Raw genomic sequence first — 271,033 nt, 5'->3', positions numbered from 1 at the left:
GCCAAATTCATCACTTAATTGTCTGTTGTCTACTTTGCTAACATAGACTCAATCTAATGGGACTACATTAAGTTCTCACTATCAGATGCAGGACCTGGACCTGAATTCTACAATCATTTCAAACATTTGTACGAGGCCATAGTGGGCTGGAGCCAGACCCCACCAGCCACCAAGAGCCAGCTGTATACATCTCTCCCCACCTCCCTGTTCATTGACATCACACTGATAACTTGAAGTTGTCCACAATGGGCCTATTTACACCACAGAAATTGGCAAACACAGCAAGTCAATTTTTTGTTTCTTGTTTTATTTTTTATTTAAAAACTTTTTTCTTTATGTTTATTTATTTTTGAGAGAGGAGACAGTATGAGCGGGGGAGGGGCAGAGAGAGAAGGAGACACAGAATCCCAAGCAGGCTCCAGGCTCTGAGCTGTCAGCAAGGAGCCTGATGCAAGGGTTTGAAACTATGGACCGTGAGACTGTGAGCTGAGCTGAAGTCCGACACTTAACCGACCGAGCCACCCAGGTGTCCCATTTTGTTTCTTGTTTTAAATTCACAGAGAGCAACAGGTCATGATCTCATGATTGTGAGATTGAGCCCTGTGTCAGACTCTGTGCTGTCTGCGCAGAGCCTGCTTGGCATTTTCTCCTTTCCTGTCTCTCTCTGCCCTTCCCATGGCATGCACGCACTCTCTCTCTCGCTCTCTCTCAAAAAGTAAAGCATTAAAAAAAAATCAACAAGCTCTTTATTAAAAACCAAAAATTTTACTCATTTCTCTTTCTAAGTTATATTTCTATTCTACTTTCCCTGAAGAGTTTTATTCCAATGTAAACAGTTTTGTGCTTAAAAGTCTACTATTGATTACCTAATAGGCTACCCTGCAAAAAAAATTATATACATTTAAGTATTAAATGGCTTTCTTACCATAAAAATTATTCTGGGGGTGCCTGGGTGGCTCAGTCAGTTAAGTGTCATCAGATCAGGTCATGATCCCACTGCTCGTGACTTGAGCCCTGCATCAGGTTCTCTGGTCTCAGCACAGAGCTCGCTTTGGATCCTTGGTTTGCCTCTCTCTCTGCACCTTCCCCACTCTCACTCTCTCTCAAATAAATAAAAACATTAAAAATAAACAAACAAACAAATAAAATTATTACATTGAACTCTCAGCTAAATTCAATTTTGTCCTCCATCAATTTTATTGAAAACAAAGAATTAGGGGCGCCTGGGTGGCTCAGTCAGTTAAGCGTCTGATTCTTGATTTTGGCTCAGGTCATGATCTTGTGGCTGTGATATTGAGCCCTGAGACAGACTCCATGCTGTGTGGGAAGCCTGCTTGGGATTCTCTCTCTCTCCTTCTCTCTCTCTGCCCCTCCCCCGCTTGTGCTCTCTCCCTCTCTCTCAAAATAAATAAATAAACTTGAAAAAACTAAAAAAAAAGAAAAATAGAACTACCATATGATTCAACTAATGGGTATTTATATGAAGAAAATGAAAACACTAACTTAAGAAGATATACATATCCCTATGTTCATTACAGTATTATTTACAAAAGCCAAGATATGGAAACAACCTAGATGTCTATCAACAAATGAATGGATAAAGAAAATGTGGTATGTGTGTGTGTGTGTGTGTGCACATGTGTATCATGTGGAATATTATTCAGCCATTAAAAAGGAAACCTTGCCATTTGCTACAATATGGATGGAACTTGAGGACATTGTGCTAAGTGAAATAAGTCAGACAGAGAAAGACAAATACCACGTGATCTCACTTATATGTGAAATCTAGAACTAAAACTAAAAAACAAGCTCATAGACACAGAGAACAGATTGCTGGCTGCCAGAGGCAAGGGGTGGAGTGGGCAAAACTGGTGAAGGGGGCGAGAAGGTACAAACCTCCAGTTATAAAATAAATAATGGGAATGTGATGTACAGCATGGAGACTGTAATTAATAATACTGTATTGCAGATTTATTTTATTTTATTTTTTAAGTTTATTTATCTTGAGAGAGAGAGCGCACATGTGAGCAGGGGAGAGGCAGAGAGAGAGAGAGAGAGAGAGAGAGAATCCCAAGCAGGTTCGTCGCTGTCAGCGTAGAGCCTGATGGGGGCTCAATCCCATGAACCGTGAAAATAGGACCTGAGCCCAGATCAAGAGTCAGATGCTTAAAAGACTGGGCCACCCAGGTACCACTGTATTGAGTATTTTAAAGTTGCTAAGAGGGTAGATCTTAAAAGTTCTCATCACAAGAAAAAATTCTGTAACTATATACAGTGACAGATATTAACCAGATATATTAGGTGATCATTTCGTAATATATATACAAATATCTAATCATTATCTCGTACCCCTGAAGCTGATATAATGTTGTATGTCAATTATACCTTTTAAAAATTTAAAAACTAAAATAAAAACAAACAAAAAGCACCAAAACATTTATTGTAGCATTATTTACATCAGTGATTTTCAACTTTGCTTGCATATCAAATTCACTTGGGGAGTTAAAAACAGGATCTTGGTGGTTCTCCACAAGGGATGGGGGTTGGGAAGGTAAGGGAGCATTTTGTACCCAGGGGACATTTGACAATGTCTGGACACACTTTTTGGTTGCAATAACTAGGAAGGACGATGTAGTGGCATCTCATGGGTAGAGGCCAGGGATGATGGTAAACATTCTACAAAGTACAGAAAATCTCCCTGCAACAAAATGTTACCTGGTGCAACATGTCAGTATTGGTGAGACTAAGAAACTACTCTGCACCACACATTACATGTGGGCACTGTTCGAAGCAATTTACAAGAGATATAGATAGATAGATACCTTGCATGCATGTCTATCAATCTGTGAAAGACACACAGAGCAATAGAGAAGGAGAATATATCATCACTGTGTATAATATCAAAGAAGTAAGAATTACAAAAGTATCAGAGTGGAGACTAGTTAAAAAAATCATTGCCTATTGGGGCACCTGGTTGGCTCAAATGGCTGAGCATCCGACTCTTGGTTTCAGCTCAGGTCATGATCTCATGGTTCGTGGGACTGAGCCCCCTGCTGTAAGCACATAGCCTGGCTGGAATTCTCTCTCTCCCTCCCTCTCTCTCTCTCTCTGCACTTCCCCTGCTCTCTCTCTCTTCCTCTCTCTCAAAATAACTAAAAATAAAACATTATTTAAATAAAATAAAAATATTTTTATTAAAATATTTAAATATTTTAAATAAATAAATAAATATTGCGTATTTATGTAACAGTTCACCATGCAGCCATAGAAATATATATAAAATATATTGTTACATTAAATAATAACTTGTTGAACAACAATACAGTGATTTTATTTGTGTGTATATAGAAACAATATTCTGGAAGGATACAGAAGAAACCCTCTGCAGCAGGAGTAGCATGAAGGTTTTTTGTTATTGTTGTTGTTGTTGTTGTTGTTGTTGTTGTTTTGCCTTTTCTACTCTTCTCTAAAATTGAATTTTTTTCCCATGGGCGTATATTTTTATATAACTTAAAATTATTTCAGTAGATCATAATATATAAACTTTTTTTGTGAAAGAAAAGTAAATAATAACATCCATGATATACATCTAAGGGAAAATTTTGACTCCAAGACAGTTTAGTACAGATTTTAAAACATTCATAGAAAACATTCTATGTTTTTAAAACATCCATAGAAAAAAATTGGAAAGTACATACATAAAAATATTCCACTGTTTGGAAGATTGGTGTTTTCTTTGTGCTTTTCTCTATCCTCCAAATTTTTTACAACGAGCTTGCAATTCTTCTGAAATTAGAATATTAACAAACAACCTACAAGAAATGTTATTTTTCTCTACACAAATCTATACACAATTGTTAGGACATCGTGTATGGCTCTCGTATAGTAATGTGCAAAAATAATTTGACTGTGAGTACGATATTTTGCTGGGCATCTGTAGCGAGGCTGTGATGTGGATCAGCTGGAAGGGTGACCCTGCAAGCCCTTTATTAAAAATGGCACTTCCTCAACACATGGCTCCAAGATGCACTTCACTTTTGGATCCATCCAGTTAATGTGAAAAATGTTTCTGCTGCAGAAATTCACTGTCACCTCAAGTTTATAGAGGAGATATTTTCACAGAGCCGAGTGCCAATATCTCAAAAGGGAAGCAGAGCCCTGAATCCTTCATTCGACATACATTTATAGGGTGCTGTCTTGTGCTTTGGGCATTGTTTAGGAATTTTTAGATCCAGGGGTAAAGGAAACATTCAAGGTGCTTGTTCTTAAGAAAATGGTATTATATAAATGATGAGAAAGATAAACTGGTAAACAGATGAACAAGATGGTTATAGAGAGGAAAAATGCCAGGATGATGGGAAAGAACACTAAATAACTAGTATGGCTAATTTCAGATTGTGTGCCCCCCCCACCCCGTCCCATAGGAGGACACATTTTTTAATTGACACATAATTGACATAGAACGTTATATTAGCTTCAGGTGTGCAACATGATGATTTGATCTTTGAATAAGGAGGGCATATTTGGACCAATAGTGAACTACAAGTTGGAGCTAGCCATCCGCAGAGAGGGAAGGGCAGGTACGAAAGCCCTGAGACAGGAACCTAGCTTGTTATATTTAAGAAAAAGAAGGTCAGGGGTGCCTGGGTGGCTCAGTCGGTTGAGTGTCTGACTCTTGGTTTTTGGCTCAGGTCATGATCTCATGGTTCGTGAGTTCAAGCCCTGCATCAGGCTGTGCTCTGATGGTGCAGAGCTTGCTTAGAATCCTCTCTCTCTCCCTTTCTCTGCCCTCTCCAGCTCACGCTATCTCTGTCTCTCTCAAAAATAAGTAAATAATCTTAAAAAAAAAAAGTCAGAGAAGGTCAGTGTAGTTTTCGAGTGGTAAGTTAGTAGTAAGGAGTAGTGAAGACAAGGTGAAAAAGGTGGGAAATGTTCTAGCAGGTTCTGTAGGTTATTGGTAGACAGGTTGGATTTTATTCTAAGTTTAAAACTAACATAATATAATAGATTACATTTATTGTATACTTACTATGTACATATACTTTTCTAAGCATTTAACAAGTTTTATTGCATTTAATCATTAAAACAAACTTGTGAAGCAAGTAGTATTATTATCCTCATTTTTCAGATAAAACAGAGAGAGAGAGAGAAGTTTAAATAGCTTGTTTCTGGTTACCCAGTTAATAAGTGGGAGCTGGGATTTAAGCTCTGGTTGGACTTCCACTTCTATATACTGTCCAAGGAGCCAGTCAGATGAACCCTACATCTAATTGATCAGCAGCAAGAATCTTGTTCCAAACAATCCAATCTTTGCAACTGTGAGACCAATAATTTGTATCAATAGTTGGGGGAAAAAAATCACAAAATGTGCCTAACAAAACGTATCAAATACCTTCTGTGTGCCAAGTACTCTGTGGATCATGATTTTTACAGATTTCTATCATTTTTTTCTTCTCAAAGCCAGCTTCTTTTAAGAGAAATATCTGGTAAATTCTGAACTTATCTTACGGGTTGTGACTTCCTGCCCTATCTATCCATCTATCTATTTAGTGACTTCCTACTTTAGAATTCAACATTATATTTCCACATTCTGAGCCATTCCTTAACAAAGTGACAATGAGCAAAACAGCCAGAGAACCCTTTTATACCAAGAGTAGAAATAACAGAAATAATCCCTTAAATTGTGATAGCTTTTAACAGTTCTCAGAAGGCTTCTCTATTTGATATTTAACTTGATTCTTTCAACAGTCCTACAGAATAGATGTGGTGCTCTTCCCCTCTCTCTTGGAGTTGAATGTGCCCTTGTGACTTGCTTTGGATGGTGAATTGTGAGCAGAAATGACATCACGCACACCTGGGTGGAGCTTTAATGAACTAGTCCATGATTCACCATCTTTTTCCCTTGGTCTTGGAAACCATCAGCTTTCAAGATGGCAGCCTGAAACCCTGAATAAGTATGATGACTAACTTGCCAACAGGAGATGGTATGAACAAGAGATAAGCTTTGTTATATTAAGCCACTGAGATTTTGAGTTGGTTACCTTGTTATAACCTAGCCCACTGGTTCTCAATGAAAAATGCTGGACCTTTCCTCTAGAGTTTCTGATTCAGCAGATCTAGGGTGGGGTCTAATAATTTGCATTTCTAACAGGTTCCTGGACGCTGTTGCTGGTGGTATGGGGACCACATTTTGGGCATAACTGCGTAGCCTATCCTTAACTAATCAAATATTACTCCAAGGAAACCGATACTCAGGCACACCTTGTTCCTTCCTTCATATACTCAGGGAATATTTACTAAAAACCTGCTACATGCTGGGCATGATCCTGGGTGCTGCATAATCAATGACAAATAAAAAAGACATGGTCCTTGCCCTCAAGTCTTAGGGGCTAGTGATTTTCCCAAGGTTACACAGCTAGTGGTGGAGCTAGCACTTAGACTCTGTCTTCGTCCTCAAAATCCAGCACTCACTTCATTATACAATAAGCAGCGTTAACAAACGCCTTGGTTGCCATTTATTACTCCCTTCAATGTCTTCTAAGAAGGTAGCATCAGTGTTAATATAACCAAACTCAAGGGGTTCGCCACTTGGGGTGCATCATGTTGAACACAACCGAAGGAAGTGTTGAAAACAAAGACTTTTTTATGACTTGTTACAAGTAAGGTGACAACAAGATAGCTCGCAAAGCACCGTCTCCCCATGGGGTTAGTACATGAAGCTTTCATTCATTGTATTGGGGGGTGCGGGGAAGGGAGATTGCATAGGCATTTTTGGTACAATTGGGCATTCCTAGCGTGTCAACATGCTAGCCCATATTTCATACGTTCAAAAAATGATGGAAAACTCCTAGTATTATAGTCGTAATCTATAGAAATCTTAGTATTATAATTAGCTAAAGGTAACTTCCGGATAACTCAGGGAGGCTTCTGCATTGGTTCTCAGCTCCACTCCCGCTCAAACTGGCTCAGGTAAGGGACTATCAAGCGAGACACCCCTAGCAAAAGGCCATCAGGTAAAACACTTAGTGGTTGTTTCCTTGGCTGGAGCTGTTGGTTCTGCAAAACACATTCCTTCCATCCTCCCTTCTGCAGATAGCTTTCAGTCCTCTTACTGGATTCCCTTTGCATCCTAGCTAACGGTGACTAGACAACCTTCTTATTGGAGCAACTTCCCTTTGCATTCTAGCTAACAGTAATTCAGTTTCTTTGTGGGTGGGTTTGGAAGAAGAAGCTTCAGTGGGGGTGAGGAATGTGAGGGGCCCTCAGCACTATTAGGAGACAGGAGAAAAAAGGAGACTTGACTGATAGCAGCCACGGGAAGAGAAAAATAACAATGGAGGTTTGGTAGACACTGTGATGTCTCCTCCAGGGGCTGGGACTACTGCTGGCTGGTGGCCCTAAGCTGCCAGACCCTCATGGGGATTGCCTTTCCTGTAGAGAGCTGCTTCACCGTAGGTCACGCCCCCTTCCTGGGAATCCAATAATCAGTGGGAGACATAAGGGCCCTGAAGGGCTATCCCAGCTCCAGAATTCTTCAGGGGGTCAATGTGTAACTACTAAATGTGAGTTCGCTCCTTGTGATGGAAACGACACCAAGGAAAGTTGTCACACAAGGAAACTTTATTTGCAGCAAATAAGGAGATCACAGTGGGACACCTGAGTGGCTCAGTTGGGTAAGCATCTGACTCTTGATTTCAGCTCAGGTCATGATCTGATGCTCTGTGAATTTGAGCCCCATGTCAGTCTCCGTGCTGCTTGGGATTCTCTCTCTCGCTCTCTGCCCCTCCCCCACTTGCTCTCTCTCTATTTCTCTCTCTCTAAAAGTAAATAAAAACTTTAAAAAAAAGGAGTTCACGGGGAATATTTTCCAAAGCCATGATCCCTGAGCAAGAGTGAATGGGTTCTTTTTATTTAGGGTTAGGATGAGTATTTAGAAAGGGGAAGGAGCCTTGTCATCATATGTAGAGGTGGGCATAAGGTTGTGCAAAGATTCATGTCTACCTAGAGCCTCAGAACGTGACCTTATCTGGAAATAGGGATTTTGCAGATCTAACTGGTTAAGGATTTCAAGAGGAAATTATCCCGGATTTAGGCAGGTCCTAATCCAATGACTGGGGTCTATAAGATGAGGAGAGGACACAGAGAAGTCATGCACATGGAGAAGGCCACCTCAAGACAGAGGCAGACACTGGAGTGATGCGGCCACAAACCAAGGAACACCATGGCCACCAGAAGCTGGGAGAGGCTAAGAGAGATTTTTTTCCCTAGAGCCTTTGGGAGGAGCATGGATCTGTAGGTACCTCTACTTGGGACTATTAGCCCCCCAAAACTGTAAAAGAATAAATTCTATTGTTCACACTGCTCCGTCTACGGTACTTTGTTATGGCAACCTTAGGAAACTCATACGGTATTCTACTTGGAAGAACTTAATGAGAACATTGAGGTAACAGCTGCCCATCATACAAATGGAAGCAAAATGCCCAGTACTATGCATGTAGCAGACAATAGATGCTTATTGAACTAAATGGAACCCAATGCTAGGAAAGGAGAAAGCAAAATTTATTGAAAGGTATCTTAGAATAGCTTCTTGATTTATTTTCTTTAGACCCTGAGCATGTGAGCACCTGCTAGTTTGCATACTTATGATATTTGATTCTACCCGTGAAATTGTGGAAGGGTCAGTATTCATTTTTGGACAATTCTAATAACTCTTTAAAAGTCAGTCACTAATGAGGTCCCTGCACTGTGTCACTATAATGCATGTCCTGATCATTTAAATTAGATTTATAATTTTAAGATGCCCCTGGCCTTTTTTTTTTCTTCTCCTTTTTGGCCTGCCCCTTCTGGCCCCTCAGGAGCCTCCAGCTCTATTTTTAGGTGTCTTGGCAGGTAGAAAATATATGATTTACAAAGGTGATTTAATAGCTCAGTGCAGCATCAAATGTGAGTGTCCTTGCTAGTGTTTTTCACTCCATAGCTGAGTCTGTCACCACCATATGCCTCAATTTGCCTTATCCATAAAATGGAGCACACACTTCCTTTTCATCAATTAGCAGCAGAAAGAGATTAAAGTGAATTATCTAATCAGTTCCCACAAGCTCAGCCACGATTCTGATTATAGTTGGAGGTCCCAAATCGTTTCTGAATCCTTCCTGTGGGGCAACATTGTGCAAGGAGAGTTATGTTTATCAATGGCCAGAGATGCAAAATAAATGAGTTTCTGAGCTTTTGGTGGGTTGCAAGAGTCCAGAATGAGCCCTAAGATACATACTCTGTTTGTTTTCGCCTACTTCTTCAAACCTAAAGACCCAAACCATAGGAATGATTTTCTTTTTTTTTTTAATGTTTATTTACTCATTTTGAGAGAGAGAGAGAACAAGTGGAGAAGGGGCAGAGAGGAGAGACAGAATCCTAAGCATGCTCCGCACCATCAGAGCAGAGCCCGGTACAGGGCTCGAACTCACAAGCCGTGAGATCATGACCTGAGCCAAAATCAAGAGTCGGATGCTTAACTGACTGAGCCACCCAGGTGCCCCAGGAATGATTTTCAAAGACTAGATCAGAATGAAAATTTCCAATCAATCAGCACATTTACTGAGTTCTTGCATATGTAGGGCAATCTAATAGGGTCCATTGGAGACTCACACACGTGGTTTCTGTAACTGAAGGGCTCACCCAGGATCTGTGAATACCCCTTATAGGGCAAAGAGAGCCTACAAGTCTTGCTTTGGGAGTTAGGTCCTCTTCAATGGCACATGGCTTGAATTTTCTCCCATCTGTTACTCCCTAAAAAAGTAATAGGTTATAAGAGATAGTTGTCAATGAGGATGCTTTTGGCTTCAGCCTAACTCCAGATGGCTTGAACAATACAGGGGAATTTGTTAGCTATTTGCTCACATAACTGAAAGTCTATATGCAGACATCCCTCTAGGTAAGGCTTGATTCAATGGCTCACAAACTGTCTCCAAGCACATGCTTTCTTTCGACCTCTTCATTCTAACTTCTGTAGTGTTGGCATCTTCTTCAGAGTTTACTGAGTGGTCCTAGGACTGTTCCAGATTCTGCTATTAAAGCACATTTCACATCTTCATGCCACACCATCAGGGGGAAGAAAGAATATATCTTCTGATATCTCTTATGTGAGTTCAGGAATTCATTCTCTCTTATTGACCTGAATTCAGCCTTTGCTGATTCCTGAACCAATCCCTATGGCCGAGACAAGAACCAGGGACCAGAAAGTTCTCAGAAGTCAAACATCTCTCAGGTTCCTTTTCAGATGCTACATGGTCTCTCAAGTCTCTCCTCTCAGCACCTTCTTTCTTTCTGCACATCAGCTTACTCTCTCTCTTTTTCTGCATTGAGTAGAAGGTAACCATCTTTAGTCCTTGAGTTTACAAGGCCTCATTAATGGGTTAGTAGAGCTTGATGGACTTTTGTGTCCTGATTTCAAGTGCTGGGAGAAGTAATCTGATTGGGCTCGGTAGGGTCAGTTTCTCCTTCTCGTCCCAAAAAGTATGGTCAAGGAGTTGGGATCACGTTGTATAGACATAGACAAAGGGGACCACCACTGGACTCGGGAATGGGGACAAAATAATTCTCCAGAACTTGGTGTCTACCTCCTACAATTTACAGAAAAGTGAGTGTATGTACTTATATGGCAATATCTGGGAAGGGTCTTCAACTCAATAGACCCAATATACTATAATTAGAATTCTTTGGTTGCAAGTGACAGAAATCAATGCTGGCCAACCCAAGCCAAATACCCCCTTCCCCTCCCCCCCCCCCACCACACACACATACACACATCTGAAGAGACTTAAGAAATCCCTTAGAGAGTGAATACTCTCTAAAGTGTCAAGAGAGCCTGAAGAACTTGCTCTGGAGTCCTAGGAGAGAGTATCTAATTGGAATGGGCTGGGTCACTTGCTGTGTTAGATCACTGTAAGAATAGCCCTCAATTAATCACATTTTCTTCTGGTCACCCCTCTTTGTAATGTGATATTGCTGGAGTGGAGTCTATTTTTCCACCCCCTTGAATTGGAGTTGGCCTTATGACTTGCCTTGACCAACAGAAGATGGCAGACATGATGGGTGAGCTCCAGGTTAGGTCTTAAGAACCCTTGCAACCTCTGCCCTTACACTCCCCAAACCTTAAAATTACCATGCTGTAGGAGTAGCCTACTGAAGAGCGAGAGGCTACATTCAAGAGAACTGGGGTTCTCCAGATGATATAGTCAGCACCCACTGTCAAGTATTGAATGAGACCATTCTTGGATCATCTAGCTCAGCCCAGCCCAGCCAACTGGAGGCAACCATGTGGATGAGCCCAGGCGAGACCAGAAGATCTATCAGATGGCTAATCCACAGAATCATAAGAAATTATAGATCATTGTTGTTTTAAGCTTCTAAGTTTGGGATTGTTGGTTGCACAGCAACAGATAACTGAAAGATGTGTCCACCCTATGGAGCTGGAGAGGAGGAATCTGTCAGCAGGGGCTGCAGAACCCCTTTGGGCTGGATTTTCTGCTCCACCAACCAGCTGCCCACAGTCAGGGAGAAGTTCCTCAAAATGCAAGCAGAGTGCTGTTTGTTAAGAGAGAAGTATATACCTGGCAGTATAACAAACCACACACACACACACAAAACCAACAAATATCCACTTTATTTTGTATCGTGCTTCTTGTAAGCAGAGCTGTGTAAACACTCTGGGTACCTATTACATGTTGTCTTAAACTCATACTTTTGGAATAAATTCCACCAGGATAGACTCATCTGAATTAAATAGACAGAGACTACAGGCTGTGCCATCTGCAACCCTCCACTTCTTCTCTTGGCCCAGTTTGAGAACAAACACATACACACCAAACCACAAGGGAACTACTGATTTAGAACAAATTAAATAAAGTAACATGTAGGATGTCAATGCTGAGCATTCCAAGACAGGACCCACACACCTACTCTGAGTGTGGAAGCCAGAACTGGCCATGTGCTCAGCCAGTGAGCAGAAGTGGGATTGGAATATCTTCCATTTATTAAGTGAAGTCTAATACAGTGATTTTTGTCCCGGGGCGATTTTGCTCCCCAGGGACCCCTTGGCGATGTCTGGAGGCATTTCTGGTTATCACAACTGGAGCAGGAGGAGGGAATCTGGAATCTAGCAGATAGTGGTCAGGGGTGCTGTTCAACATCCCACACCCTCCTCTCCCCACCCCAAACAACAAAGCAGTTATCTGGCCTGAAATATCAATGGCGCTGAGGTCAAAGGAACCCTGATCTAACGGGACTAGTACTGGCAGATAGAACAGGAGTCATAACGACATCCCTGCACCTTAGAATAGTCATGAATAACAACAAAGCCCTGTTATTTAACATAGTGATACGTCTTCACATTTTACCATGTGCTGAAACCTCGCTCCTCATCAGCAATCCTTCTCCGCGGTATTTACCCGAGAGAAATGAAAACATACCACCACTCACAGAAGCACACGTGAATGTTCAGCGGCAACAGCATTCGTGATAGCCACCACATGGAAGCAACTCAAAATCTATCAACTGGTGAACAGATAAACAAAATGTGTTCTATCCACACTACTTAGCGATGAAAAGGAATTGAGGAATGACACATGCTACAATGTGGATGAACCCCCAAAACATTATGCTCGCGGAAAGAAGCCAAACAGAAAACACACACACACACACACACACACACACACACACACACCGTATGATTCCCTTTATACGAAATGCCCAGAGAAGGCAAATTATAGAGACAGCAAGTAGGTTAGTGGTTGTTTGTGGAGCTGGGAGTGGGAGTGGGGGTTAATTGTAAATGGGTAGGGGAGGGGGTAAAAACTGTTCCCAGACTGGGTTATAGTGCATCTCAATAAACTCACCAGAAAGTACTTCGAATGGGTGAATTTTAATGATCTGTGAATCATACCGCAATAAAACTTTGCTGTTCAAAGGTCCAGGGCCTGGACCTTATCTTTCCTACTTGAGCTGTAATAGGAAACCATATTTACATCCTGTTGGAGGAACATGCCAGACACCCGAATGCCTTCTGTCCCAAGCTTTCTAGTCTACAGGATCAGCACTATCTCAGGAACGTGAACCACAGGGCAAGTTTGTGCTGATGTCTTTACACAGCTGGTTTTGAGGAGGTCTTATCAGTATGTTTGAGGTTTCTGAACACATGCAAAAAGGTTCTGTCAAAAGTTTGTAATCAAAGCACAATGGTAGGGGCACATGGGTGGCTCAGTCAGTTAAGCATCTGGCTCTTGATTTCGGCTCAGGTCATGATTTCGTGTTTGTGAGACTGAGCCCCGCTTGGGATTCTGTCTCTCCCTCTCTCTCTGCCCCTCCCCTGCTCTCTCTCTCTTTCTCTCTCTCAAAATAAATAAATAAACTTAAAAAAAAATTTAAACCCACAATAGTAGGAGACAAGCAGTTTTAGGGAGCTTGTCTTCTGTAACAGAACACTCCTTTTTAAAAAATGTTTATTTATTTATTTTGCAAGAGAGAGAGTGCAGACAGGGGAGGGGCAGAGAGAGAGGGAGAGAGAAAATCCCAGGCAGGTTCCGTGATGTCAGTGCAGGACCCGATGCAGGGCTCCAACTCACCAACCGTGAGATCATGACCTGAGTCCAATCAAGAGTCGGATGCTTAACTGGCTGAGTCACCCAGGTGCTCCCAGAACACTCTTCTAAACAGACCCAACTGGTTTATAACCAATTGCAGGACTCAATTCCCCGCCATAAGCACAAGGATCTCTATGCCATGTTCTACTGAGTAAGGTAAGAAAATAACTCTCGCGGCACCTGGGTGGTTGAGGTGGTTAAGGGTCTGACTTCAGCTCAGGTCATGATCTCACGGTTTGTGAGTTCGAGCCCCATATCGGGCTGTCTGCTGTCAGCACAGAGCCCGCTTCACATCCTCTATCCCCCTCTTTCTCTGACCGTCCCTTGCTCTCTCTCTCAAAAATAAATAAACATAAAAAGAAAATAACTCTCAACTCCATGTTCTTAGGTGCAGGTAACTTAAAAAAAGTATTTTTTTTTTTGCTGATAACTTAAATAATGCATGCTCATTACTTAAAAATAAAAAAAAATAAAAAGACTGAAATATGTGTGGCCCAGATGTAGCAAGGCCCCCAAGATGGCCACAGCTCCTACCTTGCAGCCTCCCTGGGGCCACATTCAGCACATAAGTGCAATCCTAGCAAACCAGGTCCAGTTGGTGACACACTACTAAGTGATACAGCTTGACTGAAGATTTTTTTGAGAAGGTGGGGGAAAGAAGTGTTACCTTGCATACCACATGGCAAAACCTCACTGTAATTCCCTTTAAATGTCTTCGTTCCGCTAAAATTTCCTCTCTCTTAACATTTTTTTTTTATTATTTATTTTCGAGAGAGAAAGGTAGTGTGAATGGGGGAGGGCAGATGGAGAGAGGGACAGAGGACCTGCAGCGGGCTCTGTGCTGATAGCAGACAGTCTGATGCAGGGCTCGAACTCACAAACTGTTTGATCGTGACCTGAAATGAAGTTGGATGCTTAACCAACTGAGCCACCCAGATGCCCCCTCCCCCCTCCTCTTTTTCTAAGTTTTTATTTTATTTTATTTTATTTTATTTTATTTTATTTTATTTCATTTTATTTCATTTCATTTTAAGAGAGAGTGTGTGCATGCACAGGAAGAGCAGAGAGGGAGAGAAAGAGAGAGAGAGGAAGAGAGAGAGAAAATCCCAAGTAGGTTCCTTGACATGGGGCTCAGACTCACAAACTGAGATCATGACCTGAGCCTAAACCAAGAATCTGACGCTTAACCAACTGAGCCACCCAAGTGCCCCTAAAATTTCCTCTCTAAATGTCAGCCTCCTCTCCTCCCTCCCCTTCCTCCTTCCCTGTCTCTGTCTTTATTCCCTCTCCTAACCTAAATCCTCTCTGGATTTTTAGGACAACTTCTTTCTGGCTCTCAACTTGTCTATCCTACTCAAAAGGACAAAAGCTCAGTAGATGGCTCATCTTACTCTGATCCTTTTTTGAAGGAAGCAGTTCAATATCCATCAACTATTTGTCAAGACAGGCTGGGAATGGCGGCTGGAGAGGGAGGCTTGGGAGACCCGATTGATGGTGTGTTTATCTTCTCAGTCCTGCATTCAGCGAAATCATGTTGGTAGCTTGAAATGGGCTACGGTTCGAGTATTTACATCACAGAAATTGGCAAACACTATAAACCAGGGTCCCCACCTCCAAAGAGCTAGATTTAAACATTTACCAGCACACCACTGGATCCATCCTGCAACAGGCATATACGAGTTTCACCAAATAGAAACAGGTTTTCTTCTGCAGAAGGCAGTGCCTGGGGCTGCGGTGGGGGTGGAAGATAATTTCTGAGGCCAAGAAAATAAGAGCTTTTCTCCATACTGTTACATATATAATGTATATAGAAAGTATAACTCTCATTTCTTTACCACTTTACAACATGAATTATCCCCAAGATAACTATTGTTTAGTTGTGTATATATTTCCCTCATTTTCCCCAAGTATATGTTAACAGATATTCATGTTATTTGTATGGGATTAAACCACATATTTTGTTTATATCTTACTCTTTTTTTTTTTAATCTAAGGAGGAATCTTGGATATTTTCCTTTGTGCACATGAAGTCATTGTTAAAAATGGATACATAGTATTTAATTGTGTGGCTCTGCCATAATTAATTTAACCCAGTCCTGATGAATGCAGATTTGTCTTTTTCAGTTATTACTATTATTTTCTGTTAGGTAAAGGTGTTCCCCCCCTCCCCCCCTGGTAAATTCCCGGAGCAAGAATTGCAGGGACAAAAGGTCAAAAACATTTTCTACTTTTATAGGTATTGCCAAAATTGCCCTCCGAAAAGGTTTCTGCTGATTAAGGTTTCCACTACAGTGTATGATAGGATTGTTTTAAAAAATGACTTTTCAGATAAAATTTAATGCTTTGATTGTTGTTGGCAGCCACAGCTGGGCCTTAGCAGTGATGATTTGATTGATTTCCTCATGAGCCTTCTGTTCCCTCTTCCTGGCTCCTATACTCATCTCATTGTGCCCACTGGAAATGTCTTTCCCACATAAGTACATCCCACCCATTCTTCCAGATTTATTACAAATCCACTCCCTAGCTTAGTGGCTCTCAACTGGGGACATTTGGCAATATCTAAAGACATTTCTGTTTGTCACAACTGGAGGTGGAGGGTGCTGCTGGCTTCTGGTGGGTAGAGGCCAGAGATATTGCTTAGCATCCTGCAATGCACGGGAAGCCCTTCATATTAAAGAATGATCCAGCCCCAAATGTCAAAAGTGCTAAGACTGAGAAGCCCTACTATCGCTCGATTGATTTCTCCCTTCTCTGAACACTTTATGCTTCCTGTTCTTTCTTCAGTTTGGGCACATACTGGATGGTTTTACTTTATCGATTACCCTCTGTATTAGTCCTTTTGTTTGGAAGTGACAGAACTTTTGATTTGAATTAATTTAAATAGTAAAGGGAACTTATTGGCTTACATAACTGAAATGTTCTGAGGTTATGCTAATTTCAAGTGATGCTTAATTCGGTGACTCAAATGATGTCACCAAGAACCCAGTTTACTTCCAGTGTTTTTCCTTAGACGTGGTCAGTTTCATCCTAAGCTTCCTCTCCCTCACAGACTTGTAGCATCAACATTAGTACATATCTAATTTCCCATCTTCGTGTTCTGCTGTCCAGGGTGGACAGGCAGTACAGTAGCCACTAGCCACATGTGGCTGTTGAGAAATGTGGCTAGTCCAAACTGAGGTGTGCTATAAGTATAAAATGTAAAACACATTTAAAACATTAAAAAAATTTATTATTTATTTTTAGGGGGGAGGGGCAGAGACAAAGGGGGACAGGGGATCTGAAGCAGGCTCTGTGCTGAACCCACGAACCATGAGATCATGACTTGAGCCGAAGTTGGATGCTCAACCAACTGAGCCACCCAGGTGCCCCCCACATTTTATTTTACTTTATTTTTTTAATTTTCACTTATTTTTGAGACAGATAGAGACAGAGCATGAGCAGGGGAGGGGCAGAGAGAGAGGGAGACACAGAATCCGAAGCAGGCTCCAGGCTCTGAGCTGTCAGCACAGGGCCTGACACGGGGCTGGAACTCACGGACCGTGAGATCGTGACCTGAGCTGAAGTCGGACACTCAACCGACTGAGCCACCCAGGCGCCCCTACACATTTTAGATTTAAAAAACCTTAGTATGAAAGAAACCATAAATATCTATTAATAATTTTATACTAGTTACATATTGAAATGATAATGTTTTAGGTATATTGGGTCAAATAGAATAACATAGTATTAACATATTATTTATTTATTAACACAAATTAACATATTATAATTTATTAACATAAATTAGTTTCACTTGTTTCTTTTCGCTTTCTAAAATGTAGCTACTAGGAAACTGACACTTGCGTATGAAGCTCACATTATATTTCTACCGGATAGCATTGGTGCAGGGGAAGAGCCTCTTCTGGAGACTTCCTCAAGAGTCAAGGTATTTTCTTTTCCAGAGGCCCCAGTAAACTTCTTACTTTTCATTGCCTTCGGTCGGGCTGCTGCATCAATTGTGAACCAATCACTGTAGGGGAAAGGTATGGGGTAAGCTGATTGGCTGATGCTAGGCATAGGTCAGTCTCTGGAGGGCGGGATTAATCCCACCGGAAGCTTCTGGTTGAGAAGATGTAGGAAGGAGGGGGCTCCCAAACAACGGACATTTGGGATTCTGTTTCCAGAAGGTAGGATAAGAAATGTCTACCCTCTGGGCGCCGGGCTGGCTCAGTCGGTTAAGCGTCTGTCTTTGGCTCAGGTCATGATCTCACGGTTTGTGAGTTCGAGCCCCACATCTGGCTGTGTTCCGACAGCTCAGAGCCTGGAGCCGCTTGGGATTCTGTGTCTCCCTCTCTCCCTCTGCCCCTCCCCTGCTTGTGCTCTGTCTCTGTGTTTCTTTCAAGAATAAGTAAAAAATAAAAACACCAGAAATGTCTACTCTCATCTCCTGTGTGCTCATTATTTAAAAATTCAAACACGGTGGACAAAAGTTGTCCACGATATCCTTTGGGCTTATGGTCTTTTTGTCTTCTCTTAGTTAAGGCTGTAGAGCAGTTTCCATCTGGGGTATAAACATCTTGAGATCATGCCTCATTATTCTTTGCTTCACCAATTTATGGCTAACACTGTTCTTTGCCCAGAAGAGGCACTAGCAACTGAGCTGCTGATAGTGGTGATGGTAGAGACCTCTCTGAACACATAGAGAGAGGTGTGTGTCGATTGGGGGTGGGGGGGGAGAAGGGGTATCCAAGCCTACAGGGGACGTGCGCCCTGTAGAGTAGCAGTGTGGATTCTCAGTATTCGGAGGGGAGGTAACTACGAAAGGGAGGAAGAAGGAGCAGATAAGAAGATAAGAGAATCTTCCAAGATGGCCTTCAATTGTGTGGTAAATGCTATTCTTGAATTAAAGGATTCACAGCAGAGGACAATCCACCTGTCAATCATGGGGATGGAGTCATCTTCATTTAAACCAAGTCAGGACCATTTATACTAAGGTGCCGTCAGCAGTCAGTTTAGACAACTCAGAAGACAGACTCTAAGGTGACTCCCATGATCCTCGCCTCCTGATGTTCAAGTCCTAGTGTGATCCCTGCCCCTTTAGTGTGTGTGGCACCTGTGACTTGCTTCTAACCAAGACAATACGGCAAAAGTGATGGGCTGTCATGTCGGTGGTTCAGCTACCTGTGATCGCAAGGTCCGTCTTGCTGGAAGACTCACCCTTTCTAGCCTTGAGGAAGCAAGCTGCCATCTTGTGAGCTTCTCTGTGGATGGGGCCACAAGGCAAGAAACTGAGGGCAACCTCCACAGTAAACCAGCAAGAAACTACAGCTATAGCTTTCAAGGAAATGAATGCTGCTGGCAGCCGCATGAGCTTAAAAGCAGATTCTTCCCGGGTGCCTGGGTGGCTCAGTCAGTTAAGCATCCGACTTGGGCTCAGGTCATGATCTCATGGCTCATGAGTTTGAGCTCTGCATCAGGCTCTACGCTGACAGCTCAGAGCTTGGAGCCTGCTTCAGGTTCTGTGTCTCTGTCTCTCTCTGCCCCTCCCCTGCTTGCACTCTCTCTCTCTCAAAAATAAATAAACATTAAAGAAAAAAAAGCAGATTCTTCCCCAGTCAAATCCTGATATGGGACTGCTACCCTGGCCAAAACCTTGGCTACATCTTGGCAGAGGATTTGGCTCAGCTGTGCCTGGACTCAGAGGAACTGTGAGGTAATAAATGTGTGTTAGTTTATGCTGCTAAGTTGGTGGTGATATTTCCACGCAGCATTAGATAATGAATACAGACAGGCCTGAGTGATGTACTCCTTTTAATTTGCAGCACCTTACAGGGTTGTTCTCATTTTATAGAGTAGCAGTGAATGGAAAGACGTTCTAGTGGTTCAGAAAACAAAAGACTATCTCCATAAGTTACCATGGTGTGATAGGGCCCAATTTCTGTCATTGGTTGGCTGCCATGAGTATTTCCAATAAATTTCAAATCTTAACGATTCCTTGTACCTTGAAGAATCGTAGCGACACAGAGTGTAAAACTGGTAGAGAATCTCAGATGCAATACCTTTGTGTTAGTGCTGAAACAGTTTTTAGCTTGGCAAAGGAAAGAGATCTGGGAGTTATGCTCCTGAAGTCACAAAGCCTTTATTTTCAAAGTCTGCTCCTTTAGACCCCACTAATGGCAAACAGAGAAAACCAGCTCAGAAGAGTGATCATCTTCAAACCACATCACCTCTTAACGAGAAATTTCAATTCTAAAAATATACCACCAAGCACACCGATTGAAAGAGAAATGTTTTAATGGTTGTGGAAAATCTTTATGCCCAGAAAAATTGGTCACATTAAGGCACTGCCTTGCTTTTGTCAGCAGTGAACATGAAGTATGTTGATGCATCAATCCATTGTTCTTCCTTTTCAAGGATTTCACGCTAAATAACAGCAAACCGTGGGAGTTTACCAAATCAATTTATCCTATTCTCTTTCCTGCTCAGTGTGCACTAGAATCTACTATCTAATGTTTGCACATTTCCACTTTTAAATCCCTAGAATTTATTGTGATTTACAGGTGGACCTTCTTTTTATGCCCTGAAACAATATATTCTTGGAGGTCTCTATGATGTAAGGAGCATCCTAAAAGAGTTTGAACCTCGTGCTTGCCTTTGTAATAGAATGACTCTGGAGGAGGCAGCTGGGACTCAAAGCTGTGGACAAAAAAAAAAAAAAAAGTTTCATGGACCCCATACTTAAAAGAGAGAAAGAAAGGGGCGCCTGGGTGGCTCAGTCTGTCTTTGGCTCAGGTCATGATCTCACGGTTTGTGGGTTTGAGCCCCGCATCGGGCTCTGTGCTGACAGCTCAGAACCTGGAGCCTGATTCAGATTCTGTGTCTCCCTCTCTCTCTGCCCCTCCCCTGTTCATGCTCTGTCTCTCTTTCAAAAATAAATAAACATTAAAAAAAAAGAGAGAGGGAGAAGAAAAAATTGGGGTATCTTCTCTCCTCTAAGAAGGTAGCAAATTTCTTTGTTATCTGCAGCCACACTCAGACTTCCACTCCAGGCTGTGTGGGGGGTAGAGACAGGGGAAGGGCTGACACTGTTCCCTCCCCCTCCCCGCCCCTACCCCGTGGGGAACTTTTCTTAGAGATGAAGGGATGAAGGGTACTTGCCAGAAGGGAGGCCCCGGATGCATCTCATTTCCAGGGTGGTCATCTATTTGGGCTGTGAACTTAATGCGCTCTCTGAGCGTATGCTTTTTTCTTGGCTGATCTCTTGCATTTCTCCTTGCCAGAGAATTTTATTTTAGTTTCTTAAGTCTCTGCCACACCTCTCCCCCAAACCCTAAAGTTGGGGTGTTTTTGAATTGCATTTCCATAGCAGTTGCATTCCTTTCAACTGTATTGAGGTATAGTTTACATACAATAAACACACCATTTTAGAGATACATTTAGATGAGTTGTGACAAATGTATACACTATGTAACCACCTGTGCAATCAAGATATAGAATGTTCTCATCAGCCTCTGAAAGGTCCCTCATGTCCTTTTGTATGTAATTAATCCTCTTCTCCACCCCCAACCCCAGCTGCTTTCATTTTTTCCCCTTTCTAGAATGTTATATAAATGCAACTATACAGTGTGTACTCTTTTGTGTCTAACTTTTTCCCCTCAGTGTAACGATCTTGAGATTTCTCCATGTTGTTGCCTCTATCAAAAATATATTCCTTCTCACTGCGGAGTAGAATTCCATTGTGTAGGTAGACCATTATTTATTTATCCTGCTTTTCATTTTTATGTTAATTTGGGAAGAAAAAGAATTCTTACCAGGCTGATGCTTCCTATTTAGGGATAAGCCAAGCCTCTTCATTTTCTTACTCAAGTCTTTTGTTTGTGTCTGTAGTCAAGTTTTATAGTCTTTATGTGGCCTCTGGTCTTTTTCTGTTGAGTTTATTTCTAGGAACTTGATATTTTGCTATTACTGGAATAGAATCTTTTCTCCATCACATTAGCTCAATGGCTGCTGCTGGTATAATGGAAAGCAATTGATTTTTCTTTGCGTTCATCTTATTTTGGACTATCTTTTATACCTCTTGTTGGTCTTAATACTTTCTTTGAGTCTTCTGGATTTTTTAAGCTTACAGTCCTACCTAATGATAACACTATCTTCTTTTCTAAGAGTGATACTTACTTCCTTTTCTTGTTCTTGTGACTTCTGAAGAAAGGGGAAAAAATGGGAAAGAAATGGCTGGGGTGTACAGGCAGAGAGGCAGAAAGGGGGCAGAACGAAGTAGCCTCAGCTCTCGCTGTTGGCTGGGGCATGAATGGATTAAGTGGACACCTTGGAACTTAGCTAATGGTATGAGCCGAGGGAGGGTAGTTGGAAAAGTCCAAGTAGGAGTCCATTTCCAATGTCAGAAAATTGGGTAGGAGAAATTTCTAGTCACAGCTCCAAACATCAGAGAAGTTGTTTTGTTTTGTTCCGTTTTGTTTTGTTTTTTAATTAAAATTTTTTTCTAGCATTTGGCGGCACCTGGGTGGCTCCGTCGGTTAAACTTCCAACTTCAGCTCAGGTCATAATCTCGCAGTTCGTGGGTTTGAGCCCTGCATCTGGCTCTGTGCTGACAGCTCGGAGCCTGGAGCCTGCTTCAGATTCCGTGTCTCCCTCTCTCTCTGCTCCTCTTCTGCTCACGCTCTGTCTCTCCCTCAAAAATAAATAAACATTAAAAAAGTTTTTTTCTAGCATTTAAAGTAAAAGTTAAGAATAGTTGATGGGGAAGAATAGTTGAATGTTGGGGTGCCTAGGTGGCTCAGTCGGTTGAGCATCCAACTTCGGCTCAGGTCATGATCTCACAATTTGTGGGTTCAAGCCTTGTGTCGGGCTCCGTGCTGACAGCTCAGAGCCTGGAACCTGCTTCGGAATCTGTGTCTCCCTCTCTGTCTTTTCTCCTCCTCCGCTCACACTCTGTCTCTCAAAAATAAATAAAAATGTTAAAAACAAAAAGAATAGTTGACATGCAACATTAAGTTAGTTCTAGGTATACTGTATAGTGATTGAACAATTATATACATTACTAAATGCCCACCATGACAAGTGTATCACAATATTATTGATTATATTCTCCATGCTGTACTTTTCATTTCCATGGCTCATTTGTAACTGGAAGTTGGTGTCTCTAATCTGCTTCATTCATTTTGTCCATTCAGAGGAGTTTTAAAGGAAGAAGGGAGAGTGGAAAGAGCATAAAAGAGAAGACCACCCCCACAGACCACCCTCCTTACTCTGACCTGTTCTGGGGAGGGGGCAGGTAAAATATTAGATGACACTACAAGGAACTGAGGAAACTTGAAGAAACCTGAAAACTAGGGTTTGCTAGGTATGACTTTGAAGGGTGTAAAAGGGAGGTTTGACAGAGAATGATTGAAGGAAGAAACTGGAAGAAAATTAAATTGCTTCTTTTTTGGAACACTCATTCAACAAACCAGTTGCATTTAAAATGTCAGCTGCATTTCTATTATTCCTATTTTAGGAAGGGGTGCAATTAAGAGGACCCAGGAGAAGGCATTGTCATTTGGGGTGAAAGCCCGTCTATTTGATCTTTTTAAAAGCATCCCTTTCTGATTGGGAGTTGGATTTCGCCTTTCATGGTGCTATCACATGGGCATCACCAGGAAAATAAAATATAATCAAGGATTCTGTATTCGGACCGGCATGGGTACCAAAGGGGGCTGAATCCTGCAGTTACCCTATTGGGCCACTAGATAGCGCCTCTGCTTCGGTGAGGCAAATGCAAAACAAGCCGCGGGGCTTTCAGTACTTTAAACGTAAAGAAGTCACTGACTGAAGTAATTTTGAAGGCAGGAGCCTAAAGCCTACTGGAAGTGAAGTATAGGGGTTTATTAGACAGTGCGGAATGAGTGCGATCTGGAGGAATGCCTGAATTTCATATAAAAGATTCTTTTACTAAGCGAGGAAAATAAAAATAAATAGGCACAATGAGATGCCCACTTGATACCCCTAGGATGGCTAATATAAAAAGACCAGCACAGAAAATAACATGCACTGGTGAAGATATGGAGAAATTGGAGCCCTGATGCCTTGCTAGTGGGAATGTAAAAGGGCGTAGCTGCTGTGGAAAAGCTCGGAAGCTTTGGTAGTTCTTCCAAAAGTTGAATGCAGCATACCCTATGATCCAGCAACTCAACTCCTAAGTAGATACGCCCAAAGATTTGAAAGCAGAGACTCAAACAGATGCTTGGATGCTAATGTTCACAGCAGCACTATTCCATGATAGCCCAAAGGTGGAAACCACCCAAGGGTCCGTCAATAGATGAATAGATAAACAAAATATATATGCAATGGAATATTAGTCATAAAAAGGAGTGGAATTCTGATACATTCTACAATATGGATGAGCCTTGGCAACATGATGCTACATGAAATAAACCAGACGCACACACACAAATATTGTATGGCTCCACTAGCTTGGGATACATAAAATAGGAAAATTCATGGAGACAGAAATGATAGAGGTTACCAGGGGATTGGAAGAGTGGAGAACGGGGAATGAGTATTTAATGGGTGCAGAGTTTCAGTTTTGCAAGATGAAAAGAGTTCTAGAGATGGATGGTGGTGTGGTTGCCCAACAATATGGATGTACTTAGTGCCACTGAACTGTATGCTTACAAATGGTCAAGATGGTAAGTTTTATGTTATGTGTATTAATTACAATTAAATAATAAATAAAAAAAAAAAAAGAAAAGCTATGCAAGACTGGCCAGTGTCTTCCCCAATATACACAATCCCCCAAATAGAGATCTTGGGCTCTTCTGCAACGTGATGTGAATGAACAACAGAATACACTTTTTTTTGTACCCACTTCATGCTTTGTGTTTCCTTTCTTCACAAAGTTGTCTCAGCTAGGTTTGCTTTTTGGGAATGGACGGCTTCTCTCAACATCCACATATACAAAGCTGAAATAGAATTCATACTATCATCTCTCCAAGTGTTTTAACTTTATGAGACATTGAGAAAGAAAGAGAACATTACAAAGGCAGTCTGATGGTGGAAGGAGCTAGAAAAGTACAACTTAATGTAATTTACTGTGGAAAGGGCTGACCCAGTTGGTTAAAAAAATTTTTTTTAATTTTAGAGAGAGAGAGAATCTTTTTTGATTTTTTAAAAATGTTTATTTATTTTTGAGAGAGAGAGAGAGAGAGAGAGAGAGAGAGAGACAGAATCCGAAGCAGGCTCCAGGCTCTGAGCTGTCAGCACAGAGACCGACACGGGGCTCAAACTCACGAATTGTGAGATCATGACCTGAGCTGAAGTCAGACACTTAACCGACTGAGCCACCCAGGCACCCCAGAGAGAGAGAGAGAGAGAGACAGAGAGAGAGAGAGAGAGAGAGAGAGAGAATCTTAAGCAGATTTCACTCTTGGAGTGGAGCCTGACACAGGGCTCAATCCCACAACCTTGGGATCATGACATGAGTCGAAATCAAGAGTCGTAGTGCCCAACCAACTGATCCACCCAGGCACCACCCACCACCCCCAGTTAGTTTTAAAGAATGAAATCACAAAGACCATTCTTTTTAATGAGTATGCTTTTAGTTACTAAAAAGGAGCATCTTTGACCTTATCTCCCACTATCCTTGCCTGCATCAACTCTTCTTCAACCTTGCTGGTTGTGGTAGGACCAACAGTGGACCCCCCAAAGATGTCCACATTCTAAGCCCCCCCCCCACTATCAACATTCCCCACCAGAGCAGCACATGCGTTACAGCTGATGAGCCTGCATGGACACATCATCAGCACCCAAAGTTCACAGCTTACTGTTTATTCTTGGAGTTGTACATTCTATGGGTTTGGACAAATGCATAATGACATGTGTCCCTCATTATGATATGAAACAGAACGCCTGTGCTCCTGTAAACATCCTCTGTGCTCCACCCACCTATTCATCCCTCCCTCCCGATGCCTGGCAACCACTGATTTCTTTTTTTACTGTCTCTATAGTTTTTCCAGAATGTCATATAGTTGGAATCACACAGTGTGTAGCCTTTTCACATTGGCTTCTTTCACTTAGCGATATGCATTTAAGTTTCCTCCATGTCTTTTCATGGCTTGATAGCTTATTTCTTTCCAGCACTGAATAATATTCCATTGTCTGGAATGTTTCACAATTTATTTATCCTCTCACTTACTGAAGGACATCTTGGTTGCTTCAAGGTTTTGTGAATTATTAATGAAGCTGCTATAAACATCCATATTTGTGTGTGTGTGTGTGTGTGTGTGTGTGTGTGTGTGTGTGCGTGTATGCAGTTTTCAACTCCTTTGGGTAAATACCAAGCAGTGTAATTGACGGATCGTATGGTAGGGGTGTTCAGTTTTGTAAGCGACTGCCAAACCATCTCCCATTTGCATTTTCACCAGGAATAAAGAAAAGTTGCTGTTGTCCACATCCTCACCAGCATTTGGTGTTGTCTGTGATCTGAATGTTGGTCATTCTAACAGGTGTGCAGTGATAGCTTCTGTTGTTTTAATTTGCACTTCCCTGGTGACATAGGATGTGGAGCATCTTTTTATTTGCTTTTTTGCCATCTGTGCATCTTTTTTAAATGTTTTATTTATTTGAGAGAGAGAGAGAGAGAGAGAGAGAGAGAGAGAGTGACCAGGGGACAGGCGGAGAGAGAGAGACACAGAATCCAAAGCAGACTCCAGGCTCCGAGCTGTCAGCACAGAGCCTGATGCAGGGCTTGAACCCACGAACTGCGAGATCATGACCTGAGCCGAAGTCTGATGCTTCACCAGCTGAGCCACCCAGGCACCCCGACATTTGTATATATCTTTTTTAGTGGGGTGTCCTTTAAGGTCTTTGGCCCATTTTTACATTGGTTTGTTCTCTTATTGTTGTGTTTTAAGTGGAGTTTTTTTTTTTTTTTATATTTTGGATCTTTGTCAGATGTGTCTTTTGCAAATATCTCCCCGGTCTGTGGCTTTTCTTTCCATTCTCTTGAATTCCAGAGGAATTTGGTGACATTTTATTTCCTAGTTGTTCTTAGGGAATAGTTGTGAGTCAGGTGCCTGAATTTCTTACAGTATAAATGGACTGGAAATTATAAGACACTCCTGAAATCAGTGTGCTAAGGGATTAGAGGTATGTTTAACAGTTTATAACATTTTTGAAGAAACACAATTAACTGTCATGCCCAAGCGTCATAGAGAAATTGTCTAGAATCAAATGGCAGGAAGTCTAATTGCCATTTAATTGAACTTTGAAAATTTACCTTTCCTTGTTAGAAGATTTGTCTTAGGTCAGAGAAGGAAAATATAGATGGAAAATCATCCATGGGCACCTGACTGGCTCAGTCAGTAGAGTATGTGGCTCTTAATCTCAAGGTTGTGAGTTCAAGCCCCATGTTGGGCATGGAGCCTAGTTTGTGTTAAAGAAAAAATCATTCAGGGGTGCCAGGGTGGCCTGGTTAAGCGTCCACCTTCAGCTCAGGTCATGATCTCGCGGTTCATGAGTTCTGGCCCGCGTTGGGCTCTGTGCTGACAGCTCAGAGCCTGAGAGCCTGCTTTGGATTCTGTGTCTCCCTCTCTCTCTGCCCCTCCCCACCTCACGCTCTGTCTCACTCTCTCTCATAAATAAACATTTAAAAAATCATTCAAGTTCAGAGAAAACATTTGGAAAGTAATGGTGTCAGAATGAAATTTCTAACAATTGGTTAACATTTTCATAATATTTGAAATCTAGAAAACATTTTGATGTGTGAGTGCTGTTGGTTTAAATAAAGTGCAGTATATTTATTCATTGGAGAATTTCACATCATCCAGTTATAACAGGTGGTTCTCAATCCAGGGCAATCACTCCCCCCACCAGGGGACCTTATCAAGGTCTGGAGATGTTTTTGGTTGTCACCCCTGAGAGTGCATGCTAGTGAGTGGGGCATCTAGTGGGTGGAGGCCAAGATTCTGCTAAACATCCTGCACTACCTGGTTTGATGAACTGGTTGTAATTGTTCCTAATCTAGTAAAGTGTATAATTTAAAAAATAAGTGACATTTGTATGTGAGTTGAAACTGTCCCTCATACCAGTGGTGGGGACACGTCTCTGGGAAACAGGTTATACCTTGGTTGTGGCTTGCTGTTAGAAAGCACTCGGTTAATGGTAGTTATTTTCATGATTTAGAAGTTACCTGCAGCTAAAATAGCTTGAGGAACTCTTCCTTGCCAAAAGGACCAGAATAGTTTTATCTCTTTATATCTGAAATGGGGTTAGTTCCTCAGATACTTTTTCTGTTCTTTGGGGGATGGTTATGTATAATTCTTAAGGTTCCGCTAAAGTCTGGTTTAAGTCTTGCAGTCTTTCCTTTAAGGTGCCTTGGAGTTTCTGTGTTTGTGTTATATCTCCCAGTTGGATTCTCTGAGGGCGATCACATTTCTTCGATTTTCAAGTGTTGGATATTTGCTGTCACAATACCACCTACCCTCCCCCGTCTGGGTTGCCACAGTGCTCTGTAGTTTCCACTGCTGTAGGAACTAATCCTGAGTGTTTCACAATTGTTTGCTCACAGCCCCATTTCCCCACTCTGCTCAGCCTTTGAAAATCAGACAAGAAGGATGTCTTTTTCATGGCGGTACCCTCAGTGCTTGGCAACATGAATATTTTTCAGATAAATGAATGACGGAATGTCATAAGGTCCTTCACTGTGACTCAGTTGTGATTATGTTCTTCCAAAATCCTCATCACAATAGTCGTGTTGGATTCATATTCAGCAACGGAATGGTCATTGTTTCATTTTGTGCAAGAACAAACGTATGGTCCCAGGTCTCTGTCTAGTTTTAATGACAGTTCTATTTGGCAATGTCTTATCCTTTTTTTAAAAATTAAAAAAGAGTTTATTTTGAAAGAGAGAGAGAGAGAAAGAGAGAAAGTGGGGGAGAGGCAGAGAGAGAGAGAGAGAGAGAGAGAGAGAGAGAGAATTCAAAGCAAAGCAGGCTCCATGCTGTCAGAGCAGAGCCTGACAGGGGGCTTGATCCCACGAACTGTGAGACCATGACCTGAGTCGACCTCATGAGTCAGATGCCCAACCGATGAGCCACCCAGGTGCCCCTTATCCTTTTAGTACGTGCACATCCACTCTCGGTCCCTTCTTATTCGTTATACTCCCCATGCACTTTCTGTGCAGCTACTACTCTTGAAAGAAAATTGATGAAGCTAATGTGTTTTTTTTGCTGTATGTTTCTGTATTCATTTTATTTGTTGTTTATTTCCTGTCTTGTTTCACAAAGGGTTTGCAAAGGCCAGTAATTGTTCTAACAGGAAATTAGGATATCTAGGCAGGATTCAGGGCTGTGCACAACACTGCATTCTAATTTAGGATGAACAAGTCCCAAGATTCTGGTAAAGGCTTCTATTTCTGATACCAGGAAACTAACAGGTTTGGCTGGACTAGAAAAATCAGAAGCATTGACTAGATCCACATTCAGACCTTTCTGTGATTCTTTTTATCAAGTCAACGGCTGCTTACAACCCATTTTGCACCTCCCCTCCCCTTGCCATCCCCAACGTGTCATTAGAAGCATTTCTTATTTTTGTTTTCCATTTTTCTATACTGGGTCAGCCCTTGCAACATGACAAAAGCGGAGGCTAGGAGAATTTCTAATGTCTTCTGACAAGCAGGTTTTGTGCCGACGAAAGTATTTGGGGTCAGATAGTCCAGGAGTTCCAAATCCTGCTCCACCATCTAAAGTTGAATGACCCAAGATTAGCTGATGCATTTCTTTCAGTTTCAGTTTTTCCATCTGTAAAATGTGGATTATAGTTCCTTCCTCTTAGGGTTGTGGTAAGGATCAAATGAGATAAAGTGCTTAGTAAGGGAGGGGGCTTGATAAATATCATTATCGTCCTAGGGAGGAAGAACAAGTTACAGGTGGGGGAAAAAAAGTGTATTAAGGAAGCCTATAGCTTCGGTTTTGTACTGATGGACACACACATATGCATGTGAAAAGACATCTTCCGTTGTACAGCAAAGACCGTCTCCTCCTTTATATACATAAAAAGAACATGCGTACATGTACATGCACACCCAATTTAATAATTATAAAGCAAACATCCACATTATTACCATCCAGGTTAAGAAATAGATCATAGCACCCTGACACCTTGAATAGCCTCCATTTTCACCCCAGGGGGCCACTATCCTGGCTTTTGCTTTCTTATGGTTTTACCGCCTGTGCGCACATCTCTCCCTTGCAGTTTTGGAAACAGTCTGCTTTTGAAATTTGTATTAATGAAATCATCCTTTGTTCTGTTGTCATTTCCTTCATTCAGCATCATGTCAAAACTCATGTCATTGTGTTTAGCTGTATTTATTCCTTTTCATTATAGTATGAAAACACTCCAGTATACTTTGTATTGCTAATGGGACATTTGCATTGCTTCTAGTTTTTGTTTTTATTTTTGTTTTTGGCATTATGTGATACAATATTATTTGTCCATTCTTGGGCATATGAGTCGTAGGATATGCTTGTCTTCAACAGCAAATAGAACCAAACTTTTTCAAAGACACTGTACTAATTCATAGTCAGCTATGTATAAATGACTGAAGCTCCACATCTTTGAAAAACACTGCGAGAACTTCCTCCCCTTTTTGGGGGGAGGAGTGCATGTTATTATATCGCACTGTTTCATGATTATGTATGAGATTGAGCACCTTTTTATACGTTTTTTGGCCATATGGATTTCCTCTTTAGTGAAGTGCCTGTTGAAATCTCCTGCGTTTAAGTGATTTTAAAATGTCCTTTCTGACGATTTCAATGTGTTTACCTATTTGTTGCCGGACAATCAGCCCAAAGTGGCAGGAACCGAGGCACGTTGAAGTTCAAGCTGCCTTAGCTGTAGCACAGAACAAATTGATTTCCCCAAATAGCAAACACTTCTTACTTCAGCCAATTTTTTAAAAATGTTTATTTTTTGAGAGACAGAGAGAACAAGCGAGGGAAGAGCAGAAAGAGAGGGAGGCACAGAATCCGAAGCAGGCTCCAGGCTCCAGGCTGTCAGCCCAGAGCCCAAGGCGGGGCTCGAACTCAGGAGCCGTGAGATCACCACCTGAGCCGAAGTCCGAGGCTTAGCCGACTGAGCCACCCAGGTGCCCCCTACTTGGGCCAGATTTAAGGAACAAGAAAATCAGGGCGGCCTGGCTGTCTTCCTCCTCGCAAGGAGACAGAGGACAGCGCCCTGGCGACCTCCTCAGGGATCCTAGACACAAACAAACAATTCCATAAATGCAGCACCCTGCTTAACCGTCAATTTCAAACTTCCAGGACCTGCCAGGCCGCGTTTGCCCTTGCCCGTTTTCCATTGGTCACGAGTCAAAGGAAGTAACAATCTGATTGGTTCTCCCTTCCACTTCCCCTATCCCTTTTAGGACTTAGGCGGAACTTTGTTGACACGCAGCTGTTCCTCCCAGAAGCGGGCACTCTGATTGGCCCGGACACGGCTGAACCCCGCCCACGCTGTTCGGGGTTCAAATGCAGAGGCGGGAGACCTCGGGCGGAGCAGAACGCGCACTGGCTGGGTCGGCGGAGCGTGAGTGTGAACCCCGCAAGCCCATATCTCCCCCACCCCACTCTGCAAACCCGGGGATAGGCCGCCTCCACCCACACCAGTCCCGGCTTTCCCCTCCGCTGCGGGGAGGGCGGTGTTGCCGCCTCCAAGGCTGCCGGGGGCCTGAGGGTCTTCCCAGGCTGGAGGTGCGCGGGCCCCCCTCCGAGGGAGCCGAAAGGTCTGCAGGTGGTGCCGTGGGGCGGGAGGAATTGTGAGATCCTTCTTAAACAGGGTGGGGTCCCGTGTGTGATCCGCCCTGCCTCATTTACCTGTCCGCATTAACTGCATTATTCCGGCTAGTGGAGCGCGGCAGCTCCCTATTATCCGTGTGATCTTGACAATTTTGTGTCTTCACTTTTGGTACCATCCGTCACCTCCTACTTCCAGTGCCTTTCCCTCTGCTCCAGCCACTCCAGTCACTCGCGTCTCCCTGCTATTGTTAGCGAAGGCCAGGTCCTGCCTCAGAGCCTTAGTTCTGGCTGTTCCCTTTGCCCGGCACACTTTTCTTCCCTCTCCCGCCCATCAGCAAGACTTACTACTTACCCACTTCAGGTTTTGCTTCAAATGTTAGTTACCTTCTCAGTGAAGTCTACTCTGACTACACTGTTAAAAATTGCTCACACACACCAATTGCCCTTACCTTGCTCTCTCCCTCTCTCCTTTTTTAACCCCTGTAGCACATATTACTCTCCAACATACTATGTCATTTACTTATTTAAGTCATTGATTCTGTAAGTATTTATTAGAACTTGCTATGTGTCCTGGCTCTGTGTAAGCCCTTGTGGAGCAAGGGCTTACACTATAGGTGGAGTAGATAATAAATTTATTTATAAGTAAGAGACTATGTCAGATAAGTGTATTACCTCCTGTTATAGTGAATAAAAATCTGCTCTTTAATGTCAGATTTGCCAGACTGAACTTCCTAAGACCTGTGTGGTGACTGTTTTTACCTCCCTGTGCCCAACATCTTGAAGAAGATCAGGATTTTTCAGGCTCTTCCTCCTCAAATTGGTAGCACACACTTGCTCTGCTCCTGTATCTCTTCACCTTTGGAGAGATGTTGAAGTTCAAATATGGAGCAAGGAATCTGCTGGACGCTGGTGCTGCTGAACCCATTGCCAGCCGGGCCTCCAGGTTGAATCATTTCTTCCAGGTAACAGGCTGCCAACTCTTTCACCTGCGTGTGTTCCCTTGGCCCCTCCTTGTTGCTCTTATCCTTATAGGACTGAGGCTAATCTTCTAGGAGAAATCTCATTGGATGTTTTATATTGCTGATAGTTTTGGAAAAAGGAGCCATTGTACGGACAGAGGAGTAGATAGCTGAACTTGTCCTTGAAAGGAGATCTCTCTTTTTTAAAAAAAAATCATTTCTCACACTTTACACGTCTATACTGTTGTCCTTTTATTAAAGAAAGAAAAACAAAATTTATCGAGAAAATATTTGACCATAATTGCTATAGGTGTAATCCTATTTTCATTCAAGAGATGTTTATTTAAAACAAACAAAACAAAGCTTGATAAATACCCACACCTGTGAAAACCATAGTCCATTCAAGATATAGAGCATTTCTGGGTTGCATGGGTGGCTCAGTCGGTTGGGCATCTGACTCTTGATCTCAGGGTCCTGACGTCAAGCCCCATGTTGGGCTCTGTGCTGGGTATGAAGCCTACTTAAAAAAAAAAACAAACAAAAAAAAACAAAGAAAGAAAGAAAGAAAGATAGAAAACATTTCTATCACCCCAGAAGTATTAAAGCTTACTATCAGGAAATAATTTCCAAGTAGATTTCTAATTCTTTTGTTTTTGATGTAGATGAAACATTGTTCGTGTAGAAATCCTTGTTTGACTTATATATTCACAAGTCAGGGGGACAATATGGATAGTAGTGAAGATTTAGGTTTGAATCCTGGCCCCACACTAGTTAGCTGTGTTACCTTGAGTGACTCATTTGCCTTCTCTGAACCCATTTGCCACTCTTTTTTTTTTTTTTTAAGTTTTATTTTATTTATTTTGAGAGGGAGAGTGCATGAATGGGTGACAGGCAAAAAGAAAGAGAGAGTCCCAAGCAGGCTCTGCACTGTCAGTGTGGAGCCAGATGTGGGGCTCAAACTCACAAACCATGAGATCGTGACCTGAGCTGAAAACCAAGAGTCAGACATTCAACCAACTGAATTACTAAGGTGCCTGCATTTGCCACTCTTGAAAATAGAGGTCAGAGCACCAAATTCAGAGGGTTGTCATGAGGATTAAATGAGATACTTTACGTAAAGCACTTAGCTCTTGATAAGCCAATAGTTATAAATGGTAACTATTATTAATGTTAAGTGTAGAAATGATATTAGTTATGGTAATGATAAATTTAAAAAATATTTTTAATGTTTTTATCTAATTTTGAAAGAGAGAGCACGAGCAGGGGAGGGGCAGTGAGAGAGGGAGACACAGAACCCAAAGCAGGCTTCAGGTTCCAAGCTATCAGCACAGAGCTCGATGTGAGGCTCGAACTCATGAACCTTGAGATCATGACCTGAGCTGAAGTTGGACACTTAACCAACTGAGCCACCCAGGTGACTGAGCCACCCAGGCGCCCTAGTAATGATACATTTTTAAAAAAAGACTTTAAATAATCTTTACACCCCATGTGGGACTTGAACTCACAACTCTGACATCAGGAGTTGCATGCTCTACTGACTGAGCCAGCCAGGTGCCCCAGTAATGTTTACTTAACAGTAACTCTATTTTTAAATTTTATTTTAATTTACATTTATTTAAATTATATTTAAAATTTTATGTTTACTTAACAGTAATTATATTTAGGAGGGTATTTATGCATGGATGCCTGTATGATGATAAATACTAATACTTTTTTGATGACATTTCCCCCCCAAAATACTGGTATTGGGGAATGTTCAAACAGATCAGTGGAGACAGACTGAAGGCTTAGGTTGTTCTATGCCATCTTCCCTGTTGCCATTTTAAGCCATGAGATATTTTTCACAAATGAATAGTCTGCCTCTGACCCTAGCTGACTGGAGTACTGCCACATTTTAGCCCCTCTACATTTTACTCCAAAACTTTTCCAACTTCTTACAAAATTTACTAAGGGCTTATAGTGTGCTCATTTTGTAACAAGTGTGGCTTCCAGAGAGCTGGGTACAGGGCCAGCGTGCTCCTGATTATCTCGCATCAGAACAGATGTAAGGACTGTTTTGACTTACATTTTAAATAGGAGGAGACAGGCAGCAAGAGAGGCAAGGACTTGTCCAGGATCACGCAGCTTGTAAATGGCAGCGCCAAGCTCCAGAGATCAGACATGTAACCACTGGCGACATTGCCAGTGTGTGTCAGAGTTTATTAAATGTATATTATATTTAAGTGTCATTATAGAAGCAAGGATTGTGCTTCTCCCCAGTTCATCTTTTTTTAATGATGAGTTCCTTCCTGCCCCCACAACTGCTAGTGTTTGCAACTGTAGCATACACATGATAATTGTCTAAACAGGCACTGGATACTGTTTTTTCCGGTACAGGGCTATTTTACCAAGGTTTAGATAGAGTAGTGATTTTGTTTTCCATCCAGGTAAGTACTCTAGATTGGGTCTTAGCTTCTACTAACATTCTGCTTAACTTTCCAACGACTTCTCTGTTGGCGGGCAGCAGATTTTTAGGTTTTTGAGCCAGCAAAATTTCACAAATTTGCTGGGCTAATCTAGGTTTGCCAGCTTTTTATTTTGCCAAGTAAAGGATGTACAGAGAAAGGCCTATTATCTCCAGTCCTTTCACTTCAAAAATAAGGGACTTTTTTTTTTTTTTTTTAATAAATAAGGGACATTTTAAGAAACACCAACAGGGGTGACTGGGTGGCTCAGGTCATGAACTTCCAGTTCATGAGTTCAAGCTTCACATCGGGCTCTGTGCTGACAGCTCAGATCCTGGAGCCTAGTTAGGATTCTGTGCCTCCCTCTCTCTCTGCCCCTACCCCACTCATGCTCTGTCTCTCTCCCTCTCAAAAATAAACATTAAGGGCCGCTTGGGTGGCTCAGTCGGTTAAGCGGCCAACTTCGGCTCAGGTCATGATCTCGCGGTCCATGAGTTCTAGCCCCGCGTCGGGCTCTGTGCTGACAGCTCGGAGCCTGTGTCCCCCTCTCTCTCTGCCCCTCCCCTGCTTGTTCTTGGTCTCTCCCTCTCTCAAAAATAAGTAAACATAAAAAAACAAAAAAACAGATTCTAAGCCACAACCTGGAAAATTCTCACTCAGTAGGTCGGGGATAGCACCAGAGAATTTTTTTGTTGTTTTTTGGCTAAGTTCTTCGGTGATTCAATGTAACCAGTCTGTTTCTATTATCCAGTGCTGTGTAAGAAACCACTCACAAAGTTTAAAGCAGCAATGATTTATTTTTCTTCTGATTCTGTGGGTTACTTGCATTCAACTAGGCAGTTCTGTTCTACCCTGTGATGTCAGCTGGGGTCACTCAAGGGGCCATATTATGTTGGGAGCTTGGCTAGGACTGGAACATCTGGGTGCTGACTGCTGGCTGGGGCATCTGACTTTTCCTCTAGCTGACTTCTCTATGAAGTCCTTCATTATTCAGTTATCTAACCCAGGGCTGGTAACTTTCTTCTGTAAATAATAAATATTTTAGGCTTTGGGAGTAGCTCCAACTATTCAACTCTGCCACTGTAGCACAAAAGCAGCCACAGTATGTAAATGAATGGGTGTGGCTGTGTTCCAATAAATCTTTATTTATAAAAACAGGCAGTGGGCCAGATTGGCCTATGGGCCATAGTTTGCTGACCCCCGTCTGGTCTAAGCTTTTTTACATGGCGACTGGCTTCCCCAAAGAGAAAAGCAGATGGTGCTAGGCTCCTTTAGAACTCTGCCCAGAACTGGCACAGTGTCACTTGTGTCACCTTCTGTTGCTTAAAGCAAGTCACAGAGAAAGTACAGATTCAAGGGGAGGAGAAATAGACTCTGGCTCTTGACGGGAGTGGCAGCAGCACCTACAGAGTTAGAGGGCCTGTTGGTGGCCTTCTTGGCAGAGAGACCCCACACAATCCATAGCCTGGCCCATGGAAATCTTTGCTCTAGACCAGAGGTTGCAAACTCATGTCCCTAGGGGCCAGGAAGTGAGTATAAGTGAGTCACATGGGCCAGATGGAAGACTGGCAGTGAGGTCTGCAGTGAACTGCTGAACACATTCACTACAGAGGGGCAGCATCACTCAACCACAGCTCAGCATCACCAGACGGGAATGTGGGACAATATTGCCCAACCCTCCAGTATTTTAGGAGAACCCTCAAATCCCACCCTTTCTTTTGAATGGAATTTCCTGATTTTTCAATATTGGCAGAAAATTCGAATTTAAGTGCTGCAGGCCTGGGGTGCCTGGGTGGCTCAGTTGGTTAAGCGTCTGATCATGACTGTTGGCTCAGGTCATGATCTTGCGGTTCGTGAGTTCGAGCTCTGAGTCTGACTCTGTGCTGACTCCAGGTCAGAGCCTGGAGCCTGCTTTGGATTCTGTGTCTCCCTCTCTCTCTGCCCCTCCCCTGCTCACACTCTGTCTCTCTCAAAAATGAAATAAACTTAAAAAAAAAATAAAAATAAATAAATGCCGCAGGCCAAACAAAACATGTCTGTGGGCTAGATACAGTCTGCCAGTTTGGAACTGTTGGTCTAGGTCATGAATAAATTCAGCTTCAGTGTGGGCACTTCGTTCACACTACTTTAGATTGTTCAAGTAAATTAAAGAAACTGCAGTTATATTAGCAAACCTCTGGGCGCACTTGAAAGATATAGCAATCATTGTGTCCTATTGTAGAGACATGGAAACACGTCAGAACCAGCAGGGTCCGGAGTAAATGTTCCCGTGAGCCTCAGACTGTTAAGAAGGAGGGGCCTTTTCTTATCAATGGCACGCTCGTGAAGGTTTTCTTCCCAGGCACCGGTGAAAGAAGCCCACAATAATGGAATTGTACAAGTGATAACTTAATGACTCTCCATTGATGTCGCTTTAAAGAATGAAGCCACAGAATTGGGCTGTTAGCGTGTGTCGTGAGCAGTTAGGGTTGGTAGCTTGTAATTTACTCTGTGTGGATGTTATTGATCAAAGCTTTTCATTATTGACAGTGTCTCCATCTGCTGTTTGCTGTTTTTAGGGGAAACCACCCTTTCTGACTCAACAGCAGATGTCTCCTCTTTCCCGAGAAGGGATATTAGATGCCCTCTTCGTTCTCTTTGAAGAATGCAGTCAGCCTGCTCTGATGAAGATTAAGCACGTGAGCAACTTTGTCCGCAAATGTAAGTTTGGAGAGGTTTTTCTGGAAAAGTGTTCTGGGAGAGAAAACTGCAAAAATGCCCCAGGCAGAATGAGTTAGTGGTTGGTGGTAGTGAGTAGGAACTCTGCTCTGAGGAAGGCAGACTCAGTTTTAAGGTCAGTTTCCACCTGTTGCATTTGGGAGAACAGATAAGTCAGGTCTCCTGGTTGCAAGTGACAGAAACTCAACTCAAACTAGCTTAGGCCAAATAAGTGAATTTATGGCTCATGAAACTGAGCTCATGAATCCCATCCAGGGATGGGTCAAACTTTAGGCATGGCTGGATCCAGATATGTGAGTTAGTCCTCTGGCTCCATCCTTTTTTTTTTTTTTTTTTTTTTTTAATGTTTGTTTATTTTTGAGACAGAGACAGAGCATGGATGGGGGAGGGTCAGAGAGAGGGAGACACAGAATCCGAAGCAGGCTCCAGGCTCCGAGCTGTCAGCACAGAGCCCGACATGGGGCTCGAACTCACGAATCGCAAGATCGTGACCCGAGCTGAAGTCGGACGCTTAACTGACAGAGCCACCCAGGCGCCCCACTGGCTCCATCCTTATACCCACTCAGGGCCGATAATCCTGCAGGCATAGCAGGCACAGTATTTAATTTTAATAAATTGCACTTATTTTCATTAATTTAATTTAAATTTAGTTTGAAACAAGAAAACTATGAACAAAATAATTATAGTGATTTTGGGTTATATTTATCCTTTTGTCAGTGGTATCATAAAATACAATTTTTGACTTTTTTTAATGTTTATTTTTGAGAGAGAGAGATAGTAAGTGAGTGTGAGCAGGGGAGGGGCAGAGAGAGAGAGGGAGACACAGAATCTGAAGCAGGCTCCAGGCTCCAAGCTGTCAGCACAGAGCCTGATGCGGGGCTCGAACCCACAGTGAGATCATGACCTGAGCCGAAGTTGGAGGCTTAACCAACTGAGCCACTCAGGCGCCCCCTGATTTTTTTTGTTTTTTTTAATGGAGGAAGAGGCTGATGAAGGCAGATGTACCTAGGCCCTATGAAAGTCATAAATCGGCCTTGGCCACACCCTGTTCGTGTCTTACTCAATGTGGGGGAGTGGGCTGCTGGTGTCCCAGTTTTGTATTTTATTACTTTACATCAGTGTTTTTTGGCCAGTGGTGGTTTTGCACCTCCCTACCCCCCCACCCCGGACACTTGGCAATGTTTGGGAGACATTTTCAGTTGTCACAACTTGCAGGGAAGGGTGCTCCTGGCATCTAGTGGGTGAAGTCAGAGATAATGCTGACCTTCCTGCAATGACAGAATAGCATAGAATTATCTGGCCCAAAATTTCAGTAGTGCCGAGTTTGAGAAACCCTCCCTTATGCGACTTTGCTGTGTAACCATGCACCTTGAACTATAGTGGTCTGAAACTATAATCGTTGTATTACGCCTCATGAATCTGTGGGTTGAGGATGTTTCCACTCCATGTGACTTGGGCTAAGATTGCAGGCACCCAGGACTCTCCTCGTCTAGAAAGTCCAAGATGGCCTGCACAGTGTCTGGTATGTTGCCTAGAAGGCTGGACTCGGCTGGGACTCTGGGATGACGGGGCCTTTCCCTGTCTCTGTGAAGTCTCCAGGCCTCTTGCTCTCCAAGTGGCTTCCCTGTGTGGTCTCTCCATCAAGGGTTAGCCAACTACAGCCTGGGATCCCTGTTTTGTAAAGCAAGTTTTACTGGAAGGTGTTGGCCAGGCCCATTTGTTCACATACTGCCTGTGGCTGCTGTTCCACTACAAGGCCTTTGAGTAGTGGTGACTGAGACCATATGGCTTACAGAGCCTTAAATATTTATTCTCTGGCCCTTAAAGAAAAGCTTTCTGACCTCTGATCTACATGGTCTCTCTAGTAGAGATGTTGACTTCTTACATGGTAGCTCAGGGCTTTCAAAAGCACCAAGGTGGAAACTGCTGGCACTTCTCAGGGCTTAGGTGTGGAAGGGACGTAAGATCTCTTTGGCTGCATTGTCTTGTTTGAAGTGAGTCGTGGGGCTGCCCAGATTCCATGTGCCAGGGAGTCTAGACATAAGGGCGTGAGTTCCAGGAGGTGTGTGTATGATTCGTTGGCACCATCTTTGGAGATGGCTACCACACCTTATGCAATATTTATTTTCCACTCTCTATATTAATAGGATCCCCAGGAAAGATTTTAACTGGTTCTGTTCTGGGTCATCTGTCTACCCCGTGACCAGGGGCCAGGCCAGGATGTCAAGTGTTATGGGCCTCCTCTGGGTGCCTAGGGGTTCAGGGCACTGCAATTACCAGGGTCTCATGGAATGGGGGATGTGGAAGTGCCCAAAGGAGCTGAGAGTTTTCAGTAGATAAAATTAGTGTATGTCCACTTGTCTTTTCTGTTTCCTTATCTGCAAAATGGGGAAAATGCATATCCAATAAGGCTGTGTGGGGCTTGAATGAGTTAGTGCACAGATTAGGCTTACGTTGCCTGGCACACAGGAGATAATAAATGTTAACCAGTAATGGTAGCCACCAGCCTCCAAATATATTTAATATATTGTAGGTCTTTAACTTTGAAATGTACTTGGGTACTATTCATTATTCCATATTTTTTTTGAATAAACTCCCACCTTATTTTCTTGAATATTTAAATCCTCAAATAGGGAGTGGGAGGGGAAGGGAAATTATGAGACAGACTAATTTATCAAGCCATCTACCGGCTCCTTCATTAGTCTTGAGTCTGCCCTCTGGTTACTTTAAAGTAGTGGATCTTCTAGACTCATTCAGTAATCAGGGGGCTTAGGCTTAGCGAAATGTAGATTTTTCTAATAGAATTCTCTTGCAAGGAACTGTTTCATATTTTTGAAGAGGCTTCCTGGAGAGTACGGCTGAGAGGCTGTGATTGGAAAAGGGTGATTACGTTAGTATGTCTGGTTCCCCCCGCCCCCCCCCCCCAACCTCTTTTTAAGTTTCTGTTTTGGAATCTAAGTGTTCTTACATGGGTAGAAGGGCCCCAAAGTTGCTACTACATAAGGGACCGTTGCTACTCCATGCTACTGCATGGAGACCGTTGGAGGAAATGAGACAGTGGGTATGGCCCTGAAGTGGTATCCCTAGCTGGAGCCAAAGTAGGACAGGGAACCCACATCCGGGAACCCAGGGAAGAGATTTTTGTTTCTTAATTACTGTTCTATTCCCAGTGCCTAAAACAGTGTCTGGCACATGATAGATGTTCAGTAAATATTGGTCGAATGATTATGTTGCTGAGTGAACAAAGTTAAGGGGCAAAATTGTAAGTATTGTATTGTAGAATTTGTGTAAAAAATAAACTGATATTAAAACATGAATGGGGGTTCCTGGGTGGCTCGGTTGGGCGTCTTACTTCGGCTCAGGTCGTGATCTCACGGTTCGTGGGCTTGAGTCCTGTGTCAGGCTCTGCCCTGGCAGTGTGGAGCCTGCTTGGGATTCTCTCTCTCTCTCTCTCTCTCTCTCTCTGCCCCTCCCCACTTGTGTGTGCGTGCGTGCGTGCATGCGTGTGTGTGTGTGTATAAACTTGAAAAAATAAAACATGAATAACAAAGTGTTTATAATTGTTGACATTGGACTATTCTTGGTGGTTTGACGGTAGCTTTAATCCTATACTCTTTCAGCTACATTTACTGTAGGCAAAAGCTTCTGTATGTTAACGACTGTAGTATGTATGGGCGAGTTATAACTATAAGAAATTTTTTTTCCAATTCTAAACATAATACAAAGTTAAATATATAAAAGGTCCAAATGATAAAAAAAATTAAATAAACATGGGGTGCTTCAATGGCTCAGCCAGTGAGAGCATCAGTCTCTTGATTTTGGCTCAGGTCACCATCCTCCAGGGTCGTGGGATCGAGCCCTACATTGGGCTGAGCTTGGAACCTGCTTGGGATTCTCTCTCTCTCTCTCTCTCTCTCTCTCTCTCTCTATCTCTCTCCCTCTCTCCCCCCCTCTGCCCCTCTCCCCTACTCTTGCACTCTCTTCCTTTTTCTCTGTCTAATAAATTAAAAATAAAAATAAATAAAAGGTCAAAATGAGAGAATATCCCTCAAAATCTTATCTAACTGCTGTTAACAGTTTGGTGCATAGTGTTGCAATTTTTTTTGTCCTTATAAAATATTTATTATGGACATTTTGAAGTGGGTCTTAAGGTAAAGAGAATAATGTAATGAGCTCATGCGTACCAGTCAACAAGCAGTTATCAACCCTTTGCGTGTATGTTCTTACATTACTTTTGTTTAATTTTACACAAAGCGGATCATATGTATGTAATATTTTGCTACTAGCTTTGCTCACTTAGCATTGTATTTACTCAACAAATATTTACGGAGCACTTGCTGTGTGCCAGGTTCCGTTTTAGGTACTGTGTTCACAGTAGTGATCAGCATTGACAAAAATTCCTGCCCTTAAAGAATATGTAATATATTCTAGTGGAGATTGAGCTACCTCATGTGCTTAATATGGTTTTATGTGGGTGGGACTTTTAGGTCGATTCCACTTCCCTGCTGATGGACCTTTAGGTCATTTCTGATTATTTTTCTGTTACAAGCAGTGCTCATGATGAATATCTTCCTGTCTATTTCGAGCACATCTGCTAACGTTTCTGTGAAGGACAAATTCCTAGAAATTGAAATGTTGAATGACTGAGTTGCAGAAAAGGAAGCGATACACTGTGCTGTATTGGCTTTTGCCCCTGGGTCCAAATGTTTATCTGACAAGGTCACCCTTTGACTGCCTTTTCATTACCATGCTTTGGGTCTTCATTTCCACCAATATTCGGTACTTAAATGCTGTAACTAACAGTGTGCAGAGCTGAAGTGTGATGTGGTTTTGGAATCACAGAAGCTGCTGGCATGGAGGGAAATTGTGAATCGTCTTTTTTTTTTTTTTAATAGTCATAGACTTGAGTTTAGTATCTCAATCATTCACCTTAATAATTCAAAGCCTTTGGAAAAAGACCTAAAATTTGGTAAGGTTTCTCAGAATTCTGAGTATCCTTGTGGTTCTGTCTATAGCGGTTTATTTACTTGTGTGACTGAAATGCCTGGTGGTTACAGCGATGGATCCAGAGTTGAGTTGGACAAATGCAGTAAGCAACTTAGGGACCCAAGGCCTAACAGAGAATTGGGAGAGGCTGGCTTCATGCGCAAGCAGTAATAAAATCAGGTTCAACCCAGGAAGTTGCAAGCCAGCATATTTGGGGAATTATAATTCAAAACTCAAATACTTGATCTGAAAGAAACTTGGAAAAATGGCAGGGAAGAGAGACAGGGCTTGGCACAGGGATGGCAGGGCAGAAGGAAGATATTGTGCAGCGTTCAGTCTTGCTTCTGCATGAATTCTCCACAAAGGTGCTCCAGATTTATTTTTCGCAATGGTTATGATGAATTTATTCGGATGTGCCGACCACGCTTGCCTGATTCCTCCAGGGACCAAAGGGAAATGCTTTCAGGATGACTGGCTGAAGAGACAGGTGGGAAGGCACTCAGTGCAGTGGAGTTCATCATGTGTACCTTTGATCCAAGTGAATGCGACTCCACCCACACAACAAAGAAAGGAGGTGGATACCAATTAACATTGTATTGGCTAATTTATCAATATTCTGCTCAATGACTATAGGTAATGAAATGACTTTTCCCCTTGTTGGATTAACTTCCTCCTATTGTGTGAATAACTTGTTGAGCTTAGCTCTAGAATGTAGCTCCCGAGTTTATTTGGTGCCCAACCATGGAAAGGGCAACCTGCCCTAATGCCTGGAGGACTTTAGTGTCTGTCTGGGATATCAAGAGTCTCTTGGTCTCATCATGGCACCTTTCTGAGGGATTCTCCAGAATAATTTTGATTCCGTGTTCCTCTTGTCTTCCTTTGGAGCATAACCCCTATATTTGATGTAGCTTCTCTGTAATGTGCAGGATTGAATTTTTTAGTCAGCTACAGCTGTTCCACTTCCCTCTTTCAGATCCTTAGAGAGTCATTGCATATCCAGTGATGTCCCAGCTTACTGTTCTTAGAGTGTCAGTAAATATACTGTAGATTCCAAATCTGCCATCCATTTAATCCATACTTCATACATTCAGGATCTCCACCTGTTATGGACTGAATGTTTGTGTCCCCCTGCAAATTCATATGATGATGAAGTCATGAAGGTGGGGCCTCTGTGATGGAATTGTTGTCCTTAGAAGAAGAAAAAGAGAGACGAGGGTTCTGTCTCTCTCCATCTTGTGAGGATATAGTGAGAAGATGGCTGTCTGTAAGCCAGGAAGTGGGTTCCCACTAGGAACTCGGTCTGCCAGCACTTTGATCTTGGACTTCCCAGCCTCCAGAACCGTAAGAGATAAATGCCTGTTGTTTAAGCCACCTCATCTATGGTATTTTGTTACGGCAGCCTGAGCAGACTAAGATACTGACTGAGAGATTGCACTTGAAAAAGGAGTACGACCATAGGCAAAGAAACAGATAGTTGCAAACCCTTCCAGGTGTGTGACCTGTCAGTGCTGCAGAGCAAATGTCAGGGCTCCATTTTCTTTTTCTTTTTGGTAGCACTGCTCCATATTAAGGGAAAGGAGGTATTACTGACAATCCGAAAGAGATGGGTTTGTGGGATAACACTGTGCAGTAGCACTAGAATGGGATAAGCGGGAGGTCAGCTCTAAAGTCGACTGAGTTGGGAATCGTGTTGCTTACGTCACATTATGAACCAGTCTAAATGCTGATAAGCGCGTTTGACCAAACGCTGCCCTGTGGCCTTCAGAGAGGAAGAAGAAAAGCCTGATTTGTGTTCTCCTCCTATTTTCTGAGTCTACAGGATTCAAATCGTAGCTACCATGGAAACTGCTTTGGAATTTCTGGAGCCCTTAATTTTAAACTTAACATATAAAAACACTTTTGTGCTGATTTTATAATTATTCATGACGGATGGGAAAGTGACTAAAATGTCTTTTGACAGCGAGGGAACACATAGGAACACTTTTTTCCCTTCTTTTTTTTTTTTTTTTTTTTTTTTTGGTGCTTTCATAAAGATGCGTGTATTGGAAAGTGCTTCACTCACCTGGGAGTAACTCTTACATCTCTTGCAGATTCCGACACCATCGCTGAGTTACAGGAGCTCCAGCCTTCAGCAAGAGACTTTGAATTCCGAAGTCTCGTGGGCTGTGGCCACTTTGCTGAAGTGCAGGTGGTAAGAGAGCGAGCAACTGGCGACGTCTATGCCATGAAGGTCATGAAGAAGACGGCCTTGTTGGCCCAAGAGCAGGTAGGAGCATTTTCACACCACACCCTTTCCCCTTTCTGTACCAGGATGTTCACTGCGGAGGCAATCATCTGCTGAATTGACATCTGGGATTGAGCAAGTTTTCCTCGGCGACTCTTTGGTTAATTACAGTTGCAGAAAGAGCCCTCCTGTTCTCAGCTTTTCTTGAACTGATACTGACTCATTTTGAGGGCTCACAAGCTTCCCGCGATGGCTTTATTGTGTTTCTATAGTTGTATTTTATTCAGAATCAACGTGGCCTTTTAACTAATGAATTTAAGATGACCCTTTAGGACCGTCAGCTGGCAGTTTCGACATGTGCATACTGTGGGGTTAGGCAGCATATGGTTGTGTGCACATTTTCTATACTTGTGTTGTGGGCATATGTGTTTGATTTTAAAACAGGCCTTTGAAGAAATTAAATAAAATCGTCCTGTGGCGAGAGTGTTGCTTGTTTGAGAGCAGGTAAGAACTTCTTTTTTATGGTCATGGTGTTTTTCTTTCTTTTAAACAAGGCTGCTGCTCCAGACATATCGATTCATTTGCCGAGTTTCTAGAGAGACTGCCATCAGCCTTGGCGTTCAGAGCAATTTATTAGTTACAGACGTCCGAGCACACATCATGTGTCTGATAATGTACCCGGCTCCGTGGGAAGCCCGTGAAAGGAATTGAAGCTCCATGGCCGTTAGTTGCAGGGTTTTAAAAACAACTTTGGAAAGTGGAGAAAAAATGCAAATGTATAAAGCAGGCGCTTAGCAGCTAAACATCACAGAAGGGAGAGCAGTTAGCAAATTCACCAGCTGGGGAGTGAGGAGAGATGTGAGTGAGCCAGGGACGGTGAGGGGAGGTTCACACTGCTGAAAGCGAATGCAGGTTCTGGGCGGAGAGACGTGACAGGAGTGTGGCAGGTGGAAGTGTATGTGTGACGTTCTGGAGGTTTGAGTACTAGAATGCTGTACAGATGTGTGTGTGTGTGTGTGTGTGTGTGTTTCCTTAGTGGTTTAGAACAGATGGGACTAGGAAATGGGGAGAAATGAGACACTTGGGTGGGGAGAGGGTAATTGGTGGGAAATCTGATGAACCTTTTTTTATTGTGGCAAAATATACATAACATAAAATTTACTGTTTAAAATTTTTTTTAAATTTTTTTTTTTTTATTTTTGAGAGAGAGAGAGAGAGACAGAGCGCAAGTGGGGGAAGGGCAGGGAGAGAGGGAGACACAGAATCTGAAGCCGGCTCCAGGCTCTGAGCTGTCAGCACAGAGCCCGATGCGGGGATCAAACTCCTGAGTCATGAGATCATGAGCGGAACCAAAGTTGGGCACTTAACTGACTGAGCCACCCAGGTGCCCCTAAAATTAGGGTTGTAATTATTTAATTAGGGTTTTAACTGTTTTAATCCTTCTTAGGGTACAATTCACTGGCCTTAAGTGCATTTACCAATGTTGTGCAACCATAGCCACTATTTCTAGAATTTTCTCATCCTCCCAAACAGAAACTCTGTACCTATTAAATGTTAACTCCTCATTCCCCCAAGAACTGTTTGGAATGGCAGCTCACTTTGTGAGGCAGCTGGGGATCATTTACACTTTTGGAAGGAGGAGGTTGGGATCAGAGTCTGAGGACTCAGTGGCTTTGCGTGGCCTCCAGTCAAAGAAGCAGCGGAGGGCAGGAAGCTGCTTGTCAGAGTCCGAGAATGATGTAGCCTGTGTTTAGCAGTGAAATGTGAGCTACTTCACGGGAAGGAGAAATGACAGGACGTTGCCGATCATTTGGAAGGGAGGAATGGGAGGTGTTCACTTAACCTGCCAGTATCTGAGCAGCCACCTATCCTCGGTACAAACTTACTGAGCACCTGTTGTGTGTGGTGTGCTTCTGGGTCCTTGAGGGGAGGCATGAAGTGTAGCCCTGACCTTGCACGCTTCTGTTTTAGGTGGGAAGTAGTGCATGTAAAAAGAAAACAATCTAATATACTGCACTGCAGGCAAGCGACAGAGATGTGCAGATAGGGTGCCTTCCTTCCGGTGAATGACTCACGATGACCCTGTGTGAGGTGTGGGCTGGGGGATTTTAAAATTAATACACATCCAGGAACTAATAAAAGCTACCCAACCATTCCTTAAGAGGGTGAATAAAAGAAGAGTCTTTAATTGAGCCATGGCAAGGCTTCATAATTTAAGGGCATGAGAAGAGAAAAACCAGCACAGGGTGTGAATGAAAGGAAATGCCAGAGAAGGAGGTAGAGAGAGGCGACATCCTGTAAGCAAGACCTATCACCTAGGAGAGGCCAGCACACCTGTTCAGGGCTCTGTGAGAACCAGAAGAGTCCTCAGAGACCATTTATTTTATTTTAAAAAAATAAAAATAATTTTTTAATGTTTATTTTTTAGAGAGACAGAGTGCAAGTGGGGGAGGGGCAGAGAGAAGGAGATACACAATCTGAAGCAAGCTCTGGGCTGTCACCACAGAGTCTGATGGGGGGCTCGAACTCACGAACCGTGAGATCATCACCTGAGCCAAAGTCAGATGCTTAACTGAGCCACCCAGGCACCTGAGACTTTATTTTAATGGAGGCTTCAGGGGTCAGATGAGGAGCCAATGGTGAGCAAATGAAGATGTAGCCTTCTCAGTTCAGCCAACCTTCACTGAACACCTTTTATGTGCCAGGAAAGAAGGACCACAGATCAGGTGCAGGAGATTACAGAAGTTGGGTTGTTTCTGGAATGTGTTCGATATAGCACTGGTGGTATGCAAGATGATTTTAGGTAGTACATGGACAAAACTATTTTGAGGTGTTTAGTAGTCTAATATTAACTAGCGTGTTAAAACCTGGGAGTTTTATAGATGTTAAAATAAATGGAAGAAGGCATATTTAAAGTTAAATTATTACTACTTTTTTGAAGTTTTATTTATTTTGAGAGAGCAAGAGCGGGAGAGGGGCAGAGAGCGAGGGAGAGAGAGAATCAAACAGGCTGCATTCTGTCAGCACAGAGCCCGATGTAGGGCTTGATCTCACGAACTATGAGACCGTGACTTGTGCCAAAACCAAGAGTCGGATGCTTAACTGAGCTACCCAGGTGCCCCTAAAGTTAAATAATTTTTATTTTGAAATAGTCACAGATTTATAGAAAAGTTGCAAGCACAGTGTATCAGCCAGGATTCTATAATATATAAAAATATGCACATTAAATATATATACATATACACATTGAATATCCATACATACACGTGTATGGATGACTTACCCAATTGTAAGGACTGTAAAGTCTGAAATCTGTAGGGGAGGCCAATAAGCTGGAAACTCTTGCACTAGAACTGATAATGCAAACTTGAGGCAGAATTTCTTCTTTATCAGGGAAGCCTCACTTTTGTTATTTCATATGATTGGCTGAGACCCACCCAGGAAGGATCATCTCCTTTACTAAAATCAACTGATTGTAGATGTTGACTTGTTAACCATATCTACAAAATATCTTCACGGCAATGCTTAAGATTAGCTGGGTGCTATAGCCTAGCTAAGTTGACATGTAAAACTATCACAAACTATGAACAACTTTTTTCTTCCTGAGCCATTTGAAAACATGTTGCCAGTGGTGCCCTGTTACCTCCAAATACTTCAGTGTGCATTTCCTACAAGAAGGACGCTCTCCTGTGAACCACAATACAGCCATCACTATTGGAAAAGACACAATGCTACGTTACTGCCATCTAATCCTAAGACCCCGTTCATGGTCCACCAACTGTTTCATGGTCTTTTAGAGCAAAAGGGTCAAGCTCAGGATCACACATAACATTTAGTTGTCCTGTCTTTTTAGTCTTTTTCAGTCTGGACCAGCTTCTCAGTTTTCCCTGGACTCTCATGACCTTGGCCATTCTGAAGATTACAGGCCAGTTATTTTGTAAACATACAGATATGTTTAATGTTGCTCAGGTTCATTCAGGTTATAGATCTTTGGCAAGAATATCACAGACAAGATGTTCTATTCTTCTCATTGAGTCCCACCGGGTGACCCCATTTCAGTTTGTCACATTCATGTCGATGTTCACTTAGGTATCGGCCATGCTTCTCCACTGTAGGGCCACCCCTTTCTTCTTCGTCATTACATGAGTATTCTGTAGGGAGGTGCTTTCAGACTGTGGAAATACCCGATCCTCCTAAAACTTTCAGGTTCTTAATTTATAGCTGTATGGACTTGCATGTTCCTGTTTAAGTCAATGAAGTAGAAGCCATTCCTGTCATTATGTATTTTTATACTCAAATCGTCCCTCTAAGCTGGGCCATGAGAATCTCTTCAGGTTGATTTCTGTGTCTTTTGACGCATCCCCATCTTTGAGTTACTGTCTTTCTGGTGCAAGATGTTAAAGCTCTTGTACTTTTACCTTGCCTGCCCCACCCTTGCAATCAGACCTTTCTCAAAGGGTGCCTGTTCCTTTTAGTGTAAAATGGTATTTAGAAACCAAGATCCGGGTACTAGGTGTCCTTATTGCTGTTGGAGTGTCACTGCTTCCAGATCCCTTTCAGTGAGCAGAGCTAGAGAATAGAAATTCAGGTTTTTAATATAGCTACTTGCGTGCGCGTGCACACACACACACACACACACACACACACACACACACATTTATTTCTCTATTTCTCCATCTCTGTATATTGAAAAACCATGTGTTCATACCAGTACGTCCAGGTCCAGTCCAACTTCCCTGAGTGTATTCTAGTGTTCACCCTTTCTGTGTTTGTAGCTCCCTTCTCTGATATCACCCATAATATTTTAGCTTATTTTATGCATCTCTGTGTATCCAGTCTACTGTCTTTGCTGCCACTCTTCTCATTGGTAGGCTTAGATGCCCTGTTCCAGGCTATCGCTGCATGTGGATGGCTTCCTCACCCTATTTGGGCCCTTGATACCTGATATTGGACTGCCTCCCCCTGCCCCCCCCCCCCCCCCCCCACACACACACATAGTTGCCGCCCTCCTCACCCTGCTTGGGCTTGGCACCCTGTTCTGGGCCACTGTGTCCCACTCTCCCTACTACCTGTTATGGATGCTTACCTTGTTCTGTTCCACCTAATGGATTTAGGACTGAATTATTCAGGGAGAGAAGGTGAAGAAGAAAAAGAGGGAGATATTTAGATTCAAAAGAAGTGAGTTGCTTTAAGGACAAAAGTAAATAATTGGACAGATAATACACAGATCTGGCAAAAATCATGAGCAAAGTAGATGAATGAATGAAATTTGTGGAGTGCTGGGCTAAGGGATGGTTTTTCTTTTCTTAAACTAGAGACATCAGTTTAGGCTTAAAGAGAGAGGTTGGCACAATGGAATACTACGTGGCAATGAGAAAAAATGAAATATGGCCTTTTGTAGCAACGTGGATGGAACTGGAGAGTGTGATGCTAAGTGAAATAAGCCATACAGAGAAAGACAGATACCATATGGTTTCACTCTTATGTGGATCCTGAGAAATGTAACAGAAACCCATGGGGGAGGGGAAGGGAAAAAAAAAAAAAGAGGTTAGAGTGGGAGAGAGCCAAAGCATAAGAGACTGTTAAGAACTGAGAACAAACTGAGGGTTGATGGGGGTGGGAGGGAGGGGAGGGTGGGTGATGGGTATTGAGGAGGGCACCTTTTGGGATGAGCACTGGGTGTTGTATGGAAACCAATTTGACGGTAAATTTCATATATTAAAAAATAAAAAATAAATAAAAAAAAAAAAAAGAGAGGTTGGGACATTCACCCCTCCCCTAACACTTTGTTCTTTATATTATAATTGTCTAAAGGGTTTCTTTTCCCCCTAGGTTTCATTTTTTGAGGAAGAACGGAACATATTATCTCAGAGCACAAGCCCTTGGATTCCCCAGTTACAGTACGCCTTTCAGGACAAAAATAACCTTTATCTGGTGAGTCTTTTCATCCATCTCTCTGAAATTAGTCCAGTGCTGATACTCAGATATCATAGACATAGAATTGGATGTGTTTCTTGTCCATATGCTCTGTTGAGTTGCTGTCCTGACTTTAAGGTGTCTCCCTGTTCTCCTTGTCCTAAAGATGAAGGGCTATCCCATTTAGAAACAGCCCCATTTATTGTTGAGTATTGTAGCTGTGGCTTAAAGGGCAATAATGAGAAATCATTTATTTGGAAATAGTCTGATACTACCTTTAATAGACTCTTGCTTTAATTTTTTTTTTTTGAGACATAATTGACATACAACATTACATTAGCTTCAGGTGTACAGTGTAATGATTCAGTATTTGTATATACTGCGAAATGATCAACCACTAAGTCTAGTGAACATCATTTAAATTTTTTAATTTTTAAAAATTGAGATAATGCACAGTTACTTTAAGAAGATGCAAACATTGCAGAACCGTATGAAATAGGGAAAGTTCTCTACCTTTCTTTCTAATCCCTTTCCCTAGGGGAACCTATTATTGGTTATGTATGTTCTTCCTGACCCTCGTGGAAAAAATATTTCCATGTCTATATTTATAACACATGTATATAGTTTGTTTTATGAAACTTGTATATTACTTTCTACTCTTCAGCTTGCTTTTTGCCTTTCAGCAATTTACCCTGGACATTTTTCCATGTCAGTACATACAGATCTGCCTTGTTCTTTTGAACAATGCCATAGTATTTCTGATGTATGTGTAGCATAACTTTCACAATACTAAAATTAATTCTGGAGCCTTGTTTAGGTTCTTGGGGGCTTAGATTCCTAAAGTAAAAAAATTTATCCCAGAAACAATTTTTGTTCCTGATTAAGCCCTTAAAACAAGACTATCATACTATTACCTTGAATGGAGAGAAACTCTTATAGAGGCTCATGTAAGAGGAAAGGGTAAGAAAGGGTTGGATTCCAATTTATCTCAAACTTCCACTGGATAGTTTTGGGGGACTTTATTGCCTTTATTTGTGACCTGTAATAAGCACTTTATTTGGTTTCCTATTAGTTGAGAACCTATTGCTGGTAGAGAAGTACCCCCCACAGCCTTCTGAGCCCCAGCCCCACCTAGCCTTCTGAGCAAGAATGTTTACATACAAATGCATTAGGAGATTGGCCTTGCACTAACCACATGGTAGAGGTGATGACAAATTCTAAGTGTTCTATGTAACAGTGATGACAACTGGTGGTTGACATTGCTTGTATTCGGGTGGCCAATGAGGATGACCAGAGGGGCCCTGGGAGTGATACCAGCTCGTAGTTTCCTTTGTGTTGACTAGTAGTTTTGTTTCTATTTTTGTTTTCATGGCTCAACACTTTTCAAAGTGCATCTTCAAGAGGGTAATACCTGGTCATTTCAAAAATTTTAACCTCTTTGGTGCCACCATTTTTATCCCTACCAATTGACTTTGTCCTAGTGGTAGACCTTCCCTTTTTCTTTTTAATCGTGTAATTAACTGCTGTGGACTTCCGCTTGGGCACAGCCTAACTGGAATGCCTTATGGTCTGGGAATATCAGCCTCTCCTCTGCTAAGAGACCTCCCAGTGGCAGGGGGCTTCCTTTTTTGGGCCTTTTGTCCGTGGGGCTTCCATCTGGATGTTGCCCCTGGCATTGGCATTCCTAGCTTAATGACCATCTTTCCAGGTTTTCTAGCCGCCATCTTACAAGAGGGGAATGATCTCAAAACAGCTGTCTCCTGGAGTTCTAGTTGCCTCAGCACATTGATACCTGGCTGCAATGACATTTTTACACCCTTCTTTCATAGCTCAGTTGGGTATTGCTGATGGGATCTTGTAATTATTTCCCTGTCTGCATTCTCTTCTCAAGTATGTTGGTAATTTGGAGTAAAATGCTTGCTAAGGGTACAGTTTTCTTATAAATATCCAAACTCAGCATTGGAACTAAGATATGATTATAGATCCCCCATTCTTTATCTGCAGTTCTCAAATGCCCAGAGCTCTGAATAACCTCAAGTTCCTTAGTTACTTATTTGGCAGCAAAACCTGACCTGAATCTCTTCTTCATTCCCTTTAGTGTGACTATTTGTAATTTTGCCAAAAAATTGTGATTTTGATTGCATTTGATTACAGGGTGATATCTCAAGCCATACCCTAGGGTGTTAGATAACATAAAGTAAATGCACCATTTTACTTTTCTAAAATCTGAACATTTCTGCATCTGGAAATACATTCTGCCACAAGATAAGGGGACCATAGATCTATATTGGTATCGTGAAGTACCAAAATTCCATTGTATCTATTGACCACTTATAGATCACCAAACCTTTGAAGTTTGGGGAAACATAAATTATCCTAAGCTCCCTGGCAGTTGAACGTTCACTTGTAATGCAAATGCAGTTTAATTGAAGATCCATTTAGAAATCAGTGAATAAAACAAGTAGGAATCGGTGACCTATATATTTCTCAAAGCTGTCTCTTCTCTCCATTCTTGCTTCGACTGGGTGAGTTCCTGCTGCCATCTTTTTTTGCCTGCATTACTGCAGTAACCTCCTAAGTGTTCTCCCTGCCATCTGTCTTGCCCTTCCCCCAGGTCTTCTACACACTGCAGCCAAGTCATCCCACTGTTAAAACCCTTTAAGACTCCCTGCTGCCCTCTGGATAAAGTCCAGACTCTTCCATGTGGTTTCCAAGGCCTTTTTCATATATACCTCTAGGCTTGTTGCTTACCATTTCTTTGTTTTTACTTTACATTCATCCTGACCTTCCTTTGGTTCTTTGATCTGGCCTCTGACCTTTCTCCACGCTGTTCCCTCTTTCCCTGTTTCCCAGGCTAACTCCTGTTTCTCCTTCTGGACTTGGGCCAGGTATCACTTCTTCCAGAAACTCATCCTGGCCTCTCTTCTTCTGGGAGGGTTGCCCTTCTGGCTGCATACTCATAACACCCTGTGTGTCCTCTTCATGAGTGGGTGTTGGGCTACCCTACCAGGCTACACCTCCCTCCACTAATGGAGGGATTCTGTTTCCCTTGCTTCCTGTGGTGCTTCCCCAAGTAAATGCTTAAGATGCGTTTATTCAACGAATGTCTGATTAATTTCATAGAAATTGATTTACATACAGATTTACTTACTGTGTTATGGAAATCACACATGAGTAGTATGAGTTTTATTCTCTAAAGTATGTAATTCAAGTTAGATCCAGTGGGATTTTCAAAATTTGGAGTGCAGTGCAGGGAAATTGAACTTGGATCCTTTTGAAATTTGATGGTTAAAAATTTATTTGTCGTTACATACCAATGAATGTGGCTTGCCATTTTCTGGCGTATAGAAAATTTCAATGAAGTCCATTGTATTAATGTCTGGTTCTATATAACAAGGCTAGTTCTGTGTTCTGGCAGGCAGCCCATGGAAACAGCGCTTTGTTGGTCTGGTTCATGATGAAATCTGTTCAATTCTGTATAACAGATGCCTTCACCAGTGTCCTTCCAGGAAGGAGCTGGTCTTTACAAAGAAACCATTGTTTTGCAACTCACCACTTGTAGTATTGTTGCATCTAAGCCCTTTGTGGGATTCTTAAAGCTTGCTGGCTTTGTATTGATGTTTTTCATGCCATGTGTCTTCAGGCTGCCCTTGCTCTGAGTCACAACCGATCCATGAATCTTCTTTCCTTACAGTGGCCTCACATTGACTTCCCTCTGTTCATTCCAATTTTTTCTCCCCCAGTTCCACATAGGATGTATTAGTTAAGGTATAGACTAAGCTACTGTAACAAAAAGATACCAAAATACAGTCGGAACTGACGGAGCAGCTCTGTTGCATGTGATAATCCAGGGACCCAGGTTCCTTCCATCTTGTGGCTCCTCATCCCTTAGGATGTTGTCCTCTTTGATGTGGTTGAAGTCGGGTATTTCATATTCTCATTTCACCTGGCTGGTAGGAAAAAGGAGTAGAGGACAGAACAAGCAAATTCCTTTTACTTAGAAAGATATGAAAGTGGGGCACATCATTTCCTTTCCTATTTTATTGACTAGAACTTGATCATATGCCCTTACATCTATACCATCTAGTGGCATGGCCATCCTCCAGCTTCAGGAAGAATGGATTTGGGGGACCAGTTGTAGTCTGCCACAGAGGTTAAAACACCTACTTTTGTAGGCAATAAGAGATCTGGGTTTTGAAGCCGGGCCCCCTAGATCCACCTCCCATACTTTTACCCATTATGTTACACTGTCACATCCCAAAGCACTTCTGTTCCGTCCCCGGTTCTGAAGTCCTGCTTGGGATTAGTTCTTTATATTGTCTCGCTTTGCACCGAAGCAGTTGCACAGGTGGTATTTCCTTCCTTTGTAGGGACAGTTTGGAGCTTGGCTGTTTTTAGACAGTGACCCCTGTGGCCTGTGGGTGTTGGGCTCTAGCCTCTGCTGACACTGGGAGTCTGGAGAGAGTTAACAAATACAACTTCATTGTTTATTTTCGTAAAATGTGGCAGCTTATGATAGTTTTGACAGTGAGACATGTGCTGTTTTGATCTCTCAGAAAAGATTATCCAGTTTTCAGGCATGTCTCAAAACTCACCAGCATGTTCTCATGTTGCTGTTTCAGAAGCCTGGGTTTGGAAGCTGGCTGCCCGTCGGAAGGAAGCTGTTACTTAGAATATAGGTTCTTGTTTTATTACTCTTCCTTGGTTGGTCTCTCTGGAGTCATTGGCCTTTTCGGCTTCAATGTTCTCATTGGTGAAATGAGATATTAATACCTCTTATTGACCCCAATTCAGTTGCTGAGTATATTATTGCCTTGGAGGGGTTCTTTGTGCCTTCAAAATAGTTGTTTTATGTCCTGGTCTTTCGAGGCATATTTCAACTGAATGCATTTAAAGTCTTAGTCGTCACAATTTTGTTCCATTGTCCCAGTTTGTCTTGTCCCATGGTCCCAGTTTCTGGCTTAGTAGATTGAAGATGGGGCCCAAGAATTTGCAACCAGGTCCCAGGTGATGCTGCTGCTAGTCTGGGGGCCCCACTTGGAGAACCATGGTCCTACGGCTATAGTTACAGTTAATTTCTGGCTACTTCTTCCTCCTTTTGCTCCTTCAACAATGGTGAAGTTTCTCAGATCCTGTCCCTTGCTCTTTGCTCTTTCAGGTTGACAAGTGGTACCTACTCCCCAGCTCTTAACTAGCCCCAGGGTTCTTCACCAGGGCAGGGTGCTTCATTAATTCATGTCCTCAGTTACCTAGTTTGAGTGTGCAGTCTGTTTCTTGCCAAGACGCTGGATGATTCAGTGCTCAATGAGGATTTTTCTGAATAGATGGATGAATCAGGCTGGGATTCCTATTTTCTGAAAAAAAAAAAAAAAAAAAAAAAAGGTCTTCTCTCTTTTTCTCTTGGTGACCTTGCCTTTCATGAAGAATAATTTAGAGTCCCTGCCAGGGACCACTCTGCTTTGAGAAGCCCTTCCTTCCTCCCAGATGCCAAAGATCAGGGACAGTCCACAGGGCAGATAATGATGCCAACACCATTGTTACATTTCCGTGGCACTTTCAGGCAGGCTGATTGTAGTGCAAGCATTTCAAGGGCACGTTGCTGAAAGGGTGGCCAGCACAGCATGCTTCTAATGACACCCTGTGCAAATTGGAATAGGGTACAAGGACTATTAAATACTCACCCCTTCCCCACATATGGATATGAGCGCATGCAGGTGTGCATGTATGTGCATTCATGTGCACGTGCGCATACACACACACACACACACACACACACACACACACACACACACTCTTGTCTTTTGTTTCAAATGCCACACAACTGATGGGCATTGCTATCCCTTGCTATCCCTGTACTTGGGGTGTAGCTGCAAACACCAACAGAGAGGCCTCTACTCCTTCCAAACCGAACACATGTAAGATTTGCCCTTTAATTAGTATCTGCAGCTGCTGCCATTAGAAGGGTTTGTCTCTGTTGGCCTGAATGTCTTTGCTTTAAAAGAGCAAGTCTGTGATAGCTCCAAGCCAGGCTTGTTTGTCAGCTGCTGTGCTTTCTCTGCCATCTGCAGGGCTGCCGCATTGTTTAGGGCTGTTTCCCTATAGGGCCCTTTTCCTCCTCCCGTCGCCCAGCCTTTGATTACCATGCCTTGGTGAGTGCCATTTGGGTGACCTGCAGCTGGTCGTTGCGGGCAGGCACATGTCTCATCCATCCGTGGAGGATTGTTGCCTCTGTGCTGACGGACTGGTTACCTTCCGGCTCTTTGTTGCTGGTGATCTCGTCGTGATGGTCAGAAAGGCTGTAGGTAGTCATTGAAAAACACGTCAAGCAGCAGGAGTGTTGGCTGTATCAAGGGCACCTCTTGCTGTAGAAACTTTTCACCCGCTTGAAGCAGGGAGCCACGTTGTCTCCACAACTTCCTCAGCAGCGGGTCTCAGTACAGTGCTGGGCTGGCTGCGTCAGAATCACCCCGGTGGCTCCTTAAAAATGCAGGTGTCTGGACCTCACCCACGGTCACTGGGATTTTTAACAAGCTCCCTGAATAACCGGTTGGGGTGAGAATGAAACCTACTTTACCCTTTCATACTGCTTAATGTTCGCTATTTTTCATTCCTCTAGAATTCCAGCTCCATGAAGGCAAAGGACTTTTGTCTGTTTTACTCTCTGCTGTTTTCCTTATATCTAGAATAGTGCCTGACACACAGCAGGCACTCAAAAAAAAAATTTTTTTTTTGATGAATGTGTTTTTTTTCTGTTTTTCAAAAGCACCTCCCTGGGTGATTCTGATGGACAGGCAGGTTTGACAAGCCACATTTTGGGGGTATCAGTGCCTCACCAGGCATCTCTGAGTAGTCAGAGTCCTGGACGGAGTCACACTTTTGGACAAAAGCAGGTGCTGTGAATGGGTTGTCTGGGACAGCCTGGGTGGTGACTTTGGCCTTTAATGGTTTATCGTGTTCTTCTGACCCTGGTGTTTAGTTCATAGCAAGCCATCTGGTAAGGAGATTTAAAGGCTCTTCATTTGTGACTTTGTTTTAAAAATTTTTTTTATGTTTATTTTTTGACAGAGCGCGAGCAAGCTGGGGAGGGGCAGAGAGAGAGGGAGAGAGAATCCCAGGCAGGCTCCACACCATCAGCATAGAGCCTGACATGGGACTCGATCTCACAAACTATGAGATAGTGACCTGAGCCGGAATCAGGAGTCAGATGTTTAACCAACTGAGCCACCCAGGTGCCCCTTAATTTTTGACTTTTGATGATGCTTTTGGAGCCTCTTGCTTTGGTACCATTTTTAAAAGTCCAGAGGTGTTTTCTGAAAGTGCCCAAGTCCTGTTCTATATGTCTAAGCTTAACAGCAAGATGATTGGTTAAGCTTGAGTTGACCACACACAAGCCCTGTTCCCCATTTTGGCAGAATGAGCGACTGTACCCCAGCAGGATAGCTTTGGGATGGGGATAACAGATTTACTCAGTAAATGTCCAAATTGTGTTCTCTAACGGTGGGCACTTGAATTTTTAGGGTGGTAATGTGGGATCGTGTTGGTGGCTCAAGCCTGATTAGTTCTTTGATAAGGACCCAGTCTATTTAGGGGTTTGTCATTTCGTGTCTATTTTGTCCCATGTTGTGGAACATGCTGCCTCGCAGCTGTTGTAATTTTTGTCACTTGTCTTCCCAATCAACCCTGGTTTTGAAGAAATGAAAAGTTGTTTGACTCAGAAAAGACTGATCTTAGTTTTGGTGGGGATTTTCAGCTCAGGAAATTGGATCTTCTGAATAAGCACACAGAATACATATCTTTTTGCCTTTTAAGAGATGGTTCTTATTTTCTGAACTATTTTACTGGTCATTACAAAATAGAGTCTCCAGGAATAGTTGTGAAGTTGTGAAGTATTACAGAGCGGTCAGTTTGTGAGCTCCTAAAAGTTGCCAGTGGGTGCTATATGTTTGACTTTGTCATCCTTAAACTTACAGCCATTCTATTTTTAACATCTTTTTTTTTTTATAAAAAGTTTTTAAAAATGTTTATTTTTGAGAGAGAGAGAGAGAGCATGAGTAGGGGAGGGGCAAAGAGAGGGAGACGCAGAATCCAAAGCAGGCTCCAGGCTCCGAGCTGTCAGCACAGAGCCTGACACGGGGCTCGAACTCACAAACTCCAAGATCATGACCTGAGCCGAAGTTGGACACTCAACCGATTGAGCCACCGAGGCGCCCCTATTTTTCACATCTTTAATAGAGCCAGGTTAGAAAGTTTTTAACTGCGATGTATCGTCATAAATATGCATTGTTCCTATTTTAAGATGTTTCCGTTCTAAAAGCATGAGTACTTCTGTTGTTACTGGTGATTTTTTTGGGGAGGGGAGAGGGCATTTAAGACCTTTTTAATGGCAATATATGTTTAAAACAGATATAAAAATTAACATTCACCGACATAACTAGGGCCTGTGGAGAACCAGGTTGGGATGAGTGGGCGAGCTTTAGGCAGCCAGGTGGCTCCTGTGGGTTCTTCTAGGACTGGGACTGGTAGCTTTCAATCTGCTGTGAACTTTGGGGCAATAAAGGCTGCATTTTAGCCGCCACTCCTTCTACACTTCACCCTTCTTGTTAGGTCATAAATCATTTTTTCCCCAATAATTACAGTGCAAATGGAACCTTACTCTTCAAATTGTCCAGTATCTGGTTGACTCTCTGCTCCATGCAAGATGCCACGTGAGTGGGGGAGACTCCCAGGTGACCCAGAGCCCTTGGGGAGGACATGCAGGTCACTGGCTCCTCCAGGGGTCTCTGGGGTAGGGTTGACTCGGTGCTGGGCAGAATCTTTACTGGACCAGCCTGGGGCCTCTGCGGAATGTACAGATGCTCCATGTCTCACTCGACTAGAGCTTTCTTCTAATTCTGGACCAAAAGCAAACAGGAGTTTGGAGGAGGAGGGAGAGAATTCACATCCCAAAATTGGCTTCTGGAATGCAGTAGCTGGAGAGATTTAGTATTTTTTTTTTTTTTTTTTTAAGATGTTTATTTGGATCTTGCCTCTTTCCAGATAGGATTTGAGACAACTTAAAACAAAAGACATTTATAGTGTGGCTCACAAAATGGGAAATCAGAGCAAAGGACGAGAGAGAGCTGAGTAAGAGTGGTCGAAATGTGTCCCGGCTTCTCCCAGCCAGGAAAGGATTATGCAGCGAAGGTCGGGAAAGGAAGACTCCTGACTGGCAGTTGAAGACCTTGTTGGTGCCAGGCAGGGTGTTGCGAGGGAATTAGTCTTATCCTCATTTTACAGTGGATGAAACTGAAAGGCTGAGAGCTTAAGTCACCAGGCTGCAGTTTGTAGCCACCCAGGCAAACCGGCCTCAAACATAATATAATGTATATGTTAACAAATGTAATAATTTTTTTATCAGAAAAAAGAGGTTGTACTTTATCCTGTATGTCACTTTATATTATCATGGGCAGCTTTCCACGGCAGTATGAATAAAGGGAGTCTGTTCATTTTTCATATCTACATCTTCTCCCATGGTTTAGATATGTCATATTTCAGGAATTTCTTAATGATGGATATTTGGGTGATTTCCAGGCTTTTTCTCTCTCCTGTGTCGCAAGCAATGCTGCAGTGAATCTGTGTGTCTTATTGATCTACAAACTACTATAAGTTCCTGTGAGATAAGTGGTCAGAAGTGGAATTATTAGGTCAAAGAGTATATATTTCACATTTAAATTTGTAACAGACGTGGTCAGATGACTGTTGCAGGAAAAGGTTGTATCACATTTGGTGCACCCTTCCTGTGTTCTGCTGGGTGCTGAGAGAAATACAGAAGGGATGCCAGAGGGTTTGTTGCCCTCCAGCAATTTCCATCTACACTGTGTACCGAATCCTAGGGAATGTCTGGGGTGTCAACTTGGGTGGGTGGGTAGGTGAGTGGGTGGATTTAATTCAGCTTTTCAAGCTTACCTTGCAAACACTGTGCGTGGTGTCTGGGACTAGTCTTTCATTATAGTGATTCTCTTGGGTATTGGATGTAATTTCCTTAGGGCAGGGATCTCATCCTACGTGACTTACAATACGTCTCTCACATCTTGGTTGCTTTGTGGAGATGTTGTAATTATAACACGTCAGGCAGCATTTGAGGCTCTAATTGAGACATTCGCTTTTGGGGTGTATGAAGAATTAATAACTTTGGTATTCTATACAGGTCATGGAATATCAGCCTGGAGGGGACTTGCTGTCACTTTTGAATAGATACGAGGACCAATTAGATGAAAGTACGATTCAGTTTTACCTAGCCGAATTGATTTTGGCTGTTCACAGCATTCATCAGATGGGATATGTGCATCGGTAAGTGAGACTCAGGTAGTATACTGAAAATTTATCTGTATCACCTAACAAGTCCCACAGTAGAATGAATGAATGGATGAATGATTTCAGCATCAAAATAACGCTCCCTCCAAATTTTAACCAGTCTTTTTTTTTTTTTTAAGTTTATTTATTTATTTATTTATTTACTTATTCATTCATTCTGGGGTAGAGAGTGAGAGAGAGAGAGTGTGTAGGAAGGGGCAGAAAGAGAGGGAGAGAGAGAGAGAATCCCAAGCAGGCTGCGCACTGTCAGTGTGGAGCCCGATGCGGGGCTTGAACTCGTGAACCCATGAGATCATGACCTGAGCCGAAACTGAGAGCCAGACGCTCGACCGACTGAGCCACCCAGACACCCCCAAATTTTAACCAGTCCTAACTGTAAATGGCTGAAAGTATATTTTCCAAAATGGCAGACCTTTCAGCTTACTCATTCAGCAGTGAAATAGATCTATAATTATAACGTTCTCAAGTTTGCTAATAAGATCTGTTAATGTAGCTGATAAGACTGAGAACTCTTGCGTGGGTTCTTCAGGTTACATGGTAGAAGAACTGAATTTGATTTGCAGAAGGAACTGGCACACCGTGTAGGGGCAGAAGCCCATGGAGTTGTACTTCTGACCTTATAGAATTAGTTAGTAATTCACACAGGTGTTCCACCCTCTGTTGAAAAATGTTTTTTTACATCCTTGCTCATGTGACGTTTTATGTACCTCAGAGAATGTTGTGGGAATGGAACCACAGTTAAGCCAGGAGTCATGAGACCTCGAATAGAATCTCAGGTTTTTCCATTGACTTAGCTACATGACCTTAGGCAAATCCCCTTGTTGCTTTCATAATGTAAAATGTGTGTCTCTAGGAGAAATAATCCATCTAATAACTTAGATTTGTTCCTTTCTCCTCCCTTCCTCTCTCCCTCCTGCTCTTTTCTATTTCCATCTACTTCCCTTTCTCCTCCTCTTCCTTCTCATCCTCCTCCTTTTCTTTCTTCTCCTTCTTTTTCTTAAATTTGTTTTGCAGAATGTTTTGCTTATTATTTATATCTATCAATCAGGAGGTATGTATAGCAGAACATAGACCTTGAGATTCTTGGCTGAATTGATATCCTAGGTTTACAGTTGCTTGCTGATTGGCGTGGAGAAAACAATACTAATTTGTGGCCCTGATTTTCTTAGAGACGTCAAGCCTGAGAACATACTCATTGACCGAATAGGACACATCAAGCTTGTGGATTTTGGATCAGCGGCTAAAATGAGCTCGAATAAGATGGTAACAAAATGGAGCAAGATAGCTTAATAGAGATTATGCTACAAAGTGTTCTGTGGTCCTTGTAAATTTGGAAAATATGGGAAAACTTTGAGCAACATTTTGGAATCTTCATCTGCCAGTATATGGCAGGATTTCTCCATGGGTGGGGATAGGGGGATAGGAGCTGTTTCCCAGACTTACTTGATCTTGACACCCTTTTATGTATAACATCTGTTAATACCCTACAAAACATTTTTAGGAACATCCTTAATAGTTTGGTTAAAAAGGGAAAATGCTTATTTTGTTTTTCTTTTCATTTTCCTTATTATAGATTGCCTTCTATCATCTTCTTTATCTCAAATTTCTATTTCCTATGCAGCAAAATTGAAATAAATCACTGGCACATTTAAACAAATATCCTTAAGCATTAAGAACCTACTGCTGAAAATGTATTTCCATGTCCTGGATCTTTGGTAAAAATTACGCTGTATTCCACCTGCTAAAAAGGGAAGGCAAGAGGGTATCTGCTGAGACCAAGAGCAAGAATACTTTAGAAAAAGATGACAAAGCAAAAAAATATATATAAATTTAAAAAAATCTAATAAAGTTGGTATATACTAAAGTGTGAATTTTCATGGCAACTATGCAAAAAAATGGTAGGTCTATGAGAAAATCAACTTAGACTTAAAGACTTATTTTGCAAAGGAGTCATTTGGTGACCTGGACAAAATTCTTAGGAACTTGGCATTTGATTCTTTCTCAGTAAAATACTGATTCTAGTTAAAATGCACAAATTCAGAGGTTAGGGAGGTTATTCTTTAAAATGCCCCCTTTCCCTCCAGCCTCTAAGAGTTAAGTCCTTATGACGGGAAATATGTAAAATTGCCTTTTTTGCTCAAGTTCCTTGGAAGAAAGATGAATATTGTTAGGTTGATATTAGGAAAAGGCTTGGGGTTATGTTAACTCTTTGCACTCCAGGGGCTGGCCACCCTGTTCTGCAGACCTGAGGCCTACTTGAGATAATTTGCTTGGTGTTCAGATCCTTGGAGAAACAGTCTCCCTATGTGCTGGTTCCCTTCCTCCCAAATTATGTTCTTGTAATTGATTCTACTTGATCATTACAATGAGAATTAGGTTATAGGATCAAAGCATTTTATGTTTTAAAAATTATGTGCAATTCAGAAACAGGTATGAAAACTTAAGTTTTGAATTTACTGGAATAAAGCAGAGGAAAAAAGTAATGCAAAGTTTTATCATCTAAGATTGAAAAACTTGTACATTGCATGAGTGACTGTAATGAACTCATGCATCTAGAAATAAACTGACACATAGGTACATAGTCTAATAATTGAAGCATAGGTACATGGTCAACACCACTGACATTTTGCTCTGGGTAATTCTTTGTTGCAGGGGGCTCTCCTGTGTATTCTAGGATATTTAGCTACATATCTACTAGATGCTGATAACACCCTCCCCTCCAGTTGTGAAAACCAGAAATCTCTCCAGACATTGCTCAGTGTTTCTTGGGGACAAAATCACCCCTGGTTGAGAACGATTGCAAGTCAGTTGAGAAACATCAGAAAGCTTATTAATGAGAGCCAGCACTACGTGCTTGCAATAAGAAAATCTACGTGGAAAACTAGATTGTGGTCCAAAGTCAATACTTGGTAAATAAATGGGAATAAAGTAAGGCCTGATCTGTGCATCTGGAATCACTTTCTTCAGAGCCCTTGATGGAGAGACTGGACTTTACTTCATTTCAGATTTCTGTTTTTTAGGGCTTCAGACTACCCTTTTCAGTTCTTCTAATTGGAACAACCTTCACTTCCGGGGAGCCCTCCAGGGTCACTCAGGTTTATTTGCAGCTCAGTGCTCAATCCCTGATTAGTCTGGTGAAGGAAAGACGGCACTCAGTCCAACACATGAGAACAGTCATCTCCTCTTCTCTTGGAGGAAGAGTCTCCTCTCCAGAACTTTGTACTTTTAGGGCCAGAATGTGACAAGCACGTAGGAGGGAATTTTTAGCATTGTTTTCAGTGCAAAGGCCATTTAATTATGGAAGACCAATAATCTACAATCTAGGTGAAGTCGAGTATGGATATCGAATTATACTTTTTAAAAAATATATGTTGTATTTTTGGTGGGTTAAGCACATGCTTCCTTTAAGTAGAATGTTTCCTAGGTGAAAAGGGGGTTCAGAATATTTTTTGTATTCAGAATATATTTTGTATTATACTCAAAATATACCATATATAATCTACATTTACTGAAATTTATATATGTTACTCACCCAAAATCAATTAATCCTTTCCCTACTGCTCACAAATATTATCTATGAATTTTAGGTATTTGTGACTCTTAGATCTATAGGGTTTTCCATCTTCCATTGTCGTTATTCCAAGCCGCTTAGTCAGAATGTTGCTTTGGAGTATTCTCCTTACTAACACGGGGCCATACTGCCTAGAGGTTTGGCTGTTGAACTGAGATATGCCTTTGACCTGCGGTGTGACTTTGGTCACCCACCTTACCTTATTAGAATCTCAAAGAGTGACAAATAGTGAAGCTTCCAACCTGTCTCTTTCAGCTCTCACACAAACATTTGTAAGGAGATTGTAAACAAAGAGCAGTATAGCATGTTAAGTGTTAATCAGCCTCATTTAGTGGTTGGAAACTCATAGGAGATAGACTTTTTTGAGATTTATGTAGGAGTGAAAAGCTTTTATTCCTTTTCCCCAAGAGGAACAACATAGTGAGATACGCCCCCCCATCCCCCCTCCTTTCTGCCCTGGGCAGCTACATGGGGAAAGTTAGGTTGAAATAGTTTTTAAAAAAAAAAACATTTTTTTTAATGTTTATTTATTCTTTGAGAGAGAACATGAGCAGGGGAGGGGCAGAGGGAGACAGAATCCGGAGCAGGCTCCAGGCTCTGAGCTGTCAGCACAGAGCCTGACACAGGACTTGAACTCACGAACTGTGAGATCATGACCTGAGCCGAAGTCAGATGCTTAACCTACTGAGCCACCCAGGCGCCCTGAAATAGTTTTATGTTTAATAAGCATTTTAGGGGAAGGGGATTGGGAGGAGGCAGATGGTGGTTTTCTTACTTCTCATCTGCTTTCTGCTTGTAAAGGAATCTAAGTTAATCTACCCCCTTTTTTTTCTTGCCTTAACCTCTCTATTTCCTGAAATACAACTCAGTTTTCTGTCTCCTAGTCATTTTCTTATTGTCTCCTGCTGAATTGGTATATTTTCTTCCTTATCAATACAGTGAAAATTAACTAGTTAATTATCAGATGGTGTACTGTCAGGCAGGCTGGCCCACAATACATGGCTCCACTTTTAATATCTCACCCAGATTAGCTGGCTGTGAATTCCCACCAGAAGAGAGTGAAACCATCTTGCAAAATCCTTGTCAGGATGGTGGTATTACGTGTTAAATGGGTTTAATGTGCTTGGAGGTCGGTAGCTAATGGAAATTTAACAGTCATTAAATTGTCATTAAAAGCCTTTGTTAATTACTATTAAGTACTTAATATACTTTATGTCAGAGATGTCCGTAAGGGAAGCTAGGGATATTTTCCTTAAAATTTTGAAAATTATAAAGTGATTAGACATAAATGTGTATAATCACATATCTGTTAGAGGGCAGTAGTTAGGGAGTTACCTGACGCTCTTGGATAAGTCTAATCTTGAGTTTGAAAATGAGGCATTGGTGACTTACGCCCTTTGCTGGGTCATGCTGATAACGTGACCCAGTCCAGTTCCTTTCGACTCTTTGGTTGTGAACAAGTGACCAATCCCCGTGCGCTGCAAACAAGGAGAACTGAATATTTCCAAACAATCTAGTGTGATAATAAAATAAAACCCAGCAAGTGCAAGCAGTGCATATTTGAGGATTGCATATTAATGGTTCTGCAAGGTAATTAGGCATAACGGGTAAGCGTTTAATCAGTGATGACATTGCAGTTTTTCTCCTCTTGTTTTCGTATTTAAAAAATACTTTTATTTCTCATTGTCAGTATTGAGGGTTTTTATTAAAACCCTGTAGTTTAATCTGAATCCTGTGCTGAGCTCATTAACATTTACATACACATTAAAAGATAGATAGAAGTCTTCACCTGTTGGGATGAGCACTGGGTGTTGTATGGAAACCAATTTGACAATAAATTTCATATCAAAAAAAAATAGAAGTCTTAGCTCAGGCTCCCCAGCATCGAGGCTTCCTCTTGACTTAAGCTACTTTCAATTCCTCAAGGGTAAGGTACCCTGTCTTAGACCAGATGTGGTATCCTTTCTGCCCACTTTTGTCTATCAACAATGGCCTTTGGTTTTCTTGGGCGGTATGACTGTCTAGCTTTCCCAGTGGGTACTTGCAGTGGAGATTCTTTTTTTTTTTTTAAAGATTTTATTTTTTTTTAATGTGATCTCTACACCCAGTGTGGGGCTCGATCTCACAACTCCGAGGTCAAGATTTGCATGTTCCGCTGACTGGGCCAGCCAGGCGTCCTCCCAGTGGAAATGCCGTTGCCCAAAGCAACAGATGACTGGTGTAAAGAATAACAGCATCACACTGCTGTCTGGATTTAGGGTTTGGAAAACCTATGGTGGGCTTGAGAAAAGGGGTGAAAAGAGAAGGAGTAGGGAGAGTGGGTCTGTTTCCTATAATCGTGGGTCTTTGGGGCAGAGGAATGGACAAGATTAAAGTTATGAGCTGGAAGAGCTTGGGTGTCTGTCCCTAGAGAAGGGGACTAAGTTTCTGGTCAAAACAAAGCAAAGCAAATTGCCTTTCTTAATATAAAGCCCAGCCTTAAAGAGGTGTGGCCATACCTACAAAATATCTAAAGTCACTCAGGGGCACTCAACATCCTTTAATAGGGAGAAAGTTCGTTTCTGCCCATGTAACTGCTGATGTGAGAGAAACCTCTTTAAATTTTTTTTTTTTTAACATTTATTTATTTTTCAGACAGAGAGAGACACAGCATGAATGGGGGAGGGGCAGAGAGAGAGGGAAACACAGAATCGGAAGCAGGCTCCAGGCTCCGAGCCATCAGCCCAGAGCCCGACGCGGGGCTCGAACCCGCAGACCACGAGATTGTGACCTGAGCCGAAGTCGGACGCTCAACCGACTGAGCCACCCAGGCGCCCCGAGAGAAACCTCTTTAAAGGCAGGGCTATTGGACGGCTGTAGGATTATTGGTCAACACAGTATATGACTAACATCAGGCCCTTTCTGTGTTGATAGGGAAGAAGTCAGAGAGGTGATCCTTAGCCTTCAAATTTCATGGCTCAGTAAGACTTCAAAATAATTTTGAAGGCTGAAAACGTTGCTGACTTCCTCTGTTGTCTAGGAAGGGAAGGGGGTAGGGGGCAGAAAGTCTTTTATCAGGCCTCATTTCAAGAAACAAAGGACATGTAAACACTAAAACAGTCGGAAGGACAAGTTCTCAGAAGAAAGGACAGTTCTTTAAATGGGATATATTTAGCTTTAGAAAAAGACCTACTACATTGTCCTAACCTTTGCGAGGGTTGGGTGCTTGAGTGCCACTGGATTGGAGGGCTGTGGATTTCTGAACAGTGGGGAGGCAACCACAGGAACAGGAGTTTGGGGTGAGGGAAATGAACTCATTAACGTTGGTCTCTGGTGGAAGATACTTATCATGTCTTGCCCTGTGGGTGGCTTGAAGTAGGAATGTTGATTCCAAATATTTAAACTTGAGATACAATGCGTTTGCAATATCGTGTTGCCCCAGCTAGCTGCCAGGTTTTAATAATGGGTAGATAGATCTTATAGATTCGTCTTTAGGATTTATTATCATTTTGCTGTTTTCATAAGTAAGAGAAATACTGTGTAACATGTATCAGGAAAGACACCTTCCGTTCTTTCCCCAATTCTCATTTGTGTAACCAAAGGGCGTATATCATCAACAACTCTTGCCCTTTTGCCTTTGGATTATATTATGTACTTTTTTTTTTTTTTTAATTAGTAAATCGTTTGCATTTCCTGACAGCGTGCCACTTGACAGAAGGTTTAAGTGCCTGGGAGAATAGTAATCAGTGGCAAATCAGCCTGTGTCTGAAACGTGGCTGTCGGCAATCTATTCAAGAATAATTGAAAGTTTTGCTGTGTTCATTTTGTTTATGGGTTTCCAGGTGAACGCAAAACTCCCGATTGGGACCCCAGATTACATGGCCCCTGAAGTGTTGACTGTGATGAATGGGGACGGAAAAGGCGTCTATAGTCTGGATTGTGACTGGTGGTCAGTGGGAGTTATTGCTTATGAGATGGTTTATGGAAGATCCCCATTCACTGAGGGAACGTCAGCCAGAACCTTCAATAACATCATGAATTTCCAGGTAAAGAGCCATTAGTAGATTTTGAAGTAATATTGAGAGCTGTCATTTAAAAATGTACAAGTGAACCTTTGTAATGTAAATCAGTAGTGCTGGATAATAACAACAGCAAATACTTATAAAGCACTTTGTGCCAAAAGCTGTCCTAAGCGCTTTAGTGATTGTGTTTTATTGACTCTCAGCTGCCAGTCATTGTAAGCCTATGCCATTATTTTAGGTAACGTTAAAAAAGAGAAACTGTTGCCAATTAATCTATGATATTTCGTTGGTTATAAAATGCATTTTTATTTCAGTGCTGTTAAGGGAATAACTGAGTCCTAGACTTGATGAAATATGGTTCATTAACTCGGCTAATCCTCAAACAATGGAAGAGGTAGACATTACTTCCATTTTACAGATGAGGAAACCAAAGCACACAATGTAAGCAAGACCATCTTGCCTAGAATAACACAGTCAGTCTGGCTTGGAAGTCCATGCTCTTGATGTTATGCTATGCTGTTTCTCGGTATGACTGGCTATCGAATATGGCAGTAAAATTGAAATGGGGGCAGGAATTAGAAATACAGGAATGTATATGAAGTAGAATTAAAACTATTTTCTAATAAGTGTATATTCTAATAGATTAAGCCCATTTCTCTTAAAATTTTTTTTATTTATTTTTGAGAGAGAGAGAGAGAGAGAGAGAGACAGAGTGTGAGTGGGGGAGGGGTAGAGGAGAGAAAGAGATACAGAATCCGAAGCGGGCTCTAGGCTCTGAGCTGTCAGCACAGAGCCCGACGCGGGTCTCAGACCCACGAACTGTGAGATTGTGACCTGAGCCGAAGTCAGACGCTTAACCGACTGAGCCACCCAGGTGCCCCCCCATTTCTCTTTTTTTTAATGTTTATTTAATATTTTGAGAGAGAGAGAATCCTAAGGAGGTTCTACACTGTCAGCACACAGCCTGACATATGGCTCAATCTCATGACGGTGAGATCATGACCTGAGCCGAAATCAGGAGTTGGACACCCAGCCGACTGAGTCACCCAGGTGCCCCTATTAAGCTCATTTCTTTAGGATATGATAGATATGTATGTTTTAGTTTCAACTGAAAGGAAGAAGAGAAATTTCAGTTTTTTTTCTAACTGACCCAACTTCATCTTTCTGGAATGCTTAATGTGTATTTTCATATTTTATATGCTTAATACATATATATATATTACTTGTTATGCTTGAGTCTCCTCTTGAGTTCAAGTTTTCCCTTAGATGATTCTTGGGGCCAATTTATTTCCTTCATTTCAGTTCATTCGTTCAGTAATGAGAGAATGGCACCAGGCACGGTTAGGTACCAGGTTTACAGTGTTGAGCGAGCAGAAGGCTCTCTCTGCCTTCTTTCCCTGTTATCACACGGAAATCACAGTGCACTGTGTTTGTGTAGAAGTAGATTACGGGGCGGGGGGGTGGGTGGTGGAGCTGGGCAGTGATCTGGTGGAAGAGGGGTGCGGGCTGGGGAGGGCGTTCTAGGCAGAGAGAACAGCATGATTTGTTCAGGAAGCTTTAAATAGCTCATCATTGTTGGACAGCAAAGAGTGAGATGGGGAGTGTAGCTACATGAGACAAGAGAGAGGACCGAGGTCAAATCATGAAGGATATTGAACTCTTGCAAAGGAACTAGGCCTATTGATGTGAACAAGCCATTTATTTTGGGAACATGCCTTTGGTCCAAAGTTAAGAGGGCACAAAACTTCCTCCTTTTAACAAAAAGAAACTTGCATATATGAGAAATACTTTTTTGGGGGGACATGAGAAACTGAATTTGCTAAGGAAATAATAATTATTATTTTTTTGGAATAGCGGTTTTTGAAGTTTCCAGATGATCCAAAAGTTAGCAGCGAATTACTTGATCTGATTCAGAGTTTGTTGTGTGGCCAGAAAGAGAGACTGAAGTTTGAAGGCCTTTGCTGCCACCCTTTCTTCTCCAAAATCGACTGGAATAACATTCGTAACTGTGAGTAGGGCTGCGGTCCTTCCTTTCTGGTGTTCAGATTAAGTGTAAACACTTAAGAATGTTCTGAAATTATTCTGGCCTGCAGAAGGTGGTATAAATTATATAAATAAGGGCCTCAATTATCTCCAGGGATAGAAAGGGCTAATGATGTAGCTGTCTGTAAGTGGTAATTCTTCTTTAAAATTGTTTGCACAGAATGGGGTCCTTTATCAAACTCTGTGCTTAAGTGGCCTTCACATCATCTCTCAGTAAGTTAGAAGAACAGACTGATGGAGTTCAAGGGTTGCCGGTTGGTTTGACAGAGTTTCTTCTAAGAGGAAAAGTGGACGTATGTATTTCCTTCACAGATTGGGAAAAAAGACTCAAAAATGAGGCAAAGTGCCAGGTTGCTCTGCAAATGGCCAAGCCTGCACGAAACCCATAAATGCCTCTCTGTGTTCATGTTTTCCCCAGAAACATTTTGTCTTTGCTTGCAAGCCTGTAAAATCTGTAACATAGACACACACAGCAGATTCATTCATACATACATCGCTTTGGAATCAATTAGTGCAAATGAAATTCATTAAAAACAGAGATTTGATTTATTATTGACAAAACCAAAATGCTTGGGCTTTTACAAATTGGTGATTTTGGGGGACACACGGGTGGCTCAGCCGATCGAGCATCCAACTTCAGCTCAGGTCATGATCTCACAGTTGGTGAGTTTGGGCCCTGCATCAGCCTCTCTGCTGTCAGCACAGAGCCTTCTCTGGATCCTCTGTCCAGCCCCCCCGACCCCTCCCCCCCCCCCCCACCCCACACACACAACCGCGTCCCTCTCCCACTTGTGCACGCACTCTCTCTCTCTCAAAAATAAATAAACTTAAAAAAAAAAAAATTGATTTTTTTAAAACATTTTTTATTTTTGGATATGTTGACTGAATGTGCCAATGATTAGCATAGATTAGGGCCAGTAGGAAAGCAGTGGGTCTGAGTGGGTTGTTTTTGTTTTTTTTAATTTTTAAAAAATATTTATTTATTTTTGAGAGAGAAAGCATGAACAGGAGAGGGGCAGAGAGAGATGGAGACACAATCCAAAGCAGGTTCTGGGCTCTGAGCTGCAGCACAGAGCCCGATGCGGGGCTCAAACCCATGGACCGTGAGATCATGACTTGAGCCAAAGTCAGACGCTCATCCCACTGAGCCACCCAGGTGACCCTGTTTGAGTGTTTTATCTTTGGTGATGAGGGGAGGTGGGGAGTGGAATCCATTTCTAGGTGTCAAAACCAGACTTCTAGTTCAAGCCATGTTGTAATCCTAATATATGATGAGTGTTTTCCACTGTTTCCCAGTGTTTTCCAGTTGAAAGCCATTTTGATGGTTTCTCTAACCTGCCCAAATATTTAAGTAGGCTACATTTTTATAAATCTGCCTTAGCAAATTTGTTTTTCTTCTGGGAGCCACATTGCTTAATTTTTCTAATCTTCAGGCATCAATCCCCAAATCTTACAAGGTTCAGGGCTTTTAATCAATAGTATATTTTCAGGGCTATTTTCTTTTTTGCTTTTAGAAAGATTTGATATAGTTTTCTTTAGATGCTGTTCAAATAGTCTTTTCTTGCCTTGCCTTTTTATCTCTGTAATCTTTTTTTTTTTTTTAATGGTTATCCATTTAGTTTTGAGAGAGAGAGAGACAGAGACAGAGAGAGAATATCCCAAGCAGGTTCCGTGCTGTAGCGCAGACCCTGATGTGGGGCTCAATCTCACGAACCATGAAATCATAACCTGAGCAGAAATCAAGAGTCAGATGCTGAACAGACTGAGTCACCCAGGCACCCCGTCCTTCCTTTCCTTTCCTTTCCTTTCCTTTCCTTTCCTTTCCTTTCCTTTCCTTTCCTTTCCTTTCCTTTCCTTTCCTTTCCTTTCCTTTCCTTTCCTTTCCTTTCTTCCTTCAAGACTGAGTGATATTGTCTCGTGTGTGTGTTTACATACTACAAATTCTTTATTCATTCATCCGTTGATAGACACTTAGATTGTTTCCATATCTTGTCTATTGTGAATAATGCTGCCATGAACGGGAGAGCACAGATCTTTCTTCGAGGTACTGATTGCATTTTCTTTGGGTGTTCGACGAGAAGAGGGATTGCTGGATCATATGGTAGTTCTATTTTTAGTTTTTGAGCAACCTCTGTACTGTTGTCCTTAGTGGCTGTAACAATTAACCTTCTTACCAACAGTGTGTAAGAATTCCCTTTTCTCCACATCCTCACCAACTCTTGTTATCTTGGCTTTTTGATCACAGTCATCTTAATAGGTGTGAAGCAGTATCTCATTGTGGTTTTGATTTGCATTTCCCTGACGATTAGTGATGTTGAGCACCTTTTCATATACATATTGGCCATCTATATGTCTTCTTTTTCTTTTTTTCAAATTTTATTTAAATTTTAGTTAGTTGATGTATAGTATAATACTAGATTCAGGAGTAGAATTCAGTGACTCATCACTTACAACCCAGTGCTTATTGTTACAAGTGCCCTCCTTTGTACCCACCACCCATCTAACCCATCCCCCACCTACCTCCCTCCATCAACCCTGTGTTCTCCATTGTTAAGAGTCTCTTGTGGTTTGTTTCCCTTTCTTCTCTTCTCACCCCCTTTCCATATGTTCATCTGTTTTGTTTCTTAAATTCCGCAGATGAGTGAAATCATATGGTATTTGTCTTTTCTCTGACTGACTTTTTCGCTTAGCATAATACACTCTAGCTCCATCCACGTTGTTGCAAATGGCAAGATTTCATTCTTTTTGATGGCTGAGTAATATTCCTGTGTGTGTGTGTGTGTGTGTGTGTGTGTGTGTGTGTGTGTGTATCTACCACTTTTTTTTAAATTTTTTTTCAATATATGAACTTTATTGTCAAATTGGTTTCCATACAACACCCAGTGCTCATCCCAAAAGGTGCCCTCCTCAATACCCATCACCCACCCTCCCCTCCCTCCCACCCCCCATCAACCCTCAGTTTGTTCTCAGTTTTTAACAGTCTCCTATGCTTTGGCTCTCTCCCACTCTAACCTCTTTTTTTTTTTTTTTCCTTCCCCTCCCCCATGGGTTTCTGTTAAGTTTCTCAGGATCCACATAAGAGTGAAACCATATGGTATCTGTCTTTCTCTGTATGGCTTATTTCACTTAGCATAACACTCTCCAGTTCCATCCACGTTGCTACAAAAGGCCATATTTCATTCTTATTGCCACGTAGTATTCCATTGTGTATATAAACCACAATTTCTTTATCCATTCATCAGTTGATGGACACTTAGGCTCTTTCCATAATTTGGCTATTGTTGAGAGTGCTGCTATAAACATTGGGGTACAGGTACCCCTATGCATCAGTACTCCTGTATCCCTTGGGTAAATTCCTAGCAGTGCTATTGGTGGGTCATAGGGTAGGTCTATTTTTAATTTTCTGAGGAACCTCCACACTGCTTTCCAGAGCGGCTGCACCAATTTGCATTCCCACCAACAGTGCAAGAGGGTTCCCGTTTCTCCACATCCTCTCCAGCATCTATAGTCTCCTGATTTGTTCATTTTGGCCACTCTGACTGGCATGAGGTGATATCTGAGTGTGGTTTTGATTTGTATTTCCCTGATAAGGAGCGACGTTGAACATCTTTTCATGTGCCTGTTGGCCATCCGGATGTCTTCTTTAGAGAAGTGTCTATTCATGTTTTCTGTCTATTTCTTCACTGGGTTATTTGTTTTTCGGGTGTGGAGTTTGGTGAGCTCTTTATAGATTTTGGATACTAGCCCTTTGTCTGATATGTCATTTGCAAATATCTTTTCCCATTCCGTTGGTTGCCTTTTAGTTTTGTTGGTTGTTTCCTTTGCTGTGCAGAAGCTTTTTATCTTCATAAGGTCCCAGTAATTCATTTTTGCTTTTAATTCCCTTGCCTTTGGGGATGTGTCGAGTAAGAGATTGCTACGGCTGAGGTCAGAGAGGTCTTTTCCTGATTTCTCCTCTAGGGTTTGGATGGTTTCCTGTCTCACATTCAGGTCCTTTATCCATTTTGAGTTTATTTTTGTGAATGGTGTGAGAAAGTGGTCTAGTTTCAACCTTCTGCATGTTGCTGCCCAGTTCTCCCAGCACCATTTGTTAAAGAGACTGTCTTTTTTCCATTGGATGTTCTTTCCTGCTTTGTCAAAGATGAGTTGGCCATACGTTTGTGGGTCTAGTTCTGGGATTTCTATTCTATTCCATTGGTCTATGTGTCTGTTTTTGTGCCAATACCATGCTGTCTTGATGATGACAGCTTTGTAGTAGAGGCTAAAGTCTGGGATTGTGATGTCTCCTGCTTTGGTCTTCTTCTTCAAAATTACTTTGGCTATTCGGGGCCTTTTGTGGTTCCATATAAATTTTAGGATGGCTTGTTCTAGTTTCGAGAAGAATGCTGGTGCAATTTTGATTGGGATTGCATTGAATGTGTAGATAGCTTTGGGTAGTATTGACATTTTGACAATATTTATTCTTCCAATCCATGAGCAGGGAATGTCTTTCCATTTCTTTATATCTTCTTCAATTAGCTTCTTTATCCATTTATCAGTCGATAGACATTTGGGCTCTTTCCATAATTTGGCTATTGTTGATAATGCTACTATAAACATTGGAGTACATGTACCCCTTTGAATCAGTATTTTTGTATCCTTTGGGTAAATGCCTAGTAGTGCAATTGCTAGATCGTAGGGTAGTTCTATTTTTAACTTTGAGGAACCTCCATACTGTTTTCCAGAATGGCTGCACCAGTTTGCATTTCCATCAACAGTGTAAGGGGGTTTCCCTTTCTCCACATCCTTGCCAACATCTGTTATTTACTGTGTTGTTAATTTTAGCCATTCTTACAGGTGTGAGGTGGTATCTCATTGTGGTTTTGATTTGTATTTCCCTGATGTGTTTGTCTTCTTTAGAAAAATGTCTTTTCACGTCCTTTGCCCTGAATCTTGATTCTTCAAAATCCTGATGGCTTTCATGGGCTTCTGACTCCCAGTACAGTGGCTCTGGAGTGTCATGAAATATGTTTGCTTTAAAAAAATGTCTTTTAATTTTAATTAACCTTATTTTGGAATAATAATAGGTTCATAGAAAACTTGCAAAGATAGTACAGAGTTCCCACATACCCTTCTCCTAGCGTCTCCTAATGTTATAACATCTTATATAACGGTGCCACATTTGTCAAAACTAAGATTAATATTTGCACATTACTATTAAACTTCAAACTTTATTCTGATTTCACTGGTTTCTCCACTCATGTCTCTGTTCCAGGAGTCAGTCCAGGGTGCCATATTGCAGGCACCTGCAGTAGGCACATACTTAGTGTAGCTCAGCCAATGAGGGGCATCTTCATGTCCCCCGAGGATTGGTAGTGCGTTTTCCTGGAGGTTCTGTCTTATCCCTGACAATGCAGAGAGACACGGTATTCACTGAGCTTCTCCTACGAGATTTCCCTGTTAGGGAAGTTCACTGAGTTTCCCTTTCAGAATTTTTTTAAACCAACCTCTGATCCCTGCATATTTGCAATCAACTTGGGGTTGTGTGATTGAAAACATTGCTGGGCTCCATGATCTTTGGGCTACTTTCCAACTAGGTAACTCTAACAGAAATTATGCCTTTGTCCAGTCCCGGTTTTTCCACAAATGCATGTTGAGTGACTTTCATTAAGCAAAACCCTTGAAGCCGAGTTTATGGTTGCTGTTTCAATGCCTTGTGGTTCCAGGGTATTAAATATCTGTACTTTTCACACACAAGATTGTCCCTTGATGAAAGTAACATTAGCCTTTCTGCTGCCTCACCCCTAATTCTTCTTTTTCTTGTCGTAACCAATGAAAGGAAGTACTGCTTAACACAGCAGGTAATAATCTTCTAAAACTCATCATCTCAAGAGGTGGTCCTGGCAGGATATATGAATGTAGTTTAAGAAGGGTCTGGAAAAATTTATGAATGACAGAATCAGGAGTGGCTGCTGAGGGGAACTAGGACATGCCTCGGCTTTCACACTGAAGTCAGACGGAACATCTGCGTCCCCCTGGGTCCAGCCTCTTAGGGTTGCTCTGGGCAACAGTACACGAACCAGGAACCTGACCCAGTTCAGGAACGTATTCTCTCAGCAAGTCAAAAGCTTTGTGATGAGTTACTGCCCTGTGAAGGTCCCCAGGTGCCCATTACCCTGATGTTTCATTCCCACCTTTGTGCGATCAGATGTCAGCTTGTGTTTTCAGCTGCTTATTATTATCATCATTATTTCAAGGTGGCTTTCCAAGTTCCAGTAGGAGACTTCTTAAGTATACTGGCTGCCCTGGACTTTGCAATTCCAGTGATGTTTCCAGTATTGGGCAAGAGTCTGGTGGTACCCAGCCTGATATTTTCTGAGCTTCTGGAATGCTGAGGTCAGAGGGCCTCTTTCATTCATGCCTTCGGGGTTACGCCTCCATTTCCTGGCATCATACACTTGCTCCTGTTAGTGGGGAAGTTTTGCTGCCTGGTGTGCTTTTCTAGTCACATCTGGACATAGTGATGTTATTGGAACCGGCATGCTTGTCCCTTTCGTCCAACACCGTTATGTCCTGACAGTGGGGAATGCGAATGCGAACATGGATTGTGGAAATATCCTGGAACGTCTGTGGCTAATGCTCAGACGTTGTCTGTTACTTACGACACAGTCTTCTTCTAAATTATGTTCTTTTCACTATTCTCAGAAAGACCTAGCTCTTGCAGAATGATTGTGAGTTTTCAGGTCCTTACCATTTGTTAGCAGAGGGTACATTTCACTTCCACTGGTAGTGAGTGACTCGGTGGTGTTCCCATGCTGTGTAGGTCTCTTTTTTGTCATTGATGATCATTGTGCACTACCAGGCCCTGAATGGCCATCATAAAACCACAAATGCACAGTCCTGTGGTTGTTCAATAAACCTGGGGCATGATGGCCTTTGGTTTAAAGGAAAGGGATCTTGTGGCTTTGTGTCATCAGGTGAAATCTTTACATACTGTTCTATGCAGAAATAAGCACCATATAACTCACTGGGCATTTTACTCCCGTCCTTAATATGGTAGGAAGTATTGGTTAAGTAGCCAACTAGCTGTTTAAATACATGACACTGTACGACTTTGAAACAGTTCTGTCAGAGGTAAGGATTTTTATGCCCATATTACAGATGTGGACACTATGTTAACTTGTCTCAGGTCACATAGTGAGAGGATCGGGATTTGGATCGAGGTCTGCGTGACTCTAGAGCCCGTGCTCTTTCTACAGAACCAGGCATGCCTTGGCGTAGATCATTGTTGTTAGTAATAGTGTTTGTGGTGATGACAAATAATAAACCATGTCACACTAGGGGTGGTTTAGTCTCTGCATCTATTTAGCACATCTGGAATTCTTGAATCTACAGGATTCGTCATGATGTCGAGTGTCTGCCTTCTTCCTCATTGTGCTAAGCGTAGCTCTGTTGACGGACAAATTTGGATATGGTCCTGCCTTCAGGGAACTTATAGTCTAAGCTTCAGGTCTGCTTACATCTGTTCCTGTTAAATTGCTGTAGCTCGAAATCATAGAAAGATTAATGCTTAGTGGGTCACTCATTGGCTTACCGAACCACATGTGCCTGATTTTGAACAAAATATGGACTATGAGCTGGTGACCCCTTCCCTACATATGGCATCCTGTTCTTCCTGTTAATCTGTTAACCTCTCCAAGCTTCACGTCTGGCCTGGGAAAGGACAGTATTGGATTTAAGACCCACTTCCAAAATTGGGGTTTATAGTCTTGGGATGAATTGACACGACCCAACTCATATTTCCTGGTTATTAGAACAGGGTTTCTCCAGGAACCCTCTTGCACTGTTGGTAGGAATGCAAACTCGTGCAGCCGCTCTGGAAAGCAGTGTGGAGGTTCCTCAAAAAATTAAAAATAGACCTACCCTATGACCCAGCAATAGCACGGCTAGGAATTTACCCAAGGGATACAGGAGTGCTGATGCATAGGGGCACTTGTACCCCAATGTTTATAGCAGCACTTTCAACAATAGCCAAATTATGGAAAGAGCCTAAATGTCCATCAACTGGCAAATGGACAACGAAGATGTGGTTTATGTATACAATGGAATACTACTTGGCAATGAGAAAGAATGAAATCTGGCCATTTGTAGCAATGTGGATAGAACTGGAGAGTGTGATGTTAAGTGAAATAAGTCAGGCAGAGAAAGACAGATACCATATGTTTTCACTCATATGTGGATTCTGAGAAACTCAACAGAAGACCAGGGGGGAGGGGAAGAGGGGAAAAAAAAGTTACAGAGAGGGAAGGAGGCAAACCATAAGAGACTCTTAAATACTGAGAACAAACTGAGGGTTGATGGGGGGTGGGGAAAGTGGGTGATGGGCATTGAGGAGGGCACCTGTTGGGATGAGCACCGGGTGTTGTATGGAAACCAATTTGACAATAAATTTCATTAAAAAAACCCCAAAAACCAAAACCCAGGGTTTCTCAACCTTGGCACTGGTGACACATGGGACCAGATAATTGTGATGGGGCTGTTGTGTGAGTGCAGGATATTCAGCAGCACCCCCTGGCCTTTACTCCCATACATGCCAGAAGCACCCTCCCCCATGCAGTTTGTGATAACCAAATAGGTCTCCAGACATTGCCCAGTGTCCACTGGGGGCCACAGCCGCCCCTGATTGAGAACCACTGATATGGAAGGATCGGCCAGGTTTTTACCAGGAGAGAAAATATTGCAGTAATCAGAATCACTCATGACTGCCATTGCTAACAAGCAGTGGAACCGTAGTCCAGACTGTGGTTCACTTGTTGTTGTGTGGAGTGTGGTCTGTGGACGAGCAGCATTGGCATCACCTGGGAGCTTGTTAGAGATGCAGAGACTCAGGCCCCTCTAGATCTGCTGAATCAGAGGCTGCACTTTAATAAGATCCCAGAAATAAGATTCCTGTGCATATTAGCATTTGCAAAGCCTTGCAAGAGGAGAAAATTCATTCTGTCAGCCTTAGGGTTTCTCGTTCATCTTTGTGGGGTCTTTCATTTTGTCCTCTGGGCCTGGGAGAAGGGAAGACTGCTTTTTGGCTGAGGACTTCCATGGGTGGATGGAACTGCTTAGAAATGCTGGGTTTTAGGCTCTGCTTTTGAGGGATTTAAAGCTTTTTTCTTAGATGGACTTTACAACCTTCCTATCTTTCAAGATGGTGGCTTGACTTAATCTCCACCTGCTGATAGCAAATAGGTGGTTGTAAAAAGGCATTTTTGTGCCTTCTACTCCACATCCTCCACCCAGCTTACTATTGTTCCTTTTTTATTAAAAAAAATTTTTTTAATGTTTATTTTTGAGAGAGAAAGAGAGAGCACAAACAGGGAGGGGGCAGAGAGAGAGAGGGAGACACAGAATCCAAAGCAGGTTCCAGGCTCTGAGCTGTCAGCATAGAACCAAACGCAGGGCTCGAACTCACGAACTGCGAGATCATGACCTGAGCTGAAGTCAGATGCTTCACTGACTGAGCCACCCAGGTGCCCCCCATATTTACTTTTAATTAAAGATGGACTAAGCTTTCTTCATTAACTTTTTAGATGTGTATTATATTGCCATGCTGTTTATTAAGCACCTAGTATGTGCCAGGGGCTCTGCAAAGCACATTCTGCAAATTATTGTCCCATTTACTTGCTACAGCTCTATGAGATGGGTGGTATGATTAGTCCCACCGTTCAGATGAGGACCTTGAGGCCTGAGGAGATGAAGCCACTTGGCAAAGGTCACAGAGCGAGTAGTTGGCAGAAGTCAAATTCGGGTCTCTCAGACTCCCAAGTTCTCTTTGCTTGTATTTATTTGAAAAAGTTGTATAGTTTGTGGTAAAAAAAAAAAAAAAAAAAAATTCAAGTGACACAGAAGGTTAAACAGTGAAAATTGTCTCCTTCTCACCCTGTGCCCATTGCGTCTCCCTAAAGTGAACCACAATTGTCAGCTTCTTATGTAACTTCCCAGAATATTCTGTACTCACGTAAACACCAGTGTGGCCTATACCCTTAACAACATCGCTATACTGTCTCCCAAGAAATCAGGAGTTTTTATTGTCAGGTGATTTTCCTGCATCATTGATGCAAATGAAGAGATCTTCATAAAACCCCTATTTATCCTTTGAATTGGCCGCTCTGGCATTGATTTATGATGAACAGTGTTCTTTTCTTCACAAATGAAAGCCCCTTATGGTTTTAACATGAATATTTCATTTATTTATTTTAGTGTTCTGCTTTTAGAACAGCATTATCTCAATGGCTTGTGGTGTGTGTGTGTGTGTGTGTGTGTGTGTGTGTGTGTGTGTGTTGGTTTGTTTTGGGTCTTTTTCAGGTCTGCTTGTTTTGGGTTCCTACCATTCGAGCAGGTTTCTGTCCATGCTTTGTTTTCAGAGCTAGTTCGAGGAGGTTGGTAGATGTGCTCCTATATTCACCTTGGTTGCCCCTCAAGTGTATCTTCCTGTTGGACAGCCGCCCAGTCGCTTCAGGGGCAGGAGGAAGTGAGGAAGGGGAGCTGGACTGTTTAGGGGATCAGCCTGCGAGAGAGGAGGGTAGAAAGAGGGAGGATGCTATAGTAGTGATGGCAGGAACTCAACTCACTAGACCAGGAGCATGTGGGCACCTGCTTCTCCAACATAAACAAGGAATAATGAAGACATGTAGTCAGTAGCTGTTACAGGCTTATGGGCTATACAGGCAAATATTTATGTCTCTCTTGGGGATTGTTCTGTTTTTAGAAAGCAAGTTATTGATAGGAGAAAATAGGCTAAGAAGAGCTAACTGCTTATAAATTAGGATTATGGGATTTCCCTGCTCTAGTCTGAATTTAGAAGCTACATCCAGAAATGTTAAAAATATGCAGTATTTCACTTTATTCCAAGATAAGTTGAGATGGCTTATTTTAGAGATAATTGCAATATCAAAAGGATAAAAATAAATAAATGTAGGAATCTGGCTGAAGGAAATAGCACAGTAAAGAAATCAAGTCAGAGATAAAGGTAAAAACAAACAAGTTCTGGTCAAGTTGCTGGACAAGGACAGATTTGGGACTCTTAGCCTCCTAGTGGCCAGAACAAAAAGGAAAATGGGAACAGTTACAGTTGACCCTTGGGCAGCATGGGGGTTAGGGGTGCTGACCCCTACATAGTCAAAAAGCTGCATATAACTTAAGACTCCCCCAAAACTTCTTTTGTTTAATGTTTATTTATTTTTGAGAGAGAGAGAGCGAGAGCGTGAGCAGGGGAGGGTGGAGAGAGAGGGAGACACAGAATCTGAAGCAGGCTCCAGGCTCTGAGCTGCCAGCACAGAGCCTGTCGCCTGGCTTGAACCCACAAACCGTGAGATCGTGACCTGAGCCAAAGTCCAACGCTTAACTGACTGAGCCACCCAGGTGCCCCTCCCCCAAAACTTCTAATAGCCTACTGTGGGCGAGATGCCTTACTGATGATGTAAATAGTTGAATAACACATATTTTGTAATGTGTATTACATACTATATTCTTACTATATTCTTAAAGTAAGCTGGGGAAAAGAACATGTTATTAAGAAATCATAAGAGAAAATACATTTACAGTACTGTGCTTTATTTATTGAAAAAAATTTGTGTATAAGTAGACCGCTGCAGTTCAAACCTGTGTTGCTCAAGGGTCAACTGTATGAGAGTCTCAGTCCCATGAGAGAAAAATCCAAAATGGTTTGCTCAGAAGAGACTTGATTTTCTGGATACTGAGCCCTGAGGAATTTCATCATTGGCTTCCTCATAAGTGAGACTTCCTTGTGACATGGTAGACCTCACCCCTCCCATACGTGCTCTGGGGATTTCTCTATGACTGCTGCTGCTTCTTTTTTTTATTTATGTTTATTTATTTTTGAGAGAGAGAGGGAGAGGCAGAGAAAGAGGGAGACAGAGGATCCCAAGCAGGCTCTGCACTGATGGCTCCCCTCTGCGACACGGGGCTTGAACCCATTAACTGTGAGATCATGACTTGAGCCGAAATCAAGAGTTGGACGCTCAGCTGTCTGAGCCACCCAGGTGTTCCCCTATGACTGCTTCTTATAGTGTCTCTTAGTGCAATCCAACAGTGCAATGCTAAATTTCAGTTCAGTAAAATCACTTCCAAATGAGGTAAATTAATGCCTTTCCTGGGAGAGGCGAGGAATAGGTTTTTTTGGAAAGCCCATAAATTGGAGTCTTCAATCCTTAAATTCTCACCCAAAAACCTTCTACAACCAATCAAACATGGAAATCATTTGGCCAAAGATTCAAAAATGATATTAAACATCTGGGACTATATTCAGCAGCCAATTTTTGAGTCAATTCTGTGACGCGTGGCGATTGCATTTACGCTTATTTTCTGAGTGTGAAGTTTGGATAGAACTAAAGAGGGTGGTTGGCAGGAGTCAAAAGAGGTTACAACCAAAGGACAAAGAGTAGGAGGTCCAGGTGGTCCACAACCAAGGGTTTGGAAACGATTTTCAGTGTCTCACCTCATAGAAAATAAATGTGGCCAACCCTGTTACTCCCTGGTGGTGGAAAGAAAAGGATTATATTCATCTCACAGCACTGGCAGTTTGGGGTCTAAGACCCACCCTTCCTGTTCTTCAGACTCTGGCTAACAAAGGACACACACAAGGAACCGATAGCCAGCTAGGGATGGAAATATCCACGTTAGTCTTGGCAAGGCAAGTGCTTGATAACCTTTGATGCAGGGCTGCAGGAAATTTACCCACCCTCCCAGAGAAGAGTGGCAATTTTTTTAAATTGAAAAAAATACACACACATATACATGTGTATACATGCCATTGACTTGATGAAGAAGTTAGGTCATTGTCTTACCTATTTGTCTCTGATTCCTCAGTAAGGGATGATGGTGGTACTTATTCTTTCAGCCCTTATAAACTGTAAGGTAGCTCTAAAAGCTAAAAATAGATTCAGATTTGACTTTTCTGGCAAGAATATCCAGTAGAGGGGCTTCTCCTGGCCTAAGATGGGACAATATGAGCACCAAAAAGACTGCAGTGGCTTGAAACGCATCAAATATGTAACAGTTTATGAGTTCATAATGATAACTTGAAATCTCACTGGTCACTTCTAGCACTTGTTGCTAAGGGCCCCCAAGTCATTACTTTGGATGTTGCTAAATATAGAAAGAACCAAGCATTTGTTCTGCCTTCCTATTTGAACTATATTTCAGGGTAATCAAATCGTTGATGTGCTAATAAATGCAGAAGGAATGATGAAATTAGAAAACCACCATTCTGCAGCCCTTAATGAAATAATGGCTGTAGGCAATGCTCATCAATGGTTGCTGAAACCTTTAAGTGAAAGATTGGGGGGGAGGACCTTTATGGTGGAGGGATCAGGCTGATGTCATCAGAACCCATGGATCATTCTGAACATCAGAAGGCGGGAGACAAGCAGACATTGTATGCCCTCTAATGTCATGCATTAAGTAGACAGTACATCCAGAATACCAGGAGGTATTCCTGCCAAAAGAATTGAATATGAACGTACAGAAGGCCCTAAGTTGAACTTCCAGTTTATAGGAAACATGAGAGACAGAGAAACATGTTAAATGATGTCTCAAGTTTACACTGAAACCAAGTTCAGAATGTGGGAAATTCTACAGAGACACGTGATCCAGTTTCTTAGACCAATAAATGGCATTAAAAAAAATTCAATGCTATAGATTAAGAGACATACCAACCAAATCAGTTTGTGAACCTTGGTTGGATCTTGATTCAAGTGAAAAACCAACTGTAAAGAGACATTTTTGGGATAACTGGAGAAATTGAACACAAACGTGTTGTTAGATAATGTTATGGAGGTATCGTGGTTTTGTTGGGTGTGATGAAGGTATTGTAACAGTATTTTGGACGTCGTTATCTGTTAGAGCAGTGGTTCTCAACTGGGGGTGATTTTGCCCCCCACGGGACATTTGGCAATGGCTGGAGACATTTTTGGTTGTCATGACTTGAGGTGCTGTTGGCATCTGGTGGGAAGAGGTCAGGGATAACTGCTAAATGCCCTCCAATACACGACAGCCCCCTACAACAAAGCATTGTTCACTTCCACATGTCACTAGTGCCCCAGTTGAGAAACCCCATGTTAGAGATATCTACTGCAGTAGTTATGGGTGACATGATACCCTGTCCGGGGTTTTCTTTTAATAATCAACAAACGTGCAAACAAGACAGGGATGGGGTGGAATGGAATGGGAGTTGCTCGTTGTTGAACTTGGGTGAGGGGCATGTGGGAGTGCATTGTACTACCTTACTACTTTTGTGCCTGTGAAGATTTTCATAGTATTTAAAAATAAATTTTAAAATATTGGAGAAAAGGATACTACAGCGGTCTTGAGGGCGGCAGAGAATGAGTGCTATCTGATGTGTTGTTGGGTATAGGTAATTCAAGGGGGAAGATGCTAGAAGGGAACATTGTTGGGCACTAGAGTGATCGGGTCCTAGGGAATGGAAGCCGAGGGATGAGCTCCTTCATTGTTTGTTTATGTTCTGGGAGTCTCTACCTGGGCCCCAGACTGGCTCTATCCAGACCCACGCTGGCAGGGAAACGCAGTCCTAACTAGTTGCGGTTTGAAAGGATTCTCTCTTTGGAGCATTTCCAGCCTGAGTAGGTATTTTGCAGGTTTGCTGAGTACCTAGACCCAGAGAGCAGGGGGCAAACAAGTTAAAGCTACAATGTTAGAAGTCTGGTTGAAGTGTGATGCAGAATTGAGAGAAGGCATCTCTCAAAGCATTCTCTCAAAGCGAATCCATTATTCAAAGTTCTTTACCAAAAACTTAATGTTAAGCAGCCTGGTAGGAACATGGCTTTTGAGAATAGTGAGATTCGGACAGAGCCCACAACTCCATCGAGACCTGGAATCTGCCACCAGAGAGGGAATCTGCTTAGCTCTTGGCAGCCAAACCCTAGCATCCTTGAGATTGAGCGATTGATGCGTGCTTGAATAATGCTAACTTCCTTATTCATCTCCTTTAAAGACACCATTGTAAAAACTGATCACCAGCCAAATCAGCATTACCTTAAAGTCTCTTTATGACTTTTAGGGAAGCAGAGACATGGGAGAAGTTTTTATTTACTTGAGTCTATTGGAAACTGGATCTAGTTTGTCTTCCTTTTGTATTTCTTCCACAACGTGTTGCTTGTAGGAGCTATACCTGACCACTTCCTACCCACTGGGGAGGAAATAGGGGACTTGCCCGAGGCTCTAGGGAATAGAGTCTGTTCTGATGGGGCTGAATTACTTACGTATATTTAGTAACTAGCTCTATTTGTCTATCCCCTAACTTGTTCTGTTGGCTCATTCCCATGACCTGATGATAATGGATATTGCTCTTCTTACCATTGGAACCTTTTTCTCCTGGAGTTGTTCACATCCTAAGAGTTGGTCATTGATATTCCTAAAAGCTCTGCTCTTGTGTCAGTTGTCACATTTTGCCACTTCTTTCTGTAGCCTGTCTGCTGTTAATCCACATCCTCTCTGTTTCTGTTATCACTTCCTTAGTATAGAATTTGTCATGTTGACTATTGTAGACTTGTCCTTAAGAGGTTTCTAGCATCGACCTCTTCCAACCATTGCTCCTGCAGCGATGGTATCGGTCTCTGGCACTATCACCCACCCAGTGCTCTAAAACTCTCTCTGATAATCCTTTCTGTCAATCCGATCCAGGGTTCCCCCGCTTCAAGGTCCAGCCAAGATTTCACTTTCACTTCATTCCCAGCCTCATTACCCAGGTCTTTCTCTGGCTGGTGCTCTGTGGCTTTTCTAAAGCGGTACTCTTCCCCACTCCAGCCCGCCAAGATCCCTTTTAACCAACTCTTGACATTCAATCACCTCCATGACACTTTCCCACAGGAACACACAAAATTCACTGTATCCCCTTCTGCAGAACTTGCCAGCGCTCCATTTATATATCTCTGCTTTTCATACCCACACCTTGACCTCTAAATGACATAAATAGCCTCCTCTTCACATACTTTGCAGTTCTCTGCCTTTGTACCATGGGTAAGTGTGATCGCATTGGTACTTCAGATTTTAAGGAATTGGAAGATGGCTAATTTTCTGGTCGTCTTCCTTTTAGTTTTGAACTGGCATCTAATAAATGAATTACCTTTTTTTTTTTTCTTAAGGTGTGGGACATCATGGTAGATAGAACAAAGTTGAAAATGTTTTTGATTTAATGTCGAATGCCCACTGTGTTCCAGGCACAGTCCTGCTTCATTATATCATTACACAATATTTATTTATGTGCCTTTGTCTTTTATGACACCACGTTGGCCATTATTCATCTTCTGCTTCTGCCACACACAATTCACCAGTGTGTGTAACTCACAGTGATGATTAAAAGTCATAGGAGTTTCATGAGCTATATCTAGTTCGGATTTTTGTTGTCGTACTTGTTTTTTAACGTGCCAATTCTTCATGACTAAATCAGGTACTCTAGGTTTCCTAAAGCGGCACTTGCATGAAATAGCCCATTAGGCTTAAGAAATTACCACACATCTAGGGTTCTTGTTAATCATTCATTCCTTTAACCGAACAGATATTGAACATTGAATAAGGACAGCCAGGTGTTGGGTGTGTAATCGTGAGCACGACATTGTCTTCCCCCTCATGGAGCTCGTGTTCCAGTGGGGAAAGCAGGCACTAAACACTATACCAAAATTAGATAATCCCTTATATTTGTAATATTGTTGCTTGCATGGTATCCTGGAAAATTAAAGGTGGGAATGGGGTAAATGGAGCTCGGTGGACTATGTTAGAAATAAGTAGGTCTAACAGGACAAATACATTTGGTTCTCTTTTCCTTGTTATTTGCCTTTTGTTTTGTTTTGTTTTTAATTTGAAGGCATTTCAATTTTTTTCCCCCAAAAGCTTCTAATGAATGTCAGGATTAAAGAAAAGAGAGAGAATTTATAGGAGAGAGATTAACTAAAGCTCCTAAAATAGCTCTTTGTTTCTGAAAACCTTGTTCTGCCATCTATCTTATAATTGGGGGTGGGGGTGGGGGAACACTCCAGAACTTGCTTGCATAGCCCTTGCCACTACAGGGAAAGTGCCCTGATGAGACCTCATGCACAGGCTGATTTATTTTTTAAAATATATAGGAAAAGTTTTTTTTTTTTTTCCTTAATGGCTTTTACCAATGAACAGTTGATCTTAATATATGACTTCTGATTTGTCATTATTGAATGTGGTGGGTATGGGGGGGTGAGATGATGATTTCATAATACAGTATCAGAAAATATTACTATAGGCACTCATTAACATATTTTTCAGACAGAAAAATCTCCACTTTTAAAGCCTCTTCATTTAACTCAAATATCAAATAACTTCTTTGTAGCCTGTATTATGCTAGGTGCTCTCTTTCCAAGATTCATTTTCTAGTTATTTAATTATATACCTGTTCAGCACCTACTGTGTGCCTGGCACTATACTATGTTCTCAGATGTAATATGTACCTCCATCAACATAGACTCAAATCCAGTGACCTATTAATACCTTTTTTAAAGAAAAAAAATTACATTTTATGGAAATCAAAAAAGGAACATTTCCAGGGGTGCCTGGGTGGCTCAGTTGGTTAAGCATCTGACTTCGGGTCAGGTCATGATCTCACAGCTCATGGGTTCGAGCTTCATGTCGGGCTCTGTGCTGACAACTTGGAGCCTAGAGCCTGCTTCGGATTCTGTGTCTCCCTCTCTGCCCCTTCCCTACTCATGCTCTATCTCTCTCTCTCTCTTTGAAAAATAAACATTAAAAAAATTTTTTTTTAAAAAGGGAACATTTCCTATAAGGTACATGAAAGGAGGATTAGACCCCCACGACAGATGTGGTCACATACTTTGTCATCTTTAGATTTGACCAAGTTTTACATAATCCTTTCAAAATGTGGCATCCAGACTTTGAGCTACTTTACTCTTTCTGGTGCACCTGTTAAAACATGTATTGAACCTTCTCATTCTTTGTCTCTTGATCTCTCGAGTCTTGTCTCTTTGTTGGCACTTCTCCACTTGCAGATCTTGTTATTACGCAGGTTCTGCCTCAGTGGATGTGGGGGCAGAACCAGAGAATCTGTAGTTCTAACCAAGTCCCAGGTGATGCTGATGTTGCCAGTCTGCAGATCACACTTTGAAAAGCGTGGGTCTATGTGATTTCTTCAGGTCTCTTAGGCTGTGTCTAATCGTCTATTTAATGCATTCAGTGAGTTTTAACTTTGAATTCAATAACTTTTCATTTTTTAAGTTTCTATTTGGTTCCTTTTAATGTATGTGGTCCTTTTTTGAGAGTATCCTATTCTTTTATTGGAGTTTCTACTCATCTACCTTGGTAATAAATTTATTTTATGGCCCATTTCAGATTGTGTTTTATCTGCAGTTTTTGGAAGGCTGATTTTCTCATTTCTTATATGTGAGGATGCTCTTTTGTGGTGGTTTGTGTGGTTTCTTTTTCCTCAATATACGTAGTTGTTGGTTTTTACTTTTTTATCGTAAACTCATTTCTAGCAGGGACTGTGTGTGTGTGTGTGTGTGTGTGTGCGCGCGCGCGCGCACGCCCTGGATTGTGAGTGTCCCCACAAGTTGTTCTCCTGTTGTGTCTACCATTGCCCTCAGGGCTCAGTGATCCTGGGCCAGTATTGGTGTTAATCTCTTGTTTTGTAGTTCCCAAACTATACAGGATACTATAAATACAGACATCCTACCTGGGATTACAGTTTTAATAGCCAGTTTATTTCTTTCCCCCTAAAGGATCTTGGTCAGGGGGAAACATCCTTGTCACTTTCTGGTGGATAGATAATTTCCAATTTGCTCATTTCTTTTTGGCTTGAGGCTCTGGCTCTTTTCTTGCCTAAGTGTGGCCCTTATAAGCCCTCCTTTTCAGACTTTCCTGTTGTACTCAACTGACTACCTGTCTAGAGCTTTATATCCCTAGCTTTTAATCTGTCTTGTGACTATCTCACCTGTTACCATCTGGTATATTTCATGTTGACTTCTCCTTCCTTTTATTGAAGATTGTCCCTTTTTCTAATCTCGACCATATGGGCTAGCTTTGAGCATGATGGAGTTTTTAAGAGAAATCTTATTTTATGGTACAGAATTTCTAAATCATAATTATTTCACAGAGGGTGGCTCCTACCCCTATATTAATCATACTCCTCACTCAGAAATGGAATTCTATTTTAGTCTCCCAAAGATAAATTAGTATATCGTGGAAAGGGAATTAAACTTCTGTTAGGAATGAAATGATATGATAAACACAAACATCCACATGAGTGTGTGTGTCATTTGCCCAGGGAAGAAGAATTTGCAACACAGATTGTGCTGTATCTCGCTAGCCTTCAATAACCGCAGGATCTGTCATGAACGTGTATCTCGTGTGTGCAATAACGACAATAGCAGGTGATCTTTACAGAGTGTTTACTGAATGCAAAGAAATACACCAAACACTTTATACAGAGTTTTTTCATTTAAACCTCCCAACAGCCCTTTGAGCAAGTTGTCTCTATGTTGAAAATGAGGCTCAGAGAGGTTAAGTGACTTTCCCAAAGTCACAGAGCCGACAAGTGGTGGAGCTGAGATTTGAACCCACTCAGATTAAAAAAAAATTTTTTTTAACATTTATTTTTGAGAGAGTGAGACAGAGCACGAGTGGGAAAGGGGCAGAGAGAGAGGGGGGACACAGAATCTGAAGCAGGCTCCAGGCTCTGAGCCGTCAGCACAGAGCCTGACGTGGGGTTCGAACTCATGGACCACAAGATCATGACCTGAGCTGAAGTTGGCTGCCCAACCAACCGAGCCACCCCGGCGGAACCCACTCAGATTTTGAAGTAAGGTTCCATTAATGACAATGCTTCCATATTCGTATCATCTGCGAATCTCCATATATTTCCTCAGTCTTTATCTGAAGTTTTTTGGCATGGAAAACTTCTCTTTCTCCTTATGAAATGTAATTTCCATTCTTTTTCTTTTTGCTTAAAAAAAATATGAGGTAATTGAAATCAGGTTGGATTTGAGGCTATATTGTTGGAAGTACACATGGGATGTGGGCTGAAGCATTCAGTGTAATTTTTCTTTCCATCAGCTAATTTTTAAAGTATTAAGCAAGTAGATTCTGATGCTAACAGGGAAGATTTAAATTCTCTTGAGAGCTTGGAGGTGTTAAATAATTTTCTGGTAGTGCCTTCTATGTTTTCAGTCTCCAGCCTCATCTCGGGTGTACCTGAAGCTCAGCGAATGCCCCTGGGCACTTTCCAGGAGCAGCCAGACCTCCTGGTGGAGGCTTCCTTTCCTGACCCCCTCCCCCCAAGCCCTCACCACTCCCATCTGCTCCCCGGCATTGCTTCCGATATTGTTGTCATTGGGGTACTTTGGAAACAGATTCTCTTGGGTCTGTAAGCTGAAAACAAGACTGCTGCTCCTGTCTGGTGCACAGCTTAGTTCAGAAAACGAGGGGTTAAAAAGGAAGCCTGGACTGTGACAACTGTCCTAGGGGGCGCTGTAGCAAGCTCCGGCAGTGACTCATGCGGCTCTGTCACTTGGATCAGCATTGGCCCCTGCCACGCAGGCGGCCAGGTGGGGTTACAGCCAGAGCACGCACAGAGTGGGGAGCATGAAGCCTGCACTGCGGGGGCTGTGATGCCCGGCTTGCCAACTCAACCGGCCGGTTCGCCACTGACGCCTCAGCCTGCAGCCATGGTAACGCTTCTGGCCCGCTCCACCCCCCGGAGCCCACCACAATGGGCAGCTTCCTGGTGACTGATGGGCGAGTGTCCCCCGTCCCTGACCGAGAGAGCTTAGTAGGTCTGCAGGAAGTGAAGAAGATGTAAGATGCCCCTAGCTGGGAGTCATGCCTTAACGAGGTAGGACGCCGATGCCCATCGGTGCATTTACACCATCAGCGCGCAGGGGTGCTGTAAATCATCGGGAAGAACTTTATTTGGCTGGTGTTTCATTATGCTGATTAAACTGCGGTGGATTCGGGCAGCATGATTGAGGTGGGGAGGAGGGATAATGAACTAAAAAAAAAAAAAAGTGGTTGATAAGAGCTCCGAGCATACTCCTCTGGATATGAATGAGCTAGACTGCAGTGCTTCCCTAACATGAGTTACACACCTCCCAGATCCCCTCCCCTGCTCCTTCCTCTCATCCCGGTTAGCCCACGAAATGTATACATGCCATCTTATTTCAGTGGGTAACACTAAATATTAATGACTTAGAGCTGTCCAGGAGAGCAAACAAATAGGTGTAGGTCAGCTGGCATGCTGGCACCTGCCAGCCTGACGCTCTGTCGAAGCGTTCTGGAAATCTCACGAACGAGCCGCTTGCTCACCTGAGTTCCCCAAGTGCTTTTGTTCCAGCCAGTGACCTGTTTGAGTTTCTCCTTCAGTTTTACCCCGGCGGGGAAGGCAGCCTAACTGCCGCTTGGTGGCCATGTTGGCAGAGAAGGGGTTAATCTCTTGTTGCTGTAAGAGCCAAGGCTGGGTCTGCCTGTGTGAGCTAGATTGAAAGCAGGCGCTGCAGTGCCATCGGGAGCCGCTGAAGGAGTAAGACGATTTTCTCCGCAACAGTGTCGAATCCGTCTGAATTTTCCTCTCCCCCTCTTCTTGTTTTCCTTTAACCAGCTCCTCCCCCCTTCGTTCCCACCCTCAAGTCTGATGATGACACCTCCAATTTTGATGAACCAGAGAAGAATTCGTGGGTTTCATCCTCTCCGCGCCAGCTGAACCTCTCCGGTTTCTCGGGCGAAGAACTGCCGTTTGTGGGGTTTTCGTATAGCAAGGCACTGGGAATTCTTGGTAGATCTGAGTAAGTGAAAATTTGACTTTCTGAGGACCTGCACTGATGCAAAGGTGGTGGGGGGGAGGTGGCGGGGTGGGGGGAGTGCAGTGAAGGGAAGCTGTTAATCAGCCTGCATTGGAGGAGCAGTTTACCTGTCTGGGCTTTGGTGGGGCAGAATGTTCATATTCTCATTTTGCTGTGTTTCAGGTCCCTCTTCCTCTCCCTAGCATCATAATTGTCAATTGGGTACTTTGGGTTAGTTTTTCAGTGTTTGGTCTTCTTTAGAGGAGAGGAAATAGTGGGGGATTACCTAGCAGTGCAAATGCTTGGTGGAAGGAGAAACGTGCAGGGTTCAAGTGAGCTGTCCGTCTATTTATCCTTCTGTTCATCCGTCTCCCTCTCAGGTGGGTGGGTGGAGGTTGCTATCTTGGCTGTATTGAGCGAGATCTCATAAGCTAAAGGTTTATGATGGCTTAGCTGAGCTGCAAGTGGCTGTACCCAAGCTCTAACAGATAGATGGTGCTCGGCTCCGCTCGAAGTCTGCTGCAAGATCAGGGATCTGGCAGCTGAGCCTTTTTGAGCTGGCGGAGCGCTGGTTACCAGAGAGAGCCCCGTTACCGTGAGCCACCGGGAGGGAGTATGATGTCGCCGAGTCATTGATTCACAGAAATTGGGCTTCTTAGGGGAAAAAAACCAAACAAACCAAGAGACTAGAAAATGGAAGTATAAACATCACTGTAAACCTCTTGACATGATAGATCTCTTCTCCGTTCTTGAAAAAGCTCGTGAAAAATGCGTTAACGCTGCACTCAGGACCGTAGGGTCCTGGCTTCCAGCCTCCTGGAATTTCTCTCAAATTCAGTAGCTTCTGTGGATGTCGGAGCTCAGTGTCTTGCCTCATTCTGTGATCCGATGACATTCTGCGTTCAGAGGCACGAGTTCCTCGGGAAGGTTTTGGACTAGCTGTGCTATTCCCCCGATGCCCTGGCTTTCTCACTTGGAGGCTCTTGGGGTAATGTTAGGTAATTAGTTGCTGCCCACTTAGGAGACGAGCAGAATTTGATTTTCTCCTTGGCAGCATCCGTTCCTGATTTGTTGTGCTTGTAGTTAAGATATCGATTTGAAAGCATGCGTTGGTTCTTGGATGGTGTCTCCCCATGGGTGCTATTTTGACACTAACGTTCCTCAAAAGATCTCAGACCATTGTGGAGAATTGGGCACTCGATATGAAATAGGGTTGTGGGTTGTGATTCAATTGGAGAGAGATTTTTATGTTGAAAGATGCCGCCATGGTCCTACTTTCCTCCTTCCCCGGGGGGCTGGCTAAATATTTGGGGTTAGATTTTGGTGGCGTTGGCCGTGCCTTTCCGACTAATTTGCTCTGCAGCCCCAAAACAATCTGGATGGTAGGAGGAGAGGCAGAGAGCTCACTAGCTGTTGAATGTGCCATCAGATGGATTTGAAATAGCCCAGCAGGGCATCTGAAGAGCAGGGCAGAGGTGGAGGCCTGATGGTAAAGAACGTGTGGCTGGGGGGCAGCTTAACGTCGACGCACGCGGCACGCTGAAGGTCACAGATCGGGCTGGAGGGAGATGTGGGGAGAGTTCTAGTTCTGGTTAGCAGTGGGCTGGCTGGCTCATGGTGAAAGCTTGCTTGGGGTACTAGTGATCTGAAAAATTAGGGAGGACTTGAGGGAATTCGATTTTGGGGGCAAAAGGGCAGAATGATGTGGGAGATCTTAGGCATTGCAATTAATCTGAAGCGGTGTGTGATTAATGGCATATGGTTCTGGAAGCCTGAATTTGCATCTGCTTCTCATGGAGAGCTCAGTTAAGGGAGCTCTCTGACAGGGACATCTCAGTCTCCAGGCCCAGGCACTCGATAAATATTTGTTGGTTTAATTTGCTCATGATTCTTCCCCCCCCCCCCCCCCCCCCCCCCCCCCCCGGTCACGTTTCTACTGCTCATTGTATTTGAAGATCAGCTATTTCACCTTTGATAGTTCACGGTACATCTCTAGAGCATAAGACGAGCTTCTGTTCATGCCCCAACAGAATGCTTAATAAGATTCTCCTAAAAAAGAAAAAAAGAAAAAAAGAAAAAAAGAGAAAAAAAAAGTGCCTGCACATGAATTCGTGTATGTCTCATCTGGAAGATGGGGTTGGAGTATTCCTGTCTTTGGGGAACTTTAATGTCTTTTCCATGGCAGTTTGGGGTTGGAATCAGAAAGATTTTCTTTCATCTCGTGTCTTTTAGTGTGATCTCGCTGTTGGATTGGGCTCTTCTTGCCGCGGGCAGCCCTATGGGTGAAACCCATAGCATCATTTTAGGAGTTCGCTCCACCTGTTGGGTGTAGGTGACCCTGGACAGATCACATTATCGTTATGTGGAAATTCCATAAAAGAGGCAGTGATGAAATTAATTAGAAGCTCCTGCAGTGCTGGGGACATATATACAAATACACTGAGAGGTGGGAGGAGGCATTTTCTGGGGGTCCCACCACTGCCACCAGGGACCTGCTATTTCTTCCCGAGTTCCTCCTTCTCCCCACCCCTGTTTTCAGCGTCACAGGTTTTTATTTACACACAGGGATTACCTGTGCCGCTACTCACTCTTCACACCACCGGGGAAATAGCAGATGCTGCTGTGTGGAGGCTGGGTAAATTGACCCCAGATCTGTTACTGGTGAATTGCATGAAATGTTCAGAGGAGGAGCTGAATGAATGAGGAGTTTTCATGGAGACTCTGGTGGTGAGAGTGGTTTTAATTGCTGTGATCGCTGGTCGCTTTTTAGGATCCTTTTCTGGGACCACAGACAGTTTTTAAGCCAGGCATTGAGTGCATCATTATTTTAGACTTAGCAAGAATCTTGATCTCAGCGTTCTGTGTCTGAGGGATCGTGGGCGTTCCTCGCAGCTTGAGTGGAGGGAGCAGGAGAGGTTCCACAGGATTAGTTTTGGTTGTCTCTGGGGTGGGATTCTGGCGAAACTGGTGCTGGAGAGTGAGGGAGTGTCTGTCCTCGTGCCTCTTTTTCTTTTTAACTGACGATAACCCAAGTCACATCCCCAAGCTCTGAATGCTTGGATGTTTCTCTGAGCCTCTGTTTGCTTGAATTTTACAATATGTTAAAGATATATGTTAAAGGTTTAAAAATAAAATGCATCCCAGTTCTCCCTCCCTCCCTTGTCAGCATGGGGTATATGTCTTTAGATCCCTTCTTCCTCCTAGATCTGAAATACTGCCTCATTTGCTGAAACAGTGCATGTCTTCAAACCTTCAGTATAAACTCTAGAAGGAAAAAGCCAGTTGGTTTTATATTTTGTGCTAGTTGTACACATGCTGGTTTGATGCTTTTGGAGAACTTTGAAATCTTAGAGGAGCAAAGAGATGTCAGGGAGGCTGAAATCTGTGGGATGCCAGTGCCTGAATAGGCTGTTTTTAGGAAGGGGCTCTCGCTTCCTTTTGGCTCTGGGCTCTTTACTTTCCTTCTGGGTGATCTGAAGTTTCATTTTGGTGCCAGCCATCTAAACGCTTAGAGGAACGAGAAATGGCTTCCCACCATTACCTTCCCAGATTTTCAGAGAACCAGGTTTTGGTGCCTCTTCCTTGCTCCATCGGGACCTCTTTGCATGTCTGTTTCCTCTACAGCAAAGGTGGAGTAATAATGTTCCCTTTGTCTTAGGGCTTTCGGGAGGATTATGTGAAACACAGAAGCACTTGATCTAGTACTTGGAACATGAAAAAGTCTCAGTAAACATTTACTATTATTTTTGTTATTACTAATTTGTTAGTCTGTAGATGCATAGTGTCCTATTTATACTGAGAGGATATGGAAGGAACTCAGCAATATTAAGTAGTCTGGTCATGCCAGAGCAGAAACCCAGCTTCCCAGGCCCTGGAAGTTTAATGCTAGAGAAGCTTAAACATCCTAACCAACCACAGGTTAATATGCATTTGCCAGATACCTGTAGGTAAGAGGTAGTCGTGGGGATGGAGTGGACTGGGGGACAGAATTAGGAGGCCCAGTCCCAGAACGGGTTCCTTTCTATCAAGTTGAACAAGTCAAGGCACATATGTGTGAAATAGTCCAGGGGACACAGAGCAAACACCTTTCCTGCAGAATATCATGGTACAGATGGGATACCTGACTGCTTTAGGAGTCAAGAGAGGAGGGCAGCCTCCATTGTGGGAGACGCTTAATGGGTAATGCCAGTTCATAGTTCTTGCCAAGTTACGGTAATGATCTTCATTGGAATGTCTGTCCGTTTCCCCAAGTTGACTGTGATCTCAAGAGCAGGACTGGGTCTGATTGATCCCAGTTCTCCTGGAGCACAGGACATGGTAGATCCTCAGTAAATGCCTGTGTTGGAAACTGAGCGTGTGAGCCCACTAATGGGATGTAAAATATCTGACTTTTTAAACCAGTGGATTTGGGTGAGGGGAGAGAAATGTAGAGAACATTTCAAGTGGGTCAAGTGGTAACAAAGCTTGTCCTTATAGGGCACCAACTCTGTTACAGGCTCTATTTTAAGCATTTTACACAGATTGACTCATTTAAACTGCACGATGGCCTACAAGGAAGGATCTGTCATCATTCCCATTTTACATGTAAGGAAACTGAGGCACGGAGAGATTAAGCGATTTACCCCAAGGTCAGGCAGCTCTGAGTTGCTCAGGTGGAAGTTGAACCCAGATAATGTGGCAGCTCCAGAGTCTCTTAGCCACTGTGCTGTGCTGCCAAGTATCAATGCTGCCCAAAGGAGAAATTAGGAGATTTGTGTGGGGTCCCCAGGTTTACGTGCTTGTTGGAAGTGGAGGCCCAGTGTGGGGAATGATATGGGCAATGGGGTTGGAGTCAGGGCAGAATGAGAGCTGGCAAGCAGACTAATTGCTGGATTTTGTTTTCAATCTCTGCAAATTTTTTGAGTAGGTAGACTACGTAGCTCTTGGATTTTTTTTTTTTTTTAATTTCTTCTTCCTCTCATTTCAAGACTCTTCCCTGGTGTGTGTGTGTGTGTGTGTGTGTGTCTGTGTGTGTGTGTGTGTGTGTGTACATAAATGCACGCAGATATACTCTCTCCCTGAAAGTTCTTCTTTGCTTGAGTGTAAGCAATTCACAGGGAATTGCATTGACCTTGCTCTCCACCATGTCTTCAGGCCGATCATATACAAGATGCTCAATAAGCATTTGGTGAATCGGTCCAAATCATTTTTGTGGCTGCAGCTTTCAATTTATTGGTGACTCTGTGATCCATGTCTGTGCAAATCTATGTTTTGTACTTTCAGCCACCTTCTGTCATTTATCTTGGCGATGGCTTATTCCAGGGGAAGATGGCCTGAATTCTCCAAACAGTCCTACTTCCTTTTTACTGAAATACTTAGGATGGTGGGGAGTCTTCCCTTAAAAACTATCTTCCTTTCCACATCCGGCCCGGGGCTGTTTGTTATTGTGTGTGCTACCTCCAGATCCCTTGCAAAGAGCCTCGTCTGTGTTTTGAATAAAAAAAAAAAAAAAAATAGCGACAATAACAGAATGCGCTCTGGTACACAAAGGTGTGCATCCTCTGTGCTTCCCCAGTTTCAAAAACCGTAACTAGCTCCTGCCCGTGGTTCCTGCCCTCAAGTGCCCTGTGGTGTTTCTATTCCACTGTCATCCAGACCGGATACCTGATGTTCACCTCTGTTTGTTGAGTTGGGTTCTGTCCTCTCACTCACTCCATTTCTTCTTTCCTTTAGTCAAGCACATCTTGTTCTACTTGCCTTATTCTGTTCTCTATTTAGACTGTGCGTGCTTGCCTCGCGGGCCTGGCAGGACCATTCTGCCGCCTTCTTGTTTGTCTTAAAGATACCTTTAGGAAATGTAATCCAAACGAGCCTAGCCCAATCCTGAAGATTAGACTCCAAAAGATCTGTCAAGTGCGTTTTTTGCTGGCCTACACATGCTAATTTGCATGGTTGCCTCGGATCCCTTAAGAAGACAGTAATTGACTAAATGGTGCTGTGTGTTCCCAAGCTCTGCGCCAGTTTGGCACTTCTTCTGTTGCCTAAGTGAATTTCTCTCCGTTCTCTCTGTTTTCCTTGTCTTTTGTCTCCTGACCTCTGTCACCTTCCTTTCTCTGACCAGCTTCCTGGAAGAATAGCCTGCACTCTGTGCCTCTTTTCCAGTCTCTACAACCTTACGGAATTACTACCTGAGAAGCCATGGATTGCACTCAACCACCAAAGCCAGTGATCCCCACCGTGCCACACGATATCGTCAGTTACCGCACGTGTCTTGAAACTTTCTGCCGGCTTCACTTCTGCCTCGTGGAAACTCGGGTTTCCCTCCTACCTCTCTGACTGCCAATCTCACTGCTTCTTGGCTGTCATCGTCTGTTCCAGGTCCTTGAAATGTTGCACTGTCTCAAGTTCCATCCTCAGTTAACCTTTTTAGCCCGTTCTTGCTGATCTCATTCGGTTCCTTGACTTACACTCTTCTTTCCCCGTGGCCTTCCTCCCAGAATGTCCTGTGTTCATTATTGCCAGGACGTTCTACCAGTTTCTCAACATCCCTGTACTCTGTTCCCTCCCAACACAGACAGACTTGTGTGGTCACTCAGTAAGCCAGTAGGTGCCAGTTTTGGTTTTCTCATTTCATTTGAGAAACTACCACTTTTTCTAGCCTTGTAGACAAGAGATCTGTTCCATCTCCCCCACTAGCCCATCATTTGCCAAGTCCTCTAAGTTATACCTCTAGGATGATACTTGGATCTGTGCCCGTCTTTCTGTCCTTACCGTCACCCCTCATGGAATTTTGCTTGGACTATTGCAGTAGTCTCCTAACCGATTCCTCTGCCTCCAGTTTTCCCAGATCTGATCCATTCTTCACAGAGGATGGAATTCTTCCAAAGCACAAGTTGGATGATGTCATTCTCCTGCTCAGACCTTCAGTGGCATCACAGTGTGCACAGAATTAATGGCCACTCCAGAACTTGGTATTCAAGCCTGGTATGCCAAGACCCCCAGCCTTCCTTTTTCATTCGTACCTCCTTCTTGTCCCCTGTGCCTGGTCACATTGCTCAGTGCTCATTGAGGACAGGGACCATGTCTTCCACCTTTTGCCTGAAAAAGTGCCTTGCCCTTGGAAGGTCTTCAAAGAACATTTTTCAAATTGAATTACACTAAAGTAGCCAGGGATTATGCCAATTCCTTCTGCACAGTTTATACAAGTGCTAATGGATGCTGTCCTCTATGGAGCACTTCTTGTGTGCCCGGAGCTATGCTGAATGCATTTACATGCATTAGCTCACAAAGTCTTCACAGTCTTGCCATGACTCTGTGAGGTAGCAGGTGTGATCCCCATTTTACAGATGAGGACACTGAGGCTCAGCCGGGGTAAGGTCTTTTCCTGAGGTCTTGCAGGTAGTAACACATCTAAGACGTAGACCCATAGCTGGCTGCCTCCAGAACCACTGCGCTCTTCTGCCTCTAACACTCATGATTTCCCTGGATTATGCGGGACCTGCAGGCTAGCCTAATAATAAAGGTGAGAAAGTGGATCTGACTGAAAATTCACTGCGCCACACACTATTCCAAGTGCTTGACAAACATTCTCGTTTAATCTCAGCCACCCAATCTTTTACAGATACAGATACTGCTCATGGAGCTTGGGTCACTTACTAAAGTTCGCACCTTGCGTGTGGCAGAGAGTGGCCAACTTTTCCCACGTTTAACTTTAGAGTTGACATAAATATTCTTTATTTCGGGGGACAGACTGTGGTACACTCATTAGAAGTCCGGGCTTTGGAATCAGGTAGATGTGGGTTCTAGCCTCTGCCTCTCACCACCTGTGTGAATGAGGCCATTTAAATTCTCCCAGCATCAGTCCCCTTAGGTATATAAAGTGGGAGTTGTTACAGCGCCCACCTGCTAGGAACACACAAAGCATGTAGCGTTAGCACCTGGAGCGGAGCGAGTGTCCATTTTGTAGTCTTGTTATTTTGGGGATGAGGATGGGCCTAGGAATACTTTCAATTCTCCTTTCTTCCCTGCTTGAGTTTATAAAGACATCTTGCTGGTTTCTGCCCATTGAGAGAATCAGGCTCCACGTGGGGTGCCTGACAGATGTCCTAATATCTCCATCCAATTTTTTTTACTCTGAATGGAGTCCATGATGTGTTGGCTAAACCGGTTCCTTCCCTAAAACGTGCTCAAGGCTTCTGGTCGGATCCGGTTTCCAGTGGAGTCTGGAACTTGGTGCTGTGCCCAACCTGGGTGTCATGCACTCCCCGCCCCCTCCAGTGTTTGAGTGTCCCCTGGAGGGGACAGTGTGTGTGTCATCGTGACACTGCTGTCCTAGAACCAGCGTGTCTGGGCATCTCCCGAGCGAGGGCCAGAAAGCTTTATCGTGCCAACGTTAATTCGGTGGACTTGTTTGGATTCCCTTGGCCACTGTAACCTTTAAACTGAGGCTGCCTGGTGCACAGGAATATTTGGCATACCCTTCATTCACGCATTGGTTCCCTCCACAAATATGTTCTAGGGCTTATGGCGTAACTGACGGACAAGGTCCTTGCTCTCAAGAAGCTAGCATTCTGTTGGGGGAGACAGAGGATAAATAGGTTCATAAAAGATTTTCAGATGATGGTGAGGGCTGTGAAGAAATTAGAACCCGGGATAGGGGTCCTATGACCATGCTGGTGCCTGAGGCCGGGACTAGCCTGTGGGCATCCAGTGAGCACAGAGCCCAGTGGGGTAGTTGGAGCTTCGGGATGCATGGGGAGTGGGGTCAGAGTTGAGGCAAGACAGGTCTTCAGGTTTGGGTTTGGAGTAGGGACATGGTAGATGTGGTTCTCATTGACCGCCGTGTGGTGGATGGAAGGGCAACAAGAATTGGACTCGAGGAGGTTGGTTAGGTCACTGCAGCCATCCAGGGAGGAGGTGGAAGTCTGTCAGTGACGGTGACCCACAGAGCTAGCACTGGCTTAGAGGTGGAGACTGTATTGGAAATCACGAGTCTACACTTTCATTAATAATGTGATTTTTAATAAATGATTCTTTTTTTATGTTTTTTTTTTTTTATTTTTTTGAGAGAGAGAGGGACAGAGTGCCAGTGGGGGAGGGGCAGAGAGAGAGGGAGACACAGAATCCGAAGCGGGTTCTGGGCTCTGAGCCGTCAGCACAAAGCCCGACGTGGGGCTCAAAGCCACAAACGTGAGATCGTGACCTGAGCTGAAGTTGGACGCTTAACCGACTGAGCCAACCAGGCGCCCCGTAAATGATTCTTGAGTTACCTATCAATCATTCCAAAGCAAATGCTCTAATCCAACTGGAGACCACTGCCCTGGTGTGTGTGTGTGTGTGTGTGTGTGTGTGTGTGTGTGTGTGTGTGTATGCATATGTGATGTGTGTGGGTTGGTGGGAGTGCCCCAAAGCCAGCTAGACTCTGAAACTTTAGTAGAACAATATTTTTAATATTTCCAAGTGTTCATGACGGACACTGCTTGTGTATTTTGAAATGGGCTTATAAAGTTAGTTCATAAATTTCAGAATGCTCAATCTTAAAAGCCAATATATTTTTGGAACAGAATGCTGATGAGTGTTTTATTTTTTGCACCATATTACATCTTGCAGTTGCATGTATTTTTAGTGCTGTTGGCCACAATTAAGGTAGGGCCCTCAGCTGAGCTAATTTTGAATCCCCTCGGTTTAGACTCAAGTATCCATTCTTGGTTATCTCAAGAATATCTGTGATTTGTGATCTATGCTCTCAGTGATCTGGTGGCATCTTCTATGGTCTTAGGATCCTATTCTTAAGCGAATAAATGGATGGCTTGATGCTTATGCATGACCTTAATTATTACAGCAGTGATGAGAGAGTACTCAATACATATACTTTCTTTAGGATGGAAGTACAGATTGTATTTTCTTTTGATATGAAGCATTCTCTTGGTAGCGTATTAAGGCATTTTTTTTGAGTTCTGTGGATTATTATAGACATCGGGAAAACTTCTTTTTATCATTGGTACTTAAATGTTCAAGTTACATGGAAAGCAATTTTTAGGTCACATCTAACACATTTTAAGAAAATATTCTTTTTGCTGCAGCGGAAACGACCAAGCCCGACCTTCCCTCTGTGTGTCATACACCATTACCTCTGCTAATACTCTTTGTGCCTCTATAATTATAAAGCAGATGTGTATATCAGGACGAGATGTTGATTTCAGAGTAAATTTTTCTAGAAAATAGAAGCTGGAAAAAAGAGGAAAACCCAAACTTGGCTTCATGTTTGAAGAGACAGCACTGCTGCGTGTGGGTGGGTGGCTGCGTGCACCCGCTGCTCAGAAGTGCCTTTTCTCTCCATGGGTATAACTGGCTGTGTATCCGAGATGTGGCCAGGAGGAGTAGGCAAGCAATGTGTGGGCAGGCTGCATGTTCTTTTATTAGCATCCTCATTGTACTGCATCTCATCGAGCCCGGAGCATGAACCAGCCCGGGCCTCTAACGTCTGTACTGTCTCCTATGTAATTACCCCCCTGAGCTGCCAAACAAGGGAGGAAGAGTTGCTTTTGTGTGTGCGTTGAGCTGTTTTGGGGGGTGGCTGTGGTCTAACCTGAATGGATGTTCTTGGGCACCCGGACTGTCCTGGGCTCAGCCTTGGATTTGCCTTCCCAGGATTGCACACAGCCAGTCACGGATAGATGTTACCTTCCCTGAGTGATCCATTTCCCTTTCTTCTGTGAGCTCTCAGGGTCTATGCAGCTGTTTTCTCAGGTTGCTTTTCTTGGGTTTGTCCGGGGCTGTCCAGCCGAGTAGTAGCGGAGTTGGGATTTGAACCCATGGCTGTTGGGTTCCAGAGCCCAACTTTGAACCAAAACCCAGCTCTCCTGCACCACACCTGTGCCCACATCATCCTGATGGGCTAGGAGCACATAGAGGCCATAGGGTCAGCTATTCCTTTGCCTCATTGCCATGGGATGACAATGCCCACCTCTTTGGATTGTTGAGTGAGTTCAGTGAGGTAATCTGTAAAGTATCTAGTGTCTGATGCATAGTTAAGTGCTCAATAAATGAGCACTATTAGTGATGACAAATAGTGACATTAATTCTCTCTCCTGCAGTGTTAGTTGTTTGAGGGCAGGACTTCTGACTTTCTTAACTAGGTGTCTACGTGAAAAATAAATAGAATACAAATATGTTGAGCCATACTTGTCTCTAGTATATTTCTTTTACAGAAGTAATTCATGGAAATGGTATATTGCAGTTGACTTATTAAAAATGGGGGTAGGAATAGTCTTAAATCAGTGTCTGAAATCTGTACATTGTTTTGAAATTGATAGCCCACCATGATTAACTTCAAAACTGTGTTCCCACTCAAGGAGTGACCAAAAGGCACCAATACGAAATGGCCTGGCCAAAAATGCCACCTGGAGCCAGTTGTTGGGGACAGTCATACTATGAGTCTTAAAAACCTAGACCCTAAATCACAGGTCCATTCTTATTAATTAGCATCATGATTCTCAATCCTCTCTGTACATTAGAATCACAGGAGAGCTTGACAAAAGTGCTGCCCAGGCCCTACTCCCAATTAGTCTCTGGCTTAATTGGTCTGGTTGGGCCCTGGACATCAGGGGTTTTTTTTGTTTTTATTTTTGTTTTTTAAAGACTATTTTTTTAAGAGCAAGTTTAGGTTCACAACAATGTTAACAAGAGGTACAGAGGTTTCCCATTTACCCCCTGCCCCCAAATATGCACAGTGTCCCTCATCATCAACATCCCACACCAAGAGGGGTGCTCTTTTTACAGTTGATGAATCTACACTGACATGTCACCATCACCCAAAGTCCATGGTTTACCTTAGGGTTCACCCTTAGTGGTGTGCATTTTGTGGGCTTGGACAAATGTGTAACGACACGTATCCACCATTATAGTAGTATCACATGGAGTATTTCTACTACCCTACGTCGCTACTTTATTTTTTTAATTTTTTATTTATTTATGTTTATTTCAGGGAGAGAGACAGAATGTGAGCGGGGGAGGGGCAGAGAGAGAGGGAGGCACAGACTCAGAAGCAGGCTCCAGGCTCTGAGCTGTCAGCACATAGCCCGACAGGGGGCTCGAACTTGTGAACCGCGAGATCATGACCTGAGCCAAAGTCGGACGCTTAACTGACTGATCCACCCAGGCATCCCGACATCGGTACTTTATAAAAGCTTTCCACATGATTCTAATGTGCAGACTGGTTGAAGACCAGGGAAGTTCCAGAAAGCTGTGTTGACCTTTCTGCCCTCCATCCCCAGCCTTGTCCTCCAATCACATTCCTGCTGTGGGATTATTGGTACAAGTTGGGTTCAGAATCAGCATTCTTACCGTAGCTTTTTTTAGGTGTGATTTTTATTTATTCTTAAAAAAAAAAAAAAAAAAAAAAAAAGAAAGATTTTCTTTAGCACTTTGCTTCTGAAGAGCTCTTAATTGCTGTACTTAGAACTTCTAAACAGTGAACATTTGTCAAGCATCAAAACAGCTATCAAAATAGAAGGAGGGAGTTGGGCCTCAGGGACAAGGAGGGCGTCTCGCTGTCTCCTGTGAGTGCAGGTGGGTGGGGGGCGCACGTCCCCTGGATTCTTGGCCCCATTAATGAGTGACCTAGAAACACTTTTTTTTGGAGCGGGGGGTGGTGAATAAGCAATCGGCTTTTGTCCCCACAGCAGCGCACTTTAAACATTGAACACAGCTGGATCCTGTCCTCCATGTGTCATCGAAGTTTTGGGGCCACTTCCCACCCCAAGATCCCGCACCCCCTGTCTTGGTTCTTCTAAAAGGGGCTGGTTCTGTGCTCAGGTGCAGATAGTTGTGACCTCATCTGTCATCCCTGCCCCAGGTCAGTGTGTAACTGAGTGACATGTGAGTACCTCCTGAATACTAAAGGACCAAGGACCCCGTCTATGGACCATCCCTCCCTCAGGTGGTTTGGGTCTTCTCTAGCCTACCCACCAGAGTGATGTCAGGAATAAAGGAAGTAGCAAAGACAACCCAAGGCCACACCAAGCAACCCATTTCATCTCAGATTGAAAAGAAAAACTGTGTGTGTGTGTGTGTGTGTGTGTGTGTGTGTGTGTGTGTGTGTGTGTTTTGGCTAGATTTTAGGTGGAAAATAGGCTAGTGAGAGCTGCAGAACTTGATTAAAATTTTTAGCCAAAAGTAATATCTGAAAAAGGATTTATTTCTGGGGGTGCCTGGGTGGCTCCATTGGTTAAGTGTCCAACTCTTGGTTTCGGCTCAGGTCATGTTCAAGCCCCGTGTTGAGCACTGTGCTGACAGCATGGAGCCTACTTGGGATTCTCTCAATCTGTCTCTCCCCCTCCCCCTATTGCGCTCTCTCTCTCAAACTTAAAAAAAATAAAATAAAACAAAAAAAAGATTTATTTCTGGGGCACCTGGGTGGCTTAGTCAGTCAAGCGTCCAACTTTGGCCCAGGTCGTGATCTTGCGGTTTGTGAGTTTGAGACCTGCCTCGGGCTCTGTGCTGACAGCCCAGAGCCTGGAGCCTGCTTTGGATTCTGTGTCTCCCTCTCTCTCTCCCCTCACCAGCTTGCGCGTGCGCTCGCTCTCTCTCTCTCTCTCTCTGTCTCTCTCTCAACAATAAATATTAAAACAAAAAGGAAGATTTATTTTGGGATTTCAATCCCTCTTGCCCATTTTTGTGAATAATCAATATTTGTTTTAATGTGAGTAATAGCACAGAGCACTTTCAGCCCCCTGAGTTTTACTATTTCAAGCAACTGTTTTAGACCTGGGAGGCATGTGCTATTTACACTATTGCATGGGTAGTGATGATAAAAATGGTAATGATAATAGTAATGGTTGACATTTACCGAACCCTTGTAATGTGCCAGACACTGTGCCATGAGATAAGCTCATTTAATCTCACACGAACTCTTTAAAGTAGGTTGAGAGTTATCCCCATTATACAGATGAGGAGACTGAGGCTCAGTGAGTGGCAGAGTCAGATTTTGAATAGAGCAGCATGACTCTGGGTGTCAATTCACTTTGCTGCCCTACAGTGCACATGTAGGGAGCTGTCCCTGGGGTCCAGTGAGCCAGCGCTGTCATGTCAGCCCTTGCCACTGGGCCAGGGTGAAAGGTCTGAGTTGCCGCAGGAAATGGACATGATATTGATCGGGAAGTAGTTTGGGCATCAGAAAGCAGAACTTTCACCTGCTGGTAAGAAGTGAATGCTCACTGACCCACCGCTCCTGCGGGTCTGTTACCAAAGCGACAAAGATGGGTGTGTGGGGCAGCGGTGGGCTCTGCGCACGTCTGTCTGAGCACAAGAGCCTTTCTGTTCCCTGGGCCCTGCCCTTCACCGGTCCTGGTGTTCTTGTCCAGGGTGCCGACCACTGTGGGCAGCCGCCCTGGGTGATGGGTATCCTCTCCGCCCATGACTAACGGCTTCTAGGGATGTGGCAGTGTGTGTGAGGTACATGTCCACATGTGGGTGAGTGCCTCCTTTTTGTGGAGAGGGCCTCCTTCTACCCCTCTCTCGGGAGGTCATGCTGCCCTGCTTTGTGATCTCACCCTGAGAATTCTGTCGGATGCATCAGTCAACCTCCACACTCACTCCAGCTCTCTGTGAAGACCAACAGGAGCCATTTATTAATTGGCAGCCTCCCCATGTATAGAATGAGGATAATAAATCGTATCTGCCTCATAGAACTATAGAGAAGAAAGAGTCAAGACATAGCTAGCATTAGACCCAGAGCCATGTGGGTAGTCCGTGCTCAGGAAGTGTTCCGGTTTCCTGTTGCTGCTGTAAGAAGTCGCCACAAATAAGTGGCGTAAAATAGCACAAATTTATCACCTTACACTTCTGGAGACCAGGAATCCAAGATGGGTTTTGCTGGGCTGAGATCAGGGTGCAGACAAGGCTATACTCTTCAGAGCCTCTCGGAGAGAATCTGTTTCCTTGCCTTTCCTGGCTTCTAGAGGCCGCCCAGTTTCTTTGGCTCGAGGCCCCTTCCTCCACCTTCAAAGCTAGCAGTGTAGCATCTTCAATCTCTCTGACTGCGACCCTACTTCTGTTGTCACATCCCCTTCCTCCTCTGCTTTGGTTTTCAAAGGACCCTTGTGATAATGTTGCATCTGCCCAGTAAATCCAAGATAATCTCCTCCATCTCAGAATCCTTAACTTAATCCCATTGCAAAGTCCCTTTCTGCCGCGTCTGGTAACAGATCCACAAGTTCCTGGGATCGGGACGTGGGCGTGGTGGGGGCGGGCCCACCGTAATATGCATTAGCTGCTTTTACAAAATGAAACAGAACCAAACTGGCTAGCTTGGGGATACAAGAGCCAGTAATTTGATCAGCACAGTTACTAATGACGTTTGTTAGGCACATGCTGTGTTAGCTCACTCTTGCCTCAGGGCCTTTGCATCCGTTTTCCCCCTTCCTGGAGCTTGCTTCTTTCCAGAGAATTGGTGGCTGGCACCTCCTTACCCATCAGGCCCCAGCTCAGATGTCACCACTCAGAGAGGCCCTCCCTGGTCACCTTTGCTTAGACCAGGCCCGCTGACCCCATTTCCTCTCTCGTACCATATCACCCGTCTCCTTCTTTGACATCATCTGTAACCTTTGTGTGTGTGTGTCTGTCTGCCCTCTGTGAATGTCAGCTCCAGGAGGGCAGGGGCCTTGTGCATCTTGTTCACAGCTGTTCCAGGACCTGGAACAGTTTGTGGAACAGAGCAGGTGCAGAGTGCCTATCTGTTCATAGATGGCAACCAAGGCTCAGAGAGGCTGAATCATTGCCTCAGGTCAGCGGCGACTGAGTTTACACCCAGGTCTGTCTGCCTCCAGAGTTTTTGCTTCTGTCCAGCTCTGTGCCTCGTGGCCTTGATGTCATCAGAAGCTTCTCAAGCCAGCTCTGTTGACGGCCACAGAACTCCGGCAGGTCTGTCCTCTCTGCCGCAGTTTCTGAAAGCGGCTTTTTCAGAACCATCTGCTGGCCACCTTAACGCTGGTTTTCGTATCTAGGTCTGTTGTGTCAAGTCTGGACTCCCCTGCCAAGACTAGCTCCATGGAAAAGAAACTTCTCATCAAAAGCAAAGAGCTGCAAGACTCCCAGGACAAGTGCCACAAGGTATTTATTTCCGCAGCCGGCCTCCCTCCTTGCTCCAGGATCCTCCCGTCAATCTATGCCAAGGGATCCGCCCGGGGCCGCTGCTGGCGCTGAGCCACCTGATCCATACCCAGCGGGCGAGGCGCTCCCTCCCTCGCTGAAGTCTCGCCTCCAGCAGCTCAGAGGGAGATGAATTCAGGCCTTGACGTTGCCGTAAATCCTTTAAATCTTAACCAGAGGAGGCCCTGGATTTAAAACGGCCCGTTCCTCAGCATGACCCAGCCAGATGTCTGCTTCTTCCGGCAGGTGGCGTGGGTCCTCACCTGTGGCCGAGATGCATCCCATCCGCTTTGAGTGATGCGAAGTCTCTCTTCTTAGTCCTTTAAAACTCCTGCTTATGTAACTGCGGCCACTGTGTTGACTATGCTCAACGTCTCTTAACGCTCACTGTTCCTGCCTAGGGGCAGCTCTCTGGAAGCTCATAAAACCCACTGCTTGCCTGGGACTCCTAAGAGTGCAGACGAATACATATCTCCTTGCCCTGTCCTGGATTTGTCCTCTAGATCTTTGCAAGGAGATGGGGGGGATCAAGATGGATTTGGGATAAAATTAAAGTGACGTGTGCAGAAAGCCAAACTAAACCCAAAAAGCATACAGGTGAAAAATGATGATTGTGGCTTCCCTGCTCACTGGGCTAGAGAAGTGACCAAGTGTGAACCGAGTCTTGGATGAGAGGAGTGACTTAGCATTGGTGACTGTCCTTACGAAGAACTGTGCACTCCCGGGCGAAGAAGCGATGGTATCTCCTTCCCAACCTTTGGCGAATTAACGCCAGCCCAGACCACCAGGTGGTTTCGGCGGCTGCTTGAGATTTGATTGCTCCTGACGAACCTCCACGGGCCCTTTTAACCTGTCGATGTGTCTGTTTCAGATGGAGCAGGAAATGACCCGGTTACATCGGAGAGTGTCAGAGGTGGAGGCTGTGCTTAGTCAGAAGGAGGTGGAGCTGAAGGCCTCTGAGACTCAGAGATCCCTCCTGGAGCAGGACCTTGCTACCTACATCACAGAATGCAGTGTGAGCCTTCCCCAAAGTCCCCTTCCCTCGGAGGTGGCACTTCCTGTCGTGTGTGTCTCATCCTGTTTCATGACGGCTTCATGAGGCACATCACAGCCAATGGCAGACAGTAGAGAGAGAGGGAGTATTCAAAGGCAAGGTGTGTGATTGGCAGTGAGCCAGGCGGGAGGTCCCCGAACAGCGAGACTGGGCTCCAGGAGTCCAGGTAGGCTGCGGAGCCTGGATACTGTCATAGTTGTCACCGCAGTGAGCTACAGAGGGTCCTAACACCTCCCACCCCAACCTCTCTGGTCTATATCCTGTCCAACACGATCAGCCTCAGGAACCCAACTCTTAAACAAACAAATCCGCCCAAGATCAGTTTTCCATCGCCTAGAACCAGTGTAGCAACAAGAAGACTCAGCCTGTAAAAACCCAGACCCTCTGTCATTATTTACCATGTGACTTTTTTTTTTTTTCTCCTTTCCTTCACAAGAGTAGACTGTCTTCTCCATTGTCTCGTTAAATTTTTCATTCAGGTGTTTTTTTTAATGTGGCCAATTAAACAGTCTTAAGAAGTTGAATCCCACATTTTTCAAGTTTTTTTCACAAGGGAGAAGGAAATCTATAGAACGTGGCTGATTAAGAATAACTGCTATGTTTCCATTCCAGATTTGGCTGCCTTTCAGTGGTGGGTGAAGTTGTATTTCAGATATGTATTTCAGTGCCACTGAAGCATTGAGGGAACCTTATGGATGAAAGGTGTCCAGGAGACGTAAGCCAGGAGGTGGAAATAGACTTCTTGGAGTCTTAAATGACAACTAGGGAAGAAGGAAGTCATTGCTGCTTTGAAAGAGGGACCTATACCGGAGAGCCCTCTAATAAATGATATTCCAGAAAAGACTCTGTAGCTGTCCCCATGGTGGTTTAACAAAAGGCTAAGGGACCTCATTGGTTTTTAGTCCTGAACGTACAAGTAAGTATCTGGTAGGACAGGTAGATGGCGGTAGGAGGCAGGTTGTGATGAAGTTTCAGGCTGGACCCACGTGGTCACAAGGTTGAGATGATGATTCTTGAACCAAGGGGTTTTTACAGGATGAAAACCGGAGCCAGCAACCAACTGGAAGTTGTCAACTTTGCTCCGTCACCCGAAACCGTCTTGGTGTCCGCGAAGCAGCTTGCAGCTCCCTTAATGAATCTTTTCAAACAGAGCAGGCACCACAGGGCATCCCTATTAAAATTTTTGCTTTCCTTAGAGCTTAAAGCGAAGTTTGGAGCAAGCACGGATGGAGGTGTCCCAGGAGGATGACAAAGCGCTTCAGCTTCTCCATGACATCAGAGAGCAGAGCCGGAAGCTCCAGGAAATCAAAGAGCAGGTATGACCTGATGCTGGGGAGCATGGCTGCACCTCGGACCTCTGATTCCAAGAGCGGCGTGTTTGGGCGGGTGGCGGGTGGGGGGGAGGGTGGAGAGAGGGAAGCGGGGGTTGGGAGGAGGAGAGAGAGCTATGTAGGTCATTTGAAAACTAGATTCTCCATGGTTTATGTAAATGGTGGAGCGCGTGTTCTAGCTCCTTTTGAGGTCTGCACCCCATCCTGGCTACTCATTTCACTTAAAGGTGTAGGTTTAGAACAAAGGTGGCCAAACTGCGGCCTATGGGGCGAATCTGGCTCACCACCTGTTTTCCATGGCCACACGCTCAGATTGATTTTTGCATTTTTAACTGGTTAGGGGGGGAAAAAGAAAAGAAAAGAAGAATATTTCAAGACATGTGAAAATTATATGGAAAATTATGTGGGTGCTTGGTTCAGCATCCATAAACAAAGTTTTATCGGAACACAGCCGTGCCCATTCATTTATGTGGTGTCCATGGCTGCTTATCACACTACAATGGCAGGGGTGGGTAGTGGTGACAAAGACCATATGGCCTACAAAGCAGAGATGGCTGACTGTCTGGCTTTTTAGAGAAAAAGTTTGCCAATCTCTGCTTTAGACCACCAAAAAAATGAAATACTTTTACATAGCTTCTCAGATGCACTTTAAGTTTTTGGGAAAAGACAGGATAAGTCGTAGCGTCTGTAAAGATACAGAAGAAGAGTCTGAGCAGCGAAAGCCGAGTCAGAATTAACGCGGGGAATCTGAGTGCAGAAAGCCATCCCCTGAGTGTTCAGAAAAGAGAATCAAGATGTTTAAAAAGCTTACTCTCCCTCTCTCTCTCTTTTCCTTTCTAAAAGGGTTTTCTTTTTAGATGGTTCATTTTTACTTCGCCTCATTGTTTCCTTTTTAGCATGGATTTTTCTGTCCTTTGAAGAAACTGTAAATAGAAACTTTAATGAAGAGATGGCACTGAGCAATTGGAGAGCTGAATTATCAGCTGCCAGGCAACTCTCATTCATTTCAGGAAACCTAATGGAAGCAGTGATGGCAATGAACATTTTCGTCTCTGGGTGGCACAAACTTGCTAATACAGGAGACTCCTGCAAATCATTCGATCCATTAACTCTTCTTTAAAGATGGAATGATTGTTTTGGGGACTTTGTTGGCATGATCTCTTTATCACCTTAATATTTTAAAGTGGTTAGTTAATATCCTCCTGCTTGATAAAGATGTTATAAATAACCTGCAAAGGAAATGTTGCAATCTGTTCTGAACACCAATACTAATCTTAGAGATTTTGAAGGTTACAGAGAGTTTGAAAAATCTGCTCTGACAGTTGACTCATTGCCCCTTTTATCAACACAGTTTTTCATCCTAAAAGTTTCAAGAGATAGGATTCTTTTTCTCCCATTAGTTCAATGTGTTTTGGAGATTTGCTTTTTGGTGACATCCTGGGGAAATGAAAGCTGCATTTGGCCAGCAGAGGGAGCAGCTGGTGTCCGTGAATTCCATAGAAACTGAATTATCAGGACATTTTGAAAAGGTACATGCTGGTGGTTGAGTTCAAAGAACTGTCTTTGATGATTCATACCACAGTTGGCATACATGTGGAGGTTTAGATTTAATGATCGCTAAAAGTTCGGCGGGGCGGGGGGGGGGGGGGGGGACAGAAAACTTCTCAGTTTCGGATTTTATTTCTCATCGGAAGATGGATCTATTAAAGTGAGTTTTGGGAGACCGGGATGTCTGCAGTCCAGGAGCAAGCATTTCCTGCTCTTCAGCAGACCCATAGTAGTTGGTTTGCAGCATGTCCATTCCTCCCAGATTTGGCATTTATTCCCTACTGTTTCTCTCAAAAGCTAATTTCCATACAGCTATTTATTATTTTATTTTCTAAACATTTTGCTTCTGCTTAGCTACCCCCTGTAGAGTGTTTGCATTTGGTGTAAAATAAAAACACCTAAGAGCCTTACATGACAGTTGGATTCAGGCACCATTACTAGAGATGACTGATGCCCTTTGCCCTTCCTCAGGAAGGGAAGTGGAAGTCTGGGTCACACAGAAGGCACTGGTGTTTTGGGATTTCTGACTGAATAGGACTATGTCTGATACTATCTTCCTATGATATCTGAGGCTCCATTCAGAAGACTTACTTTGTGTGGACCTCGAACGTTGTCCATGGTTCCCCATCTTGACCCCACTCAACGCTGGCCTACAATCCATCCCATGCTGAGATACAACTGTTCTCTCTCCTTGGAAACAGATCTGATTCTTTTCTCTCAGACTTTTTCCTGAAGCAGGGATTTGGTTAGCCGTTGGATTTATAGGATTTCCTTGATATGGGCGGCATAATAACAGCAGCTCAACAGATGAGGTGGAATAAGCTGTGTACCCCAAGAGCTCAGAATGCTGATAGAGATGTTGTCTGATTCTTGCCTTCCTCCCCCTGGGTGCTGACAGCTCAGGAAAGAGAAACGTTGAGGGGACGGAACAACTCTCTGTCCTTGCTCTTGACAAAACACGAAAATTACATTCCCTTCTCACTGACAAGTTCCAGACAGAAAAAGGAGCTTGAGGATAAAAGATGCCCAAGATTTTCTCTCAGAACTTTGCTTCCACTACAGCTTGGTGTTTGTGCCTGTGAGCAGGGCCACAGTAGTTTTAGGGACCCATAAAATGTTTACCTTTTTTTTTTTTTAATCAGAAGATAAAAGTTGAGCTTTTAGGTCAAAGGAACTTTTTCATAGATAATATTAATGTTTTTGTCTTTATATGAATGCTGTTGTAAAATACAGATTTTTTTTTTTTTAAAAGGTTTATTTTTGAGAGAGTGGTGCACATTGGAGGGGCAGGCAGAGGGGGACAGAGGATTTGAAGTGGGCTCCACACTGACAGACTGATAACAGCGAGCCAGAGATGGGGCTCGAATTCACGAACCGTGAGATCACGACCTGAGCCGAAGTCAGACGCTTAACCGACTGAGCCACCCAGATGCCTCCAAAATATAGTTTTTAATACATTTTTTTTTAATGGAGGAAGGGGTGCAGGAAGGCACGGTGCCCAGAGCCTTTCAAAAGTCACAGCGCATTTCTGACCAAGGGGTCTAGAAAGTAACAGATGTAAATAAAGGATATATCATTTCACATAATTCGGTTCATGTTCCACTCTGTCAGTTCAGATAATTGTGAGCAGCTTATGAAGACCTTTGGTTATATAACCCGTGTCACCCACTTAGTATGCATCACCCAGAAAACCTGGTGCCCTGTGACTTCTGGGCTTGACCTTCAACAATAGTATGCTTATAGGTGGGAGGGAGTGAAATGAGACCATGCTCCACTCTGGACTCATTTTTTTTTTTCCCTTTCCAGTTATACAGAGAGGTGTGCTTGCATGGAAACTATCCAATTTTCACAAGAATATCACCTCGGCTTTAATGTGCATCTGGGGGTATTACTTGGTACAATGGGATGAAAGGTTTGCTTTCTACCCTGCTACTGAAAAAACCAATTATTGTTTTTACTGGTTAACATGTCCTTGTTCAAGTGATACCGCTTCAATTATTTCTTGGGAGAACAGATCTTAGAGATGTATATTGTGGGTATCAAAGATAGTCTTGATTCAATTCCTTGTTCTTTTCGTTTTGTATCCCTACCCCTGCCTCAAGGCACCTTTGACTGGCTCCATTCTCATTCAAATCCTAATATGCATAAGCTTTGGTTTTGCTAACAGAGAATATTTTCATACTTCGCCCCAAAGTTTTCAAAACCACTGCCCATTTCTCCTGGTAAATCCAATTTTTGAAAAACCAATTCAAATGTTCTGTTTTGATTTTAGAAATTCATTTTGGAAAAGGTCAGGCTGTTTGGATCACTTTAGAGGTTTGCTCAAGGGAAAAAGATAATTCTTTCTCCGGAGTTGTCCTCACAAGTTATTTTGACCAGAGCCAGTGCTTTCTGACTCTTCCAGATTTCTGGGTGACTTGCATTTCAAGAGCAACGTTAAGTTCATCATTCAGTTTTGGGCCCAGAGAAATTAATGGTGAGAAACCGACATGATGAGTTTCACCTTCCAAGAGTCTTTCCACGGAGATTTCCAATTATCCCCGTGTGCAGCCTGAAAGGTTAATTTTAAAACTAGTACCATATCTAATTGTGTTAGGATCACATGACTTCTAAAGGACAAATCTATATAAATGATTACCCTTGGAGGAAAGCTACATGTAAGCAGTTTATCCTGGTGGTTTAAAGAACATCCCTTTCAGCTCTCCTGTGTTGCAGATGCCTTAAGGTTCTGTGCTACTTGTGCAGTATTATTTGCTCAGGGGATCTTATTAGGTACAGGCACATGTGTTCCAAAGGGTGTTACTAATGATACATGATCTACGTTAAAATAGTTGAGGGATTTAATGTTCTTTGCTTCCTCCTCACCCTCCCCACACCTCTCCCTTCTGCCTGTCGCTGTCCACCTTTTCCCCAGGTCTCTTCTCTGCCAGTCAGCCTTCAATGTGCATCTTCCCTCCGTGGTCCGTGGTCTTCTGTCTTCACTGCCTGTCTTTTCTTTTAGGAGTTCTAAAGTTCGTCCTTCTTCCCTTGCCTGCTCTTTAGGAGTACCAGGCTCAAGTGGAAGAAATGAGGTTAATGATGAATCAGCTGGAAGAGGACCTCGTTTCAGCGAGGAGACGGAGTGATCTCTATGAATCGGAGTTGAGAGAGTCTCGGCTCGCTGCTGAAGAGTTCAAGCGGAAAGCCACAGAATGTCAGCATAAACTGATGAAGGTAGCCAGCCACCTGCCAGAAGGCTGTTTTGGGGGGTAGACTCCTGGATGGTCTTTGCAAGAATAAAGGGAATACTAGCTTAATCAGTGTACGTTTGGGGAATAATGGAATACTCTGCAAAGCTCCTGGTCCTTATTTATAGAAGATAACTTATTTATCATCATCATCATTATTTGGCCACAGAAAACGGCCAAATAATTTCTATTTCTTGGTAGAAAGTACAGCAGGCGGTGTTGTCTTTATACGACTTTAAGGCTCTTGAGATTTCCCAATATGTTTTATCTCTTAAATTACAGGCTAAGGATCAAGGGAAGCCTGAAGTGGGAGAATATTCCAAACTAGAGAAGGTATTTTCCATTATTGGTGTCGCTATTTTTGGTAGATAATCTTTTAAATGCTATTCTCCATGGCCAGTCATTGGTTAAGAATGCTTTTGCAATGGACCGAGAACTCTCTTCTAGGTTTATTTTGATGGCCAATCTGTGGGCAAGCATGTTTAACTTAGGTATGGTTCCAGGAGGGGTACAAGACACCTCATTTTTTATCATGCCCAATCAGAGTAACATACAAACCGAGACTCTTAGGAAAACACACGTGAAAATTTCTATAGTCTTAAGGCACCGGCAACTTCAATTCTCTTGCCGTATGTATGTTGTTGGTTCTAGGGAGATTGTCAGCATGGAGGTTTGCATTGGGACATTCAAAGGCTTCTCTGATAGGCCACTGGTCTTCCTCTCTATTAGTAGGCACTGGAAAACAGAACAAAAAGACCCTAGAGAAACCTTCAGAAAATAGAACTGCGCTAAATGTAGCAAGACGTTAATGCCAATTTACCTTTTGCTTTATTTCCTGGGATTTTAATTATAGATCAATGCTGAGCAACAGCTCAAAATTCAGGAGCTCCAAGACAAGCTGGAAAAGGTAAGCCTGAGGTGATTTTTTGGGGGAACTTACCCCTCATTTCCAAATACTTTTCGTTGCCTTGTCCCGGAGCCTGAAAGATGAGAGAGACCGAATTAGTCAGCCAGCACCGAGGAAAATGAAGGGGGAGTGAGCTATTACCTGAAAATATCAGAGCTCTGAATATAGTTTTTTTTTCCTTTTGAGACATGTCAGCAGTGTTTATTTTTAAAAACCAAGCTGTGCGAGACACTCAAGTAAAAGTTCTAATTATACTACGACAGAACCCAAGAGGCCAAGAGGCCAGCTTCTTTCCCTTCAGGGGGCCAGGCTCCCCGTTCTGCACATTTGTAAGAGAGGCAGGTGTTGTTCGTGACCCAAACTGCTTTCGGTGAGAAACTGTGGGCAGCATTCCTGCCCACTGGAGGGCTGGGGGGAACTGGGGAGTCAGCTCGGGGTGGGGGAGGGGGTGCGTTTGGCTTACACCATCCTGTGCATTGGTGGCTAATGACCCTCCTCTCAGCCAAACACTGGAAATGCCAACGAAAAGACCGGAATGAATGTGATTCTGAGACATGCCTGTCGCATCAGGAATGCGAATGTGTTTCCTGGCCTGGTTTAATAGAGCCTCTTCTTACTTTTTTCTTTTAAGTTGTGGTTAAAAAGCACGTAACACTAAATTCACTGTCTCTGAAGTGCTGTCATTTTAAGTATAGAGTTTGGTAGTGTCGTGGATATTCACATTGTTGTGTTGTGCAGTGAATCCCTAGAACTTTTTCCATCTTGCCAAACTGACTCTTTACCTGCTAATTCTCCTTCCTTCCTCTCCCTAGCCTTTGGTAAACCACCGTTCTCCCTCTGTTTCTGTGATGTGGACTGCCTCAGATACTTCATATGAGTAGTATCATACAATATTTGTTCTTTTGTTAACTGGCTTATTTTGCTTAACGTGATGTCCTTGAGGTCCATCCACATTGTAGTGTGACAGGATTTCCTTTTTTTTTTTTTTTTTTTAATGTTTATTTATTCATTTTGAGAGAGAGAGAGAGAGAGAGAGAGAGAGAGAGAGAGAGAGAATCTCAAGCAGGTTCCGCACTGCCAGCGCAGAGCCTGACATGGGGCTTGATCTCAGGAAGCGTGAGATCATGACCTGAGCCGAAATCAAGAGTGGGACGCTTCTCCGACTGAGCCACCCAGGCGCCCCAGGATTTCCTTCTTTTGAAAGGCTATGTGTGGTGCCTGGGTGGCTCAGCTGGTTGGGCATCCGACTTCGGCTCTGGTCATGATCTCACGGTTAATGGGTTGGGCTCTGTGCCGACAGCTCGGAGCCTGGAGCCTGCTTCGGATTCTGTGTCTCCCTCTCTCTCTGCCCCTTACCAGCTTGCACTCTGTCTCTCTCTCAAAAATAAATAAATAAACTTAAAAATAAATAAAGACCGTGTGATATTCCACTGTGTGGATAGACCACATTTTCTTTATCCCTTAATCCGCCCCTTCTTACCTACCCTTGAGCTCAGTGATGAAAGCCTCTACCATCCTCTTTCAGCTAGAAGTTTGTATGAGGATTCATGTTTCTGTCTAGAACTGTGTTCTACACTACAAGTGTGATGCCAACCACACATGTCAGCTCCTGGTGTAGTTTTAAATTTTCTAGTAGCCACATTAAAAAGGCAAAAAGAAACAGATGAAGTTATTTGATACAGTTTTTTAATCTGATATATCCAAAATATCATTGCTGCATGTGTCAATACTAAAATATTTACACCGTTTCATCTTTTAAATGAATTAAAACATAAGTAAAACTGAAGATCAATTTTCCAGTCACACCAACCACTTTGTAAGTGCTCAGGGGCCATGTCTAGCTAGTGACTCCCATATTGGATGGTGCTAGTGTTCAAATTTTCTTTGCAGTTTTTGCTTTTTAGAAATCATATTTCAAAGCAGATAAGTGTGAGACTATTGGTTTCTTATGCTCAGATCTTTGCTCTGATGCTATAAGAGCTACAGTATAGTTAAGACCCAAATGAAAATTAACTTCCAAAGGTTTAGCTGTTTTTTTTTTTTCAAGCACAGATTTATGAATTACCAGTGCATCTGTGGCTGTTGTATCCTTTGACAGGTATTTATTTGAAAAAAAAGTTTAAAGTATAGTTTTTATTTTGTTTTCTTATAAAAGTAGTAAAAAAAAAAATCCCTAATTAGCAAAGGAGATAATTAAGTAAGGTGAAAATTAATGCTGTGAGGCATTAACACCTGGGCAGATAAGTCCACTAGACCCTTTTTGTTTACATTTACTACGTTGCACTGAAGCTAAGGTACTAATGATCATCAGATACACCTTTATCTGCGCACCCCAAGAAGGAAAAATTGCTGTCCATTTTAACTGTAAGATGCATTCCAAATTCAGTGATGTTCAAAATATATATAAGTGCGCTTGGGCATAGACAAAAATACAGAATCAAGTGAATGTTTACAGGTTTTGAAAAGGGATATGATACATATATACTTCGTATTACCTGACTTTTCTTGTTGAGGAGATTGTCACCATCTTTTCGTGTGAGTAAATCTGGCCATCTGTCTCCTGTCCCTCCTCTCCGGGCAGGCTGTAAAAGCCAGCACAGAGGCCACTGAGCTGCTGCAGAATATCCGCCAGGCAAAGGAGCGAGCCGAGCGTGAGCTGGAGAAGCTGCAGAACCGTGAGGACTCCTCTGAAGGCATAAAAAAGAAGCTGGTGGAGGCCGAGGTGAGCAGGGGACCTCAGCCCGCGGTGGACTGAGCCTGGGTCCCGGTGTGGCCGCCTGTGAGCTGCTGACCAGCTTTGGGCCGTGCGGAGGGAAAGACACTGCAGAACCACCTCTCGCTTATGTCTGACCAAACCACTTTCCCTTCTGCAAATCCTTTGAAGCCTGAGAGGAGTGGCAATGTTTTCCCCAAAAGGGAAAAAGAGATGGGTCACAGCAGCTTCAGGTAGAAAGATGTTCTGCTAAAAGCTTTGCCTTTCTGTTTTCCTCGGACCTCACTATGCTGCGAGGATTTATGTTCAGTAGATGAAGTGTAATTCCATCCTGAGTTTTCTTCCCTCTGCACCCTTGTTTTTCCTTGCCTCTTCCCCATGGTGTTAATGACATTATTTTTCAAGGCTTCACCTGTTACCCGTGTGTCGATGGCCCCCAGGCCTAGATTTTGGGCCTCTTCTCTCCCTCGAATTCTTTGTTGTTGTTGTTGTTGTTGTTGAAATCTTTGAAATAATTATACAGGGAACACATGAGTATCATCTTGTTGTAAAAAATTTGAACAGTAGTGAAGAATATAGAATAAAAAGTAACACTTGCCCTTCACTCCGCCTCCCCGCCGCCGCCGCCTCGGTGATGGTTCCACAGAACAGATCGGAGTTGATTTAACCATCCCCCCACCCTGTTGCTGGGCCCTCTGCTTTCCCTGCCTCGGTGCCGGCTGGTGCATCAACTCTAGAATGAACTCAGTATCTTCCCCCACGAGTGGGGCTCCCTTCTTAATCTCCTCATGCCAGCCAGGGCCACTGTCATTTATCTGGTCACCCCCTGGCTTGAAACTTTGACATCGTTGACTTCTCCTTGCTCCCCTGCCATTCAGTGAGCCACTCAGTCCTATAAATCCAGCCACGCTGTCTCCCCCTGCACCTCCCCTTCACCCCTGCTTGCCGTTTCTGTGGGCCTCCTCATGGTCCAGGCCTTCTTTCCCTTAGATGAGCACACTAAGTAATTTCTTGGCCCTCCGCTCCCCGTCTTCCCTTCCCCCCAGCTGGCTCATATGATATAAGGCTCATGGGCCTCAACACAAGGCTCATCAGCACCCCCTGCCCCATCCCAAAGCTTTTAGAGCTTCTCTATGCCCTGCGTGCACCCCTCAGCATGGTACATGAGACTCTGAACCATTTGACTCACAAGTGCCCCCTTTCAGTTTTTCTGCTACTCTGTCCCCTAAAGCATCTTATGCTGAGCCATGGGAGGCTTCGCCTCGGCCTAAACTGGCTGCCTACCCCTCCGTATTTCTGCTAATGCATCTGCCTTCATCCGAAGGGCCTTCCACCCTCACCTCCCACCCTCCGCCCTCCAAAGCTCACATCTCTGTGACTTCTCCCTTCAGCTTTCGGTGAAAAGGCCTCTCTCCTGCCTGCAGCCTCCCACAGCACTCTGTACCTATTTTCTGTATGGCCCTTCCCCGTCTTAACCTATATTATGTTTCTTTGTGTTTGTCTTATCTTTTCCAAGGGCAGGAATTATGTCGGCTTCGCCTCCGTATTTTCCGTGATGCCTAGTGTGATACTTTGCAGATAGTAGGTGCTTGGTAAATATTTGAATGAATGAATGCACTCTTGTAACCCACACAACCGAGTACTTGGATTCTAGAAATCTTATTTTTTCTCACTGTTGCTTCGGATGCCCGAGACTTCTCTTCCTGCCTTGCGCGTATGCTTCTTGAGGCCGCTCTCCCTCGGTGCAGGCGCTATGCCCATAGCGGTTACTCCATTAAAACTCTCTGATTGATTCATGATCTACAGGAACGCCGCCATTCTCTGGAGAACAAGGTAAAGAGGCTAGAGACCATGGAGCGTAGAGAAAACAGACTGAAGGATGACATCCAGACAAAATCCCAACAGATCCAGCAGATGGCTGATAAAATTCTGGTGAGCAGGAACAAAAGCTGAAAAGTTAAAAGACCAACAGGTTAGAGGTTGCAGAGGGAAGGGGGTGAAAAGAAGAACGGCCTGCCGTCAACAGGGGAGGTATCTCCGAGTAGGCGAATGGAGAGAAGTGGTTTCAGTGTCTGCCACATTCCTAGGATAGCACGAATAACGAAATGTCGGACGTTTCAGCACCGGTAACAGATCTGTAATTATTTCTTTTCTGCTCTGTTTGCTACTGCCTGACATTTTAAAAACACGAACGCGCATCCTCTGTCATTTCCGTTAAACGTTTTTACGGGAGCATTTACGTACCACCATCAGCAGAGTTTTGTATGGCTGTTAACTTTGCGAGGCCAACTTAAAAAAAAAAACAAAAACAGCAGGGATTTAGACCTTTAAGACCAAAGCCCAGGTTTTTGCTTTTGGAGAAGAAAGAAATTAGTCACGCAGGGTTGTTTGTCTCAGAGTAGTATTTGTCATAGATCCGTGTTCACCCACTCACTCTCTCTGCCACATTCCGTTATTAGGATTGTTCCCCGCCCCCCTCCTTAATTTCCTTAGATGTAGCAGGTCTTTTTTTAGGTTTGTAAATCATCATGATTCTGTTTTCGGCTCTGGTGACCAGATTAACTTCATCAAGGAAGCCTGGCTCTGGGAGTACTTGCAGATGTGTTGCAGTTTTGTCCCAGGCAGGTGAACTTTTTGAAAGGACTGTCCTTGGATCTCAGTCCCCAAGCCAGGAATGTGTGCCCCGTTTGGGAGTCTTAGTGATGACATGGAGTCTGTTCATGGTCCCTTCCCCCTGCCCCTAGGGGACCCTCTGGGGTGGGTGACTGTTCCTTTCTGCCATAAGGAGGCGAGGCGGTGAGCAGGGCCCTGCACCTCTCTCTGTCATCTCTGCATCACTTCTGGGAATTGAGTCACCTGCAGCCAAATGAACTCAAGAATGGCCAACTTACAGGCCTGCCCTTAATACCAAAACTACCCCCAAGCCCTTCAAAACTTTGCCTGTCTATGTTTGCATATATGCACGAAGATACGGATGCTCTTGAGCAAACAGGTGAAAGAGAGATTGGTTAAATTGTTTGCTTTGACACACAGTCTTCGTATATACGTCTGCACACAGAGGCAAATGTGACCGTTAGTCTGCCCTTTCTGTTCTCTTGTTCCCTCATCAGAGTTTCTCTTGGCGATTGTCAAGTGTGTGAATTTTATCGTGAGTAAAATTAGATCCCACCAAGATCCCACCACTCTATCCCTTGCTTGGTGCAAACAAAGTGGTTAAGTCTCTTGTGGTTGCAAAGTGTTTCTCTGTTTAATGGCGATGTGTTCATTCATTCATTCAACAAATATTTAATGAGCTTCTACTATGTGCCAAGCACTGTTCTAGGAGCTGGAAATGTAGCAGCGAACAACAGTGTTTGCATAGCAGGACCGAAGAGTCTGATCTTATACATATAAGCAAAGTTAACATTTTAAAAAAATGACAACAACAACAAAAAATGCCAAACCACCAAGAAATCAGATTTAGGATATCTACTTTTCCAAAGATTCACTTGCAATTAAAATGTAGGAGCATAGACTTCTCTGGACTTTTGGATTCTGTGTTGTAAACTGCCATTCATACATAGATCAGAAACTGGGTGTTAAAAGTTCTCAGGTTCAGGTATCTGAGCATTTGACCTATTTTTAGATTCTGCTTTCCGTTCCTGTGCTGTCTTAGGAGGACTGAAACTAAGAAAAGATGATTATCAAGTGATTCCTAACATAAAGAAAGAGCAAAACAGATTTCTTTGTTCAAGGGTATCTTGCCAACTGCCCAAGCACCTTTGTGGTTGTGCCTTCATTTATCGGAAAGTGCCTGTTGCTCAAGAACCATGTGCTGACAGGCTGTGAAATATCCAGGACACGGGCAAAGGAGGTCCTTAATACTGTTATATAATGATGGTGCTTGGAAACAGATCCCCAAATGTCAATTGCTTTAAAATATTTGCTATTCTGATAAGACTTTTCACAACAGGTAATTGGGGTTCTCATGACAGCAAAATCTTTTGCTTAAATGGAAGAAGTCATTGCAGGAGATCCTTTAGTGCACATAAAGCCCTTAAAGTATGTTTTTATTAATTAAAATCCTGTTTACATTCAACTTTTCAAGATCACATCTGTTGCATTGCAATAGATCTTGTGCACCTGCTCTTAAAATTGAACACTTTACTGGCCCCCGAAGCAAAGTCAGTTCTGTAGACTTTAGAATTTCAAAAGCTTAATCAGTAACATTTTATGTGCATGTGAATCTGAAAGTATTTTTTCCCCATTTTATGGGCACATCCTGTATAATTTCCTCATTCTTCAGAATGCTCATAATTACTTCCACTTCAAGGAAAAATTTCAAAACAATGTGAAGAGATGAAAACTTGGAGTGATAACTTTTGATATTAGTAATTAACTAATGGGTCCAGATTCACAAGAATTAATGTAGATGCAGATATCTGCAGTTTACAGAGTGTTTCAGTGGATTGAATGCCACCTTTTGTAAGAATCAGTTTATGATACATTAGCAAATGAATTGGTATAATTTCCAAATGAATTACAATTTTGTTTAAAAGCAGAAATCTTAGAATGAAGGGAACATTGAATCCAAACTATTCATATTCCTCCAAATTCTCTTCCCATCTTTAATATATATGCATACATATTTACGTCATTATTATCGGTGTATTTTATGTTCTACTGTTTCCATTAGCTCTGTATCCTATAAACGTGATATGATGTGAATGTCCCCAGACAGTCACATTCTCCACACGCCAGTTAAAAAAAAGAAAAAAAAATCATTCCAACTTCCAAGTGTTTGAACTGTAACATTAGTTTTCTTCACAGCTAGGGCTCTTGAGCAGCCATGTTGATAATCAGGAAAATATAAAATATTTTTTATCATAAAAATGCAATTTGGAAGTTAAAAGAAATTAAAGATACTTTTCTCATTTAAGGGACAGTGAAAATGGCCTGAGGCTCAAGACAGTGGTCAGGGGCTTTGTGCTGCACTAAACTCTCAAATGTTGCCTTGTGACTGTCATTTCTCTGTGCACAGGTGAAGAGCTGCCTTTGTTTGTCTGACCTGTCACACTGACAGAGTTCTGATCCCAGCCCACCAGCTATGTGTGTATGTGTGTGATTACTTGGACCTGGAAAACCCAGGGCCAAGGATGGGTGGTGGTTTCCTTCCCAAGAGCCTTAGGGCTAGTAACGAAGGAACACGTGCCTGTTGCTTGTGGTACCGGTGCCAGAGTCATGTTTCCTGTGAATGTCTACACACATGAGCTATGTCTTCCCCTTTGCACACCTGACCGCCTGTTCTTTTGTGTCCAGGAGCTGGAGGAGAAGCACCGCGAGGCCCAGGTCTCAGCCCAGCACCTAGAGGTGCACCTGAAACAGAAAGAACAGCACTACGAAGAAAAAATTAAAGTAAAGACACTTTCTGATCTCCCCCAGCATTCTTCCTATGGCACGACATAGCTTCCTGGGCACTTTGGGTCACTTCTTGCTAGACTAGAGGACTGTTTGGGGTGAATGCTGTCCTCAGGCCATGGTGGGTGGTTTCGGGGTGTTACCCATGTGGGGGTCTTGATATGCAATGTTCAAAAACAATTTTTTAAAAAAATTTGTTATTAGTCTCAGTTCTGTCTTTAACATATTTTCACCCCACTGTCATTTGGTCCATGGTAATTTAGATTTAGCCACAGACTCACCATTCTTTGCTTTTAATTTCCTTCCGGCATCTCAGACCTGATCCTTTTCCTTTTGTTTAAAGTATATCCCAGATGACTTTCTTGAGTGAAGACCTGCTGGTGACAAGTTCTCTGTTCTGTGTGTCTGAAAGAATCTTTGTATCATCCTCATTCTTGAAAGGTGTTTTGACTGGGGACAGAATTCTGCGTTGGCAGTGATTTCTTAGAACATCCTTTGAAAATAACATCCCATCGACTTTTGGCTTCTATTATTGCTAATGAGAAGTCAGCTGTCAGTCTAACTGTTGCTTACTTTGAAAGTGTTGATCTTTTTTCTTTGGCTGGTTTTAAAATTTTGCTCTGTCTTTTGTTTTCTAAAGTTTTTGGTGTGATGCATCTAAATGCAGATTTATTATTTATCTTGCTTGAGATAAACAGGACTTTTAAATATATTGGTATCTTTTAAATTTAACAAAATTTTTTTAATGTTTAGTTTTGAGAGAGAGACAGAGGCAGAGTGCAAGTGGCGGAGGGACAGAAAGAGACAGGGAGACACAGAATCTGAAGCAGGCTCCAGGCGTTGAGCTGTCAGCACAGAGCCGGACCCAGGGCTTGAACACATGAACCGTGAGATCATGACCTGAGCCGGAGTTGGATGCTTAACTGACTGAGCCACCCAGGTGCCCCTATCTTTTATCAATTCTGGAAAATCACTGGTCACTATATCTCCCATATTGTCTCTTCTCCTTCCTTCTTCCTTTTTGAGAATTTGAGAAGGCATCACCTCTAACTTTTTTCATATTTTTCCATTTCTTTCTCTTTTGGTGCACATTGTGGGTAAGTTCTGGCTGATTTTCTAGTTTACTAATTCTTACCTGTCAAATCTGCTGTTAAACCTACCAGTGAGTTTTACATTTCAGTTACTGTATTTTTGGTTTCTAAACCTTTTATTTGGCTCTTTTGCAAGTTTACTAGATTATTTAAGACAATAATTTTCTATTCCCTACATTCATTTTAAAGCTTGTCTTCTGTTTCTTTAAACACATTAGCATAGTTTTTTATGTTCTTTATCTGATAATTCCAATATCTGTTCTGTCTGAAGGTCTGTTTCTGCTCCACTGTTTTTCTTCGTTGTTTCTCATGGTGCCTGTCTTCTTGTGTGCTTGGTCAGCTGCTCATTTTCCTTTGAAAATTATTAATGAGAATTCTTTGAGACTTTGAACGCAGATGTGTGCCCCCTTTGGGAGTGGTTCTGGGCTCAGATTTCTCTATCTTCTTACTCTTTGAAGCTATTAAAAATGAAGCTCGAGTTTATTTGGTTCAGCAAATGCCTCAAGTTAAAAACAGCTTGTGTCCTTCTTAACTCTCCAGGTTTCTGCTTTCACTTAGGATTTTAGTATCTAGTTTCTTACTCTCTTGCCAACTTTTGGGAAAATGTTTTCTGTGTTTTATCTAGTATTTTAAATCATTTTCCATAGAAGAGCTGTTAAATTCAGTTATTATTTCAATTGTTGAAATTATTATTTCAATTCAATTATTATTAATTCACTGATCAGAAAAAACGCGAGCTTATCTGTTTCCTTTTAAAAGCACATCACATTTTCATTATGTTTTTGGACAAAGTCTTTAACTCAGTTTTTGTGTTCCTGAGAATCAGACCTTGGTCATTACATCTCAAATATTGCCTCTTCTGCTTCCAAATCAGACAATTAAAGGAGGCTTTTAATTTTTTGATGATCCTCTTATTGATTCGGTTGGTCTTTTCTGCTCCTTTTTTGGAGAACCAAACACGTACATGCCCACGCAGTATCAGCATCGTCACCACCCTGGTCATCCCCCTGCCCCCCCCTTTTTTTTTGTTTTTGTTTGTTTGTTTTTTTTACCCCTGGTGTTACTTTTGGTTATTTTTAATTAAAAAAAAAAAAATACAGAGGGGTGCCTGGGTAGCTTAGTCGGTTAAGCATCCGACTTCGGCTCAGGTCATGAACTCGTGGTCTGTGAGTTTGAGCCTTGCGTCAGGCTCTGTGCTGACAGTCGGAGCTTGGAGCCTGCTTCGGATTCTGTGTCTCCCCCTCTATCTGCCCCTCCTCTGCTCATGCTCTGTCTCTCTCCCTCTCGAAAATAAACAAACATTAAAAAAAATTTTTTTTAATACAGAAAATTAACCCAGAAGTGACCTCAATGTGTTGTAGTATGACCCCCTACTCAGTGTATTTTAAACTTTATATACCAGTCCTTTTGGTTTGCGTTCTTACAGGCTTCCCAACTTTTACCCTTGGAATAAACCAACTTCCAGAAAATTGTGAGAATGTAGTCCATTAGCACCTGTGCACGATGAAAATAACCATTCTTAAAATTCATTCTGGGGCCGCCTGGGTGGCTCAGTCGGTTAAGTGTCTGACTCCTGATATTGGCTCAGGTCATGATCTCACGGTTTGTGGGTTCGAGCCCCACATCGGGCTCTGTGCTAAATGTGGAGTCTGCTTGAGATTCTCTCTCTCTCTCTTTCTCTCAACTCTCTCTGTCCCACCCCTGCCTGCACATGCACACGTTCTCTCCCTCTCAAATAAATACATGTAAAAAAAATTAATTCTGTAATTTGGGTGAGTATATTGACCTTCCTGTCCAAAAGCCATGTTCTGTCTTAAATTGCTATAAATGTCTACAGTGGTTCTCCTATTTCAAGTTCCTTGCTTCCCCCCCCCATGCATCTTTCCTCTTGTTCCTTCTGCCAGTTGAACCCTATCAGAGCCGAGGTGCGTGAGTTCTTGATCGAGGCCTGTTCCTCTATACCTCTCATTGGTATCCATCACGGTGCAGAGCTGAGGTTTTATTCTGAGCAGAGTCATCCTGCAAATGTGCTTCGTTGCTTTAGCACCTGATAAGCAGGAGCATACCTGGTCCAGATACTGTGTGGTCTCCACAGCCTTCTAAATGGGAAGAACTTTGTTTGATGGATCCTGGGGAATGTTATGGAAAGACTTGTTTTCTTCTGTCTTCCCTACTGGGAATCTTTATGAAACCATTTCTTTTTAGCCTGCTCTGCTTTGTGCTTCCTGTTTCCAGCCTCTCTAAGGCCATTTTAGTCATAATTCTGATCATACCCTAGATTCTGTCCTTTTCTTGTTCGTAATTTTAGAATCACACCCCGCCATCCTAGAGAACGGGCCACTTATCCTGTTGAGCTGCTCCCCTCCTCCCTTGACCTGTCCTCCACCTTTTGTTCTTCTCCACAAACTCTCATTCTATTTTTTTCATCAGTCGGTTCTAGTTTAAAGCCCTCTTTGAAATCTGTTCTTTCCTTTCTGTATCATGCGAACCCCCTCCCTGCTGACTGGCTCTTTTTAGGGACGACATCCCATGAGCTACGAAGGTCCCTTCACAATAGACATTGTGGGAAAGGCCGATTTCAATCCCCTCTGTGACCCCAATTCTTTCAGCTTCTTCCCAATGTCAGAAGCAGTTGGTGTCATTCAGAAAAGGCAGAGTGGATTCTCTGTGTTGAGAAATACAGGGCAGTGGTCAAAGGCTCGGGCAAGTTATGTGACGTCGTCTTCCTTTTTCTCCTTTCTTTCTCACTCGTTGTTTTGGCAACTGGTCGGGCTGTGTGTGCCTCGCGGAACATTAGATCAAGCTGGTAGATGGTGACACCATTACTGTTTTATTTTTTCCTCTTGGGAACAGTAGGTGCTTGCAGTGGCGTTCTCGGCCCTGAGAACACATGATTTCTCTTCCCCTGAGAAAAGGTTTCTCTTTCCAGTGCCTTCCCCCCCACCAACTCCCAGCTGGATCAGAGGAAAGAATGGAGGAAAGAGGCTTTTTTTTTCCTCTCTCTCTTTTATGTTGTCTTTTCAAACTATTGACTCTCCACCTACTTTATCGGTGGGCAGAATCCTCCTGTCTGCGTCTCTTTCTGAACATCAGCCTTGGTCACATGGACGCCCTCGGCTTTCAGCTTTGTGTCCTTCCGTACACAGCCTTGGAGATATCTAGATTAAATCTGCACAGATTAAGAGCAGGCAGTGTTCTGAAAACTGGTGCATTGACTACGATAGAGTTGTCCTGAGGTAATATCTGCAGATTGTAAACTCTGGGGAGAGAGCTTTTTTTCTCTCATTTTGGAGTCTCCTTCCACTGAGGATATACCTCTTTTGAGTCTTTTTGGCTGCTGATTTTATTTATTTTTTTTGTAATGTTTATTTATTTTTGAGAGAGAGACAGAGCACAAGCAGGGGAGGGGCAGAGAGAGAGGGAGGCACAGAATCCAAAGCAGGTTCCAGGCTCTGAGCTGTCAGCACAGAGTCCCATGCGGGGCTCGAACCCACGAAGCGCGAGATCATGGCCTGAGCCAAAGTCGGGCTGTCAACTGACTGAGCCACCCAGGCACCCCTGGCTGCTGATTTTAAAATAAGTTCTTAGCTCAAGTCTGCTATTACTTGCCATTTGATGGTCATATCTGACTTCTTACCCTCGTCCCAGCTCATAAGCAAACTCCTAGTCTCCCTCTTTGCCCCAGAACTTTCTTGGCCTCTTCATTCCTCCTCTTTCTTTTCCCGAGTGCCCCTGGTTAGTCTACCCTGTTCAACTTTGCTACTCAGGACACTGATTTCTTTTGTTTCTCATAGGTGTTGGACAACCAGATAAAGAAAGACCTGGCCGATAAAGAGACTCTGGAGAATCTGATGCAGAGACACGAAGAGGAGGCCCACGAGAAGGGCAAAATTCTCAGTGAGCAGAAGGCGGTAGGTATAAGGAATCACAAAGCCAGTTTTCAAAGGAGGGTTTTTGAAACATGCCTGGAATCACACACACGCAAGGGGAGTCCGTTCCAGCTGATGAATTATTCTTCCTGCTTAATCCTGTGGAGTTCCTTGCCCACAGAAGGTTCTCTGCAGCTCCTTCCTCTCCTAAAAGCAGTAGGGGTGGTGGCTCAGGGTGGCCAATTTTGCCTTTCATACTCTTCTTGAAGGACTCACGCTGGTCTATGATTAGCGTTGTCCTTCACAAGGCCACCTGACAAACCGCCCAGTGGCCCTAGGTCATCCTTAAGTGCCTCCTTCCTACGCACATTCGCTCCTTTCCTTCCTAACCCATGTAGGCGTGGGTTTTAGAAACCTTCCACTCCTCAGGTTCACCTGTGGTGCTTGTTAATCCACCTGCGACCTCAGACCCCACAGGGACTTGTCACATCAGAGTCTCTAAGGGAGGGTCCTGGGAAGTTGTATTTTTTTTTTTTTTTTTTTTAAATTTTTTTTTCAACGTTTTTTATTTATTTTTGGCACAGAGAGAGACAGAGCATGAACGGGGGAGGGGCAGAGAGAGAGGGAGACACAGAATCGGAAACAGGCTCCAGGCTCTGAGCCATCAGCCCAGAGCCTGACGCGGGGCTCGAACTCACGGACCGCGAGATCGTGACCTGGCTGAAGTCGGACGCTTAGCCGACTGCGCCACCCAGGCGCCCCGGGAAGTTGTATTTTTAACCAGCACCTTCCCCTCCTCCTCCCTGATTCTTATGATTTATTAAGTTGGCAAAACTTTGATGTAGAGTATCTAGGCAACGGTGGCCGGGTATGGAGGGATCGCTTAGAAAACGACAGCCCCATGGGCAATGAGAAACATGAGTTTGCAGGTTCAAGTTAGAGGCTCTGGCAGGCCCAGGGCCCATGCAGATGACACAGGGTTTAATGAGGCCTGCTTCTTCACAGAATGACGGGTTCCTAAGTTGGTCCTTCTATGTGGTTTTAATGCAGGCGGCTTGGGTAGTGTGGGGATGTGTCATCTCTGTTGGAGAAAACTGAGTGCCATTGTCTGGGCAGTAAGACCTGTGACCCTCAGGGTACAGTCCCGTCACCTCCCTTGTTACCTCTGGTCAGATCGCCTACATTTCAGAGGAGCCTTTTACCCGGCCCCACGGCCTGAGTTAATCTCATTCTGGTAGAACTGTCTGTGTGTGAGGTTTCAAAGGCCGCCCTGTGTTTCAGATGATCAATGCTATGGATTCCAAGATCAGATCCCTGGAACAGAGGATTGTGGAACTCTCAGAAGCCAATAAACTTGCAGCAAACAGCAGTCTTTTTACCCAGAGGAACATGTAAGTATTCACATTCTACCTGTGTGCATGATGACACATTGGTCTTCTCTCCTGGGGCATAAACTTCATTCTTCTGTCTGATGAAGCCAGAGCAGATTTAATTACTTCTGTAGTTTGTCCCAGACCTGGTTATACTTGTGTAACTTTGCCTTCTTTTACATGTCATTCTGCCATGCCCTTTCTTTGGAGCTGGGTTTTCTTAAATACTTCAAATTGCCAACAGATTTCAGAGTGCTTTGCTCTCTCTAATGAGGGCTATTAATAGGTGGCTTTTGGAAAGCTGTGGTCCTTGTTCCCCAGACTTGCCTCCCATGATTAGCCTGGTTGGGCCATCCGTCCCGCTGGTAAGTCAGGCCCGGGGGCATGAGGTTTGTAAGGATTCCCCGTGTTCTAGGAGAACTTTGATTTTAATCTTCTCCCCCAAAGAATTAGCATCTCCGGGACTTTGTTCCCCCCTTAGATACGTCTCTTGAGAGATCTAAAACATTCCCATTTTCACCTAAACCGGCTTAGTAGGCCGCTTTTGGGTCTTTAAGTCATTCTAGGTTCTGATACTTGTGAGCAGTCTGGTGGGGAGGTGAGCAAGGCCTGTGGACAAGCGGAAGGAGTACCTTCCTTCTCCTCATCGCTCTTTCTTCCCCAGGGCCTGCCTTCATGAGTTTTGGGGCAGTCTTGTACTCTAAAGTGGCCCCTTTCTGCTCCTAGACAGACTCAAAAAAAAAAAGTCTACCATAGGAGGGAAATGTTAGTGTCCCTTGCATCCCCTGGGACCTTCCTGTAGCCAATAGATGAGGGCCTCTGAACAGTGAGGACCGAATGTGCCCCAGCCCCCCAAACTGGGATCATGCACACGAGGCTGAGTCCAGACCAAGCTAACCTGGCAATGACCATCCATGCCCACTTACAGAGACGTGCTGCTCTCTGTTTCTGTGTGCCCCTTCTGAGCGAACGTGCTCACCTCTAACAAGACTGTGATTTTGCTTGGCTCCTCCCACCACCCCCACCAGGAAGGCCCAGGAAGAGATGATTTCAGAACTCAGGCAGCAGAAGTTCTACCTGGAGACACAGGCAGGGAAACTGGAGGCCCAGAACCGAAAGCTGGAGGAGCAGCTGGAGAAAATCAGCCACCAAGACCACAGCGACAAGAACCGGCTGCTGGAGCTGGAGACGAGGCTGAGGGAGGTGAGAGCGAGGGGCCCTCCCCCAGGAGGATTCGCTGGGGGGTGGGGCTCCAAACCCAGCCAGGTGTCAAGCGTCCGTCAGTCAGTATATACACGAGAGGTGTCATGCGTCCCCGATCTGGGTTAGAGTCCCACTTGCACTTGTGAGTTTTGTAACCTTGGGTAGCCTGGTTCTCTCTGCGCTTCAGGTCTCTCATCTGTCAGATGGCCATGATAATGGATCTTCCCGCTAGGGTCACATGAGGATGATGTAAACGGGTGTGTTTTTCAAACTGGAGCCGGGAGGGCAGAGTGATTCCTCCCTTATCCTGATTTAGCAAGGGTCACGAGGGTCATGTATTTGACTGAGTCCATGCTTGGGAGTTTAGCACTCGGGTACGTAGGGTGGCTTCATGACAGTGGAGCGGTCTCCTAGTGACAGCGGAAGATGAAAAGACAAATCTAAATCTTAGGTTTGATGGAAGGTGGTTCACTTCAGAGATATAAGGAAGCTGGGAAACATAGCCAAGTTTTGGGGAGGAAAATACAACACATTTGGTTGTAGACACATTGAGGGTGATTGAGGCTGTGAAGTTACATGTGGAACAGTACTCACTGTGTATTTGTTAAATGCCTTGCTATGTGCCAGCAGTGGTGATAAGACAGACCCCATCTCTGGTCTTGGGGGCTGTCGGCTCGCAGGCAGGGTTGGCTGGTTGGACAGAGGAGTGCAGGAGAGGGGTCGTCGGGAGTAGGACATCCCAGCTGGGAGAGGAGACACAGTTCCCGGAGCCTTGTAGGTCTTGGGTAGTTGTGATGGAATTCTTCAAGGAGCAGATGGTCTCTCTCAAGGAAAAGGCTGTTAAGCAGACAGAGGTCTGAGGACTAACCTTGGGGAATACTCATGGGTTTTTTTTTGTACTGCAGCGTGAAAATGAGGCCAGTCCCCCAAAGGACAGGAAAAAAAAATGCATTGTCTCGTGTTTTTCAAGGGTGGTCCAGGTGTACATGGGTCCTTTAGGATCATCTGGTGTGTCTTTTGAAATGCAGATTCCTGGGTCTCTTAGCTTTTTTTGAATGAAATAGGATGTGGGGGCACAGGAGGAGCTGGGATTTGCATTTTTAGCAGTCTCCAGGTGATTCTGACACTTCCAGAATGGTGGTTCTGGGTTGTCCGGAAGCCTTGGATGGTGGTTTAAGTTTTATTATCCAGGCTATATTTTTACTGTTCAGTAAGTTTAACAACATTTCCCTGTGGTGTCAGCCTTAAGAGTGTGAGTGTAAATAACTCCGATTTCTTTGAGCGTGGGAACACTGGCTGTCTTGCCTTCCCTTTCCACAAATGTCTCTCTTACTGCGGCACCTGTCCTGCCTCTGTCGCTCATCTGGACAATTAAAATGCCCCAGGAAAAACGAGTTGCTTTTTTCTTTTCCCTTGAATCTGTTTTTTTTTTTTTTTCCTTTTGAATTGATCCAGCTAGCTCCCCCAAGGAAGGTGGGGCAACCTAGAACGTTTATAGGAGGCTCAGTGCTGTCACACCCCCTGGGAGTTCTGGAGCTTAGCTTTAAACATAACAAGGCTGGTCCACCTTCTCTGCTGCCTGCTGCTGCTGAGTTTGGGGGCAGAGGCCTCTCCACCTTAGAGGGCCCTGGGCCTCCCCGACCCTGTGTGTGCAGTGTGAGGTCTTCCCTAGCGAAGTGTGTGGAGTGGCAAAGGTGCAGGGCCCGGGCTGGGGGGGGGACTCCTCCTGTCTTTGCATGGCGTCCTGCTCACCCACCTCCACATGACTCGCTGTCACCTGCCTCCCTTGGTTCTGCCAAGTGGTCTTGGGGGAATGTTTCAGCCCGCCGGTGGAGTCACTGCCTGCTCTGACTGCTGGCATATTAATAAGACAAACAGCAAGTAGCAGACTCTTGAGGCAGACTTCTGGGTTCGAAGCCAGCCCCGCCATTGCTGAGCTATGTGACATTTGCTCAGCCACTTAGTGTGTCAGCGCCACAGCGTGCTCGTGTGTCAAATGGAGGTGATAGTAAGCAGTGCCTCCCTCTCTGGGTTGTCACGGGATGAGATGAGCTAAAGGAGTGCCTGGCACCTTGCGGGTGAGCCCCGAGTTCACTGCCATCAGGTCGCCGCCATCTTCACAAGCGGGAGAGCGCAGCCTTGGCTTCAGCTGCCGCTGACTGACTGGCTAAGGGCTCCCAGATCTAGATCGCCAGCCCACACCTTTCTCGTGAGTCTCTGACCCACTGTCCCAGTAGAGGTTAGTTAGACACCTCCACCTGGATGTCTCCCTCGCTGCCCAAGTTCATCACATCAACACCGAATTTCTTACCTTTCTCCTCAGACCGGCTCTTCTCATGTTCCCTGGTGTTCTCTGGCGTAACAGTGGTCTCACTGCGCAGAGCACCTGCCCAGAAGCTCAGGTGTCACTGTCAACTCCCCTCTGTCCTGTGTCTCTTGCCCCACCTCAAATGCACCACAAAATCTTGTTGGCTCTGTAGGCTTAATCTTTTATAAGCCTTCTCTTCATCCTTAAGGGACTTGGGTGTCACCTTTTCCAGGGACCCTTCTCTGGATAGAACATCTCCTTTGCGTCCCCCTGGCCTTCTTTGTCTAGATCGTCACGTTGTGTACCTCTTGGAAGAACCAGTTAGACAGTGAACTTTCTGAGGGCAGCAGACACCTCTTATTTGCTTGACGTCCCCAAAGTCTGACACAGGGTCTGGTCCCTAGGACAACCTTGTCAGTGTTTGTTAGGTCAGTAGATTAGGCCATGGTCTCCCACATCTTTATGCCTTTGGATGTCTTGGTTCCTCTGCTTGGAATTTTCTTTCCTGTTTGCTCATTTGGCTCCTGTAAATTCTTCAATAAGTACACTGAGAGTTACCTTCTTTATTCTCCACTGTGTGCCCACGACGTCCCTACATATTCTGACCGTTACACTTGACCACATATATGGTAATGGTTGGTTTTCATTTCTCCTCCAACTCAGAGGCAGAAACTGTCTTTCCTCTTCATATTCCTTTTTATGTGGAAGTTGCTGAGTAAACTCTTCTTGAATGAATGAAACATTGAGTAGATAGAAGGATAGATGGGCAGATGGAGGAAAGAATGATTAGCTCACAATGTGACCTAATGTGGGTTACCTAATGCGAACAAATCAGAGCAGGAATTCATTGAACTGAACAGAATCAATTCAATTGAGTTGAATAGAATTCAATTCTGGTTGTTTCATTTTTATCCCAATTGTAAAGGTGTCCTTGTTACCAATATGGTGTTATTTATAGCCATTTACTTTTAAATGCTTTTTTTGTATTATTTTTTTTAAATTTTGGAGCATGAGTGGGGAAGAGGGGCGGGGGGGGCAGGGAGAGAGAGAATGAGAGAGAGAGAGAGAGAGAGAGAGAGATTGGAAGGGAGGGAGAATCTCAAGCAGGCTCCATGCTCAGCGTGGAGCCCGACGCAGGGCTCGATCCCACAACCCTGGGATCATGACCTGAGTCAAAATTAGAAGTTGGGCGCTCAACTGACTGAGCCACCCAAGCACCCCTTAAATGCTTTTCTAATTAGAGTATTTGTCATACTTTTCATTTGAGACTCTTGCCGTGTGCTTTTTCTTCTGAAGCCTCCCCAAGCCTTTGAATATTTGGAAGTAAGGGATGCTTCGTATAGACATTCTCTTACACGTTCTTACTTCTGGTCATTTTTGAGACTCCTGAAGTCAGGTCCATCTTACGGCATTTCCTCCCTCTCAGTTGAGTGCTGAGAATTTGAATCCATGACCACATCAGTCAACCAAGATGTAGGCTGAACGGCCAGTTGCGTCTCAGCTAGTTAGGGTCAGTCAGTTAGCTTGACTAGTCGGTTGCGTTCTCTGTAGTTAGGGTCGACTGACCGTGAGTGTGTGCGTCTCTCTCTCCGCCCCTCTCAGGTCAGTCTAGAGCACGAGGAGCAGAAACTGGAGCTGAAGCGTCAGCTCACAGAGCTGCAACTCTCCCTGCAAGAGCGCGAGTCCCAGCTGACGGCCCTGCAGGCGGCCCGGGCGGCCCTGGAGAGCCAGCTTCGCCAGGCCAAGACCGAGCTGGAGGAGACGACGGCGGAGGCGGAAGAAGAGATCCAGGCGCTCACGGTAGGCCTGGGGACGGGCACCTTCAGGCTCCTCCAGGCCTCAGCCGGCACGAGCATGGCGCTGAGGAGACCTGCTCCCTCATAGAAATCCCAAGAGAGAAAAAGCAATCCCTTAGAGACATGTAACGAGCAGAAAGCGGGCTTACATAAGCTCCTCCCTCATGAGAATTGGTATACTGCATCAATTGGTTAACATCTGACCTTTTCTTAGTATCTTGAGAAGTTCCTCTTCTATTTATACGTCTTCCCTCTTTTTAAAATAATCATCATTGTATTTAAAATTTTAGTTTGAGCCGAAGTCCATTTTCCTGGATCTTCTACTTAGGTTTCAATAATCGTTAAAAAAAAAAAAAAAAAAAAAAAATCTTCTACCTTATCGTAGTCTTTCTACCACATTTCTATTTTTGTATTGGTTAACCTCATTTGTGTTACTTTTTTTTTTTTTAAAGCTGTACATTCTGCTTCAAGTCTTATGTACGCATCTCGTATGTTCTGGATGGAAAAGATTCTTCCGAATGAGAGTCTTTCTCTAAGAGGGACCTGGCCTCTCTGCTCATTGTGAGACACTAGTTTATTCAACTGAAGAGTGTGCTTAGGAAGTAGAACTTGAGGAGAAGGGAGGGTGACGCTGGATTTAGACCTTAGTTCTTTCTGGAAGTCTAAAAATAGGACGTTTTGGGTCAATTTCCCACAGTTGATCCTTCTCATGGGGGCTGACCCAGGCTGGTAAAACTGATAAGAATCTTACATATAAAAGGCCAGCGTATCAACTTCCAGTGGAAAAAAGAACCACCGAGCTGCCTGGGATACTCCGGGTGGCTAATCTTCACATTTTTTCCCCCCTTCAGAGAAGTCTTCTCAAAAACCTCATTTCTCCTGGAAGGGCCGCTTGGTGGACCTGGACTCGGCACAGAAAGCCGAAGGCGTTTAATGGCTAGTATCAGCCAAGCAAGTACATCGGTGGTAGTAACATAGTGTACTTGCCAAGTGCACAGACACAGTCATGCCTGCTGGTCAGGGTACCCTCTTCCGTGGGCAGGGCACAATGCAGCTGATTGGGTTTTAGTGTTTTCTAAAATAAGGTAGCTCGGTGGGTACCTTATTCACTCTGATTCATCTTGGATGCCGTCCCCATTTCCATCAGCGAACATCTCAGCATCTCTTAGAGTGGGGTTACTTCTACAGATGGCCATGCACATTTGTTGCTTATGATTTACCCTGTTTGAAAGTAATGTGTGTACTTCTTTTTCTTTTTAAAAACCGATCTCATCCTTAGAAGTTACCTTCTGTTGTTGGCTTTGGGGACCCCATTATCTGAACCAAATTGGGAGCGTGATCTGACAGTGCCAGGCTCCTTATAGACCCGTCTAGGGCAAGGGGGTTTCCGGGATCCTGGGGATACGGATTAACTCCTGCATAGGAAGTACGTGTGCGTCCCAGATTTTCTAGGACTTTCACCAAGTTCAGATATTGATTGCAACCTTAATTTCTATTGTCCCCGTGAGAACACTCATTATGTGATATGCCATGTGTCCTCAGTACTTGGTTTGGCGAACAAAACAGTCACGATATCTTTTTATTTATACTCTGCCTTGTTTCAAAATGGATTCAGAGCAGTTTGGGAAGATATAAAACAGTATAACAAGATAAAATAAGAAAGAAAAGGCATAGAGAAACTAAGTCTATATAAGAAAAATATGGAGGTAGGAATGAAATGAATATAAAAGACTGTGTGCCAAGAAGACTTATGTGCTTTCTGGAACTGGGTAGATGAGGAGGGAGACAGCCAGATAGCATTTCTTAGCTGCTAAAGGAGGCACCTAAAATCTTACCACGGTTATATTGAATGCATTGTATATTAATATTGTCCCCCCTGTATGAACCACCCACGCTCTGAAAGATAGAGGAGACACCAGTAATCTAATTCATACTTAATGAATCCTCACCATGTGCCTAGTGCTGTGTCTTTAGCCTTTTCTCCCCAGGGGATTGGCCTGTAATTCCTCAAATCCTTTTACTTTGGAGCGGAGGAGAAGGACACATTTATCTCACTGCTCTGTTGGGATTGGGAGGGAGGGTGGTGGCATCTTATCCTGCCCATTCAGAAGGAGGAGGGTATAAAATAGAGCATGTGTCACTGCTGTTTATCTGTGGGGAAATTAGTCTTTAAATCCTGCCTTGCTGCTGGTTGGAATGTGCTGTGTCTAATGGCTGCTGGAAGCCTTCACAGCAGCAAGTCACGACTTAATTTAGTCAGATGAGATCACTGCCTCCGAGCATCTTATGAAAAAAATAAAGAAACAAACCTCCCTAAGTCTAGAAACTAGGGCTCTACCACCCTTGCAGATGAAGATGCCTTGGAAAACAGGGCTTTTTTTCAAAGTGATGGCAGGGAAAAATACCTTACAGCTGTTTGTAGCCTATTGTGCAGGAATCCAAACCCCATATCAACTTGCCTCAGTCCAGTTTTGAGGCCATGGGTCTTCCCCCTGCCCCTCCCTTCGATTATGTCCCAGGGACGTGGTGACGGACCCCATGCAGCTGTTGCCTGAATGGCTTTGTTGAATTTGTTCTGAAGAATGTATTTTCCGAAAGAAAGAGAAAATGGCCATAGATGCAGTACCCTGACTCGGTCTCATTGTTCAGGCCCAAGTTCGGGCCCCCCACATAAGCATCAGTCAAATTAAATCAGCTGGACCTAAAATGGTCTAGGAGATTTGCGAACTTCATAGCAGGCTGTTTTACCAATAAAAGAGAATAGTCAAATGGGCTATTGTTGCTTAATTTTAAGAGGCAGCCATCTCCTGGCCAGGGTAGGGAGCAGTTACTCTGGCTTCTGCCCCTGGAGCAGATTAGATGCAACCCAGTACCGTTGACTCCCTCCACTGCAGAAGTGCTTTGGGGCCCACTGGGAAGCGACTGTCGGTCTCCTTCGTGTTTTCTTGCTACCCACTCCAACTTTAGCCATCCTGTCAATTGAGTTTGCTTGGAGATTCACTGGCCATCAAAAGCGGAGAATGAATCAAGGTGGAGGCCAACAGGAGAGTCATATTTAAACAAAAAGCCATGCTTTTAAGGTGCTTCAATGCTTCTTGGTGGAAGAGAGAATTTTCCACCTCGACTTGATATTTAAGACCCCATCCCTTCATCTGAGGAAGAGAATTTGATGTTCCTTGACATGTTTCTTGCACACTTTAGAGCAGACAGATGTGTGATGTGATGTGCCATTCCGAATGTGGGTGCAGGGAAAGGCGTGGTGTAGGCACCGTGTACATCAGCATTGACTCCACGACGCACACCTCGTGTCCCTGTCCTCACGTTCTTTTACTGATTTGGTTAAATGACTAATGCTGCATAATCAAGAGTCCAAAGCTAGAGGCACTAATGAAAGGAGTGATCCAGCATAGCGTGATCATGGGATCCCAATGTCATCCTCTTTGGTTTGTTAAAATCATGAGTCTGCATACTCTCATTTGTTTTACATAAATATCAATCCTTGTATTTAATTAAGCAAGCCACTGGCATGATAAGCAAGATACAGAATTGGGGGCATGTGTGGAAGCCTGAGTGTTCTAGAATCCTGACCATGGGCCCCAGAAGATGGTCAGACATCTAAACACTAGTTTCCTTTCTCCAGTTCTGCATGGAATTTTTCTCTCATCAAGACTGCATTAAATTCTCTTTTTTTCTTCCTCTGTAACTTTCTTTAAATCAGTGAAGACCTAAGGACTCCTAAAAAAGAGTGCCTCTCTAGTCTTTAGGCTGTAGCCTGTGCATTCTTCCTAATTGCCCCCCAACCCTTAGGTCAGCAGTTCTCAAAGTGGGGTCAGAGGATCCCTTGGGGTTCCCCAAGTTCATATTATTTTCTTTTTTTTTTTTTTTTTAACGTTTATTTATTTTTGAGACAGAGAGAGACAGAGCATGAACAGGGAAGGAGCAGAGAGAGAGGGAGACACAGAATCTGAAACAGGCTCCAGGCTCTGAGCTGTCAGCACAGAGCCCGACAGGGGGCTCGAACTCACGGACCGTGAGATCATGACCTAAGCCGAAGTCGGACGCTTAACCGACCAAGCCACCCAGGCGCCCCTATTTTCATAATAATACTAAGATGTCATTTGGCATTTTTCAGTGTGTTAACATTTGCATTGGTGGTGCAAAAGCAATGCTATTTTAAAAGAAAGAAGAAATGTTTGAAAAAAAATCTCCATTTTAATTTCTTAAGTGATAAATATAGATAAATATAACCCACATAAACAAAAGCTCTTCAGGGTCCTTTGAAGAGTGTAAATATTTATTCCCCGTAGCACCTGATATCCAATTAACACTCAAATATTTCATTAAGAGAATCTAAAGACTGTCTTACATATTTTCTTATCTTTATATACAGTATTGTGTGAACTTTTGTTGTGTGCTTGCTTTACAACTTATTTCAAAGAAACATAAAACATGTTTCTTGACGTTTTCTTGCTCAGATCAGTTCAATAATTGTTAAATGCTTATAGAATCTCCAGCAGTCATAATAGGATCAGTTCTACATTTTGTGTTTATATTTCACAGTCAATGATAAATCAAGTCATAATGATCCTCAAAGAGGATTGCCATTTGATATGTCAGAATGATCCAGAGGCCTCATAATGGTAGATTTTAATGGAAATGAAACAGTATTAGTGATTGAAATATCAGACTACATTGGGGGAAGTTAAACACGTTTTTAAAGGAGTAGTGTTATTTGGAAAATCTATTAATAAAAAAGTTGAATAGGGCCTCTCTTCCTAAGTCAAGGCCAGTGAGTTTTTTCATGGTCACTGCTTAGGCTTTGAAGAAGTTCATTTTGAAGGAGTTCACTCTACTGTCAGCTTCCCGTTTCTGTCTTTGAGAGATTTCACACCAAATAGTCATTTAAATCAGGGGTTGGCAGGCAACAGCCAATGGGCCAAATTCAGTATGCTCCCTCTTTTATGTAAATAAAGTTTTATTGGAATACCCATTTGTTTTCACATTGTGTATGGCTGTTTTTCTGCTATGAGATCAGAGTTGAGTAGTTGTGAGAGAGACCGAATGGCTCTCAAAGCCAAAAATATTTACTGCCTGGTCCTTTAAAGAAAAAAATTTGCTCATTCATGCTCTTAGGTTTGTTAACGTAGGGCCTTATTCTTCCTAGGGAGAATCCATGCCTTTTGTCCTTGATGATTAGTAAGTGTACTCGAGGGAGTTGGATGGTCTTTGGGGGCCAGGCTGCTGCTTACAGCAGATGAGATTTCAGTGGTAGAACCATGTTCCCATTTTGGATAAATGGTATTCATGCCCCATTAAATCAGTAAATCTCTTGTATGATTGTTGGGCCTGAAGCAGATTGATTTTTGGGAAAAAAGATAGTCTGATAAGTTTTCCATAAAAACGTGGGCTAATTATGTGGAGAGTCGATTCTTTTTTTTTTTTTTTTTAATGTTTATTCATTTTTGAGAGACACAGAGCGTGAGTGGAGGAGGGGCAGAGAGAGAGGGAGACACAGAATCCGAAGCAGGCTCCAGGTTCTGAGCTGTCAGCACAGAGCCCAATGTGGGGCTTGAGCCCATGAACCATGAGATCATGACCTGAGCTCAAGTCTGATGCTTAACCAACTGAGCCACCCAGGCACCCCTGGAGAGTTGATTCCAAATGATAACTTTTTATTTATGAATCTGTGAGTCTGTACAGCCTAAAAACAAAACATTTTCCAAGTGCTCTTTAATCTTTTGTGTAGATTTATATTTCTGGTTTTCATTTTCCTTTTGCCTGAAGGACTTTCTTTACCATTTCTTACAGTGAAGGTGGCAAATTCCTTCAGCTTTTCTATATCTGAAGAAGTCTTTAATTTCACCTTCATTTTTGAAGGGTATTTTTGCTGGGTATATAATTTAGATTGACAAATTTTAAGAGTTTTTTTGTTTGTTTGTTTTTCCTTTCAGTGCTTTAAAGATGTTCTACTGACTTCTAACTTGCTTTAGCCCCCTTTCCCTCCCCGTTTTTTAACCCACTTTTTGGTGAGAAATCTGACTTCCATTTCTCTGTATGTAACTTGTGTTTTTCTCTGACTGGCTTTAAGCTTTTTCTCTTTATTACTAATTTTACTCAGTTTGATAGTGAGGTGATGTAGCTTAATTTTCTAAATGTTTCTTGTGCTTGGGGTTCTTTGAACTTTTTGCATCTGTGGGTTTATGGTTTATCTGCTGTTATAAATTTATAATATTAATTTATGGCAAGTAGACATACTAGAGAATACATCAAAGCTCTAAAAGAGAGAGAGAGAGAGTGCAAGCTGGGGAGGGGCAGAGAGAGAGGGAGACACAGAATCCGAAGCAGGCTCCAAGCTCTGAGCTGTCAGCACAGAGCCTGACGAGGCAAACCCATGAACACGAGATCATGACCTGAGCCAAAGTCCGACGCTTAACTGACTGAGCCACTCAGGTGCCCCACACCTCTAAAATTTTTGACTTAGTTCTTTTATAGACCTTCTGGTGGAGACTAATTTTTTTTTAAGAGAAAGGCCACTTTTGCCTTTGTCCCAAATTAGATTCTTCTTTGAGGTTTCATAGCTAAGCAAATGATACCCTGTCTCTCAAGTCAAAGATCTCTCAGGGCATCTTTGACCCTTCCTTTTCCAATGTCTGCAGCAAGTCTTATTTCCTATGCTTCCAAAAGAGAACTCACTTCCATCCACTTCTCTGTGCCTTGGCCGCCATCCTACTCCAGACCACCATCATCTCCTTCTTGAATGACAGCAACAGCCTCCTCTGGTTTCCGTGCTGCTTTCTATTTCTATTTCCGGGCTGTTTCCTATTTCTATCTGTTCTTCCTACAGCATCCACAAAGTGACAAGCAGATCATTTCCCTCTACTTTTTAAAATCTCCATTGGCTTCTGATTAATGGTATTTTGAATGAAACCCAGACTCCTTTCTGGGCCTTCAAGTGACTTGGTCCCTGCCTGCCTCTCTACCATAATCTTGGGCCACATTTTCCTTCTCTTGCTGTGCTTTAGCCAAAAATTGTTTGACCACTACCCACCGAGAATACATTTACCCTACAGTCTAATACAAGGGAGCATATATATATTCTTTTATTGATTCCAAAGTATGTAAAATCAGGATCCATCTTAGTCATAGCTGATATATGACTCTCTAGTCACATGGACATAAACATGTCATAGCTTATTCAACAACACCTTTTTTTTTTCTTAATGGTACATAAAATTGCCATGTCTTACAGTTGATAGCATCTTAAATGTAATGAATTATGGTATTGGAAACAGAAGTTTTCTGTGACAGTGCTTCACTATCCAAGGGCACATCCCAGTGTTGTCTATTCTTTTTTATTCCATTTCATTGGATAAACCAAAACAGAAAAGCAACACACTTGTCATACTCGCTATTGGGTCGCAGCTTGAAGTTTGAAAAAGCCATTCAGGCCTTTTTTTGTTCATCGAATGTCCCAAACATTTTCTCACTTCAAGATTTGTGCCCTCTTCCTTTTCCTGTCCTTTGCCTGGCTGGCTCCCCATTGTCCTACAGGTGTCAGTTTAAGTGGCACCTCTTCAGAGAAGCCCTCCTTGACTACCCCACCTAAGTAAGTTCCTTTCTATCCCCCTTATTCTTTTTTCCTGCACCCTGTTTCTTTCAGAGCCTTTGTCACTGTTTGTAATCATGCACTCGTTAACTTTCCATCCTCCCCCACTGAAGGAAGGTAACTCCACATATACTGTGTCGTGCCACAGTGGATGGAATAGCATGTATGCTCACCAAGTCCTTGAAGGTCAACTGAACAAATGCTGCTGTTTGAGAGCAGCTCTGCCTTGGAGAAAGCCTTTCTATTTACCTCAAGGTCAATGTGGGATTTCTGAATCTCAGCAGCTTTTGATTAACAAGAAGAAAAATCCCTAGCTTGTCCTGGCTGGTGTGTGTGTGTGTGTGTGTGTGTGTGTGTGTGTGTGTGTGTGTGTGTGTTTGCATGCATTTTGCATGCATGTGTGTGTCTCTCAGGGAGTAGCCTAGCGAGGGGTCAGCTGGAAGGAAGAGGGAAAGGTTAAGAATGGGGAGTAAACAAAGGAAAGAGAGTAAAAACTTTATCCTTTCATTTTTTTTTCCTTTTCTTCCAAAGTCCCCAGGCATTCATATAAACATTAAGGGTATGTATACAGGGTGTGCCTGTGTGGTCTAAATAGTCGTTGTTACTAACCCAGCATCATATATTCCTGTAACTTTAACTTCTCATGTTTGACATGACTTGATTAATTAGTTCTTTGAAAACCAGATGTTTGGGCAGCTGCAACAATATTCTTGGCTTTCTCGGTAAATTGCTCTTTTCTTCATTTGGCCCATAGCATGTAGAATTGTACCCTCTGCTGTGAAAAATTTATAATCGACTTCTTACCTTTTAGGCACATAGAGATGAAATCCAGCGCAAATTTGACGCCCTTCGTAACAGCTGTACTGTGAGTATTAAAACTAAAGATGATTAAAATAACGCGAGACTAAAACGGGCAAGGGAGAGGGGGTATCTCTTACAACATCCCTGACTGATTTTTGTTACAAACTTTCATCTTGAAGCAGTTAATGTGGTCAAACTGATTGGGAGTTTCTGAGCACCAGATAACTCCAGTTTCTTGGGTTCCTGCCAGTTTTTAAAATTCAAAACCGTTCTTCATGTTTGGGGAAGGATAGTTGGAGTGGTGGAAATAATTCTCACTGCAGAACCACTAATCGGTTTCAGTCGCTGCATTGTAAGTCCTAGGGCGGCTCCCCCTCCACCCCAATGTAGAAGGTTCCGAAGCTGGTCCCAGCCAGACCCTGTCCAGACGCTGGAGGCAGGTGGCGTCTGCAACGGCTCCTCCAGCCTGCTGCAGCTATGGAGAGGGAAGACCAGCACGTGCTGTGGACCTAGAAATTTTAAGTTCCCAATGGGCAAAATAAAAATCTAGGGCTTTTGGGGAGATACCATGTATATGGAGAGAAGTAAATTCTGCGAGCAGGTAAGTATCATGCTTAGATTATGTGATGGGGTAGGGTCAGCAGAAGCTAGGTCTGTTTTTGATTATACAAAAAGACCGAAATAAGCCCCTTTCAGAAGATAAGATGTTTTCCTTATTCAAGGTTCCACTTCCTTTATTTGGTACGGTCATCACTTTATTACCTTCTTAGTTCTCAGTCAACTTGTCTCCATTTGTAGTATTCACATCTGTGAATGTCTGGAAACCAACCCCACCCCACCCCCCACATACATATTTATTTATTTTCTTTCTTTCTTTCTTTCTTTCTTTCTTTCTTTCTTTCTTTCTTTCTTTCTTTCTTTCTTTTCATATTTTATTGCCTTGTAATGGAACTTTTTCTTTCCTCTTTATCTACTATAAATAGGATGCTAAGTCTGGTCAGTGTATGGTTTCCCCCTTCATTTAGTTACAAAATACACACTGTAAGGACACCTGGGTAGCTTGGTCAGTTGAGCATCTGACTTTGGCTTAGGTCACGACCTCATGGTTTGTGAGTTCGAGCCCCCACATTGAGCTCACTGCTGTCAGCCTGTCAGCACAGAGCCCGATTTGGATCCTCTGTCCCCCTCTTTCTGCCCCTCCCCTGCTGTACTCTCCCAAACATAAATATATATATATTTATGTAAAAAAAAATATATATAAATATATATATATATATACACACACATATCTTTTAATATGTTTAAAAAATAAAAGATATACTGTAAAGTGCATGAAGTACGCTAATCTTACAGTGCAGTTCAATGAAATTTTTACACATATGGACAACATGTAACCACAACGTGCATCAAGATCCAGAACATTTTCAACCCCCAGAAGGCTCCCTCATGCCCTCTTTTTATCATCATCCTTTACCCCAAAGGGTGACCTCGGTTCTGTCCTCTGATTCCAGAGATCACTTTGGCCAGTTCTTAAACTTCAGACAAAGGGAATCACAGAGGATGTGTTCTTTTGGGTTTAGTTTTTTTGTCTCAAGTTATCTGTGGGGTTCATCCCTGTCGTTGCATCCATCAGGAGTTTGTTCTCTTTCATTAGTATGGTGTGGCGTTGCCAGTGGATGCGTAGAACTGAAGTTTGTCTATCCATTCTCCTGCTGATGGTCATTTGGGTTACTGCCGTTAGGAACACAGTTGTGTAGAAGCACTGTTATGTAAGTCCCTTGGAGGCTGTCGGCACCTGTTTCTGATGAGCATATACCCAAGAGCAGAGCAGCTAGTGGGTCATGAGATGCGCCTCTGATTGACTCTAGCAGGTACCCGGCAGATAGATTTTTGGTCTGTGGCTCCCGATGCCGATGGCTGCATCAGGGGTGGGCCTGCCTGAAAAGCATCCCCGACTTCCTCCATTCTGCCTCCCTTCCTTGAGGAGCGGATGCATTCTGTTCCTGTACTCTCGTGCCGCCACTTTTTTTAAGTCTCTTACCGTCTCAGTTTCTTATTTTATGCAAGGGTTATTTGCTTTTATTACATACATGCTCGTAAATGATCACTGAATAAAACATAGATCATTTTATGACCGTGATTTTTTTTTATATTACTATTTTTTCCTAAAATAAGCTTGGATAGGTTTTAAATGTGTACATCGTTAATCCTTCATCTGGAGTTTTCTCTTTTTTTAGTCTTTTGGCATAACAGTTTTTTTTTTAATTGAAGTATAGTTGACACACAATATTACATTAGTTTTTGCTCTATAGCATAGTGATTCAACAACTCTATATATTATGCTCAGCTCACCACAAGTATAGTTACCATCTGTCACCGTACAACACTATTATAATACCAACTATATTCCCTATGCTGTACTTTTCATCCCCATGACTTATTCATTCCATAACTGGAAGTCTGTATCTCCCACTCTCCTTCACCAATTTTACCCGTCCCTCCACCACCCTCCCTTCTGGCAACCATCAGTTCTCTGTACTTACGGGTCTGCTTCTGCTTTTTGTTTGTTTGTCTTGTTTTTTAGATTCCTCATGTAAGTGAAATCATGTGGTACGTGTCTATCTCTGTCTGACTTATTTCACTTAACATGATCCCCTCTAGCTCCATCTGTGTTGTCACAAAATAGCATAATCTCATTCTTTATACATGGCTGAGTGATATTCCAGTGTGTATGTGTGTGTGTGTGTGTGTGTGTGCGCGCACGCACACATGCACACATGCACATGGATGCCACATCTTCACAAAGCTTTTTTTAAAGACATCTTTATAGCTTTATTGAGGTATCATAGGAGCACAGTAACCTCAAGAGTTTTGAGATGTGTACACAACTGTGAAACCAGCGAAACAATCAAATTAATGAGCGTATCCATTACCCTCCAATGTTTCCATGTGCCCTTTGGTAAGCCTCCCTCCCCTAGATTTTTAAGTTAGAGGTTTGTTTTTTACTAGAATATGCCAATATGTAGAATGAATTTGGCTACTTTCTTTTTTTTTTAATGTTTATCTATCTTGAGAGAGAGAGAGAGCGAGCGCACATGAGCAGGGGAAGGGCAGAGAGAGAGAGGAAGACAGAGGATCCAAAGTAGGCTCTGTGCTGACAGCAGAGAACCCTATCTGGGGCTCAAACCTATGAACTGTGAGATCATGAGCTGAGTGAGATCATGACCTGAACCGAAGCTGGAGGCTCAACCGACTGAGCCACTCAGGCACCCTGAATTTTGTTACTTTCTCAACTTACGTAGCTTTTATATTGTCTTACTCACGTTTGCTTTTTTCTGGAGCAGTGACTTCTAATCCTTGATTTACTTAGTTCCGTCATTCTGTGGAGGAACCTTTGGGTTCTCTCCCAGTGGGAGGGGGAACCCAAAAGAGTGACCCCCCCACCCACACTTAGGCTAGAGAAGCTGGGTTGTTTAGTGACCCAAACCATGCGGTCTGGTGTCAGGCAGACTGGGTTCATATTCTAAATTGGCCTCTTTGCAACCTATATGATGTTAAACTCCCAGGCCTCCATGTCTTGACCTGTGAGATGGTGCTGACATTGTGTATTCTCCATTCCAATATACTGTCAGTGATAAGATGCACAAGTCATTTAATAACTGCTCTTTGGGTGCTTGGCAAGGACAGAGACAGCTGCTTAGTTCCAACATATGTTCACATTTCAGAAACAGTAGAACTTAGGAAACACTAAGTCACCGAATCAGAAATTTGGTGCTAATGCCTACCTCATGGGGGTCCTGCAAGAATTAGATGATGCATCCCGGTGCTAACACAGGTCCTGGTCCATAGAAAATGCTAAACAGTATTGGTTACTATTATTATTTTATTATATTGTATTTACGATACCATCTTTTGCTTAGGAAACGGTGTGCCCCTATAAAAAGTTTGAAAACCACCGTTTTAGGACAATATTTGGTAGCAATAGATCTCTGTTCTACTTTTTCAGGTTCAACAGCTGCTTTAAAGACACTTCTGAAGGGCATGATAGATGTTCTTTTCTTACTGGCGCTGTCTCAGGTTGCCTCTGTGAGGAAATGGTATCTTTGTTACTGAATGGGAACTCCTATAATAACTGAACTGATAGGAGCTCCCAGTTAGCATCTTTTAAAAAGCTCATGAACAGTAAGATTTTCCAGCTCAGACCATTTCTATATTTTGAAGAGATTTTTAAAAAGGATTTGATCCAATCTGGCACCTAAAACCCTACCTAAGTCTGTTTTGGAGGGGAGTTGGTGGGCAAACATATGACACAGTTTTAATTATGAATCAATCTGTCAGCTATAAGATTAAAAATAAATAATATGCAAATAGCTGCCTTCAAGAAAGAACCAGACATTCCAGGAGGGCTTTAGCCCTGTGTCTGTTTAGACTGATGCTCACTATCTGACTGGTTTCTTCACCCCTGACACGCTGTTGAACATTAATGGTCTCCCTGCTGGTCTTTGCATTAGGTGTGAGAAGTAAACAGTTCTTGTTCAGAACTGTGAGATTTGCTTGAAAAGCAACAGATAAGCCCACGTAGAGATATCTCTCTCCCACTCTCTGTCTTCTTTTTTGGACACTGAGAGTAGATCATTTTTTATACCCTTGGTTTCTCTTAGAACTGTACCGTGATCTCTTATTTGCAAAAAAAGGCATGTAAGAAAGCCCTGCTGGCTCCTGCGTGAGGAAGCTGTCTCCCTCATCTTACTGCTAAGGTGGAGTCAACCCTTCAGTTTCTCTTTTTCATCCTGTATCCATGGGGTTGGAAGGTTAACAGACTCATACTATAGTAAACAGATGATGTTGCCCTTGGTGTGGAGAGAATACACCCGTGGACACATAGTAGACCTAAGAATTCTCATTGCGCATTACCTGGTTCAGAATCATAGATTGCCTATTAGAATACTTTTTAATTGTTTTTTTAAGTTTATTTATTTTGAGAGAGAGAAAGAGAGTGCATCAGTGGGAGAGAGAGAGAGAGGGGGAGAGAGAGCATCCCAAGCAGGCTCTGCACTGTCCGTGCAGAGCCCAACACGGGGCTCGAACCCATGAACCTCAAGATCGTGACCTGAGCCGAAGTCGGATGCTTAACCGACTGAGCCACCAAGGCACCCCTAATACTATCACTTAATGCCACAATTCCAGGAACTCAAAATAGAGTCTCAAGCTAAACATGTGACTTAGGCGGAAAGAATATATAAAAAGTCTGAGTGAGCTAAAATGAGTGTTTGGGTGCTTCACACAAACACATAACACTCCATAACATTAAAAGCTTGACGAACAGGCAAAATAGAGACAGTAAAATATAGAACCAACAATCACAAACTGTAAGTAGAAATCGGAGATGTGAGGCCCCTTGAAAACTGGATGACAATAGGGAAATAGAAGAGTGCCTCTTAGTCCAATGGGCAGTCTCCACTGAAGTGAGAGTAATAATCTTGGCCCTTCATTGAGCTTTTCAAAGATTTCTTCTTTAGCACTTTGTAACCTATTTTGAAAGAAGAGGTAGCAGAAACGGGCTAATAATAAATTGCAGTTTTTCCCATAAATCAGAGAAAGGGAGTGGGACCCAAAGGCTTAGGTATGTTCTCAAGTGGCACGTTAAGTTATTTGGGCAACGTATATATTCTTGTGTCGACAGATTTTCTGGGGTCTCTATGCTCTGCAAGAGGCACCGCTATAATCATTAAAATGAGCACTATCTTGGTCATTACTTTTTATCCCTTGAATTTTGTAGGCCACAGTAAAGTAGAATAGTATGCCAGAAATTCAGAACATTGGGGGTGCTTGTGTGGCTCAGTAGGTTAAGCGCCCGACTTTGGCTCAGGTCGTGATCTCGCAGTTTATGAGTTCCCGCATCGGGCTCCGTGCTGCCAGCTCGGAGCCTGGAGCCTGCTTTGGATTCTCTGTCTCCCTCTCCCTCTGCCCCTCCCCCATTCATGCTCTGTCTCTCTCTGTCTCAAAAATAAACATTAAAAAAAATAGAAACAGGGGAGGTAGTAAATATGGTATTGACCTCTGTGTCATGGATGGAGACACCAACCCCCCCGCAAAGTTCAAAATGGCTGTGTTTGTGGTTCCAGGCTCCATTTGATAGTATAGTTCCCGGTCGGCTTACCTCCGTTTTTTGGGGAGGGGAGGGAAATAAGAAGGCAGCACAGTAGTTAAATGGAGATATTTGCAGTCTAGGATGAAAACTGTCTTAAGAAATGGGTTTTACTACATGTAAGACGGAGGCCAGTGGAACTAGTGGGCATTGTTTATTCATTGTTTCTGGTTTTAGGAGATTTAACCATGTCACCAATAGGGTGATCCAGGGATCCTTTTGAGGCATGACTGCCTACTAGGGATGACAAACTTGTAGTGTTTTCCTATTTTCTTCCCCCGGTAAAGAAGGATCTGTAGCTAAGGATCCAACCAGATAACCTTTATTCCCCGTCTTGTAGCTGACAGCGCACCTCAAACCAGTACAGTAGGAATTAACAGGGCTTTTGACATTAAAATACAAATTACTAGACCACTTACTACATTAAAAGCCTATCAGCTCAGTTAACAAAATGAAAAGCTCTGTTTTCTGAGCCGCATCGAACAAATGTGCTTAATTGATGTTCTTTAATTCTATGTGCCTGGGAAGATTTTTTTAAATTGATAATCAAAGGGGGTTAAAATAGGGAATTAGTCATGGAAACAGTGGCAACATTTCATAAACTAAGTCTACTCTAGGTTTGAAAATTGGAAGCAATTAATAAACCGTAGGCTTCAAGGCACTTCCTTTTAATTTACTTCTTTTTGTTACGTAAAATTTAATTTACTGCCTCTGTGCCTCATTCCAACCATTATTAGAAAATTGCCCTTAAACTTTGAAAGTATTGGATATAAAAGCTCTGCAAGTGCTGATACTGAACCTCAGCAAAGAGAATAGGAAACGCCGAATGCACTGACATCGAAGTCATTCTGCCATCGAGCGGGGAAATAACTTAGCAAAGCCAGATTACATCTCTCAATAAAATGACAATTTCATATACATGCCTTCCCATTTTCTGATAGCTAACTGTATAACAAAAACCATTCAAGTGATGCCACAGTACACTATTTTCAGGATTATTCTGAGCTTCCCTTAAATTTTTTTTCTTTTGTTGCATGAAATTAAATTTATTGCCGAGATATTAAAATAACTCTTGGTGTCCTCCGGGGTCAGTCCTCCTTGATAAGAACTTATTTTGCTTTCTCAGACTATCTCCGGTTCCAGTGTCCTGTGGATGGTGCCGGGGCCATTGTAGTTTAATTAGCTGACTGTGATACCAGTCTGTTAGATGCCTTTCCTCGGCTCACATGTTCCACATTGTATTATTGTCCGTGAACCTGATCTCATTTAAAGTTTAGCCCCTTCCATACGGCAGTCACTCTTGCTTGATTTACTTTAGCCACATCTTCCAGATGGATCCTGAGTTAGAAAGAATCAGAGACTTTTCGTTTTCCCCCACGGCACGTGTGTGTCAGTGCTAAGTGGGTGGGCGTGGCCTTGGCTGCCGGGGCTGGAGAAGCAAACAGGAGTGGCCCGTGGACTGCCAGTGTCACATAGGCTCTAAAGTCATTGGCTCTAGAAGCAGCTTCTCATTTTAAATCCACTTGCTTGATGCAGAACTGGATTCCTCTCCTCTTTTAGGTAATCACAGACCTGGAGGAGCAGCTAAACCAGCTGACCGAGGACAACGCTGAGCTCAACAACCAAAATTTCTACTTGTCCAAACAACTCGACGAGGCTTCTGGCGCCAACGATGAGATAGTACAGCTACGAAGCGAAGTGGACCATCTCCGCCGCGAGATTACGGAGAGAGAGATGCAGCTCACCAGCCAGAAGCAAGTGAGGACAGTAAATAGTGTCAGAGATCCCTGACACCCTTTGATCCCTTTACATTTTGTTTATTTTTTTTTAACTTTTATTCAGTTTTGAGAGACAGAGCGTGAGCAGGGGAGGGGCAGAGAGAGGGAGACACAGAATCCAAAGCAGGCTCCGGGCTCTGAGCTGTCAGCACAGAGCACAACGCGGGGCTCGAACTCACGAGCCGTGAGATCATGACCTGAGCTGACGTCGGCCGATTAACCGACTGAGCCACCCAGGCACCCCGATCCCTTTAGAATTTAGAGCAGGCACCTGGTACACCTCTCCCAAGGGATCTAAGACTGAGCCTTGTCCATTAGATGGGGGCTCTTTTTCATAGTCATGTCTACGTTTTGAGGGCTTGGGGGGTTTGGAAATGTGGCTTTTAAAAGTGGGTCGTTCTTCTTAATTTTGATTTAAAAAAAGTAAAAGCAAAATAAAATGTTTTGGGACACCAGTGTGAGCCACATGACTTTTATTTTTTAAAGATTTTTTAGAGGGGGGGAGGGGGGCGGAGATACAGGGAGAGAGAGAGAGAGAGAGAAAGAGAAAGAGAATCTTAAGTAGGCTCCATGCTCAGTGCAGAGCCCGACATGGGACTCGATTCCCACGACCCCACTGGGATCATGACCTGAAGCCTCCCAGGTGCCCTGGACCACTTGGAAGTGTGGTCTCTTCCCTCTGGCTTGCTTTGGGTTCTGCCGTTAACATGGTGGCAGAAATGGCCCTTTATCCATTCTTGTCCCCTTGGTTTGTAGAAGAAAAAGATAAACTGTATTTTCAGACTATAGTTAGAAACTTGTGCTTTTTCTGACACTGATCCAACAAAAGTAACATCCAGGAAATCCTCATTTGATACAAGGCACAACTGAGTGGTACTGATTTGCAGACGATGGAGGCTCTGAAGACCACTTGCACGATGCTGGAAGAACAGGTCATGGACCTGGAGGCCCTAAACGACGAACTGCTGGAAAAAGAGCGTCAGTGGGAGGCGTGGAGGAGTGTCCTTGGTGACGAGAAGTCCCAGTTTGAGTGTCGGGTTCGAGAGTTACAGAGGATGCTGGACACCGAGAAGCAGAGCAGGTGGGACTTCCTGTTTGTAGAAAGCCAGTGACCGGCAGCTTCACCAGGACCACCTGAGCGTTGCGAACAGGGTGCCCACCGGTCCCAGCTTGCTCAGGACCGAGTGAAGTTTCTAGGATACAAGACTTTCCGTGTTAAAGCTGGGAGACCCTTGGACAACCCAGGGTGGGTGGGTCATCCTAGTGGTAAGTATGGTCAGTGTCACTTGGATTCTGGGGTAGTAACTAGTAGCTGGTGTCCTTTTACTCTGTGTAGAGGCCTACAAGTCAGAGCAGGGCAAATATCTCAGTCCTCTCTTTGCAGAAACTTCTTCCTCAGGTTTGTTATCATTGTGACCACATGGCAAGACTATGACCATTTTAATCCTGCTCATGTGTAAAGCTAGTCACCCATCTATACTAGGGTTACTCAGTCTTGGCACCATTGACCGTTTGGCCCAGATAATCTTTTGTTGTGGGGGCCGTCCTGCATGTTGTCAAACGGGAGCCTCATCCCTGGTTTTACCCACCACGTGCCAGTAGCAACCCTTCCTCAAATTGTGACACCTAAAACGTCTCCAGACATTGTCCAGTGTCTCCCGAGGGGCAAAATCACCCTTGGCTGAGAACAGCTTCTCTACAAGAATAGTTAAAAAAACCTTTTTTTTTTTTTAATATTTACTTATTTTTGAGAAAGAGAGAGACTAAATGTGAGCAGGGGAGGGGCAGAGAGAGAGGGAGACACAGAATCCGAAGCAGGCTCCAGGCTCCGAGCTGTCAGCACAGAGCCCAGCACGGGGCTCCAACCTACAGACCACAAGATCATGATCTGAGCCGAAGTCGGATGCCCCACAGACTGAGCCACCCAGGTGCCCCTATAAGAATAATTTTTTTGTTTCTTGGTAGGAAATATAATAATAAATAATAATAATAATAATAATAATAATAATAATAATAAGTTCAAACAGTATCTTTTCTCTGCCACTTTCGCTTCCATAGTCCCCTGGCATAGAATCCCCTTTCCGCTGGGGCTGTGATCCTGCAGGTCATATACTTCCTAGCCCTAGGGGGTGCCATCCACACTGAAGACATTGTAGATGTGAAGATTGCTTATGACAGTGTTACAGCTCTTGGCAGGAAAGTGTTTTGGTCTAACAAAATGGGCATATTATGACAGTTTACCAACAGATAGAAATAAATGGTCTTGAGGAATAGGTCCCATTTTCCAGCGTGCACAGAGGCACAGTGTGCTGGCTGGAGTTAGCCCCATGATGTCATGTCTGCACAACGGAATTGTGTCCGTCCTTCATAACCTCACTAGTGTCACCTTCCTCTGAAACTGACTTTCCTGGGACCCTCTGAACTCCTTAAGCAAGATACAGTAGGCATGGAAATGTCACTCGTTTAGCTGGACTCCATCAGACTCATTTGGGTATTTTCCCACATTTACTGGGACGTACTAGATTCAACCAAATGTGTCGGATGTTTAATCTACGCCAAGTCAGTCAAACTAGAAAAGATTAGAGGCAAAAGATGAGACCCTTAAGTTTCAAGAGGCACTGGTAGAAATACTAAGGTTTTTCGACATTCTTCCTCTCAGGGTATTTGCTGCTGTGAGGGGCTGCTGGTTTAAGACCTCCTATTCTTGTTTACCCTGAGTCCTCATGGTACATTCTGGTTGCTTTCACGCAGACACCACCCCCCCCCCCCCGCCCCCGCTCTTACCTTCAAGTGAAGCTCTTATCGGAGCTGTTTCTAGAGTCCCTCAGAGATAATTTTGAGGGTCGGGAGCTGGCTTCAGCATCAGGAAACACACAACTACTCATGGAAGGTATAATTACAGGCTGTGCTCAGGAAGACATTTCATGTATACTTTCGGGGGCACTTGTGAAAGATCTTGGCTTTTCCTTCCCCCCCCTTCCCCATTTTGATGTTACATGGGATACAGAGATGAGTGAAGAGAATTCTTAATTCTTGTCCTCAAGAGGCAAATTTCGCAGAAAAGATGAATTATGCATTCAGATATTTACCACCTCAAAATAGAGAGCAGGGCGTTCCAGGAGAGCAGTATGCTTATGCTCTGGAATACAGAGCAAGGAGAACTTCCTTGCAACAGGAGTAATTGAGCAAGGTTTTATGGAGGACATGGCCTTTTGAGTTTAATCCTTGAAGGCTGAGTAAGATTTGGGTTTGCAGGGGAGGGGAGGAGAGTGCTGGCCAGTGGAGGAGACTGTAGAAGCCCAGATATGGAAGTAGCAAAACACAAGACCTAAAATAGGGAAAGGCAGCAATTTTTCTAGTTTTCTTCTAGTTTTTCTATTCTCTAACCTTATTTACAGATATATTAATCATATTTGAGTTTCCCTAATAAGCACCCAAAACAATTAATTTACTGCATATGCTTAAAGGAGAGGAAATGTTTGCTCCATTGGGTCTCCCGTGGTCCTCTGCACCCTGGTCCTTCGGTGGGACCTCATTTCCTTTCCAGTCCCATGGGAGGCTGTGCCAGTCTTGTTATCCTATCAGTCCAGTTGCTTTTGGAAAAATTTCCGCTTCAACCTCCAAGTGAGTACTAACAGGAACTTTACCTGTTAAGAGTATTTTTACCCAAGACCTAAAATGGGTCAAATCTTCGCTCTGTAAGCAGTGAGAAAGCAAGACAGAATTTGGAACTTGGAATCGGGATTGGGCATCTATCCAGCCCGCAGCCTGTTCGGTTGCTTATTGGAATTAGAGATGGGCCCCCTTCTTTTTTCTAGATGGTGATGGTGGAGCTTGGTGATGGTGGGGCTTCTGAAACAGGCCTGTGCTTTTCCGGCAGGGCGAGGGCCGATCAGCGGATCACTGAGTCCCGCCAGGTGGTGGAGCTGGCGGTGAAGGAGCACAAGGCTGAGATTCTCGCTCTGCAGCAGGCCCTCAAAGAGCAGAAGCTAAAAGCCGAGAGCCTCTCTGACAAGGTCAGTGCCCATCCCTTTCCTTTTAGGAGAACGATTTCATCTCCATCTTTTAGAAGGTGTGCTCGACACAAATTCAGGTGCAGTCCGTGGTCCACATATTTCACAAACATAAATTCACTCAGTCCTGTAAAGCCTTGGGATTATGGTCCACCATTGGACATCCTTGGTTGGCGATAGCTTGGGAGGTGTGGCGGGGACTGGGGTGTCACAGTCAGCCAGTGACTTCTTTCACATCTGCCTGTCTGGGCCCCCTGAGGTCCAGATTTTGATCTGGGCACACAGCTCTTGTTTTCTGGCAACTGGTTTCTGGATTTAAGTTGTGGATTGATTGTTGGATTTAATGTCAAGCATCGGAAAGTGCTCAGTGACAAGAACGAATGCTCCTTCCATTGTTGCAGTAACAGGCAGCCAGGCCTTTCTGTGCTCCGAGTCCAGGGACACGATAGGCTCTGACGGCCACACTGGCACACAGTATTTCACACTGGAAATACACATGTCCTGTCCATTTAGCACGCCATATTAATGTTCACAGAGCAAGGTACCAGTGTTCTGGAGACTTATCTAAGTCTTGAAACAGATTTTGAATAGATGCCCCAATGTTACAGATAACAAAAGTGACGATCAAAGAGATTTCATGTATATACCCAGGCTCTCACATGTGTGTTCTCTCTCTCTCTCTCTCTCTCTCTCTCTCTCTCTGTCACACACACACACTCAAAGCAGTAATCTAAAATTTGTATTCTGTATAACTCTTTGTTATTTTGTGATTATAAAAATAACCATTTGAGGTCATTGTGGCAGATCTAGAAACCATAGAAAAGTAAAGGAGAAAATGACTGGCAATAGAACCACTGTTCTATTGGTGAATTTATTTGTGGCTTTTCCTTTGCATAATATGTTTATGCATACATATGTTTTTACAAATTTAGATTCTTACTATGTAAGCAGCTTTGCATATTTTTTTTAAAAAAAACAAACCTATAACTAGGGGCTTTTCCTGAGTTACTGAATGTTTTTTGAACATTTAGTTCTAAAAAACCCCTAAACAACAACACAGAGGTACCTTTTTTTTTTTTTAATTTATTTTTTCACTTACATCCAAGTTAGCATATAGTAAAAAATGATTTCAGGAGTAGAGTCCTTAGTGACCCTTACCCATTTGCCCATCCTCCCCCCCCCCACCACGATCCCTCCAACAACCCTCTGTTCTCCATATTTAAGAGTCTCTTATGTTTTGTCCCCCTCCCTGTTTTTATATTGTTTTTGCTTCCCTTCCCTTTTATTCATCTGTTTTGTATCTTAAAATCCTCATATGAGTGAGGATGTCTTTCTCTGACTGATTTTGCTTAGCATAATACCCTCTAGTTCCACCCACATAGTTGCAAATGGAAAGATTTCATTCTTTTTTATTGTCGAGTAATATTCCATTGTGTGTGTGTGTGTGTGTGTGTGTGTGTGTGTGTGTGTGTGTGTATACCACATCTTCTTTATCCATTCATCCATCGATGGACATTTGGGCTCTTTGCATACTTTGGCTATTGTTGATAGTGCTGCTATAAACAGGGGGTGCATGTGCCCCTTTGAAACAGCACACCTGTATCCTGTGGATAAATACCTAGTAGTGCAATTGCTGGGATGTAGGGTAGTTCTATTTTTAATTTTTGAGGAACCTCCATACTGTTTTCCAGAGTGGCTGCACCAGCTTGCATTCCCACCAACAATGCAAAAGAGATCCTCTTTCTCCGCATCCTCGTCAACATCTGTCATTGCCTGAGTTGTTAATGTTAGCCACTCTGACAGGTGTGAGGTGCTATCTCATTGTTGTTTTGATTTGTATTTCCCTGACGATGAGTGATGGGCATTTTTTCATGTGTCAGTTGGCCATCTGGATGTCTTTGGAGAAGTGTCTATTAATGGTCTTTTGCCCATTTCTTCACTGGACTATTTGTTTTTTGGGTGTGGAGTTTGATAAGTTCTTTATAGATTTTGGATACTAACCCTTTATCTGATATATCGTTTGCAAATATCTTCTCCCATTCTGTCAGTCGCCTTTTAGTTTTGCTGATTGTTTCCTTCACTGTGCAGAAGTTTTTTATTTTGATGAGGTACAAAGAGTTCATTTTTGCTTTTGTTTCCCTTACCTCTGGAGACATGTTGAGTAAGAAGTTGCTGCGGCCAAGGTCAAAGAGGTTTTGCCTGCTTTCTCCTCTAGGATTTTGATGGCTTCCTGTCTTATGTTTAGCTCTTTCATCCATTTTGAGTTTATTTTTGTGTATGGTGTAAGAAAGTGGTCCAGGTTCATTCTTCTGCATGTTGCTGTCCAGTTTTCCCAGCACCACCTGCTGAAGAGACTGCCTTTATTCCATTGGATATCCTTTCCTGCTTTGTCAAAGAGTAGTTGGCCATATGTTTGTGGGTCCATTTCTGGGTTCTCTATTCTGTTCCATTGATCTGAGTGTCTGTTTTTGTGCCAGTACCACACTGTCTTGATGATTACAACTTTGTAGTATAGCTTGAAGTCTGGGATTGTGATGCCTCCTGCTTTGGTTTTCTTCAAGATTGCTCTGGTTATTCGGGGTCTTTTCTGGTTCCACACAGGTTTTAGGATTGTTTGTTCTAGCTCTGTGAAGAATGCTGGTGTTATTTTGATAGGGGTTGCATTGAATATATAGATTGCTTTGGGTAGTATCAACATTTTAACAATATTTGTTCTTCCTGTCCAGGAGCATGGAATCTTTTTTCATTTTTTTATGTCTTCTTCAATTTCTTTCATAAGCTTTCTATAGTTTTCAGTGTATAGATTTTTCGACAAAAATACCTTTTTAAATCATTCCACTTGTGTGGGAACTTTGAGCTTCTTTCAGCTTTTTGCCATTATACATAACACTATCATGAACATAAACTTTGTGGATATCCGTGATTTTTTCTTATAGAAATAAAATTTCATAGAAATAAAATGATTGGATTCAAGGCTAGAGCTTGCCCCTCAGGAACACTCTGGAGTTCCTCGATACTGGCTTACTTTTTTTTTTTTAACCCGTGAGGAAACAAAATGTAGTATTTAGCGGTAAATGAACCTTTTTGTGTTTAACTTGAATATTTTTTTTCTATTTAACTGTTCCTAGAGGACTCTCTAGCAAAGTTTGCCCATCCTTTATGACCCCAGACATTGATATGATCTTTTATTATTAAAAAAAATTTTTTTTAATGTTATTTATTTTTGAGAGAGAGAGAGAGAGACAGAGACTGTGAGTGCGGGAGGGGCAGAGAGAGAGAGGGAGACACAGAATCCGAAGCAGGCTCAAGGCTCCGAGCTGTCAGCACGGAGCCCGATGCGGGGCTCGAACTCATGAACCGTGAGATCGTGACCTGAGCTGAAGTTGTATGCCTAACCGACTGAGCCACCCAGGTGCCCCAATACAATCTTTTCTTTTTTTTTTTTTTTTTTAATTTTTTTAATGTTTATTCATTTTTGAGACACAGAGAGAGACAGAGCATGAGCAGGGAAGGGGCAGAGAGAGAGGGAGACACAGAATCTGAAGCAGGCTCCAGGCTCTGAGCTGTCAGCACAGAGCCTGACGCAGGGCTCGAATTCACGAACTGCGAGATCATGATCTGAGCCAAAGTCGGATGCTCAACCGACTGAGCCACCCAGGCGCCCCAATACAGTCTTTTCTTGATGACTGTAATTCAGGAAGAATAATTCTTCTCCATACCTCTCTTACCGAAAATATCATGTGACAAAGCAGTCATTGTGTATAGGTCTATTTATGGTCAGTCTCCCACTTTGTGACTGTTTGTAAGATTCTTGAGAGACTTTGTCCATTCTTTCATCACAAGAGCCCAATATAATGCTGTGCAATAGTAAGTATTCAGCATTTGATAGTTTAATTAAATTCAGCCAAGGTGATCATCCCTGTCCTCGAACTTGTCATAGTTACTTATGCATCCCTTAGCAATAATCCCATCCCCGTACAAGGCTTATCTGCAACATGGACCTTTGTGATACTATACTTTTAGAAAACAACATTTATATTCTGATCTTCAGAACTTGATTCTTTACATGTGAAGCTTTATGGAAATTTTCAAAAGTCATTAGCATCTAGCATTTCTAAATATGATCTCATGGCCAATTTTTCCAAATGCCCAGCTCAATGATCTGGAGAAGAAACATGCCATGCTTGAAATGAACGCCCGAAGTTTACAGCAGAAACTGGAGACTGAACGGGAGCTCAAACAGAGGCTTCTGGAAGAGGTGAGTGTGAAACACCTGGGAAATGGAGCCAGGTGGACTTTTGAAGATGAAAATTTGTTGTGTTTAGATGGTCAGATCCATATTAGATGTTCAATCTTTGAAGTTGGAATTTTCAAGGAGAAGTAAGGTGGTCACTTAATACCTTTTTGAAGGTATTTAACAGGCTCAAAGAATGTGTCACAGAGGCTAGACGGCCTTTGTCACTTGTGTCCTCTCACATAGTGCTTAATAGAACATAGAGCACAGAAGAGTATGTGCCCCATGGAAGCTTATTAAATATACAGGTGACTGAATATTGAGTTAAATTGTTCTTTTAGAGTTAATATCTAAAGTATATTAAGTTTTCAGGCTGGTAGAACATCCATGTAAATTAGCTTCATGCACAGGGCAGAGACTTGACCAGATTGTGTTGAGTACCAAATTTCATGAAGACTTTTGAACATTCATTTAACTCCATTAAAAAAAAAAAAAATTTATGTCCTGCCTTTGAGACATAGAATGAAAAGCTCAAATTGATCTTCTGAACCCATCCCTTACATTATTTCCTGGACCTTTTAACAGAATTCTGAAAATGTCTATTTAAGTTGCTGACGATGTCCTGATCCCAACCAAAGCCCTATATGTTGGATCACCGACGACTCTGTTTTGTTCACTAGAATTGACCAACCAGGACATACATGCTTTGTAAAGATATTTAATGAGAAATGAGATTCCAAGATGGTTTTGTTTAACCCATAGTGAGCCAGATAGTTCAGTTAACCAGATTACCTGTTCTCATTAGTTGAGGTTTTATTATGATATGTGCTGATAGAAATAATATTGCTAAACTATCAACTTGGGAAAATGTGGTGAAAATTTTGCAGGTGAGAATAAAATACCTTACAGAATGATACTTTAAAAAACATGGGTGGGCGTTTGGGAGAGGTCTGGAGGTGGATGCTGGCAAGGGTTGCGTAACCACGTGAATGTCCTTAGTGCCACTGAACTGTGCACTTACAAATGGTTAAAACGGTAAATTTTATGCGTATTGTACCGCAATAAAGGTTTTTAAAATAAAATTAGGCATATCTCAATATATCCTGAGTGGAAGGCTCACCAAAGGCAGCATTAAGAACACTATAATACAAATTTAAAAATCTACCTGGTGGTCAAGTAGAGAATGATGGTCTTTTATCTGGAATGAATAGGCAATGTCCCTGCTTTAGGCACATGTTGGAAACAGAACGGAAATAATCAATGATCCCGCCCGTCCTATTTTCCTTCCGAGGAAGGAGAGCTGGCTCTGACAGCTCAATACTTTGGTCCAAGGTTACATGGTGAGTCAGTGACAAGGCTTGGAATAGCATGCTGGGATCCTGATTCAGTCCCCTCTTTCTCACTTGTAAACGACATGAGAACATTTCCAGCTTCCCAGTCTGTACTTCACAGATAGATTTCTGAGCACAGACATCTGGCTGACACTGAGTTTGAGGCAGATTTTACTGACACTTGAAACCATTATGAAACAAAGAATGATATTTATCGTCCAGAATGTGGCTAGGATCCCTGGTCGTGGTGTGCACTTTGTAAGCATGTGACCAAGGGCTTAACCTAAGTTTGCTCTATATGTATATACATACATATAATTATATATATAATTGTTTTAATGTAAATGCCTGGTTAATCCTCACTGCAACGAAAATATAAAACATTTTCATCATCTAAAAAAGTTCCTCATCCCCCTTCTAGTCCATACCTTCCGGGTCTGGCCCCAGGTACCCGCTGACTTGCTTTTTGTCACTATAGATAGTTTTTTTGTTTTTGTTTTGTTTTTGTTTTTTTCCTAGAATCTCATAGAAGTGGAGTTATACTCTGTACACTCTTGTATCTGGATTCTTTAGTTTAGTTGAACATGCTTATGTGATTTATTGATGTTGATGAATGTATTAGCCGTTCATTGCTTTTTATTGCTAAGCAGTAATTCATTGTATGGGTATACCATCATTTATCCATTCACCTGTTAATGAACCTTTGAATAGTTGTCATTTTTTTAGTTATTATACATAAATCTATGAAAAATGGTGTCCAAGTCTTCGTGTGGCAGTTCTGACCCCATAACAGTATTGTTTTGCCTTTCTAGTGCATATATTACAGTATCACATTGTGGTTTTAACTTACGTTTCTTTAATGAGTGATGATAAACATCTTTCCACATATTTGTCGTACATATATCTTCTTTTGGGAAGTGTAAATTCAAATCTTTTGGGTAGTTACTTCCAAGTAAAGTTGTTTTTTGTTTTTTTTAATGGGAGAGAGAGTGAACACATATGCCTGCAGGGGAGAAGGGCAGAGAGAGAGAGACAGACAGAATCTTAAGCAGGCTCCACATTTAGTGCAGAGCCTAGCACTGGGCTCTATCCCATGCCGCTGGATCACAACCTGAGCTGAAATCAAGAGTCAGAAGCTCTGGATCAACGAACTAAGCTGCCCAGATACCCCCCCACCCCCCGAGGAAAATTTTTAAAGAATTCTTGATAATAACCCTTTGCCACATGTATGGATGGTGAATCTTTCACCCACTCTATAGCTTGCCTTGTCTTTTCAAACAGTATCTTTCAAAGAGCAAATGCTCTTAATTTTGGGGAAGTTAAATTTATCAGTTTTTAAAATGGATTATGTTTTCTGTGTCCTCTTTAAGAAAACTATGCTTCTGCTAGGAATTTACCCAAGGGATACAGGAGTGCTGATGCATAGGGGCACATGTACCCCCAATGTTTATAGCAGCACTTTAAACAATAGCCAAATTATGGAAACAGCCTAAATGTCCATCAACTGATGAATGGATAAAGGAGATGTGGTTTATATATACAATGGAATACTACTTGGCAAAGAGAAAGAATGAAATCTGGCCATTTGCAGCAACGTGGATGGAACTGGAGGGTATTGTGCTAAGTGAAATAAGTCAGTCAGAGAAAGATACCATATGTTTTCACTCATATGTGGATCTTGAGAAACTTAACAGAAGACCATGGGGGAGGGGAAGGGGAAAAGAAAAAGTTACAGAGAGGGAGAGGGGCGAACCATAAGAGACTCTTGGATACTGAGAACAAACTGAGGGTTGATGGGGGGTGGGGGGGATGGGAAAGTGGGTGATGGGCATTGAGGAGGGCACCTGTTGGGATGAGCACTGGGTGTTGTATGGAAACCACTTTGACAATAAATTATATCTATAAAAAAAGAAAATTATGCTTATCCTAAAGTCAAAGATATTATTTTCTCTATTTTCTCCTAGAAGTTTTCTAGTTTTAGCTTTTATTTGTAGGTCTAGGATGTCTTTCGAGTTAATTTTTACGTATGGCAGGAGAGCAGAGGTTCACTTTTTTCCATAGAGCTATTCTGTTACTCCAGTACCATCTGTTGAGAAGACTCTCTTTTCCTCACTACATTTTCTTGACACCTTTGTCAAAAAGCTATCTATGTGTCTAGATGTCATGTCTTGATTTCAAGATATGTTAAAACATGTCTTTTTTTAAATGTTTATTTGACGTTTTTATTTATTTTTGAGACAGAGACAAAGCATGAGCAGGGGAGGGGCAGAGAGAGAGGGAGACAGAATCTGAAGCAGGCTCTAGGCTCTGAGCTGTCAGCACAGAGCCCAACGTGGGGCTTGAACTCATGAGCTGTGAGATCATGACCTGAGCTGAAGTTGTACGCTCAACCGACTGAGCCACCCAGGCGCTCCTAGCATGTCTTTTTTTAAATTGTGATATGTGTACTCTTTAATCCCCATCCCCTATTTCTCCCATCCCCTCACTTACCTCCCCTCTAGTTCCCATCAGTTTGTCTTCCATACTTAAATAGTCTGTTTCATGGTTTGTCTCTCTCTTTTTTGTCTTTGCTTGTTTGTCGTCTTCTTAAGTTAACCATATCCTCTTCATTAGGTATAGAGACTTGTAAGTGGGGTCAGAATCACAGTCTCAGGGTTGGAAAGAAGGTGTTTTTTGTTTTTGTTTTTGTTTTTTTTATGTCACAGAACCCAAATTTCCAGCCCTTGTTCCATTGTTCCCTTCATCCCTGGCCCTGGCAGACTTTGCTAATGGATCTTTCTCCCAGATTTCCTCCTGGACCCAAAATGGCTTCAGAAACTTTTTTTGACATGACATTCAATAGCTACTATCAGGCTGTCAGAGGTAACGCCAGAGGTGAAAGTCCATTTGCTAATCCTGGTCAAATTAACCTCCTGTCCAAGGCAGAGAATCCCTTCCCCAACATTCCTCACTGGTGGGCCTGGTTGAACCTCTGCCTGAGTGCATGTGCCTTTGGATATCCTGACCCATTTTTTCAACAACTTTAATTCTTAGAAAGTTCTGTCTTATTATGAACTAAAGCCTATAACTTCCAACCACTGGTTCTGTTTCATTGAAACATTTGAGTCTGGTATTTACACCTAAAATAGAGTAATACCAAATAATAATCAAATTACTTGATTAATAAAAAAATAATGTTTAAATGTTTACATATTTTTGAGGGAGAGAGAGAGAGAGAGTACAAACAGAGGAGGGGCAGAGAGAGAGGGAGAGAATCCCAAGCTGACTCTGTGCTGTCTGCCCAGAGCCCAACACAGGGCTTGAACTCCTGAACTGTGAGATCATGACCTGAGCTGAAATCAAGAGTTGGACACTTAACTGACTGAACCACCCAGATGCCTCCAAAAAACTAATGTTTAAGTAGCAATTACTATACGCCAAGTGCCCTTTTCATGCTTTGGCTCATACAGTCCTTGTGATAGTTCTAGGAGAGAACTACGTTTATTATCTCTGTGACAGTCAGTTAGATATCTGAGTAGCTCCCCCATGCCAGACCACCTTCTCTTACCTAATTGAAACATTTCAAGTCCCTCCAAGTTTGAGATGTTCTTTTCTGGTAGATTTATCTTTCCAAAGAGAGTTTCTAAAAGTCCACAGGGTATGAGCAACATGGGGCCCAGTGGGATATTTCCAGCTCCATTCTGGGCTCTGTAAGCCTCTGCCAGTTACCCTGGGCTCTTTGGATAGCTCTATCACACCACTGACACCCACTGACCTGTGACATCGCCACCAACCCTTCTGTAAGCTTGCGTTTTTTGAGTAAACATCTTTATATTCTGGCGTTTATCAGTCAGTGTTTTCAAAGAATACTGTCCTTTTGAACTTTTTCTTGTTGGTTTTGATCCATCCTTTCAACCACCGCGGTCGTTTGGTGCTCTGGTTCCGTGATCCAGCTCCCTCATGCACCCTCCCGGTCTCCTGTCACCTCGTGGAATTGTTGGACAGGTCCAACGCCCTGCATTCAGTCCAGCACTGACCCATGAATAGCCCCCATTTCCCTCTCTCTGGGAAGCAAGTAAATGGCTTTGAAAAACATTCCACTGAGCAACCTGTCACTCTTGTTTTTTATTATAGTAAATAAGCAGTCTGTTTCTTGGAAAGCTCACGGACAGTTGATGTGTTTATTCTAGAGAAATATTTTGGGCCTGGCTGTCACCAAACCAATTTTTGTCCCCAGCTCCTGTTTCTCTGCTTCCTGTGTAGTAATTAATGTTGTCCTAAAATAGTGGGAAGAAACTAAAGAGGGTAATTTGTGGAAATCACTTGCACTGTAAGGGACTCATAGTTCCCTTTAAGAGGTAATCTTAGCTGTCCCCCTGCGTCCCCTCCCCCCTGCATTTTAGGGGTTCTGGTTTGATTCATAAATTCTAAGTTGGCACACAGGCCAGGTGATCTCTGGCTGCTGACAGTATCTCTTGCTTTATGAAGGACTGATGGGGGAGGCTGGTGGAGGAGGCTGGCACGGGGAAGGCAGATGGGGAAGTGAGAGGGAAGCCCAAACTGGATGGAGGGAAGGAAAGAGGACAAAGGAGGGAGAGAGATTACGAGAATTCCTTGAACATCTGGGGTACACCGGGCATGGTGGCACTGAGTATGTCACCCAGGGGGCACCTGGGTGACTCGGTTGGTGGAGCACCCAACTTTGGCTCAGGTCATGATCTTGCGACTCATGAGTTTGAGCCCCGCGTGTGGCTTGCTGCTGTCAGCACAGAGCCCACTTTGGATCTTCTGTCCCCCTCTCTCTCTGCCCCTTCCTCACTTGCGTTCTCTCTCTCAAAAATAAACAGATCTTTTTTAAAAAAAAAAAAACAAACCCCAAAACCCCAAGGACAAATTGGAGCTTAGCTGTCATGGCAGTAATTCACAGCATCTCAGAGGGCACCTCAGATGGGCCATATCGTACATACCCAAATGTCCTTAATTGTAACTCTGGGAAGGCAGACCACCAGCCTGGATTTCTTGTTACGGTGGGGATCCCGTGACTTGCTGGCCATCAGAGATTTCTGGGCAGATTCTTCTTATCGGTGCCATGCACCAATTTGGAACAGAAGACCATCGGTAATTCTGGAAAGAGATGATTTCAAAAGCCAAATTTGGTGCCATGCCTGCAATTAGTTTGGCAACAAGCTAACAGTGGGGGACCAAGCTGTATTCTCCGTGGTACCGAGACTCTGTCTTGGCCTTCCTCCCCACTAGCAAGCCAAATTACAGCAGCAGATGGATCTGCAGAAGAATCACATCTTCCGTCTGACTCAAGGGCTGCAGGAAGCCCTAGACCGGGCTGATCTGCTGAAGACGGAAAGGAGCGATCTGGAGTACCAGCTGGAAAACATTCAGGTGAGAACCAGCGGAGGGAATTGGCTTAAAGATTGTCTGCGGAGGCAAAGCGTGATGGCCAAAAGCCATCTGGGGAAACGGTCGCTATCTTTATATTGTATGTTATTGTGTGTTTCCCCCAATATTTCATTGGGAAACTTTCCAAACATTCAGAGATGTTGGAAAATTTCTATCATGATCATGCCCGAGATTCTAATATTAACCCCTGGCTCGTTTTACTTTTTCACCTACCTGTCCATGTATCATTCCTTTTGTTTGTTTGTTTTGGGCTGTAAGAATAGGACTGAGTAAATATTGGTGCAGTGTGGTTTGTGTTGAATGTTCATTTGCTACTATCCTAATGACTTTATTTTTTATTTGTTTAAAGTACCAAATTTGCAAGTATACTTCTTTCTAGGGCCAAGCTTATTTTTTTGTTTTTATGAATTTTAGGTTCTCTATTCTCATGAAAAAGTGAAAATGGAAGGTACTATTTCTCAACAAACCAAACTCATTGATTTTCTGCAAGCCAAAATGGACCAGCCCGCTAAAAAGAAAAAGGTGGGTCCGAGTGTTAGAAAAGTCGGGAGGTTTTCTCAGTCCTTATGATTCATGAAATACCGTTGTGAGAGATAATTACAGAAACATCCATGAAAACAAAATGCACATTTTTCTAGTTTTATGTTGGGTTGAAAATAGGTTTTGAGATCGTCAGAATAGTCCTTAAGGAAGGCATGTCATTATCAAGTCTGTAACAAACTACTTTGTGTTCATAGCCTTTAAAATTATAGTGCCTGTCTCTGTTAAGGGAGTGATTTTTTTTCTTTCTCCCTCTCTTTTTTTTTTTTTTTTTTTAATAAGCAGCTGGATTGGGGGGTGGGTGGTAATAGCAGAGAGAAAGGTTTCCAGAGAGGTCATTGTACAAGACTCCAGAGGGATTAGCAGGTCACAGGTACAGGGCTATAGAGAGATAGGTCATGTGTGTGGGATTCAGGAGAAAGAGAGAGTGGTTCTCAGTTCTGTAGTAGGATTCTCAGAGCACATATACGGAACTCCAGAAGAGACTGGAAATCATCTAGCCCAGTCCTTTTGACTGGCAGAGTCCTAGCAGGAGACTGGGACCCAGGGAGGTGAGGTGACACCACTCCACTCCAAGGGTGCTGCGCCATCCCTTTAGAAGGATAATAGACAAACAAATGAAAAACTTTGACCAAAAAGAAAAGGAAAGGGGAAAAAAACCCACCCAGCTATGGACAGGGTTATACACAGATGCACCTATGCAGATTTTGGATCCACCCAAGACCTGCTTCCCTAAACCACCAGAGCCCTCTTAGGAGGTTTGGCCGGGTGTTCTTAGTCTGAACAGGTCTCTGAGGACCCTGCCTTTTCCTTCCCAAAGCATTCCCACCCTGGGGGAGCAGTGGCAGCCCCCAGTGACCTGGAACACCCGAGAAGGGGCTGGAGCGGGCAGTTGGCGCCCGTGTCCCCAGCGCTCTCTTTATGGTGAGGGACGAGAACAGCCTCCTCCAGTGGTGGCTGCCGGGGAGGGACATTCTTGCATACCGCGTGACTGTCTGTGCTTGTTATGCTTCTGATATTTAATCTTTTGTATTTTAGCAGCGGATTGTTTTCTGATTGTGTCATGTGATGTAGTCAGGGTGTTTCCATTTATTTTTGGTGGTTAATTTTTTTTTTTCAGCCACATGATTCCCTGTGTTTTCCTTTTTCCATGTCCAGTACACGTTTTCATTTTTTCATTTGCTTTTTTTTTTTCTGAGTAAGCCCCTTGTTTTGACATCATTTTAGGATTCAAGTTTTTTGTCTCCTTTTTAAAAAATGCTCATCTCTGTGTCTCGTAACTAAGCGTCATGAGACAAATTCAAGGCAAGAGTGATTTCCGAACCATCCGTCCTGACTCCATCCTCCACTTCCATTTTTTGAGGGTAAAGACTCAGGAAATGGCTCTCCTCCTTGGGAATGCCGAAGGAAGGGGTGGTGGCCGTGCAAGCATCTTGAGCCCTCTTGTTGAAAATTTCCAAAACCCTATTTTTTTCCAGCCGGCTGGAACGGGCTGTGGTTCAGTCTCCCCTTTCCCCCTTCACATGCCATTTTTACTAAATCCGCTTACAGTGAGTATGCTCCTGGCTTTCATGGTCTGCTCCTCTTGAGTCAGAGTTCCTTCAGCTAAAGTGCCAGTTTCCAGGAGTTAGGAGATATCTCTGTTTCCATTGCTAGGGTTTATTTAGTCGACGGAAAGAGGACCCTGCTTTGCCCACACAGGTTCCTCTGCAGTACAATGAGCTGAAGGTGGCTCTGGAGAAGGAGAAAGCTCGCTGTGCAGAGCTAGAGGAAGCCCTTCAGAAGACCCGCATCGAGCTCCGGTCTGCCCGGGAGGAAGGTAGGGGCACTCTCTACGCCAAGTCTCTGGAAAAGGCAGAGGACCCACCTCAAGCAGATGTGTTGTACTAGTTCAGCATCTGTGGTTCTGGCCCATAAGCTCTCGGTCCAGATGTCCCAAGTGTGAAAACTTCACAGCATCCTTGGTATTGCCCATTTGGCACGATGCGTGTCCTTTTGGTCTCGGGGGCTTGAAAGACAGCCCAGGGGCAGTCCGCTTGGTTTGGGCTTCTTGGTGACCCAGCTAACCAGAAGGCATCGGACTGGTCTCTTTCCAGCTGCCCACCGGAAGGCCACAGACCACCCGCACCCATCTACGCCAGCCACCGCGAGGCAGCAGATCGCCATGTCCGCCATCGTGCGGTCGCCCGAGCACCAGCCCAGTGCCATGAGCCTGCTCGCCCCGCCCTCCAGCCGCAGAAAGGAGTCATCGACTCCAGAGGGTACGTTCCCAAGGGGCCCTTGGAGTTTGGTTGAAAGTGTTTTTAATCCACTAAGAAAATGCATACATACGGTAAAAGTGACAAGTAATAATACTAAGGGATAAAGAGTAAGAAGTGAGTCCCCTGTCCCCGATGTCAGTTCCCTTATCCGGGGACCACCACTGTATTCTTCCAGCAATAGTTCATGCATGTGAAAGCATATCATATTATTCATGTATCTTATATAATTATACTTAAAGAGTATGAGGAAATAGGCATATTTTCCTTAGCCCTTTTTTCTATTAAAATATCATAGCACACTAAGCTATACACTGCAAAACACCTTTCTTCTTTTACTTAAAATGTTATCTTAGAGTGTATATTAATAATACATATGGCTAGCGGTGCCTGGGTGGCTCAGTCGGGTAAGCGTCTGACTTCAGCTCAGGTCATGACCTCACGGTTTGTGGGTTTGAGCCCTGTGTCGGGCTCTGTGCTGACAGCTCGGAGCCTGAAGTCTGCTTCAGGTTCTGTGTCTCCCTTTCTCTCTGACCTTCCCCGCTCACACTCTGCATCTCTCTCCCAAAAATAAATAAACATTAAAAAAAAAAATACCCAACTCCTAATAACCGGATAATGGAGATTTTAAGTTGATTCATAGAACTTGAGATGCATCTGTGAGTGTTAAAATAGTTTCACACTCTGTAACCTGCTGTAATGGTTCTTTAACAGCTTTATGGAGATAAAGTCACATGCCATACAATTCACTCATCTGAAGTGTATGATTGGATGTTTTTTTATTAAGTGCATTAAGGGTGTACAACCATCACTTTCTAATTTGGGGACATTTTTTGGCCTTAACCTTTCCCTCCCCACAAAACTCTGCACCCGTTAGCAGTCACTCCTCATTCTCCCCTCTGCCAGACCTCTGGCAGCACTAAGCTGAATAGATTTGCTGCTCTGGACATTTCATATAAATGAAATCATACCATATTTTTTGTGTCTGGCTTGTCTCACTGAGCATAATGCTTTGGAGACTCACCCGTCTTGCGGCATTAATTAGTACTTCACCTTGTTCTGGTTGAGTAATATTCTGTTGTATGGATAGCAGATCTTGTTGATTAATCCATTGATAATCGTTTGGGTTGTTTCCATCTTTAGGCTATCCTAAATAACGTTGCTGTGAACATTGTATGTTGTGGCTCCATATGTTTTCGGCTTTCTTGGGCATATACCTAGGAATGGCATTGCTGGGTCACACCATTGCTGGGCAATCCTAATTTTAACTTTTCAAGGATCTGCCAAAACTGTCTTCCAGAGCGGCTGCACCACCTGACATTCCCACCAGCAGTGTATGAGGATTTGGATTTCTCCACACCCTCACCTTGTTTTCCATGTGTCTGATTCTAGACCTCCTAGTGGGGTGTGAAGTGGCATCTCCTTGTGCTTTTGATTTGTGTTTTTCTTTCTTTTAAAAAAAATTTTTTTTAATATTTATTTCTGAGACAGAGACAGAGCATGAGTGGGGGAGGGGCAGAGAGAGAGGGAGACACAGAATCTGAAGCAGGCTCCAGGCTCCCAGCTGTCAGCACAGAGCCCGACGCGGGGCTTGAACTCACAAACCGTGAGATCATGACCTGAACTGAAGTCGGTCGCTCAACCGACTGAGCCACCCAGGTGCCCCTCTTTCTTTTTCTTTTTCTTTTTTTTTTTAAGTTTATTTATTTTGAGAGAGACAGAGACAGCACAAGCGGGGGTAGTGGAGGGGGCGAGGGAAGGCAGAGAGAGAGAGAGAGAGAGAGAGAGAGAGAGACAGAGACAGAGACAGAGACAGAGACACAGAATCCCAAGCAGGCTCCAGGCTCTGAGCTGTCAGCACAGAGGCTGACATGGGGCTTGAACTCATGCACTGTGAGATCATGACCTGATCCAAAGTCAGATGCTCAACTGACTGAACCACCCGGGCACCCCTGATTTGTGTTTTTCTAATGACCAATCATGTTGACCATCTTTTCATGTGCTTATTGATCATTTACTTATCTTCTAGTCAGATCCTTTGCCCATTTTAAAATTGGGTTGTCTTGTTTATTATTGAGTTGTAAGAGCTTTTTATATATTCTAGCTACAAGCCCCTTGTCAGAGAGATGATTTCCAAATATCCTTTCCCATTCTGTGGGTTGTCTTTTTACTTTCTTGACGGTATCATTTGCAGCACCTAATGAATTTTTAAACATTTTCCTTCAGAATTCAGTCGGCGTCTTAAGGAGCGCATGCACCACAATATTCCTCACCGATTTAACGTAGGATTGAACATGCGAGCCACAAAGTGCGCTGTGTGTCTGGATACTGTGCACTTTGGGCGCCAGGCATCCAAATGTCTTGGTAAGAGAAGCAGTGGTGCGTTTGCCGTGGGCACCTGCATGTCTCCCCCTAAACAAATCTATCTGATGGGTGTGGGTTTTTTCCTTTAAAAATGTTTTACCATATAGCGCATTCATTTTGAAGCTTTTCATTCCAGTGGGAGGACGCTACTTTTCCCGTTGAAGGAGAGAGCTTATACATGTTTCCAGCTCACGTGTCCACCCCCCGTGTGCAAAATGCCTTGCGCTTTGCTGATTTCCAGCCCTCCCGTTTTGCCAGGCTGCCCTTTCCCCACCTTTAGGCTGGGTGCTGGCTCCAGCTGAACCTTGCCGGTGGGTCCTCTACACGCCTGTTTGTGGCGGCCTGGGGAGAAGCCAGGACAACTGGGTGGAGAGCACTTGGCTCTCATGTTTCCTCTCTCTGTAGGGAGGACCTGGCTCCTGCGAAAGCTTAGGGATTTACCTGGGTGATGGGGCTCGACCGATGGACCCTGGCTGGGGCTTGGCTGGCAGAGGGAGGAATGGTCCAGGGTTCGACAAGGTGTTTTCAGGTTGTTCACTGCTTTTCCCCAGAATGTCAGGTGATGTGTCATCCCAAGTGCTCTACGTGCTTGCCAGCCACCTGTGGCCTGCCAGCCGAGTATGCCACGCACTTCACCGAGGCCTTCTGCCGTGACAAAATGAACTCCCCGGGTCTCCAGACCAAGGAGCCCAGCAGCGGCCTGCACCTGGAAGGGTGGATGAAAGTGCCCAGGTATTGTGACAGGGTGGCTTGGGCTGGGGCACGTGCCGGCAAAGATGCCACCCCAAAATATGCCACTTTGGAACCAGGATTATTTTGAGCCAAAGGCACTTGAGAAACAGCAGGTCTAAGAAGGCCCCTCTGACCTCCCCTTTCTCTTCCTGAAAGCAGGAGATAAATCTCCCGTGTAAGAGCACCCCTCCCTTTTCCAGGAGGAAAGAAATATTCTCACCAGAAGCAGGGAGGCAAGGCTTGTAGACAAAACTCTGCAGATAAGCCTTGTTAAAGTAACACCTTATCTTCCTTTAGCCTCCCCATACATTTTAGTTGCTTTTTCATAACCACTACTCTTTGTTCAAGCTAGCATACAAACACTAGGCCTATCTGCTTTTTGGGTCTTTATTTTCTTATGGAGATTCCCAGGTACACACACATAAAATAAAAACCATATGCTTATCTCTTGTTCGTCTGTCTGATACCAGTGGAATGCCTAGGCCAGCCACAGAACCCACAAGGGGAGAAGGAAACTCTGCCTCCCCTGATACATGGACGGCACAGGGCACTTCCATTCCTGAGGTTTCCTAGGGAAGCGTCGTGGCTAGGATTCCCCCTCCCTCCTTCCCTCCTGAGTCTAAACCTTTGTTCTTATCCATCCCTATACCCCCAGGAATAACAAACGAGGACAGCAAGGCTGGGACAGGAAGTACATTGTCCTGGAGGGATCTAAAGTCCTCATTTATGACAGCGAAGCCAGAGAAGGTAAATTAAGAATTCAGGGGGAATTTCATTGCACGTGGTTGACCCAGGTCTCCCAGTCTTGGCGTGAAGGCTTTGTTTTTCCAACTGCGTTGCAAGCCTTCTACGATTTTCCATTTTTGAAAATTAAAAACCAAATGACTTCGCTAAAGGTTATTGGTACGATACTCACGTCTATAGGTCTCCCCTCTGAGGAACCTGCAGGGTGCTGCCCTGAAGATCCTACCTGCTAATACACCTTCAGAGAACTTCTGCCTCAGTCAACTAGCCCATAAATCCGCATCGTCAGCAGAAATTTGACTGTGCTACTCATCTGACACACTTTATTTTGTTTTTATCTTCCCTCTCCGCCTTCTCTGCACACCTTTTTCCCTCCTCCTTTGTTCTCGTGCGCCTCTCTTTCCACGCATACTCTGTCTCTCTTGCCTTGTCTCTCTCTTTCTCTCTGTCTCTGTTTCTTTCTTCCTCTCTTCTCCCCTCGTTCTTGTTCCTGTTCTTTTGGTTTTCTCTCTGCCCTTCCTCTTTGCACCAAGCTGGACAGAGGCCGGTGGAAGAATTTGAGCTGTGCCTTCCCGACGGGGATGTATCTATTCATGGCGCCGTTGGTGCTTCTGAGCTTGCAAATACAGCCAAAGCAGGTGAGCGGAAGCCGGAGAACCCACGGCAGGGGGTGGGGTGGGGAGGTGAGAGTGGGGGCGGGCACTGGGCTGGATGAATCAGCAGGGGGAGGAGGGGGCGCCCTCCTTGGCTCCCCCTTTATAGTGGGGTCTAGGACTTGCATGCCTGGGCGATGTCTGACACCTCAGGGCCATCCCTCCCAAGAGTGAGAGGAATCCACAGCGGACCCCTGCTCTCTGTCCCATCCCCTAGATGTCCCCTACATACTGAAGATGGAGTCTCACCCACACACCACCTGCTGGCCCGGGAGAACGCTCTACTTGCTGGCTCCCAGCTTCCCCGACAAACAGCGCTGGGTCACCGCCTTAGAGTCTGTGGTCGCAGGTGGGAGAGTTTCTAGGGAAAAAGCAGAAGCTGATGCTGTGAGTATGGAGGCAGGAGCTGGAGTCTGTCTTTGTAAAGTGGGCTGACTTGGGAACTGACCTGAGTGGTGGGGGCCCTCTTGCCGCCTCTCCAGGGGAGTGATGGCCGAGACTGTCATGACTGAGACTCTTGTGTCACTGAGATACAGGCTGTACGCGGTCTGTCTGGTGTCACACACCCTCCCCCTGCGGCCCTTTAGAATGAGGCAGTCAGTGCCGTTAGCCAGCTCTTGGGGCAGCGATTGATCTTGGTCACGGCAGCAAATGTACTCATATGGAAATCCTCTTTCTCGTTTACTCTGATGAGTTTATTTGCAAGCGCTTGGCTGTGGAGCAGCACAAAAGTCTGCCGACAGCCATGCCAACTTCGGGAAGGCTTTTCATAACCTTCTCGTACCTTCCACACGAACTGCTCTTCTGTAGGCAGGTTTGGAATCCTACTTACCCTTAAGATGTTGGAACTGTAGGTGTGCCTTGATTGGCATCACTCCTCCTGGAAACTTCCAAGATATAAACAGGGCTCCTTGCTCATTGGTGTTTTCTCCACCAAAGACCAAACACTGGGCTCCTAGTAAGCACCTGCACGGTTCACAACGGTGAACTTCTTAACCATGAGCCTCCTGATCGGAGCTTTGCTCACCGGGTGGACCAGTGTTTTGATGACTTATTTTGTGGTTACCTGTGTGAGCCTGTTATTGAAATCCATGTTAATATGTGTACAATAGGACCGTGACTGTATTTCCTACGAGCTTCTGCCTGCGTGGGTTCAGGTAAAGAGATTCAGAAGCTTGCTTCTTTGGTGCTGACACTGTGCTTTGTACTTTTGCTGCAGCCTGGAGGGGCAGGAGCCTTCCATGTGGCTTATTAACCCTTTGCAGGTGGAATCTCTTTAGCCTCAGCTTATTTCCTACCACAGAAAATGTCTCTACAGCTATTTTATTTCTGCATCAAGCTGAGGCATTACTTTGATGCTAATTAACAACCACCCCAGAGATAAGCAGTAACATTCGTGTTTTGCCTTCTGAGCTCAGATCAAAATAGGGGGCAAGCCAAGACCAAATGTGTGTTTCTGGCATTTTCAGGCATAACCTTCCTTCCTGGCACCAAACTTCTCTCTGTTCTTGCTTTCATCTCTCTGGATGGTTTGGTCATGAACAGTTCCATCTTACCATGTCCTTGTTTTTTTCTTTTCCTTTCTTTCCTTCTTTTTTACATTTGTTCCAATACGAAAAGAAATTGCTTGGAAACTCCCTGCTGAAACTGGAAGGTGATGACCGTCTAGACATGAACTGCACACTGCCCTTCAGCGACCAGGTAGCACTGTTCTCTGGACACTGGCAGTAGCCGCCCCCTGCAGTCAAGAAAGAAAGGGCTCTTCCTTGATGGGGTTGTCCCCGGGATGTGATCATGCTTATGTTGTGCTTGTGACCTTCTCTCCTTGCAGGTGGTGTTGGTAGGCACTGAGGAAGGGCTCTACGCTCTGAATGTCTTGAAAAACTCCCTCACCCATGTCCCAGGAATCGGAGCAGTCTTCCAAATTTATATCATCAAGGACCTGGAGAAGCTACTCATGATAGCAGGTGGTAGGCCAAGGACATGGCGCTTTCTCTTCACTGTCGAGGGAAACTATCTGAAAGCCAGTGTCACGCTTGCGAAACACAAAGGCAGGCCCTCCTGCAGGCAGGTGGGAGCAGAAGCGGCTCTTTCCCCTGTGTCCCTGCTGGTGCCCAAGCTGATGGCGCTCTCTGCCCAGATTTATTCCCATGGTGGCCAGTGCAGTACAGTCTGACACCCCCAGAGAACACTTCACCATTAAGCCAGGGGACGAGTAGGAGCCTCAGAGTCCTGGTAACATCAGACCCTTTGATGCCGGCGTCGTGGCGAGGTCAATGCCACCTTGAGCCATGGCCTTCTGAGAGCCTGCCTGTTAGCATGTTGCCTCTTATTTCTGCGTGACCCTCAGAAACCCTTCATCTGTTCACTGGTTAACATTTTGCCATATTTTCTCTCTCTTCCTATACAAATGTACATGCGTGCACGCACACACACTAACTTTTGAGCTGTCTGAGAGTCCCTTGCAGCTGTGACCCCAAATTCTTCACCGTATCACCTACGAACATGGGCATTGTCTCACATAACCATGGCAAAAAATTTTTTCTCTCTTTATTGGCAGTACTATTTTTTTTTTTAATGGAAAACAGTAATTTGCTGGCTCAATGTTCAAAAACATCCACAGTCAGGTCTTGTTTTAGGCGTGGCTGAAATAATACAGTCAGGAACTGGCTCTCAACACTTACTCTCTTTGCCTCTTTTGTTTTTCTGCTTGCTTGCCTTCCTTCCTTTCCTTCTTTCCTTCCCTCCCTCCCTCCCTCCCTCCCTCCCTCCCTCCCTTCCTTTCTCTCCATCCCTACCTTCCTCCCTTCCTCCCTTCCTACTTGACTTTATTCTTTAGAAGCGTTTTAGGTTCACAGTGAAATTGAGCTTAAAGGACAGAAAGTTCCAGTATCCCTCCACCCCCACTATCAGCATCCCCGACTGGAGTGGGACATTGGACATAACTAATGAACTTGCAGTGACACATCATCAGCCAGGGTCCAGAGTGTCCGTGAGGGTTCACTCTTGGTGGGTTTGGACAAACGTGTAGTGGCATGGGTCTACTGTCATAGTATCACACAGAATCGTTTCACGTGGCACCGTTTTTGGATTCAGGATATTTATCCCTCGTTGGAATGCAGTTGTCTGACACACTGCTCATAGTTAGAATTTACCTGCGGCTCCAATAACGTCCCTTCTGGTATTTTCCCCCTTGGTTTGTGATCCAGTCCCAGATTGTGCACTACATTTAGTAGTGTCCCATTAGTCTCCTTTAATCTGGAATGCATCCTTGGCCTTCCTTTGGTCCTCCATGACACTGACCTATCAGAACGGTCCAAGCCTGTCATTTCATAAAACGTCCCCTCTGTTCCTAACCCGTCCTCATCTTCACTTTGATGGGGATCATGTTTGAAAGTACAGTTCACATTCTGATTTTATGTCGGCAGAATTTTTTTTTTCATCCCAGAATCTTGACCAAGAGGCCAGATGTTTTCATTTTAGATCTGAAACTTGGACCTAAGCTGTGTACACAGGAGTGTCTGGAAAACTCTGTTGACCTGCATGGCCCCGCGTGGATGTTTGTGAAGAGAAGTAGAACTGCCATCCCACACCTTTGCTTCCCTGCCTCACACTGACCGTGAAGCTCTTCCTTTTCCCTTCAGGAGAAGAGCGAGCTCTGTGCCTTGTTGACGTGAAGAAAGTGAAGCAGTCCCTGGCGCAGGCTCACCTTCCCGCCCAGCCCGACATCTCACCCAACGTTTTTGAAGCCGTGAAGGGCTGTCACTTGTTTGCTGCTGGCAAGGTAGGCTCTCCTCAGGGCCTCAGCTGGCAGAATGTTCTTGAAATCGGCTCTTCCCTCCTTTTGAGGCAGCTTACCAATTTGACCTTGAAAATTGTATGTCTTCTAACTGGGCTAAATTTCTGTTGCTTCCTTTAGACACATGAAGGAATTTGTGTAGCCATGAAATTTGCACAGGCTTTGAATCTAAAGGAAATGTCAGAGAGAAAAATGAGAATTTAACAAAACTGAAAGGAAGATCCATGCTTAGAATGTGTACGTGTGTGTATATCTGTGTCAGTGTGTGTAGGACAGGGTCTCTTTTTTTTTTTTAATCTGACATGGATCCCCACTCCTGGACTGGATGAAAAATGTTTTATTACTAGAAATTAGCAAATTCTGATTTATGACATTTATAGAACATAAAGTCAGTTCACGATAACTCAGGTTAATTGTTTGGTAGCTAACAGCATATTGATTTTGGTGCATAAATACATTTATTTTCTTCCCTGCTTCTTTAGGGAAACTTTTTTTATTGAAAAAATTAAGAGTATTTGTGGGTGCCTACACATGAACATGTCTAACTTTAATGAAATCTGAATCAAGCATTTGCAGGCTGCCTGAGGCCACTGGAGTCATCCTGTTGACAACCACTGACTTTCCCTTCTCAGAAAATGGCTCAATGGGAATCTGTTGTTTAGCCACTGAGTCAGCATTTACCCAACACATCCTGTGTCCCTGACTGAGCCTTCAGAGAGTTCTGTGCTGAGGAACGGAGGACCAGTGGGGGAGGGCTATGGTTGACTCTAGGAACCTCCTGAAGGGGCCTTGACCTTAGTCACTATTCTTGAGGACTTTTGGTCTCTGGAATTCTTTTCTTAGTCACTTATATGATGGTTGTGATTAATTGTGGCAATAAAAAAAGGGGGGGGGCAGAATATAAAGTAGGAGAATGGCTGGCCTAGAAAGGTGTTGATTTGAAAAGGTTTCTTAGAGGAATCTTAAGGGGCTGATAAACGACATTGCTAGATGGGCCCAGGATTTTCAGACAGGGACTGAGCAAGGTAAAACACCGTGTGCTCTGTCAGTTTTATCAATTCTTTTCTTTTTATTTAAAAAAAGTTTTTTAGGGGTGTCTGAGTAGGTTCACTCAGTCAAGCGTCCAACTTCGGCTCAGGTCATGATCTCCTGGTTCGGGAGTTCGAGCCCCATATCGGGTTTTGTGCTGACAGCTCAGAGCCTGGAGCCTGCTTCAGATTCTGTCTCCCTCTGTCTTTGCCCCTCCCCTGCTCACACTCTCTTTCTCTCTCAAAAAATGAATAAACATTAAAAAAAAATTGATGTTATATTCCTAGTTTTGCTCTGGAGCCAGTGTACACACGACTGACACTCTTTTTCTGTTTCCCTGATTGCTTTTCAGATTGAGAACGGGCTCTGCATCTGTGCAGCCATGCCCAGCAAAGTCATCATTCTCCGCTACAATGAAAACCTCAGCAAGTACTGCATTCGGAAAGTAAGTCCTGGGCCTCACCTGTCCTGCTGTCCCCACCAATTGATGTGGAAAGCGTGCCGTCTCAGGGAACAGTGTGTGCCAGGTCCCTTCAGCTTTGGTGATCTCTAGGTAGGGGGAGAGGGAGAAAGAGACAGACACACCTGGAGGAAGCTTCAGAGCCTTGAGTGGCTGCCCTTTTCCCTCTCATTTTCCTTCTGTTTGTGAACGGCCTCTCTAGCCTGCCCAGTGAATTCAGCCCTTTGTTACAGGAGGAAGGAAGCTGGCTGATGGAAGAGACACTTCGTTTCAATTAGCATAAAAAAGGAAGGACATCTCTCTGAGAAGCTAGCAGTCTCTGGTGGCACTTATCAGAATTTATGTCAGATCCTAGAAGTTTCTTTGTTTAACCTTTGGAGAAGCCAGTGCTAGCTGTGTTCTGATGTGTAATTAGGGAGCTGATTGTCCTTGGAGCAGAGTGGTGGTGATGGTGACTGCCGTGTGGACAAGGTGCACATTGGATCATTTGCCTCATTTCCTGAGACTGGCCGTTGTCCCTAGGCTAGGAAAGCGCCACCTGTAGTAAGCCTGCTTTATTTCAGGTGTCTTCACGATTAGTCTCAGAAGTGAAATGACTGATGGGTGAACATACATAGAGGTCATTCTGTGTTAGGGAAATAGTTTCATCCTGGGTGGGCTGTTCGTCCACCATCCAGAAACTGAGCTGGTTATTATATACTTTCCACAACAGTTCTGAAATGCAGGGGTGGTAATCCTCAATCTTCAGGTTAGACAATTGAGGCTGGCTTGAGATCCTGTTACAAAGTTGAGACCAAAACTGAAGTTTGATTTTTCCCTGCCATTTCACTGTGTCATGCTGCCTAAAAGTTTCCTCGTACTTAGCAGGTGATCAGAAATATTCAGTGATGATAGTGTGGATTGTGAGCTTGAACTGTTAGCTTTAGGAGATTTCTCAGAAATCATTGCTTCCCTGTAATTCTTGGCTACCGTTTTGAATAAGCATGCCTAGGTTTTTTTTACTATTAGGACTGGCCTGAAAACAAGTGGAAGTAATTAGAAAGCCCATCACTAATGGAGATGACAACAATGATGATGAGAATAATCATATAGGTGATACAGGTTCACGTTAGAAACTTAGCTTACCAAAAGAAGGAAGCTTAAAACCACTCCCTCTAACCCTGTTTTCTCCAGTTCTTTTCCTCAGATAAGAATTTGTATTTTTAAAGATCTGTTTTTGCAACCTTTTCATTGAAATGGTGTTTCTGACTCTTTGGCTGCCATTTGACCTTATTTTCTTGGTCTGGGGTTGCAAAGAACTCAGAGGTAGCAAAGGGATTATCAGCCCTTGTGGGGGACATGAAAGGATGGAGTGTGCTTTGTGTGGCTGAGAACGTGAATAAGTCCAGAGGTGACCGTCTCCAAGGCGTGGTTAGTTGAGGCGGAAATGGAATAGCAGTGGAAATGGGGCTGCCCTGTGTTAACTCACATCATTTTCTTCTACCCTCTGTCTCAGGAGATAGAGACCTCAGAGCCCTGCAGCTGCATCCACTTCACCAATTACAGTATCCTTATTGGAACCAATAAATTCTACGAAATTGACATGAAGCAGTACACGCTTGAGGGTAGGGCCCAAGTCCTCCCCCCAGCCCGCACTCTGCTCCAGCCTTGCCACCAACACTAGCTCATTCCTGAAGCCCCGCTTCTCGCCTGACTTTACAGAATTCCTGGATAAGAATGACCATTCCTTGGCGCCTGCTGTGTTTGCCTCCTCTTCCAACAGTTTCCCTGTCTCAATCGTGCAGGTGAACGGCGCAGGGCAGCGGGAGGAGTACCTGCTCTGCTTCCACGGTGAGTCAGGGCTTCCCGCCCGCCACTGGTCTGATGGCTCGCAGACGCCAGGAGCCCCAGACCCTACCAGCACCCTTGCCTGGTCCAGCTCTCTCATATTCTCTCCTGAGAGCAGCCACTTCTTTCCTTCTCTGCCCCTTCTTTCTCTCCCTTTCCTTTCTCTTTTTTCCCTTCCTTCTTTCTTGCATTTTCTTGTGATGTTTCTCTTCATTCTTTTTCATTTCCCCCCTTCTTCCTATCTCTGGGTCTTTCTGTCTGTTCCTCCTTGTGTCTGGGTCTCTCTTTCTCCTTTTCCTCCTCCTTTTGCCTCTTATTTTCTGTCTCTTCCACTTTCCTTTAACACATCTCTGAGAGATGTGACTCAGCAAAGGTCTTCAGGTTTTAATGATCCAGTTAAATCTGGCTGGTGGTCCCCTGGGTTCAATCCCTTATTCTTCTATCAAAGTATGTGTCGTTGATACTGATGCCTCTGTCTGTGCTGATGCCCCGGGCTCCAACTCCTTGCAGAATTTGGGGTGTTCGTGGATTCTTATGGAAGACGTAGCCGCACAGATGATCTCAAGTGGAGTCGCTTACCTTTGGCCTTTGGTAAGTGATGCAAGGTATGGAGGGCTCTGTTCTGCCAGCAGCTGGTGTCCTAGGAAAAAATTGCAGGTGGTCTCCTTTTTGGGTTAAGCACTATGCTTATGGATTACATTAGACACCAAGCACCACAGGTGAGAGTCACCTGAAGAAGTGTTCAGGGCAAAGATTCTGATGAAGAACCGCGTAAGCCAAGGCCACTGGCCTTGTGAAATATCTGTTAGGCTCTCATGACAGAAAGGAGAGCATTGCCTGTGAATTTAAATCATTTCAAAGGCTGCAGAGTATCCCATGGCATAGCTGAACACCTGTCAGTTTAATCAGTTCTGATTAGGCAGAGCAGGTAGATCATGCTCATTCTTTCTGTAAGTATAAACATTGCTATGATGAACATCTTGCACTGATCTTTGCACACTTGTCAAATAGTACCTGCTGCTCATAAGCCCTCAAAGTGGAGCTGCTGGGTCAAAGCATAAGCACACACCTACGTGCAAATATGTACATACATGTCTGTGTGAATGTTCTGAAATGCCGTTACGGTTGAAATACCTGTCGAGGCTATTTGGTTTATCTATTGCTGCATAACAAGTTCCAAAACTTGTTACGGACAAGACAACAACAACTTGTCATTGCCTAAGATGCTGAGGCTGGACTGGATAGTTCTGCTTCATGTGGTTCCAGTGGGGGCACTGGGATAAGTAGGAAGTCCAAAATGGCCTCACAAAATGGCAGGCAATTGGTATAATTGTTGGGAACTCAGCTTGGGCTGGTGGCTGGAGGTCTCAGTTCCTCTCCACGTGGGCTTTTTCCAAGAGTGCAGAAGTGAGAGCTGGCAGGCCTTCTTGCTACCACCACATCCTACTGGTTAAAGCAGCCACAGGGTCAGCCTAGATTCAAGGGAAGGAGGCTCTATCCACCAGGGCCTGAGTACCAGGAGGCACGACTAACAGTCTAATACCAAAGTCCTAGTTTACTGAAAGGAATGGTAGTGATAATCTCCTTTACTTTTAAGACAGAAAAAGATCTCATCATATCCTAGAGTTTCAGTGACACTATGATATAGATATATAGTATTAAGGCCAGAAATATTTAATTATCTATGAACCCAATCTTTAATGTTTTTTGAAAACATATACAATGAAACACTTTAAAAAGGTATACAATGAAAAGCCTCACCCAAATAACCTGTCTCCCTAATTCTCCATTCCCTCTCCCCCAAAGGGGGAAAAAATACTTCTTTGCGTTTCTTATCCTTCCAGTGCTTTGTGCAAATACAGACGCATAAGAAAATATATTCTTATCTACCCCCCAACACACTTTAAAAATGCTTTTTGTTTAAATCAGTATGGTGACACACTTTACACATTCTGAATCTTGCTTTTCACACTAAGTAAAATTGTACACTTCAGGTTTTTTTTATGTATCAGTACATAGAGAGCTTCCTGCAGGTTTTACAGCTATGCAGAATTCCATAGATGTACCACAATTTAACTGACCCCCTATAATGTCCCCTTGAGTTGGTTCCCATCGTCTGCTCTGAAAACATGGCAATGCGTATACTTGAACATGCCTCATTATGTTGGCACATGGATGTATGTGTAGGATAAATCCCTTTACGTGGGACTGCTAGGTCCAAGGTGCCTGGTTTTGAGTTTCTCTTTTAACCCTTCCTTGCCCATGCTCTTCTGTGGTGGCCATGCAGCCTACAGAGAACCCTATCTGTTTGTGACCCACTTCAACTCACTAGAAGTAATTGAGATCCAGGCACGCTCTTCTCTGGGGTAAGCATTGCCCTTTCAGACTTTGAAAACCTCGGCGGTTGGGGTTGGGGCTTGGGGCCAAGTGTGTGTTTCTTTCCATTCCATCTAGCAACGGAGATAACCTGAATGTAAACTCTTATCTGGAACTCCACAGGACCCCTGCCCGAGCGTATTTGGAAATCCCGAACCCACGCTACTTGGGCCCTGCAATTTCCTCAGGAGCGATTTACCTGGCGTCCTCATACCAGGATAAATTAAGGGTTATTTGCTGCAAAGGAAACCTTGTGAAGGAGTCCGGCACTGACCACCACCGGGGCCCCTCCACCTCCCGCAGGTACAACACTTCTCCATTACAGGAGGCAGAGTGTTTTTCTGTAAGATAGCAGGAAATTTTGCTAAACTGGTCAAAGGTTTCCCAGTCTTCAAGCTCAAGCCACTCATTTCTTTGGGATCTATAGCACTAAAGTGCCCTTTACAAGCATCAGAATTTTTAAATGCCCCCTTGGAAAAAGGTGGAAGGAAATGTCTGGTCTTTCTCTGTTGAGTTTTTTAGTGGCACTAGAATCGATCATGAATTGTGCATTCACTGCTTAGCAGATACTCTGCCATGCTACTTGGGCTTGCTGCAGGAGGTATGGTGCTGAAGAACCAGATGCAGTCCCTCCCCGATAGAGCCCAGTGGGAGAGAGGCCATGATGAGCAATCAGGCAATTATAGCCTAGCTTAGAAGGATGGGCCTCTGACTGGGGTAGTTTAACGCACCACGGGAGCCCAGAACAGGGTTCCTAGCTTGGACTTGGGGGCCAGGGAAGATTTCCCAGAAGAAATAACACCATCCGTATGGGCCATGCTTTCCTCTTTCTTTGCATGTCTTCTAATTTTTTGTTGGGAGGCTGAACATTTCAAATACTATAATGTGGCAACTCTGGAAATCAGTTCCCCAACTCTCCCCCGTTTTGGTTGTTGCTGTTTTTGGTGTTATTTTTTTAATGTTTATTTATTTATTTTGAGGCGGGCAGGCAGAAAGAGGGAGAGAGAATCCCAAGCAGGCTCTGCACAGACAGTGCAAAGCCTAATGCCGGACTTGAATTCATGAACCAAGAATTCATGACCTGAGACAAAATCAGGAGTTGGCTGCTCATCCGACTGAGCCACCCAAGGGCCCCTATTGTTGCTGTTTATTGAGTGACTCTCCTGGACTAAATCTGTAAAGTCTGTATTCTTTGTTATGTGGGGCTGGCCATTCAAGTTTCTGCTTGGTTAGGTTGTCAGCTAATGACAGGGCAGAGATTTTGTTCAATGCATTGAATCAGTAAGTCTCTCACCTTTTGCTTAGGGTTTGTGTGTGTGTGTGTGTACACGTGTGTGTTGGGCACACCTTCAATGCTCAAAGTCAGCCAAAATTGAGAACTGAAGCCTTCTCAGGTTTTTCCTGTGTGCGTGGCCTTCTAAATCCCTATGAATATAAGGGACCATTTCAAAATGCCTTACAGACATCTTATTCCCAGATTTCCTTTTGAGTGTTTTGGCCAGCCTCTTCCCCAACTGGTAGCACTCCCTCAGGTATTTGGCAGATTAAACACTTGCTGTTGATTGTTCTTGATAAACATCTGGGAATAGGGCTTTTCTCATGAGCAAGCCCTGACTTGGGTCAAGGAAAAAGCCCCGAGAATGGTCTTTTCTGGGGAGTAGCCATGCAGGTCAGACTGTTTTCTGGGGATGGGGCTTTTTGGGGAGTTTCGATCCTGATCTCTCTCCAGAGGCTACTCTTACAGGGCTCTTAGTTTCAAAACTGCAGCTCTGGGGAGAAAGGGGGGAGAACTAGGTCACATTAACATGTCACAAAACTTGTTCTTACTGGGATTATCAGTTATTTTTCTTGCATAAATGCCCTTGCTGTTAGAGTTCTTACAAGTCTGGTTAATTTCCAGAGTTCTGAAAAGTTGATTTTGACGGCTGTTGCCAGTGTTCTTGTTGCTTTTATGGAGGAACGGGTGTTCGGCGATCCTTGCTGTACCATTCTGGAAGTGCTTTTCCTCTTTTTGATACAGGTGGTAGCGCAGCACACATTCTTGTACCTAATGTTCCTTGGAGACTGCTCCACGTTGGCATCAGAAGTATTCTTCATTGTTGTTTTTATGCCTACATAGCATGCCTTCATGTGACCTTGATTTATTTAACTGCTTTTTTATCAATGGATTTTAGGGTTATTTACAGACTGTTGCTACAGTAAATTAAATGATTTTGTGCTTCTGTCATTTTGCATGCTTAGGAATCTATCTGTAGGATAAATTCCTAGAAACAAAATTGACGGGTGACATCAGACATCCGTTTGTAATTTTGATCTTGCTGAAAATTCCTCCCTGAAGGCCAGATCCATCTGCAATCCCATCAGCAGTGCATGGAAGCGGGACTGACCTGGTCTTGACACAGAGGGCTGTGAGCCAGATCCAGGTCGATGTGGAGCTTTGATGTATATAACTTTAAGATCTTGGTCTGCAAATAAATTCTGAGATTATTTAACCCAAGGGGAATATTTAACTGACCTAGGATTTAAATTTTTCTGGAATGGTATGTCTACTCTGTAAAGAATTACATGGATCCCCTACCATGTGCTAGACACAATGTCTGGAGCTGGGGATCCACAGATGAAGACATGTTTTTATTCTCAAGGGACTTAGTTCCTCCACCACATTGTCTCTAATATTAAAAAATGCTTAGATCTTGAAACAAATCATAAATTTAATATTCTGAGACTATGTCCTAATGAATAGTTTTTCTTCTATTGAAATATAAGAGTTAGTCTGAATTTTTGGTCAGTGTGGTTTTAGTCCCAGGCACTTGCTAGAAAATCAGAAGTGCCAAATAACCAGCGGTTCCTAACTCTTTTGGCTTGACCCTGCCTCAGAAGGAACTGTTCAAAGGGCTACAGTTCTGTCCTGAAACGTCCAGATTTTCTTTAAGTAGTTTCCAAGTCATGCCAAGAACAAATCAAAGTACCATAATTAGATTTTTTTTTTTTTTCTCCACTGCCTCACTAATTAGATGGCAGGCACCTTCCTTCTGAGACTATATGGTGTCTCTGTAAGAAGTTGCTTATTCCTGTGGTTGGAAATGGTTCCGGTTCCTTTGAACAAGAGGCAGAAATAATGCTGTTGCTTTCCTGCTGTTGCCAGGCATGTGTGGAAAATCAACAGTTAGTCTTTGGTTGTCTCTTGGCTTATAAAATGATCTTTTTATGCAGACTTCTTTGGCAGGTCAGAATGTAGAAGCCCAGCTTGGCTGAATATGATTCACTGCAGGCCTCATTGCCCTGGTCTGTTTAGCAAAGCAAGAAATGAAACTCTTTGCAAACAAAACAAAAACAAAAAAACATAAAATTGGCATGGTGGTAGATCATTGGTCATTAATGGATACAGAGATAGAAGATTGCCCACTTGGCCTAGAATGATGGGTATTTTCTTTCATTCCATTAATCTGACATCCCAAATGGCCTTCCTTGAGCCATCCTTCTTCCCCAGGGCATTGAGTATCTTCTCACTTGCTTTATGATGGGCCCCTGTGGACACATTTTATAATTTCATCTCCATTACAAATAGGCTTAATGTAATTCTCCTAGTTGGAATTTATTTTTTTTTGTCTTCCATATCTTAAAGCCACACGACTAGAGATGAATATAAACCTTCACTTCAAGATGCTGAAATCTGAGTTATCTCAGATTTTTCTGCTGTACCCACCTAGCACAGGAGGGTTCTGGCTTTCTGGGCATGTTATCTGGAATCTTGACAGAATTGCACAGGGAAGCCAGACAATGACTTGAAAAACTTCACAATGAACTGATCACTTATCTAATTATCTCCACTTACCTCTCTGTTTCACTGTAGAGCAGGAATCAGCAAACTTCTGTTAAGGTCCAGATAGTAAATACTTTTGGCATTGTGGGCTATATGGTTGTCTCAACCATTCAACTATTGTTGTAGTATGAAAGCCGCACAACCAGTGCAAAACCAGATGGGCATGGCTGTGTTCCAATAAAACTTTATTTATAAAACCAGTTTATCTGTCCAGATTTGGCCTTCAAGCTTGCTCTAGAGTCTCTCCTCCCCCAGTAGGTGTCTTTGCTTCTCATTTGTTTTCAATTATGAGCAGTGACAAAGAGATTCTGGTAGTTGGACCAATAATTGAAGAAAAAATCAACTAACTTGGCCCCTTCCAAAGAGAAGGATTTAAATATCAAGGATTAAGATGGGCCTCTGGGAAAACCAGTGACTCTCTCAAACATTTCTGAAGAAATGACTGATTTTACTGCAAAAGTCCAACATTGATGGAAAGTATGTCATCGAGCATATTAGCATACAATTTCGCTGCAAAAATTAGAGCAAGATAAATCAGTATGTGATTCATACTTGGCTCATTCTTAGAATCAGCCTGTAATTCCAATTGTAATTTAGATTTTAAAAATAACGAGGATAAATTTACTTGCCCGATTTCTACTTTTATTTTCTGAGATAAAGTTCCAATCAATCAAAATATGTTCTCCAAGTAATATTCTCCATAAAATGTGCCCATGTTAAGTCGGTTCCCTTTTCCTGGCTCTAATTATACTGAGATGAGGAGGACTGAGTACTTTTTCTGCTCGTTGGGGTGGGAAGGAATTAACTCTCAGTTCTGTTTCTGGATCTCCCTTCTTCAGAGAGGTGGTTACGGCCGTACCTGCTGAAATCTTCATTCGAAATATCCAGGCCGGGCTTGGGGGAGGGTTGGATTGGCCATACAAAAAGGCCCCAGTGTTTTCTATTGTTTGGTTATTAACTGTCAATCTTCAGGGCCAGGGCCGTGTTTTGAGCAACTGTACTGTTTTTGTCTGTCCTGCTCAGTTTTCTAATTCTGTCAGGCCTGATCCCTCTCACATCAGTATTGGGTGCCACAAAGATGCTTGGAAAGCCACCTGGAAGGAGAGGTGACCAAACACCAGGCCGACGAGTGAGACAGAATTGGCAGATGAGTACAGGCTTTCTCAAAATTGCTCCCTTGCATCAAGGGCCTTTGAGCAGCCTCCTCCCCTAAATGAAGACTTCCTTCTGTGCCTTATAGACTCTGCAAAATACTTAGGTCAGTAGGATACTGGGTGGGGATTAGGATGTCAAACTGACCTGTGTCGGAATCCCAGTTCTGCATCTCCCTAGCTTAGGCCAGGCACTCAGCCTCCCTGTCTCCACATCACCTCTGCTGTGAGGGTCATGCCTGCTCTTAGCTTGTGGAGCTGTCATGACAATGTAATGGGTCGAGGCACATAAAGAGCTTAGCACAGGGTCTGGCAGTAAAAACCTGCACTGAGACCAGGAAGCTTGATTTTCTTTTGTTGTCCTCTTTCTCTTCCTGTCCTATCAAAAGAAAACAAAAAGCCTGAAGAACTCCTGGTGGGATTGGGACCTGGGGGTTGCTCAGAGGAAGAAAATGCCCCTTTGAGGTTGTGACTTCTCATTTCGCACCTCCCTTTCCTGTTGCCCGCAGCCCCAACAAGCGAGGCCCGCCAACATACAACGAGCACATCACCAAGCGTGTGGCCTCTAGCCCGGCACCACCGGAAGGCCCCAGCCACCCACGAGAGCCAAGCACACCCCACCGCTACCGAGAGGGGCGGACAGAGCTGCGCAGGGACAAGTCTCCTGGCCGCCCCCTGGAGCGAGAGAAGTCCCCAGGCCGGATGCTCAGCACGCGGAGGGAACGCTCACCTGGGAGGCTGTTTGAAGACAGCAGCCGGGGCCGGCTGCCTGCGGGAGCCGTGAGGACCCCACTGTCCCAGGTCAACAAGGTGAGGCACCATCCGGAGAGGCCAGAGGAGTGACCTGAGGAGCTGAGGGCCCTTTGGGGCCACTGTTGTAAAAAGGAGACTCTGTCATTATTAATTCAGATTTTTTAGGACATGGTAACAAGTTTAGGAAAAAAATGTATTTAAGAAGAGGCCTTTCTAAGCAAATGGATAATGCATACATGTGTACCTCAAAATGGAATAGCTACCCTAAGGTATATCATTCACTTCCCCAGAGGCAACCAGTGTTCGCAGTTTCTAGAGATACTCTATGCACATAAGCAAATATCTGTGTGTATCCTCCCTTCTTAAACACAAATGATAGCCTACTATACAAAACGCTTATATCTTATTTTTTTCAGGCACATCTACAAATACGTACCTCAAGAATTTTTTGGAAGGCTACACAGAAACTGGTTAACAGTGGTTGCCCTCTAGAACTTTGAGCTTTTTGAAATCTTTAAATCATACACGTTATTATCTGTGTAATTTTAGGTTAGCAATTGAGATGGAGGGATGTGTTGAAGGAAAGGGGGCCCCGACGAGCAGGGGGAGGCCCAAGTACTTGATGCCTCCTCGGTAGGCTTGGTTCCAGGGACCCCTCTGGACAGCACAGCCACCTTTCTGTCCTTGGGAGCTGGTTTTCTAGATCACATTCTCCCAAGGCCACCTGCAGTTGGCTCTTGGGACCCCTGCTGATAAAGAGAGGAGGAAAGGCCAGTGTTTTTTCTTCTCCCCTTTGATTTACCGATAAAATGGGGGCTTGTGTGTGTGTGTGTGTGTGTGTAACAGAGATCCATCCACAGCTTTGGAGAATTTTCTGTGAACGTCATTCCCTGATGAACCCCGAGCTCAGAGCTGGAGCCGTACTGTGGAGCACTCCCTATTAACAGCTGCAGGGAGGCCGGGTGGTGCACACTTCCTCCTGGGATCAGGCAGGGGGAGCACAGGCATTTCTGGCCCCCTCAGCTAAAACCCCCTCCTTATTTTGCTCCTAGGTCTGGGACCAGTCTTCAGTATAAATCTCAGCCAGAAAAACCAACTCCTCATCTTAATCTGCAGGAAAACCCCAAACACTCTAAGGAACTTTGCTGAAGGGGACCCCAGCCCCCATCTGCTCAGCCACCCCACGGCACAGCTGGGTCCAGACCCACCTCAGTGTGGACGCCCTGCAGCCAGGTGGTGCCGGGCTGAGGCTCTCGGGAGCCATCAGCACCTTCCTGCAGTCACCCTCTGTGCACTTTCTCTTTCAGAGCATTCACAAACTTTTATACCTGGCTCTAGCCTGTACCAGTTCATCAAAGGAAACCAACCTGCGCTAACTACAACGTGGTTAGAATCCTATTTAATAGCTACTTTAAGATCCTAGGGTTGGTTGGTTTTCTTTTTTTTTTTTTTTTTTAAAGACAACAGAATTCTTAATAGATTTGAATAGCAATGTATTTCCTGTCGTAGTCATTTTTAGCTAGATCACACCATCAGGTCTTTGCTACGGAAACGTATTGTAGAAGAGTCCCCGCCAGTTGGCTAACCTCCTGCGCTCATGTAGGTTCATTCTTGTTCCAGTCCATCCTCACAGATGGCCCTGTTTTACCCAGGGTGACATCTTAGCCAAATGTTTACTGTTCTCATTGCCTTTTATGGCCTTGACGACTTCCCCTCCCACCAGCTGAGAATGTACGGAGGTCATCAGGCCTCAGCTCGGAGGCAGTGACTTGGGGCCAAGGAACCTCGAGGAGCTCTCCCTCCCCGCCCCTCAGCGTCATCTCCCCAGCCTGCTGTCCCTGCTTTCCATGTAGCTTTGGCCAGGAAAGCATGCAATAGACTTGCTCGGAGCCCAGCGTTGATGAGTCTCTGGGCCCGGGAGAGGACCGGGGGGGCCATCCACCTCCTGTCCGCGACAGCGCGTCGTTCCCCACCCTGGGATGGGAAGAGACCCGTCCGGGAGTTCTGCATGGCGGTTTCACTGCATGTGCTGCCCCCTGACCTGGCTGCCCCCGTGGGTTGCTCTGCCAATGTACTAGTACCATACCATCGCTCCCGCTGAATCGAGACCCTCTGACCACTTGCCAATTCACTGGCCACAAAAAGCTGCAGTCTGTAGCACTGAACAAACAAAAAACCAAACGCTCAAGCCTTACGACCAGAGAAGGATTTCAGCAAACCACCACCTCACACCTTCACGCTTCCCTGCCGCCTCCCTCGTGGATGACTCCGTGTTCACACAAAATCCAGCACAGTTCTACCCCACGAAACTGTGACTTCCCAAGTGAGCCTTTCCCTAGGGCTAGACTAAGACCAGGAAGTTGGAGAGCCGCGGCCCCTCTTCCACCTCTGCTGGGGTCAGGAGGTCCTCCTTAGGTGCAGTGCTGCTCACATGGTTTCTCTCTGCCCGCTACCAGAATGCGAAATTCCTGGCAACTGGTAAAGAACCAACCTAGAGGCTTTGCAGTTGGCAAGCTAACAGCGGCCTTACTTCTGCCTTTAATCTCCCACAAGGCATCTCTTGCTTCTGATTCTCCATGACTCTTAGGCATGCCTCGAACAACCAAGGCACATCCTAGGTAGGCTGAAAGGTAGACCTGTTTCCACCACTGCAGGGGAACATGACCACGTTTCAACCCACGTCAGATCACTTTCCAGATTGCAACCTGGCCCAAATCCCAGCTCCTTCCTGCTCGTCTCTTAACCTAAGTGCTTTCTTGTTCGAAACGCCTATGTCCCTCCCTCCACGTTACTGCACCCTTGGCAGGTGTCATGCTGTTGTGTTTTATGTGTCGCTTGGAGTCTCTGGGGTCACACTGCATCCCCTCCCTCCCCCAGGGCAGATCAGACTGAATGTTTGCTGAAGTTTTTGTCTCTTGGTCCACAAGTATTTGGAAAGGTCACTGAAAACTGGTCTTTCAGTCTTGGCATTTCATTTAGGATCTCCATGAGAAATGGGGCTTCTTGAGCCCTGAAAGTGTATATTGTGTGTCTCATTTGTGAAAAATGCTTCCTGCTATAGAACTAGCTCAAAAGACTGTACATATTTACAAGAAACTTTATATTCGTAAAAAAAAAAAAAAAAGGAAATTGAATTGGTTTCTACTTTTTTATTGTAAAAGGTGCATTTTTCAACACTTACTTTTGGTTTCAACGGTGGTAGTTGTGGACAGCCACCTTCACTGGAGGGTGGGGAGCTCCGTGGGACCACCAAGATGCCAGCAGGAAATACCGTACCACGAAATTGCAGTCAAAAGCTTATTAGCATACGTAAGATTCTAGGTCTCCAAAAGTACAGGCTTTTTCTTCATTACCTTTTTTATTCAGGATGAGGAAAAGAACACAAGGAACAATTCAAGATCCACCTTGAGAGGAATGAACTTTGTTGTTAAACAATAGTGAAATAAAGCAATGATCTAAAATGTGTGCTTTTGTGCAACGACCTCTTCTTTTCTTGAGAGACCATAAAAGTCCTCAGTATTGCCAGTGTCAGCATGGGCTTGTTACCGTGGCGTGGGACCTTGCCTCCCTCTCAGGAGGCTTTTTTCTGGGGTCGGGGGAGCAACACAGAGGCCGGCGCACATTGCTCTCCTGGAGTCAAGAGCCCGGTAGCAGTCTTTCCCAAGAGCAAGACCTTGTTGGAAGTTTGGTCACTATTTCCAGTGAACCATAAACTGGCTGTTAGGTCACTTTATAGGACTGCAGAACAGGAAAGGTCCTTATGCAAACAGGCCATTTTGAAAGGATTACTTGAGGATGGATTACCTAATTTTCCCATAATGCAGCTAAGCAGGAAAACAGGTCACTTTAAAACTTCTCTCCATTATAAGGTCGTGGGGGAGTTTTTAAAAATATTTTTGAGAGAGAAAGAACGAGAACAAGCGGGGCAGGGGCAGAGAGAGGGAGACACAGAATCCGAAGCAGGCTCTGAGCTGTCAGCACAGAGCCCGATGCAGGGCTCGAACCCACAAACAGTGAGATCGTGACCTGAGCCAAAGTTGGACGTTCAACCGACTGAGCCACCCAGGTGCCCCGGTCGTGGGGAATTTAATGATGTAGATTTATTTCCTTGGGGGGAGGAGTTTGGATAAAGGTAATTTAAAATGTAAATACTTCTATTTTTAACTGGATGGATTTTTACAGTCTGTGAGGTAAATTTATCCCATGATTGTTAGTATAAACTCTGCTTGATCCAAACATCAGTTTTGGCAAATGGCGAATTTTTTCATGGTTCCTGTTGCTTTCTACTCTTCGATTTTTATTTTCCAATGAAGGTATCTGACTACAGTCACAATCGGACTGGGAGGGCCGTATCTGACATGCTTCTTACAGGGACTGTACCTGCAAATCTGTTTTCTACTTTACTGTTGGAGATAAAAATCTGCCAAAGGTCATAACTATAAGAATGAAAATGACTCAGAAGATGAATAAAATGTCAGAACCTTTCTTTCCTTAGAATACTGGGGAAAGTCCATTAAACACCAACCATTCCAATTAATGTCCCGAGGATTCTTGGCAGCCAAGGAATACTTTCTAAGTAAATATGGTTTGGTTCCAAAAGGAATGTGCCAGAAAGGTTCTTTGGACCCTAAGGAATGACTTCAAAGAACTGACAAATCACTCAGCCACACCATAAAATGAGGCCCAACCTTCCACGGGGCCACCACTCCTGTTTCTTAAGCACAAAATCAGACATCACGTTTTCTGTGCTTAATTTTCATGAGACTAAAGACACTGATTGTACAGCGAATTTCATAACCATGAAACTAGGTTTTGGAGACTTAGGCCAAAAAGAGATAATTTGCTTAATGGGACTGAAATTTGTCTTCAGAAAACTTGGGCCTCTTGAATCAGATTTGCTTTAGAAGACATCCATGCAGATTTAAGTCTAAAGCATTAAGGCTACGCCTAGGAGCAGCTAAGCTTCCACTCGCAATACAACAGCTAAATAGGCCTGTCCCAGTGGTTCTAAACCACTGAACTTTGCTCCCCTCCCCTAAGAACATCTGACAAAAGTCTGGAGACCTTTTTGATGGTCATGATTGGCATCTAGTGGGTAGAGGCTAGGGATGCTGCTGAATGTCCTACAACAGGGCAACCCCTACCCCCGAAAAGAATTATATCAGGTCCAAGTGTCAATAGTGCCAAGGTTGAGAAACCTTGGCCTGTTCTAGTCAGATTTCTCTCTGGGCAGTTTAAATATTTCTTATGATATCTACACCATGGAGACTGGGGCTCCAGGCACACAATGTTTGTATGAGAAAAATGTTTCATCACTTGCCTAATCAAATATTGGCTTTATTTTCCAAAGCTGGGGAGGGTTGGGCTAGTGGAAATATAGTACAGTGTTGATCACTTGGCTTTCCTTTGAGTCTATCAATGATTAATGGAACTAAAGGGCTTGTTGGAGGTAGAAGAAAGAACTTTGAAAATGACTTCACTACTGTAAGCAACTCAGGTGGTATTTCCAAGAACCACAAAAAGGAAAGCTAAAGGTGACCTAGGGTACTCACAATTTTCCAGATGAGATGGGTGAATTCACACCAAGGTGGTAGAAAAGGCAGCAGTGAGGGCTGACATCATCATCCAGGCAAAGGCCCTTTAGTGGTGCTGAGGACGAAAAAGATGAGGACTGGGAGCTGACCCAGAGACAGGGTGGGCCCCATAGATTGGACTCTGGCTGCTCCAGCTTTTGGGATCCTCTCCAAGGGTCTGACAACAGTGATGGCTCTCAGGAAGGCCCTACAGATGTTACTACAACAGCTGGGATGATTTAGGTTTCAGAAGAAATGCGTGTGTGTTCCTAACTTCCTTATTTTCTCCTGAAGACAATTAGCATTGGTCTTCCAGGTCAGAAGGCTCTGGCTTGTTCCTCCACTAATTTGCTGATCGAGAGAGGTGCTAAGGGGGGGATTTCTCAGAAGCTGGATAAAGATTTGAGTGGTCCATAGACTTGGATCCTCATCAATTCATTCAAACTGTTTGTAAACACTGGTGGAGAATCGGGTATTGGGAGAACTGAACACGTTTGGAAATGAAACTGTTCATCTAAAAATAATGGGAGGTGAACCAAATGGCATTTTATTCTTCCCTAAAGTGGCTGTCTCTGACCTCGGCCATGGATGAGATTACTGACGTTCTGGGTTTTTAATCCTGGTCTTTGGAGTTTGGAAATTACCTAATTAAGCGAGTTGAGGGGGCTGGCATTTTTGCTTTTCCAGCCTCTTAACTTCCTGTTTGTGGCCACATCCCATCCATGTCGTAAAGGCTTTGTGGCTCCCAGTGTGGAAAGAGCCCCAGGATCATCTAGTGCTAGTCCAATCCCTCTCATTTTTCAGGAGAGGAAGTCAAGCTAAGAGAGGCCATGTGATCTGCCCAAGGTCATACAGCTAGTCAGCAACTGAACTGGATCAACATCCCTAATCTCATTAGGGAGGGGACAGTGGGAGAATGGCCAACTTTAATGTGAAGTCAGGGTTTGACCTGGTTTCGGAGTGCTACTGACTTCCCTTACATTATTTACACCCATAAGCAAAGCTGAAGGAAAGGGCTTTGCCTGGGTCCTTTAATCTCTGGTTTCTGTATTTTGACATACAATTCTAATGACCCATACCATTTTACGTTAGTAATTTAAAGGCCTTACCTTTGGCTCTATAAATTTCACTTGTACATAGATTTCCGGGAGGAAAAATACATCTTCATTCAAAAGCAATTTGGGTTAAGCTTTAACCATGTAACCAGTCCTTACCCGTAATGGGAATGCTAATAAAGCATTGCCTGCCTGGGTCATAGGACACTTCACTTCTACATTTGGCTTTGCCTCTGTGATCTGGGGTCTCCTCTGACCCTGTGATTTCACATCCATGAAATAATTTCCCTTACCTCTAGCTTCTTGGGTATTGAGGATTTCACTTGGCTCTGTGAGCAGTCTTTCGAACCATAGGAGACTTCCTTTGTGTTGCCTTTTAAAGAAAATGGAAGTCTTTGAGATACACAAACTGCTGTAGAGAATGCGGATACCTTGGTCCCATGGAGTGGCTATGCCTGCATCCTTCCACCACAGTGGTGGTCTCTCTTGGGGGTCTCCTGTGGCCTCTGGGCTGCAGAGAGCTCTCACAGGGTTTACTGGTTCCCAATTAGTTTTTACAGTGGATTTCTAAGTTCTTACTGTTTCCCCCTGCAGTCTAGGGTTGATGGCTTCCTCTGAGCTCTGACTCTGACTCAGGCTAGCAGCCAGATTCTCTAATCCCTCTCACAGAAAGGGCAGTGCCCTCCTGGGCCAACTCATGCAGGGCCCCCACCAGCACCCTCCCTCAGTCCCCACCAGGGCATAGGGCCTGTGCTCACAGCTCACCAAGTTTCTTTTCTGGTGCTTGAATACATCGCTTTTATACTTTTGAGCTTAGGTAAATTTTTTCCATTGTATTTTAAAAATACTTTATCCAGTTTTGGAAAAAGGATTTTTGCATGTTTCCACAGTCTACTTAAAATCCCTATAGTCCCCAAAATCTAGGGTTCCCACATCACTTGGATTTTCAGGGTGAGACAGCCAGTTACCCAGGTAGGAGTGCTTTCTAGGCCACTCTCCACCTCAAGTAAACCAAATGACCTAGAAGTTCCCTTTTCTCATACATTTATTTAAATACTTCCTGGCACTTGGGAAGGAAAGGCTTATTACAATGTCATCTGTAATCTTCCATCTTGTTTGGCAGAGCAAACAGAGCTCCTTTTAGCCGATGAGAACGCTGATTCCAGAATGTCCTGGCGTCTTCCAAGGGTGTCCAGATCCCAGGCTCCTGTGGTGGTGCTCACTGATAAGCAAGAGGTGGCAAGACCTTTGACCTGGAGATGCCATCAACCTGCCCAAACTGGGAACCTTCACTGTTGCCTCTCCTCAGTCTCCCCTCAAAACTGAGTGGCTCAAAGGAACTCAGTTTTACAGGCTTCTTAACAGCCTTCCAAATTCTGCGTGCAAAACCCGTAGGTCAAGGGAATGGTCCTCAGTCCTGGGGGCAGCCAGAGCCGCCCTGTCACTCACCCCAGAGTACCACGAGGATCGTACCATTTTCAATGAGCGCAAGACGTGACAAAGATTGAAAAGCACCTCACCGAGTAAACCTCGGATGCGTTCCAGTCTTTTCTCCAAATGACTGAGTAAAATCAAAGCTTCCTCCAAGCATGTGTCCCATTATCTTTACAAAGCTTTATTGAAACCTGTACGTCAAGGTGACAATAATTCAGTGTTTGGAAAGCAGTAACAACAAAAAAGGGTATCCCAGACTCAGGTTTACCAAATAAATACTGGCAACCAGGGAGCTTGTTCCTCCGTCTCCCAGCAAGAACACAGGGCAGAACCATGGCTTCTGCTGACTTGAGGACAGGAACCTGCACTAATGGGCACGTCTGCAGCATCTCCCCGGAAACCACGCCGAGTGTGAAGAGGTTTGCTTTGGTCCAAAGAATGTCTTCTCGACATGAATTTAGAAGGCTGCTGTCAAGTTCTAAGTTCCTCCCAGAATAAACGACAGCAACTGCTACAGCCTTCATTGCTAAGTAAAGACAGAGGTCCTGAGCAAGTTGGCATAGGGTAGGGTGCTCCTCCCAAGTTTTCATGGTAATACTGTCCCCTCATTGCGATTAGAGTAAAAAGCTGGACAACCTTCCAGCTAACAGTGGTCAGTCCATAGGATCATCCAGCTTAATGGAGAAATCCGGCAGCAGTTTTCAAAGTCTGTTCTAAGAACAGATTATTGCTGAATACAGTTCGCATGATCTATATTCTAGTTGGGGTGATTTAAAAATTGCCCTAAGGCCAGAGACTCAGCCACCTCTGGTTTAAAACAAAAATACTTAGTGCACAAAAGCAGAAGAAACAATTGTACAACTTCATCTGGAAATCAGACAGGTTCTAATTTCTACAGAAATTATATCTCCCTGGAGCAGAGAACAGGAGACCATCTATTGCTTTGATTTCGGAGGACAGGTACCTGCCGTTGCCTCCACAGCCAGGCCTCAACAGGGACAAACTGATGGTCTTAAAAATGCACATATGATTAGAAATTTTGCGTGGCCTCAGACCCTGCTTCTTAGATTTTCCCAGCAGAGTGGCTAGCGTTCATTTCTGGCTGAAGAAGAATCTCCACGACCAGTTCAGAACTGCACCTGTCCTCATGCACTGTGGTGTGGGGGCAGCAGACCCTCTGCTTTCCCTCACTGTCCTCGGCCTCGGTGAGCCCCAAGGCTCACAGCCGCAGGGTGTCAAGAGGACTGTTATAGATCGAGGTGCTTTGGGAGCTGCCGTGCCTGGAACAAACCTTCAAGCAGGACTACGGTGGGGATGAAATGTCTTATAGAGTGTGAAACGAGAAATTTACAGTCCGTTCCGTCTAGTGGAAAGCATGCACGCGTGGAGCCTGGTGGTGCACACTGTTCCCTGGAGCCCACCGCTGGCTCCCAGCTCTTCATATGGGCTTGTATAGCAAGGTGGTGACATACTTTTTCTTGTACCGGTGGGTCGCGCTGAGCACCATCACTCCATCCTGAGGAAGAGGGTGGAAATGATCAAAGGTGGTACCAAGTCAAGAGCTCAAACTTTTGTGTGTGTGTGTGTGTGTGTGTGTGTGTGTGTGAATCATCAAGAGGGCTTAATAAAAACACTCTTGTTCTGCCTTCAGAACCCGAGCCTGTGGATCTGCACCAGGTCCCAGGAGCTGCCCTTTAGATAAGTACTCCAAGTAATTCTGCTGCTAGGGGGCCTCACAGCACACTTTGAGAAACACAGCTCTACCAGCAACAGAAGTGTCATTACCTTGATAGAGAGTGCATAAAGGTGGTTCAACATGACGTGGTTGGGCTCGGGGAGCAAAGCTGGATCACACTGTTGGAGAAACAAAAGCAGACATGAGCATTTAGGATTTGGAAATCAAGAAGATTCTCCCTTTATTTCACAGCACCAGGTATCAATGGAAAGGAGGCAGGCTCTCATGCTCCTTTCTGCTTAAGTTGGGTAGTGAAAGACTGATCTGACAGGTGAGGTGAGGGGGTCGTGCCTTATGGTCTAACTAAGGGGAGCTCCCTGCATGCCTGTTGGATGCACTGGTGTGTGTCTCCAGTCAGGCTTTACCTTGGCCTCTAAAGTGTGGGCCACGGCTATCTTCTTATTGAAAGAGAAGAAGAGAGAGCCGTCCAATGAATACACTTTTAGAGAAAGCGGGAAGATAAATCTATACTAAACATTCCCGAGCAGTGGGCTGCAAGCTCATGTCTGTAGGATTCAGAAAGCATGAAGAATGAAATGGATAACTGTGGGGGGACGGAGGGGAGGCCACCCGGTGCCTGGGAAACCATGTCCCCAGGGCAAACCACGACCGCTGCGGGAGACGCCTGCACACGGATGCTTTCGGCTCTGCATCGTAGCACACGTGTACCCGCTTGTATGTGGAGTCCACGAGCAGCATGGCTGCTTTATCACCTCATAAACATGGGACTTTCAGGGGGTGGCTTGGACAAAGCACAAGAACATTCAGATTCCCAAGAATTAGGGCTGTGCTGCGCATGTTTAGTGAAACGGAATGGAAAATTAACAAGGTAATAATGGGGTGCTCTTCGGGATCCTGGAGGACACATACTTCTTTTTACGAATAATATCAATTTCCCAGAGAAAATGTGTGTCAGCCAGATCCCCCACGTTTTAATCCGAGAGCACTGACATTTCTGAAAACAATTTGGTGATTAAGAGTAGATACTGAAGCCTGGGGGCCAGAGGAGGAGATCCACTAAGTAGCTTACCGACAAGGAATGGTTATAGATTTCTCGTCATGTTTCACAAGGAATGGGGCTTAGGTTGAGGCAAGAGTGAAGCACTAGGAAAACAAGTTCAGAAAGGCTTTGTGCAACGGGAGAGCAGCACCCACACTCTGGACCATCTCGCCGGTAGCCCATTCCCACATCAGAGGGGGACCCTGGCAGTTAATACCAACGGGCAACACTGAAACCTTTTTCCCAACCGCTTCCGAGAGGCAGTTGGAAAGGGGAGCAGCACAACAGGACGGTGGAGGATGGTCTGGCCAGACGCCTGTGTACTCACAGAAATCCCCGTGTCCTTGTTCAGGATGACCTGGAGCAGATGTGGAGGAAGAATGGGTGGTGCCTTAAACCGTTCTTCTGGTTTTGAGACATAGGGTTCCTGATGGTAGGGTCCTGGTGGGGAGCTGGACAGCTCTGTCGGGAGACGGTGACAGGACATTTACTTTGAAAATTATGAGGTCTAGGAGCAGTCTCACTGAATTTATGGCACCGTTCAGTTTTCCTCGTCCCCTCAACACAGATTCATATTCCCTTGAAGAATATATATAGGCCCCAAAGGTGAAGAGTAGAGGCAATGAGAAAACTCTTCTGGAATTTGGGTGACTGGCATAAAATTCAGCATGAACTCAGATGCCCTGGCAGCAGATAGCGGTGGTGGCAAAGCTGGTGATTCTGGGTCAGACTAACAAGGAAGCTGCTCTCAGTAACCTAACCTGACATGCCCTGCAGAACAATGCTGCTCGCCTTGGGCTGGGCTGGCAAATACTGCAAAGACGCTCAGGGCTTCAAGCGAGGCTTAAGCAGCTAAGCCCAAGGTCTGAGCACCACCAGCCAGAATAAAATGGAAGATGTAGCAGCCTGTTTATAGACACAGTGGTGAAAACAAGTTATATGAGGCATTGGCACATTTCAAAACTAAAACCAAAAATAAAAAATTGATAAATCTAATCTCTACAGGCTCTTTGACTCCACCACTCTCAGGTTCCTTTCAAACCCTTGCTTGTCTTGATTATACAGATATTAAGAAGCTTCTGGAGGGGCGCCTGGATGGCTCAGTCGGTTAAGCGTCCGACTTCGGTTCAGGTCATGATCTCACGGTCCGTGAGTTCGAGCCCCGCATCGGGCTCTGTGCTGACAGCTCAGAGCCTGGAGCCGGCTTCAGATTCTGTGTCTCCCTCTCTCTCTGACCCTCCCCCATTCATGCTGTCTCAAAAATAAATAAACATTAAAAAAAAAAATTTTTTTTTTTTTTTTTTTAAAGAAGCTTCTGGAAGTGCAGCATTTCATAAGGTCAGAGGTAGCTCACTTAGTGATGTGTGACCAGCTGGAAAGGACTGAGCTGTTGTCAAAGGACATGTAGGATGGATCCTGGCCGACCAATCCTTGGGCGGAAGATTAAACCTGATATGCCCCCGCTCTGCCAATTCCCTCAACGTCACTTTCTAGGGTACAGGCTCACTTCGTATGCCCCAACCATATGACAGCAGGAAATGGAGAAAAACAAGCGTAGAAAACTGAGCCAATAGGAGTAAATACATATTTTAAGAAAATGAGTATCTAAATATGAGGTCTATGGAGAGCCTGATGTTGGTTTACCAACAGTTAGGGGCCAGTTTTCTTTCCCCAGGTGGTGTATGCTGCAGAAACTTGACTAAAAGCTTTGGTATGTGGCCTAAAGTTACATTTATCAGTAAGTGGGGGATACTTGGGCATTTTCTCCATCCTCCTATTCCCACCTATCTGACAAAGAAATAAATGGCTTCTCTAAAAGATTTGTTAGCTATCCAGAGAGAAGAACACTATTTTGGGATTTCCAACTCCTGCTCAACAAGCTGGCTTTTCAGCCACAGCAAGCCCGCCATGGTCAATTTACCACTGTGGTTTCTGAGCTGATAAGAGTAAGAGATCATGGGGGCAGAAGCTCCAGGCCCAGCCAGCTGACAATGAAGAATCATCCTGCAAACTGCACGGAACCCGTCTTCTTAGACTGTCAGGTCCCATCCTGGACAATCTTTTCACTGCCTCCCACAGGGGTCCAAGGAATTGTTTACACTCCTGCAAAAGGGGCAGTGAAGTTGGCACTGATGCCTTAGATTACAAAACATCACTGCCCCTGAATTGTATGCATTACGTTTCTTCCTGTGGGTTTGGATGAAAAGCAATTAATTGAAAGCTTGAGGCCTGGCTGACTCTTGCAAAGTTCTCTAAGGATGATACGAGCAGGTTGTGCAGCTAGCCGGTTTCCTGTGGTTAGCCTCTTTCTCCCCACAAAGGGATTCTGGCAAGGTGCTAATATGCCATATAAGTGACGGCCCGGATCAGTGAAGTGTCCATTTATCACCTGTCAAGCTGAGACTCTCCTGACGGAGTCGTCAGTAGGCAGGGAGCTGGCAGGTTCCCCCCCGAGCTGGCTCATCACTGACCCAGTGCAACTTCCCAGGGCCTCTTGGCCCTGCCCCTGGCACGAGATCAAGCTCTGGTTCTGCTTCCACCATCTGCTCTCTGTGGCTAAGCAGGCCTACTGAATACTGGAGATGACCAAAAAAATGCCTTACAGCTCCCTTGGGGCTAGATTTCAACAACCTGACCTGACAGCGTTAGGAATCACTTTTGTGGCTCTTTAGGGAGCTACAAACATCCACATGACAGGGCAGCTCAAGCTCAAGAGTGAGAGGCAAGAGAAACAGGACTATTTCTAGACTGCACAGCCCCACCTGCACACACGTGGTATAAAGTAACTGTGTTCATACCAGACACATCGGAGCACTTTTGGGAATCCACCATTAAAGCATCAAATACTTCAAAGTCAGTTTTCTTCACTTGAATGATGTTGTTAACTGTGCCAAGCTGGCTGGTTACTATTGGCTGGGAAGAGACAGACAGGCAGAAATCATAACGTGGAAGGTCTCTGGAGTTATTCTTTAGAGGATTTAGAATTCCTGGCTGGAAGGTCTCATCTCCTGGCTGGCCAACCTGCTCATCTCCATCAAGTTTGCCCATAAGTCTGACAATTAACACTGCCATCTAGCTAAGCCACACACAGCAACTTTTACCAGCAGGACAAGGAGACCTGGCAACAATTGGTAGAGGAAAGTGAGCTGTTAGGATTGTGAAGGCAGTCAGAGGACCAAGGGCAGGAGGAAGAGTACCTCAGAAGGGTCATGTGTCCACTGACCATCCACAAAGAACTTGTACTGATGCTCTCCTTCAGGCAGGTCCAGGATGGCTACAAAGTTATTGTGGCTGCAACGAAAAAGGAAGCAGAGGATTTCAGCTGGGTGAGCTGCCCACTTAAGCTTACTTACAAAACTGGCCATGGGACGAAACCAAACCTTTATGTGAAGAGTTTAGCTGCAAAAGAATAAACATTTTTAACCACTGTAGGCAATTCAGCATAATGACCTCAATCTAGAAAAGCCGTAAGAAAGCAGCATTGCAAGGTTTCCTTAAGGACTCACTTTGGTCAAATGCCAGGAATCCACATTCCTACCATCAAAAGGTCAACAAACAGGCACTCGTCCTTTTCAACTTGCCCGCAAAATACCACTTGGCATCTGGGAGGCCAAAGAGGACAGCAACTCAAGATAAACTGCACTCTGCCGAGTTTTACCGTCAGTCTGCCTTGGGCAGGAGATGGGATCAGTCTCACAAGAATCACAAACAGGTCTCTAAAGAAGCTTGCTTACGTCTAAAACAAGGTTCCAGGAAAGCTTTTTGCTTGAAATGACTCTAACTGTGCTGAGTGTCCCCCTCCTATACCCACATTACCAGTGGAAAAGCAGGCGGCCTGTGACCGTGATCAGGCCACACCCAGCAGGGCACAATTTCTCCTTTTGTTTCACCAAGAGTACTCACTAGTGAAGATGGTTTTTCACTATTTGAGACAGAAGTCCGTGCTAGGATTCCTGATCAAGGGTTTTACCATGGTCTTGCCTTGATGCCTAATGATGCCTAAATAACAGGTACCTTCCAAACAAAGGCAATACAAAGAGTGTCAAAGTGTAGAAGGAACTTCAGAGATTTTCTGTCTAATGTTCCCTTCTTATAGTCAGGAACACTGAGGCTCAGGTGCTACCAACAGGTTAGCTTAGTCAACATGGACCCAAATCCTGGGCTTGAAGATTCCCAGCCCAGTGCTCTTTCTCCACTGCACTAGAAATAGATTTCTCATTCTGAGGAAGAAGTCTTGCCTAAGCAAACCTATCTGAAGTCGAACCTATGTCTGTGAGATACTCATAACTGAGAAGTGTTTTCTCCTAAGTGTGCTCTAAACCTAGAGTCTAACTGGGTATGAGATTTGAACCTTGTGAATCATTAAGCAAGTTTATTTTCCATTCAGCATCCATTTTATAAAAACATCCTTTTCTATTCCTCTGTAGAAAACAGTTAGAAACCAGAGTATCTATCCCTGGATTAAGACAAACATGTGAATATTGCCCAGGCAATTACCTTCTTGTGAGGGGAAGTTTACTCCAGTTGTTGAAGGACCCGGATAAGTAAACTTCCTTTCCGCCTCCCGTCCATCGAAATACTGTTGGCCGAGCCTGGGCAGGGGCTTTATCATTCACTTCCAGATCATGCTGCCAAGCCAGGAATTCTTCCTTCTCTGGAGCCTAGAAAGGGAACAGTTTACTCAGGGACAGGAAGCCATCAGTGGGCTCCCTGCAACACACAGTTACCCTGTCTAGTCTTCTAAAAAAGAGGCAGTGATGACTACTTAGGTTCATTTTCAAACTCATTAACTAACAGCTCTGCCTTGGTTTCCCCACTGCAAGGTGAAAATAACAAAAACAACTATTTCTTAAGGTTGTTGTGAAAGACTGAGACAGTCCGTGTAAAATGCTCTGCATTAATGTCTGACATGTAGTAAGTACTTAATAATTATAAGCTGTTAATATTGTTTTTAAAGAGATCTACATCAAAATTTTAGAAGAAACTATAGAACTCACTTGGAAGCGGGTACAATGAATTCAAGACTAGCTTGACAAATGTCATTTTCTTCCCTGAATTAACAAGATTCGAAGTATGTGAAAATTTATTAGACACAATTCCAGACCTGTCAACTTGAAGCTCACGAATCCAGATTCTAAGGGAAAAAATATTCACAAAGTGCTATCCAGGCACCGGGGAGAAAAAGGTAAGACAAAGACTGACCCTCCTTATGGCAAACAATAACTTCTGGCACGGGAAGTAATGTATAACTGAGGTATTCCAAAATAAGGGAGAAATAAACACAGCCAACTCTGGTTGAAATATATGTGGTTTTAGATCCTTTTACACATTTCCTAGTCAGAAGCCAAAGACAGTAAAAGAGCAGGAGTTCCAGGCTGGGAGAGACCTTTAAAGGTGTCATTGAGCAGGGGCACCTGGGTGGCTCAGTTGGTTGGGCGTCCAACTTTGGCTCAGGCTCTACGATCTCATGGTTTGTGGGTGCAAGCCCTGTGTTGGGCTCTGTGCTGACAGCTCGGAGCCTGTTTAGGATTCTCGCTCTCTCCTCTCTCAGTCCCTCCTCGACTTGCGCTTTCTCTCAAAATAAATAATTAAAAAAAAAAAAAAAAAAAAGCGCCGTAATTTCTTTAAAAAAAAAAAAAAGGTGCCATTGTGCAAGTTTCTAATATCTTCATTTCGAATACTGACTGGAGCTTATCTTAAATGAGCCTGCATTCTTTAAGATTTAACAAGATCTAAAGATTAAAGAATAGCAGACTGGAAAATCACTTGCCAATGAGGAAGTGATAACCACGGCCAAAATGGTGAACTAGTGTACTAAAATCATCCATGACTTTTTTAGGGGTCTAGGGCATTCAATTCAGTGTCTCTGCTACATCATCTCAGTAACGTCTCAGGAAATGATAATGGACACTATTTAAAATCATTCTCCACAGATCCTCTGTATTCTAAATATTTCTTATAGGAGCTTTGCAGCAGCAGCAGCAGAACAACAAGTTACTCCTTGAAGAAAGGAGTTTGGTTCTTGTGGTGTCTTAAACAGCCGTCCTTGGGCCGCGATGATTTCTGGGGGAAGGGATGTCAAGTCTTTGGAGAACCAGGATTTCAAAGTTCACTTTGCACACAGCTCCTCGGGAATGCACAATTTCAGAAAGCAAGTGCAAATCACAGGACTTAACGCCCAGGAAGAGCAGGCTCTTTCGAGTTGGACTCAAAGTCAAGATCCAAGTGAGGATTTAAAATAATGTGATCACCTAGCCCAACATCTGAGAAAAAAATATGAGTAAAGGTGGAATGAGTCGCCAGGCAACTAGCCCAAACTGGATACTAACAGAGAGCATGCTGGGCCTGGGGAGACCCCATTTTTCCTAAGCCTGCTCTGTTGCCCTGTCCTTAAGGGATCCGTTCTTCCTTTTTTAGGCTATACCACATACTTTTCAGCTGCCAGAACCACTAAGTGTCCTTGGACTGGGCCCTGCAGCTGGAAACACCACACCCCATCAGGCGGTTTGCAGGAATACGGCTGAACCAGGAATCAAAGCTCATCTTTAAAGTTTTGATGAATGAAAGCAGACTACAGTTAGGATGTCCAAATGTGGTCTGCAAAAATGTCTGCTTTGGGGCGCCTGGGTGGCTCAGTCAGTTGAGCGTCCGACTTCGGCTCAGGTCATGATCTCACGGTTCGTGGGTTCGAGCCCCACATCAGGCTCTGTGCTGACAGCTCAAAGCCTGGAGCCTGCTTCAGATTCTGTCTCCCTCTCTCTGCTACTCCCCCACTCACGCTCTCTCTCAAAAATAAACATTAAAAAATGTTTTTAAAAATGTCTGCTTTGGTCTGTTTAAAATATCATGTCATATTTTTACACGACAGGAGAGAGAAGGTTGAGTAGCAGCTGGCTGCCCCCTTTTCAGACTGACACTTCACTCACCTACTGACCTCCAGAAGTCCAATTCCTTTTCTGAGTCTGCTCTAAAGAAGCCGGGGGAACCACAAGTTCAGGGAGAACTAAACGCCTCTGGCAACTGCAGTCAGCTGGGTAACTCTGTTTTCAGCTTGCACGTGTGCTCTGGGTTCTCTCCGAAATCGACAATAAACTGCAAAACCAGCTCCGACAAAAAGGGCCCGTCTCCGTAAAGGTGAGGAAAGATCTCTCAAGGCTGTGAAACTAATTATACCTAAGGGGAAAGCAGCGACCGGGGCTCACCTGCTGCTAGCTCAACGATCTTAATTAATTAAGAATTTGAAACGCTGTCCCAGAGCTGCTTTCTCCTTAATGATGTTAAACGAAGTTAGTTCCTCCTCCCTCGGGGTGACTTTCTCTTCGGTAATTAGACACAGGTTCCTGGACTGCGAAGACGGCTCTTACAGGGCCATCTGGCTTTTAAGTGAATAGAATTAAGTATCTCCTCCCACCCGCTTACGAAGTTTCTGGGAGGATGTGGCGGGGAATCTAATAGGGGGTTCCTCCCCTCAACATTAATCAAGGGGAGCCGGATTCCCCCACCCCCTCACCTTGATTTCCTCGGAGTGGAAGAGGTCGGCGTCCTCGGGGCTGTCCATCAGGATCTTGGGCCTGTCCCCGTCCTTGGCGCCCCCGGAGCTGTCCCTCCGCGGCGTCTTGTGGCCGCCCTGCCGCTCCAGCGCGGCCCGCTCGCTGCTCGTGTTGCCCATGGCGGGGGTCTGCGGGGACACCGGGAAGCCGGACGGGGCCTCACTCCAGGGAAGGGGCAGGAGACTCCCGCAACTAACGGGTCACAACGACCCTGGGGAAACAGTCGGAGCCCCGAGTACCACACCGCTCGGGAGAGGGCTCCGGGCCGGTAACCGGTTTGAGGCGTGCGGGACGGACTGGCCGTTTCACAAGCCCGCGTTACTCAGGAAGCCCGAAAATAAGCTCGACACTTTCCCAACAACTCCCCCACCTCCTGGCAACTTCCGCTTCCGGCGCGTCTGAGAGTCGGTCGCGATATGGGGTGGGGGCGGGAGCAGCGGGCGAAGCGCCTTAAGCTAACTCGACCTCACTTCCGCTTCCGGTCTGGATCTGCGCGGCCGCCACACCCAAAGGAGGCTCCAGGGGCCTCGGGGCGCGCAGTCGCAGTGAGCTGCTGCGGCCGGAGTCAGGACGAGACTGCGGATGGCCGGCAGGGGGCGTGCCAGCGCGAGGGCGGTCTGGGCCGCTTTCCCTGCTCTGGAATGAGTGATGCCATTAGCTATTTTAGATATCTTTACCCACTTCCAGTTGATCCTGCACTCGACAGCCAAAGAGATCATTTAAAGTGTTAATCTAATTAAGAGACTCATACTATTAAAGCCGGTTAATGCTCTAGCTCACACGCTTTTTGTGTGCCTTAGAAGCACTGCCTGAACAAAATGCAGATTCCCCGGTCCTATTCCCTGGAAATTATGATTCCGAAGTAGGCTCTGGAGTAGAGTCTGCATTTTAATATGAACTCCAGGTGATTTTGCTGCAAGTTGTCTTGCAGGTGTTTGAGAAAATGACAGACCATAAGATCTCAGGAAATTTCTCAAGATTAGTAGGTTTGGGCGTTATAAAATGCTAGTTACTAGTGTATTTTTTAAAAGATTGCACAGCCTTTTGATAGATAATTTTGTAAGACATTTTATAATCACTTTGGACACACCATTCTGCATAAAATTAATTAACTTATTAACGATTGTCACGTCGTGGCCAGTGCTTTAGCAAAAGTGTATGCACTTGTGGTCCTAAAATATTCTAATCTATCGGTCACTGTCATGGTTTTTTTTGGTGGTGGTGAGGTTTTTTTGTTTTTGTATTTTGTTTCGCATGTGATTATCTCAAAATGCTTTGCATTTGCTGGGCCAGGTCATGCATTTTGTCTACTGAACAAACATTTATTTGATACCTATAAAGTGCCAGGCATTGTGCTAAGTAAATAGTAGGCAGATGACTAACAAATAAATGGTCTCCTGGGAAATTCGATAGTATCCATCAAAATAAAAAATGTACCTTCATCTTAGTGCACAATTTTACTTCCAGGGAACTTCTGTAGAAATATACACATGCAAATTGTATGGAAGCATGTCCATCTGCCGCAGGGTCTCTAATGCCATATTACATTAATTCTAAGATGCACATGTTTTTTAGGGATGCACATTTTATTTCACATTTTAATCTCTGAAACTGGGTGCTCCTTACAATCAATGGAATGTTAGATTTGATGAAATAAGGAAATAAAAAACTGCAAAATTTGAAAAGGTGTGGCAATAGAATGACAAAATGAATTTTAAAAATTCATTTTATAGAATAATGAGCAACTTTAAAAAAGGAGGAAATATGGGGCGCCTGGGTGGCTCAGTTGGTTAAGCGTCTGACTTTGGCTCAGGTCATGATCTCACAGTCTGTGAGTTGGAGCCCCGCGTTGGGCTGTGTGCTGACAACTCAGAGCCTGGAGCCTGCTTCACATTCTGTGTCTCCCTCTCTCTCTGCCCCTTCCCTGCTCATGCTCTGTCTCTCTCTGTCTCTAAAATAAATAAACATTAAAAAAAATTAAAAAAAATAAAAATAAAAAAGGAGGAAATAGAATTCTGTGGGTAAATATGGAGAAGTGTCTATGACATTCCAAATCCCAAAGCAAGTGGCAGAACAATAGAGGTTAAGAGCATGAGCCCTGAAGTTAGCCTGGGTTTAAATTCTGGCTTTACCACTTTGTAACTGCCACCTTGGTTTCCTCTTTTGTGAAATAGGAAATTAAATAACACCGACCTTATAGGCTTGTTTTGTGAATTAATTGAGAACATGCACAGAAAGTGCTTAGCATAGCACCTGACTCAGTAAACATTCAACAAACGTTAGCACTTTTATTGGCATCATTATTCTTGTGAATGGAAAGTTCTGGAAATATATACAACACAATGTTAATAGTGGTCCCACCTGGGGAGAGGAGTGGGTTTGGAAACAGGAGCAGATCGAAAGGGGACTTTCTCTTTTTCATTTATTGTTTGAAATTTTTCTCCTGTGAGGATGTACTACTTTTGTAATTTAAAAACAGATTTTATAAGACAAAAATAAGCCATGATTCCAGCTCCAAAGGAATCCACAGAGTAAAGGTGGAAACAGACTCCCGGAAAGGCAATAATTCGGGTAGGCAGAAGGGTTCTACTGGCCCGGAAGGGACTTAAGCCAGGCCAGAGGATAACCCAGAATGCATTCTTTGAGCTTTCTTGCTCACCCTAGGCAGTGAGGAGGGCCATGGACTTGAGGACGGTGAGCTCATGAACACATAAGCTGTGGACCCTTTATCTGGCTATGCAGGTGCTGTTATGCATGAAGAAAGTTTCAAGACTGCTACTCTGGCTCAGATAAGATAACCCAGTGAAAGCATGGGTCCCAGATCTCCCCGGTCCCCATTTTCTTACCATGCAAACTCAGAAGAAAGGCCATGGGAGGCCATCTGCAAACCAGGAAGCGAGCTCTCACCAGAACTCGAATCCTGCCAGAACCTTGATCTTGGACTTTCCAGTTTCCAGAACTCTGGGAAAGTAAATTTCTGTTGTTTAAGCCATTCGTTCTGCGGCACTTTTTTTTTCTTTTTTTAATAGCAGCCTTATCTAAGACAGACTGCAGTGTGTGTGAGCTGTTGAGATAGAGTTGTAAGCTGGCCTACCTGGATTTCCACCAGACCTTCTGAAACTCACCTCACCGATGTAAATAACACAATGTTGGCAGACTTGTCTGTCTTTTCTTGGTAGATGACCCCATGTTCTCTCTCCACCGAGATACAACTGTCATTGTGACAGAGAGATAGTCATTGGCTCAGAAGTAAAATGAGCTCATTCCATGGTATTCGGTCCACAAGTATTTGTGTAGAGCCAATTTATGCCAGGCTTTGTTTTAGGTGCTGTGGATAAAGGAATAACAGGAAAGGGAGTGTCAATCCTTTTGCAAAGCTGAAGGGCCCTGTGTAGCAATAGATACATAATCGAATATGCAAACATACATAAGCTGGATAATTTCAGAGTGATTACTTCTATGTAGGAAACAAATGAAATTACGTGAGAGAGAGACTGGGTACTACTTTAGATAAGGTGGTCATGGAGGACCTCCCTGAGGACATCACAGTTGAGCTGAGACCTTACTGACAAGAAAGAGTCAGATGAGAAAATAGTTTGGGAGGAGTGTTTCAGGCAGAGGGACAATGCAAGTGCAAAGGCCCTGAGGTGGGTATGAGTTTTTCATGCCGCAGAAACATAGAGGTGATTTGGGAGTGTATTGGAAAGCAGGAGGAAAGGCTTGATCCTTTTGGGGCTTGGTAGTCACAGTGGAACTTTCTGGATTTTATTCAAAGTCAGTGGGAATTCAAGGGAGGGTTTGGGTATGGGAGTAATGTTATCTTATTCACATAATGATTGATATACATTTTATAGTATCATAGAATTTAGGGGTAGGGCTGAATTTTAGAAATCAACTGATTTTAAAAATACAGAATTGTAAATTTCATAAGTGTAGACTTCCAGGGAAGAGACGTTAATTGGCAGACAGTCTCATTTTGTGACTTGTGATATATCTGGCAAAATTCTATTTCTTGACCTGGGTAGTGGTTATTAAAGCATTTGACTTATAATAATTCACTAAACCACACTTTTGTGTGGTTTCCTGTATCTTTGTTTTATTTTCAATTAAAAAAAATATTTTTAAAGAAATAGCTTCCCTTACAGAGTAAACTGAGACCTCAAGGTGAGAAGCGCCCAGCTCAAGGTATCACATCTGTTTTTTTTTTTAAATGTTTATTCATTTTTTGAGAGAGAGAGAGAGAGAGACAAAGCATGAGTAGGGGAGAGGTAGAGAGAGAGGGAGGGGCAGAGAGAGAGAGAGACAGACAGACAGACAGACAGACAGAATCTGAAACAGGCTCCAGTCTCTGAGCTGTCAGCACAGAGCCTGACACAGGGCTCAAACCCACAAATGGCGAGATCATGACCTGAGCTGAAGTCGGCCCCTTAACCCAGCCACCCAGTCACCCTGGTAACACATCTGTCTTAATAAAGTTCACTCCAAATCTACTCTCTATCAAGAAGCTTTGAAGGAATGGAGGAGAAAAGGATGTATATCTCTTCCCTTTCCCAAGAAGATGACTGACAAACTAAAGCAGTTTTCATGCATAGATTCAACTAAGGTGAAAAAAATAAAAAGAAATCTGTATTTGTCTCATTAAAACGTGAGCTCCTAGGGATCTGAGGATGAGTTTGATAAGCCCTCTAACATGCCTTGTTGATGACCCCTGCGTCCCATCTGCAATCTGCACGCATCCTTCTGTGTATGCCCAACGTTTCCTACTGTAAGCACATGTGACTCTATCTGAGGGCCTTCTAGAGCATTCTTGGCATGCACATGGGGGAGACCAGAGGGGCCACACAGTGGATAGTTTGTGAGCGGTCCTCAGCAGTGACAGACAGTAGTTAGTGGATAGATATTGCAGCTCCTTGGCCAGTGGGTGGAACATTTCTAAGATATGTTCCCTACTGTGTCCACTACAGAGATCCCCAGTGGAACTGAACCAATTTATGCCCAACACAGTTAACTTGATCATAAAGGTACACTAAATTTGTTGGCTTCCTTCCTCTCTTTCCTTTGTCACTTCTTAGGATCATCTCCTAAGTAAACACTCAGAATCACCTTCCAAATAAATTACTTGCACAAAAATCCTGGTTGAACCTCTTGGGTTACAGCAGAGGAGGCAAAATGGCTTGCTGAATTATACAAGTTCGTGGCTGACAGGACACTGCTATTTCAGTCTTCATGATCTGACATACCATGCGGGCTTAAAGAAAAAACAAAAACAGGATTGGAGAGCACCCGTCACAACGGCCAAAAGGTGAAAATAATGCAAATGTCCATCAAGGTACGAGCGGATAAACTGGAATATTCCACACAATGGAATATTACCCAGGCCTAAAAAGAAGTACAATTGACCCTTGAACCACTGGGGTTAGGAGCCCCGCCCCCTACCCCTCCCAGGTGAAAATCCGGGTATAACTTTCCACCCACGTTTTTTTTTAATCCACCAATAGGCGGGCTGGGACTGGGGCGAGAGATTAGGCCGGGAAAGCCGGGTTGGCGGGGCCCCCCCTTCCCTCGCGCCCTGGTGGGCCTGCGGGCGCTGTGCAGCTGCCCCATCTACCTGGAGGTGCAGCACCAGTTGATGAACGTCCGGGAGCTGCGGCGACACGTGAGTGCTTGGCCTTGCGAGGCCGTGGGGTTGGGACCGTGTCTGGTGCAGCCCCTGACTTCCGCGCCAGGGGAAGGGGCCGCCGAGGGCGCAGGGCTGCCTCCGCAGGGCCATCCCTGCCCCCTGGGCTTCAGCCCAGCCTCTCGCCTGCTGGCTAGAGGGCTCCAGCCCTGGGGTCGTGGCCCGGAGCTGCTGAGGGCCTTGGTGGGCCTTCCTCGGGACTGAGAGGGCAGCAAGCGCAGCCTCTGTGAGAGTCGCTTTGGATTTGGTAGACGTAGACTAAGGGGTTGGGGGGGGGGGGGGGGAAGGGGGGGGAGGCGGGGCGGTTGTCAATAAATGCCTTGAGGCTTTTGCTGTTAACAAGGCGGTCAGTTGTAGACACACTGTTAACAGTGGATGAACCTTGAAAACATTATGCTAAGTGGAAGACGTCAGCCACGAAAGGCCACATGTATGTAGGATTCCGTCATACGAAATATCCGTAATAGGTAAATCCATAAAAATGGAAAGCAGATTGGTGGTTGCCAGGGGCTGGGCTAAGAGGGAATGGGGAGTGTCTGCTTAATGGTTATTGGGTTTTCTTTTGGCGTGATGAAAATGTTTCAGGACTTAATATAGTTGGTGGTTACAGGACACTGTGACTGTACTAAATACCACCGAATTGTACACTTTAAAATGATTAATTATATATGTTATATGAATTTCACCTCGACTGAAAAAACAGGGCAAGTCCTAGGACAAAGGTGAGAGTTGTCTTGTTTATCCTTGGATGACCCTTCCAGTCCAGGCCTCCTGTGCAGCCCGTCGGAGCCTAACCAGTCTGTGACATCTGTTCTAGTTAACATTTAGAGGCCTTCAGCTTTCTAACCTCATTAGTTCATTTCTTTATCAATAATTGTGTGTGGCACAAACTATCTGCCAGGCCCTGTGGTAGAAGCTGGGGATAGAGAATGGTGGGTAAAACCAGACCCAGGCTCTGTGCTAATGGGGCTTGTGATCCTCTTAGAGAAGATGGACATAATCATTCAACAGTCATCTGAGACAAATGCTACGTAGGAGAAATGTGATCTATGAGGGGAATGTGAGCTAATCAGGGAAGGCTTCCTGGCAGAAGCGTCACGTTGAAATTTGAAGATTGTAGGTGTTACCAGTGAAAATTGTTTATCAAACTGCATTATGTGAGTGGCATTGTGCTTGATATATCAACTCATAATGCTCCCAAGAATCCTTTAAGGGACTATTATTATTATAATTTGTATTTTACAGAAGAAACTGAAGCCAAGAGGTGAAGTGACTTGCTCAAGGTCACACAGATAGGAAGTCATGGAACCAATATTCAAAGTCAGGCAACCATGTTGATGTAGAAATTTAGGCGTTATGGACAGATAACTGGGTGCAGGGTGAGATCACTTGGGTGGGGCCGGTGGTTCAGGCCGATCAAGATTATAATATGAAGCCAGAATCTTTCAGTGAAGTAGATCAAACAAGGTGGGGTTTTTTTGTTTGTTTGTTTTTCTTTTTGTTTTGTTTTTGTTTTTTAGCATCTATTGACTTTTATAAATATGGGTCTGTGTTCGTTATTGTTGCAAAACTCATTAGTGGAAGTTGGAGGCTATGAATTGCTTGGTGTAAGATACTAAATTCAGAAGGTGGTATCACTTATTAAAATAGTTAAGTTTAAACAAATGACCATGATTATGGCAGGCAATACCTCCAGAACCCCCTAGGTGGCAATGAAGAACATTGAGAAATATTCCCATGGTCTTCCAAAAAGTTGAATGTCTATTTTTAAGTATGAACGAACATGGTAAAAACATCAAGTAATATAGGAGATACTGAATAAAATACAAAAGTTCCCCTCACACCTTCTACTAGAGTTCTATTTCCTTCTCCTCAAAACAACCTGTTGAGAGTTTCTAGTACGCTTTTGGGGGGCATATTTTGTTATAACTATATAACCTTTTCCAGAAGAAGTATTTGCTTATATCACATTCCTTTTAAAAAAAATTGACACAGTGGGGACTTTTTCCCCCTTAGTGTCTTTTTCCATGTCAGCACATACAGATCTCCCTCATTTTTTAATTTTTTTTTTAACGTTTTTTTATTTATTTTTGAGACAGAGAGAGACAGAGCATGAACGGGGGAGGGTCAGAGAGAGAGGGAGACACAGAATCTGAAACAGGCTCCAGGCTCTGAGCTGTCAGCACAGAGCCGGACGCGGGGCTCGAACTCATGGACCGCGAGATCGTGACCTGAGCCGAAGTCGGACGCCCAACCGACTGAGCCACCCAGGCGCCCCTCTCCCTCATTTTTTAAATGGCTGCAGAGTCTATAACAATAATAGTTAACATTTATAGAGTGCTTACTGTATACCTGGTACTGCCCTTGTTTGAATCCATTGAACCCTCACAAAGCCGTAAGAGGTGCATTCTATCATTACCCCCACTTTACAGGTGAAAAAACTGAGGCACAGTGGATAAGTAATTTGCTCAACCTCACAGAGCTTGTAAGTGGTAGAGCCAGGATTTAGATGCAGGAAACTGGACTCTTCCGTCTCCACCCCTAGCCACCATACCAAACTAAGTAGGATAGATGTATCATAATTGATATGTCAATGTTTCTCAATACTCTTAGCAATTACTTATTTTTAAAAAATATACAATAATATGCAAATAAGTAAGTTAAATAAATCAATAAAATATACAAAAATATACAATATGCTGCTATAAAACATACCCAGGATTTTGGACTTATTCATGTATGGTTAGGTCAACAGATCAGGAGATGATGGCCATTGAAAAGATAGTTTATGAGTCTCAGTTCCCAAGAGGAGGGGATATGCCACGCCAGTCAGGCTGGCCACAGGTAGAGAGGGTGAGGGGAGAGCATGTGCAAAAAGCCCTTCTTGTGGTTTCGTTGGGCCCTGGGCTATAGGGACGGTCACTGGTTGTCTGGTACTGGGCCCTGGGGTGATTAGGGCAGAGAGATTTTGCCTGCTGGAGTGTAAAAGCCAGATGGAGAATGTGCTTCAGAGTATGGACTCTGGATTGGTTGCATTGCAGATTCCAGGCAAGTCATTTACTGCCAGTAGAAATCAGTTAATCTTGGGAGGTGCAGTCTCTTCCCAGTCACTGAGGGCCCAAGATGTCAAAACATCATAAAATATAGAAAATAAAGAACATGGGGTGCCTGACTGGCTCAGTAGGTAGAGCATGTGACTTGATCTTGGGGTTGTGAGTTTGAGCCCATGGTGGGTGTAGAGATTACTAAATAAATAAATTAATTAACCTAAAAAAAGAAAATGAAAAACGTGACGAATACATATAAATAAAATAAAATTTACCATCTTAATCATTTAAAAAAATTTTTGTACTTCTCACTTTATTGGTTCTTTTGCTTCTTAAATTCCACATGTGAGTGAAATCATACAGTATTTGTCTTTCTTTGACATATTTCACTTAGAATTATAACTTATGTATACCATAACTTCTTTATTAATTCATCTGTCAATGCACACTTGGGTTATTTCCATATCTTGGCTATTGTAAATAATTCTGCAATTAGCAGAGGAGTGCATATATCTTTTCAAATTACTGTTTCCACTTTCCGTGGGTAAATACCCAGTAGTGCAATTGCTGGATCATATGGTAATTATGTTTTTAACTTTTAATGTTTATTTATTTTTGAGAGAGAGAGAGAGAGAGAGAGAGAGAGAGAGAGCACAAGCGGGAAAGGGGCAGAGAGAGAGAGAGGGAGACACAGAATCCGAAGCAGGCTCCAGGCTCTGAGCCGTCAGCACAGAGCCCGATGCGGGGCCTGAACTCACAAACGGTGAGATCATGACCTGAGCCGAAGTTGGACACTTAACTGACTGAGTCACCCAGGCGCCCCTCTGTTTTTAACTTAAAAAAAAAAAAAAAAATTAATTTTTAATTTACTTTCAAGTTAGTTAGCATATAGTGCAATAATGATTTCAGGAGTAGATTCCAGTGATTCATCCCCTTGTATAACACCCAGTGCTCATCCCAACAAGTGTCTTCCTCAATGCCCCTTGCCCATTTAGCCTATTCCCCCACCCACAACCCCTCCGGCAACCCTCAGTTTGTTCTCTGTATTTAAGAGTCTCTTATGTTTTGTCCCCCTCCTTGTTTTTATATTATTTGTGTTTTCCTTATCCCCCTCCCTGTTTTTATATTATTTTTGCCTCCCTTCCCTTATGTTCATCTGTTTTGTATCTTAAATTCCACATGAGTGAAGTCATATGATTTTTGTCTTTCTCTGACTAATTTCACTTAGCATAATACCCTCTAGTTCCATCCATGTTGTTGCAAATGGCAAGATTTTATTCTTTTTGATTGCTGAGTAATACTCCATTGTAGATATATACCACATCTTTATCCATTCATCCATCGATGGCCATTTGGGCTCTTTCCATACTTTGGCTATTGTCAGTAGAGCTGCTTATAAACATTGGGGTGCATGTGCCCCTTCGAGGCAGCACACCTGTATCCCGTGGATAAATGCCTATTAATGCAATTGCTGGGTCATAGGGTAGTTCTATTTTTAATTTTTTGAGGAACCTCCATACTGTTTTCCAGAGTGGCTGCACCAGTTTGCATTCCCACCAGCAGTGCAAAAGACATCGTCTTTCTTTGCATCCTCGCCAACATCTGTTGTTGCCTGAATTACTTTTAGCTGTTCTGACTGGTGCGAGGTGGTATCTCATTGTGGTTTTAATTTGTATTTGCCTGATGATGAGTGACGTTGAGCATCTTTTCATGTGTCTGTTAGCCATCTGGATGTCTTCTTTGGAGAAGTGTCTGTTCATGTCTTTTGCCCATTTCTTCACTGGATTATTTATTTTTTGAGTGTTGAGTTTGATAAGTTCTTTATAGATTTTGGATACTAGCCCTTTGCAAATATCTCTTTCCATTCTGTTGGTTGCCTTTTAGTTTTGCCGATTGTTACCTTCGCTGTGCAGAAGGTTTTTTATCTTGCTGAGATCCCAGTAATTCATTTTCACTTTTGTTTCCCTTGCCTCCAGAGACATGTTGAGTAAGAAGTTGCTGTGGCTGAGGTCAGAGAGGCTTTTACCTGCTTTCTCCTCTAGGATTTTGATGGCCTCCTGTCTTACATTTAGGTCTTTCATCCATTTTGAGTTGATTTTTGTGGATGGTGTCAGAACCATTTTAATCATTTTTAAGGGTACAGTTCGGTGGCATTAGTGCATTCACATTGTTGCAAAATTGTCACCACCATTTAATCTCCAGAGCTCTTTTCTCTTGCAAAACTGAAACTTTATACTTATTAAAACAATAACTTCCTACTCCCTCTTTCCCCCCAGCCCCTGGCAACTACTGTTCTATTTTCTGCCTCTGAATTTGACTACTTCCTATAAGCGAATCACATCATTTGTCCATTAGTGACTGGCTTATTTCACTTAGCATAGCGTCTTCATGGTGCATTCATGTCGTAAGTTGGCTCAGAATTTCCTTTTTGTTTAAGGCTGAATAGTATCTTATTATGTGTATACACCACATTTGTATGTTCATTCGCCATCGACTTGAGTTGCTTCCACATTGTGGCTCGTATGAATATTGCTGCCTATGAACATCAGAGTGCAAATACCTCTTTGAGTCCCCTTCCAGTTCTCTTTGGTATATACCCCCAAGTGGGATTGCTGAATCATATGGTAATTCTGTTTTTATTTTTCGGAGGAGCTGCCGTACTGTTTTCATTATGGCTGCTCCAGTTTATATTTCCACCCGCAGTGTTCAAAGGTTCTAGTTACTCTGTATTCTCCTATATTTTCTTCAGAAGTTTTATCATTTCAGGTTTTATGTTTTTATTAAAAAATTTTTTTTTCATCTTTATTTTTGAGAGTGTGTGTGTGTGTGTGTGTGTGTGTGTGTGTGTGATCAGGTGAGGAACAGAGAGAGAGGGAGACCCAGAATCCGAAGCAGGCTGAGCCGTCAGCACAGAGTCCAATGTGGGGCTTGAACCTACGAACTGAGAGATCATGACCTGAGCTGAAGTCAGACGCTTAACCAACTGAGCCACCCAGGTGCCCCTCAGGGTTTGTGTTTAGATCTATGACCTATTTTGAGTCAGTTTATATTACCATGTGAGGTATGGGTTGAGGTTCATTTTTTTGGCATGTGGAGGTCAGACTGTTCCGCCATCACATGTTGAAAACATTATTTTCTCCCCATTGAATTGCTTTTGCATTGTTTTTAAAGTTTATTTTTTTTATTTTGGGAGGGGAGGGGCAAAGAGAGAGAGGGAGAGAGAGACAGAGAATCCCTGATGCAGGGCTTGAACTCACAAACTGTGGATCATGACTTGAGCCAAAATCAAGTTAGACGCTTAACTGACTGAGCCACCCAGGCACCCCAGCATTTGCACTTTTGTCAAAAATCCATTGACCATACATGTTCCTTATTCCATTCATCTCCATGTCTGTCTTATCTCACCAATATCACGCCTTCTTGATAACTGTAGCTTTATAGTAAGTCGTGAAATCAGGCAGTGTGAGTCCTACAACTTTGCTCTTTTTTTTCCAGATTGTTTCAGGTACTCTAGGTCTTTTGCTATGGCATCTAAATTTTAGACTCAGCTGATTGGTTTCTGCAAAAAGTCATGTTGAGATTCTGGTGAAGATTATGGTCTTTTCTATTTATTCACACATTTTACATTTCCAGAACTTTTTGTTTTTTTCCCATAGGTACTGATTTCCATTTGGTTTTCCCTACCTTCATTCTAAAGGAAATTCCTTTAGCATTTCTTGTGGTTCATTTCTGCTGGAAACCAGCTCTCTAAGCTTTGTTTGGTTTGGCTGAAAATGTCTTTATTTCATTTTCTATTTAAAGGATATTTTCACTTGGAGGTTGAGAGTTGTTTATTTATTGTTATTATTTTTTAATATTTATTTATTTTGGGGAGAGAAAGAGAGCACGGGCATGGGAGGGGCAGAGAGAAAGAGAGTGTGATCAGGGGAGGAACAGAGAGAGAGGGAGACACAGAATCAGAAGCAGCTCCAGGATCTGAGCCCGATGCGGGGCTCGAACTCACAGACTGTGAGATCATGACCTGAGCTGAAGTCTGCGGCTCAACCAACAAGAGCCACCCAGGTGCCCCAACAGTTGTTTATTTTATACTTGTCATTCCAATGTATCCTGTATCCCGTTGTTTCTGATGAGAAGTCAATTATTTTCACTATTGTTTCTGTGTATGTAATCGATTCACCCCTCCCTCCCACCCCCCTGGTTTTTTATTTATTTTCTTTAACTTTGGTTTCCAGCAATTTGGTTTTCCTTGAATATTTCCAGTTAAGGGTTTTTTTTTTTTGAGCTTCTTTAACATGTGGGCTGATATTTTTAATAACATTTGGAAAATTTTACGTCCGTATTTTTTTTTTTTTTTAATTTTAGAGAGTGAGAGAGCACAAGCTGGGGAGAGGGGAAGAGGGAGAAGGAGAGAGAATCTTAAGCAGGTTCCATGCTCAGTGCACAGCCTGACAACGGGGCTGGATCCACCACCCTGGGATCATGATTTGAGCCAAAATCAAGAGTTGGGCGCTCAGCTAACTGAGCCACACAGGTGTCCCAAGTCAGTATCTCTTTTTTTAAAAAATTTTTTTTCAACGTTTTTTTATTTATTTTTGGGACAGAGAGAGACAGAGCATGAACGGGGAGGGTCAGAGAGAGAGGGAGACACAGAATCGGAAACAGGCTCCAGGCTCCGAGCCATCAGCCCAGAGCCTGACGCGGGGCTCAAACTCACGGACCGTGAGATCGTGACCTGGCTGAACTCGGACGCTTAACCGACTGCGCCACCCAGGCGCCCCCAAGTCAGTATTTCTTTAAAAAATTTTTTTACCGCTCCATTGTCTCTTTCTCTCCTCCTCTTTTGGGAATCGAGTTACATTTATGGTAGGATGCTTGATATTCTTCTATAAGTTGCTGAAACTTTATTTTTGCTGTGCTTCAGTTTGAATAATTTTTATTGACCCGTCCTCGAGTTCACTGATCTTTTCTTCTGTGTTGTCCAATATACTGTTAACATCATACACACATTTTGTTTCAGAATTTTCAAAATTTTCAAATTTTGTTTCAGAATTTGTAATTTTCTGATCTAGGATTTCTAGTTTTTCTTACTTTCCATATCTCTCCTGAAATTCTCCATCTCTTTACTCATTATATTAACCTTTTCTTCTAGATCCTTTCGCTTTTTTATTGCCTTTATTTTAATGCATTTGACTACTTATTTCAACATCTGCAGTATCTTTGGGTCTGTTTCTACTCACTGTTTCTTCTCTTGATGATAATGCTTTTCTGCTGCTTCACATGTTCAGTAATTTTTAAATTTCATGCCGCACGTTGCGTATGATATATTGCAGAGAACTGGGGTTCTGTTACCTGCGTCAGAAAAGTATTGGGTTTTGATTTTGATTTATCTGACAGTGAAATTACTGACGGCTCTTCTTTATCCAATGGAGGCATGATTTTAGACTTCTTTTGGGTGGGTCTGTTTTGGTTTTGTGTGTTCCAGACTTCAGTCCTTTGATGTGATCTTTACCACTAATGTGTGACTCCTCTTGAGTTTCAACAAAAGACTGAGGGGTTCCCAGGGTTCTCTAATCTGGTGGAACTTTAACTCCAAACTGTGCCTCCCAGCACTAAGGATCTGCTGAAATCTCTTCTTAGTTCCTTAAGTTTTCCAGCTATTTTTTCCCCTTCTCTTTTCTTTTGCCCTTCCTTCCTTCCTTCCTTCCTTCCTTCCTTCCTTCCACACCCTCTATTCTCTTTCATTATTTATTCGTTCTTACCAAAAACCTTGTATATGCCAGGCACCGTGAAAGCAGGGGTGAAAAAGATGAACGGCGTTCCTGCTTTCATAGGGGCTGGTAGTCTGCTGGGAAAGACAAACATTCAATGATAATTATATAGTTGATTAGTGTATCCAACTCCATCGTGATAGACCTTGAAGTAACGCCCTGGGGATTGTGTGATAGTGCAAATAAAAGACTGTAGGCTGCCTTGGAGGGGGTTAGGTCAGCCCTCTCCAAGAAGCCAGAGACTTGGAGGAAGAGGAAAAGAAAATCCGGAATCAGTGTTATGGGCAGAGCAAACAGCACATACAAAGGCCCCGAGGCAGGAATGATCTTGGCATGTTTGGAAAGTAGCAAGAAGGCCAGTGTGGGGCTGCAGCAGAGGGAGGGAGGGTAAGTGGTAGGAGATGAGATCTGAAAGGGAAAAAGGTCTGATCACGTAGGGTTACATGTTAAAAGTTTGGGTTTTAGTTGCGTTGGGAGGCCATTGGTTGTGTGGGTTGGGTTTCAGCAGAGGAATGATGTAGTTCTGTTTAACTCAGGTTTCGAGATCACCCCAGGCTGCTGTGAGTGCTGGACGGGGATCAGTGTGAAAACAGGGTGTGGTGGGAAAAAAAATTATAACCCCAAAATGTCCCTGGATTAATCTCTGGAACCTGTGAGTTTGTTAGGATACACAGCAAGGGGAATTAAGGATGCTAATCAGCTGCTTTTAAAATAAGATTAGCCTGGATTACTTGGGTCGGCCCAGTGTAATCACAAGGGTCCTTAAATGGAGAAGAGGAAGTCAGAGGAGTCACAACGGGAAAGATGCCATGTGAAGTAGAGTCCAGTGGCGATTGCTGACTTTGAAGGTGAAAGGAGGCCAGGAGCTGAGGAACGTGGGCATCATCTACAAGGTGGAGAAGGCAAGGAAATGGATTCTCCCTGGGAAGCTGCAGGAAGGAATACAACCCTCCTGGAATCTTGATTTTGGCTCAGTGAGACCTGTTTCAGACTTCTGACCTCCCAAATGGTAAGGCAATAAATGGGGGTTGTTTTCCAGTTACTAAGCTTGTAGTATTTGTTACAGGACCAATCAGCAACCAATACACCAGGGAGACCCATCGGAAGACTATTGTAATTGTTTAGATGAGCTTTGGTAGTGGCTCGAGAAATATTTATTCACCTTGCCCACTAGGTGTTGAGATCTGCGTTAGGCCCTGTGTTGTGCTGGTCCTCAAGCCCCTCGTTACCTCCACAGAGGCAGGATTTGGCCTTTCCTGGGCCCCTGTCAATATATTCACTCTGAAGTACAACCAGTCCTCGTGCGTGGGATTCCGTGTCACCCGGCAGGATCAACACCTCGTGGCAGTGCCAGGAGCAGACAGCTTCGGAAAATTAAATGGCAGGACACCTCACTGAGCCAGTGTCTGATGGTGAGCTGTGCACTCAGACTGGAAGAGGGATGGAGGTTGTGACCATCACAGATTTGACCTGGCCGCTCACCTGAGGTTTGGAACCAGGAATGCAGGGGAGACGCAGGTGCCCGACCCACAAAAATGCACAAAGGCAACCCTGTACTTCTTTCTCCTGACACCCGATAAATAAATCTCTATTGGAAGAAATAATAAACAAACAAATCCGTATTGGAAAGGGAATTCCTTCTCTCTGGGACTTCTCCAGAAATGACGGGTGATGCTTGACTAGTCTTTAGGCCTCTTTCTTGCGTGCGTCAAAACTGGAATTCAAAGTATGTGGGTTCAGGGGCCTGTTTTTATAAGGTAACTCTCCAGGCTCAGATAGTCAACATCCACGAGTATTTTTTAAGGATTGGTAGTAAGCAATGAATGTGGATGCTGTCTTAGAATTTTTTTTTTTTTTTTTTGTAGTCAGTGGCCCAAAACTGTCTCTTATATTTAGAAGCCTGGATCTAGGGTTACGTATCAAGATACATGCATAATGCTGTTTTGCTGAATGCAGCTGTCTTGGTGTAGGCCAGAGATAATTTGCTGATCCAGGAGCTGAGGCCAGCGATTTTATGTCTGCATCTGCTTCTGCCCATAACTTGTGGCCAAAGATAGGGCAACTTCAAGGGCTGTAGCCGTATCAGCCTTAGCAATGCACGGGGCAGTGGGACAGGGACATTTGCTCCCTGAGGCCTCCCCTCTCGGGTACAGCCAGCGGTCCCTCCTGCAAAGTGACAGCATAACACTGTTCATGCCTGTCTTAGCATCCTAATGTTTTCTTCTAATTATCGTATATGTGCCTGCTCCCCACTGTGAACCCTTCCAAGGGATCTCTTTTTATCATATTGGAATCTCCAAAGCCTCACCCATGGGTGAACAGGTGCTCTGTAAATAGCCATCGGACAAGGGAGTGGATGAGAGTGACAACAGAGTGGGGAAATTGTCTGAAAAGCTATTACATCACTTTGGCCTGTTTGTGGCAGGCATAGTAAGAGGCAGCATGCCTAATACAGACAGTGGTTGTTTTTTCTGCTTAGCCTCTGTCTCTCCTTCTTCTGGTAAAAGCACTTTGGTTTTCCTTTGGGAAACCATCCTTTTCCTCCACCCTCGACCCATAAAGTTTGGGTGGATCTGACTTCACCCTCAGTTACGCTGGCTGAGCCGTGAGCCAGGTGCGGCCAATGAGGGTGCCATACACCCCTGGCCACGGATTCAATTTGTGTTGGGAGGGTGGCCACGCCTGTTCGTTAATGGCTGGTATCCAGACTGATGGACTGGCTCTGGTTCTGAATCAATTTTGCATTATTATTATTACTATTATTTTTAACGTTTATTTTTGAGACAGAGAGAGACAGAGCATGAACGGGGGAGGGTCAGAGAGAGAGAGGGAGACACAGAATCTGAAACAGGCTCCAGGCTTCGGCACAGAGCCCGATGCGGGGCTCGAACTCACGGACCGTGAGATCGTGACCTGAGCCGAAGTCGGACGCTTAACCGACCGAGCCACCCAGGTGCCCCTTGCATTATTTTGAATCGAATGTTTTCCCCCCTGTAGCTGTTAGGGGACAGACACACCATTTCTACAGGCATTGCTAAGCAGATAGGAGAAGCCTGAAGCTGCTGACAGCCAGCATGCTGCTATGAAACCAAAATGAACTCAGGAAGTTGAAGTTGAGAGACCGGTAGAAGTTCTTAGTGCTGAGCACCAAGATCCAGCCATGCCTGAAGCTATTTCTGGAATTTGCAGTTAGTTAGAGGAACCAGTAACCTCTACTTTTTGCTCTAGCCAATTTTTTTTTTTTTTTTTTGGTCACTGTCTTGCCGAAAGTATACCCTGGCTGATGCACTTGGTCAATCCTTTTTCTAGCTGTTTTTTTTTTTTTTTATATGTTTATTTATTTTTGAGAGAGACAGAGACAGAATGTGAGTGGGTTAGGGGCAGAGAGAGAGGGAGACACAGAAGCAGAAGCAGGCTCCAGGCTCTGGGCTGTCAGCACAGAGCCCGACGCGGGGCTCGAACTCACGAGCTGTGAGATCATGACCTGAGCCGAAGTTGGACGCTCAACCGACTGAGCCACCCAGGCGCCCCTGTTTTTTTTTTTTTTTTAATTAAAAATTTTTTTTTTAAATGTTTATTTTTTTGAGGGAGAGACACACAGCGTGAGTGGGGGAGAGGCAGAGAGAGAGGGAGGCACAGAATCCAGAACAGGCTCCAGGCTCTGAGCTGTCAGACAGAGCCCGATGCGGGGCTCAAAGTCACAGACTTCGAGATCATGACCTGAGCGGAAGTCGGACACTTTACCGACTGAACCACCCAGGCGCCCCTCTGACTGCTTTTTGGAGTGGAACAAGGATGATCTCAGCCTTGCAGGAAGCCCTGGAGGAGAACATCATCCCAATTTATCAATATGAAAGCTCTCTGCCAGGTTCCAAGGCCCAGCAAAACTCAGACCCCCTCTGGAGCCCAGGGACCTTATTTAGTGACTTCAGTGTCTAACATTTTCAATGCCTCCTGGAAGGGCATTTCAGGCCTAAATTAGTTCCAAGTTGACGCCTCTCCAGCCCCATCCCCAGCCTCTCTCTGTCTTCCCTACAGGCTTAGACTGGGATCCAGGAGCCCATTCCCTCTAGAAGGTTGGGAACCCCGAGAAAACACAACTTTATACACCATGGAAAACAGGCTTACTTAAAACCATTTTTATTCTGCCTCTCAGCAACACTTTTCATTTGATCTGGGTAAAAGATCAGGGACCCAAACACAAACAAACAAGAAACAAGATGTCTGAAACAGAAATCAGGATCCAATATACTGGAATGACGTTAGGATCTCTGCGTGCCGAGAATTCGTGGCCCTGATTCAGTTTCCTCCTGGGACAAGTGCTGGCTCGTGACAGACATCCGGCTGAGATGACAGGTGGAATCTGATGCCCATCAGCGTTTATTTTTTGCTGGGGTCCAGGATTTTAACAAATGCCTGAGATTCATAGTAATCTAAGAACACTGCTTTGTATTTGTATAGCACTTAGAATCTCCCTCCAGGGGCATTCACATCTATTATGGCGATTAATTCTTGTTAACAACACTCTGAGGTATGTAGACAGGTATTCTCATTTCCATTTTCCAGATGAAGAAATTCGACGCACAGAGAGGCTAAGACACTTGCCTGAAAATCAGCTTGCATAGCCTGTGAGTGGCAAAAAAGGCCTTGGGACACAGGTGTTTTAATTCTCGGCCTCTTGTTCATTCACTTAGAATAAGCTGCCTTTTCTCTTGCTTAGGAAAGTTCATTACCACTGTATTTCTGATAGTAGTTCTTGAAGTTACTTTTGCCACATGTACATATCACCTGTTGTGTTAATCCCTTGATATTTTCTTTGAGTCCACTTATTTTTCCTAAGTAAATTTATTTGAATAGAAACAACGTATCACGTCCCTAAGGGGAAACTGTAAATGGAAGGTAATTAAGAAATACAACGAAAACAGGACTCTGCTATTAAATTCTATCTAGACAGAAGACTTTGAACCTGAGGCCTGCTCTTCCTTTATGAAGAAGGGAAAAGAGCCAAAGTGACAGAAAAGGTGTTAAGGACCCGTGAGCACTAAACAGAAGCTTTCTCTTTGCTGTAATCAGCATTGAGAAAGAATAGAAAAGGGGAAACATACTTTGTGATTTGCATCACTTAGTGTTGTGTGTATGAACAACTTAAAAATGATCTTTGTGTACCACCAGTGGTTTGCCCTGCATCTGAGAAACACGGGGTTGGCAAGTTCTGGCAGGCAGAATAATGGCATCATTAAGCCAGTACACTCACACCTGAAGGGGTTACGTTTGACAGAAAAGAAATACAGTGGGTGGTATTTCCAGGTTGGCATCCAGGAAAATCAAAGATCTTGCCTGAGACTTGCTAAAAAAGAGTGGGGGGGGGGATGGTTTGAATAAAGCACATTCCGTAAACAGCCAGTTTATCCCCAAAACTGGGATGGGGAAGGTGCTCCTGTACCTAGAATTGATCACTAAGTACAGTCTCAGAGTCTTGAAGTGAAAAGTGAGGTGAGCAGCGGTGGATACAAGCAAGGGAGAGGACCATCGGAAGATTGAGGTCAGGACAAAAGGCCAGAAAGACCCTTCATTTGTTTTCTTTGGTGAGTGATGTGGGGACTCTGGGGGCTGTGGCGGGGAGCAACTGATGGAGTGGGACCCTCTAGCTATGGCATGTAAAATTAAAAGGGGACAAAAAGCACAGATTCAGCTCCATTGTCAACTTTAAACATGCTGCAAATGTTTGCGCTCGACTTGACAGACGCCAGCTTCTAGGACCTCCCTCTCCCCCCACATGTAGACCCCCCAGCCCCCATGTAGAAGTACTGAGATTTCCTGAGGCTCATCTCTGCAGAAGAGGCATGGACACAGAGGCCTTCACTAAACTCAGACAGTGAGACTTGAGTTTTTCTTTTTGTTTAAAAAAAAAAAAAATCTGTGATGGCTGACCTGTCTGTGCTGCTTGGTTTTCCTTAATTTTGGACTTTTTTTTCCTTCCTTTCTTTCTTTTTTTTTTTTTTTTTTTTCTTTTTTAAGTTCATTTGCCAGGGACCTGCCTCTGGAGAGTCCTGGAGGAAAAGATCTCACAGTCTGAAGTCAAGGGTCCATTCCTCAGAAACTCCGGTGGGGTGTGTGTGGATGAGGTCCGTCCTCCATGCTCACGGCTGACTGCTGGCCTCTCAGGCGCTGTGGGGTACACACAGACAGGGAGAAAGAGTGAGAGAGAGAGCAGGCCTGGGCCTTCTCCACCCAAGGGCTTCCGTTCTCTGTAGGGATCAGCCTTGATTAAACAAGTGCAGACCTGGGCCAGCATATCTGCATAAGCACTGGCTTCCTTTGGAGAAATGTCACATCTGAAACATATTTGATTTTACACTTGGACCATGCAAACAACAACAACAACCCACAAAAGACAGAAAAAAATCCGACCCACAAATGATACAGATGCAGTAAACTGCTTTGTGAGCATTTCTGAACCTCATTCTCCTCCTAAAGGGTTAGCAGTACTGTTTAGCATTTTGTATGCATCTTCCAGGTGATTTTCTCTACATTTAAATCTGTAAGTATGCACTTAGAAATTCATCTTGTGTGTGTTTATATACATGGGATAATGATGTATCTATATATGATATGTGTGTATCATATATATGTAAGATATGGGTTACACACACACACATATTCATTCATTAATTTACTCAATAAATATTTACACGCCAGGCCCTGCTCTAGGTGTTGGTGATGACAGTGCCCAGCAGTTACATAGTGAGTACCGTGTGTCAGGCATTGTGCTTTACACAATTGAATCTTCCCAGTTCTGTGAGCTAGGTGCTGTTTTATCCCCACTTTACAGATGAGAAAACTGAGGCACAGACTGGTTAAAAGACGTGCTCAAGAGCACACAGCTACTTAGAGGCAGAACCTGGATTCAGACCCCAACAGTTTAGCTTCAAAGGAAGAACCGTAAAGTGTTATGCTCTATTATTATGGGCAATGACAGAAATGAAAATGTTGGGGCACCTGTGTGGCTCAGTTGGTTGAATGTCTTGAGTCTTGATTTCAGATCAGGTCATGATCCCAGGGTCGTGGGATTGGGGCCCCACACTGGGATCTGCCCTGAGTGTGGAGCCTGCTTAGGATTCTCTTTTCCTTTCCCTCTGCCCTTCTCCCCTGCTTGCGCTCTCTCTCTCTCAAATAAAAAAGAATGTTTTTGGAGTCTTCATCCTACTAGGAGGAAATAGACCATAAAAGTGTATGATTATATGCATATTAATATATAAAATGTATAATTTTATGTCAATATAATAAGTTACATATAATTATATATTATTCAGTCAGTTTTGCAAGGAGTGGTAAGTACTAGGAAGAAAAGTAAAGTTGGAATAAGAGGACCAAGGTAATAAGGGTGGGGCTGTAGGTGCTATTTTAGAGAAGTTGGTCAGGGGTAACCGCTCTGCTAACAGGTGACCAAGCGTCTCAAGGATAGATGGGAACAAGCCACTTGGATATCAGGAGGAAGAAAATTCTGGGTAGAGGGACCAGCAAGTGCAAAGGCCCTGTGGCAGGAGCATACTTGCATTGCTCAAAGAAGAGAGGGGAATTCAGTATAGCTGAAGTGGAGGAGTGAGGGGACAATGTGCTGGGAGATAAAGAGAGGCAGCAGCGAGATCATGTGGGGCCTTCTAAAGCCATAGTATGGGAGATGGGCGATGTATATTTAAACTGTGGTGTGGTATCCCGTCCTATGAATAAACCACTGGGTACTTAATCATTTTCCCACCCATGGCCATTTAGGTTGTTTCATGGTTTCCCAGCTGCGGTGAACATCACTGCACATCCTGGCTGCGTTAGAGTCATCTGGAGAGCCCTAAAACCTACGAATGCTTGGTCCTATCACTGGAGATTCTAATTTAACTGATCCAGGGTAGGCCCTGGGCATTGTTAGTTTTTAAAGCTCCCCAGGTGACTCTAATGTGTAACCAGGGAAGAGAGCTACTGTTTCACGTGCCTATTTGTACAGTTGTATCTAGGGAGGATACTCAGAAATAGAATTGCTGAGTGGGTGGGCACATGGATTTTCAAGTTTAATAGATGTATTCAAATTGACCTTCCAAAGACTCAGTTTACTCCTCCACCAACAGTGTTGTTTTGTATCCAATTCTTCATACTCTCGCCAACCTTGATATTATCCATCTTTTTAATTGTTTCAATCTGACAGTCAAAAGACCCCAGTATTTTGTTGTTGCTCTGGTCACTGGTTGAACATCTTTTTAACGGCTATTTTATTTGTCAAAGTCCACAAGTTTATATCCTTTTCAAAGCCACAGTCTTTCCATTGTTGATGATGACTTAGGTGTGATTTGTCTTGACTTCAGCTTATGTGAACCAACAAAGAAAGGCCCTTCTGACCTTTTGGGAATAGGTAATGTTCCCCATTTTTCGTAATGGAATCACAAAAATTCTCTGCAGACACGTCTGTGGAAACCAATCCCCAGGAAGTTTTACTCCAACCAGTAATATAGAAAAGAAGATGAATTTGCTTTTATGTTTTTGCAAAAAGGCCAACTTTTTGCTTCTTTCCTACCTTGACACATATGCTTATTTCCAATCCTAATGCAAGGAAGGATATTTTGAGGCCAGGAAAGGACTCATTCCGGTTTATTTAGAAGCCATAAGCTTTACCAGTGCCTAATGGCTTAATATTTGCTAACTTTGTGTCTGCTAATGGAAGACACATGGGATCCTTAATCTACTTAGGAGGCCAAGTTCTTCCTGAATGAAAACTTTGGAACATGAAGGCTTTTATTGCTAAGAATGACAAACAAGCAATTTTAATACATGGTAGGGCCCTGCCTGGCTATTTAGATGCCTACACAGCCGTCCAGAGTCATAAATTCAGTGGAGTTGCATTGTACGTGTGAATGAACGTGTGTGTGTGGTGAATGAACCATACATGTTTCTCAAAAAGAAAAAAGCAACTCTTTAAATGGAGCTGGAGATTCTGGCCATCACCCTGTACAATGGTCATGAGGATGGGTGGGTATATGACTCCTATACCTTCTGTGTGACTTTGGGGCGTGGTTCCAGTGTTGCACATATGCCATGCCAACTATTTCAGCTGGTGTTCAACCCAAGGAATGTCATCTCTTCCAACACCGGTGGGAACACTGGGTCTATTGGGCTGACCAGGATCCAGGGTGGGTGTGAATCTTTAATAGGGCATCCCCCCACTGTAGATGCTTCCAAGATGAATTTTGATCATACTCAAAGCTCACCTGATGCCCTGATGTTCGAACTTCACCCCTCAGTAAGGTGAGACCTTCCTGAATATCATTTGTCATATTTCTGGTGGGACATTTGTCTGCTTTATACCCAAGCTTTGTCACAGTCAACTGTTTTTGCAGCTAAGGAAATTCCACTGAATTCTGCAGGGCATCAGATATGTGACCATGAGCCTGATCATGAGGAGAGAGGGAAGAACAAACTTGGGAGGTGTGTAAAGTGCGCTGGGGAGTAGGGACGAAGCAGCAGATGTGTCTCGAGATGTAAAAAACATCTTGTTTTGTGGCACATATTCATACATGGGCAAGAATGTTCCTCCATCAGATGCAAAGCCCTAGAACAGTGTTTCTGCAACTTTGGAATGCTTAGAACTATTTTTGGGGGGATTGCTTATGATAATGCATCTTTCAGGACCACTTAGGGTCTTGATTAGAGGCCACGAATCTGCATTTTCACAAACATCCCAGCTGACTTTGTCACAGGTGACTCCGAGACTTTGAGAAACACGATTGGAATAACCTCACTTTGCTCGAATCCTCAAGGCACCAGCAGAAAGTAAAAGCCCGCAGACAGGTTGATTTAGGCTGGGGACTTGAACGATTCGATTGATAAATAGACTGCAGCAACATTTAAATTTTTCAGCTCTGTGCAATTCATTTCTCCCCTTTCCCCAGCAGCTGGAGAGCAGAGAATTTTCTGACTTTGAGAGCCTGCAAGTTTCTGATTCTGTTTGCACCAGAATAGTTCTCTTCTGAGAGTGCCACATTCTGTCCCAAGCTGTTGAATATTTTAGTGTCAGTGATTCCCAGTTTTTGTGGATTTGATGTCCCAAATCTCTCTTTAACTGCCACATGGCTTACATGGATATCCTATTGAAAGAGACCTTTTTCTGAGTTTGGGTAAAGACTCTTATGACCCAAGTTTATCCACCTGGGATTTCCATCATTTGGGAGGGAAGGGATTGGTTACAGTTCTCTCAATAAGGACACGTAGTAATTTTTTAAAAGGTCAGGACTTCGGGATTAGTTTCGGTGTTGTTGATAAAGAGTAATTTTTTTTAAAGGCAGGATTTGACAGTTTTTAAACAGACTTGTCTGTTTATTTCAGACAGTTTTTGAATGAGAGTCAGAAAAGTCACCTATTCAAGGCTTTTTGTCTCATATCCAGGCTTGGGCTCCTCTAAAGTCAGACTTCCCCAGAACCCCTCAGTGCACGCCCTTGCTGCCTTGAGGATTGTTACAAAAGAGCCTTCCTGTGGGTACTCTCCTTGGTGGTAACTTGACTCTCCTCCTTGGTAATGAATGAGATACGACACGTTTAGGATGATGACTTTGCTGATGTAAATGAAAACTGGCCACTCTGTTAAAGGCCAGCTTCTGTTAGCGCATTCTTCCTTCTGGGTTGGGAGGGAGGACGTTCAAGAGGGTTGAGCTGACCACCTGCGTCTAAACCCCAGGGTAGGAATGGGGAGCTGGAAAATGCAGATTCTTGAGCCTCACTTCTGACTTAGCGACTTGGAATCTTTTGAGATGGGGCCCCGATACCAACTTCTTTTAAACTTCCCCAGGTAACTCGCATACAGCTTAAAGTTAGAAACCTCTGTCTTAGTAATTCCACATTGCCACTCAATTCCTCCTAGGGCTGGGAAATTTTATTTCAAAGGATTACTGAGAAATTGGCCCGTTATTGGTCTTAATGGAAGATAGAATTGATTTCATTCTCTACGGGCTAGTTTCTTTCCTACACACACACACACACACACACACACACACACACGCACACACACACACACGCACACAAAGCCTTTATATTTGAATTTCTCCCTGGGATTCTAACTCTGGAAGATATTTTTGTTTTCTCTGATAACATGGAGGGAAAGGTATCTGAAGGGAACCTGACCATACAGATGGGAAGTAATTCTATCCTTACTTTATGGATAGGGAAATTGAGGCTGAGAGAGTAACTTGCCAGGGTGGTCTATGTAGTAGAAGTAGGATTTGTATCCTAGTAAAGCCAGGACTGAAGTCCAGGCTCCAACCACAATGAAACACTGTTTCTTAGGAACCACTGCTAACAAAATCTCAATCACAAGCATATACGGGTCGATGCTTCATCTCCGGATAGAAATATTTATATTGAGAATGGAGAAAGTCCCCATATGTGAAGACTTCTGTGTCCCTTGTAGAACTGCTTGGATGGTGTCTAATGGGCAAACTGATCTTTGAAAGCCACATTGTCTACCAGAGACTGCAAAGCAGATGATGTCCAGGCTGGAGATGTGGTTTTTGTATGTTTTTTCGTCTTGCTTTGTTTTTGGGTCTCACCATGTGTTTACATAATGTGAATTGGTTGTCAACGTCTAAAAAACAGGAGATGCGAAATGAAAACCTAGCTTTCTAATATCTTTTGAAAAATGGGCTCCACGGGGTCTGCATTCCAAGTGGTAACAATCAGCTGGACAGTGCTCTCGAACATCACAGTCCCCACCACTCATATTGTGCTGTAACTGGGAACATTCATGCGTGTTCCTTGCAGTTCTTCCTGCTTCCTTCATGCAGTGTTTTGATTTTGCTACCCTTCGTCCTGTCTCATCACAGGTTTTTGTTTGTTTGTTTGCTTTTTGTCTGCTTTTTGTAGGTTGAAACGTCAGCATACCAACCCCATATAAATCAGCTCTGGAGCTAGCCACAAGTTGAGTGCTATCTCCTGGTTTTGTTACTGAGTATACTAGCTATTGGCTTAGAGGCAATGTGGCACTGTGGTTAAGAACACAGCTTTCAGGGCACCTGGGTGGCTCAGTCGGTTAAGCATCCGACTTCGGCTTGGGTCATGATCTCACAATATGTGAGTTTGAGCCCCACACCGGGCTCTGTGCTGACAGTGCAGAGTCTGCTTCGGTTACTCTGTTTCCCTCTCTCTCTGCCCCTCCCCTGTTCACACTTTGTGTGTCTCTCTCTCAAAAGTAAGCAAACGTTTAAAAAGAAAAAAAGAACACAGCTTTCAGAGCCAGATTATCCCAGGTTAAACCCTGCCTTTATCTCTAAGTAGCTGTGAGACATCAGGCAAGTTATTTCTCTTCTCCGAGTCTCAGTTTTCTTATCTGCAAAGTGGGGAGGTTGCTGTGGGGATTCAACAGGGATTAATTCATGTAAGAGCTTAGACAGTAGCTGGCCTATTAAGTTCTATGTCAGTGTCGGCTGCTATTATTATAACCCAGCTCAACACTGATCTGGGCAGTATGTATTTTCACAAGTTCCCAGGAGTTAGGCCAAGACTTGGCCTTTTTCCCCTGGAACACTGTCCTTTGAAATTAGCTCATGAGTGCAAAGCCATGAGCTCTATTTGGTAGCATCTTAAATTCTGAAGTCCTCTCCCAGCCATGTTGATAACAGCAGTAATAATAGGATTAGTAAATGGTTTGCATTTATATATATACATTTTAATGTTGGGGCACCTGAGTGGCTCAGTCGGTTAAGCATCCGACTTTGGCTCAGGTCATGATCTCACAGTTCGTGGGTTCAAGCCCCACATCGGGCTCTGTGCTGACAGCTCAGAGCCTGTAGCCTGCTTCAGATTCTGTGTGTCTCTCTCTCTGCCCCTCCCCTGCTCACACTCAGTCTCTCTCTCTCTCTCTCAAAAATAAATAAAAACTTTATAAAAAATGTTTTTGATGTTTATTTGTTTTTTGAAAGAGAGAGAGAGAGAGCGTGAGCAGGGGTGGGGCAGAGAAGGAGACAGAGAATCTGAAGGAGGCTCCAGGCTCTGAGCTGTCAGCACAGAGCCCCATGCGGGACTTAAACCCACAAGCTGTGAGATCATGACCTGAGCCAAAGTCGGACGCTCAACTGACTTAGTCACCCAGGCGCCCCTGCATTTATATATATATTTAAGTTTATTTATTTATTTTGAGAGAGAAAGAGAGAACAAGAGAAGGGGAGGGGCAGAGAAAGAGGGAAGAGAATCCCAAGCAGGCTGTGCACTGTTAGTGAGAGCTCGACATGGGGCTCAATCTCACGAACTGTGAGATCATGACCTGAGCCAAAACCAAGAGATGGATGCTTAACCGACTGAGCCACCCAAGTGCCCCGAATGGTCTGCAATTTTTGTGCACCAACTAAGGAACAGACATCATGCTATACACGTGCTGTGGGTCATCTAATTAACCTTCACAATAGCCTTCTTAAGTGGATTATACTACTATAATCCTCATTTTACAGAAGAAGAAACTGAGGTTAAGCACTTGGCTGACCGTCAGTCACAGTAGGTAAGTGGCAGAGGGGGAAACTGCGCCCAGGCAGTCTGTTGCCAAACTGGCACCAGTGGCCCCACACCCCACAGCCCCGTACTCACACACGAGCACATTATGCCTTCCTTAAAGGATAAAGTTGGTGTCTGCACATCTATTCTCTACCCATCTTCTTCATAGACCAACACCATCCATTTTCATCTTGCAGGCAAGAGACTTCCTTAGATATTTTAGTGTCCCTTTTTCCTCTCTTTGGTCAAAGCCATCTATTTCCGCCCCCTTCTGTGACACTTCCTGTTTTCCCATCTTCCCCTCCATTCGGCCGCCTGATTGTTCCTGGGACTACCCTCTTGACTGCCAAGGTTGGGTTGGCTGATTTGACAGGCTGATGGGTGTCTGCCTTTCCTGAAACCAAGTCAAAGAGGCTGACCTTCTCAGCTTGAGGGACATGGTGTGGGGGTGGGGGCTAACCCCCTGCTCTGGGGGAAGAGCTAGAAGATTTCTCAGAGTCCTTATCTGCCTTGCCAGGAGCTACACAGTGAGGCAGAGATGGATCTGGGCTTGTCGTTTCCAGGTCTTGATTGTCCATTGCACGACCTTGCCCCTGTCAAGCCTCTGATGGAAAGTGTCATTGATTCTAGCCGATGGAGCCCATCTGAGCTGGTTAGAGAAATCAGGATAAATGTGCCCAAATCCAGAGAGAAACAGCAACAGCATCCATCTCTTTGTGAGACGAGAGCACGTTGGCAATACCAAAAATATGTGGAACCCTTCTGCTCTTACAGTAGGAACAGGTCGGCTAGTTGAGTCAAAATCATGAAATCATTCAGCAGATCAGATGGTAAGGCAGAGGAAGGGACTGAGGCAGTGAAAATCCATGTGGGATTCTCCGGTCTTCCTCTCTCGTCTCTCAGAGATGGGAAAACTATGGCCCATGGGCCAGATACCAATTTTTGTAAATAAAGTTTTATTGAACACAGCCATACTCATTCATTTGCATATTGTATATGGCTGCTTTTGTGCTGCAGTGGCAGTTAAGTAGTCACGACTGAGATGGTGACAGAGGCCTGCAATATTTACCCTCTGGCCCTTTATGGAAAAGTTTTGTTGACCCCTGTTCTACACAGAGCAGCTAGAAGATGGTGGAGTTTTGGATAGCCTGGACCCTGAGTGCCTGAGCAGAGGAAAGACTGTCCACAAAACGACATGGTTTGTATAACACCAGTGAAATGAAAACGAAAACTCTTTTTCTTTGGCATCGTTTGCTACCAGAACATAACCTAACCTGTCCTAACAGATTCCAACGGGCATTCGGGAGAAGGCATTTTACACTGGGACAGATTCAGAGAGCCTACTTACTTCCTTGTGAAGTGAACTGCACAAGAAATACCGATGATCAGAAGGCCAATAATGATGGAGGCGATGGCCACCCACTTGGCATTCCTCCCAAGCCGCTTGGATCCTTCGATGTCTCCATCGTTGTAGCTGTTCAGAGACTGGGGGACACAAGGGAAGAGCTGGTGATGACAGACAACCCACAAGGAAAGACATGTGTTTCTCAGGCTGATCTGATCATCACCTCCTCCAGGAAGCCCTCCCTGGGCTGACTTACTTCCCCTTGCTGATTATTTTCATCTTAGCGTTTACCATAGCACATTAAAATGATTGATTGGGCCTCTCCTATTAGAGTAGAAGTGCTATGTGGGCAGGGACCACTATCTGGTGTTGAGCACAGTGTACCAGTGCCTGGTGCCATATTTGTCCTGTAGAAGATTCTTGATAAATATTTGTCTAATGTACAGGTATGCATGTCTCGTCCAACAGAATGGGGTTTGCAAACTCTGGCCCATGGGTCAAGTCCAGCCTACTGTTGCTTTTTTAATGCTTATTTTTAAGAGAGAGAGACAGAGACAGAGACAGAGGATGAGCAGAGGAGGGGCAGGGAAAGAGGAAGACCCAGAATCTGAAGCAGGCTCCAGGCTCTGAGCTGTTTGCACAGAGCCTGACACGGGGCTCAAACTCATGAACTTTGAGATCATGACCTGAGCCGAAGTCAGACACTTAACCGACTGAGCCACCCACGTGCCCCCAGTCTGCTGATTTTTTATAAATTAAGTTTGTTGGGCACACAGCCACACTCATTTGTTTACTACACTTATTTGTTTTACTGTACACTCATTTGTTTATCTGTGGCTGCTTTTATGCTACAACAGAGTTGGGTAGTGGATCAGAGACCATACTTACTGTTTGGTCCATTACAGAAAAAGTTCACCTCTCCTGCACTAGAAGTTCAATCCATGAGGTCAGGGATCTTGGCTGAACTGTTCACCTCTATCCCCAAGCCAAGCTGTCATTCAACTGGTACCTACTCATATGGCTTTCCCAGCTGGTAAAATACTGAACTACTTCTGGTTGGCTGGTAAATAGCAGTTACCCCTCCCCTCCTGGCCCCCCAGCCATCGTGCGTGGCCCTCACACCTTTGACTCTCCGCAGACTTCCCCATGATCCAGCAACTTCAGGGTTACCAGTTGGCCCCATCCTGATTGAATATTTAGTTGCGTATTTAAATACTTGTTGAATATTTTAAACATCACCTTAGTTGCTAGTACTTTGAGCAGTGTCTGGTACATGGTAGGAGTTCAAGAAATAGGTATTGGCTAGTGGGTGAGAGATGTATATCCATTTCCCTGCAGAATATGAGTTTGTGGAGGGCAAAGTGGAGGTGCTCAGAGAATGTTTGCTGCTGGGCTGATGGCCAGGGCAGCTGAACAGTCCTCTAATAAACCCTCCTTATCATAACTCCTACTGCTGACGATCCCCTCAAAAGTTCTGCTGCAGCTCAAAGAAGTCTGGAAGTAAGTATTCATGAGTTACAGACGGAGGTTGATCAGTGTGGTGAATTGCAGATTTCAGTAGGAACCTCTGTTCTTCATCCTGAAACCGTCGCACTTCAGTGATAGATTGTTCCTTTTCTTGGCCTTTTAAGGGGGATTAAGCACATGTAGACAATTACAAGCCAGGGAAACACCCAGTAGAACACCGAGCTTTCCACTTCCAGAACCTTCCATTAATTCTTGGATTCTGGCCACCTTAGCAACAAGCTGGGGGCCTCAGCAGTGAAGGGGGCCTCGGCAGTGATGGGGCTTGTTCAAAAGACTGGTGTGAAGGGGGAGGCAGGAACCTGCAATGATATCCAGAACTTCCAGCAGCATGAGCACCAGAATTCTGGAGTGCTCAACCCTGAGTATTTACTACGAACATGTGGCTAGTGATTTTTGTTTGTTTTATTATTAGTTTTAATATTTATATATTTTTGAGAGAGAGAGACAGAGAGACAGAGTGTGAGGAGAGGAAGGGCAGAGAGAGAGGGAGACACAGAATCCGAGGCAGGCTCCGGGCTCTGAGCTGCCAGCACAGAGCCCGATGCGGGACTCAAACCCGTGAGCCATGAGATCATGACCTGAGCTGAAGTCGGATGCTTAACCAACTGAGCCGTCCAGGTGCCCCTCTTTGTTTTAAAAACAGATAGATGTGCTGAAAAGATTCAGATTTAATTGGTGTGGGGACCAAATACCAGTTTTCTAAAAAAAAAAAAAAAAAAAAAATTGGTAAAATACATATAACATAAAATTTACCATTTTAACTATTTTTAAGTGTGGGTTCAGTTGCATTAAGTGGCAGTCACTAAAGTGGTTTTGTGACCATCACCACCAACCATCATCCCAAACTGAAATTCTGTACCCATTAAACCCTCCATTCTTCCACCCCCAGCCCCTCCCCTGGCAACTGCCATTCTGCTTGCTGTCTTTATGGATTGGACCACTCTAGGTACCTCACATAAGTGGAATCATACAATATTTGTCCTTCTGTGCCTGGCTTATTTCATTAAGCAGTGTCCTCAAGGTTCAGCCCTGTTGTAGCATGGGTTAGAATCCCCTTCCTTTTTAAGGCTGAATAACATTCCACTGTCTGTATAATATCACATCTTGTTCATTTATTCATGTGTCGATGGACACTTGGGCTGTTGCTGCAGAATTTTTTTTTAAGATTCTTAGAATTGAAAACCTGTGGTCTAGGCAGCTGTCCTTAATGCCCTACAAGGTCAAGGTGCCCACCACCTTACGATTTATCCCAGGGGCACCTGGGTGGCTCAGTTGGTTGAGCCTCCAGCTTTGGCTCAGGTCATGGTCTCACAGTTCATGAGTTCTAGACCTGCATTGTGCTGTTCGTTATCAGTGCAGAGCCTGCTTCAGAGCCTCTCTCCCATTCTCTCTCTGTCCTCCCCTGCTCACACTCTCTCTCTCAAAAATAAACATAAAAAAAAAAAAACGATTTATCCCAAGGAAGCACGTAATAGAGCATGGGCTCTAAGTCCAGAGAGAGCTGAGTTCAAATTCCATGTGTTAGTCGCTGTGAGAATTAGAGGAAGTTATCAACCTTTCTAAGGTTGATACATCTGTATAGTTCTCATCTGTAAATTGGGGGCAATGGTAATAGCATCTCCTTCACAATAGAGGAGCCAACGACTTAACAGTAGTAGTTAGCATTGCCCCAGCACATAGTATATACTCAATAAATGTTAGCTTTTACTGAGAATTGCCACTGTCTATCTTGTTCTTCCTCCAACACTAAGATCTTTGGGGTACAGTAGAATCATCTGGGGTACTTATCAGAATTACAGATGATCAGGCTCTGCCTCTTGCTGGAGTAGAATCTTTGAGGACCTAGGTTTGAGGAACTTTGGTTTTTGTTGTTGTTGTTGTTGATTTATTTCTTGAGAGAGAGAGAGCAGAAGAGGGGCAGATAGAGAGGAAAGCAAGAATCCCAAGGAGGCTGTGCACCATCTGTGCAGAGCCTGATGTGGGGCTCGAAGTCACAAACCATGAGATCATGGCCTGAGCCGAAATCAAGAGTTGGATGCTTAACCGACTGAGCCACCCAGGCACCCCAGGAACTTTGTTTTATCGTCTTCAGATCAAAGTCAATGTGTAGAATGTTAGACCTCACAGTCCAGTTCATTTTTTTAAAATTATGTTTTTTTGCAATCAGTGTAAAATTACGCACATTCAAAATGCTCTTAAATTGATCATTATCCTGTTGTGTTGCTTTGGAAAACCGAGTTCTGAGATGCACTTAGTTAGGGCAACGCACTGGTGTTGATGTAATCAGAGGGAAAATATAGGGAGACTCCTCCCTCCCCGAATATTGTCAACTCCTGGCTGTTTGGATGAAAACACCAGTTCCATGTTCTCAAGTGGGAAGAACAGTAAGCCTGTGCCATACTGAGGGGTACATCTATATCTGTGCATTGTCCCTGAGCAATGGAAGCTTCCCGAGCCACGTGAGTTGTTTGCTACAGGTCAGCAGAGCCAGGCTGGTGACCTGGCCAAGGGAGATTTGGGTGCAAGCCATGAGTGAGTCTTGTTCAACCTTCGTCACCTGCTGCCGCTCTGGCATCTTGTATGTGACCCTCCTCTCTGCAAACCACCATGTTGCTGGGGCTCCTAAGGGAGGTGCTGAGTCGTCTAGAATTGAGGCCTTGGTTGGCTTGAAAGACAGATGAAAGCCTCTTTCAGTATTAGCTATGGATTCTCCTTCCACTGCCCACCCCCCTTCCCACCCCCGCCATGAGTTCTCTTGTGAATCTGTTTCCTTCTCTGGTCCTTGAGGAAGGGGCTGTCTATGGCATATCTGCTGGGTAAATGTTAGGATATGGAGAGATGAGCGTGGCAGCTTTAGAACTCCCAGATTTCACTCTGAAGGACCTCACTGGTTGGGAATCTTGGGGTTCAAGTTGGAGATCTAATAATGAAGCGAGAAGGAATTAGTTCCTCCCTCCCCCATTCATTGGCTGTCATTCTTTGTGTCTCCCAATTTGGAATTGCATACTAAGGGTCTTCTGGCAGATGCTATGGACTGAAGAGGTGGAGATGGGTTGTAGAGAAAATGCGTGGTTTATAAATCTTTTTCTGAAAAGCTTAGAAAGCAAACTATCCCATCTGCTGTGGAAGAACTAGAAAGAAACAGGGGATGACTTAGATACTTAACATTTATATGATCTTATTAGTTCCTTTACAGATTACAAATGTAATTTGTGAACACGTAAAGCATTCAAATGCTACAGAAACAGCCAGTAAATAGTAAGTCCTTTTCCTCATCCTATTTCCCAGGGATAACCATTGTTTGCAGTCTGGTGCATTTGCTTCTAGATCCACCGCCTTCCCTCCCCCCCCCCCCATCACCTCGCTCAGCCCACCTCCCACCCCCTGCCCACGAATAATATGAAAGGAAAGCTAACACTTTCTCTTGCTTCCATTATGACTAAGTACCTCGTGTCTATCAGTCAAGATAAAGAAATAGCAATTTGTACCCTGAGATAAACAAGAATACAGGGTCAGTCTGTTGAGCCTATATCCCTCCAATATTGAAACCTTGAGTATTTCCCATAAATCTTGGCAAAGACAACTTCATCTCTGTCTTTTGCGATGTTGGTGCCCGAATGGAGGTCACACTTTTGTGGATATTGTAATCTCTTGAGAAAGATACTATTTTGCTTTGTTTATTTGTTTATTTTTAAATCGTGAACAGATTATTGTAAAACTTGGTTACCTTGGCAGTTTCGCAGTTGTTTTCTTTAAATACTTGTGTTGTGCTTTTTATTGGGCTAGCTGGTCCTTTTGAAGGTGGACTCCCTTGCATTTCTTTCCAAGTGAATTTTTTTCTTTTCTAAATGTTTTGGCCTCTGAGTCTTTCTTTGACAAAATAATAATGATAACAGGTAACACTGATTGAGCATTTATATGTGCTAGGCACTGTGTTAAGTATTTTTCTAGGATTATCTCATTTGTCCTCATAACAGGCCTGTGAGGTAGATGCTTTATTGTTTCCATATTACTAATGGGAAAGTTGAGGCGCAGAGAAGTTAAAGTGATTTGCCCAGAGTCACACAGCTAGTTTGGTAAAGTGTGGATGTGTGTATGTGAATGTTTGTTGGTCAAATGTAGTTCTTCTTGATGAATTCTATGCTTCTATCATTAGTCCAGTTTTCTATTAGTTTGTCTTTTTCTTATTGATTTGTGGGAACTTTTTACATATTGTAGATCCACATTGTGCAATAGGAATATAATGGGAGCCTCATATGTAATTTTAAATTTTCTAGTTGCCACATTAAAAAAATAAGAATAAATCGGTGAAATTAACTTTAATAATGTACATAAAAGTCTGTGTATACACACACACACACACACACACACACACACACACAGTTTGTCTGTTTGTTTTCTCTTTATTCCAAAAATATGAATGATACTATACTATCCTGTTCTGCAACTTGCATTTTCCCACTAATATAGGGTGTGCACCTTTCCAAGCTAGTGCTTCTGGGTCTGTCTCATTCTTGTTTTCTTTCTCCAGGCATGATTTAAAAATAGTGAGTTATATTGATGGATTTCCTAATGTTGCATTATCCTTACATCCTTCGGGGGGAATATCTTAATTTGTCATGGCACTTTTTGTTGTTGTTGTTTTTAGGTAACTTTTTGTTTTCAAATAGCTTCAAACTTACAGAAAAATTGTCAGTGTAGTTGTCTCATTCTTTTTAGTGACTTTGTCACTTACATGGTTGCAACTCACCCATAGACATTTCAGTTACTTAAAGGTTGTTGCAATTACTTAATATGCTTCAGTAGACATCCTTATTCATAGAGTTTTGTGCGCGTTTGAGCCTCTCCTTAGTTAGGATGGATTCCTAGGAATGAAACTGCTGAATCAAAAGGTAGCTGTGGTTACGTTTGGAGAGACAGAGTCAAATTGCCCTGCAAAAAAAAAGGCTAGACAAATTTACACCACCACTAACAGTATTTAAGTGCCCTGTTCCTCATACCCTTGCCAACCTTGTTTATCTTTTTTTTTTTTTTTTTTTTTTTTTGCCACTCTGATAGGTGAAAAAGAATCTCAAAATAACATTTCTTTGGTTTAATGGTGAGGTAGAGCTATCTTTATGTCCTTCAGACCTCTGCTCAAATGTCACCTTCTTAGAGAAACTTTCTAAGAACAGTGTATTTAAAACCCTCTCTGGGGGCACCTGGGTGGCTCAGCCGATTAAGTGCCCAACTCTTGACTTTGGCTCAGGTTGTGATCTCATGGTTTGTGAGTTTGAGCCCTGCATCAGGCTCTGCGCTGATGGTGCAGAGCCTGCTTGGGTTCTCTCTCTGCCTCTCTTTTTCTCTCTCAAAATAAATAAACTTAAAAAAAATCGTTAAAAAAAGAACCTCTCTCTGGTGACCAATACAGTGCCTGAAACATAGGAGATCAATAAATACTTGTTATATGAATAAATGTTTATTCGTCACCTGTATTTATTCTTGATGAATTTTGTACTTATATCCTTTATCCAGTTTTCTATTGGTTTGTCTTTTGGTTATTGATTTGTGAGAACTTTTTATATATTACAGATCACCACTGTGCAATAGAAATATAATGGGAGCCACATATGTAACTTAGAATTTTCTAGTAGCCACATTAAAAAATTAAAAATAAATAGGTGAAGTTAATAATATATATTTGATTTAACCCAACACATCCAAAATAATATCATTAAAAGCTTTGGTGCCCCATATTTCAAATACTCTATAGTCACATGTGGCTAATGGCAACTGTACTGAATAGCACAGCGGATGATATACCTTAACCTGTTACATATATTGCAAAATTTTCCCCTAGTTTCTTCCAGTCCATTTTTCCCCAAATTATAACTTCTATTTTGATATAGATTGAAGCTCATAAGAAGTTGCAAACTATAGATAGTACCAAGAGTTCTCAAAATGCTTCACCAAGCTTCTCCTAATGATGATATCTTACATAACCATAGCACTTTGTTAAAACCAGGAAACTGGGGCGCCTGGGTGGCGCAGTCGGTTAAGCGTCCGACTTCAGCCAGGTCACGATCTCGCGGTCTGTGAGTTCGAGCCCCGCGTCAGGCTCTGGGCTGATGGCTCGGAGCCTGGAGCCTGTTTCCGATTCTGTGTCTCCCTCTCTCTCTGCCCCTCCCCCGTTCATGCTCTGTCTCTCTCTGTCCCAAAAATAAATAAAAAACGTTGAAAAAAAAATTAAAAAAAATAAATAAATAAAAAACCCAGGAAACTGACATTGGCATGATACTATTAACTGAGATGTTTTTGTTTGTTTTGGTTCGTTGTTTTGTTGTTTTTGTTGTTTTGCTCTGTGTGTAGTTCTGTGAAGTTTTGTCTCACGTAGATTGGAGTGTCCACACTCAAAGAAATTCTCTCATATTACATCCTTCCCCTGTGTCTGTGTCTGTTGTCTTCTAACTTGTATACGTGGTGCTGGGATGTTGCCCGGGGTTCCTTTCTGAGCTGTAGTCCTCATGATTCCCTAAACCAACCACCCTTATTTTCAGGTGCTGGGTGGTAAGGTGTCATCTCTGTTCACCATGAAAATTATGTTGAAAAGAAGGACTTTTAGTTTCCTTCCAGTTTTTATTTTCCTCTGTGAGGCAAATGAAACTTTCTCAGGACATAGAGCAAAGAAGGCCTCACCGCACATTTTATAAGGCTCTTGAGAGTCCCCAGCAGGGCATTTTCTCTGTTGTCCAAGCTTGGGCTTATGCTGGGAGAACGGAATAGTTATTATAAAACCTAAGGACAGCATCCGGGTCTTGGTCAGCTGCCTCGAGCCGGCAAAGGTCACACTTTGATAGAAACGTGGGCAAGTTCCTTTCTCCTGTAGTAAATACTAATGATGTCACAGTCACTGCATCAAGTTATTTCAGGCTTATTTATACATCCCTTCCCTGGATGGACACCTGATACTCAAATACCCACGGAAGGAAAGTTGGTCAGGAACCAGAATTGAGGGTGACTGTTTCTAGGCCCAACTTCAAAAAAACCGTAGCAGGGACCAGCAAGACTGTGTCGTGAGGCTGCACAGCCAGGACTCCTGGCTGCCTGTCAGAAGGTTCAGACGACTCCTGGCATCCACATTTGCAAGAAGGAGAGACTCAGTATAACTCCATAAATTTTGCTAACTGGAGTTGAACACCAGGGGAGCCAACGTTCTAGACATTTGTGACACCTTACATCAAATGGTAAAACTGATCGACTGTCCTGAGCCAGACAAATATGGAAAGCACTTTGTCCTTTCTCTCTGGTCTTAGAGCAGAACTCTTGACACATTCTGCGTGATCCCAGATGAGATGGTGTCACCTATGGGGTAACTGCTGTGCAAGCCTGAGATGCAACTCTTCAGAGTCATGCTTTTTAAATTCTCCTATGTTGGTGGTTCCCAGCCCCCAGCTGACCTTAGAATTACCTGAAGGGACTTCACAGATTCCTATGCCTAAGCCCCCTCCCAGAGCAATTGAATCAAGGTCTCTGGCACTGGGACTGCAGCTTACTTTTTTGTAAGCTTCCCAGGTTATTCTAGGAAGAGTTGAGAACCACTGTTGTAGATGGACATCCATGCATCCATTCAAAAGCTATTTGTTGAGCACCAACTATATGCCAGACAGTGCTCCCCACCCACATGGAGCTCACATTCTGGTGGAGACTGAAAATAAGTAAACAGGCTAATATGATGATTACAGAATCTTACTGAGGCAAGAAAAATGGGGCATAGGGAGGGAGCTTTTGCTGAGGTGGGGCAGTAGGCTGACATGTGAAGATTTGAGAAGGGACCAGGCCTACAAAAAGTGGGTGGGGGAAGAAGAAGCCTGGCAGGGGAAACAGCACATGCAAAGGTCCAGGGGTAGGAAATAATTTTCTTGTTGAAGGTACTCAAGAAAACCCAGTGTGACTGAAATGTAAGTGTGAAGGAAGGAGGGGGAAGGAGAGAAATAAGAGGCTGGAGGTAAACCAGAGGCCAGGTTAGTTATAATAATAATGAATTATGGTAAAATAATAGTTAATATTCACGAGGTATCTATTTTATGCCAGGCCCTGGACTGACTGTTTATGCCGTCACATAATTGAATCTTCACAATGACCCTCATAGGGGTGAAAAATTTCATGCCCCATTTTACAGGTGAGAAAACTGAGACTCAGAGACAAGGAAGCAAATAACGTTTCCACGTTCAAAGACAACTTTCTAAGGGGGCTACAGACTTAAGCAAATGACCATAAGTTAACTGACAAAGCTCTTACAATAACTACGCCATTATGTCCACAAAAACCTATGAGCTTGATTCAATACGCTGTTGATAACCCGGCTTCAGGAAACTGACTTGATTCTAATTTAATAAAAACTTGGCCACTGATGTAAAAAAAAAAAAATAGGGCAAATATATCTCCAATCTGTGCTACAGATCTCCCTGTCAAAGATTTTGAAAAATTTTTCATTTTCTTTGTTCTTGTCTACCACCAAACGTGCTCAGAAATCCCACGTTCACCCTCAAACAGAATTAGCCCCCAAACCCAAAATAATAGCCATGAAAGACATTGTCAGTTGTTTGTTTGTTTATATTTTGGTTTCCTGGTCCTTATGGATTAAATGAGTTAATACACGTGCAATGCTTCGAGCAGTGCTTGAGAAATAGCGTGTCAGTCGGTAAGTATTAGCTATTACATTGATGTTATTATTATTTTGCCATATGCCGATTGACAAAGATGAAAACAAATGAGCTATTAAATATACTTTATTTAATATGCTCTACTTTTATTTAGTATGCTTTATATTCCCCTTGCCCAATTGCGGCCTCCTAGGATTATGCCTACTGTTAAGAAAAAAAGACCTCATAAAAACCAAGAGGTGTCTTCCCCCTTGGTAGGGCAGAGAAGGCACATTCCTGTTACCTGGGACAGGTAAGCAGAGAAGCCCCAGCAGCCAGTGACACCACAGCGGGAAGCAGCTTTTTTGGAAGGCTCTTGGTGTCTGATAACGCGTAAGGGAAGAGAGCGTAAGTCACTTGTATGGGGGGATGGGATGGGAGTGCCGAGTGGCATTGGCTGGAAACACACCCTTGGCTCCCCATGGCCCTGGAACAGATGCACATTCTTAATCATGGTCTTCCGAGCCCTGCAGGGTCTGACATCCGCCTGCCTCTCCAGGAACCTTCCTCCTTGCTCCCCACCTTCCTTTTTCCGGCCCCCTGGTCTTTGTCCTGGTCATTTCTTCTGCTGGGAGCCCTCTTCCCTTGATGTCTCACGTGGCCAGTGCCTGCTCATTCTTCCCGTCTCAGCTTTCATGTCTGCTTCCTCAGGGTGGCCTTCTCAGGTCAGGTCACTCCGTCTTCACTAGTCCCCTGACCTACACGCTGAGTCAGCCCTCGTCTCTTTCCTTCATGGCATCTAAGTGACTCAGTTATTTTACTCTGTTGCTTATTGACTCATTGAGCGTTTGACTCCACCATCTGACTGTGAGCTCCATGAGGGTGGGCGCCATGTCTCTTTTTACTCATTATTCGTTTCCAGTGTCTGATGGAGGACCGGACACAATATTTCCTTAACTCTCTTCGACGAGGTCAGGTTGACAGAAAAGCAAACAAATAACACAAACAACGCAACCAAACACTGTAATGAAGCAGTTGGTTAACTTAACTTTCTGACCAAGGTAACCAGTCATTTTGGTACTGGCAGAACAGAGGGTAAACTGAGTCATCTAACTTCTGTGTCAGAGTCCTGAAGCGTGGGCTTCTGCCTTAGGATAGCAGACATGGGTTTGCTGTCTGAATGACAGCAATTTTTGGCTTGAGGTCAAATTTTGACAGGAATTTTTGGCTTGAGGTCAAATGCTAATGAAGGGATTTCAGCTGCTTTCACTTCAGAAGCCAGAGTCACTGACAGTTTTTCACTTAAATGGACCCCACCACCCCAGTCCTTGTATATGTGTATGTGAATTGTGCTATGCTTCATTTTATTACAGACAATATTTACAATAGATGTTTGGATCTTTAATAGGGTAGTAGCTGAACTCAAAGGAAAATAAGGCCTTGTGTGGATGGCTCTGAGTCTGTTTTCCTCACTTGTAAAATGGGGGTGATAATGTCTACAGCACAGGCTGGTTGTGAGGCTTAATTGAAATAATGAGCGTGAAGGGCCTGGTGGTACCTCATTTAATCTTGAAAACAATGCAGAGAGATCTGCATTAACATTCCCGTTGAATAGGTGGGAAAACCGAGGCTCAGAGAAGTTAGATGAAGGGGTGGGGTTGGGATTCAAACCTAGGAGTTGACTGTAGAGCCTGAACCACAAGTGTCTGCCTTTGAATCTGTTGCCAGTTCTTGTTGGGGAGTAAACGAGAGAGAGAGGCTCCGAGCAAAAAAAAAAAAAAAAGAAAAAGAAAAAAGTCATTTCATTGAAAACTTTGCAACACATAGACCCCCCCCAATGGTCACAAGGCAAGTGAAAGAAACAAGGACCAGACAACCCACTACAGAGGAGACAGTATTGCAGATTACATATCAGATAAGGGACTTGCATCCAGAATATATAAAGAACTCTTACAACTCAACAATCGTAAACAAACAACAATTCAAACAAACAATTAAAATTGGACAAAGGACCTGGGCAAAGGATCTGAATAGACATTTCTCCAAACAAGATATACAGATGGCCAATAAGCACATGGGAAGATGCTCACTATCGTTAGTCATTAGGGAGCTGCAAATCTAAACCACAAGATACCCAGGAGGATGACTGGAATAAAAAGACAAACAATGACAAGTTTTACTGAGGATGTGGAGACACTGGAACCCTCCTGCGTGAAAATGTAAAATGGCATAGCTGCTTTGGAAACAGTGTGACAGTTTCTCAGAGTCGCCATAGAGTTACTGTATGACTCCACACTTACACTCCCAAGTATATACTTCTCACCCGAGAGAAGTGAAAACACGCATACACAAAAACTTGTCCGTGCACGTTCATGGAATGTTATTTAGGATAGCCAAAAAATGGAGTCAACTCAAAAGTCTATCAACAACTGAATGGAAAAACAAAATATGGTCTTATCATACAATGAAGTATTACTTATCTTTAAAAAGAAGGACTGACGTGCTAAAACCTGGATGAACCTTGAAAACGTTAGGCTAAGTGAAAGAAGACTGTCGTAAAAGATCATATAATGCATGATTCCATTTATCTTTATTATTTTTAAAGAGATATTCATTTATTCTGAAAGAGAGAGAGAGTGCACAGGTGCATGTGCAGGGGAGGGGTGGGGTGGGGGGGCAAAGAGGAGGGCTGAGAGAATCCCCAGCAGGCTCCGCGTTGTCAGCCCAGAGCCTGTCGTGGGCTCGAACGGAGCCAAAATCGAGTTGGACGGTTAACCGACTGAGCCATCCAGGCGCCCCCGTATGATTCCATTTATACGAAGTGTCTAGAATAGGTAAATCCATGGATGCGGAAAGTAGATTAGGGGTTCGGGGAAAGAGGTGTGACAAGTGATTTCTAATGATTATGGGATTTCTTTGAGGGTGATGACAATTTATTGGATTTAAATAGTGGTAATGATTGCACAACCTTGTGAGTAGAATAAAAATCCCTTGAATTGTATACTTTTTTTCTTTTTTTTTTTTTAAGAAGCAAGGCCTGGTGACAGAGCTTTTGTATCTTGAGGGCTCCGGTGGACCAAATGGTGGAGGCCAGAGAATTGGTAGTGTCAGGCAAGAGATGATGTCAGGGCTGAGAAGCAGCTTGAGGGTATATGACTGTTACCCCAATGTCTGCTGGAGACAGCACGAGTTAACCGTTACCACATTGCAGTTTTGTGTGAGAATGTGAGAAGCACCTCTCAGAAATACAGAATGGAATTTTGTGGGAGCTGCCTTAGCAGGGAGGGCCAAGAACCAATGAAGCCTGGGCTATTGTTTGTTTGTTTGTTTTTATTTTTTTTAACGTTTATTTATTATTGAGAGACAGAGACAGAGCATGAGCAGGGGAGGGGCAGAGAGAGGGGGAGACACAGAATCCGAAGCAGGCTCCCGGCTCTGAGCTGTCCGTACAGAGCCCGATGTGGGGCTTGAACTCACAAACTGCGATATCATGACCCAAGCCGAAGTCATGACCGGAACCGAAGTCAGTTGCCTAACCGACTGAGCTACCCACGCGCCCCTGGGCTATTGTTTATTAATGTCTGCTGTATTCGCACTCACAGCCCATTAATGCCTAGGGAAACTGAGACCCAGACAAAAATAGATCTTACTTCTTCAGTGACCAGATTAATTCTGAGTGATTGTTCTAGTTTAGAATGAATTGAAGTAAAAATAAACCAAAAATTGGTCCTAAATGTGGGAGCAGGTTGGCTTGAGGCCTGGGCAAAGTAGTGATCTGTGAAGAGCTCTTGTGTGACATCTCATCAGATCACAGAAGCCCTAGCTTTCTATTTGGTGACCGATTCTGGGATTCCTTCCTGGGGGAGTTAGGTCCATTTTTAGTGGATGACATAGATATCATAGCATATGTCCCTGGAACACACCATGCTTTTTCTACCCCTGGGCCTTTGGACTTCCTGGTTCTGCTCAGATCTTGCCATGACTGGCTTATTTTCATCCTTCAGCCTTTGCCAACCACACTTTCTATAGTAGAATCTCTTCTCCACCACCTGCTCCCACTAGTCCTTCTCTCTCATACTTCTTGTATATTCTCTTGACAGCATTTACCACTCTCTGAAATGATCTTGTTTATGTGCTAACTTGTGTATAGTCTGTCTTCCCCGACTAAAACAAGTTCTCAGAGAGCCAAGACCTTGACTGTCTCATTCAACAAGCAGGGGAAGGCTGTGGTTGTTCTGTGCTGCCCATAGAGTATAGGGTAGGTGTAGGTTGGCTCAATTTGGGGGCAGAGTAGATCACTTTGGAATGAACAAACAGATCATCTATTTGTTTCCTGTATCTTATTTCTTAACAAGTTCAGAACTCTTGGGGGAAGAAGAGAGGCTAATTCACTGACCCAACATGTGGGCTGCTTCTAGTCACTGAGAACCAGTTAGCTCACAGATGCCCAAAAGGTTAGCTGTGTAAAGCTGACATTTATCTACAGGGTCACCATAATGTCTGGCACATAGTAAGTGTTCACAGATTGTTGAATGAGTGAATGAATGTGGGAGAACGCCTGCTCCTTGCTTCCTACCCTTGAAAAAGTAGCCAGAGGGTTCCTAAGTGCTGTGGTGTCTTCTCTGAGGGGAGCAGGCATACTCAAGTGATGTTTCTTTGTGTTGGCTTAAAGCTCTCTTCCCTCATCTGAATTCCTTTTTCCAGCTTTTCCCTTTGAAGCTCAGGGCTAAGTGCCACCCAGCCAGCTTCCTTCCATAGTGTCAGGGGTCAGGGACACCATAACTGGAGGAGAAGGGTAATGACCCAGGCTCTCTCTGTCTTTGGTCGTACAGATGTCTGTTTGCAATACCCCTGCCTCTTCTGTTTTCCTTCTCATTGAAAATGGGCTTTGGACTTCGTCACAATCAAGCACAAATATGGAAGGGGCTTTTTTGGGGCTCATGGGATGTTGAAGTATTGGAGGTGTTCTGGCCAGTGTCCATTTACTTTCGTTGGTAGATACCTAGGAGATAGTGTGGCCCAAGGGAAGGCATTATGAGCCACGTGTCCTTCAAAAGCATGAAGAACGTAGCTCAGGAGCATCAGGTGACCTCTGTGCAGTTGAGAGACAGAACAAAAAAGTGGGCGTCGCTATGGAAAACAGTACGGCATTTGAAATTTTTGTTATTGTTTGATGTGTCGGGTTGCCAGTACTGAAATCCCAGTTTTGGAACGTGTTCCCTTTCCTTCGAGACACGTCTTCTCTTTCAAGACCATTCTCATTTTCACCATCCCTGTATCTCTAGTACATATTTGGCCAGTGGGAAGCGAAGTTACCTCCCTTTCTCTGTCTCTCTTTGTGTATGTATCTCTCTCTATCTCTCTGTCTCTGTCTCTCTGTCTCTCTCTTACACACACACACAGACTCACATACCTGTATAGACTTACATCAATGCCTGAACATAGCCTCAGATACTTTTGTTCGGGCGTAAGAACTCTTTATATAGATCAGCATTGTCTTAGATCCCCAACTCCTCGGTAGCAGGCTCCATCAAAATAGCTTGATGGGTGTGGGTCCTTTAGTAATAATGTGAGTTTTCAGATGACTTTCAGATTTCTCATTTAGATTTTGCTTGCTCCTAAGTTTCTGTGCCTAAAGGTAGTGCTGGAAATTTAGAGATGGGGCTTGTAGACCACAAGGCCCATTTCCTTGTCATCACCCTTCATTCATTCATGCTTGTTTGTCTCCTTCTCGTGCTTCTGGGCTGTTTCTCTCCATAAATATCTTCAAGGACAAGTGAGAATTGTCCTTTTGCCCGTCTATCATTAAAACCAAAAAGCTAGAGAGGAATTCTGCCAGGCTTGATTGAGAGTATTATATGATGCTTCTTTTATTGATGGGGCAAGTCTATTAAAAGAGAAAGCTTTCAGAACATCAAAGCTGTTTTCCTATCAAAGAGCAAGGCATAGCCACCTGATTATAATCCTTCAAGAGGCTAGATTATAAACTCCATGGGGCAAAGACCATCATGTTTGATTTCGCCCACTAGTGTCGTCTTTCTTTCCTTTTTTTTAAAAAAAATTCCAGTGTAATTAGTATACAGTGTTATATTAGTTTCAGGTGTACAATGTAGGGATTCATCAATTCCATATGTTACTTAGTGTTACCTTTCTGAGCCTTGCTTCCTCGTGGATAAATGGGGCAAACGGCTTTCTTGCATATCCTTGCTGGGATTTTGTGAGGAAAGAGTGAAGTTGTGTCCATATGAAAATGCTTTGAGGAGTAAAGACATATGGACAAATAAGATGATGGTGATGATGATGATGATAATGGCGATACCACACTGCCAAAATTGTCCAGAACAAAGAACAAATGAAATTATCAGAAGAGGGAGTTAAATATAGAAGGCCTCTTTCAGTTTGGGAGAATAGGACACATAAAGAGTAAAGGAAACAGAAAGACGAATTTCTGAATTTCACCTACGGGAGAAGAGAGCATGAGGGAGAAAGAACATCAGCAGAAGTTTGGGGAGGGGGACCCACTAAAAACACCTCTGTTGGAAGAAAGTGGGGAGAGGTGGGCGTACAAGACAAGAATGTTAGGGATGGAACACTTCCATACCAACAATGGCTCAGTCCGTTAAGAGTGAGAACCTGTATCATTAAGAACAGTATTTCCCAAAGTGTGCTTTGTGGCGTATTAGCCTTAGGATCAAAGGGTCCTGGGCTACATGTTAAGCAAATTATGCCCTCTGTTAACTCTGCCACTGAAGAGCCACAAGGCACAGTGTTGGCCACACGTTCTGAGAAACCCTGAAGGAAAGGAAGGGGTTTACTTTTGCTAAACTTAGCATTTGACCTCCCAATTTCATAACCCCTCCCCGCCCCTTTTTTGGTAAAACTTGTTAACATTGGGCAGAACCAGTTGTCCAAGAAGCATGGTTCTGGGAAGTCTGGCTTAATTCTTGACCTTGGAGTTTTGAGATACGAACCTAATGCCAGCATAATTGGAGGTTTTCAGATATGTTCAGGCTCATGCTTTGAAGGCATCGCATTTCTGGGTGAGTGGCTCTGAACTGAAGAGAGTCGTCCCATGGACTAGCAAGTTGAAGATAGAGACCAGTTTCTAAGCATGGACCCACTGGTCTGCAGTGTGAGGATGCTGGTGAGCTCCAGACCAGCCAGGAAAGTTATCGTTGGGAACCGAGCCTTGGCCAGCCTCTCGGTGAATCATGGCATTAGCCTAGTAGATCTCCTGGATATTTTTCAAAAAAGTTGTGGCAGAAATGCAGAACATAGCTCAGAAGCAAGGAGCATCCTCAGAGATAAAGGTAGGAACAAACTTAGGCCTCTGTAGCCATTCATTCATGCAGTTCATTCATTCATTTATCAAATAAATGTTACTTATTGACGATGTGCTCTGCATTGTGCTAGGTGAGCTCAAGGGGCACACGTGCACAAATTGGTGTGAAGAAATAAAGGTGCACTGAGAGAAATCTATTCCAAGTATAGTGGGCACAACCTAGGGTGAGGGAGAAGGGCAATCAAAAAGGCCCTCATGGAAGAGGTGATTTTCCAGCTGAGTTTTGAAAGAGGAGTAAAATCTGCATTTTAACAAGATCCTCAAGTGCTTGAAATTTGGGAAGCACTCCCGTGGGAGGTGAGGCCTCCTACTTGGTCTCCCCTTGATGATTCTTCACAAGTTTCCTCCGAAGTCATCATTAAAATTCATACGTTATAAGTCAGAAATAATTTGCTTATTAATGACAAACTGCCCCTCAACCATGGCCTGTTTTGCTGACTCATTTAATAGCTGCTATTGTTATCTGGGCAGTGTTTGATGACTTTGGGAAATAGGCTCTGGTTGGACTTTTTTTTTTTTCCTTTTTCCTTAAAAAAAAAAAAAAAAAGGGTGTTATGGGGGCGCCTGGGTAGCTCAGTCAGTTAAGCATCTGGCTTTGGCTCAGGTCATGATCTCCCAGTTTGTGAGTTCGAGCCCCGCATCAGGCTCTGTGCTGACGGCTTGGAGCCTGCTTCAGGTTCTGTGTCTCCCTCTCTCTATGTGCCCCTCCCCTGCTCATGCTCTGTCTCTCTCTGTCTCTCAAAAATGAATAAACGTTTAAGAAAAAAAAACAGCTCTTACAGAATTTTTTTAAACATGAAAAAAATCATGTTCCCATGATCCAGCTTCACGAGCCATCCATTAGTGGTCAATCTTGTTTTATCTATATTTCCCATATTATGTTATGATGCAGTCATCATATCATTTTATCAGTAAATTAAAATAGTATTTAAAATGTATTTTCTTTTAGAGAGGCAAAAAAATGTTTTCTTTTATAGGAACACACAGATTAACATCTTGAAATAGATGTAGTCTGTACCTCCAATAGCCTAGGACTGAAAGGACTCCAATAGCAGTTTAAGGTCTAGATTCCCAAGTAACAAATGTCAGTGGCCACCCTCTGCCACATAGTAACAAACAAAGCAGGGGCTGCTTGGCTGACATGCATATCTATAAAATCTGCAGGCATCTATAACAGAAATCTCTAACAATGCCACACTTCAGGTAAGGTTCTTACCATCTGGAACCGTTTTTTTACCCTTCAGAGCTTCATGTGCCAGAATTCATAAGAAATAAATCACAAGGGTCTCTTAATATTAATACCCCGTTTCTCAGCTGACAGTCATGTGGGAAGAGCTAGAGAGGGTTGGGGAGAACCCAAACTGAGAGGCCTTATTGGGTCTATAGTAGCTTACAGTAGCAATAGACCCAGTATTGGGTCTATTGTAGCTTATTGGCTACAGTATTTAGAGCTCCAACTTGTGAGCAGTGTTAAATTTCCTGGGTCAGCTTCCTGGACTGAGAGATCTGTTATTTCCAAGTTCTGCCTTGGTCCCCACCCCCCCCCCCCCCCACACACACAATCTCCTCTCTAAATTTAATTGAAGTCCGCTTGAAACATAGCTTTGATGGATGAGCAGTCCCTGGTGGAGCCTGGGTCAGATGGAAAGAACAGTCAGTTTGGTTTGCCTTTCATCCTGCGGGTATTTACTTTCTCTTTGACCGCAAACCCTGTCTTCTAGAGCAGATGTGGTCAGGCGTGGGGCAGGGCTGTAGCTTCCTCTGCCAGCCCACGACCAGATAATGGATTCTGACAATGGCTTTCAGACCACCCATCCACTATCCACTGAATCTTCTGCGGGTGTATGAGACCCATTGCCTTGTTATGAAGAGGATTTCTCTTTGCCTCTTTTCTGTGTTGGATCTTTTTTTGCTGGATCCTGTGTCTTTCTCTTTCTTGATTTACTGCTTTGTTTTGGGGGAGCACATCCTCCCATAGCTTTCTGAGAAATGGTGTATGGGAGATAGTTTTTGTTGTTGTTGTTGTTGTTGTTATTGTTGTTTGGGTTTTTTTTGGGGGGGGATCTTGAATGTCTGGAAATATCTTTATTCTCTCCCTTGACCAATTGTTTGGATGGGTCTAAATCGAGGTTGGAAACAATTTTCCTTCGGGATTTGGAAGTCATTGTTTCACTGTTTAACTTTCAACATTGCTGAAAACATGGCATGCTTTTTCTTCTTCTAAAGTTTGTAGGATTGGGGAGAAATTTTACCCTTAAATATCTGAAATTTCACCACGATGTGCTTTGGTACACATTTTATTGGGTATCAGGGGACTCTTTCAATCTGGAAACTCATGCATTCAGTTCTGAACATTTTTCCTGTAATCATTTATTTAATAATTTCCTCTCTTCAATTTTCTTTGTTTGCTTTTGGAACTTTCCGATTAGATGTTGGATTTCTGGGAATGATTCTCAAATTTTCTTATATTTTCTTGAGTATTTTCATCTTTGGGGGAGAAAATATCCTTCCTCATTTTTTTTTATTGTGACAAAATATACATAACATTTACTCTCTCAACTATTTCTAAGCGTACAGTTCGGTGACATTCAGTACATACACATTGTTAGGCAGCCATGGCCACCACCCTCCCCCAGAACTTTCCCTGTCTTCCCAAACTGAGACTTTGTATCCATGAAACAATAACTCCACATTCCCCTTACTCTGCAGCCACTGACAACCACCATCCCCTTTCTGTCTCAATGAATGTGACTACTCTATGTACCTCATGTAAGTGGGATCATGGAATATTTGTCCTTTTGTGGCTGGCTTATTTCACTCAGCATAGCGTCTTCAAGGGGTATATTGTAGCATGCATCAGAATTTCCTTTCCTTGAAAGGCTGAATAAATATTCCATTGTATGTGTATACCACCTTTTATTTGTCCATTCATCTGTTGATGGACATTTAAGTTGCTGCCACATTTTTCCATCTTTTTGATTTTTGTATTACTTCCTTGAGTTTATCTCAACTTTGACTTCTAATCCTTCTGTTTTTTTTTTAATCTACCCTCATATTTTTAAGTCCCAAGCTCTCTGTTTTGCTTCTCTGATTTATTTTTTTTCCCCAACCTATTCTTGTTTTGTGGTTACCACCCAGTTTCTTATTTCTCTGAGGATGTTCATCATCTGTCCTTGAAGTTTTCTTGCGCCTCTTGGCATTATTTATTTCCTTGCACTTCATTTCTTCTGTAAACCACAGGTCTCTTAATTCAGAAGAATTGCTCCCATGTCCAATAATCTGTGACTGCCTGTTCATATTTGAAAGTGAGACACTGAAAAACTTCCTGGAAGTTTTGTGTGTGAGGATGGGGCTTGTCAACGGGTGGGTGGCCTGGCATGACTGGGTGGCAGTTCCATGATTTCTCTGGAGAACTTCTAAATGTTTGTGTCTGCAGGTTTGTTTTCTTTTGGTATGACCACATTCTTGAAGAGAAGTTCTCCAGTCTCCTACCTGGATGCCAGGGTAGGGGTACTAAGTGGGGACAGGGGCTAGAGCCTTCCTTGTTCCGTGGTGTCTTAACTGTAACCTCAGGTGTCTAGAGCCATTGTGTTTAATCTCACCAGAGAGCAAATCTCCCATCTTTTGTCAGGGTTGTTGAGGAAGTAGGTGCCTACTGCATGGGCTGACAGATGACCTCTGGTAATAATGAGTTCTTAAACAGACTTGCAAAGATTCCTCCTCTCTTTGGCCCTACTTTTAATTCCTACCTTCAGAAGTGATATCTTCAATGGGTGCCTCCAATTTCTGAGTCTTTCTAGAGTTTTTTTAGGGTACACTGACTTTATTCTTGTTGGCTTCTTCTTCTGCAGGATTCAGATTTCAGTGTTATCTACTCTGTAAAGTCAGTCAGTGTTCAGCTAGCCATTTTCCATGTTCCAAGATTTTGTCACCTCTTTCATTGCTTCGCCTGTTCTCCTAATTTGTCCTTGGGTGTTTGTGCCCTTTTAAATTCACTTACTTTCATTTTAAGTGGTTTTGGAAGGGAGTGGAGGAGAGCAAGCATGTTTAATATTCCGTGCTTAACCAAAAGTCTTCCTTGTTTATTCGTATGCATTCCAGTTTAGTATTAACATTTACTTTTAGGCTGCAACAGTTATTTATTCCAGTGACATATTTTCTTGACATTGCTTTTGTTCTTACTGAATTTTCTAGTCTCAATAAAAAGAGAAAAACTGCCACTGAAAAGGCAATGGCTGTATCACTAAAATGTACACACCGTCATCTCCATCATCATCATCATCATCATCATCATCATCATTGATACTTATTGAATGCTAGCTGTGTCCTAGGCAATGGGATGAAAACATTTAACTTTTATCATCCAGTCTTCACAGCAGTACTTGGGTAAGTACTATCACAATGGCCATTTTACAGGGTTGGAAAACCAAGCCTCAGAAAGACTGAGTCAGTGGCATGAGATCACAAAAGTAGCAAATGGCAGAAAAGGATTTGAACCTCAGTGGTTGGTATCTAGACAAGTTCTCTAAGTGTGAGGGAGAAGTTCTGTTGAAAGAAGGCTTATATATCACCCAGTCAAATGTCATTGGCTGTTTCATATTCACTCTTAAGAGTGACCAGATTGGTTCAGCTGTGCAAATGACTGTATCACGTACTCATCAAGTATGGAGGCTGAGCATGGATTCAACTCCAGTCTCTTGAGCCAGGTAGCAAATTCCAGCCACACAAACAACAGATGGTGAACTCAACCTGAAATTGCCAACACTCCTGCAATTTGCCTGGAACCTTTCTTCTACATCTAAGAGCACAGAAATCTTGCTGATCTTATTTACTGCTTGATAGAGGTAAAGGAGTATATCGACATCTGGAATCGAGCATGGCACATAATAGATGCTCAAGAAATATTTGTTGCACAAACAGACATTCTTTCTCCAGAGTCAGAAGCTGTATGAAAGTTATGGAGTTCCTTTTGGATGGAATAAACAAAGATACCCAGGGATGGATGGGAGCGTGGGGAATGAGGCTTGAAAGCCAGCCTGAAGCTCCATTTTCCAAGCCATGTGGCCTGATGCAGGGCTCCATCTGTATGGAGAAGGGGTGCCATTTTCAAATTCCTATGAATGTGCAATTTGGGCTAGCAGTGGCTCAGGCCGGGGACAAGTTCTTGAGACATCTGTCCCTGAAATTGAGTACAGGTTAAGTGCACTTTCAATGCAGGCAGAAGCAAAGATGTCTATGTCTCTGCCCCTGGCAATGCTTGGCTCATCAAAGTTTGGATACAACAAGCCATGTTGTACCAATTCTCACCTGTAGGGCACTGACTGCCTCACAACTCCCAGGACTTCCCTACCTCCACATGGGGGTGGTGGGAAGATCACAGATGCCCACACACAGCTTGAAGAATGTTCTTCCAAATGTGTATTTTTCAAAGTAGTTTTATTATCCCTCAACATCTCCAACTGGGTAATTTATAGAAGGCTTCTCAGGCTTGGTTTAATAAAGAATCTCGATTGTTTCGAGATTTGCCTGTTCTTCCTACAGTTCTGGGAACTAGTTATTTTGAGCCTTATCAATATTTTCCATACATTCACGTTCATGTGACTTTGTATTATCTTTACCGTGTTTCTTGATTGGGGTGTTGTTGATATTTGGGGTAGGTCAGTTCTTCATTGGGTGACAGACTCCAGCATTGCAGGATGCGACTACTCTTAGCTCTTTCCAACAAATGCTGGTAGTGCCCCCACATCACTGCGACACCACAGTTTTTGAGTGCCTCCATGGGGAATGGCATCACTCCCAGCAACGGTGTGCCTGACTTTACCACAAATTATGGATAAGTCAGACTTGGAAATAGCCAGATGGAAGCCCGCAAGACACCCTAGGGAAACACACAGCTGGCCAAGTTGGTCAGCCACCTCCTTCCTGCACACCTTTCCTCTTCCTCTTTATTCTTTGGACTTTGGAGTCTTTATCATGAAATGTGTCGAGCCCAGATCCACATGGTTTCAATGGGAAAGCACCTCAGAGGGAGTGCAATGGGGAGGGTGTGGGAAGCTCTTTTTTAGGATTTGGGTTTCATTTATTTGATGTTCTGTTTGGCTTCGTATGTGACATATGTTGTTTCCAGGCTCCAGATCTATCCATCTGTCTGAAAATTATTGCATGTACCTAGCACACTGCTGGGAGCTCAACATGCTTTATCTTGTTCCATCCTTATAATGCTTTTGCTCCAGTTAAAACGCTTTTCAAATTTCCATTTTCTTTTTTTTTTTTTTTTATAAATTGTTTTAAATGTTTATTCTTGAGAGAGAGACATACACACACAGAGTGCAAGCAGGAGAGGGGCAGAGAGAAGGATCCGAAGCAGGCCCCAGGCTCTGAGCTGTCAGCACAGAGCCTGATGCAGGGCTCCAACTCACAAACCGTGGGATCATGACCTGAGTGGAAGTCAGATGCTTCACCGACTGACCCATCCAAGTGCCCCTCAAATTCCCATTTTCTAGATGAAGAAACCAAGGCTTTGAGAAGGTATGAAACTTGCCCATGGTCAACATTCCCAACTCCAGTGTCTGGTTTCTGGCATTGGAGTGGTGTCTTGCTATAAAACTACTGGAAAGGTCTTGAGAGAGGGAATGGGGAGGAGGGGGTCAAAAAAAGAGGTTTCCATTCAAAGCATGTACCAGTCTTATCCCCAGGACACACCAAGTGGCATCATTAGTATCCAACCTGTCACCACCAGCTGGAGTGTTAGCTCATATCCGATCAATGAAGGAAAAAGCCTTTGCAGGCAGTTTTATAATTGGCACTGGGAAAGGGGTGAACTGTCTGCTGATTCATTAATAAATCAGGATAGAGTGTGGGCACCGATTCCAGCCAGAGTGTCTGCTGCTGCTTGGGGAATTTGGCTGCAGCATCTTCCCCAGTTCGCTGCAGAAAACCCAAGACCGGATATCTCTCTGGTGAGGAAGGAAGGGAGGAAACTGGCTGGCTGGTTCTAAGGAACCTGATACCACGGTTTTCCTGGCTCCAGTGGGGAAAAAGGCAGCAGGAGTTGAGCAGACATCATGATCCATTAACACCATTCATTCATTCATTCCCACACACATGCATTCATTTCATGTATTTATGGAGCATCCATCACCTGCCAGATTCTCTTCTAGGTGCTGAAGATACAGCAGCAAACAACACTGGTGAATACCCCTACCCTCATAGGGCTTATACTCTAAGGAAGGGACACAAACAGTAAGCGCGGTAATAAGTAAAACAATGTATCAGATGGAAGAGAAGTGCTTTGAGCGGAAAACAGCAGGGAAAGGGGAGTAGAGCTTGTGGGGATTTTGATTTTCAACACTGACATCTGAGTAAAGATCTAGTATTAACGTCATGCTGGACACTTGTTCCAAGCGTTTTATAATCATCTCATTAATACGGCAACGTCAAGAAATTATGGCTATGATTATTCCCATCTGACAGACAGAAAGAGGCGGAAGGTAAGAGAGATGCAGCGATTTCCGGAGATCGTACAGCTTAGTCTGTGGTCGGAACTCGTGTTTGAAACCAGGCAGTCAGAGTTTCAGCGGCGGCCCGCTTGCATGCTGGTGCAGACAGCGGACAAACGGGGTTTGGGACAGAGCAGGCTGAGCGTGCAGATGAAATCTTTGTGTGTACCCACCAAGCGAGTGTGGGCGGACTTGCGTGGGGGACGGGGGCGGATCTTCAGCTCGATCTTCCTGAGCTGAATCCCACTCTCGGTCTGTGGCTGCGGAGTTGGGTCGCCCAGCTGCAGGCGAGGTGGACCCGCGGGAGAGGGAGCTCGCTGCAAGGGTTGTCCCGGGACAGTGCCGGTCGGAACCTCACCCCGCCGCCACCCCCAGGCCAGCTGCTCCAGTCAATAAGGCGAGGGCCTCGAGGACGCTCGCCGCCCTCCTGGTGGGTTTCTCCCGGGAGTTCCCACCGGGGCTGAAGGGGGCCGCGGAGCCCAGCTCTGGGAGGGCAGACTGGAACACCAGCAGCGTCTGGGCGAGAGAGGCGCGCGGTTCGGGAGGCGGGCGCGCACAGGGCGCGAGGAGTACCCCAGTGCATTCCCGGGAGCGCCCCGGGACAGAGCGGTGGAGGGGTGCCAGGGAGCCCTTGGGGGACGCCAAGAGAGGCGGAGATAGGGTAGGCGCGCCGCAGAAAGAGTAAAAGAGAGGCGAGGGCGCATGTCGGCGGGGGCGCTCAAGAAAGGCCTGGAGAGAGTGCAGGCCCCTGGAGAGAGGGGGCCGGGGTGGTGGGTGGTGGGTGGTGGGTGGTGGCGGAAAGTGCCAAGGAGAGGGAGCTGGCGTAGGAAGAAGCAAGAAGGAACCGTTGCCTGGAGGGGTGTGCCTAAGAAAGCACGGGACCAGGGTCAAGGAGAGGGTGTCGGAAATCTCTTGGGGATCCCCAGAAAGACTGTATGCTAAAAGAGTGCCACGCGCTGGAGAGGGGGGCCCCGGTCGCGGCACGGAGCGGGCCGTAGAACCGGAGCGCTCAGAGAGTGGGGCGTGCTGTTGCCCGCACGGGTGGCGCACTTGGAGGTTCCAGAAAAGCAGGTTGAGAAGAGCCGCACCGGTGCTCAGGGATGTCAGAGGAGACAGGGAAAGAAGCCGCAGAGTCCACGGAAGAACTCCACGTATTGGAAAGAGTGCACCCACCATGGGCGCTGGAAGGACGTGGAGAGCCGGCCTGGGAGAGGCTGGGTCAGGGCTCTGAGCGCCCCAGGGAGAGTAGAGGAGGCGCTAGTGGTTGGTGGCGGAGTTCTGAGAGCCTGAGAAAAAGGAGGGGGCGCAGAGGACGGAAAACCCCGGGTGCGCCGGGCAGTGCGTAAGGGAGCGGTGGAGAGCGCGCTGGGGCCCCAGTACTGGCGCAACGCTGCTCAGGTCTCCCCTCCCCGATTGCTCCAGGTCCTAACTCACTCACCATGATGGAGAAGACGAAAGCCACGATGTTGATGGGGTACGCGGGGCAAAAACACGAGACGATGGCGAGCCACAGGTAGTTCTTGGGCCTGGGCACGTCCTCCTCGGTCTTGTCATCCTCGGTGTTGGCCTCGGGACTGCTGTCCAAAGCCCTCTTGAAGTCCGCGCTGGGGTCGTTGTACTGAGACATGGGCGAGGCCGGCGGCACAGGGAGGGCGGAGGAGCGCACGGTCGGCGTGGTCTGGGACTCTGGCCGCCCGCTCTGGCGAGGCTCTGAAAAGCCAGCGGCGCGGGGCTCGAGGGAGACGTGACCTCACTTCTCCGGCGTCCTCCGCCTGGGCTGAGGGACGTGGGCCAAGAACCTCGGCACAAGAGGGAGGGAGGGAGCAAGGGGGTGAGGAGAGGCGGCGGGGAGGAGAGGGAGCCCGCCCGCTTGAGTAACAGGGGGAAGGCACTTCTTGCAGACACACCCAGAGACCATCAGACAGACGCACAGACTCACTCCTGAGTCCAGAATGGCAGGAGGCACAGGGAAGGGGAGAGCGAAGGCCCTTTAAGGTGCAAACTGGCCCGCCTTTGGTCTGAAGAGGACCAGGTATCTTTTCGAGCTGCTGTATTTGAATACACTAAGTGTAACGGAGGGTAATGCAACCTTATCCATGTGGCCACAGAGTTCCTCCTTCCCCTTGACTAACAATTTGCTTTTCCTGACCCAATCCCTTCTGGTACTCAGACCCTGAACACTGAGCCCCAGTAATTTCTCTTCCCCAACAGGTGGTCTGGGAGCAAGGTACTAAACTTTGGGCCCAACCTTTCAGGCACTGCGCAGGGGGCCTCTGGAGACTGCAGCGGTAGCATGGAAGAACAGTGCCGGTTGCCCTGTGCCGTGTGCCCTGGACTTTTTCCCAACTGTGCAAACAAGGAACCCTCTCCTCTCCATTTTTCCACCTATGGAGCCCCTGGAGGGAGAAGCAGGTGGATCTGGTTGGTGTAGACAGTTCAAGTGGATAACTGGGATGGGGAGAAGAGAGACGGGTCCACTTTGGGAACCCAGATGAGTATAGCAATTGCATCACTAAGCAATTCATGGGAAGGACTATGACCAGAACTGAGGCTCCAAATCCAGACAGAGGTGGGAAATTGTCACATTTGAGCTGACTGACCTCAGGGAAGTCCTTTCACCTCACTGGGCTCCAACTCCTTCATCTGAAAAAAGTGGGTAATAGGGACCCTCAAAGGGACTTTGTGAACACTGTTAAATTGCATTTCAAACCAGGTGAATCTAAGTGCTCAATACATGTTAGTTATTATTAGGAAACTATTTCTGAAAAATATAGTCCTTCTGCAGTATCTCAGACCCAATATCCATTGGTGAAAATATTTCACCAAAAATCCCGATATTCTGAGCTGGCCGGTCACAGAGAAATGCCAAGTAATTTTATTATGTGTGGTTTCAAAAATAGTTGCTCACATCATAATACATCAAAAGTATTAATCATCTGCTTGGCTTTCTCAGAACATGAACTGATTATCTGGGATGCTTTCACTTCTCATGGGGCCATACTGATTTCATTATCTGCCTTCCTCACTGGACTACAGACTCACTGAGAGAGGGGACCATCTTGCTCATCTCTGGATCACCACTGGCACAGTGCCTGGAACTGAGTATGTGCTTTGTATAGCTTGCTGGGTGAACACATAAAAGATGAAATAGTGCCTCTCCACCATGCCTTCTCCCCCAGTTTGGTTGGTTAATCAAGTGGGAATAAACCAAAACATTGGATCAACCAAGTTCTCAACCAAGTCTTTGCTTTGACTGTTCCCTCTACCTGGAATGCTGTTCCCTTAAACGGCCACATGGGTGGTCCTTATTTCTCAGCTATCAACTCAAAGTCACTTCCTCAGAGATAGGTCTTCTTTTTAGATTTATTTAGTGTAGGTCCTCACAGTAAATATTACCCTACGTTTTACCAGCTTTTTTACGACATGTATCATTATTGTACTTTGATTATGTGTTTACCATCGGTTCTTTCTCCACCCTATATGCTTTGTAACCTGTTCAGAGATCTGAATCCAGCACTTAGAATTTTACTGGCACATAGTAAGAATGCAAGGAATACTGCTTGAATAGATGAGAATTACCCGTGAGTATAGCAAAAATGATTTCCAGATTTAAAAAAAATTTTTTAATTATTTTTTGATTTCTGGATCTTCACCAAGATCTACTTGAATTAGAATTTCCCTGGGTGATACCCCAGAAATCTGTATTTTTAGAACATTCATCAGCGATTCTGATACAACTGAACATTTTCTTGTATGTCACTACTGTCCCTCGTTCTTAGGACGAAGTCTTGGATCTTTAGTTTGGAGATCCCCTTTGGAACTTCAAACTCAGTATGTCAAAGGGAACACATCTAACCTCCTAAGAACCTGCTTCTCAAGGCTTGGACCTTAGCTAGGTCCTGTCTACTTCTCCAACCATCTGTCCTACCAATTCTCTCCTCTCACTATACTTCAGTTAATGAAGGTATTTTTGCTCTATTCTCAAATACACCTAGCCTTTTCCCACCTCAAGGACTCACATCTGCTGCTCCTTCTTCCTCGAATGCTTCCCCTTCTCTCCACTTCGTGGGCCCCTCTCATCTTTCAGGACCCATCACCGCATGTGTTACCTCCTGAGAGAGTCCTTCCCTGACCATCTAAATATGGCCCTCTTATTTCCCACCCCATTACCCTGTTCATTGCCTTCATCACAGTTATCACCACCAGAAACTGTCCTCTTTGTTTATTTGTTTACTGTTCACTGTCTGTCTTCCCCATGAAAAGATAAACTCACAAGAGCAGAGATTCCCCAACACCCCACGCCCCGCCCCCCGGTTCACTACGGTATCCCCTGTGCCTGGAATAGTTCTTGGCCCTTAGTAGGTGCTCTGTAGATACTCATTGGATCAGTAAACTTGTGCATTTAGTCGTCCAGTTTGGGAACTCTTCTCTTTCCTTCAGCCTCTACATGAATGAGTCACCAAACCCTACTGATTCTGTTGCAAACACACTCTTCCCTTGGTTCTCTCTTCTCTTTCCCCAAAGCCAGTGTTACAATTGCAGCTCTTATCAACAGTGCAAAGGCTCAGTGGATTCTCTCTGAGCCATGTTTGTGGTCTGAGGCTGGTGAATTTAGTTGGTATGACTAAGCCCAATGTTTGGGTACCCAGTGGAATTTTGCTGATTCAAGGTCATGGACTATATTGTTTGCTCCAGCCCGCTTGTGCCACCCAGGGAAATACAAATGAAGGAGTTGTTGACTCAGCATGGCCCATCTCCTCTGCCAGGGAAACACCTGTTCAACACTGGTCTGACACTCCAGAATCACCAAACATTTACTGAGTACCTATTGTCTGCCTTTGATGCATTCCCTAGATGCATCATCTCATTTGATTCCTACAGCACCATTGGTGAGGTACAGATGAGGGAACTATGACAAGCTGGGTAAAGGGACTTGTGTAAGGTCTTACAGCTAAGTGGAGGTGCCAGAATTTGAACGAGGTCTAAGCTACTTGTTCAGCTAACAGGTCCAGGCAAGAGAGTTAAATGGACATCTCTGAAGTTTGCTGAAGTTATTATATTCCACTCAGGAGAGATGGTTTAATAGCTGTTGACTTATCTGAAATGTAGCAGTGAAATTGCAATCACTTGAAATATTTACAATTAAATGGAAAAGAAAGTGCCCACACCAGAAAGTGTAATGTATATGGTGCGGATTCTTGAGGGATGCATTAGACCACTCAGTAGGGGTTTCCAACTCTAATTTCCTGAGCTTCACTAATTTTCTCTTGAGAGGTCAGTTTATTACTCTTGGATGAAGCCTACTGCCTGATTGCTTAATAGTGTGACAATACCTTCCCTTTTTTAAAATGAGAGGGAATAGCCTGACTGGGAGAGAGAGAAGACTTAATTGGAGCTTTCTGGAAGCTGATATAGCAACTTACACTTTTGAAATTTGAAATAAGTTTATTTCCAAATGTAAAAGTAATGTGTATTCATTCTGGAAAAGTTCAAAAATGAATGAAAGCATAAAGAAGAAGAGAGCTCAACCTATAGCCTACCATCCAATAGTAACCACCCCCCAAAAGAAGAGAATATTTCCTTCTTGTTCCCTTTCTACATGTGTATATTTTTCTCCAATAAAGTGGGATTGTAGGGGCACCCAGGTGGCTTAGTTGGTTAAGTGTCTGACTTCCGCTCAGGTCATGGTCTCGCAGTTCGAGAGTTAAAGCCCCGCATCGGGCTCTGTGCTGACAGCTCAGAGCCTGGAGCCTGCTTCAGATTCTGTTTCTCTCTCTCTCTCTCTCTCTCTCTCTCTCTCTCTGCCCCCTCCCCCAACTCATGCTCTGTTTCTGTCTCTCAAAAAGTAAATGTTAAAAAAATTTTTTAAGTGGGATTATATACAGTTTTGTTTCCTGCTTTTCTCAATCAATGTTATATCACCTTTACCATTCTTTACAGATACATTTATGATCTGCATAATTTCCCATTGATTTGATGGATTGTTACTTATGTAACCATTCCTCGATCATTAGGTATTTAGGTTATTTTTGGTGGGTTTTTATTGTTAAACAAAATATGAAAAATGCTGTGACTTTGTACTCAATTATTAGCATTTGTGATCATTTCTTTGTAACTCGTGATTTTATAGGGGAGAGATCTGTCTTTGGAAGGGCAGGAAAAAAAAAACCCTTCAGATTGGCTGGTTGAGAAATTGTAGCATGAGATATGTACCAAAGGTAAAATTAAAATGTAGGCCAAGGGAACAGTCACAGATTCAATGGACTACAGAAATGAAGTGATTCGAACAAGATGAAATGAGGTGAATTCAAAGAATAGCTTCTCAATGCCAAATGGACCCCCAGATCTATGATACTTAATAGGGTGATCTTAAATCTACGCCTTTTGGTTTTAGGTATGTCTAGGATTCCAAAATAGAAGGAGGGAGGGAAAGAGTGAGAGATAGGGGTAGGGGAAGAGAGAGAGAGAAACGGAGAGAGGGAGAGGAGAGGGAAAGAGAGAGGGAGGAGATGGAGAGAGGAGGGAAGGGGAGAGAGGAGGAGAGAGAGAGAGGAAAGGGAGAGAGGAGATGGAGAGAGAGGGAGAGGAGAGGGAGAGAGGGAGGGAGGAGACGGAGAGAGGAGGGAAGGGGAGAGAGGAGGAGAGAGAGAGGAAAGGGAGAGAGGAGATGGAGAGAGAGGGAGAGGAGAGGGAGAGGAGAGCGAAAGAGAAGGAGGAGAGAGAGGTTCTGCTGATCTGTGAAAATGCAAGAGTTAAGGCTCCAGATCTTTAGGAATGGTAAGAAGTTGAATGCATCTGCTTCCAAATTTTGCATTAGTCTCAAGTACCAGCCTCTGACAGTCATAAAGTAACTGCTATGGTCTCAGGGGTTTGCTGCAGAAGAACAGTGTCTTTTTGGCTAATATTATTAGAAAGCCATTTACCTTTCCAGTGTCCAACAATTTTGATCTTCTCACAAGGATCACAAGTGGTGGTGGTTGAGGGGGAGCAAGGCTGGAGAGAGAAAGTATGAGGGGGAAACAGATTCTGTACTGTTAATTTTTTAAACCATGCCTTTTTATGAAACCACTTTCGGGTAGAGGGGCACAAAACACAAATTCTCTGACTTAAAACGCAATCCTTTTCCCATTCATCTGTCCTCCGCTCTACCAGAGAACATATCATTTTTTATACACCAGTATACCATTATATATATCCATACATGCATGTATAATATAATATAATATAATATAATATAATATAATATAATATAATATAATATATATACACAGGTAGAATATATAGATAATATATAATATCCAATAATATTATATAATATATATGCACATGTATAGTATATATTGATAATGCATAATAATTGATAATATATAATAAAGATAATGCTGTGTTTTGGACTATCCTGTGCAACTCCTGGATGAACCAAATAATTAGCAAATGTTATAACAGTAGTCCTAGAAATCAGAAAGAAGTCACCCACACCCCAATATCCTAGCTATTGATATTTCCCATGCAATTTCTCATGCCTTGTGTATATCCAGGTACATTCCCACATACTTGCAGTGAAAGTGTACACACAATTTTGTATCTTGATTTTTTTTTTATCTTAATGCCCTATGCTAAATCCTTCCCACGTTGTGATCCTCTGTTGAATCGTCTTTGATGACTTTAATTAAATTTTATGATAACTGTTTTTCTCTTGTTGGATAATTTTGGAGCTCTGTCAACTTTGGTGTTAATAAGGAAAAGGGGATTTTTTTTTTAACAAAGATGCTTCCAAGCCCTTCCTTCCTCCTCTCACTGCCCTACCCTGGAAAGTAGGATGAAATGGAGACATTCCAAGCAGCTGCCTACGCTGGAGGTGTGGGAGAGGTCTTCTAAAGCACAATCATTTCCAAAGAATGTGGATTGCAAACCATTTACAGTTTGAAAGGTTGAACATCGATGTGTGGAATTGGAACCTGGAGTAATGGGAGGGGGAGTTCCTGGGAGTGATAGATGAGCAGGCTTGGTCTGGAGAGGGTATTAGGAAGACTGAAGTGGAATAGACAAGAATTACACTTACATGTGGACTGGAGAGGAGAGCTATGTTTGGAGGGTATCATCTGGTGCACCTGAGTTAAGGAGACCAGATGTCTTGTCAGCTGT

General features: G+C 43.8%; 3 protein-coding genes across 14 annotated transcripts; 1 reads left to right on the top strand and 2 right to left on the bottom strand.

Annotated features, from left to right (window-relative positions):
- Positions 1-31,147: 31,147 nt before the first annotated feature.
- CIT (citron rho-interacting serine/threonine kinase) lies at positions 31,148-193,662 on the top strand. Of its 10 annotated transcripts, XM_042963234.1 has the most exons (49): positions 31,203-31,392; positions 32,118-32,367; positions 37,367-37,508; positions 44,603-44,778; positions 50,569-50,670; positions 59,289-59,357; positions 60,839-60,981; positions 62,175-62,268; positions 68,398-68,601; positions 70,432-70,585; positions 92,261-92,444; positions 108,425-108,530; positions 109,441-109,584; positions 110,820-110,939; positions 115,545-115,715; positions 116,012-116,062; positions 116,583-116,636; positions 119,218-119,358; positions 121,156-121,281; positions 124,648-124,743; positions 129,632-129,748; positions 130,988-131,097; positions 132,105-132,279; positions 136,190-136,387; positions 144,801-144,854; positions 152,499-152,696; positions 153,577-153,797; positions 156,597-156,732; positions 160,883-160,987; positions 167,530-167,670; positions 168,103-168,210; positions 169,885-170,047; positions 170,325-170,489; positions 172,713-172,850; positions 173,402-173,582; positions 174,238-174,329; positions 174,860-174,964; positions 175,197-175,366; positions 176,600-176,680; positions 176,811-176,946; positions 178,624-178,763; positions 180,160-180,252; positions 181,763-181,871; positions 181,969-182,097; positions 182,605-182,685; positions 184,382-184,460; positions 184,594-184,773; positions 189,954-190,254; positions 191,250-193,662. In XM_042963234.1, exons 2-49 carry the CDS (start codon positions 32,272-32,274, stop codon positions 191,271-191,273), a joined length of 6,303 nt encoding a protein of 2,100 aa, XP_042819168.1. In that variant the 5' UTR covers positions 31,203-31,392; positions 32,118-32,271; the 3' UTR covers positions 191,274-193,662. The 10 variants fall into 10 exon arrangements, with proteins under 10 accessions (XP_042819166.1, XP_042819168.1, XP_042819167.1 ...); XM_042963232.1 differs by lacking the exons at positions 31,203-31,392; positions 191,250-193,662 and adding an exon at positions 31,148-31,196 and having other exon boundaries at positions 189,954-190,310; XM_042963233.1 differs by lacking the exon at positions 191,250-193,662 and having other exon boundaries at positions 31,203-31,360; positions 189,954-190,310.
- A 4,757-nt stretch (positions 193,663-198,419) lies between these two features.
- PRKAB1 (protein kinase AMP-activated non-catalytic subunit beta 1) lies at positions 198,420-208,941 on the bottom strand. The gene is made up of 7 exons (XM_015542630.2): positions 208,505-208,941; positions 205,492-205,655; positions 204,192-204,285; positions 203,793-203,907; positions 201,323-201,456; positions 200,045-200,113; positions 198,420-199,775 (listed from the first exon to the last, which is right to left on the bottom strand). Exons 1-7 carry the CDS (start codon positions 208,661-208,663, stop codon positions 199,698-199,700), a joined length of 813 nt encoding a protein of 270 aa, XP_015398116.2. The 5' UTR covers positions 208,664-208,941; the 3' UTR covers positions 198,420-199,697.
- A 25,631-nt stretch (positions 208,942-234,572) lies between these two features.
- On the bottom strand, positions 234,573-264,515 carry TMEM233 (transmembrane protein 233). Of its 3 annotated transcripts, XM_042962176.1 has the most exons (3): positions 264,327-264,515; positions 237,903-238,039; positions 234,573-234,656 (listed from the first exon to the last, which is right to left on the bottom strand). In XM_042962176.1, the coding sequence occupies exons 1-3, from the start codon at positions 264,513-264,515 to the stop codon at positions 234,650-234,652; spliced, it is 333 nt and encodes a 110-aa protein (XP_042818110.1). In that variant the 3' UTR covers positions 234,573-234,649. The 3 variants fall into 3 exon arrangements, 1 of the variants encoding a protein (XP_042818110.1); XR_006209899.1 differs by lacking the exons at positions 234,573-234,656; positions 264,327-264,515 and adding an exon at positions 239,022-239,126 and having other exon boundaries at positions 237,953-238,039; XR_006209898.1 differs by lacking the exons at positions 234,573-234,656; positions 264,327-264,515 and adding an exon at positions 239,139-239,513 and having other exon boundaries at positions 237,954-238,039.
- Positions 264,516-271,033: the final 6,518 nt, after the last annotated feature.

The sequence above is a fragment of the Panthera tigris genome, chromosome D3 (assembly GCF_018350195.1).
Source record: "Panthera tigris isolate Pti1 chromosome D3, P.tigris_Pti1_mat1.1, whole genome shotgun sequence".
NCBI classification, from domain to species: domain Eukaryota; kingdom Metazoa; phylum Chordata; class Mammalia; order Carnivora; family Felidae; genus Panthera; species Panthera tigris.
The sequence above is the reverse complement of the archived record's forward strand: the minus strand, read 5'-3'. Positions and strand labels throughout refer to the sequence as shown.

What these genes read in the sequence shown, in the direction of transcription:
- PRKAB1 (XM_015542630.2), bottom strand. Translation starts at nt 208,663, where the DNA reads ATGGGCAACACGAGCAGCGAGCGGGCCGCGCTGGAGCGGCAGGGCGGC. An exon ending in TCCACTCCGAGGAAATCAAG is followed by an intron (nt 205,656 to 208,504) that starts GTGAGGGGGTGG and finishes TTCCCTTTCTAG; the next exon opens with GCTCCAGAGAAGGAAGAATT. An exon ending in AAACTTCCCCTCACAAGAAG is followed by an intron (nt 204,286 to 205,491) that starts GTAATTGCCTGG and finishes TTTTCGTTGCAG; the next exon opens with CCACAATAACTTTGTAGCCA.
- CIT (XM_042963232.1), top strand. Translation starts at nt 32,272, where the DNA reads ATGTTGAAGTTCAAATATGGAGCAAGGAATCTGCTGGACGCTGGTGCT. An exon ending in AAGAGATCCAGGCGCTCACG is followed by an intron (nt 136,388 to 144,800) that starts GTAGGCCTGGGG and finishes CTTACCTTTTAG; the next exon opens with GCACATAGAGATGAAATCCA. An exon ending in GGAGTCATCGACTCCAGAGG is followed by an intron (nt 170,490 to 172,712) that starts GTACGTTCCCAA and finishes ATTTTCCTTCAG; the next exon opens with AATTCAGTCGGCGTCTTAAG.
- TMEM233 (XM_042962176.1), bottom strand. Translation starts at nt 264,515, where the DNA reads ATGTCTCAGTACAACGACCCCAGCGCGGACTTCAAGAGGGCTTTGGAC. An exon ending in CTTTCGTCTTCTCCATCATG is followed by an intron (nt 238,040 to 264,326) that starts GTGAGTGAGTTA and finishes TGTGTCCCCCAG; the next exon opens with TCTCTGAACAGCTACAACGA.